Source organism: Eumetopias jubatus, unplaced genomic scaffold (assembly GCF_037043125.1).
Source record: "Eumetopias jubatus isolate StellerSeaLion01/CBP00866 unplaced genomic scaffold, mEumJub1_p1.0 scaffold_16, whole genome shotgun sequence".
Taxonomy (NCBI): domain Eukaryota; kingdom Metazoa; phylum Chordata; class Mammalia; order Carnivora; family Otariidae; genus Eumetopias; species Eumetopias jubatus.
In genome coordinates, this window is record NW_028274822.1 from 93,444,262 (window position 1) to 93,714,542 (window position 270,281).

Sequence of the window (270,281 nt, forward strand, 5' to 3'; positions counted from 1 at the left end):
GTTCTAGAAACGATTCAGGCAACTTAGATCTTTCTGGAAAATGTGAATGCGTCAGCTCCCGGAGCACGCTGTAAGGTGCTGTCTATCATAGTGCGTTTCCGGGTGTGATGTCGCCAGCACACCTGTGGCGTCCCTGGAGCTTCTGTCCATGTCATTCCGTGTTGCAGAAACTGCACGTCTGGGTTTCCTCCTCTCTCCGGGTCCCAGGGAGGAGCCAGGTTGCTGGGCCCAGCGCCCCAACGAGCGACCCTCCTGCTCTGGCTCCAGATGCCCCCTCGCCAAGGGGCTCCCGCAGGGCCAGCCGCCAACCAGGAAGTTCTGCTGGAGCTCTGGTTGCCTCTCCGCCGCAGACGCTCCCCTTTCCCAGAGAACAGTATGTGTGCAGCGCGCCGCCTCCCGCCACCACCACGTTATTAAAGCCATAAAGCTCTTTCCGGGGTGCAGCTGCCCTGAGCTGACAGCACCCCCGGGAGGGGCCGCGCGGAGGAACGGCTGCGTCTAAACAGTACTAACCAGGGGCTGACACTTCTTGTTATTTCTCAGTGGTTTGTTCTGGGAGAAGAGACCACGGGGAGTAGTTTCCTAGAAGCGCCTGTGCCCCAACCCCACACCACTCGCCCCGCGCTCTCGGAGAGGAAGGGACGCCGTGCGCCCCGAGCACCAGGTCCCTGCGCAGGACATCTTCCCAAACCAGGGGCCCCGGGTGGCAGTGGAGCACCCCCTTCCTGCCCTCCCCTGACAATGCCTTCCATCTTGACCTCACATTGTGGAGAATTCTGTTTTAGGATCCACTTGGCTTCAGCTGGAGCTGATTCGCACAGAAAAAATGAGCGTGCCGTGCACGACCTCTGATAGGAATACTGTGCGCAGAGGGCAGCAGCTTTACCCTTCCCCCTAGGGTGACTTTGTCATGGGGCGGGGGCAGGAGACGGGCACAGGCTGGGGGCCCACACTCGGGACCATGGCCCTTGACCTTTCTGGGTCCAGGAACCCCTCTTAGATGTCAGGAGCTTGATGGGGACGCGGTGTCTGTTTGGGAAAGTGAAGGACACTCTGGACGGTGGTGACAGCTTCACACAGTGTGAGTCACTTAATGCCCCTGAGCAGCACCCACAAAGTGGCTAAGGGGTGCTATGTTCTACTTTATCACAATGTTTTAATTGCTTGCTATGACTTACACAGTTAAGCCAGAAAAAATATAATACGTAATTTAATATATATATATTAGTTTATATGTAATACGGTTTAGGGGCGCCTGGTGGCTCAGTTGGTTGGGCGACTGCCTTCGGCTCAGGTCATGATCCTGGAGTCCCGGGATCGAGTCCCGCATCGGGCTCCCTGCTCAGCGGGGAGTCTGCTTCTCCCTCTGACCCTCTTCCCTCTTGTGCTCTGTCTCTCATTCTCTCTCTCTCAAATAAATAAATAAATAAAATCTTAAAAAAAAAAAAAGTCTTTATATGTAATACGGTTTAGCCAGGAAAAAAAAAGTCCAGGGAAAGGACAGATCACTTCCCCCCAAAAGGCACACAGGCATACACCCCCGTTGCCTGGGTCTTGGGGTCCCTGGGCACTCGGGGCCGCATCAGCACACACTGATTACTCCCAGTAGGGGGGGCCGACGCTCCCGTGACACCAGGGCTGGTGTGGGAATTGTTCCACATACAGAAATGGGGGCGGCATTGACCCAAGACCCTTCTGAGCAGACATGTGAGAGGCTGGCATTGGCAGCTTTCCCCCCGTCCCCACTGGAACCACGGCACTGTCCCGTGGGAACCCCACCAGCCGGGGCCTCAGTGACACAGTGGAGTAGAACCACGGCCAGCGTGTGACACACAGGAGACGGGTTCTCAGCCACTTGTCAGTGCCACATACCTGGCTCAGGCTGACCGCCAAGCCTCCCGCTCAAGGGGGCCTGGAGCCTCGCCCCACCTCCTGGCAAGGCCCCTCACTCACACACGCTTCTCATCCAGCACCACCTCCTCCTGCTTACGGGGCCCACGCAGGGGTGGGCCCTGGTGGGTCCCCTCCTCCAAGGGGCTCTCAGTCTGCAACCAAATAGAGCAACCAGGCCAGTCAAGAGGTCAGCGTGGGGTGTGGGGACGGAGAGAGGTGGCCTCGAGCTGGCTTTCAAGGGGATGGATGAGACCCACACGCCGGGCTCCCCTGTGATCAGACCCTCTGCCTCCCTGTGGGCCTGGGTCCAGCGGCTCTTCATGCCTGTTCCAGGTGTTTCCAGAACGACCTGGAGGGTGTTACAGGCTCAATCCACACATTGAAGCCCCAACCCCAGGACCTAGGACGTTGCTCTGTGTGGACACGGGGTTTTCAAGGAGGTGCCAGAGGTGAAATGAGGTCACGAGGGTGAATCTAACCCAATAGAACAGGTGTGCTTCTAAGAAGGGGAGAGCAGGACGCAGACATGCACAAGGGGAGAGGCCTCCAGACCATGAGAAGTAGGTATCTGTGGTTTGGGACACCCGTGAAGGCTGGGCAGCCCGTGTGCCCTGCTATGTATTGTTCCTGTTGACTGCTCTGTTAGTCAGGGTCCTCCAGAGAAACTGGACCACGTGGCACTTACTCACGTGGCCTCCGTTAACACAGCCTCACCCCACGTGTTCATCACACTCATCATCCACATAAGTGGCCTTAGCCCATGTGCCCTTGGATCATGGGACCCCCAGCTCAAGTGGTGGCTAGATCCATGTGGCGTTGGTCCATGTGGTGCCCACTCACGTGGCCTTGGTCCAGGTGGCACCTGCTCACATGGCCTCGGTTCACATAGCACCCTCTCACTGGGCACCCACTCACCTATGGAGGACATATTGCTTCTCTCTGAGTTCTGTGCAGGGGCGACACATTCATCCTTCTCAGAGTCCAGGTATGGGGACCACAGCCTCTGTCCCTGGATTTGCCAGGACTAGAGACCGAGTACCTCCTCCTGGTGTCCAGGTGTGGGGACTGAGCTCCTCCTCCCTGGGGTCCAAGCATGGGGATGGGCAGGGCCTGGCACGCCACAGTTTCCATTGCCATGTTCTGCTATCTTCCTGGAACCTGGGGCCTCACCCCTCTGACGAGGTCATCTGTGTTTGTCAGTGCTGGAGGAAGGGGCAGGCTGTCACCTCATCAGCACCCCAGTCCCTGCAGCTGGGGTGGGTGGTGGGGCCTGAGTACAGGGCCACCAGGGGCAGCATCGCTAACACGTGGGACCAATGTCCGAGGTTTTTGCGAAATCTGGGTGGTGTCCTGGGCTCTGTCGTGGGGATCGTGGGCTCAGAAAGTGATGAATTCTGCGACTGGGAGGGGATCCGCCTGTGGAAGCTTCAGAGTTCTATTCTGGGTATGCTAGTGGTCGGGCCGATGGGGCAGGCACTGTCCCCCCCTGAAGGCCTTGCCCGTGGCTGAGGAAAGGCCCTGTCTCCACGGACTGCAGTGCCCCTTGCAGCCCAAGACCGGCTCCCAGGGTGTGGACTGCACACGTGCAGCTCAGGGGAGCCAGGGACCTGGGGCAGGGCAGGGTCCGGCCGACGAGGCTGGGGGACAGGAGGGGGTTTCGGGGGTACCTGGCGTCCACCTTAACCCGCACATCGGGTCCATTCTGCCCAGGGCAGCAGGACACGCATCGCCCTTCCAGGTCAGGGCCCACACTGGTGTGCGGAGCAGCGAGCATGGACACCGGGCAGCCCCTGGGGCCGCCTGCGGGAATGCTGAGTGACGGTGGGCAGGTGAAGGCTGCCTCCTCAGACCGTGGGCAGGGGCTCTGTCCACCCTGAGGTCTGTGTAGGCCCGTGTGAACCAGCCAGAGACAGGCCAGGAGGGAGCTGGCCTGCAGAGGCGGGTGACCACGGGGCAGCCAGGCACGGGGGGAGGCGGGGACCCAAACAGGGAAAGTGCAGGGAAAGCCCAGGACCTGGAGCAGGGGACCCAGCGGCCTGTCGGGGTGCACACAGACCCCAGGCGGCCCTGCGGCTGGGGAACCCCAGGACCCCTCAGGTCTCCCCAGATCAGAGACGGGCCGCCCGAGAGCGGTTCACGAGGCCACCTTTGAGAGAATTTCGGGAGGAAGCGTCTGCACCCTGGGGGTGCACATGTGGGAGTCCGAGCCGCACGGGCCAGGAGAGAACGTCCAAGAGAGTCGGAGTGACAGACGGGGCGGCGAAGCACCCACAGGCAGCCCAGAACCCCGGGGGGCGTGCAGGGGAACCGGGGAGTCCGAGGGAGAGCCTGCGCCCGGAGCGGAGCCCCGTCCGACCCCACGCAGACCTCATAGAGCCCTGGTTCCTCCAGACCCCGGGGCCCACGGGGCATCCAGATGGAAAAGGCACCGTCGGGCCCCAGAGTCAAGCGGCTGCCTCCGCATTTGGGGGCGTGAGTACTCGACAGCCTGGGCGTGTTCATTTTGGGGAGCACCCTGAGCCCCAAAGGCCACGAGGGAGCCGGCGGACACAGGTGCGCGAGAAAGGGGACCCGCTGCGCTTGTTCAGGCTGCGGAGAGGGGAGGGGAGGCCCAGGCCTGAAACGGGGGGCCCGTGTGTGGAGTCCAGGGGCCCCGTCGGCAGGCAGCCAGTCGCAACAGGGACTCACTGTCGCCCCAGAAACATTTTGTGGGGGGAGGGCTCCCTGGAGGGTGTCCGGCTGGTTCTGGTGCGGGCCGAGATCCACGGGCAGAGAGACACCCGGCTTCCGCCGCACAGGTGAGGGGCGCCTAGCGCGCATGCGTGAGCCGCGCAGGGGCGGGCAGCCAGGGGCCCAGAAGAGCGCGAGCGGGCAGAGCGCCGGGGGAGGGGGGGGCCCCCGGGGGCTCCAATCCTCTGCCTCATTCCCAGCCCTAGGCTACTCACCTGGGCCTACTTCGCCCCCAGAGGTGAAGCTGGAGGAGCGGGGTCTGCCTTGGTCGCAGGGGCCCGGGAGGCTGGCGGGGTGTTTTTCCAGCAACAGACACCTGGGAGCCTCGATGCCTGGTCAGCCCGGGACCCCGTCGGGCAGGCAGCCGGTTGCAGGGGGACTGACTGTACCGTTGCAAGCTGCCCCCTGACAAGGGGTGTGGGGGTGCCCGTTTTATTCGGGAGGCTGCTGGGGTGATCCCGGCTGTCCCGAATCTCCACCGGTTTCCAGGGCCTCGGGCTGGCTGACAGGTGCGTCTGGCGCTTTTAGGAGCCGCCCGTGTCAGGGGAGCCCGGGGCGCGGCTGGTGTGGGGTGTGGCAGCGACCCCAGGCTGGGCTGGGCGGCCCACACGCTCGACCTACTTGCAAGCCTGCACCTGCGCACGTGGGCGTGTGTTTCCCTTTCAGCCGGAGCTGGGGGAGCCGGGCCTGTGTTGCCAGGGGGGCCTGAGTCCCCTGACTGCGCTGTCCTTCTGTGAGAGACCCCTGAGAGCCCTGAGTTCGGGAGAAGGCGGGGGCTTCATCAGGCAGCCAGTCCGACGGGGACGGAGCTGGGCCCCTGGAAAGGTGCCTCTAAGAAAGATTGGGGGGGGTGGCTCCCTCCAGCCTGGAGGCTGTGCATGTGGTTCCAGACCGTCGGGAGCTGGGCAGGCTCAGATGACCCCAGCCACCCTCTGCGGGCTGACGCGGTGCTTACTGAGCATGCTCCAGCCGCACAGGTGCGTGGAGCCAAGGATCTGCTCCCCGGCCGGGGTCTGGAGGGCGGCTTGCTTCACGGCAGTAGCCTGGTGGGATACATGGCATCTGCCTGTTTCCAAGTGCGAATCCACACAAATGCCTGTGTTCCCCCTGAAGGCAGAGCGGAGGGATCTGGGAGCCTTGCAAGACCTGACTGCGGCGTGCTGACCGTGGTACCCTCAATGAGCGGCACCTGGGAGCCTGGTTTGCTGCAGAAACCCGGGCCTTCCAAACAGTGAGTGCACCTGGGGACTGACTCGCCCCCATTTCCGGGGCTGCCTCCAAAGGAATTTCAGGGGTGGGCTCCCTCCATGGTGGACACAACGCAGAGGTGGCCGGAGATGGGTCCTGGCTCCCAGGGCAGTGACAGGGTGAGTACGGTGCAGGTGTGAGCCTCCCAGGTCAGGGGAGCCCGGGCCGGGAACAGGGGAGGTCGGGCGAGGTCGGGACACAGGAGCAGACCTGTGTGCACCTGCACCTGCCCAAGTCCAAGCCCAAACCTGCACAAACACACTTGTGTCCCCCTGAGGTCTGTGGGGTTTCGGGGGCCAGCAGTGCTCAGACTGATTGTCTTTGTCGTCCGTGTCTTTTGTTGCTGCTGTTTGCTTGATACATTTTTTTAAGATTTAATTCCAGTGTCATTAACATGCGATGTTGTATTAGTTTCGGGCGTGCTGTGTAGGGATTCAGCACTTCCACACATCACTCCGTGCTCCTCACGGTAAGTGTACGCCTAGTCCCCTGGACCTGGTTCACTCCTCCCCTCCCTCCTCCCCTCTGCTGAACACCAGTGCTCTGTAGTTGAGTCTGTTTCTTGGATTGTTTCTTGTTTTGTTCCTACATTTCCACATATGAGTGAGATCCTATGGTATTTGTCTTTCTCTGACTTCACTTATCGTAATACCCTCTAGGTCCGTCCATGTTACAAATGGCAAGATTCATTCCTTTATATGGCTGAGTAATAGTCCATTGTGTGTACACACCACATCTTTATCCGTGCGTAAGTCAGTGGGCATTCTGGCTGCTTCCGGATCTCGGCTAGTGTAGATACTGCTACTGTAACAGGGGTGCATGTATCCTTTGAAGTATTGATTTTGTATCTTTGGGTAAATACCCAGGAGTGCAATTGCTGGGTTGTAGGGCAGCTCTATTTTTAACTTTTTGGGGAACCTCCATACTGTTCTCCAGAGTGGCTGCACCAGTTTGCATTCCCACCAACAGTGTAGGAGGGTTCCCCTTTCTCTGCGTCCTCGCCAACACCTTTCGTTTCCTGTGTTGTTCAGTTTAGCCATTCTGACTGGTGTGAGGTGGGATCTCATTGTTTTGATTTGCATTTCCCTGATGATGAGTGATGTTGAGCATCTTCCCATGTATCTGTTGGCCATCTGGATGTCTTCCCTGGAAAGGTGTCTATTCATGTCTTTGCCCATTTTTTAAATGGATTATTTGTTTTTTTGGAGTGTTGAATTGTATCGGTTTTTAATACTTTGGCTAGTAAGCCTTGATCAGATATGTCATTTGCAAATTTCTTACCAATTCTGTAGGTTGTCTTTTCGTTTTGTTGACTGTTTGCTGTGCAAAAGCTTTTTATTTTCATGAAGTCCTAATAGTTCATTTTTGCTTTTGTTTCACCTTGTCTTTGGAGACGTGTCTTGAAAGAAGTTGCTGTGGCCAATATGGAAGAGGTTGCTGCCTGTGTTCTCCTCTAGGATTTTGAAGGATTCCTATCTCACCTTTAGGTTTTGAGTCTATTTTTGTGTGTAGTGTAAGGAAATGGTCCAATGTCACTCTTCTGCATGTGGCTGTCCAATTTTCCCAGCACCACAGATTAGCTGACCATACAGTTGAGGGTCCATTTCTGGACTTTCTATCCTGTTCCATTGATCTATGTGTCTGTTTTTGTGCCAATACCATGCTGTCTTGATGATTACAGTTTTGTAATAGAGCTTGAGGTCCAGAATTGTGATGCCTCCAGTTTTGGTTTTCTTTTACAACGTTCCTTTGGCTATTCAAGGTCTTCTGTGGTTCCATACAAATTTTAGGATTGGTTGTTTTAGCCCTGTGAAAACTGTTGTTGGTAGTTTGATAGGGTTTGCATTACATGTGTAGATGGCCTTGAGTAGGAGAGACTATTTTTTATTTTTATTATTAACGTATAATGTATTATTTGTTTCAGGGGCACAGGTGTGTGATTCATCAGTCTTGCACAATTCACAGTGCTCACCAGAGCACATGCCCTCCCCAATATCCATCACTCAGCCACCCCATCCCTCCCACCCCCACCACTCCAGCAACCCTCCGTTTGTTTCCTGAGATCAAGAGTCTCTTATGGTTTGTGTCCCTCTCTGGTTTTGTCTTGTTTCATTTTTTCCTCTCTCCCCCGTGATCCTCTGCCTTGTTTCTCAAATTCCACATATTAGTGAGATCATATGATAATTGTCTTTCTCTGATTGACTCATTTCGCTTAGCATAATACCCTCTAGTTCCAACCACATCATTGCAAATGGCAAGATTTCATTTTTTGATGGCTGCATAATATCCCATTGTATATACATACCATCTCTTCTTTATCCATTCATCTGTCGATGGACATCTGGGCTCTTTCCACAGTTTTGGCTATTGTGGACATTGCTGCTATAAACATTGGGGTGCACGTGCCCCTTCAAATCACTACATTTGTACTTTTGGGGTAAATACCCAATAGTGTAATTGCTGGGTCATACAGTAGCTCTATTTTCAAAATTTGAGGAACCTCCATACTGTTTTCCAGAGTGGTTGCACCAGCTTGCATTCCCACCAACACTGGGAACAAAGGGTTCCCCTTTCTCCGCATCCCCGCCAACATCTGTCGTTTCCTGACTTGTTCATTCTAGCCATTCTGACTGGTGTGCAGTGGTATCTCATGGAGGTTTTGATTTGGATTTCCCTGATGCCGGGCGATGTTGAGATCCTTTCGTGTGTCTGTTGGCCATTTGTATGTCTTCTTTGGAGAAGTATCTGTTCATGTCTTCTGCCCATTTTTTGACTTGATTATTTGGTTTTTGGGTGTTGAATTGTATCAGTTCTTGATAGATATTGGATACTAACCCTTTATCTGATATGTCATTTGCAAATATCTCCTCCCATTCTGTCAACTGTCTTTTGGTTTTGTCAACTGTTTCCTTTGCTGTGCAAAAGCTTTTTCTCTTGAGGAAGTCCCAATAGTTCATTTTTGCCTTTGTTTCCCTTGCCTTTGGAGACATGTCTAGGAAGAATTTGCTGCAGCCAAAGTTGAAGAGGTTGCTGTCTGTGTTCTCCTCAAGGACTTTGATGGACTCCTGTCTCACATTTAGGTCTTTCATCCATTTTGAGTCTATTTTTGTGTGTGGTGTAAGGAAATGGTCCAGTGTCACTCTTCTGCATGTGACTGTCCAATTTTCCCAGCACCATTTGTTGAAGAGACTTTTTTCCATTGGACATTCTTTCCTGCTTTGTCGAAGATTAGCTGACCATAGAGTTGAGGGTCCATTTCTGGGCTCTCTATTCTGTTCCACTGATCGATGTGTCTGTTTTTGTGTCAGTAGCATTCTGTCTCGATGATGACAGCTTTGTAATAGAGCTGGAAGTCCAGGATTGTGAGGTCACCAGTTTTGGTTTTCTTTTTCAACACTCCTCTGGCTATTCGGGGTCTTTTCTGGTTCCACACAAATTTTAGGATTATTTGTTCCATTTCTTTGAAAAAAGTTGATGGCATTTTGATAGGGATTGCTTTGAATGTGTAGATGGCTCTAGGCAGCATAGACATTTTCACAATATTTGTTCTTCCAATCCATGAGCATAGTACATTTTTCCATTTCTTTGTGTCGTCCTCAATGTCTTTCATGGGTATTCTGTAGTTTTCTGAGTACAGATCCTTTTCCTCTTTGGTTTATTCCTAGGTATCTTATGCTTTTGGGTGCAATTGTAAATGGGATTGACTCCTTAGTTTCTCTTTCTTCTGTCTTGTTAGTGTTTAGGAATGCAACTGATTTCTGTGCATTGATTTTATATCCTGCCACTTTACTGAATTCCTGTATGAGTTCTACAGTTTTGGGGTAGAGGCTTTTGGGTTTTCCACATAAAGTATCATATCATGTGCTAAGAGTGAGAGTTTGACTTCTTCTTTGCTGATTTAGATGAATTTTATTTCTTTTTGTTGTCTGATTGCTGAGCCTAGGACTTCCTGTACTATGTTGAATAGCAGTGGTGAGAGTGGACATCCCTGCCGCGTTCCTGACCTCAGGCGGAAAGCTCTCAGTTTTTCCCCATTGAGAATGATATTTGCTGTGGGTTTTTCATAGATGGCTTTTATTGTGTTGAGGTATGTACCCTCTATCCCTACACTGTGAAGAGTTTTAATCAAGAAAGGATGCTATACTTTGTAAAATGCTTTTTCTGCATCTATTGAGAGGATCCTATGGTTCTTGTTCTTTCTTTGAATAATGTATTGTATCACATTGATTGATTTGTGGGTGTTGAACCAACCTTGCAGCTCAGGAATAAATCCCACTTGGTTGTGGTGAATAATCCTTTTGATGTACTGTTGGATCCTACTGGCTAGTATTTTGGTGAGAATTTTTGCATCCATGTTCATCAGGGATATTGTCTGTAATTCTCCTTTTTGATGGGGTCTTTGGTTTTGGGATCAAGGTAATGCTGGCCTCATAAAATGAGTTTGGAAGTTTTCCTTCCATTTCTATTTTTCAGAACAGTTTCAGAAGATTGGTATTAATTCTGCTTTAAATGTTTGGTAGAATTCCCCTGGGAAGCTATCTGGCCCTGGGCTCTTGTTGGGAGATTTTTGATGACTGCTTTAATTTCCTGGCTGGTTATGGGTCTGTTCAGGTTTTCTACTTCTTCCTGGTTCAGTTTTGGTAGCTTATATGTCTCTAGGAATGCATCCATTTCTTCCAGATTGTCTAATTTGTTGGCATATAGTTGCTCATACTATGTTCTTGTAATTGTTTGTATTTCTTCGTTATTCATTGTGATCTCTTTCATTCATGATTTTATTTGGGTTCTTTTTTCTTTTTGATAAGTCTGGCCAGGGGTTTATCAAACTTATTAATTCTTTCAAAGAATGAGATTCTAGTTTCATTGATCTGTTCTATGTTCTTTTGGTTTCTATTTCATTGACTTCTGCTCTGATCTTTATTATTTCTCTTTTCCTGCTGGATTTTGGCTTTATTTGCTGTTCTTTCTCCAGCTCTTTTAGGTTTAGGGTTAGGTTGTATGTGTGAGACCTTTCTTGTTTCTTAAGAAAGGCTTGTATTGCTATATACTTCCCTCTTAGAACCACCTTTCCTGCATCCCTAAGATTTTGAACAGTTGTGTTTTCATTTTCATTTGTTTCCATGAATTTTTAAAATTCTTCCTCAACTTCCTGGTTGACCCATTCATTCTTTAGTGGATGCTCTTTAGCCTCCATGTATTTGAGTTCTTTCCGACTTTCCTCTTGTGATTGAGTTCATTTGAGTTTCAAAGTGTGGTCCAAAATATGCAGGGAAGGATCCCAATCTTTTGGTACCAGTTGAGACCTGATTTGTGACCCAGGATGTGATCTCTTCTGGAGAATGTTCCATATGCACCAGGGAAGAATGTGTATTCTGTTGCTTTGGAATGTTCTGCGTATGTCTGTGAAGTCCATCTGGTCCAGTGTGTCATTTAAAGCCTTTATTTCCTTGTTGATCTTTTGCTTAGATGATCTGTCCATTTCAGTGAGGGTGGTGTTAAATCCCCTACTATTATTGTATTATTGTCGATGTGTTTCTTTGATTTTTTTAATTAATTGGCTGCTCCCATGTTAGGGGCATAAATATTTACAATTGTTAGATTTTGTTGGAAAGACCCTTTGAGTATAATATAGTGTCCTTCCTCATCTCTTATTATAGTCTTTGGTTTAAAATCTAATTTGTCTGATCTAAGGATTGCCACCCCACCTTACTTTTGATGTCCATTAGCATGATCAGTGGCTTTCTACCCCCTCACTTTAAATCTGGAGGTGTCTTCGGGTCTAAAATGAGTCTCTTGCAGACAGCATATCGATGGGTCTTGCTTTTTTATCCGCTCTGATGCCCTATGACTTTTTATTGGGGCGTTTGGCCCATTTACAATTGGGATAATTATTGAAAATATGAATTTTGTGCTATTGTATTGCCTGTAAGGTGACTGTTACTGTATATTGTCTCTGTTCCTTGCTGGTCTATGTCACTTTTACACTCTCTCCTTTCAATATTCTTGTAGGGCTGGTTTGGTGTTTGCAAATTTTTCTAGTTTTTGTTTGTCCTGGAAGATTTTTATCTCTCCTTCTATTTTCAGTGACAGCCTAGCTGGATATGGCATTCTTCGCTGCATATTTTCTCATTTAGTGCTCTGAATATATCATGCCAGTCCTTTCTGGCTGGCCAGGTGACTGTGGATAGGTCTGCTGCCAATCTAATGTTTCTACTGTTGTAGGTTACAGACCTCTAGGAGAGACATTTTATTTTTTTTAAAGATTTTATTTATTTATTCTACAGAGAGAGAGAGTGAGAGCAGGAACACAAGCGGGAGTGGGAGAGGGAGAAGCAGGCCCCCCCCCGAGCAGGGAGCCCGATATGGGGCTCAATCCCGGGACCCTGGGATCATGACCTGAGCCAAAGGCAGATGCTTAACGACTGAGCCACCCAGGTGCCCCTAGGAGAGACATTTTAATAATATTTGTTCTTCCAACTCATGAGCATGGAAGGTCTTTCTACTTAACTGCATTGTCCTGAATTTCTTTCATCAGTGTTTTATGGTTTTCAGAGTACAGGTCTTTTGCCTCTTTGGTTAAATTTATTCCTAGATGTTTTACTGTTTTTTTGTGTGTGCAATTGTAAATGCTACTGTTAAATTCATTTTCTGGTGCTTCATTATTGGTTATAGGAAAGCAACAGGTTTCTGTGTATTTATTTTGTATCCTGCAACTTCACTGAACTCAGATATCAGTTCTAGTCATGTTTTGGGGAGTCCAAGGTGATCCCTTTCTGTCAAAGTCTGGACATATTGTCCATGGAACAATGGTTAATGATCTAATCAGTGACTTATGGTCTGAAACTCCTTGGGAGCGTCCCAGATGTACTGTGAAACAGGCCACTGCTCTGAGGACAGAGACCAAAGAAAGGGACAGGCCACTGCAGATCGGTAGGTGGCAGTTTGAGAAGCAAGGGAACTCACATCCGTGGCTTGTCTTGGGCAGCAGCAAGAGGAGTAGATCTCCACACCCACCTGCCACCTCTTAGAGGTTTATGTGGAGGCCGTAACCGGGCTCAGTCACGTAGAGCATCCAGATGGTCTCGACACCACATCACTGTCTCAAGACCTCATCCCTGGAGCAGCGTCTGGGAGCGGGGAAGGCAAGGGAAACCCACATTCCAAGGGCAGGGGAGGGTGGGGAGCCTCTGATTGCCTGGGTCCAGGTCACGGCAAGGGGTGGTCATGGCCTCTCATCCACCTTCTCCAGCACCCCACCCCTCGTGCCCGGCTCTTACAACCTCCCGTGAACCTCTGTTCTGCGTGTGCCCTGAGGGGTCAGGAAGGGGTTTCACTAGCCCGGGGATGCCTCCTGTGGCAGTTGTCCCGCTGTGCTGGAGGCAGAGGCCACAGCAGTGACACAGGTGCGTACAAGAGAAAGCACAGGTGAAGACAACAGTTCCCCAGATGAGCAGCAACTTTTTCCACCAAGAGGCCTCTGATCCCAACCACTGAGTTATGAAATCCCCAAGGCTGGGGGTCAGATCACTCAGGGCGCCCCCCGCATCCTCCTGAGACCCGAGAAACATGATACAGTAGCAGGCTCGTCTGGTACGGACACAGAATTCTGGCTGGATGACGGCACAGGTGCCTCCTTGTGCTGCAGCAGGTGTCCAAGGCCATCGTGTTCTGGAGCACAGCTGGTCTCATTGAAGACACTGGGTGTCCAGTAGGGACAGACTTTTTGGCCATCCCTCAAGGCTCACTGAGTGAATCCAGTCAGGGCTGCAAGGTCTGCGAACCGATGGAGCGAACAGAGAGCAGCCAGACAACCGTGCCGACAAAGTCAGAGTGTGTCCATCTGGCCTTCAGGAGAGGGAGCTTGTCAACAGTTGTTCCCACAGGACAGGTTCTCCCCTGGCCCAGGGGAACCCCAGGGTACAGCAGCCCAACCACCCAGGTGGGAGCCACGACCAAAGGTTCGTGCCACAAAGCCATGGAGGCCCACTGGGGTCGCCCACTAGATACCCGAGTGGTGGGACCAGTCCCTGCCAACCAGTGACTCTCCCTTCATGTGACAGGGTGGATGCAGTCCAGGGCTGTCCATCCCACCTTTCTGGTACAACTGGATTGGTTTTGTTTAGAGTGACTTTTCTGTTCCCAACATAGGGGTGACTGGGTGTGCAAATGTCCTTAACCCAGAGTAAGCCCCATAAATCCATTCCAATTCTGAGCACAGCCAACCAAGGCTCTGATGGAGGACTTTCTAGAACCTTCCAGTGAGCTATTTGATGGGATGCCTCTATACTGTGTTTGACAGAAAAACACATACCCATGCCGGTGTTATGGACACGCTATTGGTAATACCAGACGAACAGAGTGCTAGTCCTCGCTTGTTCTGAATGCCTTCCAACTTCTCCCCTGGAGGGGCGATACCCCCCATTATCATCCTGACCATCTGGAGAGGGCAGCCCACATACCCAACAGTGGGACAGATTTCCTTGCCGGGCCTAGGATGGGGCCACAGTAGGACGGTCCATCCTGCAGGTGTCCGTCCTGACTCTGGACGCCACAGGGGCAGCAGAGCCTCAGGTCAGAACAGAGAGGAGTAGGAACTTGCCTGGGGAGGTCTTCCCCTTCTACAAGAATGATCCTGAGACCCGCACTTTAGATGTGAGTGTGGCTGCATCTTTAGGAATGTGACCAGGGTGTGCGTTGGCCCCAGGAGGCAGCCCCTGTCAGGCATGAGGAGGGGCACTGTGGTGGGATGTGGCAAACCAGGACCCCCACCCTCTCCCCTCTGTCGATGGTGTGTGTTCCATGCCAGGTGTAGTGTGTTTCAGTTGGTCCGTCTGCAGCAGAACAATGGGATCCCAGTGCAGACGGAGTCGTTTCCTGTCACCCAGGGCTGGGAAATGACTTGTCTACCCCAGTGGGAATTCCCAGTGCAAATTCCAGGCCCTCACCCCTGTCCCAGGTATGATGGGCCTTGCTGTCCTCAGCAGCAGAGCACGTTGACCCTGAGTGGGAGTCAGGGCATTGACCGTGTCTTGCAACTTCCATAGGATTACAGAACTGGGCACCTCAGTGGGGATTCCCGTCTGGAAATTGGGGCAATAGGCCCTACTGGTCGACCATTCAAATGTATTAAAGCCCGGACAGTACTGTAGTCCACCCGGGCAAGGTGGTTTTACCTGCTAGTGATTTAATCTGCTGCTTTACTCTTGCACTGTTCCTTTCTACCAGCCCTGCTGCTGTGGTTCTAGGAGCGGTGGATGCTCCACGTGCTCCACGTTCCTTCCCCCACCCCCGCACAGTATGATCTTTGGAGTGTGAACCCCCGATCACTGTCCGAGCAGCGAGGTCCCTGTCCATGGCACTCAGCTTCCCTAGTGGTGGCAGCCTGGTTTGCACGGTGACAGGGAAGGTTTGGGTTAGGCCAGATGCAGTGTCCATGCAATCCAAGGCACATTTAGAACCCTGACTCAGAGGGAGGGGCCGGGAGAATCCATTTGCCAATCCCACCCTGCGTGGGAACTTCAGGGATGGTCCTGGAATCCCTTGGCATTTGCCTTTGGCCTTGTTGAGAACACGCAGGACTTGATGATAGTGCATTAACCCGGTCACTGGTCTTGTACACAGGGCAGTCTGCATCTGTGTCTCTAGGCCACCCCATCCAGCCCCGGAGGTGGCCACTCTGTCTATGCTCCCAATCTGCTGTCTCTCCTGAAGAGTCCATAGCCAGGGCTGAGCCTCAGCTGGGGCATCTGCTGCCTGATGGCCAGGAGCTGTCAGAGCCTTCTGAGCCAGGATATGAAAAACAGTGAGGACCACCCCAGGCTCTTGCCGACGGACCTAAATGTCCTTCCACATATCCTGGCCCCTCAAGGACTTATCGGTGATCATTCTCCCCTCGGCTTCCCATTGTCCAGGCCGCAGGGTTCATCCCTCTAGAGCAGTGGGGCACCAGCCAGGGCTCATGAGTGACCAGCAGCCTAGCAGCCCTGGGTCTAGCCCTGGCTGCGCAGGCTGGTGTGGGTTGTTCCTCTTTCTTGCAATTCCATTTTAAACTTTCTCACATCTTGTCTGGTGTAAGCCCTGTGTTCAGTGACTCTGGGTCCACATTATCATGTATTGTAACTCTGGTTATTTCATAGGCATGGATTCCAGTAAGTTCAGGTTCCCAGTGTCCGAGGGGCTAAAATAATCATCCTCCTCAGAGTGCTTGTTGTTGACCCCAGTTGCATAAGGGTGGTTTTCCTCCTCCTCTGGAGGTTACTCTCCTCGCCAGCACTTTCTCTCTCTGTCAGCAGGGATGTCAGCTAATGTTGCTGATGAGAGGAGTGGATTGTCTTCCTTCATTGCTCTGTTAAATATAGGATACTATATTTATGCCCTCACTTAGTTATCAGGGCAACGTGAGAATTACCTAAATTTTAAGTTTTTCCAGACTGTTCAGTAGGTTTCCATGTCTCCTCAGACATTAATATATAATCTATCTACCCCAAAACCTCATCTCCAGTAATCTTGGTAAGAGTACTCAGGAGGCATATTTACTACTCTCATCCTGCCTTTTACAACGATGTTCAAAATGTTTTATTGTAGAGGCCTGCTGATGTTTTATTATAGTGCATGTGGGCCACACTGGTCATGGTAGCCAGTGGCCGGATACAGGGAAAGTGTCAGGAGAAGCCTGGTCCAGGGAAGGTGCTGTTGGGGGCACAAGGCACCCATCTAATTCTAAGCTTAAATATACACTAATGTGCATATTCAACCTGAAGGCTGAGCGGAGGAAAATGCCATGCCTAGCCGTGGTGGGGCAAGACTGGCATATAGGCAGACTGTCCAGGGTATCTTCCTAGAAGGGACACCTGGGAGCCTTGGTGGCTGGAGAACCTTGGGACACCATCAGGCAGCTACTCCAAATGGAAAATTATATCATTACTTTATTATTTTTAAATTTTATTTTATTTTTAAAGATTTATTTATTTGACAGAGACACAGCGAGAGAGGGCACACAAGCAGGGGGAGTGGGAGAGGGAGAAGCAGCCTTCCCAAAGAGCAGGGAGTCTGATGCGGGGCCCGATCCCAGGACCCTGGGATCATGACCTGAGCTGAAGGCAGATGCTTAATGACTGAGCCACCCAGGTGCCGCCTACATTTTTTTTTTTAAAAGAATTTATCTGAGAGAGAGAGAGAGAACATGAGTGGGGGTGGGGCAGAGGCAGAGGGAGAAGCAGGCTCCCCGCTGAGCAGGGAGCCTGATGCGGGGCTCGATCCCAGGACTCTGGGATCATGACCTGAGGCAAAGACAGATGCTTAACTGTCTGAGTCACTCTGGTGCCCCTAATGTCATTACTTTAAAGCTGTTGCCTTGGTAAGATATTGTGAGTGGGTTCCGTTCTTTCTGGAGATATTCAGAGTAGCTGGGGACTGGCCAGAGGTCTCCAGGACTGGACACCCCAGATGCTCAGTGGCAACTGAAAGGCTGTGTACTGTGTATGTGTGGGCTGGGGAGCCAGGGACCTAGAACAGGGCATGTGTCTAGAGTCCAGGCATCACAGTGGACTTTTGGGGGTCCATGGCATCTGCTTAAATGTAAGCCCTGACCTACACAAATGTGCATATTCCTCCTGAAGGCAAAGCTGGAAGAATCTACAGTCTTGCGGGGGTGCTTTTCAGTAGGTGACACCTAGGAGCCCTGACTACTGGTTCAGGGAGGAAAATATTTTCACTATATTTCAAGATTCTTCTAGCTGGTTTAAGAATTAACTTGTCATTAACAGGAGAAAAAAACCAAAGTTTTATTGCATGTGCAAGAAGGTCCAATGATGAAATTAAGACACAGAGAATGACCAAGGCAGGCAGATTTTGTACGTTTTAGACAAAAAAAGCATAAATCTGTGAGAAATTTGCAGGACAATTAATCAAGTAACCAGGTATTAAATACGTGGTATTTCTATGGAAAAAAACCAGTGGTTAATGAGTGGAGCCAATGATACACCAGCTTCTGAGTTCTGAGGGTGGCAGTCGAGAGGATTTCTAGACGTCGGGGTCAAAGCATCTTTAGATGGAGTGAAGGCAGGCGGTGGCAATTGGAGAGCTTTCCCTAGTTTGCAGCCAGAATGTCTCTGGTGATCCCTGTGAGTGGCCCACACAGCAACAGATTTGGAGACTGTCTGCATATGAGCTAATGTAGTGGTTTCTCTGAAGTATACATCCAGTCGTTCATATTCAGTTTTCAAGGCTTCAGGAAAAGGGGCAGTTTCAGTGTTCAGTGATTTCAAGTCAAAAAGATGGAAGAAAATTGGCAATGTTAGTTCGGAGAGTTGTAGTCTGACACTGGAGGAATCTGGAAGAATTCAGGATCCAGAGTAGTTTATAGATAGAATTCAAAACCTCAAAACAATGAACAGAACTAGAATCAAAACCTCAAAACAATGAACAGAACTAGAATCTAATACCCAAAATTACGTATTGTAGTTACAGTGGAATCATAATATTTCTCTCAACAATCACTCCCATTTCTATCAACAGTAACCACAGTAAGACTAATTTGTTTGCAAATTAGATCAAGTTTCAATAAACTTGGCTTCATTATTCACGTCAGTGAAGCAAGAACAGCAGTTGAGCATATAGGCTCTTTTAAATCTGCTTTGCTGGAAGTTTTCATAAATAGTCTCAGATATAAAAAGTCTTCAAATTTTTTATTGTAGCTAACATATAATGTTGTTAAATTTAGGTGTACAACATAGTGATTGGACAGTTCTGTACATGGTGCTCACCACGATCAGTGTAGTTATCATCTGCCACCATAAACATTACAATATCATTAACTATATTCCCTCTGCTGTACTTTTCATCCTTGTGACTTATTGTAACTGTAGGTTTGCACCTCTTTTCCCCGTAGTTCTCCCAACCCTCCCATCCCCTTCCCTTTGCCTACAAGTTTCCTGTCTGTATTTATGAGTTTGTTTCTGGTTTATTCTTTTTTGGCTTGTTTGATTCCACAATAAGTGAAATTATATGGTATTTGTCTTTTTCTGTCTGACTTATTTCACTTAACACCTTCCAGTTTCATCCATATTGTTACAAATGACAGGATTTCATTCATTTTTAAGACCGTGTAGTATTCCGTTGTATATTCCATATAATAATATATATATTATATATATACACACACCATATCTTCTTCCACTCATCTCTCAAGGGATACTTAGGCTGCTTCGATAATTTGCCTATTGTAAATAATGCTGTAATAAACATGGGGGGGGTGCATGTATCTTTTCAAATTCGTGTTTTCATTTTCTTTGGGTAAATGCCCAGCAGTGCAATTACTGGATCATACGATATTTCTGTTTTTGGTTTTTGGAGGACCCTCCATACTGTTCTCCAGAGTGGCTGCACCAGTTTGCATTCCCACCAATAGGGCAAGAGGGTTCCCTTTTCTCCACATCCTCACCAACATTGGTTATTTCTTGTCTTTTTGATACTAGCCATTCTGACAGGTGTGAGGTGATACCTCGTTGTGGTTTTGATTCGCATTTCCCTGATGATGAGTGATGTTGAACATCTTTTCATGTGTCTGTTGGCCACCTCGATGTCTTCTTTGGAAAAATGTCTGTTCATGTCTTCTGCCCATTTTTAAATTAGATCATTTGTTTTTTGGGTGTTGAGTTTTATAAGTTCTTCATATATTTTGGATACTAACCCTTTATCAGAGATGTCATTTGCAAATATCTTCTCAGGTTTTCTTTTAATTTTGTGGATGATTTCCTTTCCTCTGCAGAAGGTTGTTACTTCAGTGTAGTCCCAATAGGTTAGTTTTCAATATGTTTTCCTTGTTTGAAGATACTGATCTAGAAAAATATTGCTAAGGTTGATGTCTAAGAAATTACTGCCTATGTTTTCTTTTAGAGTTTTATGGTGTCAGGGCTCACACTTAGGTCTTTAATCCACTGGAGTCTATTTCGGTGGATGGCATAAGAAAGTGTTGCCCTGTCGATCTTTGGCACGTGGCTCTCCACTTTTCCCGGCACCATGTATTGAAGAGACTGTCTTCTCCCCACTGCATATTCTGGCCTCCTTTGTCGTAGATAAATTGACCATAAAAGCATGGCTGTATTCCTGGGCTCTCTGCCCTGCTCCATTGATCTAGGTCTGTTTTTGTGCCAGTGCCATACCGCGTTGATCACCGCGGCTTTGTGGTATATGTTGGAATCTGGGATTGTGATGCCTCCAGCTTTGTTCTTCCTTCTCAGGATTGCTTTGGCTGTGCGGGGTCTTTGTGGTTCCATACGCATTTTAGGATTTCTTGTTCTAGTTCTGTGAAAAATACTATTGGTATTTTCATAGGGATTGCATTGAATGTGGAGACTCTTGGGGGTAGTGTGGACATTTTAACAACATTAGTGCTTCTATTCCATGAGCTTAGTGTAGCTTTCCATTTGTTTGTGTTGTCTTCAATTTTTTTCATCCATATTTCATAGTTTTCAGAGTAGGAACATGTTTCCCTTCTGTCATAAGGAGGCCCTCTGTGGCCTGTAGGCTCACTCCGCACTCTCTTCTCATATTGGGGAACTGCAAAAGTGCAGTGAGCCAGTGTCATGTTTCCTCCAGGAAGTGCCAATAGTCTAATTTCACAGGATCCCAAGGAATCCTGACTCAAGGATGTGTGGTGTCTCCTTCACTTCTGGCTGAGTTGTCTAGCATCTGGACAACCAGGATTGCCCCCAAGATTATAGCTGTTCTAAGAATATTCCCCGTATTAACCCATCTTATTGCAACAACTGTCAGTCTACAGTAAGAGAAATACCTTTCATGTCATTTTTTAGTGTGTTGTTACTTCTAGTGATTTCTCCAACAGCTTCATGTCGAATTTCCATTGCCCTGTTTACTTCAGTGTGAAATTTATTTCTGTTCTGTGATACATGGCTAGTTTTGTCCATCTGTGTGCCCAAGGATGACCAAGCTGCCATGGTCTGTGTTTATACTGAGATTTGGTTTAAAAAAATTTTTAAGTGTGATTTGAATGATTTGGTGTAAAGAAAAAGCAGCTGTTAAAATTCCTCCAATTGAAACTCCTACCACTGAACAGGAACTGTTTCGTTCCTTTTGGCAAATCTGTTTTCTTTAAATATTTTTTTTTAAAGATTTTATTTATTCATTCATGAGAGACAGAGGGGGAGAGAGAGAGAGAGAGAGAGAGAGAGAAGCAGAGGGAGAAACAGGCTCCCAAGGAGCAGGGAGCCCGATGCGGGACTCGATCCCAGGACCCTGGGATCATGACCTGAGCCGAAGGCAGACGCTTAACCATCTGAGCCACCCAGGCGCCCTCTTTAAATATTTTTTTAAAAAATATTTATTTGAGAGAGAACAAGTGGTGGGGAGGGGTAGAGGGAAAGAGAGAAGCAGACTCCCCGCTGAGCAGGAAGCCCAATACAGTCTCAATCCGAGGACCCGGAGATCATGATTTGAGCCAAAGGCAGCCGCTTAACCGACTGAACCACCCAGGTGCCCCTGCAAGTCTGTTTTTGATACAGGTTTTAAGTAGGCACAGAGAAAGATGGAAAACACTGAGCACCACCTGGGGACATATATCTGGTCTGAAAGTCCTGTGTATTCAATTTGGAGGCATGGCCCATATTGTAGGTTCTAATATGTCTGTGAGGGGTTTTATTAACATAGGTTCCCATGTTCTTGGGGTAGAAATCTGTGGTGTGAGATTGAACCCTGAGGCACACCAATGGGGGTGGTGATGGGTGTTGTAGGCTACAATTCCATGTGTCCTCTATGCACCTTACAAGGTGTTCCTGTTCTTTTAAAGTCTGGACTTCTTGTCCATGGATCTATTATGAATGTTGTAATTGGTGACTATGGATTAAATGTTGCCAGTTGGGAGTGTAATAAATGATCAAAAAAAATTTTTTTTTGCTTATTTCTGTTTAAAGATCTAATGGTCCGTTATGCAGATTCAGCAGCTGCTCTTCCACAATGAAATGCTAGCACACAACGTAAATCAGGAATACATTGGGGCTGTTTGCAGAGTCTCTGCCTTGTGCCCACTGCTACATTGAATTTGGTCGGATAAGACAAGGGAAAGGGACAGAAGTCGGTACCTGGTCATCTTGGCACATTTCCTGGGTTCGCATACCAAGTGCCCGTTAGTGGCTCAGGCCAGTCTTCTCCCTGCAGGTCCATGTGGAAGACAGGGCTGCTCTGGAGCTTCACTGGTCCTGGTGGAGAGTCAAGGGGAGGGTTCCACTCACGCACCCCTGCATAGCCCGTTTCTCCAGCGATTGGGGGTTTCCCAGCGAGCAGACGGTCCCCAGTACGGACTGCTCGAGCGTGGACACGCGCCCTGCCGGCAAGTTCCCTCAGGTCCGCCATTGGCACAGCTGGGATCTCCTCCGCTAATGCCGAGGGCCGACCCCCCATCTCTGTGTCCTGCTCAGAAACGTACGGTTTCCCTGGTGGGACTTCTGGTCGAGGTCGTTCCCCTCCGTCAGGGCTCTGCTCTGCCTGCTCCAGAATAGGCCCCTGGAGCTGCCGGACCAGGTTTATTTTCTCTTAGTGGCCCTGCTGTCTGTAGGCCTCAGAGAGCCCAGCTGAGCCTTTCCGGCAGTTGGCATCTGTTCTCAGAACACGGGAACGTCTCAGTCCAAAACCCGCTCTGGTGAAACTTGGGGCCCTGCAGTGTTTTTAGTCCCCGGTGACCATGTCGGTGACCCTGTCGCAAACCCTTGTGAGTGAAGACACTCTCGTGTGTGTTCAGCGTCCTCATCAGCTGCCGCCAACGTATCACAGGTTCTGACGGCGCTTTCCCAGTAGGTCAAGCCTGCACCTGGAGTCGCTGTTCTCCTACGGTCCCTGCTCTTCCTAGTTATTTCACAAGTGTGGTTTTTTTTTTTTTTAAAGATTTTATTTATTTATTCATGAGAGACAGAGAGAGGGAGAGAGAGAGAGAGAAGCAGAGGGAGAAGCAGGCTCCCAAGGAGCAGGGAGCCCGATGCGGGACTCGATCCCAGGACCCTGGGATCATGACCTGAGCCGAAGGCAGACGCTTAACCATCTGAGCCACCCAGGCGCCCTCACAAGTGTGTTTTAATATGATCCCCACATGTGGTTCGGACTGTGTCCTCTGTCCCATCTGTTTCTGACGTTCTTCCTCTGTGGTAGGGTCGGTATGCAAGCTATGATGTCTGCGAGGCTGTGTGGTAGTTTTCTGCCTTCAGAAGACCACGTCAGGCCTAGAAATGTTACTGTAGTGTGAGATGTGTGGCCCTTACCTGGGTCGATTGTCCATCCCCTGAATGTAAGGAGTTCCATGAACTCTATGGGGATGTTAGTCTATTCTCCAAGTTGTCACCAGAAATAAGGGTGTCGGCATTGTAGGAAATGCAAGTGTGTGTGTGCACGCATGTGTGTATGTGTATGTAGTGTGTCTATGAAATGCCTGGATGTCTTGGGCTAGAAGGTTGCGGGCTCTTTCTGGGCTGCTAAGGTAGCTCTGTGGTTACCTGGTGAACTGATAATGTCTGCCTTCCCGTGGGAATGTGGTCATGGGTTGGCTCTCTGCATCCTTGGGAAGAGCAAAGAACAGGTCAGATAAGTCGACCAGTGTGTACTGAGTGTCAGATCCAGGGGGATACTATGATGGTGCCCGTATTCAGGAAAACCATCTAGATTTTTGGGCGTGTTTGTTTCAATTCCTATAACCTACTTTAAGTCTACGGGACCTGCCTGGCCTCTTAACAGTCCAGGCAGAGTTGTTATTACTGTAAAGTTTTCTAAATCAGTAGCACACATGTGTGTCACTGTTACCTGGGATTGTTTACCTGAAAACACAGTGGTTACGCATTTTTATTTCCCAAAGGGGTTTTTATTGATATAACCAGTGTGACCCAAGTGTGACTGTCTCTGACTTGGGACCAATGATGGAGACTATCGAGTCCCTTTGGGGGCCTCCGTCTCTGTGGTACAATCGGTTAGCACGTTCAGCTGTTAACCGAAAGGTTGGTGGTTCGAGCCCACCCAGGGACGGCTCTTTCCATTTAGGTTCCATGGTGTAATGGTTAGCACTCTGGACTCTGAGTCCCTTTGGGGGCCTCGTGGGATTTCCTCTTGTTCGGGTATCAGTGGCTTATTTTTATTAAAGTTTTATTTATTTATTTGCCAGAGAGAGGGAGAGTACAAGCAGGGGGAGCGGCAGGCAGAGGGGGAAGCAGGCTCCTTGCTGAGCAAGGAGCCCAATGTGGGGCTCCATCCCAGGACCCTGAGATCATGACTTGAGCTGAAGGCAGACGCTGAACTATCTGAGCCACCCAGGCGTCCCTCGGCGGCTTGTCTATTAGTGGGATTATGTTTTATAAAGAGGTAAATATTTACAGTGAGTGATTCAGTGTGGTCTATGTGTGGGTTTCCTTCCTGTAGGTACATTGACTCTAGAAGGTGGGTGGCTTCTGTTTCTCTGCCAGTCTGAGTGGTTTCTGGGGTTTCTGTCTGGGTTCTGTTGTTAAACTAGTTTACAGAGTGGTGGTCTGAACAGCTTAGGGGGCCAGTAGGGCTGTGCCGATTTAGGTCTCCATGGTCCACTGGGATTGGGTCCATTCACATCACGGGCCAGCCTGTTGTGCCTTCTGCGTGATTGTCTGATCATTTCCTCAGAAGCTCTTAGCAAGTCAGCCAGTTCTCCTGTGTCCCGTCACCTGCAAATACTGAACGTAATACTGTTCCGTCCTCGGGGGCGCAGCTTTGCGGATGACCTGAATTTTCAGTGGCTTCTGCGTGTACCAGCGAGGTGTCTGTCCCCATGACAGACGACCGTGAAGTGTTCTCACTCTGTCATCAGAGCGTGCCCTGCTGTTCTCCCTGGAGATGTTTTATAGGATATACTGTGTCAGCCACAGGCCCTCTGAGGGTCCAGGTTGCTGCCAGCCAGGCAAACAAAGATGTTGGTCAGTGAGAATGATTTTCTCCACGTGCTCTAAGGTTTTGATTAAGTTGAGGCAGTCATGGACCGAGCTGCACAGTCTCTGCTCCTGGAGGATCAGATGTGTTCCTCCTTTGGTCCATCCATCTAATAGCCATTGGGTTTCTGTGGCCACATCAGTTTGTTGGAATTCTATTCCAATTTTTGTCATTTCCGTTCCGGTGTCAGTTCTCACTTCAGGGACAGACTGGTTCCATATTTGTTAGTTTCTTCCATGGGTGTACCTCGGAGAGAGGGCGGGTTTGGCCCCAGACCACTGCAGCAACACAGACACCACAGCCACGCGAGTCCAGTGAGCGTTTGGATTCCCTGCCCAGAAATGTTTCTCCTATATTGTAGTCTACTGAGTGCGCAGCATGTCCATGAAAACAGTGTTCACACCTTAATTTGCAAATGCTTCGTTGTAAAAAATGCTAGCCGTCATCCAAGTTTTCAGTGACTTGTGATCTGTGTTCTGGTGGAGGGTCTCCCCGCGATGCCAGTGGCTGCTGGCCACCAGGATGGCGCTGGTGGAAGGTGGGGGTGGCCGTGCCAGTTCCTTCAGCTAAGACAAGAATGACGTTTGTCCTGTCCATGGACTCTTCCTTTCACACGTGATTTCTCTGCAGCAGGTGGTGCTGTTTGATCGAATTTTACCCACAGCAGACCGTCTTTCCATATCGGAGTCCATCCTCTCAAACCTGCTGCTCCGTCTGTGTGATGTTCTAAGTCCCCTCCCCTGTGTCGCTCCACGAGTCTGCACCGCACCTTCACCAGGAGTAGATTCCATCTCAAGAACCCACACTCTTTGCCCCTCCACAAGAAGCACCTCCTCGTCCCTTCGAGTTTTATCCTGAGATGCAGGGAGTCGGCCCCATCTTCAGGCTCCAGCTCTCATTCTGGTTCTCTTGCTGTTTCCACCCCATCTGCGGTGACTTCTTCCACTGGTCTCCACCTCCTCACCGTCGTGCATGAGGGTTGGAATCAACCTCCTCCAATTCCTGTTCATGTTGATAGTCTGACCTCTCCCCGTGAATCGGGAATGTTCCTATGGCATCTGGGATGGTGAATCCCTTCCTGTTGACTTTGCCCAGGTCCCTCAGAGGAATCACCACGGCAGCTGCAGCCTCACAAAGCGTATTTCTTTAAAAAGACGACGTGAAAGTCGAAAGGGCTCCTTGCTCCATGGGCGGCAGAATGGATGTTGTGTTCGCTGCAGCGAGAACACGGGTCTCGTTATTCATCCCCATCAGAGCTCCTGGGTGACCAGCTGTGTTGTCAGTGAGAAATAACATTTTGAAAGGAATCTTTTTTTTCTCAGCAGTTGGTTCAAGAGTGGGCTTAAATTACTCAGCCGACCATGTTGTAAGGAGATGGGCTGTCATCCAGGCTCCGTTGTTCCGTTGCCAGAGCGCAGAGTAGATGGAGCATGATTCTCAAGGGCCCTGGGATTTTCAGGATGGTCAGTGAGCCTTGGCTTCAACTTGCTCTGTGTTTTACATTTAGGTCTGTGTTCCAGTTAGAGTTAATTTTGTAAAGGGAGTAAGGTCTCTGTCTTGGTGGTTTTTAATTTTTTTGCCCATGGACGCCCTGTTGTCCCACCGTTAATGGAAGAGCCTATCTTTGTTGTAGGGTCTTTACTCCTTTGGTGGTGATCAATGGACTGTGTTGATGTGGGTCATTTTCTGTCCCATTGACCAGTTCTTTCAGCAGGACCTCCCTGTCTCCATCCCTGTGGCTTCCCAGTGGGTCTGGACATTGGGTGGGGTCACAGGGCCAGTCCTCTTGCTTTGTTCTTGTCCTTCAGAGCTGAGCTGGCGAGGGGCACCTGGGTGGCTCAGTTGGTTAAGGGTCCACTTCTTGGTTTCGGCTCAGGTCGTGATCTTGTGGTTGTTGGCTCGAGCCCCACATGGGGCTCTGTGCTCAGCGTGGAGTCTGCTTCAGATTCTCTCTCCCTGCCCCCCCACTCATTGGCATATGCTCGCTCGCTCTCAAATAAATGAATAAAATCTTTAAAAAAATTTAGCTGGCTATTCTGGATCTCCGGCTCTCCATATAAACTTTAGAATCCATTTGTTGATATCCACCAATCAACCTGCTGAGAATTTGGGATTTTCTTGTCTAGGTGTAGTAGCTGGGGCTTTCTCTCCACGGAGTCAGTTATCACCTGCCCACTTTCCCTCTTCCAAAATGTCCTCTCTCATTTTGCTGAAGAGCAATGGCAAGAGGGGACATCTTTGCCTTGTTCCTGATCCTAGTGAGAAAATGTTGAGTTTCTCACCATTAAGTATAATGTTAACTGCTGTTTATTAAGTTGAGGGAGTTTCCCCTTATTCCCAGATTGCTGGGTTTTTATCATGAATTGGTGTTGAATTTTGTCTCATGTTTTATCTGCATCTCCTGCCCTGGAACGGGGCAAGGGCCGGGAGAAGCTGGGTCTTGGGTCCTGGCGTTTGGGGTAAGAGACATCTGCGTCTCCCAGGCCTTACTCTCCACAGGCGCCCGTCTCCCGCTGAGGGTAAAGGGGAGGAGCCTGGGCTGTGGGGGCCAGGAAGGGGCCTGTCTGGCTGCTGGGGTTCCCTTCACAAAGAGACACCCGGAGGCCTGATGAGCGCTAAGCCCAGGACCCCATCAAACAGCCACTTGAAAGAGTGGCTGACTTTTCCCAGTTTAAAGCTAATGCCTCGGAAAGGTTTGGGGGGCTGTGCTCCCTCCACCCTGGGGCCATGCATGTCCCAGTTGCCTGTGGTTGGCCAACCCTTGCATGGACACTCGGGGTGGCCAGGGACCTGCTACAGTGGGAGCCTGGTCCTGGCAACCAGCTGTTGGCCACACGAGGCCTCTGCCTATTTCAAGCCCGAACCCCACAAATGTGCGTATTCCCCGTGCAGGCAGAGCTGGAGGAAATGGTCCTGGAGGCTACCCTCCAAAAATATGTCCATCCACATGGGGAATGACGGTCATCAATTTAAAGCTGCCGTGTCAGGCAGATTTTTCCGGGTGTCTCCCCCACCTTGGAGGTGGTGCCGTTGGTGGGAACTGGCATGAGCTCCACAGGCTGGGGTGTCCTGGCTGCCAAGGGTGGCGGCACCAGGGAGGGCCTCGCCGATCTGTGTAGCCAGCGACCCGCGATGGGGCCAGTGTCCCGAGAGGCTGGGACCCAGAAGGGGCCATCATGGGTCCAAGGAATTCAGATAATTCCAGACTCTCACTGGCATCAATGCCTATTGGGGGGCAGGGCCCCCTAAATGTGCCACATTGGGATGTTGATCACTTTCGATTAACCTGACTCCCGACGCAGCCAGTGCGAGAATCCCTCCCGAGTCAGCCTCGGGGCCGCATGGGAGCAAGAGCGTGGGTCCCTTTCCTCACTTTCTAAGCTCAGAGCAGCGGGAGGAAATACTTGCAGAACCAGTTCCTTGCGCTTAGCGACTCTGGTGAATTTGGTAGCTTCTCTTGGCAGATTCACCCACGTCCTCCCAGAGATGGTGGCCGTTTGTCTTTGTCACGAAGAGGACTCACCGCAGGGAGAACACAGCCCTTGGGCCTGCAAGCCTGCGGTTCAAGCCGGCCTCGACGGGCGCGTTCACACCGTGCTCTGGGTGCCCCGCGTGGAAACCGGGCGAGGCGTGTGCTTTCATGTTCTTGGGTCCTGAGCGCCTGGCTTCGTGAGTGGCGAGGATCTTCTCTGCCTCCGCTGTGGGAGGGGGCGCTTCCGGGGTGACCCTCGGTGGCCCGTCACAGAACCCACGGACCAGGGTCCGGCGACACGGAACCCTCCAGCTCCCCGCGGGGTCTGGCACGAGAGGCGCCGGCACGCGAGGGAGCTCCGTCCTCTCAGCCCTTGCCGTGTGTTAGCGCCGGAAGAATCCCTGCCAGGACACCTGCCCACTGTCACGGGTGAGCAGGACTCGGGCTGGAGGCCGCTCACATTTGTGGGAGACCCCACGCTCGGCACCTGTCCTCACTCCCTGCGTACGAAGGCCCTTTCGTAGACTGTTTCGGGGAGTAAACTTTCGGGTCGTGGGGGCTGCAACACCTGTGTCCATGGTGAGCCTGGAACACTGCCTGCGCGTCTTTCCCTAAAGAACCTTATTGCTTTGAGTCCCTGTTCAGATTAATAAGCTCCTACTGGTCACTGGCCCCATGATGGACTCTTTCAATTGGCTCTGTTTGAGAGAGAACGACTTCTCTGTAGCGAGTTCCCCGTTTTCTGAGGAGTGCAAGGGTTAGCCTCAGGGACTCCCTGGACAACATAACAGACATTAGAATTAGGACAGAAGTGGATGTCCTCCGAGCTCAGCTCCCGCGCTCAGCATCCGGCCCCCGTCTGCCTCTTGGGACGTGCCGTCCCTGACACGGTTTGCAGAGGGCCCTCGGGCCCAATCTCTGGGCCCCCGGCCGACAGGGCAGCCGTGTCCATATGCTCGGAGCTGGCAGTGAGGTTTGCAATTCCTGGCTCGGTCCAGGCTCTGTCCTCAGGCTCTGCCGGCCTCAGGCAGACCCGTGCAGTGTCCTCTGCAGATGGACCCTAGCCCACCCCGCCCCACCACGCCAAAGTCCGGTCCCCAGCGCAGCAGCAGATCCTTTATAAAGCCCGTCTACCTCCGCTTCCCGATCTTCCAGCTGTGGGGAGGAATGAGAAAGAGGAGTGCCTGTCGACACCCACTGTCCCCCATAGAGGAAGCAGAGGACCAGTGTTGCCCCGAGGCCTTCCTATGAATGACCGGCTAAAGGCCGTATCCCAGGGCTGATCGGAGCCAAGGTTGAATGTGGACTCAGAAGACTTTGTTACGCTTTATACAGACTTCACAAAGGTATAAAGGTTTTGATTCCGGCTTGGCTGGCGTTCGTCCTGATGTGAAGAAGCCAAGCGAGGTCCCGAAGGCGGCCGGGCCCGAGACACCCAGGCTGTCACCCAGCTCCTCGGGGGTGCAGACACCACCGTCTCCCAAACCCCTACAAAACCAGAAATGCAAATCGAGAAGCAAGTCAAAGCCCACCTGCCTTTGCCAATCCTGACACCTCAGCTGTTCCTCTCAGAGGTGTGCAGATATAGGAAGAAACGGGAGGGCACTGGAACAAAATCACGCTGTCGGAAAGGAAGGGAAATCTGAAAAGCAATTACACCCAAACGCTTAGAACCGTAAAACTTACATTCATTCTCTGTCCCTTAGAGTTATACATCTTACCATGTCTCTGAAGTGTGAACACAGCCCACACCTGCCTGAGCGTGAGAACCAAAGGAGGGAAAGAGACCTTTTTAAACATCGAAACCTGCAGAAGGGCTCTGCCCCGCCCCCAGACCCCAGCCTTCCTAGGACTGTGTCCAGGGACAAACCTTACAATCTCGTCCACAAACCCTGAAAGGCTTTAAGCCATGCAGCCAGTAATTTCCATTTATTCCAACGGTTATTTTTAATTCAATTTATTCCAACGTTTATTTTTAAACAGAAGCTGCAAGAGCTCCGTGTTCGTCTATGTGGATGTGGAGGTATGTGACAGATAAGGTATTATTGCCAAAATTAATTTGTAAAAGGGCTCTGTTTAATGGGCTTAAAGAAAATTGAGCATTTACATACACTTAGTATTCATAAAAATTCTCAAAAATAAAATAGAAACTAAATCCAAATGAATTTCCAGTTCACGTGATCTGGGAAAATATTTGATAGTAAGACAAATTTAAGGTTGTGGGTTTAATTAAAAGTTTTCCGTCTTCAGAGTTATGAGCCTTAGAATTAAACTCATTGGACTTTCAGTAAACCCAGGAAAAATAAAAGTTTTATGTTATCTAGGTTCCAGAATTTCTCAACACCACCACCACAGCTGGAGAGAATGGTGGACTTTGCTGGACAGACAGCTCGTGCAGTTTTCGTGGCTGATGGACACGTGGCTGTTGAGAGCGCATTACCTGAATAGGTAGGTAGAAATAATTCCCCTCCATATTTTTGGTAACCTGAAACATTGACATTTTGCTAAGTGATGAGTTAAATCTGTCGAAACCCTAGGAGACAGAGCAGGGACTAGACTCGGGCCCCCCGCTCCAACCCCCAGCTCCAGTATCCCGGATCGGCAGCGCCCCCGAGTGGTGGGGCTCCCAGGAAAGCCAGAACGCTGTGCCCTTGGACGGCACATCCTGCAGGCGATGGAGGGACTCTGAAGGCTGGTGAAGACGGGACCAAACCAGCCTGTGCCAAGATGGAGCCCGGTGCCCCACTCTACCTACCTCCCCCCGGTTCTCCTAGTAAATCACGCCCAGGGGTCGAACATGCCAACGAGACACGTGATGTATGCAGAAGCACGTTCTGGGCACTGTGCCCCCAGCCTCTCCCTGCCCCCACGTGCTCAGGCATCACCCTTTCCCTGGCCTCGGACACTGGCGCTCTGTGCTGGCTCCCTGGTCCCTGGTGCTCGGGCGTCAGCCCCAGAGAAGCCGTGTCTGGAATTCCTGCTGGGCGTCTACTGCTTGGAGAGCCCGAGGACCTAGCTGTGCACCTAGGTCACTCCAAATAAGGTAAAATCACAAAGTATTGGTCTCTTAGGTTGACTACTGTGGGGTTCCTTAGTACAGAAAAACTAAAGATATATTTGGGTCTGTTAGTAAACCTTTCTCAGGCCCTATGGAAAGACTGTGCTCTGAAGAAACACAGGTTTGTAGGAATTATGAAATGTGGTCATCACTTTGCCAACAGGAAGAACGCTGGCCTAACAGTTCACAAGCCCACTACTTAGTGCCCACTGGACATTCAGGTCGTAAGCGTTCAACATTCTACTTAATATAGGTGGTTAAAGACACTAAAAATATTAAGGGAAGCATCTCTGTATGCAAGAAAAGCAGGATATGTGCTTTTGGCAAAAAATGTATTTTTTGTGTTGAGGAAAAGTAATTTTGTCCTAATGTAAGACTGGTTATTTTAGGGGGAAAAACTTAGGACAAAATCTGATTGGGAGGCTCGATCCCAGGACCGTGGGATGGAGTGCCCCGTCAGGCTCCTTGCTCAGCGGGGAGCCTGCCTCTCCTTCCGCCTGCCACTCCCCCTGCTCGTGCTCTTTCTGTCAAATAAGTGAATAAAAAATCTAAAAATGTGTGGTCAAACTGGCTTAAATTTAAAAACAAGTTTTAATATCAAAAGCAAGCTCACGCAAAATTAAAATTTGGTTTTTCTCCTTTTCTAGGATTACTGGTCTGCTTTTTATAAGGAATTGTAAACATTTTACTTTACCTTTCATGTCATCTGCCTCCTTTTCTCACTGACAGGTGGTTATCATGTTATTCTGAAGCTTTTGCACAAGTTCCCCCTCCTCAAGGGGACTCAGGTGAGGACAGACCCAGACTCCGAGATACGGATCTCCAATAATTGAAGACCTTTGACCTGCGTGCAGATTCACAGAACTCTGAGGGAGAACCCGCTGGCTTCAGGAAACCATGACAAAGAGCAAGAGCGACCACAGTTCCTTACCTGGGCCTGAATAAGCTTTTATGACTTTGTTCATCATCATGTAAGAACATCTTTCCTCTTTGTGACTGATGGCAGTTCGGAAATTACACCTTCGTCAACAGAGTGGAACCTTCCATTTTGTGCCCCTGCCTGATGCCTCCAGAGTCAGCAGCTCTCCCTGAGTATTCTTCTTGGCCACGTATTTGCAGAAGTCCACGGAGAATCGGTTCTGCTTTTAACGGACACAGTGGGCAACACAGACGACGTCACCAAGGCTTTGACTAGAATGATCTACATCGACTCAGAACTGAGGTGGACTTTATGGAGCCAGTAAAACCCCTGGGGAATGTCAGCCTGATGCCTTGCTTACAGGGTCCCAGGGCCTTACCAGGGGATCAGTGGGGACAGATAGGGTGGAGGGCCTGGGAGCAGATTCATCCGACCGGGACACAGAACACAAGCCACGGTGTAAAGGGGCAGCTAGAATAGAAGGGAATGATCCTAGAGCACCTGCCCAATGGTGGGGGACCTGCTGTAATGCTCTCTGGGGTCAGAGGTGCTGGTCCCCACCATGGTTTCCATTCTCCCTTCACCTTGCTAATGCAGATGTGGGGGGGGGGGCTGGGCTTCCTTGCCAGCCTGCTGCCTTAGCAAACCCTGGGCCCCTAGCTGACCCCAGTCAACCAAGGCAACCCCAGTGCAGGACACAGCAGACACTCCCAGACAGTACCCAATACAGCTCCAGCCATCTCTCCAGGGTGACACGGGCACAAAGCACCCTGGGAGCTGCCTGTACCTGTGTCCGCTCCACACAACTTTCCAGGAAACCCCCTATGTGGAGTCCCCCAGGACATCTGGGTCCACACCCACTTTGGCTCATGCCATCCGTCCTATCATGAAAGCCCCTGTGCAGCCACTTGGGTCCCCATGTAGCCCATGGCTACTTCAGCTCCAGGGGTCCTGCTAGGGTGCCCCCTGCACTGAATGTACTGGGACTTCCTGGGCTGTAGCAACCTTACCTCTACCTGTTTCAGCAGAGCACCCTCTGCACAGAGCACCCAGGGATCCCCAGGCCCACTCCCACTTCAGCTCCAGCTGTCCCAGCAGGGTGGCCCTGGGTTGGAGTGCACTGAGACCCACAGCCTCTACCCACCATAGTCCCAGCCAGCTAGCCTGCCAAAGCCACCAGGCACATGCAGTCCACACAGGGAATGTTCCTATATAAGGCCATTCCTTCAAGATAAGGAGATACAGCTGTTCCACCTACTTTACAGAAACAGAAACAAAATGAGGAAACAGGAATATGCTCCCAATGAAAGAACAAGACAAAGCTTCAGAAAAACAACCATGTGAGACAGATAAGCAATCTACCCGATAAAGACTTCAAAGTAGAGGTCATAAGGTGCTCACTGGACTTGAGAGAACTAGACGAGCTCAGTGAGAACTTCCACAGAGAGAGAGCAAATATAAGAAAGAATCAGAGTTGAATACGGTAACTTCAGTGAAGAGTACATGTGAGAGAATCAACAGATTAGAGGATACAGAAGGACGGATCAACAATCTGGAAGACAGGGTCATGGAAAGCACTCACTCTGAGCAGCAGAGAGGGAAGGAAGGAAGATGTGCATAAATAAAAGGATAGGTTAAGAAAGGTCTGGGACAACATCAAATATACCAACATTCATATTATAAGGGTCCCAGAAGAGGAGAAAGGGGCAGAAAAGTTACTTGAAGAGATAATAGCCAAAAACTTTCCTACCCTGGGGAAATACAGATCCAAGATCAAGAAGCACAGAGAGCCCAAAAGAAGATGAACCCTAGGAAGTCCACCCAAGACAGATAATAATCCAGATGTCAAAGATTAAAGATAATGACAATCTTAAGAGCAGCAGGAGAAAAGCAACTAGTTGCCCACAAGGGAAACCCCAAAAGGCGATCAGCCAGTTTTTCAGCAGAAACTTTGCAGGCAAGAGGGAGTGGTGATCTATTCAAAGTGCGGAAGGAAAACACCTATAACCAAGTATACTGTATCAGTCAGAACTGAAGAAAAGAGAAAGCATATCCCAGACAAGCAAAAGCTGAAGGAGTTCATCACCACTGAACTAGGGTTACAAGAAATGTTAACAGGACTTCCTGAAGTAGCAAAGGAAAGGCTATAATTAGAAGGAAATTATGAAAGGAAAATTATCAGGAAAAGAAAACATACACTAAAGGTAGTAAATCAATCACTTACAAAGCCAGTATGAAGGTTAAAAGATAAAAGTAGTAAAATCAATCATAAAGACCTCACAAAATCAAAGATGTGAAATATGACATCATAGACATATAACTTGAAAGGGGGAATAAAAACGTAGGGCTTTCAGAATGTGTTTGAACTTAAGCGACCACCAGCTTGATATAGACTGCTGTATAGTTAGGATGTTATATATGAACTTCATGGTAGCCACAAACCAAAAACCTGTAACTGATACCAAAAAATGAATTGAAAGGTCCAAGCATAACACGAAACAAAGTCATCAATTGTAAAGGACGAGAACAAGAAGAAAGGAAAAAACCCAACCAGAGGGAATTTAACAAGATGGCAATAAGCACATATCAATAAACACATATGTATCACTAATTACCTTAAATGCAAATGGCATAAATACTCCAAAAAACAGAGGGTGACTGAATGGATTAAAAAACAAGACCCATCCATGTGCTGTTTACAAGACTCACTCAGACCTATAGACACACGCAGACTGAAAGTAAAGGGATAGAAAGAGATCGAAGCAAATAAAAAAGAAAGAAAGAAATCCAGGGTAGCAATCTTTCTATTAGAAAAAATAGACTGTAACCAGAGACCTAGAAATGCATTACCTAGTAATAAAGGGATCAATCTAACAAGAGAAAAGGACAGTTTTTAAGTTATCTGTGCACCTGGCACAGAAACACCCAAGTACACAAGTTATTCACTGATATTAGCAGACATAAAGGGAGATGTCCACAGTGATACGGTAGCAGGAGAGGACTGTAACCCCCCACTTACCTCTGCGGACAGATCATCCAGACAGAAAGACGCATTGACCTTGACAACACATGAGTCCAGATGGACGTAACAGATACACACAGAACAAGCCGTCCCAGACAGCAGAATACACATTCATCTCAAGTGCATGTGGAGCGTTCTCTGGAGCTGATCACAGGTTGGGCCACAGACCAAGTCTCAGCAAACTGAAGACTGAAATCTCATCAAGCATCTTTTTAAACCACATGAAACTAGAAATTGGTGACAAGAAAAAAATGGAAAAAACACATGTGGAGGCTGAACACATGCTACTAAATAACAAACGTGTCATCAAAGAATAAACTTAAATACCTGGAGACAAATGAAAATGCAAACACAACATCGTAAAATCTTTGGGAAGCAGCAGAAGTTGTAAGAGGGCAGTGTATAGTGATACCAGCCTCCCTCTAGAAACAAGAAAAATCTCAAATAATCTAACCTCATGCCTCAAGGAACTAGAAGAACAACAACAAACAAGGCCCAAAGTTGGCAGAAGAGAGGAAATAGTAAAGATCAGAGTGAAAAGAAATTAAATAGAGACTAAAAAAAACAGAAAAGATAAATAAAAATGAAGAGCTGGTTCTTTGAAAAGAAACAAAATTGATAAACATTTAGCTAGACTCTATGAAAAAATTTTCAAATAAAATTAGAAATAAGAGAAATAATAGCACAGAAACACAAAAGATTATGAGAGAATGTCATGAAAAATTACACACCAACAAACTGGATAATCCAGAAGAAATAGATAAATTGCTAGAAACATCCAATCTTCCAAAACTGAATCAGGAAGAATTAGCAAACCTGAACAGACCGATTACTAGTAACAAAATTGAATCAGTAACCAAAAAAACAAACAAAAAAACCTCCCAACAAACGAAAGTCCAGGACCAGATGGTGAGTTTTTCACAGGTGAGTTTTACCCAACCTTGAAACAAGAGTTAAGAACTATTCTTCTCAAACCAATTCAAAAGCAGAAAAAGAAGGAAAACTTTCAGATTCATTCTGTGAGGCCAGCATTGCCATTTTACCAAAACCAGAAAAAGATACCACAAAAAAGAACTACAGGCCAGTATCCCTGATGAACATAGATGCAAAAATACCCCTCAACAAACTATTTGCAAACCAAGTTCAACAATACATTAGAAGGATTATTCACCAGAGTGAAGTGGGATTCATTCCAGAGATGAAAGGATGGTTCAATGCTGGAATCATGGTGACACATCACATTAACAAAATGAAGGATAACCATGTGTTCATCTCAACAGATGCAGAAAAAGCATTTGACAACATCTGTTCATAATAAAACCCTCAACAAAGTGGCAATGGAGGAAACATACCTCAAATGATAAAGGCCATATTGCAGCAACCCTGAGCACCCATCAAAGTCAATGGTGAAAAACTGAGAGCTTTTCCTCTAGGATCAGGGACAAGACAAGATGCCCACTTGTGCCACTTTTGTTCACCGTGGTACTGGAAGACCTAGCCCTGGCAACCAGACAAGAGAGAGAGATAAAAGGCATCTAGATTGGTAAGGAAGAGGTAAAACTGTCACTATTTGCAAACAGCATGATATTATAAGTAGAAAACCTTGAAGACTCCACCAAGAATCTATTACAACCAATAAATGAAGTCAGTAAAATCATAGGATACCAAGTTAATATACAGAAATGTGTTGTGTTTCTATACACTGATATCAGAGTAGCAGAAAGAGAAATTAAGAAAACAATCCCATTTATGATTGTATCAAAAGGAATAAAATACCTAGGAATAAATTTAACCAGGGAAGTGAAACACTTGTACTCTGAAAACTATAAAATATGGATGAAAGACATTGAAGATGACACTAACAGATAGAAAGCTACACTAAGCTCATGGAATGGAAGAATTAATGTTGTTAAAATATCCATACTACCCAAAGGAGTCTCCATGTTCAATGCAATCCCTATGAAAATACCTATAGTATTTTTCACAGAACTAGAACAAGTAATCCTAAAATGTGTATGGAATCACAAAGACCCCGCACAGCCAAAGCAATCTTGAGAAGGAAGAACAAAGCAATCCCAGATTTCAAGAGATACCATGAAGCTGTAGTGATGAAAGCAGTATGGGGCTGCTAGATCAATGGAGCAGGGCAGAGAGCCCAGAAATACACCCATGCTTTTATGGTCAATTTATCTACACCAAAGGAGGCCAGAATATGCAGTGGGGAGAAGACAGTCTCTTCAATACATGGTGCTGGGAAGAGTGGAGAGCCACGTGCAAAAGACTGAAATGGGACCACGTGCTTACACCGTCCACAAAGACGAACTCAAAATGGATTAAAGACCCAAGTGTGAGCCCTGAAACCATAAAACTCCTAAGAAAAAAGAGGTAAAACCTTGCATATCAGCCTTAGCAACACCCTTCTCATGTGTAAAATAAACAAAAGCAAAATAGACTATAGAGACTACACCAAACTGGAAAGGTTTGCCTAGTGAAGGAGACCATCAACAAAATGAAAATGAATGGGAGAAGATATTTGCAGATGACATATCAATAAAGAGTTAGTATCCAAATATACAAAGAACTCCTACAACCACACACACACACAGAAATCTCACCAAATAATCCAATTTTTAAAAAGGTAAAGGCCCTGAGTAGACACTTTTTCCAAAGAAGACACAGAGAAATGGCCAACAGCCACATGAAAAAATACTCAACATCACTCATCATCATCAGGAAAACTGAAATCAAAAGCATAATGAGATATCACCTCCTACCTCTCAGAATGGCTAGTGTCAGACAGACAAGAAATGGCAAGTGTTGGCGATGATGTGGAGAAAGGGAATGCAAGCTGGTGCCACCACTGAGGAACACAGTATGGAGGTTCCTCAAAAAGTTAAAAATAGAACTACTGGATCGTATGGAATTTCTGCAATGGGTATTTACCCAAAGAAAAAGAAAACACTAATTCAAAAAGATATATGAACCCCTATGCTCATTGCAACACTATTTACAATAGCCAAAATATAAAAGCGACCTACACGTCCAATGACAGATGAATGGATAAAGATGTAATATAGATACACAACGAAATAGTACTCTGCCATAAAAAAGAAAGAAATCTTGCCAATTGTAACAACACAGACAGACCTACAGGGCTTTATGCTAAGTGAAATAAGTTGGATAGAGGAAAACAAAACCATACAGATTTACTTGTATATGGTATCTAAAACACAAAAGAAAATAAACCCAAACCAAAACCAGACTCATAAATAGAATAAAGTCTCGCATGCAGAAGGAAGGGGGTGGGACTATATGCCAAATAGGGGAAGAGGGTTAAGAGGTACAACGTTCCAGTTATAAAATAAGTGAGTCGTAGGGAGGAAAGGTCCAGCATAGAGAATATAGTCAGTGACATTGTAATAATAGTATATGGTGACAGATGTTAATGACACTTATCATGGCATTGCATATTGTGTAGACTTGTTGAATCACTATATTCTAGTGATCTAGAAACTAAAGTAATATTGTGTATCAACTATACTTCAAAAATAAAATTTTCAACAACCTCAACCTGTGATTCCTTATGAAAAGTTCCAGCAAAACAGATTTAAAAGATTCTATATTGTCAATTGCTATTCTTACTGCACTGATGTGAATAATGAAGCCAAGTTTACTGCAACTTGATCTAATTAGCAAACAAATTAGTTTTACTGTGGTTACTTTTGCTAGAAATGGGAGTAATTGTTGAGAGAAACATTATGATTCCACTGTAACTACAATACGTACTTTTGGGTATTAGATTCTAGTTCTGTTCATTGTTTTGAGGTTTTGATTTCTATCTGTAAACTACTCTGGATCCTGAATTCTTCCAGATTCCTCCAATATCAGACTACAACTCTCCAAACTAACATTTCCAATTTTCTTCCATCTCTTTGACTTGAAATCACTGAACACTGAAACTGCCCCTTTTCCTGAAGCCTTGCCAACTGAATATGAACGACTGGATGTATACTTCAGAGAAACCACTATATTAGCTCATATGCAGACAATCCCCGAGCCTGTTGCTGTGTGGGCCACTCACAGAGATCACCAGAGACATTCCGGCTGCAAACTAGGGAAAGCTCTCCAATTGCCATTGCCTGCCTTCACTCCATCTAAAGATGCTTTGACCCCGACATCTAGAAATCCTCTCGACTGCCACCCTCAGAACTCAGAAACTGATGTATTATTTGCTCCACTCATTAACCACTTCTTTTTCTTTCCATAGAAATGCCTCTTAATTGTCCTGCAAATTTCTCACAGAGTTATGCTTCTTTATCCAAAATATACAAAATCTGCCTGCCTTGGTCATTCTCTGTGTCTCGATTTCATCATTAGGCCTCCATGCACATGCAATAAAACTTTTTTTTTTCCTCCTGTTAATCATGTCAAGTTGGGAAGGCTAAGTGGCTCTCTAGTTGTTTTTGTCTGCCTTCTGCTCAGGTCATGATCTCAGGGTCCTGGGACAAATTCCCACACTGGGCTCCTTGCTCTGTAAGGAGCCTGTTTCTCCCACTGCCTGCCACTCCCCCTGCTTGTGCTTGGACGTGCTCTCTGACAAATAAATAAAATCTTTAAAAAAAGGCAAGTTAAACCAGCTAGAAGAATCTTGAAATACAGAAAAAATGTTTTCCTCCCCTGAACCAGTAGTCAAGGTTCCCAGGTGTCACTTAATGAAACTTACCCCGGAAAGACAGCGTAGGTTTCTCTAGCTTTATGTTCAGGAGGAATAAGTACATCTGTGTAGGAGGGGACAAATTTAGGCAGATATGTGGACCCCCAAGACCTCACCCCTGGCACCTGGACTCTCAGACACCTGTAGGTCCTAGGTCCCTGGCTTCCTTGACCTGCACACCTCACACCCAGAGTACACAGCCCATCAATTCCCCTTGAGCATCTGGGGCCTCCAGGACTGGAGTGCTCTGGCCAGTCCCCAACAACCTGCATAGCCTCCAGGGCAGAGGAAGCTCACCCCAAATATCTTTCTGATATGGCAGCTATTTAAAGGATTATGAGGAAAATTAAGCCCAGGGACATGGGTAACTAGATTCCTAACAGTTGGTGAGAGACCAGCCATTAATGGAAGTAATGGGCGCCTGGGTGGCTCAGTTGGTTAAGCGTCTGCCTTCGGCCCAGGTCATGATCCCAGGGTCCTGGGATCGAGTCCCGCATCGGGCTCCCTGCTCAGCAGAGAGTCTGCTTCTCTGCCCCTCCTTGGCTTTGCTCTCTCTCTCAAATAAATAAATAAAATCTTTAAAAAAATAATTTAAAAAAAGGGTAAGTACCTTAAATGTCCCCATTGGGAAAACATTCTTGGAATGGATGAAATAGGACATATTCAAATTAGGGAAAAAGTTAAAAAACTCCTAAAGGAACAAATTGTCATACTATTTCACATAATAGACCAATCTGGTGGGTTAAAAGTGCCACAAGTCCTATAGATTTATAATAGGTTATAGGAATTTAAACTAACATTGCAGAAAATTGGGGGAATACTTTCAGATAGAAACACTATCGTAAGCCATATTATCAGTGAATCTGAGACTCAGTACACACTGGTCAACTTATCTGACCTGTTCTTTGCTCTTCCCATGGATGCAGAGAGCCAACCCATGACCACATTCACACGGGAAGGCAGACATTATCAGTTCACCAGGTAACCACAGAGCTACCTTAGCAGCCCAGAAAGAGCCCGCAACCTTCTAGCCCAAGACATCCAGGCATTTCATAGACACACTACATACACATACACACATGCGTGCACACACACACTTGCATTTCCTACAATGCCGACACCCTTATTTCTGGTGACAACTTGGAGAATAGACTAACATCCCCATAGAGTTCATGGAACTCCTTACATTCAGGGGATGGACAATCGACCCAGGTAAGGGCCACACATCTCACACTACAGTAACATTTCTAGGCCTGACGTGGTCTTCTGAAGGCAGAACAATACCACACAGCCTCGCAGACATCATAGCTTGCATACCGACCCTACCACAGAGGAAGAACGTCAGAAACAGATGGGACAGAGGACACAGTCCGAACCACATGTGGGGGTCATATTAAAACACACTTGTGAAATAACTAGGAAGAGCAGGGACCGTAGGAGAACAGCGACTCCAGGTGCAGGCTTGACCTACTGGGAAAGCGCCGTCAGAACCTGTGATACGTTGGCGGCAGCTGATGAGGACGCTGAACACACACGAGAGTGTCTTCACTCACAAGGGTTTGCGACAGGGTCACCGACATGGTCACCGGGGACTAAAAACACTGCAGGGCCCCAAGTTTCACCAGAGCGGGTTTTGGACTGAGACGTTCCCGTGTTCTGAGAACAGATGCCAACTGCCGGAAAGGCTCAGCTGGGCTCTCTGAGGCCTACAGACAGCAGGGCCACTAAGAGAAAATAAACCTGGTCCGGCAGCTCCAGGGGCCTATTCTGGAGCAGGCAGAGCAGAGCCCTGACGGAGGGGAACGACCTCGACCAGAAGTCCCACCAGGGAAACCGTACGTTTCTGAGCAGGACACAGAGATGGGGGGTCGGCCCTCGGCATTAGCGGAGGAGATCCCAGCTGTGCCAATGGCGGACCTGAGGGAACTTGCCGGCAGGGCGCGTGTCCACGCTCGAGCAGTCCGTACTGGGGACCACTCTGGTGCACGGAACACAACGCATCCTTTCCAAACAGATTCGCCTCCGTGGCACCAACCAGAGTACGTGCCAAGCTGCTGCCCTGAGAGCCGATGATGGTCTAACCCTGGCAGCCTCAGGAACAGGAGAATCAGCACAATGTGAACAAAGAGCCATGAAATTGGCAATGGAAGAGTCTGCTAAGGGAAACCAGAATCGGTACGTCTGTTCTCAGACTCACGGGCAAGAGCTGGGACACAGCTCTTTGGTACGGAACGCGGCAGGGAAATGACCGCACAACGGGAAATAAAACGTGGGGTGAGGACGTATGGCAGAACAGAGCATGGGCTGTCATCCCCACCTTCATTACACACGTCCCTGCACGTCGGAAGGACGACTGGGAGCACGCATGGGCGCCTCAGCCACAGGTCACATGGGATGCACAGGAGAACATGCTGTGAGAGAAGAGGGACGTGTGTATCCCCACCAGACACCTCCAGTCTCATAAACACATGAGAGAACGGGCAGAGCCAAAGCTCAGAGGTCACTAATGAACACTCTAGACAAGGTCAAAGCTGACAGGCTCTCCCAAGTTACACACATGGGGCATAAGAGACCCCTGCCTATGTGAGAGTACAGACTATATGCATGGACCACTGTAGACACATGGTCAGGAACAGGCTTCCCCTGACCATGCCAGAAAATGATTTTACACCATCGGCCATCTGAGCACTGGAAATCTGGGTTGTTTGCTACGGTACCCCAACTATCATCGAATCAGATGGGCACCCAAGTCACAGGGAAGCAAACACAAGAATGGGCTAAGGAACAAGCCAGAATGTGCATCTCCCCCTTACCCTACAATCCAACTGCCTCTGCTTGAACTGAAAGGCATGGAGGCTCGCTCCAGCAAATTCTGGGTTGCTTACCAACCATCTAGATATTAAAGCTTGGGCTAACCTGACCTGGGAGGCGGTAAGACCTCTAAACCACATATACAGAAAGGGTGGGCAAACTTCCACTGAATGATTACCACAGGTACCCACAGAGATAAGAATTAGCAGAACAGCACCCCAGAATCTAAATGAAAAGGAAACGTGTTAATCGAAAGTATAGTGATAATGACCCATACACACACTACTGGGGAAACCACAGCACCTGCCGCTAATAACACCTGCGGGCGACTGAAGTAAAAAGTGTATTACATCAAAGTAAAGAAAATAATAGGATTAGAGCTTGTAACACAGCCCCACACTGTCCGGCGCCGAACACAAAGGAACCAGAAGCCGCAAAACCGCACCCCCAGCCGGTGGGCAGCATGGCGCTGGAGGGCGTTCGTGAGGACAGAACACACTGCCATCCAGCTCGTTACGACAGCTGCCACGTTCCAGCAAAAGGCCAGGAATACCCAGGTGCTGCATGTGCAGCTATGGGACACGGGGGGGGGGGGGGGGCGGCAGCGGTGGCATTTCTCCGAGTGGACAGGAGGCCCAGGGAAGGAGCAACAGCACCACACACCCTGCCCTCCGGCTGCTCCTGCATGGCGCTGGGGGCCAAGGGACTCAGTCCCTTCTGGATCGGATCACCCCGTCCTGCAGGAGGACCTCCGTGGGCAGCCGGGATGCTGAAAATCTACGGAGGAGGTTTAGCAAATTCTGAGGGAGTGGGGAATGAGGCAGACGTCCTCCATTCCTGTGTCTGAAGGTCCTGAGAGCCGCACTCGCTGCAGGAATGAGAGCCGACGCCGTCCAGTCCACCCACGGGACCTGCCGTGGGCTGCTGATATCCACGCCGAGCCAGCTGCAGAGAGGACGTTTACCACGTTGTGCAAGGCATTGCTGATCTGGAGGATCGGACAAATCCCAGGAATGGGTACACGCCATGGGAAGACCGGACATGAAAAGAGGCTCAAAAAGGCAAAAGTCTATCCCAGTTGGTTGTAAAGCATCTGGAAGAAATAACCCGGAAGTAAGTGAGGCTTGACCACATCGCTGCTGGGACCCTTTCCCTCCAGGATGGACAGACTGACACTCAACAGGGCTGGTCAGCCTGTGGAAACCCTCAAAAACTGTACAGTTCAGATTTGCCCCCGCTTCCCTGATGCCTCGCCTCCTCCAGAAAGGCCTCAGAGGTGCAGTGCTATGCAGGGTGGGTGCCTCCCTTCCCTGGGTACAGGATGCAGCCCAAGACTGCCTCCAGGTGAGGGCCACGGGGGGCCACCAGAGGTGAGCTCACTGTTCACCGGTCCCCCAGAAATCAACAGTGGGGTCCGCACCGGTGGGCACTGAGGCTGAACGGTGGCCCTCATGAGTTTCCTGACCCCTCAGGGCCACTGATGGCTATGGAGGGCAAGCAGTTATTGTCAGGAAGGCCCTCTGAAGCTGCCCTGTGGCCTTCCCCACCAACCCTGAGAACACGGCGTTTTTCTCTAGGACCAGAGAACATATGAGCATCGATCTCCTCCAGGGCCAAACTCTGCAAATCTGTGTGTGGATTCCACCTCCAGGTTACAGTGATCAAAGCCGTAGACAGAAGGGACACGGGAACCGGGAACAGGTAAGCGTGGAAACCGTCCCACAACAGAAGTTGCCTGGGGGTCCCGGGGAGATTGGGGAAGCCGTCCTAGGACTGCGTCGAGGGGCTACCGAATGCCCTGCCCACAGTAGTTTCAGTAGCCTGGTGTGGCCACTAAAGAGCCAGTTGGCTCGTGGCGGATGATGGCGGACAAGGTATTGCCCCCCACCCATGAGGCTCTGCCCTACAGTGCCGCCATCTTGGATACCTTGCCCTTGGTCCTAGCCGCGTACCGTGCTCAGCTGCACTCAGCAATGCTTTTTTGGCGTACCACTGCTGGCTACACAGTCACACGGTCAATTTTGCTTTACTTGGAAGGGGCACCCATGGACCTTTCGAGGGCTTCCACAGCTTACTGCCCAGTCATACCACATGTCAGCCCGAGACCTGCCCCTCTTTCCTGCCCACCTGCCCATTATCCTGACGATATAACATTAACACGTGGAACTCTGTCTCTGCTGCACGACAGCCTGTAAGCCTCCCGGGGCATCTGCAGGGCAGAGGATGGGCAGTGGGCACAGAAAGTTCAAAGCCTACACGGCCATAGATTTTGGGAGCTGTCTGGTCGAGGAAGTCTTTGTTGTCCTAAAAGGTGTGACAGAGGACGTGCAAGGCCAGCCAACCATTAAGAATGTGGACAGGACACGGACTTCATAGGGATTTGGGGACTTTGGAGGACTTTTGTCCCTCACTGGCACAGTGCTTGCTCCCTCAGATCACCTGGGAGAGAAAGGGTACCTGCGGGACTGCGGATCAGGCAGCAAGCACCTTTCAGAAGCAAAACTACTAGTGAAGCAGGTTATTGCCTTGGGCGTCTCCCACACAGTGTTACATCTGAATTAGACGTGTCTGAGACTCCAGATGACATGAGCTGGCCATGCGGCAGAAACGAGAAAAACAGAGAGTCCCCGTGGACTTTGGTCTCAGATCTGGAAGGAGCAGGAAGCCGACACCCTCCCACAGACCACCAGCTCCGAGCAGGGCAGACAGCGCTCCTCCAAGTAGAGCCTCTCACTAAGGAACAGCACGCTGTGCAAGAACTTCCCTGCCCGTCCACGAGAGGGGTGAGGGTATGTCCCCTCGATCCACCCCCTGCTGTGGCTGAAACCCCACTGTGACGAGGGGTCACGCTCATTTGCAGCAGAGGGGCACCCTGTTCCCCAGCCTACCGTGGGCGCTACTGGGCCCCGCGGACTGTGTAGATGCTCCAGATATCCTGGCCCCTCTCCCTGGGACATCACTATAGCCTGTGCAGAGGGAGCGGGGAAATACTGTCTGATGCCCGAAAAAGGGGTCTGATCAATGCAGTCCACCACCCGGACTGTAGTCACCACTCAGCCAACAATGGACCATCTGGATGAAAACAGGAACGAGTCAGCACAGTCCACTCAGCCAGGGCTGCCTCCTGGGGCCAACATGGTCGGTACGCACACCCTGGTCACATTCCTAAAGATGCAGCCACACTCACATCTAAAGTGCGGGTCTCAGGATCATTCTTGTAGAAGGGGAAGACCTCCCCAGGCAAGTTCCTACTCCTCTCTGTTCTGACCTGAGGCTCTGCTGCCCCTGTGGCGTCCAGAGTCAGGACGGGCACCTGCAGGATGGACCGTCCTACTGTGGCCCCATCCTAGGCCCGGCAAGGAAATCTGTCCCACTGTTGGGTATGTGGGCTGCCCTCTCCAGATGGTCAGGATGATAATGGGGGGTATCGCCCCTCCAGGGGAGAAGTTGGAAGGCATTCAGAACAAGCGAGGACTAGCACTCTGTTCGTCTGGTATTACCAATAGCGTGTCCATAACACCGGCATGGGTACGTGTTTTTCTGTCAAACACAGTAGAGAGGCATCCCATCGAATAGCTCACTGGAAGGTTCTAGAAAGTCCTCCATCAGAGCCTTGGCTGGCTGTGCTCAGAATTGGAATGGATTTATGGGGCTTACTCTGGGTTAAGGACATTTGCACACCCAGTCACCCCTATGTTGGGAACAGAAAAGTCACTCTAAACAAAACCAACCCAGTTGTACCAGAAAGGTGGGATGGACAGCCCTGGACTGCATCCACCCTGTCACATGAAGGGAGAGTCACTGGTTGGCAGGGACTGGTCCCACCACTCGGGTATCCAGTGGGCGACCCCAGTGGGCCTCCATGGCTTTGTGGCACGAACCTTTGGTCGTGGCTCCCACCTGGGTGGTTGGGCTGCGGTACCCTGGGGTTCCCCTGGGCCAGGGGAGAACCTGTCCTGTGGGAACAACTGTTGACAAGCTCCCTCTCCTGAAGGCCAGATGGACACACTCTGACTTTGTCGGCACGGTTGTCTGGCTGCTCTCTGTTCGCTCCATCGGTTCGCAGACCTTGCAGCCCTGACTGGATTCACTCAGTGAGCCTTGAGGGATGGCCAAAAAGTCTGTCCCTACTGGACACCCAGTGTCTTCAATGAGACCAGCTGTGCTCCAGAACACGATGGCCTTGGACACCTGCTGCAGCACAAGGAGGCACCTGTGCCGTCATCCAGCCAGAATTCTGTGTCCGTACCAGACGAGCCTGCTACTGTATCATGTTTCTCGGGTCTCAGGAGGACGCAGGGGGCGCCCTGAGTGATCCGACCCCCAGCCTTGGGGATTTCATAACTCAGTGGTTGGGATCAGGGGCCTCTTGGTGGAAAAAGTTGCTGCTCATCTGGGGAACTGTTGTCTTCACCTGTGCTCTCTCTTGTACACACCTGTGTCACTGCTGTGGCCTCTGCCTCCAGCACAGCGGGACAACTGCCACAGGAGGCATCCCCGGGCTAGTGAAACCCCTTCCTGACCCCTCAGGGCACACGCAGAACAGAGGTTCACGGGAGGTTGTAAGAGCCGGGCACAAGGGGTGGGGTGCTGGAGAAGGTGTTTGAGAGGCCATGACCACCCCTTGCCGTGACCTGGACCCAGGCAATCAGAGGCTCCCCACCCTCCCCTGCCCTTGGAATGTGGGTTTCCCTTGCCTTCCCCGCTCCCAGACGCTGCTCCAGGGATGAGGTCTTGAGACAGTGATGTGGTGTCGAGACCATCTGGATGCTCTACGTGACTGAGCCCAGTTACGGCCTCCACATAAACCTCTAAGAGGTGGCAGGTGGGTGTGGAGATCTACTCCTCTTGCTGCTGCCCAAGACAAGCCACGGATGTGAGTTCCCTTGCTTCTCCAAACTGCCACCTACCGATCTGCAGTGGCCTGTCCCTTTCTTTGGTCTCTGTCCTCAGACCAGCGGCCTGTTTCACAGTACATCTGGGACGCTCCCAAGGAGCTGCAGACCATAAGTCACTGATTAGATCATTAACCATTGTTCCATGGACAATATGTCCAGACTTTGACAGAAAGGGATCACCTTGGACTCCCCAAAACATGACTAGAACTGATACCTGAGTTCAGTGAAGTTGCAGGATACAAAATAAATACACAGAAACCTGTTGCTTTCCTATAACCAATAACGAAGCACCAGAAAATGATTTTAACAGTAGCATTTACAATTGCACAAAAAAACCAGTAAAACATCTAGGAATAAATTTAACCAAAGAGGTAAAAGACCTGTACTCTGAAAACCATAAAACACTGATGAAAGAAATTCAAGACGTTCCATGTTCATGAGCTGGACGAACAAATATTGTTAAAATGTCTCTTTTACCCAAGACCATCTACATATATAATGCAATCCCTATCAAACTACCAACAACAGTTTTCACAGAGCTAAAACAAACAATCCTAAAATCTGTATGGAACCACAAAAGACCTTGAATAGGCAAAAGAATATTGTAAAAGAAACCAAAGCTGGTAACATCACAATGCTGGACCTCAAGCTCTATTACAAAGCTGTGATCATCAAGACAGTATGTTACTGGCACAAAAACAGACACAGATCAATGGAACAGAATAGAGAACCCAGAAATGGACCCTCAACTCTATGGTCAACTAATCTTCAACAAAGGAGGCAGGAATATCCAATGCGGAAAAAAAAGTCTCTTCAACAAATAGTGTTGGGAAAATTGGACAGCCACATGCAGAAGAATGACACTGGACCATTTTCTTATTCCACACAGAAAAAATAGACTCAGAATGGATGAAAGACCTAAATGTGAGACAAGAATTCATCAAAATCCTAGAGGAGAACACAGAAATTTCTCTCACATTGGCCACAGCAACTTCTTTCTAGGCACACCCTGATGCAAGGGAAACAAAAGCAAAAATGAACTATTGGGACCCCATGAAAATAAAAAGCTTCTGCACAGTGAAGAAAACAGTCAACAAAACTAAAAGGCAACCTACCGAGTAAGAGAAGATATTTGCAAGTGACATATCTGATAAAGGGTTAGTATCCCAAATATATAAAGAACTGATCCAACTCAACACCCAAAAAATAAATAATCTAAAAATGGGCAGAAGACATGAATGGACTCTTTTCCAGAGAAGACATCCAGATGGACAACAGACACATGAGAAGATGCTCAACATCACTCATCATCAGGGAAATGCAAATCAAAACCATAATGAGATACCACCTCACACCAGTTAGAATCTCTAAAAGTAACAAGTCAGGAAATGACAGATGTTGTCGAGGATGCAGAAAGAGGGAAACCCTCCTACACTGTTGGTGGGAATGCAAACTAGTGCAGCCACTCTGGAGAACAGTATGGAGGTTCCTCAAAAAGTTAAAAATAGAATTACCCTACCATCTAGCAATTGCACTACTAGGCATTTACCCAAAGGATACAAACTAATTCAAAGGGATACATGCACCCCTGTTATAGCAGCATTATCTACAATAGCTTAATTATAGAAGCAGCCCAAGTGTCCATGGACCGATCAAAGGATAAAGATGTGGTGTGTACACACAATGGACTATTACTCAGCCATAGAAAGGAATGAATCTTGCCATTTGTAACAACATGGATGGACCTAGAGGGTATTATGATAAGTGAAGTTAAGTCAGAGAAAGACAAATACCATAGGATCTCACTCATATGTGGAAATGTAGAACAAAACAAGAAACAATCCAAAAACACACTCTTAACTACAGAGCACTGGTGTTTAGCAGAGGGGAGGAGGGTGGGGAGGAGTGAACCAGGTCCAGGGGACTAGGCGTACACTTACCGTGAGGAGCACGGAGTGATGTGTGGAAGTGCTGAATCCCTACACAGCACGCCCGAAACTAATACAACATCGCATGTTGGGTGCCTGGGTGGCTCAGTTGGTTAAGCGACTGCCTTCGGCTTAGGTCATGATCCTGGAGTCCTGGGATCGAATCCCACATCGGGCTCCCTGCTCAGCGGGGAGTCTGCTTCTCCCTCTGACCCTCTTCCCTCTTGTGCTATCTCTTATTCTCTCTCTCTCTCAAATAAATAAATAAAATCTTTAAAAAAATCGCATGTTAATGACACTGGAATTAAATCTTTAAAAAATGTATCAAGCAAACAACAGCAACAACAAAACACAGGGACGACAATCAGTCTGAGCATTGCTGGCCCCCGAAACACCACAGACCTCAGGGGGACACAAGTGTGTTTGTGCAGGTTTGGGCTTGGACTTGGGCAGGTGCAGGTGCACACAGGTCTGCTCCTGTGTCCCGACCTCGCCCGACCTCCCCTGTTCCCGGCCCGGGCTCCCCTGACCTGGGAGGCTCACACCTGCACCGTACTCACCCTGTCACTGCCCTGGGAGCCAGGACCCATCTCCGGCCACCTCTGCGTTGTGTCCACCATGGAGGGAGCCCACCCCTGAAATTCCTTTGGAGGCAGCCCCGGAAATGGGGGCGAGTCAGTCCCCAGGTGCACTCACTGTTTGGAAGGCCCGGGTTTCTGCAGCAAACCAGGCTCCCAGATGCCGCTCATTGAGGGTACCACGGTCAGCACGCCGCAGTCAGGTCTTGCAAGGCTCCCAGATCCCTCCGCTCTGCCTTCAGGGGAAACACAGGCATTTGTGTGGATTCGCACTTGGAAACAGGCAGATGCCATGTATCCCACCAGGCTACTGCCGTGAAGCAAGCCGCCCTCCAGACCCCGGCCGGGGAGCAGATCCTTGGCTCCACGCACCTGTGCGGCTGGAGCATGCTCAGTAAGCACCGCGTCAGCCCGCAGAGGGTGGCTGGGGTCATCTGAGCCTGCCCAGCTCCCGACGGTCTGGAACCACATGCACAGCCTCCAGGCTGGAGGGAGCCACCCCCCCCAATCTTTCTTAGAGGCACCTTTCCAGGGGCCCAGCTCCGTCCCCGTCGGACTGGCTGCCTGATGAAGCCCCCGCCTTCTCCCGAACTCAGGGCCCTCAGGGGTCTCTCACAGAAGGACAGCGCAGTCAGGGGACTCAGGCCCCCCTGGCAACACAGGCCCGGCTCCCCCAGCTCCGGCTGAAAGGGAAACACACGCCCACGTGCGCAGGTGCAGGCTTGCAAGTAGGTCGAGCGTGTGGGCCGCCCAGCCCAGCCTGGGGTCGCTGCCACACCCCACACCAGCCGCGCCCCGGGCTCCCCTGACACGGGCGGCTCCTAAAAGCGCCAGACGCACCTGTCAGCCAGCCCGAGGCCCTGGAAACCGGTGGAGATTCGGGACAGCCGGGATCACCCCAGCAGCCTCCCGAATAAAACGGGCACCCCCACACCCCTTGTCAGGGGGCAGCTTGCAACGGTACAGTCAGTCCCCCTGCCCGACGGGGTCCCGGGCTGACCAGGCATCGAGGCTCCCAGGTGTCTGTTGCTGGAAAAACACCCCGCCAGCCTCCCGGGCCCCTGCGACCAAGGCAGACCCCGCTCCTCCAGCTTCACCTCTGGGGGCGAAGTAGGCCCAGGTGAGTAGCCTAGGGCTGGGAATGAGGCAGAGGATTGGAGCCCCGGGGGCCCGCCCCCTCCCCCTCCCCCTCCCCCGGCGCTCTGCCCGCTCGCGCTCTTCTGGGCCCCTGGCTGCCCGCCCCTGCGCGGCTCACGCATGCGCGCTAGGCGCCCCTCACCTGTGCGGCGGAAGCCGGGTGTCTCTCTGCCCGTGGATCTCGGCCCGCACCGGAACCACCGGAGAGCCTTCCGGGCGGAGGTATCCCAACCCCGAGACTCTTTCTGAGCTGGCGGCTTGCATGCGGCCGCCGTCGGTCTCCATCCGGCCTGTCGACCCCATGCGTCCCCGGCTTCCCGAGGCTTCAAGGCTCCCCGGGGTCTTTTGCGGGAGGATTCATCGGCCCTCCGGCCTCCACCCATCGCTGGAAAGGTAGTGCACTTGTCTCTAGATGGGCCTTCAGGGGGCATATGTGCCTCTGTGTCACAGGCTTTGAACGAGGCCGATTCCAGTAACCCCAAATAGTCTCCTCCTGTGACCCGGCCTCTTCCCACGGCTGCGCTGTTCCTGGTCCCGCCGCTGTTCCCCCTGCGCGGCCTGCACTGTGCCCTCTGCCCCTGGCTAGCCCACCTTGAGCTCCAGGGGGCACCCCAGTCCCGTGGAGGTCCAGCCCCCTCAGAGCACCTGACCAGCCTCAGAGTGGAGGCACCCCACCCGGGACGGTCTCTGAGGTGGTACATTGAACCCCCCGGGGGGACTGCCTGCCCGATGGGCTCCCGGCCCTCTTCAGCCAAGGAGGCTCCCAGGTGTCCCTCTGGAGGGCAGCCCGACCGTCCCTCTCGACCCTTGCTGAGCAGCAGTCCAGATTGTCCAGCTCGGGCTTCAGGGGCCATAGGCGCCGTCGTGCGGGATACAACTTGGATCCGCCGATGCCAAGCGTCTCTGAGCACCAGCTCCCAGGCCCGGGTTCGGCACCCGCTGCCCCTTTAGGTCTGAGCATCCCAGGCCTGTGGCGCCTGCGCACACGCACCTGGCTCACAGTCTGTGGGCCTCCAGCTGCACCTGCATCAAGTTGGCTCCTGGCGACCTTGCCCGTGGTCCCTGGAAGGATATCGGCGTCAGACCTGCTTCCCCAGGAACCTGCTCAGCGGCCCGGGCTTTACCTAAGGGCCCCTGTTTCAGGTCCAGGCCTTCCCCTTGGGCCTGAGCTACCTGCTCATTCTTAGCCGCAGCAGAAATCTTGGGGCGCCTGGGCAGCTCAGTCGGTTAAGCATCTGCCTTCGGCTCAGGTCATGATCCCCGGGACCGAGCCCCGTGTGGGGCTCCCTGCTCAGTGGGGAGTCTGCTTCTCCCTCTCTTTGCTCATGCTCTCTCTCTCTTAAATAAAATAGTTAAAAAAAATAAATGGTATTTCCTTGTATTTAAAAAATAATAATAAAAATAAAGACAGAGAAATCTCTTCCAAATCTTAAAAGGGAACTTGTCTTTTGGATGATACAATTCAGGAACTATGTTTAGCTGCCAGAAACACAGGCGTGGAAATGACTTGGGTCAGGGATGTGGGTGTGAATCTGGTGAATCTGGCGTAAGCGTTGGGGGCAGGACTGTCCCAGCCATTCCACCATCTGCCCTGACATCTGGAGACGGCCAACACGTTGTCACGCGATTCTCTGCCATCTCTGGATCTCCTCGGTGAACTGTCTGTGCAAGTCTTTCATCTACTTTCTGCCTGGGTTGTTCAGTAAACCGTTAAGTTCCAAGAGTTTTTTATATATCCTGGATACAAGTCCTTTGTTAGACATTTTCATTCTCTTAACAGCGTCTACCCTAGGGGTGCCTGGCTGCCTTGGTGGGTAGAGCATGTGATGCTTGACCTTGACGTCATGAGTTCGAGCTCCACATTGGGTGTAGAGGTTACGTAAAAATAAAAAATAAAATCATTAGTCCACAATAGCCAAACTGGAAAGAGCCAAGATGTCCATCGACAGATGAATGGATAAAGAAGATGTGGTATATATACACAATGGAATATTATGCAGCCATCAAAAGGAATGAGATCTTGCCATTTGCAACGACGGGGATGGAACTGGAGGGTGTTATGCTGAGTGAAATCAGTCAATCAGAGGAAGACATGTATCATATGACCTCACTGATATGAGGAATTCTTAATCTCAGGAAACAAACTGAGGGTTGCTGGAGTGGTGGGGGGTGGGAGGGATGGGGTGGCTGGGTGATAGACATTGGGGAGGGTATGTGCTATGGTGAGCGCTGTGAAGTGTGCAAGACTGTTGAATCACAGATCTGTACCTCTGAAACAAATAATACATTATATATTAAAAAAAAAAGCAGGAAGGGAAAAATGAAGGGGGGGATATCGGAGGGGGAGATGAACCATGAGAGACGATGGACTCTGAAAAACAAACAGGGTTCTAGAGGGGAGGGGGTGGGGGGATGGGTTAGCCTGGTGATGGGTATTAAAGAGGGCACGTTCTGCGTGGAGCACTGGGTGTTATGCACAAACAATGAATCATGGAACTACATCAAAAACTAATGATGTATGGTGATTAACATAACAATAAAAATTAAAAATAAATAAAATCATTAAAAACAGTATCTGTCATAGAACAGAAGTTATTTTAGTGGTTTATCTACTTTTTCTCTTATGAGTGACATGCGGTCACATCTAAGAACTCTGTTGAATACAAGGTCAAGAAAATATCCTTTTTTTTTTAAAGATTTATTTATTTACTGGGGCGGGGGGCAGAGGGAGAGAGAGAATCTCCGGCAGATTCCCTGCTGAGCGCAGAGCCCGACACAGGGGCTCGATCCCACAACCATGAGATCACGACCTGAGCCAAAACCAAGAGTCGGACACTCAACACACTGCACCACCCACGCACCCCTATCCTGTCTTTCTTCTAAATGCTTTACATCTTATGTTTTACATTTAGATCTGTTCCCTTTTTGTTTTTTAACTATGCTTTGTGGTTCACCTGAGCTGTTCTTCTTACTAGGATAGAAGCAATGGCTTTTCCCGACTTTCTCTGCAAGGATCATCTTAGCCCAGGCTAAGGAGGAGGAGAGGATTGAGGGGAATTATTTTTAACGGAGCCCAGAAAAGAAGCCTAGTGTCAGCAGGTGTGGGTAATGGAAACCCCAGAAGACAGTCATCCAGGTGCCTAAGGAGCTGCACTCTGGGAACAGCAAGAAGCCGCTGGTGGGGACAGGCTCTGAGTCAGCCGGGGCATCTGCTCCAAGAGATGCTGCAGGGACTGGGGCCAGAGTGGTGAGGAGGAATGACCCGGGGAAGCAGGTGCCCCTCCAGTGCGTCCCCAGCTCCGTTCCTCTCTTATACCTTGTGTTTCGTGTCCGTCAGACCCCTTCATGATCAGACAGAAGTTACCGATCCCAGCCCCAAGCTAGCGGACCCTTTTCAGTTTGGAACAATCGACTGATTATTTCTACTTGCAAGGACAAGAGGCATTTGTGCATAGGGAGGGCTTGCCGCCGTGCATCTTAAATGCTCCAGCTCTGGCCCTTTCCCTTCCAGGTAAGACTTGATCTCTGATTAGACGCGCATCCTCAGGAAGGCAACCTTGTACTTGACCTGAGCAGGCTCCACTACTCAACTTCCCCAGATTGCTTTTACCTTTGTTGTCTGAAAAAAAAAAAAAAGGATGTGACAAAACACGTTGGGTCAATCAGCAGGTGTTTATTGATGTGAAGATTCCAGTAGCTGCGGTTTGTTCTCAGACGCTCACAATCAGCCTCAGGAGTTCACTGATAGGAGAAGGGACAGATGTGTCTAATGCCTCACAGGTTTTCACAGCCCAGAAAGAGCAGCATGGACCCACGAGCCAAGCTCCCAGCCAAACTCAGGCACAAGATCCAGGTGAGCTTCTGCGAAGTCCGTGCTGGTTCCCCCTTGCAGCTTTTCTTCCCTGTCACTGAAGGACAAAGTGAGAAACAGTGAGAAAATGCACAGGCAGAGACAGGTGCCTCGCAGCCCTCCCACCCTCACAGATGGATAATCGGCTCCTCGGGGGCAAAGGCAGCAGTGGGAATCCAGCAGTGAACACATTTCTGTGAGCCCCCGCTGTGCCCGGTGCTACTCTAGGAGTTGATGACAGCGCAGTTAGCAAGATGTGGTTCTGTGCTCAAAAATGTGGTCCTTACCTGTGGGAGCAGAGACCCCTTCATGATCAGACAGAAGTTACCAATCCCAGCCTCAAGCTAGTACCTAAACACCCACACACGGCACCCGCGTGTTCTCTCCACAACCCCGAAGCCCTGCTCCAGTTGCTGTGGCCCCCCATCTCCAACCGTCCACTCCCTTGTCTCCAATACCCACCCCCATCTCTGTCCCCCATCTCTGTCCCCCATCTCTGTCCCCAACTCTGTCCATCTCTGTCCCCCATCTCCGTCCCCCATCTCTGCCCCATCTCTGTCCCCCATCTTTGTCCCCACGTCTCCACCCCCACCACCCTGTCTCTGATCCCCACCCTGGTCTCCATCTGCCCATGTCCCCATGTGCCCCCCACTGTCTCCAGGGCACTGAGCACATCTTGTGCCCTAGGAGGCTGACCTCTGGGGCTGTGTCACTTGACCTCTGCCCTTCTGGTTTTGCAGTTACTGTTCAGCTATCACAAGGGTCCAGAAGGAGAGGGTGGAAGGAGAGAGCAGCTCCGGAGAGGTCCTCCCTTGGGCCTGTCTGTCCCCCTCCCCTCCCTCAGCCCCACTGTTGCGAATCCTGATGCCGCCTGGTGCTTGGGGTTCACCACCCAGCCACACATCTGATGGCCCTTCACCAGGCACATGGCACCTGCTTCCTACAGGGACCCTGACCGCAGACCCCATCCTGCCCGTTACCTCTTTCCTTTCCTGAGGCCTCGTCCCCGCGAAACGGACCTGGAGGCCAGTCTCCAGACAGCAGGTGTGAGCCTCTCCCGGAACGGGACGCCCACTGGGTTTGGAGACAGCCACATTCAGCGGCTGCAGGACCTCAGGCACATCCAGGACCCTTCCGTGCCGGAGGCACCTCCGTCCCACGGGTGAGGGGCTCACCAAGGGCAGGCACTGGGCCAGGAGCCCGCTCGGGCGGGTGCAGCGGTAGCGGCCGGCCTCCTTGAGCTTGATGCAGCACTGGCTCCGGCACTCCTTGTGGTGGGTGCAATAGGCCCCGTTGGGCTGGAGACGCAGAGCGGGAGCCTGGCACCCGCCTCCCGCCCTCGCGCCCCGACCCCGGCCGCGTCTCGCCCTCTCACCTTGCGCCAAGGCACACACTGTAGGAAGATGGTCTTGGGCGTGCAGAACGTCTGCGGGTCCAGGCTGTTGGTGACGCAGCAGCGGCTCCGGCACTCGGCGTGGTCAGAGCAGGCGTACCTGTTGGGCTGCCACGCACCGAGCGCGAGCTCTGGAGCGGCCCCTCCCCCTCCGCGGGCGGCGGCTCCGGGCGGCGGTGCCCCCCCCCCCCCGCCCCGGCCGGCCACCGTGCCGGACGCACCTTCTGCCAGGGCAGACATTTGAGGAAGATGGTCTTGCGTGTGCAGAACGTCTGCGGGTCCAGGCTGCTGGTGACGCAGCAGCGGCTCCGGCACTCGGCGTGGTCAGAGCAGGCCTCTCCCATCCTCTGCAAAGCCGGGCGCCGTTTACAGGCCCTCACGGCAGACCCAGCTTCCTGCTAGGGCGTCTCCATTCAGGAACACCCTCCCCTTCCTCCTGCGAACCTTGAAGATTCCTGGAATAGTCCAGACCTGGTGGGTCCCATGGCCGGGGGAGCCAGAGGAAAGAGGGGGAGGGAGCTAAGGAGGTCTGTGCCTGTCGTGAGCCACGTGGACAGGAGGGTGAACCGAGGCACCGGCTCAGAGAGGGCAAGTGCCTCCCGGGGTCACAGAGCCAGCCCGGAGCTGTGGCTGGGGTCCCACCCCACCCACGGGAGGCCGCCTGCTCTCGAGGCCTTTGATCCAAGTTCTCAAACCTTTGGTCTGAAAACTCCTTTGCAAACTCAAAAACTTACTAAGGTGCCCAAAGCTGATGTTGGTGTGGGTTCTAGCTAATGACTTTCCCAGCGTGGGCACTAACTCTGAGAGAAGTTTTACCTATTTATGCATAAACCTATTTAAAAATAGGATCCCTGTACCATGTTAACATAAATAACAACTTTTTATGAAAAATGGGTATATTTTCCAAAGTAAAACAAAACGCTGAGTGCAGAGTGGCGCGTTCTGCCCTGGGCCGGTGCTTCCCGCCTGGCTTCCCCGGACTCGGGACTGTAGGGGGTCGGGGGTCCCGAGTCCTGGGAGATGCCACCTGTGCCCCCGGGGGAGGGAGGTGCAGGGCAGAGCCTCACACACAACCAGCAGGAGCCAACCGAGTGCAGGGGGTCCCCCAGCCGGCCCACGGACCGCGGGGTCCTGGAGCACTCGGGGCTGATGCTTCCACGCTGGAGACTCGCTCGCGGGTTTTCAGTGAGAACTTTGGTTTGGGTTTGAAGATCTTACTGACATAAAATTGAAGCTGGGAAGGCGCTCGGATACCGGGGCCTGGAGCCCAGTGAGGCGGCCTTGCAGGTGAGAAGCAGCCAGAGGAGGAAGGTCACTCCCGCCCTGGGGCACCGAGGGAGCCTCTAGGATGCAGTGGGTGCCGGGACGCTGGGGGACTTGTGCGTTAGGAAGGTGAAGAGTGGACGCCAGGACAGGCACTCTCACGCTGCCCATACCCCTCCCAGCAGAGACGCTTCGCTCTGCCCCCACCCCACCCCCACCGTGCTGCCCTCCGGCCTGGATTTGGTACTGGGACCCCGGGCGCCAGAATCAGCCAAACTGGGGGCCCCAGTGCCTGGGGAGGAGGCTGTGCTCCCAGGCACCCTCCTTTCCAGGAGCCCAGACAAGACTTGTGGGAGCAGGCACCTGCAGGAAAGGAGCTGGGAGCCCCAGAGAGCCCGAGTGGGGGCTGCCTCCATGGGTGCAACGCCGCAGGGTGCACACTGACCTTATGGAACAGGAAAAAGCTCTTGGTCCTCCAGGCCAAGGACACGGACAGCAGTGACGACAGCAGTAGCAGATGCCCGGCACTCGCCATTGGGCTCGCGGCTTGTCAGTGCCCAAGAAGGCCATCCCTGCCCCCACAGCACCTGCATGGGCACCTGCTTCCTTCCCCCGCCCCAGTCTCCCTTGCAAGATAGATTTTTTTTTAATTAATAGACATTATTTTCTAGAGCAGTTTTAGGTTTCCAGAAAAATCGTGCAGCAAGTACAGAGAGTTCCCACATAGCCCCGCTTCCCCTGCGTGTTTCCCTATTACTAACTCGTGTGGGCACGGTGGCCTTGTTACAACTGGTCAGCTGATATTGATTGATACGTTATTACAGCCGGGAGTCCACAGCTTCCTTAGGGCGCACTGCTGGTGCTGGATGTTCTGTGGGTTGGACAAATGCCACCACGTTAGCACACAGTGTTTTCACTGCCCTGAAACCCCTAGGCTCCACCTGTTCTTCTTTGCCCACGAAAACCCGGCAGCCATGGATCTTTTGGGGGATCTTTTTTGGTTCCATCATTGTGCCTTTTCGCCAATGTCCTAGAATTGGAACCCTACAAATGCAGCCTTTCCAGACTGCTTCCTTCACTCCCTAAGACTCATTTAAGTTCTCCCCGCGGGTCTTCTATGACTTGATAGCCAAACTCTTTTTATCACTGAGTGGGAAACGAATATTCAACACCCCTTTCTCTGGGGAATGACTGTGCCTCTCTGAGTTAAACAGGAGCCTCTCTGCTGTTAGAGAGCACCTGTGGGACCCTCACTGCTGAGCCCCCCTGCTCAGTCCAGCTCCTATGTCCCCCAGGCGGGCAGGACAACACGGGGCCCAGCCGACCCCGCCCACACTCTGGGGTGCAGCCCCTGCAGTTTGGGTGAGTGGGCACAGCAGCCCCCAGGCACAGGTGACTCTCCAGTCCTGGATCTGGGAGGAGTCCCAGCTTAGCCTCAGATCTAAGCCTGAGCTGCCCCCACCTGCATTCGGGTATTTGGCTGGTTGCCCGGCTGGCCATTCATAAAGCTGACAGTTTGGCCCTCAATTTTGCCCCTAGTTCTTTTATTTTTTTAAATAAGGTGATATTGGGGCATCTGGGTGGCTCAGGGGGTTAAGTGTCTGCCTTCGGCTCAGGTCATGATCTCAGGGTCCTGGGATCGAGTCCCACATCAGGCTCCCTGCTCGGCGGGAAGTCTGCTTGTCCCTCTGCCTGCCCTTTCCCCGGCTTGCGCTCTCTCAGGCGTCCGCTCTCAAATAAATACATAAAATCTTTTTTAAAAATTTAAATAAGAAAGTGAACAATTCAGGGGCATTTAGTGCACTTTTTAAAAAGGATTAGAGAGAGAGCACGTGAGCCCGAGTGAGGGGAGGAGCAGAGGGAGAGAGAATCTCAAGCAGACTCCCCGCTGAGTGCAGAGCCCAGCTCGGGGACCCAATCCCATGACCCTGGGGTCCTGACCTCAGCCAAAACTAAGAGTTGGATGTTCAACCGACTGAGACCCCCAGGTGCCCCTATCTAGTGCATTCTTAATGTTGTGCAACCACTTCCTCTATCTAGTTCCAGAACATTCTGTCGTCCCATAGCGCAACCCGGAGTCCATCAGCCTTCACTCCCTGTTCTTTCTGGTGTCTTCCGGAGGTCAGAGCCTGTGGGGAGCGGTCTGACACTGAGGCCTCAAACCCCAACACGCTGTCTTCCAAAGCCCTGCGGGCACAGGAGGACGTGTCCCCCCACTCAGCTCTGAACCTCTAGCCCCAGGCCTGTGTTTCCTGCTTGCTCTCCATCCCCTCCTCGTCCATGTTCCAGACCTCTCCTCGAATTTGTCTTTCTGCACCCTTGGCAGGGCTCCCCTCAGGACTGCCAGCCCCTGACCCAGGGCCCACGAGCCTTAAACTCAGACCTGCCTTGGGTTCCCATCCCAGGTTCCCTCTATTTGCTGCAGGGTCTTGGGAGGACAGCTGAGCCTTTCTGGGACCTTGTTTCCCTGTCTGTGAGGGGAAGGGTGGGCTCCCCCTGTCCCTTCTGTGTCCCCTGAACCTCTGGTTTCCAGAGGATTCCAGGGAAGCCATGCTCACCTCACCCCTTTGTCCCTTACTGGGGTCACCTGTGCTGAAAAGCATGGTGGAATTCTGTTTGCCAAGCTTCCCAGATTGCTCAAGGTCCCGAGGCGGGGAGCACTCCGGACTGCAAGATGAGTCCTCCCCACGGGGCTGGTCCGTGCTGGGCGCCAGGAATTTAGAAACACAGAAACCCCCCAGGGAGAAAGGCAGACACACGGTGGCCGGCGTGCTTGGAGGGGACGCAGATGGCGGAGGAGGGCCCGGGCACCGAGCACGACTGTGGATGGTGGAGCCAGCACAGGGCTGCCCGGCGACGCCTAGCTGGGGGCAGGCTGCCAGTCAGGAAGGTCATGAGGAGACGCTGCAGCCAGAGCGAGGTGTTGGGGCAGGGAGGGGGCCCTGGCGGCTCTGATTGACCTGCTGCTCAACTCACATCAACAGGAACACCCGCTGATCTGAAGACCAAGGCGGCATTTTCCCCAGAGCACCTACAACACGTGTCAGCACAGTATCAGTTCACCTCACAGAAGTATCCAGAAATTACCTGCTGCCAGTGTGAAATGCAGATTCCCACAAGGACAAATCCAGCAACACAGACATCTCAGAGAGGCTAGAGGAGTTTTGCTCTGTTTTTAGTTCGCTTAACAAAAATAGCAAGTCATAGGATACACCACCTGTCTGCGTTTTGGGTTTTCTGTCATTTTATAGTTCAGTTTATCTGCAACAAACTGTGGCTCATACGCGACAAAAGCACTGCTAGAGCATTTCATTCACAAGTTTTGCTAATTGGTTTCCAAAGAGATGCATAAACTGGGAGCCTATTTGATCTGCTGTTGAAGATGGACAGACAGGGAGGCAGAGAGCAGGGAAGCCGCTGGGCGAGGCACAGGCCGCGCCATTGTGCATTCACTTTTCACCTGTGAAAAAGCACTTCACAGTCTATTTCAGTGTGGGTGGTAATGGTGTTTAAATACTTCCCCCCCCCCCCAGAGAAGCAGTGGCAAAGTCTACGTGGGGGTCTCACCTCCTGGCAGATGGCGATGTGTGAGTGTGGGGGGGGGGGCACTTGCTGCCCAACATAGCGCATGGCGGGCGTGAGCACGGCCTTCCAGGGCGGCCCCAGCCCGGATGTTCTGGGGGCCACTGAGGCCGCCCACCTGGAGGCTCCCACCAGCACTTCCCAGACCCCCAGGCCCCCGAGGTCAGGCTCTTGTTCACACCATTCAGAAACAGCTCTCACGGGGTGGCCAAGTATCTCCATGGTGCAACCCAAGACCCACCTTTTGGTCCTGGATGACGGAACATCCAAACAGACGATTGCCAGACGGTCCATGAAGGTGGAACTCTGGCCCCCAGACTGCAGAAGCCAACTCCAGTCTCTCAGCTGGCCCTGGATGACCAGCCCTAAGCCGACGACAACAGCTTCCCCAACTCAGGACCAGCCTGAGACACCACATATGCCGCCTAACCACTCACGCAAGACATCTATACCAGTCCACTAGAGCTTCGCAACAAATACCACACGGTGGGCGGCCCAACCATGGACATTCGTCCCTCACCGTCCTGGAGGCTGGATGTCCAGACCCAGGTGTGGGCAGGGCCATCCCTTCTGAGGCCCCTTTCCTGGGGTGTGGACACATGGGCTCCCTGTGCTGTACTGAGCTGGGCGGCATCCCATTCTGCTGGCCACTCCCCCTCTGTTTTCTGGGGTGGGGGGATGGGGGCCGAGGCACAGGCCCTCCTCACCAGCCCTGGAGGCAGAGTTGTTCCTGAACTTGAAGAACTGGCATTCACAACCCCCACTTATGTTAAAATATTCTTTTATGGCGGCGCCTGGGTGGCTCAGTTGGTTAAATGTCTGCCTTCGGCTCAGGTCATGATCTCGGGGTCCTGGGATCGAGTCCTGCATCGGGCTCCCTGCTCAGCGGGGAGTCTGCTCCCTCTGCCACCCCTGCCACTCGTGCACGCACATTCTCTCTCTCAAATAAATAAATAAAATCTTTAAAAATATATATTCTTGGGCGCCTGGGTGGCTCAGATGGTTAAGCATCTGCCTTCAGCTCAGGTCATGATCTCGGGGTCCTGGGATCGAGTCCCGCATCGGGCTCCCTGCTCCTTGGGAGCCTGCTTCTCCCTCTGCCTCTCTCTCTCTCTCTCTCTGTCTTTCATGAATAAATAAATAAAATCTTTAAAATATATATATATATTCTTTTATAAATGGAGTCTCTTTTCTTGGATATTTGTTTATCAGTGTCTCAGACCAGACATCTGTCCATCTGTTCACAGTCTTTCCTTCCAAACCTCAACATCAGGTGTGATTCCATAGTATCTCAATCTGGCAAATAAAAGCTTGATGCCAAACCTTGCCCAAGATTACAGATCCCAATATACTATTCCCTGAACCATGACTGCCATATTTTGGGGACTTCCCCACCCTGCAACTTTTGCCATCTCTGAGACAAGGCCACGTGCCCCCAACCAGGGCCCTGGCCCCAGGGCAGGAGGCCTCCGCACACCTCCACACAGAGAAGCCGGCCACACGGGCACGTGCGCCGGACTGCACAGGTCTTGCAGAAAATCTCTTCCTGGCCGTTGGTAAGCGCTCAAGTGTTCAGTGGTCCTGCCTTTGTATCCTGGGCCCCACCGGCTCCTCTGTGTAGAAGTGAGACCAGTCAAGCCGTAATTCCAGAAAAGACTCCAACCCCGAGGGGGAATCAGGAGGGCTGAGGCCAAGGGAGCCCAGGGCAGAGTCAGTGGAACTCCCCTCCTACCTCCACCCCGCCCCCGCCAGAGACTTTCACCAGCCTGCAGGAGGGAGGGCATGTGAGTGGGCATGGCGGGGCCACACGGGAGCGGGGGACGCTGACCACAGCCCCTGCAGCAACCCGCCGGACAGCCAGCACTGGGTCAGTGACCCCAGCTTCCCTGGGCTCTCCCCACTTCCAAGTCAGGACCAGCCAAATATGCCCCCTAAGCAATCAGGTGGGACGCCCCCCACTCCCCTCTGGGCACCTGCACCACCTTCTCTGCCTCCAGCATCCCCACCTGTGGGTCTGCCTATCTCCCCCGGGGGCTGACTCCCAAGCTCTGGATAAACGGCCCGCTTGTCCTCATGGGGGGGGGGGGGTCTTTATTTCTGCAGACACTGTTCATCCGATAAACGTTTCCTGACTTACTCATTATTGAGTAGGCGCTAGACTCCGAGAGGAAAGGACTGCGTGCCCCCGCCACCTAGGAGTGCTTGGTCTGGTCTGGGACATGGTCTTGTCCACAAATAGATGACGCGGAATGAGGTAGATACGTGCAGGGCGAGGTGGGGGTCCCGGGAGCCGGAGCGAGGACGCGGTTAGCGAGCGGAGAACAGGAGGCCCCGCGTGGGAGGCTCAGGCCGGGAGAGCCCGCCCCGCAGCGGCTCGGGAGGGGCTCCGGGACGCGGGGCAGGGTCGGGGCTGGAGCAGGAACCCAGAGGGACTGGGGCGCCACGAGCCCGCCTCTGCGCAACCTAACAACGCGCCCCAAACTCAGGGGCCCGAAAGGGCCGTTTGTCCCTTTCTTCTCTCAGGCCCTGTGGGTTGGCCGCGCCCAGGAGGCGGTTCTCTCCCGGGTCCGAGTCCCCGCAGGGTCGGAGCGGCTCTGTGCCCCAGCCCGGAGCCCGGCAGCCGGGCCGCGCGCGCCGGGGCGTCGTAAAGACGCAGGAACGCGCGGGGTCCAGGGGGTCCGGGGGTGGGGTCCAGGCGCAGTTGGGGGTCGGGGGGCTGTGATGGGTATGGGGCTTCTCTTAGGGGCGGCCAGCTTTCTAAAGTCAGGTTGTGATGTTTGCACAACCCTGTGAGGATACTAGAAACAATGAGTTCCACACTCCAAATGGGTAAATCATATGGCATGTGAATTTGATCTCAATAAAGCTGTTTAGAAAAGGAAATCTATTTTTGCTTTTATTTTATTTTGAACTTTTACTTATAACTTGGTTGTTTTTACATTGTTATATTTTTATTCTATTCTTGCCATAGAGTAATATTTCCTGTTAACCAAAGGTTTTAGAATTCAATTGAATAACTTAATTTTTTCACTTGTAAACTTTTTCACTTGAAAAACTATTATGAGACTCAGTCCTCCTAAGACTAATTTCTTTAACTTATTTGAAAGTATTACGTGGGCGCCTGGGGGCGAAGTCGGTTAAGCGTCTGCCTTTGGCTCAGGTCATGATCCTGGGGTCCTGGGATCCAGCCCTGCACCTGCTCAGTGCGGGGCACTGCCTTCTCCCTCTGCCTTTCCCCCTTTCACATGCTCTCTCTCTCTCTCAAATAAATAAATAAAAATTTTTAAAGCATTATGCAAATCATAAGTTTTAATGGACACTGCGACTGTCCTTACAAGTTCCGAGACTAGGATCCATACTGGTTTTCTCCCAGCCTGGGGAGTTTGCATTAAGTGTTCTCATTTTATTTATTTTTTTCATTAAACAGGTTTTTTTCTTTTCTTTCGTTCCTTTTTCTTTTTTTTTTAATTAAGCCCAACGTGGGGCTTGAACTCACAAGCTCAAGATCAAGAGTCACGTGCTCTACTCACCAAGCCAGCCAGCCGCTCCCATTTGACTTCTTCATTTTCTTTCCAGCAGACTTCCGGACACCTCATATAAACTTACCAGTAACTGTTTGGAGTCTCCCGAACCCAATCAAACATAGACTCCACACTAAATTTGTTCTAGTAACTGGAACCTTCCCAGGGGCCCTCGTGCTCTCCTGGCAGCTTGCTGTGCATCCCTAATGACCCAGGGCAGGAGACTCATCTCAAGAACAGAAATCAATAAATTCTGGGACAAATGCAAGATTATATAGTACACCTTTTCTTCCGAGAAAAGAGAAGGAAGACCCACTGCATGCATGCAGAAGACAAAATGCACTCACGGCTGCCAGGGCCAAGCCTCGCCAGCCTGGACGTGACCTGCAGCTTGGACATGCTCTTTCTGTGCATCTGTCTTCATCACTGGAATTCAACCGTCTCTCCCAGACTGTTCAGGCACATTTCCTAAAAGTCTTCATGCCTGGGACTCAACAAGCCATACCCACCTGCGGACGCAAGTCTTTGCTCAAATCAGATCATTTTCTTCAGTTATTCATCACTTCTTGTCTTCCCTTTCTTGAACTCTGTGCCCCAGGCTCCCGACCATCCTGCACACCCCGACTGTCCTCTCGCTCTGGACCGCCCCCCCGCCCCCGTGCAGTGCTCTGCTGAGAGTTGGAGTGTTCCCTCCACTCGGCCTCCTGGACGAGCTGTTCTCTTTCAGCTCACCTACCTGAACCACGATGGGATCCAGAAGAGTTTGTAATACCCTAAGCACACTGCCTTGCCTCTGGTTGAAGCTTCTGTTGGTGGGGTCAGTGTGCCAGATGATGAGTGAGGTTGCGTGCCCCTCCCAGTTGGCGGGATCAGGCTCGCCACTGCATCGGATACATGCAGTGACCAGCCCCTGGCCAGTGGGAAAGCCATGTGCTCTATGCTCCTGTAACCCATGGTGGACAGACTCACCAGCCCCTCCCCTCTAAGACACAGAGACCCTCTCTGCCAACTCCAGCACCAGCAGACCCGGGGACAGGGCAACACCCGAGGGCAGGGTTCCTGTCATCCGCAGGGTTCCTGTCATCCCCCGGCCACAGGCAACAGGGAGCAGTGGCTCATCCCACCCAGCACCCAGGCAGCAGCAGGACCCACCCCCTTCACCCATGCCCTGGCACCACTGATCTGCTTTCCTCTCAGTGGATTGACCTGTTTTGGAGATTTTATATAAATGGACTCATACAACAGGTGGCCTTCAGGGACTAGCTTCTTTCACTTAGCTTAATGTTTTCTAGGTTCACCTACGTTGTAATGTACGGAACATATAAGGTACTTTTTTCCATTTATTGAAGAATTCTATCCCCTTGTATGACATTTGGGCTATTTCTAATCTCAGCCATGATGTATAATACTATGAACATTTATGTACAAGTTTCTGTGTGAAAACAGGTTTTCATTTCTTTGGGGTATATTCCATCTAGAGGTGGAATTGTGGATCCTGTGATAAGTTCAAACCTTTTGATATGCTGCCATGTGGCTTTCCAAAGTGGCTGCCCCATTTTGACAGTCTCACCAGATGTAAGAAGGGTGTGATTTTCCCACATCCTTGCCAACATTTTTTTTTAAAGATTTTATTTATTCATTTGACAGAGAGAGACACAGTGAGAGAGGGAACACAAGCAGGGGGAGTGGGAGAGGGAGAAGCAGGCTTCCCGCGGAGCAGGGAGCCCGATGTGGGGCTCGACCCCAGGACCCTGGGACCATGACCTGAGCCGAAGGCAGACGCTTAACGACTGAGCCACCCCGGCGCCCCCCCTTGCCAACATTTGTCATGTCTTTCCTGGTGGTATGAAGTGATATCTCCCTTCCAACTGATGATATTGAGAGTTTTTTCATGTACTGACTGTCCATTTCTGTATCTTCTTTGGAAAAACTGCTATTCAGACATTTTGCCCATTTTTAAAATCTGTTATTTGTCATCTTGTTATAAGTTGCTATAGTTTATTTTTTTAAGATACAAATCCCTATCACATATGTGATTTACAAATATTTTCTCCCATTCTGTGGGTATCCTTTCTCTTTCTCAATGGCATCCTTTGAAGCACAGAAGTTTTCAATTTTGGTGAAGTCCAGTTTATCTATTTTTTTTCTTTTTTTGCTTATATCTTTGTTGTAATTTATAAGAATACATTGCCAAATCTAAGGACACAAATGTTTACTCCCAGGTTTTCTTCTAAGAGTTTTAAGGTTTTAGTTTTTACATTTAGGTCCTTGATGCATTTTGAGTTAGTTTCCATATATGATATGAGGTAGGGGGTCTAACTTCATTCTTTTGCATGTGGATGCCAGTTCCCCAGGACCATTTGTTGACAGACTACTCTTTCCCATTAAATTATTTTGGTATTTTGGCACTTGTGAAAAATCAATTTATTTTATTCTATTTTACATATTTATATTTTACTTCTCAGTTCTCAATTCAATTCCATAAATCTGCATTTCTATCCTTGTGTCAGTAAGTGAGGATGGAATTGCTGGGTCCTACAGTAACTTGTCTTGATCACTATAACTTTGTAGTGAGGTTTGAACTTGGAAAGTGTGAGTCCTCCAACCTGCTCTTCTTTATCAAGATTATTTTGGCAGCTCTGGGTCCCTTGCATTCCCATATGAATTTTAGGGTCAGCTTATCCATTTCTGCACCTGGGACTTTGGTAGGGATTGTGCTGAAGCTATAGATAAATTTGGATTTAGTAATAGGTAGTAGATTCTTACAAATGACACCAGAGGAACAAACAACAAAAGAAAAAAAAAGGCAAACTGATTTAATTGAAATTAAAGACTTTTGTGCATCAAAGGATATTACCAAGACAGTGAGAAGATAACCTGCAATGGGAGAAAAATCTGACAAGGGCCTAGTGTTCCGAATATATAGAGAATTGTTACAAACCAACAACAAAAAGGCAAACCCAATTTTAAAATCGGCAAAAGATTAAATAGACAGTTTTAAAAAAGATTTTAGTTATTTATTTGACAGGGAGGGACACAGTGAGAGAGGGAACACAAGCAGGGGGAGTGGGAGAGGGAGAAGCAGGCTTCCCGCGGAGCAGGGAGCCCGATGCGGGGCTCCATCCCAGGACCCCGGGATCATGACCTGAGCCGAAGGCAGACGCCCAACGACTGAGCCACTCAGGAGCCCCGAAATAGATGTTTATCCAAACAAGTTATACCACTTCCCCTACTAGAATGGCAATGAGTAAATGAGCTGAAACTAACAAATCTTGACAGGGATGTGCAGAGATTGGAACCCTCATACACGGCTGATTGGAATGAAAGTGGTTCAGCTGCTTGGAAAACCGTATAGGGATTGCTCAAAAAGTGAAACACAGAATTACCATGTGACCCAGAAACTCCACTCCTATATACCCAAAGAATTTTATTTTTATTTTTTTTAAAGATTTTATTTATTCATTCATGAGAGACAGAGGGATAGAGAGAGAGAGAAGCAGAGGGAGAAGCAGGCTCCCAAGGAGCAGGGAGCCCGATGCGGGACTCGATCCCAGGACCCTGGGATCATGACTGGAGCCGAAGGCAGACGCTTAACCATCTGAGCCACCCAGGCGCCCTACCCAAAGAATTTTAAACGGGTGTTCAAACTAATACTTGTACACAAACATTCATAACAGCACTAGTCACAAGAGCCAAATGGTGGAAACACCCAAACATCTATCCAAAGACGAGTAGATACATTGTGGAATAATCACTCACAGGAATATTCTTCTTCCATAAAAAGGAATTAAGTATCGATACATGCTACAACCTGGATGGACCTTGGAAACATTATGCCTAGTGAAGGAAGGCAGACACAAAACGAAAAATACCGTATGATTCCATTATATGAAATATCCAAAAGAGAGAAATCCACAGAAAGGAGATTGGTGGGAGGGGGAGAAAACAGGGAGTTTATTTGGGGATGATAAGAATGTTTTGGAAGTAGATAATGGTGGTTGTACAACGCTCTGTTTAATTGTTCATTAAACAATCTGTTCGTTAAAATGGTTAATTAGATGCTAAGTGAATTTCACCTAAATAAAGGTGTAAGAAATTTATCATTTTGTGAAATACTATGATGTCTGGGATTTGCTCCAAAATAATGAAATGAGGTGAAGATATAAAAAGTCTTAAGGAAAAAAAACAACTTTGGTTTGCAAAGAAAACAGAAATGGATTGGAAGTGGATAAAAGCAGAGTTGGGAGCCATAGCCAAAGTCCAGGACAGACGCGAGGGCTGGGCTATCCCGCGGAGGAGGGGGCTCGAGGTGAGCGGCTCTGAGCGCGTCCGTAGTCCCAGCAAAGGGGCTGTTTGGGCAAAGCAAGGGCCCCAGGGTTTGCGTGAACCCGGCCGGGAGGGTGTCCTTGCTGGGCAGCGGGGCAGGCACCAAGGACGGCCCTTCGGAAATCACCTCCTCGTACACCTTAAACTCACACCATGCACATCACGTTATAAGTCAATTGTATCTCGATAAAGCGGGGAAAACTGTATCAAACAGGGACGGCCCTTAGGGTTGGGCGCGCGCCCCGGTCAGACGCCGCTGGAGACGCGAGGAGACCGGCGGAGCCTGGCCGCGTCCTCCTCCCGCATCTCAACCAAGTCCCCCGGTGGCTCTGTGTCCTCCCCAGGGATGTGCGGGCCCCGGTTCATCCTCGGGCCCCCCGCGGGCGCGGTGGGGCGCAGGCAGCCGCCTCGGCTCTGCCGGCCCCGGGCCCGCCTGGCGGCACTTGCCAGGTGCGCCCCCGCGCGCCCCAGGCCCCGACCCTGGAGGGGTGGGGGCGGGGCGCTCCAGGCCACGCCCCGGGGCGGTGCAGTGGGGCGCCCCTGTCCGCGCCCCTAGTCGGCAGGGTGCGCGCCGCGTCGCGCCCCTGGCGGAGCTCCGGGCCATGGCGGTAGCCGAGCCCAAGCCCCCCGCGAGGGCGGAGGCGGCCAGGCGTCTGGCCCGGGGCTGCTGGTCGGCGTTCTGGGACTACGAGACGCCCAAGGTGATCGTGGTGAAGAACCGGCGCCTGGGCGTCGTGTACCGCGCGGTGCAGCTGCTCATCCTGCTCTACTTCGTGTGGTGGGTGCGACTGGGCCGGGGGCGCGGGGGCGCCGGGGCCAGGAGCCACGGGGAGCGGCGGGGGAGGGCCCCGGGTCGCCTCCAGAGCGGCCCTGCCCGTCCTGCAGGTACGTGTTCATCGTGCAGAAGAGTTACCAGGACAGCGAGACGGGCCCCGAGAGCTCCGTCATCACCAAGGTCAAGGGTATCACCTTCTCCGAACACAAAGTGTGGGACGTGGAGGAGTACGTGAAGCCCCCCGAGGTGCGCCTGCCCGCCCCGCGCGCCCCCGGGAAGGAGCGAGGGGTGCCTGCGCTGCCCGCCTCGGCCGACCGTCCCCTCTTTCTGAGCCCAGGGAGGCAGCGTGTTCAGCATCATCACCAGGATTGAGGTCACACCCTCCCAGACCCTCGGAACCTGCCCAGAGGTGAGGCCAGGTGGAGGGCAGAGCTGGGGCGGAGGGAGGGGACCCAGCTGTGCCTGCCCCAGAAGGTGTGGGGCTCCTGTCCAAGCCGGTTCCTCCCTAGAGTATGAGGGTCAGCAACGCCACCTGTGACTCAGACGAGGACTGCGTGGCCGGGCAGCTGGACATGCTGGGAAACGGTCAGTGCACGCCAGCGGGGGGGAGGGACCGGGCAGCGCCCCTCGCCCCCTGAGTGCACGTCTGCCCGCAGGCCTGCGGACCGGGCGCTGCGTGCCCTACTACCAAGGCTCGGCCAAGACCTGCGAGGTGTCGGGCTGGTGCCCGGTGGAAGACGGGGCCTCTGTCAGGTGTGCACCCCCGGTGACCCCACCTACCCGGGCCCCAGCTGACACCCCAGCACGACTCTGTTTCCCTTTCCTCACTGAGCAGAGCCGGGATGTGCCGGGGAGGGGGACTGGGGCGGGAAGACTAAACACATCCAGTCTGTGCCTCTTCAGCCAATTTCTCGGCAAGATGGCCCCAAATTTCACCATCCTCATCAAGAACAGCATCCACTACCCTAAATTCCAGTTCTCCAAGTAAGAGCCACTAGGGTATGGTGACAGTGGGCTAGGGATGGGAGCTACCTCCAGGGAGCGTGCTGTTGGTGGGTCCAGAGCCCCTGACGTTGCTGGGCCCTGTCCGCAGGGGCAACATAGAGCACCGGAAGGACGGCTACCTGAAACGCTGTACGTTTGACGAGGTCTCTGACCTCTACTGTCCCATTTTCAAGCTGGGCTTCATTGTGGAACAGGCAGGGGAGAACTTCACAGAGCTGGCACACACGGTGAGGGGGCAGCCAAGGGACAGTGGGGGAGCCGGCTCTCCTTTCAGATGCTGGCCCCTACTTGCAGACGAAGGCTCTGCCAACCCCCTTTGCAGAGTCTTGGCCAACCCTGGCCCTGCTCAGGCAGATGGAGAAACACGATCAGCCAACCCATCTGGGCACGCATGGCTTCTGCTAAATTATTGACTCCTAGTCACACAGCTGGCCACCAGCGTCCCCTCATGCTTCAGAAGCAGGGCACTCCCCAAGCACCCCGGCTCTCAGCCTTGAGCTGTCCCAGGTGCCCCGAGATGAGCACCCCATATGCAGTCTCAAGGCAGGACCCCACAGCCCTTGAGGATCCTCTGTGTGCCCTCCCTGACACCCATCTCTGTGCCTACTCTGGGCAGGGTGGCGTCATTGGGGTCATTATCAACTGGGACTGTGACCTGGACCTGTCAGCATCAAAGTGCAATCCCAAGTACTCCTTCCGGAGGCTTGACCCCAAGCATGTCCCAGCCTCATCTGGTTACAACTTCAGGTACCTTGGCCTTGGGATGCCTGGGTTCTCGTCTGCCCTGGCTGCGGGGGCTCCAAGATGACAGGGCAGGCGCTCAAAGGTTCAGGGGCCCAGGGCTTGGTGGAGTTTTGGAGCGTCCCATCTCGGGTGATGGCGTGAGCACCCACCACCATGCTCCATAGTCATTCTTACCCAGGTTTGCCAAATACTACAAGATAAACGGCAGCACCACCCGCACACTCATCAAGGCCTATGGGATCCGCATCGACGTCATCGTGCACGGACAGGTAAACCAGCCCACTCTGCCTACCAGGGATTCAGGCAGGCCCAGGACTGAGCTGGCACAGCCCCATCTCCCCCACCCTCCCTTGAGCCCCACTTGCCCCAGACCCCGCAACCATCTAAGGCCGCCTCCCCTCCCAAGGCCGGGAAGTTCAGCCTGATTCCCACCATCATTAATCTGGCCACAGCACTGACCTCCATCGGGGTGGTAAGGAAATGCATGCTGGTCATTGGCGGGGGAGGGGCGGGGGGGGAGGCGGCGGGGGGTGTACTTGGTAGTGGGGGTGGGAGGGGTGGTGTCTCCTGGGCCCTCACATGTGGGTCTTGCCGGCCCAGGGCTCCTTCCTGTGTGACTGGATCTTGCTGACATTTATGAACAAACACAAGGTGTACAGCCGTAAGAAATTCGACAAGGTGTGCACGCCAAGACGCTCCCCTGGTAGCTGGCCTGTGACTCTCGCTTTTGTGTTGGGCCAGGCCCCTCCCCCACCCCATCCCTGCACTGCAGACCCACAAGCTCTGGCTGCGGCTGCCCCGCCCCCATGGCTTTGCCCCACCTCTGCCCCACCCGAGCAGATGGTGGACCCTCCAGAGCAGACCGCAGAACCAGAGCTGTCCACCTCCGAACCTTCCCGGCAGGACTCCACATTCACAGACCCCCGAGGTTTGGCCCAGCTCTGAGCCCACCACACACCATCCATCATGTCTCAAAGGCTCCACCTGGTAGGGTCCTGAAGCCTGTGGTCCCAAGACACCGAGCCCCAGCTCCCCTGGCAGCCCACAGAGACCTGCACGGTGCACCTGGGGCCCTGCCCTCGCACCTCAACAGTGAGAACCTGGGAACAAGACCCCCATGCAACCGGGCCATGGGCCGACACAAAGTGGGTGGCCCCTGACCCTGGCTGGCCCCCCAACTTCCCCCAGGTTTGAAGGAAGGGAGGGGCAAACTCCTGCCTCCTCTTCCCCGGCTTCCCACCCCTCCCCGCCCACACCCCTTGCTTGCTTCAGAGCCAAGAAACCACATACCCAGAATCCAATAAACGTGTGACCAGAACCTCTGGCCTCATTTTTCAGGAAAAGCATCTGGAGGCCCTGAAGACAAACATGTAGAAGGTCCTTGCGTGTGGGAGCTGTGGGCACCCTTGGTCCTGTCTCTCCTCCAACCAGCCTGGGTGCAGAGTTGCACAGGCACACTTACCATGTCCAGCCAGGTCGTGGTGACATCTGACCAGGGGGCCGCAGGGGTGGGCAGAGACTGACAGAACTTGTCCCAGCACCTGCCCTGCAGTTAGCTTACCAGCTTCCTGGGGGTGGGGGTGTCACCCCAAACCTAAGCCTCAAAATATGGGACAGGATGGGGACTCTGGAGAAGGGAGCCAGAGAGCAGGCGAAGTCGTACTAAGGAAGACACTGGCTCTTGCTCCAAACCCGTGCAAGCATCCCAGGCCCCACCTACGGCAGGGCGGGCAGGGCAGGAATTTGGTGCTGGGGATGGGGATGGACAGCTCAGGGCCAGGCTGAGGAGGCGCACAGGCTGGCACCAGCGGGTCAGGAACGCAGATAATTGGCTAGCACGCCCAGAGATGCCACAGTGGTCATTACATCCAGCGACTCGGCCTGGTGCCTGTCTGGCCAGGCCCCCCCTTGAGGAGTTGCCAGAACTTGGCTGGATGGTGGTTCCCCTAGCAACGGGGACGGCAAACACAGGTCTGAGGCAGACGGGCATATGCTTTGCACAGATCACCTCGGCTAGGATCCCACTTCCAAGGTCCAGTGAGGGCTCAGACCCTGCCCAGCCCCCGAGTCCCCAAGTCCAAGTGACACTGGCAGGTGGCCAGGGCCAGCCCCCCCACCTGCCCACACCCACCTAGGCCAGCAATAACACACACCTGAGAAGCCCCCACCTGGCCCCCTCTCCAGACCCTCCCATCCCCGGGGTGAGGACCCCACCGTCACCCAAGTGCCCGCAACATCCTAGGTGTCTGGCTTGCTGACACTGAGCTCTGGTTTTGGAGAAACTGGCTTTTCCAGTTGGGGTGGATGGAAGCTCAAGGACCATGGCCAGGGGTTCAGGTTTCCCATTCCCAAGCAGGAGAGTGACCCTGGGGCCCTCAGCTGCCCCAAATGCCCCAGGCCCTAAGCTGGCCTCTGCAGGAGCTACCCTGCTGCAGGGACTGGGAGTGCAGGCGGGTGTGCAGTGTAACCGGGTGAGGTGTGCAGGCCCTCAGCCCCACCCCAACCCCTCTGGGACGTCTCCGGCTCCACTTCCAGGAAGTCTGCTTAGCCCCCTCCTCCCCCACCCAGCCCTAATTTGATTTGATCTCCATCTGGGGGCTGATGCAGGCTCTATCCACCTTCCAGCCAGTGTTGGGTTTCTCGTGGCCACGGGGCCTAGACACACCCAAATCGCAGTACCCAGGGGCCAACGCACCCAGCTGGACCGATGTTAGCTGCTCCTCCTTCCTTCTGTGTAGAGACTGAGACACCTTGCATATACACACGTAAAAATCTCAAAAAATGTAAAATACAAATAAAATGAAGTTCACCGTATAATACTGAGAAGTTAGGCAACAAGGATGAATTTAAGCCGGGCTCCAGACCCCACAGCGGCGGAGGGCTCACATAGGGCTTCCCCTGAGGCCACCCATTTGGGGTCTGCATGTAGGATTCAGTGAGCCTGCCTGTCACCTTGCGAACTCGGCCATTCCTTTTCTGCTTCCGGTCCCATTTAGTTGAAACCAAGTGTGGAGTCAGTCTTCTGGGGCCGCCGAGAGAACAGCGGAAGCAGCTGCTCAGCAGTCTTCCCGAGGTCACTGAAAGGCAAGTCCCCCAAAGGCCTGGGCCTCTCTCCTTGCCCAGCCCAACCCGCAGGGAGAGCTAAGGGCCAGGCCCCACGTCTCTGGCCTCACCCAGCTCCGAATACACTGGTGGCAGGTGTGCGGCATTAAGGAGGCCACAGCTCTAACCGGCTCTGCTGTGGGCAGGTGAGGGCAGCAGGCCCAGGGCTTGCATGCCCCGCTTGGCCTTTGGAGGTCGGGCAGGCCCCACCAGGGTCAGAGGGCTTGGACCAGCCCTGACGCTGAGCAGGCAGAACAGAACCACGCAACCCCAACAAAGCTGCTGATGCTGTTTCTGTCTCTCCCTAAGACGTAGACCCCTCAGAACTGAAGGGAAAAACCTAAAACCTTGCACGTGAAGAAATGCTTTCCTCAAACCCAGGCACAAGACACGACATGAGAGTCTGATAGATGGTGTGCACCATCCCTCCCCTGGGCCTCGGGCTCCCCACTGCTGAGACCGGCACGTGTACCTGGGGGGGGGCTCCTCACAGCACAGGCGGGTCAGAGGGCAGAGGGGGCGCCACACCCTGGATTCCAGTCTCACTGCTGCAGACAGGAGAACTGTTGTCATGTGAGCCCCCACCCCTGCAGACCCTACTCTTGACCAGGAAGTTTCCACACAAGAAGCCCAAGTCCCGGGAACTCATCATGTGAAAGACGCCCAGGTCCCCACGGGGTTCAGCTCTGGATTCCCTGGAAATGACCCAAATCCTGCTGGTGTCAAGCTATCAGACGTGTTCTCTGTGGTAACAAGTGATCAAAAACCAGGGACGCAAACTCCCACTAGGCTACCCTCAGGGACTCTGCCCAGAGACCCCCCTGAGCAGCAGGGAGGGCTGTTTAGTCAGCAAGACACAGTCCTGGGGCCCCTCCCTGGGAACACTGCTCAGGCCCAGAGTAGGCTGCCCTGCCCACAGCTGGAGACCCAGGGAACCCAGAGGTAAGTTCTCTCCTGGGCCCTGTGACCCTCCCCAAAGCTCCCTGAGACTGGTGGTTCCTTGGTGCTCCATCCTGGACATGGCCACAAGTTTGGGAGGTCAGGGCAGAGAAGAGGGACGCTGCTCAAGTTGCTAATGGCCCAGCTGAGGGTTCTTCTGCAGCAGCCACTCCAGGGTCTCCATGAGGTATGACATGCCATAGTGCCGGGCAATGTTCTGGAAGATTCCAATCTGCTCCATGAAGACCTGCAGAGATGAGAAGTCACAGTGAGACCCGGTTCCAGAGGAGGCCCCGGCGTGTAGGCATAGAAGCAGATGTGGGCAGATGGGAAAGGGCAGCAGGGCTGGCTGGCTGTGGGAGCCCCACCTTGGTGTGGATGGTAAGGGCAAAGCCCCCCGCACAGCTGCAGTACACGGGCATGTTGGTCTCCTTCACACCCCGGCACTTCAGGCAGATCTGCAATGAGGAGCAGCCCTGGTCAGGAGTCTCCCCTGCCCAGGCCGGTCGCGGCCAGGAGTGGTCACAGCTGCTCAGCACATTCCTTCGACGGGCCCTCCCTACCTTCCACTGCCATGGCCTTCAGCTCAACTATGAATAAAATGCGAGACTTTGCAACAGGATTTATCCAAACGTGCCAGGTGCTTCCTAACACCCTCAGTGTGAGCACTGCACCCTTGACTCTTGAGTCCTGGGAGCTCCTCACCCCTGCTCCGTCCTCGGGTCTCCCCATTCCATCACAGCTCCTCAGATCTCTGCTCAGATGTCCCCACTCAGTGGGAATATCCCTCCATCCACTGCTGAAACTTCCCTCTCTCTCTCTCTTCCCCGCCCATTCTCTTTACACTCACCATGACTTACACACCCTGTCTGCTCCCAGTCTATCCCCTCTCACTACAATGAAAGATCCATGAAGCCAGCATCCGGCCCCTGTAGGAACCCCAGAGATGCTGTAAGAATGAGTCAGAAGGACGGCGCCTGAACCAAGGGGTGGTCACCTCAGAGGACCAGGTCGTGACTTGATAAGTGTGCACACCCGTAGCTTCTCCTGGGTGCAAATCGCTTATCCAGAAGGCTCTGCCCATTGGAGGGCAGTCCCCAGTGCCAGGCCCACTGCTCACCAGGTCCTGCAGAGTGAAGGCCATCAGTTTCTTCTGCAGGGCTTCCACCAGAGCCATCTCGATGACTGAGGTGTCATAGGCCACCTGACAGTTGGAGCAGAGCCACTGAGGCAGCGCAGCCCCGTCCTAGGCAGAGGAGGAGGGGCCTGGTCAGTTCTCTGATCAGCCTTCTACTCAGCCTTCCCCAGGGCTGGGGAGGGACTGGGTGGAGCGAGCGGGGGAGGCGGGGGCTGCTGGCCCACACCGAGGTCACCGCCAGGCGTGTTTACAAGGACATCGCTCTGGTCCATGGCAGCGAGTGCCTTTTACATCAGAACTCGCAGGGAAGCTCATGAGGGGGCGCTGTAGCACCTCCATCCTGACTCCGCCGGAGGACCCAGTGGCCCCAAGGACCCGGCGCCGTGAGGGTTAGGGTTATCCCCAACTCGGCAGCCGCCCACCTGAGAGAAGGACTCTTTGCACAGGTCCAGGTCCCGGCAGAAGTTACAGCTGCGGCAGATGACCTCAGGGAGCACGTAGGAACGACAGGGGTCTCGGAACTGGGCCTCCTCCGAGAACTCGCCCACGTCCACCAGGCGCAGCAGATCCCGGTTCAACTTGTTCACCTGGTTTGTGATGTTCGTGTCCAGAGACAGAACCTTCAGAGAACAGAGCCTGCATCAGGGATGGCTCTCTGGGCTTCCCTGCTCTGTCAGGACTGGAAAAGCCTGTGGGGGACTCTTAAAGCTGCAGTTCCTCGGCATCACCTCACCCCTCCCTTTTCCTGCTGGATGTGTCAGAGGAGGGGAGCCGCAGCGTCTACACCAATGGTTCCTCAGTGTGGGGCCCTCCGCGCAGAGGCCCTGCCCCGATCCCAAGTCTCGTGGTCTCCGACAGCTCCAGAGGACTCTGGGGCATACTCACATGCTCTACCCGTCCTCCTTACTCCCTCCTCCTCACTGACGGCAGTCCTAAATCGATGGAACTTGACAATCTCATCTGTAGGGTGGGTGATTTCTACCCCCGATGATGGGGGGATCCCCATGCCAGCCTACAGAAGCCTCTTCAACCTCATGCTAGAGCCTGTGCAGCTGGTGCTGGGAAGTCTGGCTCTCATGGTACGTGCAGAGCCACAGATGAGGCATCTAACCCCCGTCCCTGAAGGAGAGGCAAGGACTGGACAGACATCTTCGGAGACCCCTCCCGCACCCAGCTCGGTGCCAAAAGCACCACAGAACCTAACACCACTTAGAAGGCATTTTTGAGAGAACTGTTTATAGTCAAATTTGAAGCCCACCACCCTATCCAGTGACGCAAGCAGGTAAATCTGCAAGTATGTACAATGAGGATCAACAACCTGTTAGGCTTAAAAACATATAGATTACCTACTTCTGATTGAAAAAACTGGATTGAATTAAAGAGAAAAAAATGAAAAGAGATGCACTAGTGAATTACCAAATGTTAAGGAAAAAACAATATTCTACGTAATATCTTCTAGGAAACACAAAAGGGAAACACATCTAAACTCATTTTATGAGACTAACATCACCCTGATACCAGACAAAGACAGTACAAGAAAACGGCACACCAACGGCCCTCATGTGCGCTCAAAAATCCCCAATGATACACCAGCAAACCAAACCCACCAATACACACAAAGGATAGCACATCCTGACCAAGTGGGATTTACCCCAGGAATGCAAGGCTGGATCAATATTCAAAAATCAGTGCCATATCCAGATGGCAAAACAGACACATGAGAAGATGCTCAACCTCACTCATCACCAAGGAAATGCAAATCAAAACCACAATGAGATACCACCTCACACCTATCAGAATATTTAAAATAAAAAACACAAGAAATAACAGGTGTTGGTAAGGATGTGGAGTTGATGGAAATGCAAACTGGTGCAGCCATTGTGGAAACAGTATGAAGGTTCCTCAAAAAATTAAAAATAGAGCTACCTTAAGATTCAGTAATTCCACTACTAGGTATTTACTTAAAAAAACGAAAACACTAATTGAAAAAGATACATGCACCCCTATATTTACTGTGGCATTATTTACAATAGCCAAATTATGGAAGCAACCCAAGTGTCCACTGACGAATGGATAAAAAAGATGTGATGCAAGATACAAGGTCAATATACAAATATTGGGGGCACCTGGGTGGCTCAGTCGTGAAGCGTCTGCCTTCAGCTCAGGTCATGATCCCAGGGTCCTGGGATCGAGTCCCACATCCGGCTCCCTGCTCGGCAGGAAGCCTGCTTCTCCCTCTCCCACTCCCCCTGCTTGTGTTCCTGCTCTTGCTGTCTCTCTCTCTGTCAAATAAATAAAATCCTTAAGATATATATATACACAAATATTATATACATATCTCTATACAGTAGCAGTGAACAACTGGAAACTAAAGTTTAGAAAAGTGCCCTCACAATAGCATCAAACAACCTGAAAACCTTAGGGGCAAATGTGTGCAATATTTATATGCTGAAAACCCCAAAACACTGACGAAGAAAACCAAAGATGAACCAAATAAATGGAAAGATACACTGGTTCACGAATTAAGAGTCTCAGCACTAAGATGTTAATTCTCTCTAAAATAATCTATAGATTAAAATGACTCCAATCAACACCCTAAAAAGATTTTTTTTTCTGGGTAGAAACTGATACGCTGATTCAGAAATTTATATGAAAAGCAAAGGAACTAGATAGAATAGTCAGAGCAATTTAAAAAAAAAAATAAAGTTGAGGCATTCACACCATCTGGTCTCAAGACTTACTGATAAAGTTACGTAAATCGAGACAACGTGGTGCTGGAAAACAGACGAGATTGATAGAGATCCAGAAAAAGACCCACACATGTATATGACCAGTTAAGTTTTGAAACAGATACAAAGACTATTCAATGGAGAAAGGACAATCTTTTCAAATAAACAGTACTGGGATAATTAAACACACTTATGCAGAAATACAAACCTCAATCTGCAACATGCACACCGTATAAAAATTAACTCAAGGGTGCCTAGGTGGCTCAGTCAGTTAAGCCTCTGACTCTTGGTTTTGGCTCCGGTTGTGATCTCATGGGCCGTGGGATCGAGGCACGCCTCCCCCACCATAAATTGGGCTCCGTGCTCTGCTTGAAGATTCTCTCCTTCTGCCCCTCCCCGACTCTTAGATATGACATCAAAAGCTCAACCCATTAAAAAAAAATCGATAAATTAAAGAGTGTCTGAGTGGTTCAGTCAGTTAGGCTTCCAACTCTTGATTTTGGCTCAGGTCATCATCTCAGGGTTGTGCAATCCAGCCCCCATCGATCCAGCCCTGCATCGGGCTCCACGCCCTGCTTAAGATTCTCTCTTCCCCTCCCAAGAGAAAAAAAAACTGATAGGGGTGCGTGGGTGGCTCAGTCGTTAAGCATCTGCCTTCGGCTCAGGTCATGGTCCCAGGCTCCTGGGATGGAGCCCCACATCGGGCTCCCTGCTCAGCAGGAGCTTGCTTCTCCCTCTCCCATGCCCCCTGCTTGTGTTCCCTCTCTCGTTATGTCTGTCAAATAAGTAAATAAAATCTTTAAAAAATAATAAAATAAAATAAAATAAAATGACACGTTCACACAAAAACCTACGTAAGAATGTTTATAGCAGGGGTGCCTGGGGGGCTCAGTGGGTGAAGTGTCTGCCTTTGGCTCAGGTTGTGGTCCTGGGATCATGCCCTGTGTTGGGACTCCCTGCTCTCAAGGAAACTGCTTCTCCCTCTCCTCCCAGGTCGAGCTCTCTCTCTCAAATAAAATCTTACAAAAAAAAAAGTTTATAGCAACTGTATTAAAAATCCAAAAATAAAAACCCAGATGTACTTCAACCAGGGCACAACCAAGACCGTGGTTCTTCTGCACAATAGGCTGCCACTCAGCTGTAGGAAGGAACAAAAGCACTGAAACCTGCAACACCCAAGAAGCAGCACAGACCCATTTTGCTGAGCCAAAGAAGCCAGACCTAAACGGCAACATGACCGTGCATGATCCGTGGTTCCAGGCCAGAGACAGTGCAGGGTAGCCGACCCGGGGGGGGTGCCTGTTTGAACCCTGCTGTCAGGGGCTTCAGCACTCTGAATGCTCCAACAACTGCACCCCCCAGAGCGATCCTACTGTGTGCGCATTTCAGGAAGTACAGGGAGGCAGAAGAGACAGGACAGATCAGCGCAGGCCAAGGTGGGTGCACTGTTCTCGGGATGACAGAATGTTCTGCATCCTGACCATATGCAGACACGTGACTGGGAGCCTTTGCCAAAACGCACAAGACACAGATGAACAATGGTGAGATCTCACTGTAGGTGAGTTATCCCGGAATTAAAAACAGATGTTGGACATGGTGAAGTCTACCGCACCGGTCAGACGGCACACTGAACTCCCCCTTCACCGTCAGCAGAGGCCACCTGAGCCTGAAGCACCCTGTCCCTGAAAAGCACTTCGCGGGGAGGTAACCTGACACGCAGCAAAGTGCTCTCTCTGGAAGAGGTGACGCCTGAGGGCCATCCGGTAACACTATCCCGTTGATGACTCGGCCTGCCTCGCCCAGAGAGGCGTTTAGCAGCCCAGCAAGCTCTCCCCCGCGGCTGCATCACAGCCTGCCCCTGCAGGAGCTCGTCCCGGGTCCCACCAGCCGCGAGACTGCAAGCACCCGCCGTTTCACTGCTCCACTCGCGCCTCTCCCTCCCACCCTTTGCATCCTGACCTCCTCCCTAGGCCAGGCCCTGAGGGTCAACTGGGTCTCGCCAGGGGCCCCATCTTCCTCACTGGCCCTGCCCTGCTCCTCCGAGCCCACCCGCCCCTCATTGACTTGTCCTCCCCTCACTGGAGTGCAGGCTTCACGACGACAACGGGGGTCTGTCCTGTCTCCTCCCCTTCTCACCCCAAACGCCTCCCACAGCGGCTGCTCTGAAGGGGCGGCGAGTGATGATGGAGTGAACGAGCATGTACTCCGGACACCTGTGCCTCCCATGCACACGGGCATGAGTGTGCCCACTCCTCACGGACGCCCTCCCAGCCCCGAACCCCTCCGGGGCCTGCGCACACTAGCGTGGGTGCCCGTGACCTGTACACGTGGGTCGCAGCCTCACCTTGCACACATACTTGATGAACTCCAGCGCAGGGTTGTTGAGCAGCAGGTGGGAACCCGGGAGCACAGGAAACATGCTGGACAGCTCGGCCGAGTTCCGTGAGCCCGTGACCTTCTTCTGAATCTTCTGAGTGATGGTGAAGAAGCTCTGCGTGAGCTCGTTGGCCACGTAGTCTTGCGAGAAGGTGATCATTCCTGGGAGGGCAGAGACGCAGCTGTGTTCCCCCCTGTGCCGCAACGGGGCGCGGAGGGCAGGCCCGGGGGACCCAGGGGACCCCGGGACACGGCGAGGGCGTGCTCACCAGGAAGGGCGCCGGCTGCCAGGGCGTCCTGCGACAGCTGGCTGGGCCCCCGGCGTCTCAGCGGCGTGGCCCCCGGGGCGCTGCGCCGCAGCTCCTCCTTCATGCTGTGGTACACGGCCACGACATATGCTGGGGGAGAGGGGGCCTTGAGGGTCTGCCTGCTGCCCTGGCGGGGCCGCGCTCGGCTGGGAAGACCGGGGGCTGCAGGCCGGGCAGGGACACAGGCCGGCCCACTGCAGACCCAGAGCCGGGCTCCCCGCGACGACTCCAGAGGCCGGGCCGATCCCGGGGGGAGGGGAGGAACAATGAGCGCACACAGCCGCGCACAGTGGGGAGGCCGAGGCCCCGGGCGGAGGACACTGTGGGGGCCCCGGGGGCCGGGGTGCTGTTGACTGCCCTGCGCTGCATGTGCAGCAGGTGGCCCCATGCACACCTGGGCCACGGGGCCGGCAGGGCGGCTCACCTGAGACGATCATGAGGAAGTAGCTCTGGCACGAGGCTGCCTGTGGCAGGAACTGCACGATGTTCCAGCTGTTCTCCAGCATGTCCTCCACGTCAGGTTCCAGTGCTCCTGCGTCGTCCTGCTCCCGCTCCTCCCTGCCCTCCTCTGGGGAGTCTCGCTGCAACACAGACACCACCCCAGCTGTGTCTCTGCCGGAGCAGCAGGAGGCACACGGTCGCCCCACACCTGGTTCGCCAGACCCCTTCTGCCCAGGGTGACGCTCATCTAGTCACTCCATGTCCCTGGGCCTGAGAAGACCCCCGCAGGGCGGCTCTGAGGATGAGGTCACTTGTGTGCAGAAGCACTCCACACAGGGTGATGCGGATCTGCCTTTTGTTCTTCCAGAGAGCGCACTTTAAAATTCTTCAACCCCTCCTCCCAGGGAGGGGAGATTCACAAGCAGGCGACCTCAGGTGACTAGTTCTCTTGTCTGAATCCCAGATCTCCTGAGATGGTGACGATCCTATCAGCCCTACTGCAGAACTCTCCTGTGTGACCAGATTCGCCCCTCAAGAGGGCTTTCATCTGAAGAACGTGTCCACCCTGGCAACCCCCCGTGCCTTTAGAGCAGCAACCACTGCCTTCTCTCAATCCAGCTACAATGCCTACACTTTACTCCCCACTGAGGTCTCCACACACCTCCTGCCCACGGCACCTGCTACCCCAGCAAGGAGGGCGGCCATCTCCCACCCACCCTTAGTACAAAGGGTGGCCCATCTCCCACCCACTCTCAGCACCGAGGGCAGGCTGACCTTGTGCCCACCACACGCCTTGGCCAAGCACGGCCCCCCACCCCACACTGGCCCTCCTCCCCCACCCATCTTGCAATAAGACACACGGCCTCACACTCCTGGTGCCGCCCACACCCCCAGGTGTCACCTATATATCCGTTCCACTGGCCCATTCCCCCCACCTTCAAACCCCTCCCGAGTCCATCTCCCTAAGTCCACCCTGCCCTGCACCCTCCCCTGGGCCAATGCTAGCCCTGACCTCCTCCGGTGTTGTCTACAACATGGGGTCCTAGTGGAAGTCAGACCCTGACATGTCCCCACGCAGCATCTCTCCATCACTAGAAGCCAAATCTCCAACTCGGCCTTTGGTCCCAAGTGGCCTGGTCCCAGCTGCTCTGTGCTGCACCTGTGACCACCGCCCCAGCCCTGCCCCACTGTCACGGCCATCTGACACTAGCCCCTGGCCCCCCTCTTCCATCCCTGCCTGATGCCTGCACAAACTTCCCGTCTAAATCAGCCCCTGCCCCACGGTTGCTCTCTGCTCTTCCCTGCTTTGGGATAACCTGAGCCCTTCCCACTGCTGGGGCCGCACGTCCCACACCTGCTCATCTCTTCTCTCAGACTCTGCAGGAGCAGGTGCTCTCGGGTGTGCTGCTGTGGAATGCGGCCTACAGCCATGCCAGGCACTCAGCCCATGACCACCAAATGTGTGCAAAGGGACAAATAGGGACCCCAAAGTCCTTTCAGACTCCAGCCTCAGCTCTCCAAGACGGTTATGCCCTACCTGTCCACAGTGAGTATGAGATGGAACATTTCCTTTGATTCCACCATAGTTGGAGGGATCCATCCAGAGAAGAAATTCCCAGCACCGAGAGTAAGAAATTGTCAAGGAATGGAAGATCTCTTTGGAATGGATGCTAAAAAGAAGCAAAACAGAAATTGCTTAAGTAAAATCAACAGTTTTTCTCTTTTTCTCCACTTTCCTTTTTATTTTCATATCTGCTTATCCTCCACTTCCTTAAAAACAAACTTAAGGTGGATTCAGATTACAGCACCCCTCACAATTTCCGGAGAACAAGAGAAACACAACACTAGGGAGACTTCTGCACCCACCAGGAAAGCGTGGCAGGAGCTGGTGCTGAGGGGACCGGAGAAGCGAGAGCTGCAGAAGACCCCGAGACCTCCGCAAGTGTGCCCCGAGCACACCACAGAGCACGGAGCAAGCGTGTGCAAGACTGCAGGAAGCCGGGGCAAGGACGACTGAGTGCCTGCTCCCACCACTGTCTGAGGGCCACGTAACCCATGAGGCATCAGGGGCTGTGCTTGCAAGTCTTGCTTCAACAGAGGAATAATGAGCTGGACTAAATACAGCTTTGATCCTGCCTACAAATCCCAAAAAATGCCCGAAAGGATCCATTTGTTTCGTAATAACAAAGCTCTAGAATATTTACAAAAGAACAAAACGCAAAAGCATCCAACAGACAGGCATTCACACGGATTCACAATTGCTGGCATCTGATCCAGTATCACAAGCTCTGCAAAGAGGCAGAGAAATACAACACGGAATCGGGAGAAAAACCTGTCAATTGAATACAAATCAGAGCTGACACAAGTGTTATTCTGGGCAGAACAGGACACTGGAAAGGTTATTAAACCTGAACTCGATGTAATCTCAAAGCCAGAACAAAGACAAAACATGCTGAATAGGCTCTAGGACATGTAAGACCCCGCAGGCTTCTAGGCTGGAAACTCCCCTGGATGGGATGAACGGCACACTAAACCCCGCAGGAGACGATGAGCGAGTTCAAAGACACGGTGGAGGAAATTATCCAAAAAGAAATACAGACAGAAATAAAAAAAAACCTTCAATACAGATGTACCCATAATTCTATACCAGCAAAAATATCTTTCAAAAAAGAAAGTTAAATAAAGGCTTCTTTGGCATATCCAATGGCAGAAAGAATTCATTATGAACAGATTCGTGCTACAAGCTATTGACAGGAATGTCCCTCAGCAGAAGTTAAATGATATCAAAGAAGAACACAAGAGGAAGCAGAATCCTAGAAATATGAACACCTGCTGGTGATGTACTCCACGTAGGCAATGGCATCTTCAATCCGCCGCTTTTTCGTGCAGAGGATGATGCGGTTGAAGTTGGCATAGATGACAGATGACCCCAAGCGCTTGAACTCGGCGATGAGCCTGTAGACCAAGGTTAGAACCACCGGTCATGACACCACAGAGAAACCACAAGACACCATGAGAAACAAGCCGATATCCTGAACTAAAAAGCTATCCTAAATATGCCTGAAATCCAGAAGCAACAATGAAGGAAGATTTCTGCAAGGCAAAACCCACCATAAACAAAACCAAAGATAACCACAGACAGGAGAAAGCATGCAACTTGTATCACACAAAAATGGCTTTTATGTAGAAAAAACTCCTATATATCAATGAGGAAAAAAATCACAACTACAGAGAAATGGGTAAAGGACACGAAAAGAAAGTTCAAAATCATTTATAACGAGGATTGCAAACTACGAGTACACCCAGATAGCATTTTACTGCACCAGGCTGGTACCAGCGTCTGCTGTGTCGGTGGGCTGGGGACACACATTCTCAATCAATCAGCTGTACAACTCCCACAGAGAGTGTTCTGTCACTGTCCATCAGATTAGCATTTCCTCTCTAGTTACAACAGCTATCAAGCCCACATCAGCACTGCTTGCTGGAGATTATTCTGCAGATATATCCGCATGACCTTGGGTACAAGGCTGTTCTGGCCTGGTGATCTGTAACAGCCTAAGTTCTGGCAGCAGCCTGAGCGCCCAGTAGGACACATGCACACATAGGTCTCCAAGGTCCACTCTTAACTAGAGATTAAGAACAGCAAACACAAGGCAAGATGACTTGCGCCAAAAGGAGACAGAAAGACTGTACCACACAGCACAGCTCTGAAGGACGTTGCACAGACTACGGGAGCAGCTAAGCCTTCCCCAGGACCTTTACCGCCATGGACCAGCAGCCCAAAAGTGGGCTGCTGATTCCAGAGATGCTGGCTGACCATCTGTCTGGTTCTGGGGACTTGAGGGGTCCGTGTGGCCTGGAGCAAGCCCCTGGTAGCACTCACTGCAGAAAGAGCTTCTTCATCATGTTGTGGAGTGTGCGGTGCAGAGCAGGGTCATGGAGCAGTGAGGATGGGGACCGCAGCCAGCGGTAGAAGTGCATCACCTGGTTGTCAGCATAGATGTTTCGGTACTGTGTGATCTCTTTCACCCAGCCCACCACCATGCTCTTCAGGATCCTGGAAGAGAGGTGCAAAGGGAGTCCCCTTTGTTGCCAGCACCAGCTTCCCCCTGTTCTATCACCTCTATCACTGTCCAAACCTCATTGCTGGGCCCTCATCTGCACCCTCAGGCCTCCCTCTGCACTCAACACCTACAGCATGCCTCTGGCCACAGGAAGGAGGCCAGAGCACAGTGCCCAGAGGGCAGCAAAGCCCAGCGAGCAGAGGAAAGAGCCTGGACCCATGTGAGTTCCTGGTTCTGCCGCCCATGGGGGGAAGAAGCCCCAGTGACAGTGTCTTAGCTCTTAGTTTTCCAAAACAAGGGCAGAGGATAAAAAAGCTTCTCATGTTCCTTCTAGATCCCAAACTCAGCTATTCTGCCTAGGGAGAGGACGGGACAAAATATAAGGTCAGGGTGATGTTCTCAGGGACGCAGGTTCCCGGGTACCTGAAGGTGCTGGAGCAGAGCGCTGTCTCGTCATAGCTGGCCAGGGTGCTGGCGGCCTGATTGCCGGTGATCATGTCCTCCAGGGAGGCCTGCTGGACCACATCGAAGCTGACGCCCACGCTGTCGGCCCCTTCCATGTCATTGATATGGTGGGACTGCAGGATGGTGTTGACAGCCAGGTTCTGGATGTCCAGCTCCACGCACACTGCACAGAGAAACCACCATTCGTGCCACAAAAACCCTCTTGTGTCTGCAGTCTGACTGCAGCAAACGCTGTCTCAGAAAAGGTACTGCTATCCAGGGCAGCCGGGGTGGCCGACGAGACTGTCACTGAGCAGACTGCAGGGCCCACCCTTGCTCATCCCGCAGCTGCGGAGGCTCCTACAGGCTCACTTCCCACACTGGCACAAACAAGCGCTGTGTAGCTACCACTCGGTGTTCCCGCCACCACAGAAATGCAATAAATGGCAGAAACCCCAGCAGGCGGGGACCCCATGTGCCTTGAGCACCCACCCGTGGAGTAGCAGCCTGGATAGTTGATCTCCACACTGGCCTGGTCATCGAACTCCATGATGAGGCGATTGTCATCAGCCTCCTTGCCGCCCAGGTCAGGGCGTGAGGTAGGGGACAGCCACAGCAGGTGGCTGTGGCGCTGGAGATGGCGGGCAAAGAAGAGGTCGGAGCCAAAGGTGGAGATGTCCTCAGGCAGATTACCAATGGGGATGTGGAAGTACCTGCACGGGGACATGGGGTCAGCCCCAGGAAGTGGACAAGCAAATGGGGAAGAGGCCAGCAACAACCACGATGGCCAGAGCACGGAAACACCAAGAAACCCCTCCATTCCGTTCACCTGCTCATCTCGAAGGCCTGTGACAGACAGGTGTCCAGGTTGAGGTAGTGGCGGATCATGCGCCGGGCTCCAAGGCGCTGCCAGTCCAGGACGCCATAGCTGATCTTATCGGCCACGCGGACAGGCACTAGCGGGAACTCCTCCAAGACGGGGACCTCGCCAACCAGCCTCTTCAGCTCCCAGTTCGACTGAACAGCAATGAGTGTGGGCCCACGGCGCTCCTCCTGGGCATTAGGTAAGAAAGCAGCTAGGGGGACCCGGGCTGGGGGATGGGCTCGCACACAGAAGCCCCACCGCACTCACTTTGTAGGCCAGCAAGAAGCGCTGGATGGCCCTACAGATGGTCTTCATGTCCGTTTCGGCCCGAACTTCAAAAGTGTGTTTGGGCGGAGGCAGGAGCTCGGGACCCACTTTCTCCATCAGGAGGCTATGCTCGGCTGAGTAGAGAGCACTGAGACTGGGCATTTGGTTGCTTCGCACCTAGACCAACAAGAGGCCACATCAGCCCTCTCCCTGCGCAGGTGTGGGCAGCAGGGCATCCCCTCTACGGCTCCAGCACAATCACCACAGGCACTGGGGGTAAAGGCTTGTCCTGCCCCTTGCCAGGAACTCACGGTGTCCAGCACAAACACAGACGCTCTGCGCTGGGAGGGCACGAACAAGCCGAACAGTGCTTTGTGGCCCTGCGCGTGATGATACAGGTAGAGGTGGCGGATGCTGCCTGCAGGAGAACACGGCCGTCACCCCAAGGTGTGTGGGAGCCTGCCAGGCGAGGGTAGCTGGCATGCATTGTACCTGGTTCCAGGTAGCTGAACTGGGCCAAAGAACGCATCTCCAGGTGCTCGAGAGCAAAGGTTTCTGCCTCCCAGCCTGAAAGGTGCTTCACCGGCTGTTTACTGACCACACACACACAGCCCAGCTGCACCAGGGCCCGGAACAATAATGGGACCTGGGGGCAGAGGCAGACAGGCAGGGTGAGGGCCGCTGCCTGTGTCTCTTCAGCAGACTTGCTGCTGAAATTCACTGCCTTGGGGGGCGCCCATAGTTGTGCTGCTAGCCTGTCCATCCCATATGGAGTTTTCCCATCCAGTTGGATCCCTGCTCAGTTGAGCCGGGAAGATAGTTACCTGAGTCTCATACACGCCCTCAATGTCTGGGGCCGACAACTCAGTGTTGATCTCGTTGATGTGCTCCTGGTACATGTCCTCAGGCACCGAGTACTCATAGAGATTGTAGACCATGTTGGAGCGAGGAAGGACGCGGCTGACCTGGTGACAACGGGGTGGTGAGCTCATCATGTGGCTTAAGTGGTGATGTCTGTTAAACACGACACACATCACTGGAACAGTCCCACAGCCACTGGGTGAACCCTCTAGAGTCCATCTCTCTTCGTGAATAAAACTGAAAGCTCTGCTGGGACTTTGAGAAGCAGCCTGGGGCTTCTGAGAAGCAGAGGGGCTCTCAGAGGGCAAGGGCAGCAGGGGTACCCAGTTTATTGTCCTGCTATCTACTGGTCTGGGGGAGCCACAGAGTGTGGAGGAATCCCGGGGAGGGGAGCAGGAGAGGGCACTGAACAGGAAAATATCCCCCCAAAGATGATCTCCTTCGAAGTTACCAAGCCCACCACATCGGAGAAAGCTACAGGAATTCCAGACCATCTGTTCTCTGCTGCCCTTTCCGGGTTCACAACCTGCTGAATCCTCTGGTCAGAACTGAGTCTCACCTTCTCCAGAAAGCCTCCACAGTGTAGTTCCCAGTTACAAACACACACATCTCGTTTCCTCAACTAGACGTCAGCTTGTGGGCGCCCAACTGAGAGATGTGCACCAACAGCCTCAGTAAAGGAGCTTTGGGTGGAACTGCATTATGTGGATTCCATTTACATGAAACGTCCACAACAGGCTAATCCAAAGGCAGAACAGGGACCGGTGGTTACCGAGGGCTGGGGGAGGGGAGAGACCACTAAGGGTCTGGGTGTCTTTTGAGGGTAATAAAAATGTTATAAGACAGACTGTGGCAGAGGCTGCGTGACCAATACACACGAAAAGCCACTGAAATGCACACTTTAAATGAGTGAAGGATGTGGCGTGTGAGGTCTATCCCAGCAAAGCTGTTTCCATCAGAAGAGCCCCTGACGGACATCCACCTAGTCCCTCCCCTGCTCCATGGACATCGGACCCAAGAGGATGGTGCACCAGGACAACATGGGCAACTCCGGTCACTGAGCAGTCCACAGACACCGTTTCGATTCTTACAGCACCCCCAAGAGAGCTCTCGGGAGAGAGAGGCTCCAGCACACCTCGCTTAGGGTCACCTGGCTCACTAGGCTTTGTATTCACAATGCCCCATTCTTTATGCGGCCCCTCCATCGGGGCAGAGAACACCTCGAGACTGAGCAGGCAGTGGACCAGAGACCAGCAACACCTGAGGCCCGTACCTTGCGATATGAAGGCCCCTCCTCGGCTTTAGCCACCCGCTGGTTGACATAGAACACACGGGGGATGTTCAGCCGGATGCAGTACAAGTCACTGCTGATGACAGCCCACAGCCTGAACAGACCCGCCTGGCTGGTTTCACTGATCTGAAAAGGAAAGAGCATACAGCAGTATGTGTCACCTTGTCACAGGAAGCACTCGCCTCCCAGGTGCTCTCCAGCAAAGGCCTGCCCTTCCCCTCCACGCTGGACCACGGGAGGGTCCCCAGGACCTTCCCACTGGCTGTGCTGCTGCCCTTGGAGGCATCCCATCCCCCCGACCCCCCACTGATCCCAGTCCACACCTGTACAATCTGCCACGGAAGGTCCAAGATGCTGCGGGCAGTCCTTCGCAAGAAGCTCCCCAACCCGGTGGCGGGCCTGTCTCGGATGGCCCCAGGCAGAGGGTTGCCTTCTGCCACCTCCAGACGCCGCCTCTTTTTGCGGGCCAGGCGCTGCCGGGCCTGCAGCTGCCACTTCTTCTTATGGAACCGGAGCCAGACCAGCCACTCTTCCTAGGACACGTGGTGGAACAGGTCAGAAAGAGAACACAGTAAACACAACCAAGGAGCACGCAGTAAAACAGAAACAGCCTTCCTCAGCAACTACATCACGTGGCTTCCGAGTCTGGGTAGCTCTTGTAAGGACTGGATGTCTCTTCCCAGCCACTGCAGAGGTCAAGACCCATGCTGGGGCCCCGAAGCTACTTAGCAGACTCCACGGAAGACAGTGGGCCCCAGCTCGGGCCTGACTGCTGTCCTTGCTCCCTCCTCCCACTGGCCACCCCAGGCTCTGAGGCTTCTCACCTGGGTGCTTCCGAGGGCCGGGGGCTGCCCCAGGATTTCCTGCCAGGGCACCGTCAGCTCCAGGTCCTGTGACTCCTCCTGGCTCTCCCAGAGGACACGCTTCCTCTTAGTTGCAACAGGAACTGCCGCGTGCGGTGGCTTCACAAGGCCAAAATCCTCCATGTCAGGAGCACCAAGGCTCTGTGTGCCTTCTGGAGCCTGGGCTGTGCCCACCTGCAAAGACCCAAAGGAGACTTAGAATACCACAACCTCTCAGATAACTCCACCTCTAGAAATACACCATATGGGTGTCAACTGAATGGGATAAAATACTTGTACACAACAGTGTGCACTGACTGATTTACTTCCAACTTCTAATAGTGAAGATCCAACAAAATGTTACTCAAGCACCACGACTATGAAGAGAACACTTACATCTTTCCAGATTTGCTCCGCGGCTCTCCTTTTCATAAATAAAATATTGCAAAGGACAGGTCCCTTCTCTCTCCCTCCCAGCCCTCAGCACAGCACCTGTCACTCCTCGCGCACCATGCGCTTCTACTCCACGCCCACGAATGTGCACCCTCCCTCAAGCTGCGGTGTTACAGTCCCACACCACACATCCCATGGCAACCTGCTTTTCCCACTCGTTCACGTATTTCTGAGACTGACCCCTACTGGCGACGTAGACACGGTCCATTCCAGTGCACTAAGAAGGCTTTTCCTCTTTTCTTATTCTCTGAAATAATCTGTTTAAAAACTTTGGTAAAATTCCTTTGAAAAACCACTTGGTTTGTTTCCACTGTGATTCAGTGTTTTAATGGTTTAACTTCTATTCGGGTTTTCAGGTCAGTTTGAACAATTCGGTCCAGTCCATCTAAGCTTCCGCTTGTTTGGTAGAGAAAAGTGGTTCCTTATGTTGTTTTAGGGTTTTCCATGTCTGCAATTGTGTCTGTTTTCACTAAAATAAAGCCCAAAGATTGATCTATCTTGACAAAGATTTGCCTATTTCCTAAGTCTTTTCGAACACTGAGGTTCGGGATTTACTGTTTATTTCCCTCATTCCTGCTCTTCCACTTGTAACTTCCATCTTTCTCCCTCCACGGCTCACTCTGCTGCTGACTCTTCAGTTGAAAGCTTATTTGATTTCCTACTTGTTTTTTTTTTGCTAATATCTATCTGTGCAGACAGTGTGCATGTAAGTGCTCTTTAGCTGCATACCACAAATTTTGATAGGATTAGTCCTTTCATTAAGTATTTCTAATTCCCATCATGACTTTTTAAGATTTCACTTATTTCAAAGAGATCATGAACAGGGGGGAGGTGCAGAGAGAGAAGCAGGCTCCTCGCTGAGCAGGGAGCCCGATGTGGAACTCGATCCCAGGACCCTGGGATCATGACCTGAGCCAAAGGCAGACGTGTATCCAACTGAGCCACCCAGGTGCCCCCATTATGACTTCTTTGATCCAGAAGTTATTTACAAATGTACTTTTTTTTTTAACTTCCAAACAAAATGGTCTATATATAAACTATTTAGAATCTGTTGCATGCACACGGTCATGATTGTACATGTTCTTGAGAAGAATGTGTAATCCCTGATTACTGAGTACAAGGTTATATTTATTCACTGAATCTGATTAGAGTCCTCCAACCTTACATATTTTTTTTTTTTTCTCTTAAAGATTTTATTTATTTGAAAGAGAAAGACACAGCGAGAGAGGGAGCACAAGCAGGGGGAGTGGGAGAGGGAGAAGCAGGCTCCCCGTGGAGCAGGGAGCCCAATGCAGGGCTCAATCCCAGGACCCTGGGATCCTGACCTGAGCCGAAGGCAGACGCCCAACGACTGAGCCACCCAGGAGCCCCCAGCCTTACATATTCGTACTGGTTTTTGGTCTGCTCGATCTTTCAATTGAGAGGGATTTATTAAAATCTCTCAAACTTGACTAGATGTCAATTTCTTCTACTAATTAGGTAAATTTTTACATTATTTAATTTAAAACTAAACTATCAGAATTACATGTTTCTGGTGAACTGTGACTTTCAGAATGATTTTTATTTTCTTTAAATTTTTTTGTTATGTTAATCCCCATACATTACATCATTAGTTTTTGATGTAGTGGTCCATGATTGTTTGTGCACAACACCCAGTGCTCCATGCAGAATGTGCCCTCCTTAATACCCATCGCCAGGCTAACCCATCCCCCCACCCCACCCCTTTCAGTATGATTTAATAACCATCCTAACCCTACTAATACTTTTTGGCTTAAGGATCATTTTGCTGGCATTAATATAGCCACATCAGCTTTGTTTCAGTTAGTATTTGCCTGACTGTGTGCTTTCCACCCTTTAATCCCTCTGTGCCCTGGCCTTCTAGGGATAGCTCTTGTAATAAAGATAAAGTTAGATTTTAAAAGTCCAATCTGAGAATCTGTTTTTTTGCAGGTAAGTTTATATATTGCTCTGGTTTGAAGTTCACTTTTCAGGGGAGTAGAGGAAAAAAATCAGTAATAAAAAAAAATAAGTTCACTATTCATTTTCAGCACTGGAAAATTTTTTGTCTTTTCTGATTTTAGCTAAGCCCTTCATTACACCCTTCAGTATTTTCTAGGGTTTCTACAGGTTTTTATTTTCTAGTTTAGAAAACTGAAGTCTCTGGCACAGTGATTCACAGAATCCCTGAGTCCAGTTACCACCCTATTCACATAGAGGACACTCCTTCTCCTTAACAGACGACCAAGTGTGTCCTATCCCAGAAAATCCCCAGCAGGAAATAAAGAGTCGACTGCCAGGCACATTTTTAACAAAGAAAAGAAATACTCTATAGACACTTGAATGGCAGCAGCAGGGGCCCCCACGGTCGCAGGCTCACTACCTGTCTCCTGCCCTCGAGGACAAAGAGCTCACTGATCTTCTTCTGCTTGCAGACATCATTCTTCTCCAGAAGTTTCTTGTGCAGCCAGTCAGGGTGCTTGACGCGTGGCACTGGGTTCTTCACCTACACAAAGGGGACACGGATCACTCGTCTGACTCTGCTAGCACGGGCCAGGCCCAGGTTTCCGTGGCTACTGAGCCAGATGGGGCCCTATCTGCGCTGGCAGGCCTCACCTGCTGCAGAGCCGCAGGGATTGTGATGATCTTCTGTATGGCACTCCCCAGACGCTCGATGTAGTAGTCCCAATCCAGAATCTGGGCAGCGGGTAGGAGACCACAACAAGGTGTAAGAGAGAGGAGACCAGCAGCAGCGCTATGCCCCGCTCTATGCCAAGCACTGTGCTGAATGCTTCCTGTGTCCTACTTGTAACCCACCTAGAAATTCTGGGACAAAACATACCCATTTCACAGAGAAGGAAACTGAGGCAGAGCACTTAAATGACTCCCAGGATCCCAGACTTAGTGGCCGAGCCAGCACAAGGACACTGTGCCAGAATCCAAGCCCTCCCCAGCACTGAGCTTTTCCAGTTTTGCCCTAAAGCGTAACACCCCCTTGCCCATTAGTGTCAGAAAGGAGGGCATCAAGAGTGAAGACTCCAGACCCGAGCCAGGGATACTCTGCTGTCAACTCTTCCTCCTAAACTCCTCAAGGTAACAAAGCCAGTACTCACCGTCCGAATATCAAAGTCTTGGAGGGAAGAACTCTTAAGCCATTTCCGGAGAAAGTGCTTCCTCACCATGGGCTCTGCCTGGAAAATGGCAAGCGGGATGGCCCTGGGCGAAGAAAGGCACAAAAGTCACCAACACAAGACTCTCCCCGACTCCCGTCACAGTGCTCACCAGCGTACACGCATTCCACGTGGACGTAAAGGGCTTGCAACCTCGTTTGTAACCTGTGCTTTCACTTCATGATGTCACTTTGTTATAAAGTACAGCTAATATCTAATGTTTATCATATTTAATAAACACACAATACGTCAATGTATCAAAGTATCACGGGCTAACGCACACTCCCCCCACTGGGGGGCATCTATGCTGTTTGGCCACGGTTAACAGAGCTATGTAAATCACATATTCCCGCGTGCACACACAATTAGACATTTCTAAAATGTTACTCATTGAGCAAGATACAGGAAGACTCCATCTGCTTTCCTGAAAGAATGAACCAGTTTTCACATGAGTAGCCAAGCAACACGGCAACCATCAATACCCTTTCCTTTCATTGGAGGAAATAGTTAACGTGAATATTATGAACGCAAAGAAACTTAGAACACAACAAACACCAGTACACACATCACCTAGTCCTATCCAACTTCACGCCCTGCCATTTTTACTTCATATATGAGAAAACTAAGGAAGAAGTCCCATGCACCTCTCCTGACCATCCTCATAGAGAGATAAACGTGATCCCTATTTTGGTATTTACCAATCCCACACGTGCTTTTATACTACTCCTGTCCGTATGTATCCGAAACAAGTAGGAGTATCCTCGGTGTTTGTCAATTTGATACAGATGGGAGTACAATGGGGTGCACATGCCACCCTGCAGCATAGCATGTGGCTGTGATCCAATCATTCCAACACCTACACAGCATTTCACTGCATAAACACATCTACTTTCTGGTTGAAGGACACTATGGCATTCCCAACATTTGCTCCCAAACACAATGAAAACACACGGGCAGTTACACAGGGCACATCCCCAGACGTGCTCCATTGTGAGAGGCATCGGCATCGTCTACCTCACCATGCACAGCTGGCTTTGCTCTGAAGTGATGGTCACCCACACACCTATCTATATGCACAACTGCTGTCATCACGCTTTCTTTCCGACCGATAGATGCTTCTGAAATCCGCACTTCGTGATTACTGTGAGTTTAAACATCTTTCCATGTACTGACCATCATGTTCTTCACTTGCAAGTTGCCTGTTCATATCTGTTGCCTATTTTTTATGTCGCCTTCTTCTTGTTGATGTACAAGAATTCTTTATTTTACGCAGCATGTAATTTGTTGTGTTTTTTTCTTACGACTTTTTATTTATTTGACAGAGAGAAAGAGAACACAAGCAGGGGGAGCAGCAGAGGCAGAGGGAGAAGCAGACTTCCCGCTGAGCAGGGAGCCCGGTGCGGGCCAGTGCGGGACTCAATCCCAGGACCCCGGGATCATGACCTGAGTTGAAGGCAGACACTTAACCGACTGAGCCACCCAGGCGCCCCTGTATGTAATCTGTTTTAGCCTTATATCAAATTCCTTCTCCTTTTGTTAGAACTGCCGGGACTTCTTTTTAAGGAAATATTTGCCCATTCACTTGCTTTTCCTGCCGACCTTCCTAGTGTAGGTGAGAACACTGATTATCAATGTTTCTAGCTTCATCAATTGTCTACTGCTATATTACAAACCACCCAAACTCAATGGATTTAAAGAATAACCTGTTTTTGGCTTATGAGTCTGTAACTGAGGTGCTCCTGCATGGGGTCACTCACGTAGTTGCAGTGGCCTCTCCTATAGGTGTGGCAGTTTGTGTTGTCACCTAGACCTCCCTCTGCACAGGACCTCTCAGCCTCCAACAGGCCAACCACGCAGCAAGAGGGCAAGAGCAGAACCATAAGGCCTCCTATAACCAGGGTTCATGTCTGCCATGTTGCACCGGCCCCAGCAAGTCACAGGGCTGCCCAGACTCTGAGCAAGTGAAGGCAGACACATTGTCATGGGAGGAACAGCAAGGCCCTGTTACAAAGGATCACGGAAGCATGGAAGAGAAACATTTTCTCTTGTTGCTACTTAGTACTTCCCCCCATCTGCCCACTTTTCTCCAGGCCTGTCCATGGAACCACTTCTAACCCTTGAGCTCCTGGTAGGAAGCTCTGCCATGTCACATAATGATGGGCAGGTATAAGACCTATCATTCTATAAGTCCATGCCTTCGACACAGGGTTTTCTGTTTTGTTCATGCGGTCCCTGCACAGCTCAAGCAGGCTGATGAGCAATGGGGTGACAGGAGAACCACCTGGTGATCCTGAAACTTCTCTACTTGGGAGTGGAAGATGCTGGCTGACAGAATCCCCTGCTGCTATTCTGGACGTGTTTCAGAAGCTGGAGGGCACATCTGTCGTAGAGAGAGCTGGGGATGCAGCACCGGCAGTGCAACAGACCCTCGGATGCTAGAGCATTCCATGCAGCTTGCCCTGAGACCTCCCCAGCCAGGGCGGCAACAGTCTCCTCAAGGGTATGAGAGATCCAGGGCCCTGCCCCAGACCTCAACTGAACCCTGTGATGGCACCCATAGTAGCTGACCCCCCCAAGGCACCCCCACATCTCTGTGCCTGACTGAGAGGGTAGTCTGGCCCCCCAAGAACCCAGGTTCTGCAGGGGCCCAAGGCTCAGTCCCCACCTCTTCTAACACCTGACCATCCTGCTTTTTTTTTTTCCTAAAGATTTTATTTCTTTATTTGATAAAGAGAGAGCACGCACAAGCAGGGGGAAGAGGCAGAGGGGGAGGAGCAGAGGGAGAAGCAGACTCCCCGCTGAGCAGGGACCCCCCCCCCAATGCAGGGCTTGATCCCAGGATCATGACCTGAGCCGAAGGCAGATGCGTCACCAACTGAACCACCCAGGCGCCCCTCCTGCCCTTTCCAAGGAAGCTCACCTCGCTACAAAGGGACAGAGGCTCCACAACAGACTCATGCTTTCAACCCAAGCATCCAAGCCCTTAAGCAATCCCTTCCTTAACCTCAAGAACCCTTACCTCTCCGTAACAGGAGACCCCTCAGGCTTCCGGGAGATGATGTAGCGGCAGCTCAGTCCTGCGTCCTTCACCATCTGATCTCCCAGGAACTCAGCCAGGCGCTTGGCAGTGCTGATAGACGTGGACTTCTGTTCCCCATAATCTTCCAGCTTCCGAGACATGGAGCGGTTCTCAGAGATCAGCTCAAACAGCTCAGAATCGGGCATGTTAGCTGCCTGGAGAGAGGCAATGGGCACAACATGGCGCAGGAAGAAAGGAGGGCTAACCTAGGCTCACTGGCCCCCGCGCACACGCACCCCTGGCCCCCCGCCCCCACGCACATGCACCCCTGACCCCCTGCCCCCAGGCACACGCACCTCTGGCCCCCCGACCCCACACCCCCCGCTGCTCCCACGCACACACACCCCTGGCACTCCGCCCCTGCGCACACGTACCCGACCCCCTGCCCCCGCGCACACACACCGCTGGCCCCCCGCCCCCACGCACCCCTGACCCCGCACCCCCGCTGCTCCCACGCACACGCACACCTGGCCCCCTGCCCCCCACCCCCACCTCCAACATCCTGTAAGATTTGCTTGGCCCCCGTTTCATGTTTTTCTCTCTTGGTGCTTACTCTCGTGTATGGGTCAACACTACAGAACAAGACAACATGCCAAGCTACAGCGGCCCACAAAGCAAAGGAAGACAGAAAAATGTTCCAGGATATTGCAGTATTCCTTTTACTCAGAGAGCCTCCTCTTAGCAGACAACACAAGAAAGGAGGGAAAAGCGTCTGTACAAAGATGTTCAAGGCAACATTACAGTGGTGGAAACCAGAATCCTGATACCCAACAGTAGTGGATAGTTGTGAGTTAAGTAATGCAAACGTGATGAAATACAGACTAACGAGCAACAGAGAGAGAATGACAAATTTCGTGAGAAGATATTTTTAAAGGGAGCCAGCCTGTTGTTTAAACTGTGGAGACCACATGCTCACTTACAGGGCCTACAAGGACTGTGACAATCCAAGAAGCTGATGCAATCACGGGTAAATTCTGTCCTATAGCTGCTTTCACTGTGCTGTTTGTTTCCTCCACAGAACCACAGAATTCCCTCACTGGGCACGGGGATCCCAGCGACAGGACTCCGGGAGGCGCCGGAACTCGGGAAGCCCTGGGGTCTTGTCAGAGTTAGCCCTGACCCACCCTGCTCTCCGGGAGCCCAGGGACACGGGGTCCCTCTGCCCGCAGGACCCTCGCAGCCCAGGAAGGAGGGGGGTGGCCTTACCTTACTGTACAGCACATCCAGCCAGTAATCAGCCACCTTGGCAACAGAGCCATACACTTCTTCAAGCGTGCTGCCCTTGAGGAAGGCCTCGAACACCGAGGACTGGAAGATCTTAATCAGTTGCAGCTCCCCTCGGCGTTTGATCTCGAAGCCCTTTAGCTCAGCCAGGGAACCGTCCTCATTGAAGACAGCGTATCTGGAATCACAGGCAAGCATGGCAGTGAACGGGAGCCCGGGATGTTGGCTGTGTGCCACCAGCCCTCCACCCAACCCTCTCCTCTAGCATCCGCCAGGCAGCAAACATCTCTCCACCCCGAGGCTCCTGCTTCTGACAGAAGAACGACAGAAGGGCCTGCAGCCTGTGCAGCTAGAATCAAACAGGTAGAGAGCAGAGCTGGTAGTATTTGTGTCTCCAAACTGAATCAAAAAGGTCAAAAAAACAGAACTACTCCCATCTGGCTTCCTGGTCTACTTCCTGGATGGGTTAAGTCTCATCCGTTCGTTTTGTTCCCAAACACGAAGGCTGTGGGATTCCCACCTCTTCTTCAGTTTCTTGCCTTCTTCCTTGGAGGCTGGAAGGATCATGGCAAGGTAGGGTCCGTCAACCTCGAAAAAGATGCTGTTCTCCGAGCGGGTGACATACGTGAGTGAGGATGGCTCGGTCAGCTCCTGGTACTGATCATTGGTGAAGCCTTCCTGCAAAACGAGGGGAAGGGGGGCTGCCTTACTCCCAACCATTCTGGAAGTGACAGCTACCCTCCGAGGACTGGCTGGACCAGCAAACTGGGGCTCTTCTGTACAATGGACACCACTCAGCCAGGGAAAGAGTTCACGTTCGGACACGTCAGACATGGAAGAACCAAAACGCATTCTGCTAAGTCCAGAAGTTTATACGACTTGTTTCCATTCACAGGACATTCTGGAAAAGGCAGAATTATTATTGCAGAGAACACACTGGGTAGCCAGAGTCTGGAGCTGATGATAAAGGAGCGGCACTTGGGAACTGTTCTGTGTTGCTGTGCGATGGAAACATGACTCTATGTGTGGGTCAAAACCCACAGAACTGCACTCTACGAAGAGTGAATTTTACTGTAAGCAAAGTTAAAAGCATTCACCCAGGATACTGGGCAACCCCAAAAGGGACTGCAGACTGGAAGAAGACACGAGCCCAGCTGTGTTCTGTGTAGAATCCCGCTGAAGGGCTGACTTGTCACTCTGGCAAACCGTCCTGATGGGGTAGTACAGACCAAAGACAGAAACACTACACACACTGTGCTGTAGCTGCTAAGTTCACTGCACGTGATGGCACAATCCTGACGCCCCTGCGCACATACACTAGGGCTCAACAAATGAAGGACAGGCTTCTCACTGCAGGAGGAAGAAGTTACTAATGAGGAAAGGGGACTAGACTGGGGCCAGACAGATCACGCAGACAGAAAGATAAATCCAGCTGCATGTGTGGACGAGGGGGGCATCGGGCATACACATCTCTCCTGGCTCAATCGGCCAGGAGCAGCCAGGAGCACCAACAGCCACAGCAAGGAGCATCTGCACCTGATCTTGGTTTCCAACACCCTCTCCAATAAAAGGAACCTGGCTCCTTAGAGAAACAGCTAATTCTAGGGCTGGGACTGGGAAACTCAAGATGAGGCTGGAGCACCTTACAGGCCCAGGAAGTAAGACAGTGCTGTTTAAAAAAAAGCCCCAAACCTGAACCCAAACCACAGAACAGAGGCATGTGTCAAGAATATGTGGGCAAATGGGAAGGAGCCCCCAGCAGCCAGAGGAACAAGCGAGGTCACAAAACACAGCAGGACACGACTAAGTACATTGCTAAGCGGGGGTTAACTGGAAAAGAAGGGTGACAACGCCTCCTTACGGAAGGGTTCCCATTAACACCTGCACCAGGAACGTGGGAAAGAGGGAGCCGCCACAGGGGAAAGCACACAGAACCAGCAACAGACACTCAAACCAGTGAAAATTAGGGAGATACAGAACACCTGCACCGTCTCAAGTATCTCCTCCAGCATTCACTCAAGGCTCTGGTACTTTTAACACGCAGCCAGACTGACACTCCTCCCCGGGGGTGTGGGGAGGTGTGGGCTCCACGACTCGATGTCTCACTCCTGCAGCAGCGGGAAGGGGAGCAGGACAGTGGGCGGGACGGGGGAGGGGAGGCCAGAAGTGCAGATCCCAACAGCAAGCAGCAACAGGATGAAACACAGGGCACATCACCTTTGGCACTCCTTCAAAAATGCTAACAACCTCATTCTAATGACAGAAACAACAAACAAATCCAAATGAGAGGCAGTAAACAAAACTGGAGGCCAGTACTCCTTGAAGACAGGGAGCTGCCAGCCTGGAGGGCTGAGGAGACAGGACCAGCACGCCCAGCACGGAGCCCAGGAGACGCAGGAAATGCAAATAAAGACTCTGGCTTGGTTACGGTGTTGTGTTAACGTGAATTCCTTAGTTCTGATCACCGTGCCAGGGCTTACAGATGCTAACATTAGAAGAAGCAGGCTGAAGGATATATACAAATCTCTGTCCTACTGTTAGGACTCTTCTGTAAGTCTAACACTATTTCAAAATAAAAAGTTAAAAGCGGAACAGTCGGACACTGTGCTAAAGGGGAAGACTCACCCCAGTGCGAGCACAGCACTCTGTACAGATCCTTGGGCTACAGAAAAACCTGAATGGCACAGGCAGGCTGGTCTGATGTTCGGAAGGTGACAGGCAAGCTTGAGAGACTACACAGTCCCCCTCCCAAGTCCCCGTCAGAGTCGGGGTACCAGGAATCCAGGCCCAGACAGCAGGCCCTCCCTGGAGACCCAGGCTCACCTTGACCATGATGTTTAACATGGCCCCAGGGTAGGAAATGGTCACCTTGGGCTTTTTTACACTGGTCGTTTTGATGACAAAGTTTTCAGGGAAGCTGTTGGGCAGGACGCACCATATTCCATCTGTGTCCAGCTCCAAGGGCCTCCTTCGAGAAACAGAGAAACGAGGCCACATGGATACTGGACCATGGCCTTCACGTAGGGAGAACCCGGTGTGAAGGCCCTTCCTGGCCATGGACCCATGAAACACAGTGCGCACCTACTTGTTCCCCGCCCCCGCCCCACAGCCCCCCGTCCAGGCTGTCCACTCCCAGCAGCCGACCAGAGCGCAGTGCTCACCCAATCTGCTCGATCAGCTCCCGAGCCTGGGTGATGATGTTGGCCCCCGTGAAGCAGACGATGCCTGCCATCTCCATGGAGTACCAGCGAGCCCTGAGAAAGAGAGTCACAGCCTGGGGCACCAGTGGGGCTCCCCTCAAAGGGTCACTAGAGGAGGTGAGGGGAAGGGCACCGAGAAGGGGACATCGGAAGCAGGGCAGGAGACCCACGGAGGAATTGAGCTCGGTGCTGGGGACACTCCTCTGCCCTCCTTCCAGGTGCAGGGCTGGAAGATGCAGCAGCTCTCTCATCACCAGCCCAGGTGGCCGCGCGTCCTCCTGAGTCCCTTCCACTGTCCCCAGATCCATCTCGTGCCCTCTCCATCTCCCAGACCCCACGCGCATCCTCACCTCTCAAGGAAAACACAAGCCCGCGGACGCCCTCGGACGCCCTTGGCTTCCCGCCAGACACCTGGCCCACTGCCCCCAAACCAAGTCGTATTGGGAGGCGTCAGGCGACCCGACGCCCGCCCCTCCTGCCCCTGAGGACTCCACTCTAGCCCTGCTTTCCACCCTCCTTCTCTGCCATTAGAAAGCAACAAAAACTAGGGGTGCCTGGGTGGCTCAGTCCGTTAAGTGTCCGACTCTTGGCTTTAGCTCAGGTCGTGACCTCAGGGTTGTGGGATTGAGGCCCACGCTGGGCTCCATGCTCAGCCGGGAATCAGCTTGAGAATCTCCCTCCCTCTGCCCCTCCTCCCCCCCCACCCCCCGACTGCACACACACATAAGCATGCGTACACTCTCTCTCTCGAATAAATAAACCTTAAAAAAAAAAGGCAACAAAAAATAAAACAACTTTCCCTCAACCCTAATCCCTAGTGCCCCGTACTTCTCCTTCTCCAGAGTCAACATGCTGACCCTCCCCAGTGGCCAGGCCTCCACGACCTGCTCCCCGAAAGGCCCTCACTCACCATTCAGATCCCCCCTCGTCCCATGTACGTCAGAAACAGTCCACCGTGGCTTTAAGCAACGCCCCCACCCGGCCTTCCTGACTCCTCAGGTGGCTTCACACCTCGTATTAGTCATGCGGTGTTGCTTGGTGACTGTCCGGGCCCTCTCCACAGCCTCCCATCACATAAACATACTGGAAACTACCACGTCACTGTCTCCCGCCCAAGACACAGAGCCGACATGTCTGTGGCACGGCTGCCGTCGGCACCCCAGACTCTCCGCGTCAGTGTGGCCCCACCCTCCCACCCCCGGGCCCAGCCAGCGGTCTCCCGCCTCCCCAAGCACGAGGCCTGCAGGCGCCAACTCCCCCGACTCAGGCCCCAGGCAGGAACGTACCCCCTGCGCATGACGTAGCCGTAGAAGGAGTTGAGGATGCACTTGTGTGCCAGCTGCAGGGAGTCGTACAGCACCTCCATGTTCTTGCAGCGCTTCACTTCCGCTGCGTCGCCCAGCTCCACGGCCGCGGAGAGCTTCTTTTTCCACACCTAGGACCACACAGAGACCAATTGCCTTGTAGGTTCTTCCAGCTCACACTCTACGTAGTCAGTGGCCCAACGTTTTAATAGTTTGAAAATTTCAAATCTATAGAAAACTTCCAAAACTAATACAACGGAAGACCACAGACATGAGAAGAAAAACCACTGCTGACCCTGGGCCACGTTTCCCTTACCCCGTTCTCTGTACGGGCAGAGCCCGTTGGAAGGTGCACACATCAGGACCTGGCCCCCCTGAAGACTCCAGCACACAATTCATAGGAATAAAGGCATTTTACATAACCAAAACACGATTACTGCCCCTGAGAAACATAACAAGGGTACAGGATCCACACATCCCTCCCAGGTCTGCACAACCCGCAACCCTGCAGCCAGGCCAGAACCACACACGGCTCCACAAGTCCCGAGTCACTCGTCACCTAGCACTGCCCGGTTGTGCTAGGTTACTTAGCACAAGGCAGATGTCCTGAAACAAGTTCTGAACACAAAAGAACTTTTATTTCTTGTGAGACCAAGGACGAGGAGAAAATACTACAGTAACCCACTTGGACAACTCAGACTTGGGGCAACATCAGCCTCCTGGGACAAAACCCAGAACCCAACAGTGAGCCAGAGAAACAAAGGAAACCCAAGTCCGAGACAAACAACAGAGGAAGGGGCTTCACGCCACCCAAGAGGCCCAGGGGCTCCCAATACACACCCTGTTATTCACTGGACTCTGACTTAATGCCGTGGACAAGCTGAGTTACAGGTCTTCTCCAACAACAGAACTCAGAAACCACTGACAGGCAGAGAGCAAAGTGCACACCAATAAAGACAACATCTCAGCATTACAACTGACTCACGAGCCTATCGATGGACCAACACCTGCTTATCAGATCCTGTACCAAGCACTGGAAGACGGAAACAATAAAGCTAACGAAGGACCTCGTGCTATTCTAAATAGTTGTAATGGAAATGTTCTTTACACTGTGGCGGTCATTACACACGTATACATTACACATATGTTTTTGTCAAAATCCACAGAACTGCCCACGTTGAAGGGTGACCAGCATGGGCACTCGGGGGGCACCTGAACTCACTCCTGCCCAAGCTGCACGTCTGTCCCTGCTCGCTAACTTGGATGCTGTCACAGTGGTCAAACATTTGATGCTTCCCTTTCTGCTTTAGAACACCTGACCTTCACTTCCCTGGCTGATGCATTTCAAGTACCTAGAGGAGCACCTGGCAAAGAACAGACAATAAACATCTGGAATGAATGAAAGACTCTCCAGAATTTGATCCAACTAGAAGCCATGGATCACGAATGCTGGGCCTGGGGGTGCCCGACCCCAGTCCCACCCAGTGCCAGCCCAGGGGGGCACATGGTGACACCTGGCCTTCACACCTCCTGAAATGCTGAGCCCGAAAGACAAGGCTGGAGGACATCTCCCCCAGCATGTGGGTGAGACTTACACTGGCAGATTAGCTCTACCTGCTTCACTGTGAGGAAGCAAGTCTTCGCTAGCAGAACTGTAGGGTGGGTTTCCGTGATGGGACTGGCTGTTCTGAGGCCAAGATGTCCCAGGATGAGGAGCCAGGCCTATCTGTGTCTGTATTAACCGGACTTAGGGTAACGAGAGCTACTCAAGAGGCCCCTAATAAGAGCAACTGACAAAAAACCACAGAGAAGGCCATAAATATTTCAGCAAACTCGCCATCCAATATGAGAAGAAAAGTTTCTTGAAGGTATGATATTTAAAGAACAAAACAATTAAGATATTTACTGAATGCCTACCATGTACCAGGTACTGTGTTAAACTCCAAAGAACGAGACACACTCACTACACTTTTAGTTCTTGTCTGAAGAGAGACAGAAATAAAAGACTTAACAGTTGCTTAATTGAAACAAATGAGATGGGACCGCAGCCCCTCAAAAGATTGAAAATTAAATTACCGTAAGACCCGGCAATGCCACTTTGGGTACACACTCAAATGAACCGAAAGCAGGGACTTGAGGAGCTATTTGCACACCCATATTCACAGAAGCCAAAATTTGGACGCGACCCAGTGCCCGTGGACAGACGAAGGATGAACAGAACGTGGGGCGTACACACAACGGACTACCATTCAGCGTCAGAAGGAAGGAACGTCCAACACCTGCCACAACATGGATGAACGTCGAGGACTCGATGCTGAGGGAAATGAGCCGGTCATAACCAGACACTGTGTGATCCCACTAACCCAAGGGCCCTACAGGAGTTAAACCCCGAGACAGAAAGTAGGATGGGGGGTTACTGTTATGTGGGTGCAGAGTTTTAGTTCCGTCAAATGAAGAGTTCTGGAGAGGGTGGGGTGGTGGCCGCACAGCAGTGTGAATGTCCTCAATGCTGCAGAATTGTGTGCTTAGAAACGTTGAGTTTTATGTTATGTCTATTTTACCACACTAAAAAACCAGCAAAAAAAGGTAGTAATTATAAAATGTGATGACAAGAGTCTGTCAGAGCAGGGACCTTGCTGAGTCCAGCAGTGAAAGGTCTTTCAGAAGAAAGAACCCCATTCACCCAAGTATAAACCTACTATGTGTTATGATCACTGCGGAGTTGCTATGTACCTTCCTTGATCCTGCTGGAGGAAACGGTCAGTAAATCACACTCCTACTCCTCCCATCAGAAGCTGGCCACATGGCTGACACTGGACTCGTGCAGCCTGTTTCTACTCTGGCTGCTCACCTCCGGCTGCAGAGGGATGCAGTTCAGTTCCAATAAAATTTTATTTATAAAACGGCCTGCCCAGCCATAGTGTGCTGATCTCTGCTCTAAATAAATACTTCCAAAGCCATTGCTCACAACAGTTTCAAGGCCTCAGGCCTTTAATCCCTCAAAGCTGAAAACAACTGTGCATTCATTACTTTGCAAATGCATGAGAGCCCAGAGATAAAGGCCCTCTGAGGGCCTGCCTTTATTTGGGGTTCTGTGTCCCTGTTGTGTGCAGGTTGCCTCGCACTGAGGAGGCATGAGAAATGTGTGGGGTGCTCACACCGCGGGCCCAGCTGGGGGTTCTCATCTCAGAAATTCGACTCTGCTCTGACCTCACGAAGGTCAGACTCACCTTGTGGAGACCTTTGAACTCATACCGCCTGTCTCGGAAGGCACGCACCGTGTCCACGTAGAAGGAGTTCTCCCGCTGGCAGACGGTGGTGAGGCGCTCCTCCACCCTGGTCACGTGGATCTTCTTGTACGCCTTCCGGCAGTAATCTGAGGCACAGTCGAGATCAGGGGAGCATGAGAGACTCCACAGAGGAGGTAGCCAGGCCTCCTGGACATAGCCAAAGAAAGCTAGGAAGCAACAGACGCCAACCAGTGCAGCTTTCTAGGTTAACACTAAGGAGCAGAGAAGCCCGAAAGATACGTGCTGGTTCATCGTCTCAAAGGGCAGCCCCAGTGTGAATGCGCCAAAGTCCCCAAGAGCACAGGAAGGAGAAGTTCACAGTGATCTCATCCGGTGCAACATCCAGTTTAATGACCTCAGGCTGTGGCGTACCAGCATGGCCCAACAAAGGCCCAAGCCAGAGGAGGCACCGTGTTCAGAAGCCACTCACCTGACAGCCTCCGCTTCTCATATTTAGCCTGCTCCTCGCGTGATAGCTCGTGAAAGGCCCGGGCTGGGCCCTCTGTAGTCAAGGGAGGGAACTTCTCCGACTCCAGCTGGTGCTGGATCCGATGGTACTCGCTGCGGCTGGCTGGCACTAGGAGGGTGATAGAGGGAGTCCATGAGAGGGACCTGCACACCTGCTCCCCGCCGAGCCACCCTGCCCCTGCCCTGGGGCTGCACTCACTGAACTCGCCCCTCCACTGCCAGGCCATCTTCCTCTGGCAGTCTGCTCCCGGCTTGTTGAAGTCACAGGCAGCACACGTGGCCTCGTCCACCACGGCAGAGGGCTGCAGCAGGGTGGGAGGGGGATCAGTTAGGGCCTGCGCAGAAAGAGCTCGATTCTGATGTGGGAATCTGTCTCACCTGCAGGCGGTTCGTCAGGATGATGTTGGGGTACATGGCCCCCACGTCCAGGTGGTAGATGAGGGGACACTCTATTCTGTTTGGAACATCTTTCAGGGAGGTGAGCTTGGTCTTAATCTGGTCACACACCTAGGAGAAAGAACAAAGGAGTGGTGACCACGACAAAAACTGGAGACTGTACAGATGGTCACAAAGCAAGCACCATGGGTCCCAGAAGGATGGCGGACGATGGCCACCAACACCTGGAGGTATAGGAGCCTCGCAAGAAAAGACAGAGCCCTAAGGAGGACAGCATCTCGGGGAGCGGCAGCCTCTACCCCAGGGGCCCTTTGTGGTTGGGAGGAAACTGTGAAAGACTGCGGCCTTGCATGCAGAGAGTGTGGGACCGGGCTGGAGCGTCAACAGCACTCTTCCTGGGTGCCATTCGTGCCTGCACCGTGAGGGCATGGGACGCCCCGGCCTCAGCAACCCCTCACCTGACAGATGAGAAGGCTCAAGAGGTTAGTGGGGGCTCAAGCACAGGCCCCCTTAGCCCAAACGCTGTGTCCTGAACCTTCGTGTGAGACGGTCTCCAGCATTACTTTATAAACCAAAGAATCAGATTTGTTTCCAGAGGTTGAGCTGTTAGCCAAAAAATGCCTCCTGATCCCAAACACCTAGATAACCTGCACGAAACATGAGAACTATCCCTATAAACGCAGAACTGAGCTTCTAAGTTACCCTGAGAGGGCAAAGCACAGAGCGGACTCAGAACCAGGGCAGTGAGCTAATTTGGTGATGCCCGGTGTCGGGGTCCCCAGGACCACTCCCCAGGTGCACAATGACTCACAGAACTCAACCAGCCAAGGGAAAAGGCAAGCGGGGTGGAGGCAGGAGGAGGGCAGGCTCAAGCTGGGATGAGTTTAATTCTCCCAGCATCAAACCAGGACAACACTCACTAAGTGCCGTGGCGCCGGGACACTCACAGACCCAGCGCCCAGGGTTTTTACTGGGGGCGGGTCACGTAGCTCCTCTGCCCGCACACACCCAAACCACAAGAGAAGTAGGCACTCCGCGTGAACCAGTGTTAGCGCAAGTGAGTCAGGTTCACGAGGCGCTGCTGTCCAAGAAAGAGGAGAACCTGAGCCCCGAGTTTCCAGGCTCACACGCAGGTGCTCCCGAGGCCGGCCATCTGAGCCCGCGCTGTGAGCACCCCACACATTTCTCATGCCTCCTCAGTGTGAGGCAACCTGCACACAACAGGGACACAGAACCCCAAGTAAAGGCAGGCCCTCAGAGGTGACCTCCGTGAAAGGGTAAACTAGAATACGTCTGCCCACCAGAATCACATCTCTTCTGGATTCTTGCTGGAGAAAGTCTTCCCTGAGCAGCTGGCACCAGTCTGGTCCCTCCAGCAAGTGTGTGGTCTGGGAACCCGCTAGCCAAGGAACCACATGACAAGGGACCCCAGGCCAGAAACTGCACCAAAGCACTGACAGCCCCTGATGGGCCACCTAAGCCTCCCTGCTGAGTATAAATTCACATTCCAAACCACAGAGCGTGAGAGGGAACACCCCTATAACCCGCATGATCCCCACGACCAAGAGCAGACACAGTAGGAGGAGGCCCCGAGAACTTGAGAATACATCTCCTAAACGCGGGAAAACGAGCGTAAATAAAAATGCTGAAGACCAAAACTCTAGGACAAGAGTCCAGTTTAAAAACAAAAAAAATGAAGCAAACCGGAAAAAAAACAACAGAGCCTCCAGAAATAAAAATATTGTCCTAAAAAGTAAAAAAAGTCAGTGCAACTATATAAGGCTAAAGCTAATTGGCTTCTGATGGTCATGTATTTTTATCCACTCCCCAAAATGTAACACCGAGTTAAATCAGAGCACAGACGGGTACTGTCTGTTCATTCTGCACCAAATGTACACAACACCAAGGAACGCAACCCCCAAATCTGAGAACTAGTGTATCCACAAGTTAATCTAATAACCCAGCTAACCTCTGTGAAGGACCAGATGATAAATACTGTAGGTTTTGCGGCTACATATTCTGTCAGATGTTGCTTGTTTTTTATAACATTTTGAAAACGTGAGAACCATTCTTAGCTGGCTGGCTGCACGGGTGTCATGGGCTACGGTTCGCCCACCTCTGCTTTAAACCGTCAGGAGTAAACTGAAACACACCTAAATAGACATATGATTAACCAGGAGAGTAGCCACCTTTTTTAATGAAATATGTTAAATTTGATAGTCATGTGAGAAAAATTGCTTGAATGCAAAATTGCCCTTGGTATTAAAAAACTCTTTAAAACCCTCCAAAAAAGATAAAAAACACACCAGAAACCATGACTAAAAAGAGTACTTTCTACCCTATAGAACAGAACGTGCCAGAAGCGTTAATACCTTGTTTCTAGCTAAATTCTAGGCAAATGAATCATTAGGAGAATAGTTCCTCCATCCTTCTCCACCCTGAGGCATGTTCTGAAATCTACTAGGGAGGGAGAAGAGAGGGAAGGAGGCAAAGTTCCCAGAGGACACGCCCAGCGCCACCGTGACCCCCAGCTGGTCCCTCTTGTCAGCATCATGGGGACAGAATGGTCCCCGGGAAACAAAGCGATGAGCCTGTTGCCCTTTCCCTGAGGACCCTGGGCTGCCCTTTAGAACAGCACGGAGACGGCACGAGGGCCACACTCCCCGTCCTCCACGAGCCTGGTGCTGGGCTCCCCCAGGCGTCTGGAGGCCTCCGCTCAGCACACCTTGGTCTCAAGTTGCCACTTCTTCAACTTGAAAGTGGTGTCTGTTCCTTCTGAGGTGCTAACTCACATTTCGTTTTCAGCCTGGATGCTCCTCACAGGTTGTCCTTTGAGAGTTCCCGAGGCATATGGCACCTGGAGCTGACAACAGCTGCACAGCACTTCACAGTTTGCAGACTACACAAACACATTCTTACTTGAATTCTGCCTAGTGAGTCTGTTATGAAATGTTTCTCGAAATCAATCCTAAAACTGGTGAGAACTTCAAACCACGAGTCACTCAATATGCCACAGTGCTGAGCAGGGCCTAAAAGACACACCTGAGAAGTGCCAAGCCCAAAGAACAGGACCAGCAAGCTGGGAGGTACCTGGGGTCTCCAGGCATGGGGCACGTTGTCAGTGGTGCTTTCTGTTATTTGATGGGTGCTATGGTCACTATATTCTACTCTGTCACTTGTAGGAATGGACTCTCAGCATTTTTAAAATCTCCTTAACAACAAAAAATAAAAACCAATGGCTCCTCACTGCCTATAACATGAAGTCCAAATGAACTGGTCTTCAGACCCAGCACTCACCTCTGTCCCACATCCGCCCACCACGGTGTTCCAAGAGCGAGCTCAAGAGCCCTCCGCCTCCTTGGGAAACCCTCCTACCTCCCTACGTCAGGTCATTCGCTGTGACCACAACACTGTCCTGCTCCTCCCCCTGCCCCAACAAGACCAGAAGAGACCCTGTGTCCTGTCTCCGGGCCCAAGTACCAGCACCCAGGAGGTGCGTAACAAATATACTACTGAAAGAAGCCAGTCTACAAGGCAGGGCACGTGACAATGGTTTCTCCTGGCCTCCTGGAGCATTACCTCTTGGAAATTGGTGACCTGCTCCATGGGCACCTTCTCCTCTTCCTCGATGGCATGACGCATTGTCTTCTCCACCCGCTGCAGCAGGAAGTCAAAGGCAGCAGGGTTCTAGCACAAGTGACCAAGAGAGGACACGATAAGACGGGAAATGCCCTTGCACCAACCAGTCTACCCCCGGAGGGACGCTGGCAGAGAGGGCTCCACAGAAGCCGAGCACCTGCCCTGCAGCGCACTCGTCAAGGGCAGGCCAGACAAAGGAGGTCTGGTAAGGGGTCCACAGCGCGAGAGAGGGATGAGGGCTCTACTGCAGCCCTCACGAGTTCTGGGTCTGACCAAGCATTCACCAGGAAGACCAGGGAGGGGCTCACCATCCTGAACCTGCAGGGGATGTCACTGCGAAACACGCCTGACTCGAGGGCCTCCACGTGGCCACCCACATAGGTCTCGGCGTCCAGCACGTGACCGTCATCTGTCAGCTTGTTAAACTCCTGCTCCTGCTTGTTGGGGAAGATGATGTTGGCATGGAAGGCCTGCACCATCAACAAGGCCTCACACAGCGTCCCAGAGCCCTTCCGCAGCACCTATGGGGGGGAAACACCAGGCTTCAAATCACACGCCAAAATCCCACAGCTGCATCCACGTCAGCTGCCTGGGACCAGCTCCATTGGGAAGCGTGTGGAGAATGGCCCACGGGGCCAGGAGAGGCACTGACCTCATCAGGCTCCATGGGGATAATGGTGCAGAGAGCGAATATAAAGGGGTGCACATATTTCATGTACAGGTAGTACGTGGCCACTGCATCTGACACCGAGTACGTGGCCAGAGTCTGAGGAGAGAACATCAGAGAGTAAGAGCAACGAGGAGGCACGGAGGCACCCCAGCAGAACTAAAGGGGAGCAGAGTGAGGAAACACACGCACCTGCGGTTGCTCAGTGGCCATCCGGCACATGTCCTCGGGGTCCAGCTCCACAGGGTCGTAGCCCAGCTTGGCTTTGGCAGCCGCCTTGAGGTTGTGGCTGCCCACAGGAAGGTAACTGTCCCTCTTCACCCACCTGGGAACAGGAACAAGAGCAAAGGTCAGAGAGGACTCCAAGATGAAGCCCAGGAACCGTGACAGGTGGCAAAGCTGGACACACCCCAGAAAGACGTAGTCCTAACGGCACCCTGGAGATCTCCACTGAGACCCCACAGGGAGCAGACCTCTCACGAAGCCTTTCACCCAGATCCAGTCAGCCTCACGGATGTGCCCACGCGAGGAAATGCCAGGGCCGGTCCTCCGAGCCCCACGGCCTTCCCTTCCTACCTCACGGAGAAATATAAAGATGAGGGGTTGGGAACCCGCACCCTCCGGCCTCCCTCCACCCCTCCAGCTTGTCCTGTGGGTGCTGCTAGTCTGCCCTGCTCTCCCCCTCCCTCAGGCCCTATTTTTAAACTCCTATTCTCTCCTTACACAGTCTCTTCAGCATGGAAACTGGAAGCACCCTGTGCCCCTCACCCCCGTGCCCATCTCCACATCCTGCCCTCAACTCAGTCCCATGATGGACACAGCTGTGTCTCTGGCACCCATAACTCACTCTTAACTGCATCGAGTCTCACCTCCCTCGGCCTCCAAACTCTTGCCAACCTCGTCCCCAAAAATGCCCCCTGTGGCCTCCCAGGACTGCCGCCTCCTCTGAAGACCCCCACCTGTCCTTTACTTCTCTTCTTGAGAAACCGTTGATCACGATGCCCCATGTGAATGGGGTTCCCAGACCTGCTTCCTCCCCCAGACACCAACATTCCCTGTGCTTCACATGCCCCTGGCCCCCCTGTCCATGGATCCCCAAGTCCACCCCTCTTCAATCCCATCCTCATTATGACTCGGCCTGCCCCTTCCAACACATGCACCATAACGCCAGGGCTGCCCAGAAAACAGATCAAGCTTTAAGCGTGTCAGTGGCTCCTCAAAACTCACCTCCCTACAGGATACAAGAGGCCCACAAGACCTCCGTTCTCTCCAGTCTTCCATTTCAGCACCCTGAGCCCCCTCGAATGCCTATCTCCAGCCTGGACAACCCTGGCTGCAGCAGCCCACCTTTGTTGGGGGCTCCCACGGCACCAAGACCTCACCCAACCTGGCTTTCCTGCTCTGGCTTTCCCACCAGGTCTGACACTAAAGTGTTTGCTAGTAGAAGGGAAATGAGCACACAACGAAAGCACGTCCCCGGACCCAGCCAGAACCACACCCACTGTCCTCAAAGATAACGGGAGCTGCTTCTCAGAAGCCACTTTCCTCCTTCAAAAGGGAGGTGGACAGGACTAACGTGTGCCAGAGGGGGTTTTGGACCCCAGTCACAGAAAGCACTCCTGAGACAGTGCGATGAGCTGCGGGGCCTACCTGAGACAGTCCATGTGGATGCACTGAGAGGCCTTGTACTCCCCCTGGCTGTCCTTCTGGAACCCTATCTCCTGGTACATGTTCAGTCCATGGACCGCCGCTCTGGCCTCCACAAACGGCCTAGGGATGAGGGCAGACAGACGGGCACACAGGCAGTTACCCTGTAGTTCCCTCGGAGACAGGAAGATTGCCCCCAGCAGACCCCCAAGCAGACCCAGGCATCCCCACACCCACTTCTCCTCAAACGGGGCGAGGTGCCTCTCAGGCCACCAGGCGGCGCTCCTCCTACCCCGCCCTCCTCTCCCAAACTCTTCCGTCTTAACCACTAGTAAACGAGCATATTCACACTGCCATGCAACATCCCCTCCCAAGCACATTTTAGTTACTCACCAGATATCAGACTTACCAGTCAAAAAAGTCACCGTTGTAGGTGACCATGATGGTGGGTTTGGCCTCCTGGACATGTTCAAACCATCTCTGGATTAGATGAACCTGAATTCAATGATTCTTAGCTGTCAGAGGATTTCTGTTTCTCTTCAAGTTGTTTCCTAACACCCCTCCCGAGGTTCAGGAAAAGCAGGGACCTCGTGTCACTGTTCCATTTCCATACCCACCCAGTGCTTCCAGTGTGAACGAGGACCCCACCGCTAAACACCCCATCCAGCACGCTGCCATTCTGATTACATGAGCGCTGAGTCCTCTGCCTCCCATTTCACCCCAAATACCTGGCAGTATCCCAAAGGACACATTTCTTTCTTTTTTTTTTTATATTTTATTTTTTATTTGAGAGAAAGAGCAGAGCTAGAGAGAGCGCAGAAGCAGGGGGAGCGGCAGAGGGAGAGGGAGAAGCAGGGGGAGTGGGAGAGGGAGAAGCAGGGGGGAGTGGGAGAGGGAGAAGCAGGCTTCCCGCAGAGCAGGAAGCCCGATGCAGGGCTCGATCCCAGGACCCTGGGATCATGATCTGAGCCAAACGCAGAGGTTTCACTGACTGAGCCACCCAGGCGCCCCACCAAGGGACACCTCTTTACCTCATCAGGTTCATTGAAGACACAAAAAGGTCCTTCATACTCTGGCTTGGGGGTGAACTCGAAATCTTCAACATCTTCTGAAACGATCTCCCTATTGGTGATGAGATAGCCCTGGGAAGTGCATGAGCCATTGGCACGAGTTAGGACACAAAGCCAAAACACACCTCTCCACTTTTGGCCCAGAAGCTCCTGCTACAGGCATCTGCAGCAATGGGAAGGCACCCCAGCTCTCCCAAGAAGAGTCCCGAGTGTCTCAAGTTTCTGTTGGAAGGAGCATGGCTGGTTTGTTCACTTTCCTGGACTCAACTCACTAATTTTTCACCCAAAATATACTAAGCATAGGGTGGATGCTGCTCTGGTTTAGGGACTAGACAAGGTTCCTGCTCCTACGAAGCTTACATCCCAAAAGGTACCACTTACCTGACCATCAATCATATAAGAAATCATCATAATCTGGTCAGTCTCAGGGTCGGGAAACTTGAGGGGCAGTTTGGTCGTCTCGATGTCAAATGCCAATACCACAGGGTCCTGCAGGGACACAATGTCTCATTAAGTTGGAGAGAAACCAAGCCGAGCTCTAGAGATCTCAGTGGTCTTCTCAACACCTACCACCTCCACCTCTAGCTGCTAAAAGAGTTGAGCTGCCACAGGGAGAGGTTCCAAAAGAAGTGAGACAGGCATTTTGGGGTTGACTGAGCTATATCAAGAATGCCATGACTCACGGATGGCATAAAAATTTAAACACAAACAAGAGGTTAGAGCATGACAGGAAAATCCTAGAATTATGGAACACCTGAGTCTCAACATGCTTGAAAATGCATGACCTTATTTTGACCTTTATGACAACCCAGATAGATCATGGTACAGAGCTGACATCTCCGTTTTGGAAATGAGAAAACAGGAATACAGACTTGCCCAAGAACACAAAGCTGTCCCTGAACCAAAGCCTTCCAGTTATAAATCCATTTTTCACCACATCACTTTGCTATCAACCACCCAAAATGGAAGACAGAGCTTTCCCTCAAATGTTCAGATCCAGCCCAGCTCAAACACAGACATCACATGGTGATGCGTAAGCACAAAGTGAAATTATACTCAGTCAGAAACAGACAAGAAAAAAAAATTTTTTTTTCTACAACTTTTTAAAGAAAGTATTTGAGGAAAATGAAGAAAAATCTCTGAATCAAATTCATCCTTCAGCACCGAATGAGATCTCTCCAGAAACAAGTGGAAAAGTCAGGATGGAGGAAATGCAAGCAGTACTCACGGGCCGTTCAACAAGGTCATCTCGTCGGGCGATTTCCACAGGAAAGGCACTTCCTCGGTACCTGACGTTGTACCAATGAGCCTGAAGGACGGGTAGCACGTTAATAAAGAGCTCTGCATCTGTCCCAGGAGGTGTATTTCTCTACGGATTTATCCTTTCAGGGTCACCTCCTGACTGTCCGGCTGCCTGAAAGGGACGGCCGACTCACCACATGGATCTTCAGGTCAATGGAGAGGCGGATGTGGTAGGGCACATCATACTCCCGCATGTCCACAATGTTATCCAACTGGTCAGTGACCTTCTTAGAGGCTTCCTCTTCATCAGTAACCACACTGCCCCCTTGCAGAACACTGCAAAATGGAGAGAGGCCAGCTTACTCAACTATACTCTGCTTGGGGTCGGAACAGGGGGAAGACCAGAGTCCACATGGAGTAAACACAGAAGGTAAATTGAGGTGGCAGAGATGACCAGACAGGCCTTTCTTAAAGATGACCTCAGATGACACCGTCCCACAGCAGTAGGTCAGACCGGAAATTCCGTACACACGTAGGACATGTATTTTATAGAATGTAAGTTCAAAACTTAAAAAACTGGGGTGCCTAGGTGGCTCAGTCAGTTAAGCGTCTGCCTTGGGCTCAGGTCATGATCCCAGGGTCCTAGGATCAAGCCCCGCATTGAGCTCCCCTCCCTGCTCAGCAGTGAGCTGGCTTGGGATTCTCTCTCTCCCTCTGCCCCTCCCCATGCTCACACTCGCTCTCTCTCTCAAATAAATAAATCTTTAAAAAAAAAAAAAGTGGTGTCATTGGGAATCCAAAATGTCTTTACTATTACAGCAACTGAAACTTTGAAGCCACAAATCCGCCCCTACGTAAGAAAGAGGTTGGCTAAGATACAACCCAGGAAACCACTATTTATTTAACACAAATGCAGCACATAAGAAATTCTACCTAGGCTGGGGCACCTGGGTGGCTTGGTTGGGGGTTCGCCTCTTGATTTTGGCTCAGGTCATGATCTCAAGATGGTGAGATCGAGCCCCATGTTGGGATCCAAGCTGGGCGGTGGAACCTCCTTAGAATTCTCTCTCTCCCTCTGCCCCTACCCCCCCCCCCCCCCACCGCTCACACTCTCTTGCTCTCTCTCAAAGAAGTAAAAGAGATAAATAACTAAAAATTAAAAAAAAGAAATTCTACCTAATTGCTTGCAAGTGTTTCTACACTAAACAGAGCTAATCCTTAAAGTAACTTTACTGCTAAGTTTTCCTTTTTCCTATCCATCCTGTCAATGTAGGAAACATGGGAAACAGTCCTTGTGGACTGCCTGGGGGCTCTGCTTACAAGAAGGCTTACCTGGAGAGCATAGCTGTGTAGGTATCACTGGCATGGCCCTGCTCCCGGTTCTTCTTCACGGCAGGGGAGACATCCTTCCTCACTCTGACAAGATCCTCCACGGTGTTGAAAGACAGCTTAATGTAATTTCGCTTCAAACCCACCAAGTGATTTGGCTACAAAGTGATGAGATTGTACTCATGAGTTCAAGAGAAAAAGGACTTTGTTGGGGTAAGAAAATAAGGGGAGAACAACTCAAAGGTAAATACATGAGTAGAAATGTTCACAAGTCCAAAGCATCTTGTCCAACTCTGCATGTGGCACAACTAAACCACCAGAGTTCTCTACGGGGACGTATGGACAGTCACCAAAGCCCCATCATCCGTACACCATCCCACAGGTGCTAAACTTGGCCTCTTCCATCTCACCCCAGGGGCAAGGTAGACCAAACTCATTTACCCTGGTGGGTCCAGGTGATACTCACCAAGTCCAGATCCTCCTTGGGGACAGTCTCTGTTTTAGCAATTTTACCCTGAAACTTCTTGGAGAGAAAAGATGAAACTTCTCGTTCACAACCCTAAATCGAGATCAAAATGAAAGAACTTCCTATTAGTAAAATCTGCTGTCTTCCTTGCCCGTTTCTCTAGAGGCCCCTTTACTTTCAGTTCTGAAACACATACGCGCACACACACACACACACACATACCCATAAAATGAGGCACAGGTCGTGTGACCTAATTCTATGGACCACAGACTTACCTTTCTGGTTGCAATGTAGAAATATGGCTTGTAGGGCAAGGCCACCTGCAAGAGCCACGAACCCATTCAGGGGCAATGAGAAAGAAAAAAGGGAGATAAGTGAAGACAGGCTGTTTGCTGCTATCCCCACAAGCTGCCCAGATCTAACGTATCTTTGACCTTGACATCTCTTACAAGGTGACGTAGTCCGGAATTAGCACCTGCGAATACGGCAGGGGCAAAAGTCTGAGAGAGACAAAACTACTCCTCCCTCAGTCTTTCCAAGCTGGTTCTCTTATGACATCGTAAATGGTGACCCATGTGGCTCCAAGGGGTCCACATCCCCAACAGGCTTCGGGCAGCTGCACACCAGAAGCCTCTCAACCCCTCTCCTCCCACTTAAATGAACACCTACCACTTTGGACCCAGCTACATCTCATCACTGAGTGGGTCTTAGCTTCTTGGGGTTCAAGGCCTTACCTTAAATCTGCTCCCATCATCTTGAATAAAGTAGTAATCCACTGCACTGACTAAGCGTTTGTCTTCATCTAAAACCTCAGTCTACAAGAGAATCAGTGAACACGGGCACCAAGTTATCCCCTACGCAGTACAAGAACCCTCTTGCTCCTCCTCTTTGGGAGACTGAGCACCGAACAAAATCCTTCTCCACCCCCACATAAACATTCCCCATTCACAAGAACTGCATCACAACATCTTCCAAGTGTGGATTTCTCTCAATCTCTCCCTCATTCTTGAAAATTTTTTATAGGTTAACAGGGAACCCCCCGAGCTTTGTTTTCCCAGCAGCTTCTTTACAGCCCAGTGATGTTGAAGAAGAAAGGAGGGGAGCTACAAGCGACCCCACCTCCGCCTGCACCACCCACCCTTCAAAGGCCTGAGCCAGCAGCCGCCCAGGTTCTTACAGGGTGCATGTTGATGAGCCAGCCCGTCTTCTCACCAGGCGCCTTGAGTCTCTCAAAACCAAACCGCAAATCCATCTTATCTGTCCACTGACTGCGCTCCAGGCGCTTAAGTGCCGAGACAGAGGAAGAGGGGCCATCATCCCTGAATAAAAGGAGGGAAATCCTATCTTCACTGATCATGACTCTTATCTATTCCTGAAACCCTCAGTCCAACCAGTGTAAGCATTTTGGATGCAACACAGTAGATGCATCCCTGAAAAACCTTGTATTTGGCAAAACAGTTCATTAAAGTAACAGAACTCATGGGAAACATGACTGGGGCAGCAGCCTCAAAACCCGTTCAACTCTGTAACCAGAACACTGATAAAAACAACCATCATGGCTAGATGCTGCTGCCTTATGGGATATTAAAAATGTACAGGGGCACCTGGGTGGCTCAGTCAGCTCAGTGCCCGACTCTTGATTTTGGCTCAGGTCATGATCTCAGGGTGGCGAGACTGAGCCCTGCATTGGGCTCCACGCTGGGAATGGAGCCTGCTTAAGATTCTCTCTCTCCCTCTGCCCCCTTCCTGGGCATTTATCCCAGAGGAAGGAAAACTCACATTCATACAAAAACTCCTGTGTGAACATTCATACCGCTTTATTCATTACAGCCAAAAAGCAGAAACAACCGAGATAGTACCCACAGATAAATAATTAACCTACGTCATATCCATCCCACGGAATACTATCCATCAATAAAATAGAAAAAACTTACTGATTCATGCAATAACCTGGATGGATCTCAACGGCATTATGCTGAGTGAAAAAAGCCAATCCCCCCAAATTATACACTTTATAATGCAACTTCCGTAGAGTTCTTGAAATAAAATTAAGAGGTGGAGAACAGATCAGTAGCTGCCATGGATGAGGAAGAGGGAGGAATGAAGGTGGCTGTGGCTATAAAAGGGTAGCATGAGAGGTCCTGGGAATAGAATTGTTCTGTGTCCTAACTGTGCTGGTGGTCACAAACACACAAGGTGCACAGAACTAAATACACGCACATACGCAACTGAGTATCCATGCATTGCATGAACATCAATTTCCTGGCTGTGACCTAGCGTTCTAGTAACTAAGATTTTACCACTGGGGGGAACTGGCTTAGGGGTGTATGGGATCACTCTGTGTAATTTCTTTTTTTTTTTAAGATTTCATTTTTTTTAAGATTTTTATTTATTAATTGATCTGACATAGAGATGGCGAGAGACGGAACACAAGCAGGGGAGTGGGAGAGGGAGAAGCAGGCTTCCCGCAGAGCAGGGAGCCCGATGCGGGGCATGAGCCAAAAGCAGACGCTTAACCAACTGAGCTACTCAGGCGTCCCCTCTCTGTAATTTCTTACAACTGCATAATAATCTACAATTAATTCAAAACAAAAAAGTTGTTGCTTTGTATTTTTATTTTTAAAATGAGAGTTCTTAAATTTATTACTAGTTTCTTGTAAAATGAAATTAACCATATCTACCACACAAGACTTTCATGCACGTTATAAGAAACAATGAGGGCGCCTGGGTGGCTCAGTCGGTTAGGAGACTGCCTTCGGCTCAAGTCATGACCCTGGAGTCCCGGGATCGAGTCCCGCATCGGGCTCGCCGCTCAGCGGGGCGTCTGCTTCTCCCTCGGACCTTCCTCCTCCTCATGCTCTCTCTCTACCATTCTCTCTCTCAATAAATAAATAAAAATCTTAAAAAAAAAACAATGAAACCTGCAAAGCCCGCAGCACAGTACAAAAAAAGCAAGAATTCTGATGACCAATTTGGACGGGATTCTAGTTCTGCCAAAAAACGAGCGGCGACAAATCAGATACATATGGTAAGCAGATAGGCTTCTTTGTATACAGTGGGCACTCAACGAACAGCATTAGCGATATTTATTGAAGATCAACACAAACATAAGAAAATAACTACTTTTGTTATGTACAAGGCAAGCTTCTGCTACAGACACATCTGTAGGAAATTACTTGAACGATCTGCTCCGACTTGTTTCCATTCCCAAGGCGCGCGCCGGGGAGGCGCTCACCGACCGCGGTCCCGGCCCCTTTGGGGCACACGCGGCCCCGCGCGCGCACCGCCCAGTCCCCCGCACGGCCCGGGGGCGAACCCCGCGCGCGCACCGCCCAGTGCCCCGCGAACCCCGCGCGCGCACCGCCCAGTCCCCCGCACGGCCCGGGGGCGAACCCCGCGCGCGCACCGCCCAGTCCCCCGCGAACCCCGCGCGCGCACCGCCCAGTCCCCCGCACGGCCCGGGGGCGAACCCCGCGCGCGCACCGCCCAGTGCCCCGCGAACCCCGCGCGCGCACCGCCCAGTCCCCCGCACGGCCCGGGGGCGAACCCCGCGCGCGCACCGCCCAGTGCCCCGCGAACCCCGCGCGCGCACCGCCCAGTCCCCCGCACGGCCCGGGGGCGAACCCCGCGCGCGCACCGCCCAGTGCCCCGCACCGCCCGGGGGCGAACCCCGCGCGCCGGGAAGGAGGTGAGGCGAGGAGCGTGCGCGCGCGCTGTGATCGCGGCGATGCCGGTCTCCCGCCCCCACCCCGGTCCGCAGGCGCTGAGAGGCGGCCCCATCTGCTCCGCCGCCGAGTCGCCGGCCGCGCTTCCAGAAGCGTGTCCTCAGTGCGCGGAAACCAGAGCGAACGCAGGAGGACCGCGCCGCTGGGTGGCGGCCTGCGGAGGGCCGCCGCGGCTGCACGCCAGGAGCTCCGCACAGGGCAGGCCCGCCCGCCGCCCGCCCCGGCGCCCCTCACCGGCTGGTCTCGCCGTCCGGCCCCGGCTCCGCGCGCCGCCGCCCGGTGTTCCTCAGAACCATTGCGCCGCGCCCAGGCCGCCGCCGCTCTCCCGGAGAAATTTGGCGCGCTCCCACCAACTCTCGCGAGAGGAGAGAGCGGAAGCGCCCGCCGCCCAATCGGGAGGCTCGCCGCGCCCCGCCCCACCGAGCTCCTATTGCCGCGGGCGCCGGAGGGGAGGTGGCCCGTTAGGGACTCAGGGAAAAGTGTGCGGACGCGCGAGCCGCGCACGGCGGGGTCTGTCCGGGGCCGCGCTGCGGGCCGCGGCGGGGCGGGAAATGGGAGGCCATCCCCGAGCCCGGGCGGGCGTGAGGCGGGGTCGGGGGTGCGCGCTGGCGCGGTGCTGGGGAGGCGATGGCGCCGGCGGCGTCGAAGCTGCGGGCCGGGGCCGGGGCCGGGCTCGGGGCGCTGCCGCAGCGGGCGCTCGCCCAGTACCTGCGCCTCCTGCGGCTCTACCCGGTGCTCACCAAGGCGGCCACCAGGTCGGCGCGGAGGGGTCGGGCCCGGGCGGGGGGCGGCCCGGAGCTCGGCCGGCCTCGGGGACGCAGCCCCGTAGACGCGTTCTGTGCGGGGATTTGAGTGCGAAAGGCAAGGTGCCGCGAGTCAGACGACCCCCCAGAGCCTGGCACCAGCCGGAGAGCTCGGCGTGGGCGGCTTTGTGCGTTCGGTTCTGACAGGTCGTTGCCAGGGAGCCAGACCAAAGGAATGCACCGACCGAGGGTGCCAGGCCCCCTTCCCTGGAGGTCCTCTGCCGAAGGTGCGTGGGTTCGGACCGGAGGTCCACGTCCGGCCCACCTCCCTCTGGCGGCCGCAGCCGACGGCTCGTTGGCGCCTGCGCTCGTTCCGAGTTCGGGGCGTTCGGGTCCGTGTCTCGAGCGGCACCCGCAGCCTGGGCGGGGCGGCGGGTGTTTGCTTTCTTTGTCTTAGCAGCTTTGCATTTGGGGGAAGGGTGACAAAAGGCCCCTCTGCCCGGGTCTGCTGGTCCGTTGCACCCTTTGATTTGGGGTCCTAAACTTTTTATGAGACATCGTTCTCCCTCGTTAGCTTTAACCAGTTAATTTTATAAGTTCATCCCCTCTTATTAAATGCAGCCTTTCATAAATATGTACAGAATGCTTCCGGGGAGTGAAGCACCAGCATTAAGACAGGAAGGGAAGGTCCCTACCTCAGTGGGCTTTCTATTCTAGTGAGAAACTAGACAAAAAGCGAGATAAACGGGGAGGTCAGGGAGGTGTTATCTGAGGAGGTGACATTGGAACAGAGACCTGAAGGAGGGAAAGCAAAAGCTCTCTGGGCAGAGGGTACCCAGTGCAAAGGTCCTGAGGGAGGAGCAAGCTAACAGTGGAGCAGTGGAAAGAAGGTCTGTGTTGCTGCAGAAAATGAACAGTGAGGAAGGGACCAGATGAGAAGGAGGTGGCCAAGGATCAGATCAAGAAGGTCCTTATCAGCCATACAAAGAATTTTGGATTTTTTAGCACACAGAGCTTATCAGAAGGTAACTATAGACCAAACCTTGGAGCACCTGGGCCCATCTCCACCTTTCTACTGAAATTTATATTGTAATTGTAGGTTTACATGCGGTTGTAAGAAATAATACAGGGCGATCCCTTGTACACTTTGCCCAGTCTCCCCCACCGGTAACGTTTTGTAACCCTGTAGTGCAGGATCACACCCAGGACACTGGCAGGTGCAGTCCACAGACCAGGGGGGTGTGTGTGTCTGTCTGTCTGTGTGTGAAGTCCTACTGTCTCCACCTTTTGATGTAGGAACCTTATACCAGGGCTGCTTTAGAAAGGACTCATTTCTCCCCATCCCACGCTGCTCTCCGCACAGCCGTGCCGATTACATACAGGAACGGGCCACCCTCCTGCTGCTTTCTCCTGTTCTCTGATTACCTCTCTGTCCACAGTGGCATTTTGTCAGCACTTGGGAACTTCCTGGCCCAGTTGATTGTGAAGAAGCGAGAAAAAGAAAACTCCCAAAAGCTAGATGTCATTGGGCCTCTCAGATATGCCATTTATGGGTGAGTTCGTCAAGGGGCTGGTCTACCCAGTAGCAGACTGATTGCAACAAAGCGAGGGTATAAGACCAAGTTTCTGAAATAACCTAATTTGGAGGAATAATTTTTTTTTTTTAAGATTTATTTGACAGAGAGAGACAGCGAGAGAGGGAACACAAGCAGGGGGAGTGGGAGAAGAAGCAGGCTTCCTGCTGAGCAGGGAGCCCGATGAGGGGCTCGATCCCAACCTGAGCCGAAGGCAGACGCTTAAGGACTGAGCCACCCAGGCGCCCCTTGCTGCTAGTTTTTTCTCCCTTCTCCCTTGCCTTCTTTTTGATTAATCAAGCATTTTATTTACATTTTTTTTTAAGATTTTATTTGTCAGAGAGAGGGAGAGTACACAAGCAGGGGAAGCAGCAGAGGGAGAAGCAGGCTTCCCGCTGAGCAGGGAGCCCGATGCAGGGCTCGATCCCAGGACCCTGGGATCATGACCTGAGCCAAAGGCATCTATGCTTAACGACTGAGCCACCCAGGCGCCCCTGGAGAAATAATTTTTAAAAGGCATTGAAGTAATCATGGGAAAAATCAGAATGGTGGATAATGTGAACTTGTTTTATGGTTTTCCTTTTGAGTTGCTTGGGTGGGGGTGGCTGTCTTCATTGGGCTGAGAGATCTGAGGGCAGATAATTCACCTAAACCTAAGTTAGCCTTCAAAACACAAAGACCATGAAAGAGGAAAACAGACTCAAATATGGTCAGTTGTTTCCGTTAATTTCATAGTGTAAGCATCCAGAAAATAAATACTTAGGTATCCTGAAAAGTGTCCAGTTTCTTAACCATTTTTGGAATTGCAAAGACCACAGAGATTCAGTTTTACCGATTAAGTCTTCCCTGAGGTCTCTGGCCAACAATAGTGTTTGTATAGATGGATTGTTTTGAAGTCTTTTGGAACAAGAGTCATTTTTTCAATTTAAAATTCAGAAATATCACTTTGTATTTGTAAGCATGTTGGTTGCGGTCATCACGTTTCCGTAGTGTAGTTAAAGCCATAATCACCCTGGAGGGGGGGAGGGAGTGTGTCAGAATCCCCTGGGAAGCGTTACTCACAGTTTCCATCTTCAAGACTTCTGTTCCCTCTCAAGGCCCCTCTAGCTCGGTCAGTAGAGCATGCAACTCTTGATCTTGGGGTCTTGAGCTCGAGCCCCACGTTGGTTGGAGAGATCACTAGAGAATAAATAAAGTTAAGACTCTGTTCCCTCTCACTAAGGACCCCTGCTCTAGGCCACTTAACCTGTGGAAGAATAGGAAGCAACGGCTGAGAACCACTTGTGTAAGGACTTCCAGTGTGAAAAATTGGAAGAGCCCTGGGTCCCTGCCCATGTTTTTACTGCCGAATTTTACAGAGCTACGGGTCTGTTGTACCAGTAGATGCAGTGGCTGTGTTCAGTTCTGTCCCAAGTACTCTACCCTTGGGAACGCATAGTGTCAGTACAGACAAGGAGTGCACGGCACCAGGTTTCACTCTTGCTAACTACCCAAGGGGGTTTGATGAAAAGCTCTGACACCAGGGATGCATCCACTTATTTATCCTTGAGCACCTTCTCTGAGCGAGGCCATGTTCTAGGCACTGTGGACACAGCAGTGAACAGACAGGCACAGTGCTGTCCTGGGACGTTTACCTCTCTTCAGCAAAGAGGGTACCGTATGACTAAACAGATGAGATCATGACATATGGTGACACAGGCTATGAAGACAGTGAGACAGGACCTGGACTAGAGAGTGGCCGGGACAGTGGTGGGTTCATTGTCCAGAACAATCATGAACAAAGTCTCCCAGCTGACAGTGTTGAAAAGGAGCTGGCCACATGGAAACTGATGGGAGATCCAAGGCAGGTCTATCAGAGACAAAAGGAATGCTTGAAGCAGATGCAAAGAAAGCCTGTTTTCTAGAAGGACCACACAGACCTGTGTGGTCAGTGATGGGAGGCTCCAGGGAGGCAGGGTTTAGGACTTGGGGTCTGGGGGTGAAGCTGGACCCAAGAAGGGCACACCCGGAGAATGGCAGTCCTGCTCACCCCCACCGCGGGTCCTCAGGTTCTTCTTCACAGGGCCACTGAGTCACTTCTTCTACCTCTTCATGGAGCACTGGATCCCTTCCGAGGTCCCCTTGGCTGGGGTCAAGAGGCTCCTCCTGGACCGCCTCCTCTTTGCACCGGCCTTCCTGTTGTTGTTCTTCCTCGCCATGAACTTCCTGGAGGTTGGTCTCTGCCATAGCTCTTTGTTTGGCACAGCGATTCTCATCCTGGCATCTGTGGGTGGAAATCAGAGGGCCTGTGAACTTTGCAGTACACTCAAATTGAAATCCCTCACTTTCCTTCATGAACGTCAGACACAAACCACGGTTACATTGGCAGTACCTGTTGGCCCACAGTAAGAAGTCACAGATACCTTGGTATCATACATCATTTGTTACAGACAGAATATCTTTTATGTTTCATGACCCCTTCCACCTGCCTCAAGTCTTGTCACTGTGTCAGTAAGCAAGCACATCTACTCATCTATCCTAAGATTCTTTTCCTGAATATTTTGAAAGGTGTATTTCAGTATAGGTGGTTCCTTGGTAATCCCACATACTTTATTTTATACAAACAGGATTCTGAGAAGGGGGTCCATGGGATTCATGAAACAAGTTTCAGACCCCCGATGGCATTGCAGAACCCTGTGCTAACTCAATCCTGAACATCATAAGTGCTCTGAAGAGGTTAAGTCAGCATAGATTTAAACCATCACAACCACTACATGAGAGGTGTGTTCACGCAGAGTCACCAGGCATGTCTGTTGGTTGTGCCCAGCCCAGTCCCTTCCCAGTTCACCTCTACCCCCTCCCCAACTCTCCATCCACTGTGTGCCCAAGATGTGTCGTGTTCTGCCCTGAAAGTAATTGTCCCAACCAATCACAGCAGGTAAATCCTTCTCCTTCAGGTTTTATTTTGAAGCAGCATCTTGAGTTCTGGTTCCTGAGGAGAACACCCCTTGTGGTCTAAAGTGTTCGGGGGGGCAGGCAGGAAAGATGCTTCAACTTAACTGGTTAGTAATAAGTCCCTGAAAGTAAAAAGAGGTGTTGGGCAAGCCCTTAGGAAATCTGAGGTAGGAGGAAGCAAAGGGCACCCACATCCCTTTTTATCCTTCCAAATATGAAAGGAATGTATGTTCATTAAAAGATGAAAACTCTGAATATATATGTGACCAAAGTGTGTAAGGTACCCAACACACAAATGATCTATGTGGGACCACATTATACCACACACACTATAGATGCTCCTGCATCTGCATTTACATTTTTAAATTTGAATGTAGTTGACACAACGTCATGTTAGTTTGAGGTCTACAGCGCAGTGATTCAGCTTCTCCATGCTCACCGCAAGTATCACCACACAACTCTAATTATAATATCATGGACTCAATTCCCTACGCTGTGCCAATGTCCAGCATTTTTTTGATCATAGATAATCACGTTTGGACTGCATGGTATTCCACCGTATGCCTGTCCCTTTTGTGTAAGGGTTCCTGTTTGGTTAATTCCTAGAATTGTCCAAAAAGGCTGTCCTTGCTTGTTCTTCCTACAGGGCTATAGAATAGTACAAACTGCTGACATTTTTTGAGCACTTGTTCCAAGCTCTGCATTGAGTCCTTTGGGTCATTTGAGCCACAAGTCAACCCCATTTTTGAGGAAGCTCAGGCCCACAGCTTGAGTTCCCATAACTTGCGAGACCGTGAGTCCTGTCAGAACCAGACTTTGTGACCCCAGAGCACCCAACCCTCGCAGATTTGTCCTCTGGGCGAGGTTTGTTTCCCCACACTCTTGACAACCAGGATTGTATTTTTCTTTTAAATAGTTTGCAATTTGATACATAAAGAATAACGTATACATATTTGTGAAGTTGAACAGCTTTTTATATGCTTACTGTATTAACTGCTTGTTTTCTATCAGTGTTTGCTTTTTTTCTCACTGATTGTATATTTGTATATATTAAGGACATCAATCCTTTGCCAAATACAGACTGCAGATATTTTTCCCATTTTTCAGGTTTTTGTCTTTTAACTGCAGATAAAGTTAAACCTTTGAAGTTATATAAATAAAGTTTATTTATAGTGTGTTTCTCCATACAGGAGTTAAAAAATTTATGTATTCAAATCTGTCAGTCTTTTCCTTTGTGGGCTTCCTTCAAGGAAGATACTGGGAATATTCTTCTTTACTTTATTCTTTTATGATTTTATTATGTACATTTTGACAAACACAAAGATAGTGGAAATATTCTATATTTTTGTCTAGTATTCTTATTTTTTTATTCATGCGTGGGAGATAATACTTTTGTTTCTTTTCACTTAAATAGCAAATTGTCTTGTTAGCGTTTATTGAACAATCCCCCCCGTACTTTGAAATGTCCGCTTTATCATGCTCTCATTCCCATATGTGCAAGCCTTTATCTGGACTCTCTGATCTTTTGCTGGATTCTATTAATTTCCATTGTATGTCTTTTCTTTTTTAGCTTTTAATTACCATCATTTCATAGTATTTTTTTAAGTCTTTAGTAATTTAGGCCACCTCTTGCTATTCTTTTTCAAGATGGCTATTCTTATGCATTTATCCTCTCAGATGACATTTAGAATCAAGTTATTGGGGTTCATTTTTTAAAAACTTCAAGTTCTGCTTGAAAATGCATCCATTTTGGAGATTATTTTGGGCAGAACTGACAGCCGAGGCATACATAGCCGTCTGGTGCCCATGGCCAACAGCATGAATCCCACCGTTCAGTCAGCTCTGCACAGAGTGATGAAGGTCCGTGAGGGCCCTGGGCACAGCGAGAGCAAGTGGGGGCTGCCTCACTGCTGACGACTTCCCAACCGGGTGGTTGGCTCCTTAGAGCTGCAGCGCTAATTAGGCACACAGGTGTGCTGTCTACATACAAATGGAACAAAATCCACAGTTTATTTTTTATTTTATTTTAAAGTTTTTATTCATTTGACAGAGAGAGACACAGTGAGAGAGGGAACACAAGCAGGGGGAGCGGGAGAGGGAGAAGCAAGCTTCCTGCGGAGCAGGGAGCCCGGTATGGGGCTCAATCCCAGGACCCTGAGACAATGACCTGAGCCGAAGGCAGACGCTTAACCCACTGAGCCACCCAGGCGCCCCCAAAATCCAGTTTTAAAAACCATCATGTTAGGGTTTGGAGACTTGCAGACCTTGGCACCCCAGCTTCGGTTCTGAGGACAGTGGCAACTGCTCAACATCCACACTCCCCTCCTTTCCAGGGGAGAGATGCAGCTGCGGTCGCTGTCCAGATAAGGAGAAGCTTCTGGCCGGCGCTGCGTGTGAACTGGCAAGTCTGGACCCCGGCGCAGTTTGTCAACATCAACTATGTCCCTTTGCAGGTGAGGGCCAGCCGGCACCATGCAGAACCAGAGGGGGCATCATCTTCCACCAGCCTTGTTTTAGCTGGGACTGATCGGCGGTTTTCTCTCTGCCCAGAATCAGTAGCAGTTCTGGATTTGGACAGATAAAGCAGGTGTCCACACCTCATCCACTGGTCCCAGAAATGTTTCTGAAAAGCCCCCAGTCCAGGAGCAGCTTGGATTTTCCAGGGGTGCAGTATTGCCAGTGCCTGGCCTTGCGGGTCACAGTCAAAAGTACACGCAGTTGCCAAGCAGTGCCAGTGCCCAACAGGATGTGCAGGGGAGGCATGGGCAGCCTAACCTGCAGTGAGGTCAGCGCACACCCGAGGAGCAGGCAGACGGTGGGACCTAGGGTGGGGCAGCCCTTGAGGTGCCACACACATGAGGTTCAGCACTTCTGGGCACCGGGAGGGGTCGCAGTCTGAGGTGGGCTGCTGAAACTGCCCCACGCAGCCCCACCTCCTGTTCTGAGCAAGGTGGGAGCCTGGAGGGGCTCTAAGCTGCAGGAACAGCTCACTGGGCAAGGCTGAGGGGCCCCGCCATTGTGCACTGCCTTTACACACCATGGACAGCTCGTGTGTCCAGCCCCAAGAGCATACACAAGGTTGGAGATGCTAGAAGGGTTTGGCACATATGTGTGCTCGTGGCCTGGGTTTATTACAGCCTCGAAGCAAGGATATACAACTGGATCCTAGGAATCCATGCAGGCTTCCTGTGCTCCCTCCCTCCCATGAGGGTCACACAGAGCAAGCGCTCACCAAAAGAGCTTTGGTACCACCAAATGCAACATGTAGGCCATGTTTCTGCCCAGGGAAGCCCTGTAAAGACGCAGCACCTAGGGTTTTTTGGGAGGGCTGGTCACGTAGGCATCCTGTGCCTGGCACACACCAGAATTCCAGACTCCCAGGAGAGCAAGTGCTCAGCATGAACCGTGTTATTTTAGCAAGTAGTCGAGGCCTAGGGAGCCATTCTTATCAGTTGGGGAAAGGTGGGAACCCTCAGGAACTCTAAGTACCCAGGCCCCAAGGAAGGGCTAGCCTCTCAAACAGGCCTTTCCAAGGACTGCAACCTTAAGCTTTTTTTGCACACCATTTAAGTAACCTACTTGTTTTCACCCATGCTCTAGAGAGGAGAGACCTGGGCAGAATTCCCTTGAGCTGCAGCTCCATTGGAAGGCTGGGAAGAGGGAGGGAGGTGCAGGCTGGGTGGTCACACACACACACACACACACACACACACACACCAAGGAGTAGCAGAAAACCAGAAGGCAGTGACACACAACCACAGTATTGCAGGGTTAAAGCAAAATGGGAATCAGTTTCATTGGTTTTAACAACGATCTTATCAGTGATGTTCCCAAGAGCAATTTCAGCTCCATGAGGGCTAAAGCCAAACTGCTGTGAATTAAGTAGTGGATGAAGTAGAAATCGTAAGTCTGCAAAATTCTCTCAAGAACTTTGTGAAGAGGTGGGGAGAAATGGGAATGGGCGTTGAAGCGAAGAGAGGCCATATGCTACCCTAAAGAGGGGGGCATGGGATTTGGGCAGAGGCAGAGAGGGGCTTTAGACAGAGGCCCTTCTTTACTGAGACAGGAGAGAGGTGCCTGTTCACTGGGGATGCCTGTGCACACCTTCTCTTTCCTCTGGGAGGGCAGAGGGCAGGGCCAGACTAAGGGGAGAGGAGGTGAGATGGGTATCTTGAGGGGAGTAAAGGCAGGGTGAACTTGTAGAGAATGAGAGAGCTGACTGGAGACCCTCCTGTGCATGGGCACAGGGCCCCAGGGAAGCAGGGAGGATGGGGGTTTTCCAGGGAGTACAATTAAGGAACAAGAGGGGAAGGCAATGAGGGCTCTGAGCCATGGATCCTAAGGTACTTAGAAAAGGAAATAAAGATATGGAAAGGCAGAATGGCTGAGGATGTGAAGGGATCTACGGATGGGAGGGTGGGAGAGCCTGGAAAATGGGACCCTCCGGGGCAGCCTAGGGACAGAAAGCTGGGAGGCTGTGATTAGTTTCCATTTTAGGTGGTTGCAGGTGAGTGCTTAAGGGGCAGTGGAGTTTATTAAACAAATATTTACTGAGCACCTGCTGTATGCCCCACTGCTCTAAACTCCAGGGATACAGTGACTAACAAGGTGGAACAGACTGCTGCTTTCATGGGGCGTATGTGTCAGGGAGACTCACTGACTAAGGGTAATTTCAGGTGGGAGTACCTCCATCAGATCATCAAAGCAGGGTCATGGCCTGGGCTGGCGGGGTATCACCGGTGGGCTTGGTGAAGCCACCACATGGTGTCCAGTCCTGGGGTGAGAAGCCGAGCCAGGAGCGAGCGCTCAGGGAAGGAGGGTGCGGGACAGTTAGTCTGGCCTGTAACATCGCCAGGCACAGACTGTCCGGCTCACCCCTCTGGCACAGGGCTTTGTATGAAGTAAAGGCTCAGTGAATACGGTAGTGGGTGGATGGACTGACAACGGACGAGCTCGGTCCTGGGGGATCGGTGACTGGTAAGTACGGTCAGGGCCTCACTGTGGCCTGTGTTCTCTTGGCAGTTCCGAGTGCTTTTTGCCAACCTGGTGTCTCTGTTCTGGTACATCTACCTGGCCTCTCTGGGCAAGTGAAGAGGACCTGGAGCGAATGCAGACACACTGCCCGCGCGGGTCTAGGGACCACCTGCCTAGGGTGAGGGAGCAGAAACAACCTAGTCGGGACTTTATCTGACTCCACATCATGTGATTGAAGATGGAGAAACAAATCTTTTAACCTAAGAATCTTGTGTTTTACAAAGGCAGTAACTGTCTTCAGGTGATGCCGCCTTAGAGTCATAGAATACAGTAGTGTTGACTTCACTTGTCACCTTGAATTGAATTAGGACAACAATAAACTGTAACGTAGCTTTTTCTGTGGTGATTTTAACTTTTCAGAACAGTTGTGTCACTTTGGTAGAAATGGGTGGCCAGAGGGCTGCCCTGATTTTTTTTTTAACTAAAAAAGAAAACTGTGGTGAAAGCTGTACTACTACTGCCTGCCTGCGCGGAGCCACTGGAAAGGGGCCCTTCCAGAGCAGGACTCTGCCCCGACACCGGAAGCCCCGTGAGAAGTGGGTGCCACCCTTTCAGCCGACTTCTTTCTGCTCTCACTGTTCCTCCTCACCTTTTCTCGCTCTGAGCACCCCATTCTGGTTTCATGGATACGAGAGACCCTTGGATCTTAATTTATTTTTATATGCTGTTTCTATTTTCTCAGGATTCATGGGGATTTTTTTTCCATTTGTTTTGCTGTTTTTCCCAATCAGGATTTCCCCAAAAGTCTGCTGATTGTGCATCAGTCTTTAAGAGTTGGAGCCACTCGGGCAGTACCCTGACTGTGGGCTGACAAAGCAGGGACCCAGTTTTGTTGGAGATCACCCGTTTTCGGTAACTGAGGCCTTTTCCCTTAGACTGGCCAGTTTCCCTAGAGAGGAATTCTTTAATTTCTTGCCCGGGGAAGGGTCGTGAGATTTTTAAAAATGTACGTCAGGTTATGTCAACTGCTAACTTAAAAACCTACCAAGATGACCCAGCAATTCCACTTCTGGGTACATACCCCCCCAAACTGAAAGGGCCTTAAGAGGTATTTGCACTCCTACGTTCAGAGCGTTATTCACAGCAGCCAAAGGGTGGAAGCAACCAAGTGCCCATTGACGGAGGGATAAACAAAACGTGCTACATCCACAGAGCGGACTATGCTTCAGCCTTAGAGGGAACTCCGACACGCTACAGCGCGCAGGAGCCTTGAGCACGCTATGCTAAGTGGCAGGGGAAAGACCGTGTTGTTCTACTTACGTGAGGCCCCCAGAACTGTCAAATTCACGGAGACAGAAGGCAATGGCGGGTGCCAGAGGCTGGGGGATGCAAATAGGGGGTCCGCGTTTAACAGGGACGGTGTCACTCTGGGAAGACGAGCAAGGTCTGGCGGTGGTGGCGGCTGCACGGCTGCGAGTGTATTACTGCCACAGAAGCACACGCTTACAGCTGGTTAAGGCGGGGGCGCCCGGGCGGCTCGGGTCGCGCCCCCGGGGTCCTGGGCTCTCAGCCTCAGGCGAGGGCTGCTCCCAGTGCCCCCCGAGGCCGGCCCCCCCCCGCCCCCCCCCCCGCTCAGGCGCGCTCGCCGCACCGCGGGCCCGGGGCACAAACACACCCGCGCTGTGCTCACATGCGGCCCCGGGGCCCCGTCCCTCTCCCCCCGACACGCACACGCGCCGCCGCCCCGCGCCGCTGGCTCAGATGCTCCCGCTGTGCCCCGGAGAACGCCAGCGCTCGCTGCTGGAAGGCGGGGCTGACGTGCACCGGGGCCTTCCGCACAGGACCGGGACAGAGGCCTCCAGACCGTCGCCGCCGCGCCTCTTCCACGGCGTGTCCCCGGAAACTGTGTGCGCCCGGCCGGGGCGCCGCCCGCCCCGCGGCCCGCCGGCCCCGGGGGCGGGACTTCCGTCCCCGCTCTGTCCGCGGCCGGAAGCGGACGCCTGGGGCCTCGTGTCCCTCGCGACGCGCCGTCCACCCCTGAGCGCCTGCGCGGGGCCGGCGCGGGACGGGCGGGCATGGCGTTCCGACAGGCGCTGCAGCTGGCGGCCTGCGGCCTGGCGGGAGGCTCGGCCGCCGTCCTCTTCTCGGCCGTAGCGGTGGGGAAGCCCCGCGCGGGCGGGGACGCCGAGCCGCGTGTGGTCGAGGCGCCGGCGTGGGCGGGGGCCGCTCGCCCCGGGCCGGGCGTCTGGGACCCCAACTGGGACAGGTGCGGGGCCGGCGGGGGCGGCGTCGGGCGCGCCGACTGCCGGGCGGTGGGGACCCTCCCGGGCCCCGGGCCCACCGTCTGTTGTACGCGGCCGCTTCCGCAGAGGGGCCGGCGGGGCAGGCTCGCGGGCGCGTTTGTCTTCCGGAGGTGGCCGCGAGGCGGGCTGTGATCGGGGGCGCCCGCGAGCCCTCCTCCGAGCCCCGGCCGCCTCGCCTGTCCCAGAGGGTCGTGGGGAGGAAAGGAGGGCCGTGGTGCCCGGGACAGCGCCTGGCTGGCGGGGCGGTCGGGGTGGCCGCTCTCGGGCCTGGGTGGAGGGTCGGCCCTGCCTGTAGGCTGCCAGCCCGGGTTCCCTCGCTCGGCTTGGACGGGGGCGCCCTGACCCCATCTTTGCCTCGCAGCTGGGAGAAGGGTGGACGGGGGCCGGAGGGTGACGGCCCGGTCTTTAAAGGGAACTCTCTGCAGGGAAGATGGGCCCGGACATGGCTAGACGTCTTGAATAGGAACGGAAGCCTCCAGGTCTTGGGTCGCTGCGTGGCCACAAGCCACACGTGCTTATTGAGCACTTGAAAAGTGGCGCCTGTGATCAGGAAACGTTCTTTAGTGTTACTTGATGTTAACGAACTTAAATCTAAAAACCAAAGCAGTGCAGATTTTTTTATATTGTTTATGTGTGGCAGTGATAGTATTGTTGATACGTTGGACTAAATAAAGTGAATTTTTGAAATTTCACCTGTTCTTTCTAGTTTTTAAATGTAGCTTCTTGGAAGTTTTGAAGTACATATGTTGCCAGTGTTGTGTTTCTGTTGGACAGCACTGCTCCGGAGTCTGGGAGTGGCCCTTGTGGGCGGTTTATCCGATCCCAGCTCGCCCTCCCTACTTTACTCTGAATGAGGGGCACAGAATTTACTGGCAGCCTAGTTGTATCAGGAACTTCCTAGGTATTCTTTGGTTTTTGTTTTTGTTTTTAAGATTTATTTATTTGACAGAGAGAGAGAACACAAGCAGGGGGCACAGTAGAGAGAGAGAGGAGCAGGCTCCCGCTGAGCAGGGACCCCGATCCCTGGGCTCAATCCCAGGACCCCGACATCATGACCTGAGCCGGAGGCAGACACTTAACCATCTGAGCCACCCAGGCGCCCCTAGTATTCTTTGTTTTAAATCTTTAATTAAAAAAAAAAAAAATCTTCGAACCATTTTAGATTTATACAAAAATTGGCAAGATAAGAGTTCTTATATACTCTACCCCTGCTTTACTAACATCTTGTAATGCTAGTATGGTGTAATGGTCACAATCAGTGGACTAATATCTGTATGTTATTATTGACTGACATTCATGCTTTTCTGAGATTTCCTCAGTTTTCAGCTGTTGTCTGTTGTCTCTTCCAGGATCCCACATGACAATTAGTCATGTGTCCTCAGGCTTCTCTTGGGTGTGACAGTTTCTCCGCCTTCCTTGTTTTGATGACCTTGACATCAAAACTGATGACAGTTTTGAGGAGTGGTAATCAGGAATTTTATAGTATGCCCATCAATTGGGATGTGTCTGCTTTTCTCATGATTCAACCAGGGTCATAGTCTCTTTTTCAAACGTCAGTACAGTCTTCTGAATTTCTTAGTTTTTTTTTTTAAGGAAACATTCACTGTGAGATTAAAGGACTTATTTGAAGCAGCACTGGACTCTAGCTGTATTGGTTGAAACTGACATACTGTATTTGCTCACCAAGTCTCGGTTTATGAAGGGGGAGGCTGGCTGTGCTGGAAAGTTCTAGAGCCTCATCTGGTGAAATGTCCAGCCTCTTCCTGGAGAACCTCATCCAGTCTGGGCTTTCTGTGTCTGTGCCTGTAGTGCCCAGATGTCTTCTCGGGCCCAGCCCTGGGCTCCGGTGTGGCTTCTCAGCCTGTTTGTATTAGGGCACCCCAGGTTCGCCCAGCAGGACCCCTGAGTTGCCACTGTTCCCCTCAAAACTTACCTTGTCACAGCTTTGTCCCAGCTGAGGACAGTCTTTTCCTAGCTCTGCCCATACCACAGACCGTTAGCTTTTATTAATTTCAGTTCTGGGAGCCACCAGACATGCCTGTCTTCATAAGATTTGGCCGTTTCTCAGCATGTGGCTGCTGGTGCCCCCCACGGCCTCACCCCCCACTGCTCCCTCAGCTCCTCCTCAACCTTCCAGGAGTGCCATCCAGTAGACATTCCAAATGTACTTAGTGTGACTGGGGAAATGGAGCAATATTTTTGTTTAATTTTCATTATTTTGAGTTTAAGTAGCCACATGGCCAGTGGCTGGCGTTGGACAGCACAGTTGCAGGCTCTGCGTCAGCGAGGCCACACTGGCCTTATGGGCACTCCCCCAGCTGCCCCTTCCTGTTACCCGGTTTTGTTTTCTGCACACCACTCATCGCCTGGCTGTTTTAATCAGTCTCCTCACTAGAATACAAGCTGCACGAGGGCTTCGCTTCTGCATTTGATCACCCGGAACAGGCCAGGCACTGAGCTCTGTGCAGTAAATGAAATGTGGTCCAAGAGGATGGGCTCTCGGGGCCAGCAGCAGAGAGCAGAGTGCAAAGGGCATTGTCTTGTCCCTGCGCTTTCCCAAGATGGACATACTGTCTTGTCGGAAATACTCGAGGCTGACTTGTGAGTGGGCGTCACAAGGACACACCTCTCATTTTCAACATCAGGCGAGAACCACTGTCCCTGGTCAACCTGCGGAAGAGGAACCTGGACTCTGGAGAAGAAGAACTGGCATCCAGGCTGGACCACTGCAAAGCCAAGGCCACGCGACACATCTTCCTCATCAGGCACTCCCAGTACCATGTGGATGCCTCCCTGGAAAAGGACCGCACTCTGACGCCCCTGGGTACGTGCTGGGGCTCAAGCCCCAACTGACACCCATCCCTTTGGACCTATGTCAGGGGCTTGGCCTAGATTCAAGAATTGTCATTAACGGGCGCCTGGGTGGCTCAGTTGGTGGAGCGACTGCCTTCGGCTCAGGTCATGATCCTGGAGTCCCGGGATCGAGTCCCGCATCGGGCTCCCTGCTCGGCGGGGAGTCTGCTTCTCCCTCTGACCCTCTTCCCTCTCATGCTCTCTAGCTCTCATTCTCTCTCTCAAATAAATAAAAAATCTTTAAAAAAAATCTAAAAAAGAATTGTCATTAACAGTGATCATCAGCCTAACTGACACAAGACGGGCATTGAAAACATCCTCAACTTTAAAAAAATATATGGTGGATCTCGCAGGTGATCAGATCCAAAGCACAGCAGAGGTGTTCTGTACTCATGCTCTGCAAGTGGCGTACCGTGTATACCCTGTTTGGCTCGACCTAACCTGTTGCTGAAGATCCTTCTGTTCAGCAGCTACAGATCTGTTTAAAGTCGGCTTCATAAGGGTAAACAGACGAGATTGAGTGATAGCAGCTCTCACATCCCCCTGGCAGAAGTGCTGCTTATCGCGGAGTGCTGCCACCATGCGCAGCACTGCTGGGCATGCACGTCCGCCGTGGTCTTCGTGCCGGCGTGCCAAGCACATCCGTGGAAGAAATTCCTAGGAGAGGAAGCACAGGGTGGTCTGAGATAGAGTTTAAGTTTGTAAAGATTTCTTTGTTGGACAGGATATGACCCACTTGTGCACGTACTAAAAAATTCAGATGGTATAAAGGGTTTAGCAGCCTGTTCTCCAGCCTGCTGTGCCACATGAGCAGTGAAGCCACGTCCAAGGTGCTACCGCATGCAGCTGAAACTGACTTGCTGAGGGCATTTTCAACCAGATTCTAAGATATATATTTGAGAAAAAAGATCTGTGTTTGCACGCAGTCTGTACTTAGTAATGCTGAGGCCGTTGGGTCTTTACATGTTGGTATCTCTGATGATTGCACAGCTGGTAGGTCAGTGGCACTTTGCAACTCAATCTTTGGACAAAATTGAGTAAAAGTGGCATGAAGGACCCAGAAATAGTAACAGGACCCTACCCAGACTTCAGTGATCCTCAACCTTGGTCACTGTTTAACATTTCTTCTGTATGGGGCTGAGGGTAACTGCATTATCTCATTGATTTTACCTGTTGACTGCCTGGCCCCCCGGTTAGGCCCAAGCCCCAAGGAGGGCCTGCCCACCTTGTCCCCCAGCCCTAATGGTACTTGGGTAACGACTGGAGTATTTGTGAAGTAAACAAAAGAGGAGCTCCAGCAACATGTAATTCTCTGGTGTTTTTCATTTTCAAGGTCGCGAACAGGCTGAACTAACTGGGCTCCGACTTGCAAGCTTGGGGTTGAAGTTTAATAAAATTGTCCATTCGTCCATGACCCGTGCAATAGAAACCACTGATATCATCAGCAAACACCTGCCAGGTGAGTGCCGGGCATCCCCAGGTCCCCGGGCAGCAGGATTTCAGCAGAGGGCCCTGGGCAGCTTCTCCGGAAGGAGCAGCACTGAGTCATTGCTTCTCCGGCAGGTGTCTGCAAGGTCAGCACAGACCTGCTAAGAGAAGGCGCCCCCATCGAGCCTGACCCACCTGTGTCCCACTGGAAACCGGAGGCTGTGGTAAAACCCCTACTCCCCCAGGGAGCATCCCCCACCCCGCTCCCGTTGGCCCACTCTCCCCATATCCCTCCACCTGTGGCCTGCATGCTGCCTCCATACTTAAGGGTCCTTACCCTGCCCCCAGCAGTATTATGAAGATGGAGCCCGGATCGAGGCTGCCTTCCGGAACTACATCCACCGGGCCGATGCTAAGCAGCAGGAGGACAGTTATGAGATCTTCATCTGCCATGCCAACGTCATCCGCTACATTGTGTGCCGGTGAGGGGCGACACATGGCTCCCTGGCCCACCTTCCCTCCTGCCAGCCTCTGCCGGCTCATCTTTCCAGGAGGCCCTAGTCAGCCTTCTGGTAGAATGGCAGTTTGAAGTTCCTCATGATTATGCATTGTTGGCGGGAACAACACAGATGCAGTCCAGGCGGGTCGGGGTGCCCCAAGTCAGTGGCACGTTCTGGGTGATGCTGACGTGGTCACTTGGCTAAGGCACTGTGTGCTGGACATCTCACACTGTACAGTCGTGTTTGCCCCCTTGGTGGTTGGTAAGCGTCTTGGGAGACAGTGCAAATCCTCCTTCCCTCCAACTTATACCAACTGAATTTAGCCCCTGTCGGTGGGTCTTGCCACAGCAGATACCGTGGTGGCGCTTGCCTAATGATGGTTTTGCCTTTCTCTCATTCTGTTCTCATTTGTTAATTGGAATTCTTCTATAGGCGCTCACTCTTACTCTCCGTTCATTTATTTGTAGGATTATGGATTTGGCACTGTGGGTTATAACCCATCACCGTGTCGGTCATGTTGCTGCTCTGGCTGTTGGGCCCCCAGAAGGAGGCTCCTGTGTCCTGTGTCCTCTGGACCTGCCTCACTTCCTGGCACTAATGCAGCTTCCAGAGCCTGCTGAGTGACACCTGCCCTGAGGTGCAGCCACGGGCCAGTGGGCCCTGGAGGCAGTTAGGCCAGCTGGGTGCTTATGTGTTTGACCAAAGCTCACTTAGTGCAAAATGTGAAATGACTGGAACCCCAGCCACCCTCTCGATCCATTAGAAAGTGTGTGTCAGGCATTTTAACAGCTGAGGGATTTTCTCTTGTCGTGTGACGGTGCCTGACAGTGGCAGGACAGGGCACAGCCTGCCGGCTGGCCTGTGAAACCCTCCAAATCCAGGCTCAGGGTCCCTGCTCACCGTGCTTGACCCTTGAGCCTGTTGTCAGGGCTGCGGGGCGGGGGATGAAGGGAGGCCATTTCCCCTCCAGTGTCACATGCACGGCCTCTGGTGAGAAGCCCAGGACATCCAAGGCAGGGGGCACAGGGATGCCAGGAGCCAGGCTTCTCAGCTTGCTCACAGGGCTCCAGGCCAGGTGGGGTGCTGCGGGAAAGGGCTGGGCCTCAGACGGGGCTCCACACCCTCCAAACCAAAGCGCTGCGAGAAGGCACAGTCTCAGAGCCCCTGTGCTCATCCCATACTCCTCCCTGATAGCTGCTCTGGGTGTCTCTGCTCTGCGGAAACCCCATGTGAGAACACACCCTGGGGCAGGCCGACCTGAGCAGCCACTAGAAGTGACCCCAATGCTGAAAACACCAGAAGTATGCGGGGGCTTGGAGTAGAGGTGACCTGTGTGCCATAAAGGGCTAGGAGCCGGAGCATCCCTGTCACGATACGTGAGGGCATTCTGGGAATTGTGAGGGAGACATGGAGAAGACTTGAAAAAGCAGCATGAAGGTAGTTGTTGCCAAGGCTGCAGGGTGAGCCACGGGGGTGCCCCTCCTCCGTGCAGAGATTTAGGGCATGAAGGATGTCTGATGACTTGGGGAAGCCATGAGGATACTGGGCTTTTCAGCAACTATTGCACCTAGGAAGTGTGAGAGCAAGGAAAGGCTCGGGTTGTGGGTTACACCACCCTGTTCCTAGGGGAGCACGGGTCCGGAGCGGATCCGTGGCACTGCCCCCGCCCCCTTTTGGTTACACTGGAAGTTCAGTTGCACGCACTTGTAAGAAGCCATGGATTTCTGACTCACATGCCCATCTTGAGTTGGGTCGATCCCCTGACCCAAAGGGGCTGGGCCGTCACCATGCCCCTTATTTGATTTGATGGGATGGCATCAGCCCAGCAGCTCCTTTCTGAGAAGCCCCCTGCTTGAAAACAGGAGACAGACTTACCTACATGGGCCCCAGCCCCAAGAAAGTCTGCTCCGAGACCTTAACTGAGGTTGGGGGCTGTTAGCGTTGCCCTGGCCCCAGCCTGTTTTGGTGACAGAGCCCCGTTCTAGCATGTTCTTTCTCCTTCCAGGGCGCTGCAGTTTCCTCCAGAAGGCTGGCTCCGCCTGTCTCTCAACAATGGCAGCATCACCCACCTGGTGGTCCGGCCAGATGGCCGAGTGGCGCTCAGGACCCTCGGGGACACGGGGTTCATGCCTCCGGACAAGATCTCCCGCTCCTGAGGGCTGCCTGGAGGCCCCGCTCTCCTCAGTCCCCCCGTGGCTCCCGTGGGTGCTGCCAAGGACACGGCTCCTTCCCTGTCTTCCCTCCACAGGCTGCACTGCGGTTCCATCACACTTCTCCAGGACGACAGTGAAGAAGGACGACGAATATCCAAAATAACTAAAATGGGGCATTTCAGTCTGTACTTCCGGCCCGGGATGGAAAAGGGCATTGTTCCGAGCAGACGGGCCTGATTTCTTTCTTGGGGTTTTCTGCCTTGTCTCCCAGGACGAGGCCTCACTCATGTCGTCTGTGGGGACCGCGGTCAGCCCACACGAGCGTCTTTGGTCGTGACCACAGTTGGCCACACGAGCCCCTCCAGGCTCCAAGGAGGGGCCGCCAGGGCTTCCGTTCAGAACTTCTGGTTGTACATTCTTCTCCTTTCTTAAGACCCTTTTATCACTTAAATTTGTCAACTACAGATTCTCCTCATCTGGGTTCCTGCTTCGATAACCAGTGTCTCAGTCCAGGGTCCTGCACCTCTGACGCTACTGGGCCTTTCGCAACACCAGCCGCACCTTGGCAGGTGAGGGAGGTGCTGGGTGGTGACCGGACAGCCCGGCGTCCTCTTCGGTCTTCGCCTCTGGCCATTAATCCTTTCTGCTTACGGATTAAACTCCTTAGATGTGATATGTCCATCCCAAATATTCTGTTAATTTAGGAGAAACTACAATTTTTATGAAGTGGTTATGAACATTTTCTGCAATCAGTGCAACTAATTGGGACATTTGATCCATTTCTCTGTAACTTTGGAAATAACTGCAAAATAAACATTTTATTTTACTGATTTCTCAAAGTACTGATTGTGAATGTTTTCAAGAAAACAGAAACCCGTGCCGCGCAACAGACAGCAGCCCCAGACCTGCGGGAACAGTTGCAGTGGCAGAACGCTCTTTTCCGTGGTCTTTTGTGTTCTCAGGGCTGATGGCTTCACCAGGCGCCCACTCACCAGGGGCCAAGGCCCGGACCCAGGACAGTGAGCTAGACAAATGGCTTTCCACCGGCACCAGCCATGCACCACTTTCTAGACAGTTTTGACAAGTGAGCCAGGGGCTGTGCCAACTTCTCAAAGCACAGAAGTAGGCAGCACACCTCTGACCTCAGGTGGGAAGGAGGCCCAAGAAGGCAAGGGCCACACAGGTGTCCCACCCTGAGCCTGAGCCTGAGCCCTGGACCCTGGGACCCACACGCCTGAAGGTGGAGGTGGCAGGCACCCCTTTCCTCAAGGGGTTTGTGCAGCTGCCTCTGCACTGTCTTCAGATCTGCCTTTTTCTTCAGATTTTTTTTTTTTGAGAAAGAGCACATGAGTGGGGGAGGGTCCGAGGGAGAAGCAGACTCGCCGCGGAGCAGGGAGCCCGATGCGGGACTCGATCCCGGGACCCTGGGATGGTGACCTGAGCCGAAGGCAGACGCTTCACTGACTGAGCCACCCAGGCAGCCCTTCAGATCTGCCTTTATGGCAGCATTTCACTCGACCTTTGAGAAGCAGGGCAGCATTTTGGAAACTGAAAATGAGCCCACATGGGGGGATGCAGCCGAGGAGCAAGAGGTGGGTGTTGACATGGGGTCACGGGCCCACTGATGTCAAGATGGAGACTTACCTGAGGTGGGAGAGACGACTGAAGACTTCTGAGATGTCAGCAACCCTGAGTTTGGCCAAAATGAAGCCTGCAAATCAGACACCTGTGTCACATGAGGGACCGGAACTGACGTCAGTGGGAACAGAGCAGTTGGTTCCTATGATGTTGTGCTGTTTATTCCAAAATATTTTCTTCAGAGATAGGAAAGGAGCATGAGTGCAATCTGTAAACCAGAAAACCCTTACAAGTTTGGTGCACAAATGCAACACATCAGACGAGGAAAACTGTGTGCCTCGAACAGCCCGGCAAGCAGACCCAGCGCAGGGCGACAGGGCAGTGAGCGGTGGCATCCGAAGCCACAGCCTGTCAAGGCCGTAATCCCACAGACTGCCAAGCCGTGAACGGGGCTGCAAACACCCCACAATTATTCAAGAGGATTTGTCTGTGGTCCTTGCTGTTCAGGAGGAAGGGCCTCAGAAAGATGTGCCTGCCAGTTGACCCAGGAGCCTCCCATCCTTGGATGTGGATTCTGCTCACCTGTCTGGTCCCAGAGGCTGCTCCAAGGACATGGCCTTGAGATGGTGAGCTGGGGCTGAGCCAGGAAGGGCTTCTATATAAACTCTTCAGACTGGGAGTGTGGAGGCACGGATCTATTCATCTTGCCACCCAAGACGAGCCTAGTATGTAAGTTCTTCTTATGAAACCTGCCACCTCCCAAGCTGGAGTGGCCTGGCCCTTTCTTTGGTCTTTCCCTGCCCTCTGCATACAGGGACCAGGTTCAGCTCCCACTGGGGAGACTGCCAAGACAGCTGCAAACGGACACTTGCCCCATGGGGTGGGCACTCACCCTACAACGCCTTGGTGGCGGCTGTCCCCAGGCCAGGACTGGAGAGCTTTCCTGCGTGCCTTGTGGCTGGTGCCACAGCACCACCCCACTGTGGCCCAGTGTTCGCCTCTTCTGAACTGAAGAAGTAACATCACAAGAAAGGTTTCTCATTTCCAAGGGCAATTATGAAATTTGGTGCTAGCTTAACTGAAAGTTCAAGTTTTTCACAACCATCTTAGGAAAGAAAAGGGCCAAAAAACCAGCAAATTCACCACTGTCAGAGTAACATACTGTTTCATTACAACACTAAAGATTTTTTTTTTGAAGATTTTATTTATTTGAGAGAGAGAGAATGAGAGAGAGCACGAGAGGGGGGAGGGTCCGAGGGAGAAGCAGACTCCCCGCCGAGCAGGGAGCCCGATGCGGGACTCGATCCCGGGACTCCAGGGTCATGACCTGAGCCGAAGGCAGCCGCTTAACCGACTGAGCCACCCAGGCGCCCAACACTAAAGATTTTACTAAAAACGGCATTTTGCCTAGGCGCCGAGAGCAGTCTTTCTGAAAGCTTAGAATTATTACCACATGGTTTTAATAATTTATTTTATGAAGTATCTTAAAAAAGAATGCAAAATCACCTTAAGACACGTGATAATGCATTCGCTGGGGCCAGGGCCACCTTATATAAACAAATGGAGTAACAGGCAAAGATAACCTAACCTTCAGAATACAAGAACCACAGTCTGCAAAATTTGGACAGAAACACTTTTAATTTCCATCTGAATATTTACAACAACGAAACAGGATTTTACAGAAAACAGTGAACGTACTATCTGTATTCTAATTTCTTTTGAGAACAAAGATGCCTTTTATAAATGCCACTGACTTTTAGAATAGAATGTATTTTTCTGTTACATCCAGATCATTACACAAGTAAAAACACCCTGGGTAACCACCTTTTAAATTTTAAAATCTAAATCTTGATTCCAATATTCCTGACCTGTCTCTTCTTAGCACATGAAAGAAATAAATTTTTTTTAAACACAAGTTCCGATTCAGAATTTTTATAAACAACAAAAATCTCACGCCTACTTAGTATCACTATACATTCGCAAAAAGCAAGTTTCAGGAAAATAAAAAATGATTTACAAAAGGCACTGAATTTAGCAAAAATTGGTAGAGCTTTTCATTTTGGATCAAACACTGGAAATGTTCACAGAGCACCGGAGAGAAGTTAGCCCTCAACTCAGGTGTGTAGTTTTGGGTATCAATCGCGGCAGTGGTTCTAAGGTGACCCCCATGCTCCAGGCAGACCCCCCCCAGAAGGTCATGGCCAAGAGGAAGCTAAAATAAATGCAGTAAGGTAACTGACCAGAACTCAAAGATAAATCTCTAGTTTCCGTACTAAAACACAACACTCTTTTATAAAGGAAATCCAAAGGAACTGAATTTGGAAATAGGCAATAAATCTCAAAACCAGAGAACTTAAAAGATCATTTTATTGGCACTACCCCGGCAACTAAACGAAGTAACAAGAAGGGCAGGTTCCTTAGGGCTGCTGGTCTGTCAAGGGCTGGGACCATTCCCAGGACTCCCATGGACCAGAGGATTTATTCCTCAGAGAAAAGCTAGTTTTATCTTCTGGACACTAGTTTAAATGTTTGTAATGACCCAAACTTGCAAGTGTAAGTCATCTCCAGGTTCGTTTACTCCCAGACATCCACCTTATTAACTGGTCGAACCCACTGGGACCGACTGGCAAAACAAAGATTTTCCATCAGGAACTAAAAAGTCAGAGACCCTTCCCAGAAAAGGAAGATGGCACTAAATTCATCTTTGTCGTTAAGAACGGAGTTGAAGCAAGTGCAGCTACTGGCAGCCCAGCTCCGGCATTCACCTGGGTTTCTGGTGCACACACAATGGGAATGGCGTCTTACGCTTGGGAGCGGCGAACTTAAGTCCACATCGTCACACACTGACAATTTTCAGAAAGTTTGTAACTGGAGTTGCTTCCATCAACTTCTCCCAAAACACCAGAAAACTAAATTTTATACAAAACATTTGCATTTTCTAAAAATTTTCTACTCTCAAAATGAGGACTAATAAATTAATCAGAATATATTCTTTTTGGTAAATTTTAGCATTAAACACATTACCCTTCTTCCTTTAAAAACAAAGACAATGGGACGCCCAGCAGCTTGCGCCAGCTCTACAAGGCTGTGAGCTGGGCCAGGCGCGCCATTCTGCGGAGGTGGCTCCCATTTGCGGGGCTATAGCGCCCAGGGCTGCCCAGGCCCGGGGAGTGGGGTGCAGGCCCAGGCTTCCCAGGGCTTCTCCCCGGGCTGCAGCTGTGGGGGCAACCAAGATCCAGCTGCTGAGACTCCAGCTTCCCTTTCAGCGCAGGACTTGGCCAACTGAGGAAACCAAGAAAGGTCTGTCAGCATCAACGGTGATAACAGTCCCTGCACCCAAGCTCTGGCGGACCACCTGGTTCCAGAAGAGGTGCTGCGAACCTCAGAACCACGAGCCCTGAAGATTCACAGAACATACGATTTTCCACACGCGTCCCATGTGGCCCTGACCAGGGTTCCCAGCTGCTTCCATCCCGCACCCCCACCTCGTCAGCAGCACCCCTCTGCTTTCCAGGCAACTGCACACCTCCTGCCTGTGCAGGGTGCCGCCAGCTGCGGCCACGGCGGGAGCTGCACGTCAGCCTGGCTAACCAGTGTTCCAGATGAACCACTACATGAAAACATGTGAATCACAACCGGACCGTCTGGAAGCCAACTACCCACAAGCCCTGTGTACGACAGGTTACCCCGCAGGACCACTGACCTCTGTCTGTCAGAGGGGGAGTAGCACAGGATGGCACTCTTCCATCTGTGGACAGCTGGGTACTGCTGAGGGTCCACGTCTGTACACTCCAGAGCTGCCAAAACATCTCGGTCCAGTTTTGACGGCTCCTCTCTACAAGTCAGAAAAAGGGAAAGAAAAAGCAGGAACACTCGTGATTAAAAAGACTTCCAACACCACTACTCAAGAGCCCAGCCCAGGAGCAGAAGGGCAGGCGTCCGTCTCTGTCACCAGCAGTCGGGGCCGTGGTGCGGGCTGTGGAGGGACAGAGGCCATGGTGGCAGACAGGACGCACTGTCCCACAGGGGGAGCGGTGGACCCAATACCGAGTGTCTCCACCTCCAGGGTCACTGACCAGAAGGCTGACCCAGACGGCCCGTCCCAGGGAGGCTGAGATGACCCCAGGATGGTCTTTCTTTCTAAAACACACTGCGTTCTTGGCACAGTTCCGGTCGTTCTGCGGAGGACTACTTCCCCAGGGGGGAGAGCAAGATGGGAGGCTAAGCTAGAAAGGAGAGCACGTCTCCCACCAACTTGGAAGATGGCAAGAGAGCACCAAGAACTACAATCTCATGAAAGGGACGGGAGCCAGAAAAGCTCGTCCAACCAGGCTGAGGCTAGAGAAGGGTCTGAAAACTGGGACGGTGCCACATGAGCTCACGCCCACTCCCAGGGCCTCCCGCATGTGCACACAGCCCACCATACCCAAAAAGGAAGAGCCTCTGGACAGGCTCCTTCGTAGCGGGGATCCCTGAGGGCTCTGAGGACACGGAACCACAGTTCTGCTGAGCCTCGTGCACAGGAGTGTCGGGACCCAGACGTATCTTTGCCATTTTGGCTGACATTTCGCTTTCTGTCCTGGTTTGGTTGTTTCTAAGTGTGTCAGCAGCAGGCGGCTCTAACAAGTCACTCTCGACTGCATCCACTCTTGATGTCAAGCTCTTCTTTTCTCTAGTTTTCATAGTTTTACTTGGTGTCTTAGAAAAATTACTTTCTAGATCTTGCAAATTCAATTTATCCAACTTGACCATTAAGCCTGAGACCGGTGAGATGAGAGCCTCCCCTGCGCTGGGGGCCTCTGGCCTCTTCCTGCCCAGGGTCCTGCTGCCGCTCAGGGGGCTACAGAACCCATTCTTGCTGCTGTGGGGACTGGTCAGGGTGGAGGCTTCTATAAGGTTGGTCTCCTGCTCCAAGGGAAGGATGTCACACTTCGAGTCCCCAAAAGCGCTAACTGTGGGCTGGGTGTTGTTTCTAGCCGTGTTCTGTCGATTTTTAATCTCTTCCAAGCTCAAGTCATCGTCTTCATCCAGAAACGCCCTCACAGAGATGGAATTGCTGCACTTCTGGGCACGGCCTATAAGGAAGAGAAAGAGCAGCTCTTCAGAGCGGGTGACACAGTCGGCAAGGGTCACGTGGTACAGCCGCAAATCCCCAGGACCAGTAGCAAACCGCCCTCTCCTTCAGATCCACCTCCTAAGACTCCCAGAAAGATGCCTGCGCTGCCCTTGGGAAAAGCCAAGCAGGACCCTGCACCCAGAAACAACAGTGTCCAGCGCCCCACCTTCAAAGGCAGGAAAATGAGGAGGAAGCCAAGGTCAAGGGTAGGCACGCGTGGGACGTGACAGTGGCTGGTACCTCCCATCTAACTTGCAAGGACACCAGTGGGCTGAGAACATGAGCAGCCGACAGAAGCAGCAGGTGCTTGCTCTTCACATGGACCCACTTCTTGGTCCGCGGACACGGGACAGGGTCCGAGTCCCGAGAACCTACAGACATCTGCGTGTCCTTACCAAAGGCAGAGGGGCTCTCCTGACGATAGGCCTCATTTGCTCCTGAGTCCTGTTGGGCCTTTTTGCCTGCTTCCTGGTGAGTGAGATATTCTTCTAGTTTTTGCAGACCCTCCTGGGAAGACAGATCAACAAAACAGCCCAGAAAGTCCCAGTATTCGACCCAGGGGTACCCCAGCTCATGAGCCAGCTCCCTGCAAGAGTAAGTACAATCCATCAGTTGGAAAACGAGGTGTAAAACACCAAACTCACAGAACTGACTACACAGAAAACAGCCACTTTATGCTGGAAGTGCCAAACAATACCTGTAATCTTAGTTACAATTTTTATTTTTAAATTTGGGGCTAAAATAGTACTTTGCATTTTCTCAAGCAGGGCAAGACTAAGCAGGGTTTCTGTCATGGACCACCACATGGAACACACTAAAGTCGTGGCAAAAGAAGGGGGCTTCAACCACCCCACTGGCACCACAAGCTAAAGACCAGCCTTCCTGTTTCCTTAAAACAACTGTGTAAGGTTAGAGAGGATTCTGGTTTGGCTCAGGCACATAAAACTTTGAAGTCCTTATCAAGTTCAAGTTGTAAACCTGAAACTGTATTTCTCAAACTATATTTTGAGAAAAAGTTCTAGAACAATTCAAAGTAGCTTTATTTGATTACACTGTAATTTAGATTCTTCACTATGGGAAAATCACCTTTCAGGGACTTTTTACTAGTAGCTGCTAGCCACACCCACCTCTTGTGTTTTATTTCCTGCTTTACTGCTAAGGAGACATCCACCGTATGGCCCATCAAACAAAACGCTGCCACACCCTGGACACACTTCCCATTAGTCTCCGCCTGGAGAGGGACCGCTGTGGCGGACACCTTTGCTACACACTGTGTGCAATGTTTGCAGGAATCAGACCTCAATGAAAAGGCTTCACATCCCCCTACCCCAACCCCATAAACACTTCCCAGGAATGATTATTTTGCAGCTGTAACTGGTTTCTGTCCTCAACCAACATATAGGCATGCAGCGTACAAAACAACATTGCCACTCAGCTCCTGTCCCTTCATACTAAGCCAGCCAGTACCTTCCCACCCTCTCGATGCCTCTTTCTGGATCCATCTTCCTGACATTGTGAAAGAAGCCTGCTTTCTCTCGAGGTGGCGTTTTCCAGAGTCTGCGAAAATCTTCTGCCTGAGGAGAAAATGTACTGAGCTGTGCTATGCCCCCACGTTACAGGAACACCAGCATCACAGAGCCAGCTGAGTGCCTCCTGGCATCTCTCCTCCTCCTCACACACCCTGGGCATCATGCCCTCCTGTGTGGTAGCTGGACAGACCTCAGGGCCACATTATGACAGCGGCACAAAGGGGCTCTGGCAAGTCTCCATAGGGGAGCAGCCCTGCTCCCTTCCAGTGGCCCAGGCTGGGCTGTGAGGCTCAGAGCTGCCACACTGAGGGCCTCAAGTCACTTTCCCATCACACAAGAGGAAAAGCCACTCATATTAGAGTTTTGTTTTATGCAACCGAATCTAACCCTCACTGATAACACCTGTTTATGGAGACACTTCTATAACTGCAAATAACTATTTAATTAAAATTATTAACACCGGGGCTCCTGGGTGGCGCAGTTGGTTAAGCATCTGACTCTTGGTTTTGGCTCAGGTCATGGTCTCGGGGCTGTGGGATCGAGGCCTATGTCAGGCCCCTCGTTCAGTGGGGAGTCTGCTTGAGATTCTCCCTCTCCCTCTACCCCTCCCCCTGCTCTCTTGCTCTCAAATAAATCTTTAAAAAATAAAATAGATATTTTTTAAAGATTTCATTTACTTATTTGACAGAGAGAGAGACAGTGAGAGCAGGAACACAAGCAGGGGGAGTGGGAGAGGGAGAAGCAGGCTTCCCGCAGAGCAGGGAGCCCGATGCGGGACTCGATCCCAGGACCCTGGGATTATGACCTGAGCCGAAGGCAGACGCTTAACGACTGAGCCACCCGGGCGCCCAAAATAAAATTATCATTTTTAAATTTTGTTAAGACAGTAGGTCTTGTGTTAGGTATTTGAGGGTTTTTTTGTTTTTGTTTTTAAGATTTTATCTTTCATTAATTTCCACACCCAACGTGGGGCTCGAACTCACAACCTCAAGATCAAGAGTCACACGCTCCACGAACCAAACCATCCAGGCACCCCTTTAAAATCTTTAACAAGAAAGATGACACACCGTGTATGAAATACCTCAGCCCAGAAGGTGAACTTCAGAGTTTGCACAGCAAAGTTCCTAGGGACAATACACATCCAGGAATATGGGACTGGACAGCCCAGCTAGACTGGCATGTGCCACGAGAAGGGCCACTGATACGGACAGAAGAACCAGGTGATGATGGTGGGTTAGCCCAGGTGAACTTCACTTCTCTGAAGTGTGGGCTCACCACCACATGCACCCTGGCTCGCCAGTGAGGAACAGGGTCAAGACAGCAGATTCCTCAAACCTCGTCCCAGCTCACTGGGATTCCACGAGGCGTGGCCTCAAGACCAAACACAAAGCAAGAGCTGGAATACCCAGCACTTCCGGTGCAGACAGCCAGGAGCTGCTTCCAGAAGCTTTTACAGTAGCTCACCTTGGATGGGCTCAGGGGCCCTGCAAAGGCTCGCAAGGTCAGAACAGGGTCTCCGGGGCCGCCTCCACCATGGCCGATGTGAGAGGTCTTGGTTGTCTGGTCTGAAGACCACAACTCCCCAATCACTGGAGACGATGTGTCCTCGGCTCTCAAGAGTGGCACGTAGTAGTGGCCTGGGGGGAGGAGACACCCCGGGTAAGGCAACTGCTTGGGCGGATGCTCACCTCAGTGGCTGTGTCAGGCATCTGGTAAATAGCCCGGTAAACACCACTCTGCAAGCGATCCGGTGATGGCAAGGCTGCAGGAGCTCTGGAGCTGGAGGTTCTGGGTGAGAGGCCAGTTTTTGCCAGACTCACTTAACTAGCCCCACATTCTTCCTCCACTGGAAAAATAAAAGGAAGGAAGGGGAGCAGCAAACACCCCTTTACCCCCACGTACTAAAAAGACTGAGAGGCAGGACCTGTGTGAACAAGATTATTCTAAGTGGGAGCCTGAGAATCGTTAAAGGAGAGACAGGCCGTGGTGCAGAAGGGGCACATGGAAGGGCAGACAGGGAGCTACTGATAAGCCAAGCAAACGCCAGACCAAAGAGCTCCTCCCACCTCCACTCTGCCAACATGCAGGCTGTGCTTGGGGAGCAGGGACCAGAGGGACCTGCCACGTGTGATACCGACAGAGATTATGGGGTGATGCCATGAGCAACAGTCAAATGACAGACAACTTGCCGTCTCCCAGAAAAGTTCAAGGCTTCAAAGGAGGATTTATATGACAACTGGCATGTGGGCTGGGGGTTCAGGCAGCAGCAGATCACCCTGAGAAGGGCTGGCTCCCTGAGAGGGGAGCTTGCTCCCACGGTGTAAGGCCAGGCTCAGGCAGTCCAAGGCCTTCCCACTGGCGGTCCTCACACTCCAAGCACCAGGCCCCACCTTACCCTTTAAGTACTCTCTAATCCGCTCCTTCAGTTCCATAGACTTATTTCTGCTTCTTTCACAAATGACCTATTTTTAAAAAACACAGTATGTGAACAGTCGATACCTTGTCACATTTTATCCCTAAAATAATTTTATAAAACCAAATTTTAAGATTAACTAAGCAAGGATAGTGTCCTAATGCTGAAAATTTCATAAAGCCCACAATCAAAACAGTACAGTCTTTCTTCCAAAAATGTTCTATAAACGCTGAAGGGGTCAGGACAAGAAGAACAAACTCTGTGGGTGAATTTTATTGTCTTTGTTTGTGCTAAACTACACATTCTAGTTTTCTTGCAAGGAAAGGCAGTATCAGTCAGGGCAGAGACAGGCAGACACGCTTATAATTTTCAGCTCCATGAGCTCCAATGACTGGGGGCCTGTCTGTTGCTGTTGTTTGGCTGGATTAAAAGAGAATTCCTATTTAGCATGCAACACAGTGTTTTATTCTTACTACTACAGGAGTTACCTTTCTTCCTTAGAGAACTGTAGCAACAAGAACACTTTTGCTAGAATAAAAAAAACAGTAACCTTCAAATAAGGAAGGAACCACAAAATTACCATCTCCTGCCAGCCTGCGAGAGAAACCAACTACACTGTACCCTGCAAGTAGTACAACTATTTTTTTAAATGTGTAACTGATTGTGAGGAATGGCAAATGTTTTAATAATACTGGTTACCAAATACCATTTTATACTGAAAATATATACCAACGCACATGAGAAGTTGAGTCAGACACACGAAAAATAACGGTAATTTCTGAGATGTAGAATGGTGAATTTTACCTCTTTTTGCTTATGTGTACTCTCAATGAAATGAGAGACAATGAGCACTATTTGTATGCCACACCAACTACAAGGGTGGCATCTCTGCCAGGTTAGAACCTTACAGATGCCATTTCAAAGGGCTGGCTGGTGCAGCTCCAATGCACGCGGCAAATCACCCATCTCACTTCTTGTCTGGTCCACCTCCCTCCCACCTCACAGGCACAGATGTACCTCTGCCCTCTCTAAGACACATTTTGCTCAACTGCCAACATCCACCCTGACAAGACTTGTACGGGTCAGGTGAGAATACCCAGGAGGGGCTTAGGACAGCGCCTGGTACACAACGAGCTAAGCACATGTCAGCTGCTTTCAGCACCATCACCCTCATCACTACCACGATCCCCACCCTCACCACCACCCCCCTTCACCATCCCCACCATCCCCACCATCCCCACCATCACCATCCCCACCATCACCACCATCCCCACCATCCCCACCATCCTCACCATCACCATCCCCATCATCAGCACCGTCACCATCACCACCACCACCAATCACCTCCTCTATTCTCTGGTTCCCTGGTCAACTAAGGTAAGCACAGAGAGAACTTGATAAAAAAAACCACGAGCTCAGGGCGCCTGGCTGGCTCAGCTGTTAAGAGTCTGCCTTCGGCTCAGGTCATGATCTCAGGGTCCGGAGATCGAGCCCCTGCATCGGGCTCCCTGCTCAGCGGGAAGCCTGCTTCTCCCTCTCCCGCTCCCCCTGCTTGTGTTCCCTCTCTTGCTGTCTCTCTGTCAAATAAATAAAATCTTTAAAAAAAAAAAAAACAAAAACCACGAGCTGTTGAGAACAAATGATCACCAGTTTCAGGAAAATAAAATCAGCAAACATGGGCAGTTCATTTCCTCCTGATTCTACAGATGTGTCTTCTTACAGTGCACCTTACTCAGTAATCATGGTTCTAAGGTGTGCCCATGAGGCAAACACGTTCACACAGTCAGTACTGTGACTTCACAGTAACTATGATCAAGACTATAATTTCACATATTTTCATGTCTAACACTACAGTAACAGCATTTTAATAGATACTTACATCTTCAGGAGTTTTATCATATTTATTCCTTGGATTTTTTACAATCAAAGGGTGTGAAGAAAGCACGTTGACCACATCTGCATTCCCAAACTTACAAGCAAAGTGCAACGGTGTGTCATAGCCCTGAGAAAGGTGCAGGGAAAGAATTATTTATGTTTGTTTCATAAGTCTGCTTTAAGATAAAAATAGGTTATTTAGCAGAACAAACAAAAACCCTCAAAATTAAAAGACCATAAAAAGACACTGTTATTGGGGCGCCTGAGTGGCTTGGTCGTTGGGTGTCTGCCTTCGGCTTGGGTCACGGTCCCAGGGTCCTGGGATCGAGCCCCACATCAGGCTCTCTGCTCCGTGGGGAGCCTGCTTCTCCCTCTCCCACTCCCCCTGCTTGTGTTCCCTCTCTCGCTGTCTCTCTCTCTGTCAAAGAAATAAATAAAATCTTAAAAAAAAAAAAAAAGACACTGTTATTATAACTAAGAAATAAATGGCATGTTAGCACATACCCACTTTAAGCCAGGGCTTGAGGCCAGCCCAGCACCCGTTACTGTTGCCTAGTGCCCGGGTGCCCAGGTCCAGGGGTAGCTTATAAATGAGCTAGGGCAAAATACCTGCTAAGTAAACAGCAGCAGCCTTAACAATTCAGGGCCCAGTACAATGTTATATAATCAATGCCCAAAAGGTGAAATAAACAGGGGCACCTGGATGGCTCAGTCGGTTAAGTGCCTGACTCTTAATTTCGGTTCAGATCACGATCTCAGGGTTGTGAGATTGAGTCAGCATCAGACTCTGCGCTCAGCACAGAGTCTGCTTGAGATTCTCTCTCCCTCTCTCTCTGCCCTTCCCCCTGCTTGTGCTCTGTCTCTAAATAAATAAATATAATCTTAAAAAAAAAAAAGGTGAGGGCGCTTGGGTGGCTCAGTCGGTTAAGCGACTGCCTTCGGCTCAGGTCATGATCCTGGAGTCCTGGGATCGAGTCCCGCATCGGGCTCCCTGCTCGGCGGGGAGTCTGCTTCTCCCTCTGACCCTCTTCCCTCTCGTGTGCTCTCTCTCTCTCAAATAAATAAAATCTTAAAAAAAAAAAAGGTGAAGGACGCTTGGGTGGCTCAGTCATTAAGCATCTGCTTTCAGCTCAGGTCATGGTCCCAGGGTCCTGGGATCAAGCCCCACGTCGGGCTCCCTGCTCAGCGGGAAGCCTGCTTCTCCCTCTCCCACTCCCCCTGCTTGTGTTCCCTCTCTCGCTCTCTGTCAAAATAAATAAATAAAATCTTTAATTAAAAAAAAAAAAGGTGAAATAAACAGATGGAGGCAACACCCAGAATAAAACAAAGTCTATGAATTTGGTCTGTACCCAAAGAAAATTCTCTCTAGTGGCTAATACCTAGTAAATGAAACTCTCTATTCCTGACCCCAGGATGCTTGTCAATGCTCTGACTTGCCCTTAGTGGCACCCATTCCCAGATACTTTCAACTAAGGCCTAAAGATCAGTGGGCTTTAGGGTAACAGCATCCTTGAGCCCAAGAGCTACAGAGCAAACCTCCTCTGGGTACCCTCACTCGAATGACCACGAGCTCAAATGTAGCACATCCAAAACAGAACCCACTCCCAGCTACCAGAGCTGGAAACGTGGCCATGCAGTCCACCTATGATTACCAAGGACGGCAGATCCCAGCTCTGAAGTCCCCGGCAGGTCACCCCTGCCCTCCACGTGCCACGCTGCCATCCCCTTCGTTTCTCGCCCAGACTACCAAGACTCCTCACGGGCCTTGCTTCCTGTACTCACTAGGTGACCCAAATGATCTTGTGTGAGCAAATAACCTCAAGGCAGCACCCATCCCCTGCTGCACACGCTCTACTTCGTACAACTTCTCACGTGAACCTAGAGAAGTCTGGGTGTTTGCCTGCAGGAGCACTCCCGAACCGCATCTTGCCCGTTTGTCCGGGTTGGCAAATGTTCTCAACCAAGGGCCAGAGAGCGAACATTCAGAATGAGCAGTGCTGTGTTCCAATAAAGCTTTATTTACAAAAACAGACTGTCCTTTGCTGGATCTGCTCTAGTGCATTCTCTGATTTAGGACCTTGATCCATGTCCCACCTGAGACAACTCTATCCAGCTCTGTGGCCAAGCTCTACGAACAGCCTGACCTCCCGTCAGGCCTGCAGAGGTGGGAGGACAATGGTCACTCTGCAGATCCGGGGTCACTGTCTCCACTCATTCAGAGCATCCGGCCACAGAGGGACCGCAACACCCCCGCTTCCTTCTGGCCACTGCTCTTCTTCACACCTCGTCAGGTCCATCTCTAACCTGCCGCAACCCCTCTCCTCATTCCCGCCGGCAACTGCTGTTCCTGCACAAGACAGCAGGCTCCGGGTTCTCTGGACACTGCTGGCGGCCCAGCCCTGCTCCTCACCCTGCTGATCTCTGCTGTGCCCTGTGCTTTCTCAATAGTCCAAATTTGTGGTCAACAATTTAACTGATTCCTACTCTTAGTGAGTTAGGGTCAAAGATGGCCTATAACATCTGATTTCAAAAATGTATTAAGTGTTCCCTGTGGAGGTGCATATGCACATTTTCTGTGAATACTGCATAGACATTAAGAAAAACTGTGTATTTCCTTAGGGCACACACTTCTCTTATGTTTTTCAAGTCACACGTCCTGATTGTACTAATCAAGTCAGGACGCCTTCCGTAATGAGTCTGTTCACCCTTAGTTTGTTTTTTTTGTTTTTTTTTAAAGATTTTATTTATTTATTCATGAGAGACAGAGGGAGAGAGAGAGAGAGAGAGAGAGAGAGAAGCAGAGGGAGAAGCAGGCTCCCAAGGAGCAGGGAGCCCGATGCGGGACTCGATCCCAGGACCCCGGGATCATGACCTGAGCCGAAGGCAGACAGTTAACCATCTGAGCCACCCAGGCGCCCTGTTCACCCTTAGTTTTAATGGACTTAACTCTGATTTTGCTCCTTCTTAGTTTACATTTACTATTGCTTTCGTATAATCATTGTTTTCTCTTTTACTTCCTTCTATAATTGTGCTAGCTTGGCCAAATTTATCTTTACTCCCCCTTTTCTCTCTTGTTAATTTAAAAGTTATCCTTGCGGGGCGCCTGAATGGCTTAGTTGTTAGGCGTCTGCCTTCGGCTCAGGTCACGATCCCAGGGTCCTGGGATCGAGCCCCGCAACGGGCTCCCTGCTCGGCAGGAAGCCTGCTTCTCCCTCTCCCACTCCCCCTGCTTGTGTTTCCTCTCTTGCTGTCTCTCTTTCTCTCTGTCAAATAAATAAAATCTTTGAAAATAAATAAATAAATAAAATAAAAGTTATCCTTGCTTTGCAGTTCTGGAGTTCAATGTGTCACATTTGACACGTGTCATGAAATAGTAAGTCACGCGCCACTCCAACATGCTTCTGTTACCCCCTCTCCTGCCAACTACAATTTTTCAAACTCCTAGGCTTGCTCAGAGCTTACAGTTCTTGGCTCTAAGCAATCACTGGGTTCTGCATTATATAAATATGTAAAATTCTTCTGTTTTAAGCATTCTTATGTAAGGGTGCCTGGGTGGCTCAGTCGTTAAGCGTCTGCCTTCAGCTCAGGTCATGGTCCCAGGGTCCTTGGATCGAGTCCCAGATCAGGCTCCCTGCTCGGCGGGAAGCCTGCTTCTCCCTCTCCCACTCCCCCTGCTTGTGTTCCCTCTCTTGCTGTGTCTCTCTCTGTCAAATAAATAAAATCTAAAAAAAAAAAAAAAAAAAAAAAAAAAAAATTCTTATGTAAGCCTATGCACCATTAAAAACCAACCCTTTGAAATTTTTAACTCCACAGGAAATATTCCTATATGAAGTGGGGAAAAAATATATATATAATACATAGAATCCTAGAATAAAAGGCACCAAAACCCCTTTACTTTCTTCTCTCTTTAGGTTTTGACATTGGCTCATCCTCCCATCAAAGCCCTGCTCAGGCCACTGTGGAAAAAGGCCAGGAGGGACCTGTCCTTGCACACAGCTGAGACTCAGGTGTACCCTGCCTGGTGGGGCAGAACTCTCGTGTGTGAATGGATCTTGTCATCCATCCCTCTCTAAGCTGGCTGAGCTCAATGAATGCGCCATCTCCTCTCTACATGCAGTGGGATGCAGTAAATACTCACATATGAGAGACACAAATCTTGTTTTGAAACTGGCTATGACTTCTCCTAAGGCACACTCACCGCTTTGTCAGGAGTGTTCAGGTACAGGTCCACGATGTAACAAATGCGCTGTTGCAGCATGTTCGGGTCATCGTCTGGGTACATGAGCCGCATAAACTCGGGGTTTTCCAGAGTCTCCAGAGTCAGCTGGCAGATCGAAGCTTGGTTCTCTTTGGCAGCAACATGCATAACGTTGTACCTACATCCTTCCTGAAAGAAAACTGCAGATTCTGAGCTTCATTTTTGTCAACCACAGTATTTTGATGCTAATAATCCTAGAAGCAGGCTTACCTGCACGATGGTTGGATTGTCACCTGAACCAATCAGATACCGGGGGTTACTCCAGGTGAGATCAGAAAAAATGTCTTCTTCTCCCTTCTCCACAGCTTTTCGAAGTTTGGCAGTGAGATCTTGAGTACGGGGGGTTTTATAACTGTTTGCTCGTTCTCTGTTTATAGTTTCTGACTCAGAGGAGTACAAACCATCTGTCATTAGAGACAGAATTTAAGAACATTTAACTTCACAAACATTCTCTCATCACCCACTGTGTGCTACACTGAGGGCAACAAAAATCTCTCCCACAGAAGCTTCTAACCTAGTTGGGAGTAACAAGTAAGAATCAATTAGCATAAACAGCAGAAGGGCATGTGTCCTAGCTGACAACATGGCACAAACATCACTATAGCATGAGTCCAAGAACAAATGGACCTGACTAGACTCTAGCTGCAAAAGGCTTTCTGAGGAGGGATAAACGCACACCAGCAGCACCTGCACAAGAACTTCCAAGCATACAGAGCATTCCCATAAAGGCAGAGTGAGTCAAAAGTGATTTTTTTTGTTGTTGTTTAATTACAACCACCTGAGAATGTCTGCGAGCAATCTCTAGAGGAGTATTTTCATAAACGGCAAACTATTCAAAATCACTCTGGTTCCCCTCTAAGAAGCACCTGTGTAAGGCCAAGTAAGGAAAGAGAGGAAAGGGCTTTCGCCTGAAGGCCTTATGTCCACAAGAAGATGCCTTCCCTGGGAGTCCCAGCCCGCCTGGGAAACAGGACAACTGTGAGCTCCTGGAGGGGACATGATGGAGGCTGTGAAAGTTAGAGGCTGCTGCGGTTCTGCACGGTGCTGACTGAAAAAGCCTCTCACAAGACCCTGGTTTGGAGCCAGAGTGGGTAGGGTCAGATCTCTGACTGGACAGGTCCTGCAGGTGAGCTCAACTTTTGCAGGACTTTCTGGGTCAACGCTGGTGGCACAGTCCTAGAAGCAGGTATAGCTTCATTCAGGTGGGAAATAGACGCATCTCAGCATCTAACAAAGCCCCTGAACCCCATGGGCAGCACGGAGAGAGGGAAACAAAAGAAGCAGAACAAAGGACCAACCGTGGCCCTTCTGCTGCTTCTCCCTCGGCCTTGTCAGCTTCAGGGCCTGGAGGGGATGCCGGCCCACTCACTGCCCTGCTGCCTTTCTCCTCAGGGTCATTCCCAGACCAGGTAACTGACCCATTCTCCACAGCCCGGGCCTTAGCTCTCTACTTCCTAGCAAACCAAACTCCTTCTCTCAAAGGAGAAAACCAATTATAATACATGTGGAAGAGAGCACAAAACACCTAGGGCCCACCGGACAGTAACACCAAGAAGTGAGCCGCTACATCATTTACCTTTCAGTCCACCACTGCTAAAGAATGGTGCTATTTTCACAGGAGAAAGTGGTGAAGAGGCTTTGCCTGGAGAAGGGAAATAATCACAAACTCCTCTAGCAAATTTCTCAGCATCTTCTCTACTTGAAAAAGCTTTAAATCGAGATCCTTTGATCATTCTGACAGCTTGTAATGCTTCCTTTCTATCTTCATAAACGTGAATCCTTTCTGCATGGGAAAAGTAACAGGAAAATTAGACAGGAGTAACTGGAGTCACTGTCACTTAGTTCACACCTGAAGACACGGGTTTCATAATAAACAACTGTTACCCAGTTGTCTGATTTTTCTCTCATATTAATATTTCAGATATTATTCTTAAAAAAAATTTTTTTTAGGGGCGCCTGGGTGGCTCAGTGGGTTAAGCGTCTACCTTTGCTTTTTTTAATCTTTTTTTTTTTAAAGATTTATTTATTACTTGACAGAAAGCACAAGGCTTGGACCCCTGACACGCAGAGGGAGAGGCAGGCAGAGGGAGAAGCAGGCTCCCCACTGAGCAGGGAGTCCAATGCGGGGCTTAATCCCAGAACCTCAGGATCATGACCTGAGCCGAAGGCAGACACTTAACCCACTGAGCCACCCAGGCGCCCGTTAAACATTTTAAGTAAGCTCTACACCCAACATGGGACTCGAACTCACAACCCCAAGATCAAGAGTTGCACACTCCACTGACTGAGACAACCAGGTGCCCCAATATTTCAGATTTTTAATCTTGAAGAAAAAGGGCCTTAGCTAGTCAAAAGAACACAATTAATAAGCTTGATCATATGTATGCACATGGATATAAAAATATGTATTTTGTATACATGTGTGACTTTATATTTAAGGGTACTATTTCATACAGAAAAATAAAATTCCTGGATTAATGCTCTAAATAAAAATAATAAAAGCAAGTTAAAAGTACAACTATATTAGCAAAGAATGTAAGAGATTTTTAAACATAATTTTGGGTGGGGAATGCCTTTCTAAGCATGCCAAGAAACCAAGAATACATTAAGGAAAAGAAAGTTCCAATTACATAAAAATATTAAAGTTCTATAGGAGAACTATCATAATCAAATTCATATGAGACTCTCATAAATACGTAAAATACAAATGACAGATGGGGAGAAAAAACATTTTTAACTAACATAATGGAATAGTAACGTCCATTGCCCCAAAAAATGGTCAACAGATATGACCAAAAGATACATCCAATTAATACAAATAAACTATAATAACATAAAAAAAGTAATCCACCTACAACAAGATAGAGCTTTTCCTTATTCAAAAGATATAAAAGAGAAGTTCAATAACATGCGGTTGTGTGGTCGATAGAGCGGAAACAAGACACCTGCCTTCCCTTTTTATAGATTTAAAACGTTGAGTTCAGTACTGTAGAGACTGGAAAAATCACTCTCTCAAACACAGTGAATGCTAACGCCTTTTGGAGGGCAGTGGCCTTTAAAGTTTTAAAAATACATACCTTTTTTTTTTTAAATGCATTATTTGTTCTTAGTATTTTTTTTTTTTTAAAGATTTTATTTATTTGACAGAGAGAGACACAGTGAGAGAGGGAACACAAGCAGGGGGAGTGGGAGAGGGAGAAGCAGGCTTCCCGCGGAGCAGGGAGCCCGATGCGGGGCTCGATCCCAGGACCCTGGGATCATGACCTGAGCCGAAGGCAGATGCTTAACAACTGAGCCACCCAGGTGCCCCAAAAATACATACCTTTTGACCCAACACTTCTACTTAGCATTTTTTTTTAAGATTTTATTTATTTATTTGAGAGAACTAGAGAGAGTGAGAGAATGCACACGCAGCAGGGAGAAGCAGAGGGAGAGGGAGAAGCAGATCCCCGCTGAGCAGGGAGCCCAATGCTTAACCAACTGAGCCCCCCAGGCGCCCCTCTACTTACCATTTTTATGAAAATAAAAATAAGGTACATTTTTATATGTAAATCTATGTTAAGTTTAAATGAAAAAAATATTATAAATAAATACAATACGAATTCATATGTATATATAAACAAAATATAGGAGGGTCAGGAATGATACACAAAAGCAGTTATAAGGTGGTTAATTTGAGTAAGATTTGGGTGGAAAGGAGGAAATTTTACTTTATATACTGCATATGTAATATACATAAATATTACATATATAATTTTATATGTTTTTATAAAAAGCAACTTTTATAATAAAGATATAAATATATGTACAAAAATTAACAGAAATTGCATCATGACCATTTCCGGTGTCACTAAACCTTCTTTAAAAAATTCTTATGGTTGAATATTCCATTCTACTCATGGTACATGGTATGTCTAACAAATCTATTTTGGGGTACCACCACAGATGGTACACAATAATGACAGTCTATAATTTCTGACATTCTATTCAACACCAGGCTTTTATTTAATTCTTTCCAGTGCTGCAGCTACTTCAGTCTTGTTTAAAATTGGAATTCTTCGGGGCGCCTGGGGGGCTCAGTCGGCTCAGTGTCTGACCTCGACTCAGGTCACGATCCCAGGGTCCTGGGGTGTGGCCCCGCTCCCTGTCAGAGGACAGCCTGCTCTCCCCTCCCCTCTGTCCCTCCCCCCCACTCATGCCCACTCGCACAGGCTTGCTCATTCTCTCTCTCTCATAAAATCTTTAAAAAAATTGCAATTCTTTGATGCTGAAAACTACTTATAGCTGCATTAGCCATTTATATTAACATCAAAGGTGTTCAGATTCTGTTGAATAAAAAAAAAGAGGGAAATAATTAATCGGCAAATGGAAGCTAGCCAAAAACTACTTGCAAGGTGAAGCATGTCTCAAAGAATCCAATTTTCTTCATTTTTAAAAATTCACATATACATTTACAAATAATTCAGCAGAGTTCTACATAAAAATGCTACCAATGGTTCACTTGGGGTGGTGAAATTATGGTGATTAAATTCTTCTCTGTGATTTGAGATTTTCAAAATCACCTTCCCCTGCTGCCCACAAACCACCTGTGTAAGAAACACCAGGTACGGGGCGCCTGGGCGGCTCAGTTGGTGAAGCATCTGCCTTCGGCTCAGGTCACGATCCCAGGGTCCTGGGATGGAGCCCCGCATCGGGCTCCCTGCTCAGCAGGAAGCCTGCTTCTCTCTCTGCCTGCTCCTCTTGCCTATGCTCTATCTCTGACAAATAAATAAATAAAATCTTAAAAAAAAAAAAAAAAGAAAGAAACACCAGGTGCTTGTTACATTACCATTTCTCGCTGGGGTGTCCTCGTATGCCGGGCACACCCCATAGTACAGAGGCGGCTCCGTAGATGCCCTCGCTATGGCTTTGTGGCCATTGACCCCAGTGACGGCACTGAAGGTCATGGAGCAGGTCTTAGATGTCACGACATCTTCCTCTGGAGGATTCAAGCCCATGCTATAACCAAAATCTCTGTCTTCAGACAAGCCGACCTGCTCAGCCTGGCTCCCTACAGCAGACTTCAAAATCCTTTGTGCATCTTGGCTTAGAGAAGTGGCACCTGAGGTGTCGAGGCCAGGAGGATGTGAAGGCAGTGTTCTTCCATGCTCTAATAAAGCCTGAGCCAATTTTTTCTCAAAAATGAACCTTGTGGTTGATGTAATGGGTCCACATTTCAATCCAGCTTTCACAATTTCTTCTCTAAGGTCATCGGGATTCAGGAGTTTCAGTCGCGCCAAGATGGCATCCATTGTCATTTCACCTAGGCCCAAGACAACAAAAATCAATTTGATGGTTATAAGTACATCTTTTCTTATTAAAAAACAGAACAACAAAAAAACACGCAACAGTAGCAAAAAAGCTGGCTTCAGTTTCATTTCAATCCAGTGTTTCTCTATATTTTTTGTAGTCTATAAGCCCTCTATGAGAACTTTCTGAAGTTTTTGGTTTCCAAATTGATAATAATCTAAACAAAATTAAAATGTTCATCTGGATAAGAACGTTAGAACCTGGTACTATTACGTGACACAATCACTCTAACATTCTAGGAAGGTAAGCACATTGGGGAAACAGGCATGCTCATTTGTTGCCGGAGTGTAATGTGGAACAAACCCAAGGAAGGCAAGTGAACAATATCCATCAAAACTCCAACTCCAGAAATATATCCTACATATATATTTGAATTTTATTCCATAAATAAAGGGAAATTATGCAAAGACTTAGCCAGAGAAGCCACAAAGATAGCTCTGGCAGTCATTCTGCTAATACTAATACCAAGTAGCTAACTCTTGGGGGTCTTTCCCACACTACAATTTTTCCATGTGGCAGGTTCACCCACCACTTGACAGATGAAGAACCTGGATCACAGAGACACTAAGTAACTTGTTCAGGTTACACAGCTACCCAACAAGTGGATGTGAGCTACAGCAAGAGCTTCAGTCAATACCTTTGGAGAAAGAGCAGTTAAACCTATGGATTATACGTCTAAGCATGGTCAGCAAGAAGTGGGAAGGAGGTAAAAATAAGGGGGCAAAAGACTAGTGCTGTGGTAATGGGGTTGGAAACAAGGGCTCAGATTAGAAAAACTTAAGGACAGATGGATCAGATGCCATGGGAGGGGTTTGAGGGACTGCAGTCACCTAAAGTAACACCCAGATCTCCAGCCTACAAGCCTACGAGTGACTCCACCCGAGAGAGAATACTAGAAAGAGATGGAGACATAGGCACGGTAGCATCAGAAACACCTTACTGCCACCAACAGGGTGTTTCAATTCTCAAGTCCAAGATTTGTAAGTTCAGAGTGGGTAACAGACCTGAGAGCCGTAAGCACATGGATGGTGACTGTAATACCAATAATACACCAGGTGTAACAAGGAACAGACGGAAAGGATTAACAGATAGGAGAGAAAGAGAAACTCCTAGAAGGGATGAAGAAAGAATTGCGCACAGTAATGTATCAATGAAACCAAGGAGTAGAGAGTTTTAAGAGGTATTTTCAGATGAAATGATGGGACATTCAAGATTAACTTTAAATTATTCTAGGGGCACCTGGGTGGCTCAGTTGGTTAAGTGTCTGACTCTTGATTTCAGCTCAGGTCATGATCTTGGGGTTGTGAGATCAAGCCCCACGTGAGGCTCTGAGGTCAGTGGCAGTCTGCCTGAGATTCTCTCTCCCTCTTAAAAAAATAAATAAAAAAATTAGCAGGAGAGCAAAAGGAGGAGCAGTGACAGATAAAATAAGATTCACAAAATATCAATACCTGTTGTAGCTGGATGATGACTACAAGCAAGGAGCTCATTATATTACCCTATTTCTGTGTATTTCTTTTATTTTTTTTCTTTTTAAGTGGGCTCCACGCCCAGCATGGAGCTCAATGCATGGAGCTCAATGCAGGGAACTCGTGACTCTGAAATCAAGATCTGAGCTGAGATCAAGAGCCAGAGCTCAATGGACTGAGCTTCCCAGGAGCAGCTGTGTATTTTTCTTTTTTTTAAAACTTTTAATGGCACCTCCCCCCACCCAACTCCAAGGTTTCAAAAATGGCTGTTACTTATTTGTAAAGGGGATGTTAGCCTTTTAAACAATGAATGTACTGCACAGCCCCAAAAAGCTGCCAAAGAACTTGAAGGGGGCAGCCTACTGATCACAGGATTCTACCCAGGGATGGTACCTAAGCAGATTCCCCCTGTACCTGGATATAAGAGCAACAGAGGTGGCCCAGCGATAGGAAACTGGTATGAAAGGCACAGGGCAGGTAAAAATCACATGCAAGGGGTCAGGACAAGTGGGGCAGATGCTCTGAATAAACAGAGGAATTGCATCCATTCCTACAAAAGTCCAGTTTTCATACCATTCCCGTGTCTTTGCTCTAAAGCTACTACCTTTCTAACCCGGGCTAGTCTGAAGGGGATTTTGTCCTTGCAGGCAAGCAAGCACTAAACACAACAATTACATTAGGTCCCAGCACTAACCGTGTGACCGTGGACAAGTTATGCAAACGCCAAGCCTGTCTCCTCATCTATAAAATGGACATAACAACAGCTCTACTTCTTAGGCTGCAATGAAAATTAGATAAAATACTACATGTTAAATCTGTGCTGCTGTGTTTGACACTGACAAATTACCCATAACTGTCAGTTCTGGTTACTAAGTTATCAAGTAACACAGGCTTATTAATCTGCTAGAAAGTCAATTTGAATAAAAACAAAAACATGTGTTTTAATACACTGTAATTAATATTTGTAATACAATACACAAGTATTTGCTCATGTGTACAAAAGGAAGAATAAAGCAGAAAGTAATGAGCTTGGGTCCCTGTTGGGGGTGGAGGGTGGAAACTGGATTCGAAGAATGGACAGAGGGCCAGCCCAGGGGAGGGCAACGCTTTTTTTTTTTTTAAAGGTTCAAATTTTTTGTTTTTGTTTTTTTAATTTACTTATTTGACTGAGAGAAAGCACAAGCAGGGGGAGCAGGAGAGGGAGAAGCAGGCTCCCAAACCCTGAGATCATGACCTGAGGCTTAACCGATAGTCACCCAGGTATCCCGAGGGCAACCCTTCTGAGTATCACTTCATATGTTCTGACTTTTAGAAACATGTTTGTGATTCACATATACTAAAAAATAATAAACAAAAAGATGGCGGAAGGCCCCCCAAGTGGAATACAAACCAGAACAAATGAGCTCAACTGCATTACAAATTAGAAACAACAGGTGGGAGAGAACTAACCTAGTAAATGAAAAACAGCATGTGACTATGCACTCTACAGGTCAGCAATTCTGAAGCTACTTTATGCCTACTCTAGGAATCAGCAAATAACTAGACAGATAGTGGCTAAGGAAAGCCAGGTTCCTCACCAACAGAAGGGAGCTACAAGCAAGGGGAGGGGAGGCCAGAACAGGGGTCAGCAAACTTCTGTAAAGGCCCCAGACTAAGGTTGAGGCTTGTCCTACTTACAGTGATTATGTAAGACACTAACATTAGGGAATCCAAGTGAATGGTATACTGGATCTAACTATATTTTGCAAAAATTATAAACTCAAGTTGAAAAACAGTAGGGACGGTTCCTAGTGTCCCTCACTGGTGACATCCTACACGCGGCAGCGCATCAGAAAAGTGCCTGCATCACTCTGCTGTCTTTGTATGGAATTCCATGACCGTCCACCACACGTATAAACTCATCATCAACCATTCAACGGCTCCACCAGAACAAAGATCTCCTGCCACCCCCAACCTCCTCCCCTGTCCCCAAACCCTGGCAATCACTAATTTGTTCTCTATCGCTGTAATTTTTCAAGAATGTTATTATAAATGGAAGCATACACTACAAACCTTCTCAGATTGGCTTTTTTCACTCAGCATAATGCCCTAGAGACCCACCAGCACTTCCTTCCTTTTCACTGCTGAGTAGCACTCCATGGTGTGAATGTGCCACAGTCCATTTAGCCATTCAGTCCTCGGGAGACATGTGGGCTGCTTCCAGTGTTTGAACACTACAATTACAACTAGTTATAAGCATTCACACGTGGTTTTTGCGTAAAAATAAGTTTTCATTTCTCTAGGATAAATGCCCAGGAAAGCAGTGCACAGTTACGTTTTTGAGCAACTGCCAGACTGATTTTGGAGTAGCTGAACCTTTCTTATTTCCACCAGCACCTTGTGGTATTCTTATTTTAGCCATTTTAATGGGTGTCATATCTCATTTTAGGTTTAATTTGTACTTCACTATTGGCTGGAAATGTTGAGCATCTTTTCACATGTGTGTATCTGCGTCATACTTTTTGTAATTTTTTATAAGTCTAAAATGATTTCAAAATAGAAAACTAAAAATTAAAAAGGAAATTTCTAAAAAAAAAAAAAAGACACTCCAAACCCTAATCTCTTAGTCCCATGCTCTCTGGACACACACACCATTCAGCTTTAGCATCTGGACAATCTGCAGTCTTGGCGTCCAACAGGTACAGGGCTGACTACGTAACTGGACAAATCCGCATGCTATTTACTCAAGATGCCAACTAAGGGGGCGCCTGGGTGGCTCAGCCGGTTAAGCCTCTCCTTTCAGCTCCGATCGTGATCTGGGGCCTTGGGATGGAGTCCAGAATTGGGCTCCCTGCTGGGCGGGGAGTCTGCTTCTCCCTCTGCCTGCCGCTCCCCCTGCTTGTGCTCTTGCTCTCCGACAAATAAATAAAATCTTTAAAAAAAAGACAGCTAAAACTTTCTTAAGAGGATGAGAGAAGGCAAAGCAAGCAGCAACCGGCAGGATGGGGGCAGCTGGGCCTGCTGTCCACAGGCCCGCATTCCCGGCGGGCTTCTGCCTCCTACCTGTGTTCTCAGCCAGAGCTGGGCCTTCCTGGGACCCATCTCCTCAGCGGTAAAACCCCACAAGAAAAAGAAGTCATCCCTATGGGCCCCGTTAGCCCTGAGATTCCACGGTGGGCTCAACTTGACTTTCTGCTACTAAAATTTCACCCTCCTCTCAGAGTCCTTAAGAAAGTATCGTTTACGCTCCGGAAAGAACCCAAACTTTCGCGCAAGAGAGCCAGCTAAATGTGAACGACAAGGGTCCGAAGGCACGCAGGGCGCGCAGTATCCGGTGAGGCCACTGCTGCAGCACACACAGCAGGGCAAGGCCACGCAGGAGACGAGCACGACTGCAGGACCCCGCAGAAGGGCGGTCCCATAGGATCCAAACAAACAAAACTGCCCACAGACAAGCCACCGGAGCTCCCCGCTTTCCCATCGTCGGCATGTTGAAGACGCCGGAGTTTTACTCTAGGTCTTTGCCCAGAACCCCAGATTCAGGCCGGCGAGGGAGGGGGCCAAGGCCCGGGGAGGGGAGGGGAGGAGAGGGGGCCCAGGGCGGCGACCGGAGGGGACCCAGGCCCGCGGAGGGGCGGCGACGGGAGGAGAGGGGAGGAGGCCCAGAGCAGAGATGGGAGGGGGCCCGGGGAGGGCAGGAGGGGGGGCCCGGGGCGGCGACGGGAGGGGGCGATGGGAGGGGGGCCGAGGCCCGGGGAGGGGAGGGGTCCAGGGCGGCGACGGGAGGGACGCGGGCCCACCAGCGGACAGGCCTCACCTGGGTCTAAGGCCGAGTTCGTGGGCGCGCCGGGCGGCGGGGCTGGAGGCCCGCTCCGGCCCAGGCCTCGCGGCCGCTTCTCCAGCCGCCGCACCAGCCAGCGCACCGCGATGAGCAGCACCGAGGCGCCCAGCAGCTCCCAAACCAGTGGCACCCACTCAGCCGCCGCCAGCCGCGGCCACAGCATCGCCGCCGCCCGGCCGCCGCCGCCGCCGCCGCCGCCGCCGCCGCCGCCGCCGCCGCCGCCGCGGAGGAGGCCGCCCGCCTCAGGACCCCGCGAGCCGAGCTGCCCGCGCCACTGCCTGATGGCGCCGCACACCGGGGTGGCCGGTGCGGAGCCGAGACCGCACGCGCGGGCCGGGGCGCTCGCTCCCGCGCTCGGTGGCCTGGCAAGGGAGCGTGGCCGGGGCCCCAGGCCCTGATGGCGCGGGGTGGTCGAGCGCGCCTTCAGGCAGTGGCGCGGGCAGCTCGAGTCGCGGGGTCCTGAGATGGGCGGCCTCCACGGCCGCGGCGTGCTACGAAAGCGGGGGGGGCGGGGGGGCTCCCGGAACCGGCCGGAGATAGGCGAGGCCCGGAGGGCGCGGTCCGGGAGTCTGGGCGGCGTCACGGGGCAGGGCCCTGGGGGGCGGCCTGGGGCTCAGCCGGCTCTGCCCGGCCCCAGCGGAAACGGTTGCTCGCGGGGTCGGCGCAACCAGGAGGGTCGCGACTTCGTGGGTTCTCGCGGGCACCCCCTGACAGCGGAGTTTCCGGCGGCGCACGGCTTCAGAACGAGGTCCTGCGCGCCTGAGCCAGCGGAGGCTCGGCAGCTGCGGCGTGCGCTCGGGAGAGACGTTCCCGCTAGCCGTGCCGCCGGCCTCTGCCGGCCGGAGTCCGGGGGCGCGGAGGGCTCCAGGCGGCCGGCGTCCTCGAGTTGGCGCGGGGGTCCGGGGCTCTGACTGTACGGAGTCGACCGGGGGTGTGCCGGGGCCGAGGGAAGCGCTCTCGGTGCTTGTCAGGACGCTCAGACGTGGGCGCAAAAAGGGTGACTCTTACTGGAACTCATACATTTTTTTAAATGGAACAAATAAAAACCCCGAAGTGCAAGTGACATCCTTGGTAAAAAACACTTAACGGGGGTGGTGCTGACAGTGCTTTGGGCCCAAGAGAAGAGTCAGTAAATTTGAGGGTGAGTGAAGTGCAGATTAAGCCCACAATGAAACACTGCTCCTCGCGCACCAGCGCTGTTAACTTTGGTGGGAATGCGGAGTCGTTGCGGCACTCATGCCGTGCTGGCGGAGTAAGAGGAGGTAAGCACTCCAAACAGGCCGTTTGCCGTGAAGGCGGACATCCGCTCCTGCTCTGTGGCTCAGCAGTGGTCTTCGGTACGAACGTGGACGTCCACACGGCGTCTGCGGCAGCCCCAAACAGGAGACGCCAAGCTGGGGAACTGTCCTTTGAAATTCCTCTGGTGCAGACTGCGTTCAGCAACAATATGGATGAATCTGAGAACCACACTAAGCACAAGGACGCCTCCCCACAAAAGTGCGTACTGTACAATTCCATTTGTAAAAGTCTCAAGAACAGCCGAAGCTCGTGGTGATCGAAGTCAGCAGAGGCTCCCCGAGTGGGGTGGTCAGCTGGGGGCACGAGAGAACCGTTACTGTGAAGGACACGCTCCAGGTCTTGCTTGGGTACACGCTGGTGGATGGTTTGCCAGAACCCACCACACCGGACATTCAAAATATTTGTTAACTGTAAATTTTGTGTATATTTAAAAAGGAAGAGTGCCTTGCTAGAATGAAATTTTGCCATTTCTTGTTTTTAATTACTAAGTATCCTGAAAACAAACATCTGTCCCCAGCAGCTCCCCAATCTTTTTTTTTTAAGATTTTTAATAGATCACGCATGAGTGGGGGGTAGGGGCAGAGGGAGAGAGAAGCCTACCACTCAGGGCTGGATCTCACGACCCTGAGATCGTAAGCTGAGCTGAAATCAAGAGCCCGACGCTCGACCAGCTGAGTCACCCAGGGCCTCTTGACCTTTTTACAGATGTGTGCCATTGCGTGGATGGGAGCACCCAGGTCTGGGCCAGACTGCCTGGGCTGGTACCCTCTCTGCCCCCTACCTGCTGGGTAACTTCGGATGAATTACCTAGTTGCCCTGTGCTGCATTTTCCTCAGTGGTAAAATGGAGGATTAACATACGCCAGTCCATGCTACAGAGCCGCCCTATGTAAGGGCGTGGTAACTGTTAGCCGCTATTACCCTTTACGAGGTTTACGAGGCCTAAGTTACCTGCCCGGGCCTTCACGAGGTAGCAGGATCCTCCCCTATCATAAGGGATTTTGGTATAGTAATCGTGAATCCCAGTAGTTGGGAGAGGAGAGGACCAGCCAGATTGTGGACTGGGGTAGAGGCTGTGGCCAGCAGCAGCCATCCTCCACTTTTTTTTTTTTTTTAAGATTTTTTATTTATTTATTCATGAGAGAGAGAGAGGCAGACGGAGAAGCAGGCTCCCAAGGAGCAGGGAGCCCGATGCAGGACTCGATCCCAGGACCCTGGGATCATGACCTGAGCCGAAGGCAGACGCTTAACCATCTGAGCCACCCAGGCGCCCCACTTTTTAGTGACAAACATACTGCTGTCTAGCTAAAAACCGCATCCTGTGGCCCAGGGACTACAGAGAGGCAACGGACCCAGACACAGACGGCACCACGAAACTGCCTGGATTGGTCCCGTTTCTATGCTTGGGCTGTTGTATGAAAGAGAAACTTCCCTCATTTAAGGCACTGAACTTTGGGGTCTCTTCGAGCAGCTTTACCAGCCTAACCAGTAATGTTGATACCAGGATCTTCTGGGACTCCAGCGGACAATAGGGATCCTACGGTGGCGGGATCCTCCTCATCACTGTCATGCAGACGACATTTGGAGTAAGAGTAGGATAATCATGAGAAAAACGGTTCCAACGTTAAGAAGCCAACCCTATTACTGACCACAGTGTACCACTGAGGTAGAAGTGGATTTCCAACGAATGAACAGAAATGAAGCTTAGAACTGGTGGTCTTCTCTGAGAGCAGCAGGTTTGATCTAATTCCTAACTACAGTTTGTCTAACTCCTACCCTAACCCCGAACTCCATTTCTGATCCCAGATCACGAGAGGGCCAGGGACGGTATCCGTCAACGACTGAGTGAAAAAGTCTCATTTTCACGTGTCATGAGCACCCTTCAACAAGAGAAGGGAAAGCATGGGCAGTCGAGCCACCCATGATGTTACCTGTGGTGGGGGTCTAGCCAGGAAAGCAGCCCATGCCAGGCAGTCTGGGAGTGACAAGGGAGCAGCTGGGACCGTTGGCGGCGGGCACGGCGGAGCCCGGCGGGAAGCCTCACTGGCAGGGGAGCCTGGAAGTTGCACGTGCAGGTTAGCGAAGGGTTATTCCACACAAGGCTGTCACAGTCTTTCTGAATTTTAAGAGGTCTTCAATAAAGGTATTTATTTATCCCTAATTCATAAGTCTGCTCTATTTGAAGTGTTCTACCACCATTTCTACACCAAATTAGCAAGGAAGAAAATCCCCCAACTGGTATTTCTTTACATATCTCTTCAGAGTCACTGACTTTAAGGCTCATCTGTTCAACGAAACTCACTTGCTGAGTGGGATACACAGTACTGTCCTCCAGCCCCTGACGCCCCCTAATCTAGTAGGAAAAGAAGGGACTCTCCAGAAATAACTATGGCATAAGCTTAGTTCCCTATATAAATGTACACGGGGAAGAGCGCAGTGGGTTGGGGATTAGGGAAGATTTTATGAAGGAGTCGAGCTAGGTCTGCTTTCTGCTCATGGTCACATCCCTCGGGGACAGTCAGCGATGTGCTGGAGTCTCCTGGGAAAGCCCACACCCCCTTCCCAGCTCCAATGACATCATGTTGGGAGCTTCAGCTCTGCCCAGGAAGGGTATTCACACCTAGGAATCATCAAATGCTACAAACCAGGCTTCTTCCCTCTGAAAAGCTGTATCTCTGGTATCATGCGTGACAGCCACAAGCACTCAGATACGTCTTGTGCATGAAGGCAAGGCAGGGGTGGCACTAGGCACAGGCAGCAGGCCAGAGGTCCCAGCAAGGCACAGGGCGCTCCTGAGCCCCTACTGATCATGGTGTAGTAATTCCCCCAGGTCTCCAGAAGCTTGATAGAACCAGGTTTATTTCTTGCTCCTATTTACTGCCACATGGCCACCATCATGCTGTTGCCATGGTGGGGGTTATGCGACCCACGGTCAGGGCTCTGGCCCAGAAGGGACACACCTCACTGGCTCTAATGCGCTGAGCTTCCTGCCCCACAGCATGCACCTGCCGGCTCCCCCAGAAGCCAGCAGAGGAGGAGTATTTGGTGGAGAGCGCCAGTGCTTACCACAGAACTCTAAATGTTGAAAGGACTAAGAAACTGGAGGGGTTGGTTTGGGCCAGACTGCAGACGGTGTGATAGCCACACTGTGTGCCCTGAATTCAAGCAAACGTACACTGCAGACAAGAGTGGAAGAGGCTGGTACAGGGTTGGCTCCATAGCCAAGCCGGGCTCTCAGCTGACGAGGAGACAGGAGAGGGCACAAAACAGACCAAAGGAGCTGTGGGCATGGCTGGCCTATCACTAACATGGAGAAGCCAGTCAAGGGAAAGTGCTGTTTTCTGAATAAGAGGAGACAGTCAGCTTTCAACACACCAAGATTTAAGTACTAGGAAAATCACTTTGAAATATCCATCAAGTCTTTACAAATGCACATTTAAAGCTCACGAACGGGCGCCTGAGCGGCTCAGTCAGTTGAGCGTCCGACTCTTGATTTCGGCTCAGGTCATGATCTCAGAGACGTGAGATGGAGCCCCGAGTCGTCGTCAGGCTCCGCACTCAGTGGGCAGTCTGCCTGGGATTCTCTCTCCCAGTCCCTCTGCTTTCTCTCTAAAATGAGTAAATCTCTGGGACACCTGGGTGGCTCAGTCGGTTAAGCGTCTGCCTTCGGCTCAGGTCATGATCTCAGGGTCCTGGGATCAAGCACCACATCCGGCTCCCTGCTCAACAGGGAGTCTGCTTCTCCCCTCCCTTTACCCCTCCCCCTGCTTGTGCTCTCGCTCTCTGTCAATTTGAGAGAGAGAATGAGAGAGAGAGCATGAGAGGGGGGAGGGTCAGATGGAGCAGACTCCCCACGGAGTAGGGAGCCCGATGTGGGACTCGATCCTGGGACTCCAGGATCATGACCTGAGCTGAAGGCAGTCGCTTAACCAACTGAGCCACCCAGGCGCCCCTAAAAATAATAAATCTTTAAAAAAAATAAAGCTCACAAACAAAATGAGGTATCCTGTGAGATACCTTTAAGCTGGCTACCGTCCCCCGCTCTGTGGAGTTCGGATCCAGACTATGTGTGAAAAGCACGCAGACCGTTTCCTCCTGCGGTTCGCTGGCCGTGTGGATGAGAACCTCCAGGTGCTTCCGGGAGCCACTGCCCTCCTGCTGAGATGCTGCCGTGATCCACACACTTCCAGCCTGGCACGCTGTTGCAAAGGGATGTCACGGTGCTATTTCCCGAGCCCTTGGCCGTCTCAAGCTCCAGGAGTTGAGCTGGGATGCGAGAAGGGCCCGCCCCCACACCAAACAGGCAAAAAAAAAAGGGAAGAGCAACACAGTTTAGTATCTCCCATTGTTTCCAAGAAAAGACATCCCCAAAGTATACTTTTTACCAGAATCTGCAACATTCATTATCCTGAGTGAGAACATGCATGAAGGTAAGCAGAATTCCAGTAAATGCTGCTTCTGGTTTTAGAAGTTGCTGATTGCTGAGAATTCCTTCTCATCTAGAAAAGGCCTGGAGGTTCTTCCAACAGCTCCTGTGTTTATCCATCAAACCGGACGGTAGCAGCATAAACAATCCCATTTGTATTTCCCACATACTCTGCTCGAGGTAGGAGATTTCTGAGTGACCTGGTGATCTCTGAATACCAGGGTCCCCCTCAGTGGTAAGTCTTGGGTCCTTCCCTCAGCACACATTCCCGCTGCACCTTCCATCGACCTGTGCCCGGCCCCTCCTGAACACCCACCATACAACCACCGAGGGTGCAGCATGCTTCGTTTGGTGCTTGCAAATGTTTAGCACTCTTACAGGCAGAAGAAAAAAGTTCAGGGACACAGAACCCTTCCTTTCCCGATTACTGCAGAGAAAACAAAGATTGCATCCTCCCCATTTCAGGGAGTCAGGGCCACACCAGAGGCAGTCAGGAATCCTCACCTGGGCTGTGCAGCGTGTTAACGGACCCCTGTTGAGGGGAGCTGATTGATAGAGCGGAGTCCTAGGAAAGAGTGCGTAAGTCCCACCACAAAACCACATTCTGTGATCACTAGTTGACTTCTTTTCTATACAGTTTTATCATGCTGATCATTAATGAGAACACTTAATGGAAGACTTCCCACGTCTGGCCAACTCTTCTGAAAACAGAGTATGGATGGAAGAGGGGAAACTGGACCACGACACAGAGACTCAGAAGTATTAATGGCCGAGCTGTCGTCAGCTGTGACAGTCTGCGGGGCCCAGTGGTGGACGCAGCACCCCGTACAGGGACATGCTCGCAGCCCAAAGGGCACCTGCCCTCCTGTCTCTCAGTCCACTCAACAGGACGCCTGTCCTTCGTACCCACCTGCGCGTGGCAGCAGGTGTGCCAGGGGCCACGGGGAAGGGCATGGCTAACACACTGCCATTCTTCTGCTATGGTCAAAAGCAGCACAAGTTAGATTTCACACCCATCTGAATCTTTTAGCAGAACAGTAAAATGCTCTTTTAAGACAAGTATTTAAACAGTTTGTAACAACCCGAGATAATATGGCAAAATATATATATTAAAATAAGGCCCCCAATGAAATATGAAAATCTTTAACAAAAAATAGTTTATTGCACAAAATTTAAGGAATTCCCCAGCACACTTAAATTTTATAAAAAATCAACATGCTTTTTAAAGTTACAATTCGTTGTGCACGGTGACACCTTTCCCCTAACAGCCCCAACCTGAGGACTCCCTTTCATGAGGAAATTTTTAACAGAAATGAGTAACTTAAAGCCATCCAGTTTTCTAGACACTCTACAACATTACCCTCAAGGGTCCTATTATAACCTGAGACCACCACACACTCAGATTTGCCTGGAACGTGTCTGAGTAAGGCTCAGGACGTCTCACACGTCACCGGGGTCCTTGAGGAAGGCTCCAGGACATACTGGTCCCTTTCACTACTAGAAATCTTTACACAGGACATCTCATTCCTATTTAAAAAGTTACTCATAGGAGGAGGACTATATGCTGGGGCTTCTGCAGTGAGTAACCCTACATCAAGAAAAGTCTTCAGACTAAGGAAGAGTGTAATGAGAACCTTCCCAGCAGGTCGCCCGTGACCCGGGCCCAGGCCAGAGACAAACCCTGTCACATCCTTGCCTGTTATACCTTCCAAACAGTAGAACAAAACAATGGAAATCCGTAAGATCTGTGGCATCTATCCAATGTGTTCCATGGAAAAATCAGTGATAACCACACTGCAATAAGCTTTTTTTTGGAACATAAGAAAAACAAGAAATACGGTATTCATCACACAGGATGAATAATATACATAAACATACTGTAACAGCAAGCCTGTTCCTATAAATAATCCGGACTGGACTGTTGTTTTCCATGAGTAAATTCCAAATTCCCACTTCTGCCCACAAACAGAATATTTCAAATGATATTCACTGCAGAATGTAGCCTGGGAGGTAGAAATGCCAATCAAGTCCCTTAGAGATTAAAAAAATAATAATAACCCTCAATAAATCAGAAGCAGGTGATTTCAAAGTCCAGCTTCCTCTTCCAAGTGACTTGTTAAGAAGCTTAAAGGTGGTGTCAGCTTGAACAAAAGGGCCCCAGGTCAGGAGCTGCAGGCCACGCAAGAAACATCACAGTGCGTGGGGACAGCCAGGGAGGTCAGACCAAAGGCAGGCTGGGTGTTGACAGAACTGAAAGATGGGGTGGCCACGACGGTGGTACAGGACGACATCAGGAGAGCAGGGGGTGCAGCTACTGCAGGCCCGCACAAGCCCACAGGTGCAGACACATGCCCACACGCAGCAGGCAAGTAAGACATGAGGGAAATGGGGTGAGGAAGAGAAATCTGCTTTCACTTGAGGATTATTCAGAATCCGTTTACCCTTTCCTAATAAAAAATGCACAGTGACCGGCTTTCACTGGGAGACCTCCAATAAGCAGCAGTGAGAAAGTAGCCACAGCGTGAGGCTGAGTGTCATGTCTTGGTTTTAAAATTAAAACTGAGGATAAGACACCCAAAATAAATAAGAATGTAAATTACGATTTTTCTTTTCTAATGGTACAAAAACAATTTTGTCAAAAACGATTTCCAACTTAAGATGAAAATAGGATATATTTATAATGAAGTCTTCAAGTATTATTTCAAGATTAATCCTGTACAAGTGATACACATATTTCAGAAGTTTCAATACTTGCTAGGGAATTTTTTTTAAACACTAAGCATCTTGGTAGTTAATGCTATCTTATCAATTAACCTTCTAATAATGTAAGAGAACACAAACAGCTTAAAAATACCAAACCGTTTTCTCCACAAAAGAGACGTAAGTAGTAAGTTGACACAAGCATATCTGACCTCAGTAACCATCAACACTTCCAACTTCATCTTCAGACCAGCAGATCTGCACCGGGGGCCTCTCTTCTCTGACAACAGTTAACTATCAGCTTAGATTTCTTGGCCAATAGGGGACAAAGTTATAACCCTCCTGGATCATAGACAGTCAAGTAAATCTCCCACGCTCAGGGAGCCTGCTTCCAAATCAGGCTCTCACCGACAAGAGAACTCGGGAGGCCTCCACTGCCTTCTCACACAGCTGACCTGCCCCTTCTAGAAAACCCTCCAGATGAGAGGTTACAGGACCTTCTGAAGACTGTCACCGCCATGAGTTCGGCATGTCCCCTGATGACCACGATGACCACACAGGCCCTGATGGACGTATTTTCATGTGGGCCCGGGGTGGTGGGGACTGGAGGGAGGAGGCCTGGAGAAGCCTGGCTCAGAGCCCTGCAGGGAGCCTAGGTCCCTCTCTCCCCTCCTCTCCTGTGACCCCTCCCCAACCATCTCCCACGTCAGGCCAGCACATGGTGATTGGTGTCCTTATGGCCGCCAGGCCTGCCTAGGAGACAGCCAAGGTGAGTGAGGCCATGCAGGGTCAAGGGTCAGATGGGGTGGGGTGTGCACTTAGGAAAAGGCTCTCAAAAATAAAGTGAAACTGAAACAAAAAACCTTTTCGCTCCAAGAATATTTGGTTTTAGAAGGTATAGTAAATAAAATAATTATATTTCTTAAAATATAATTTCCTGACATCCCTAAATCCTACATGTACGTTACTTCCTGACAGCAGATTTTCAAAAGGTGATCAATAAAAAGACAATTCAGGTCATTCTTAAATAACATGGAATACACTTTTTAAAGATTAGCTTATGATTTTCAGTATTTATATACACATCCTACGGTGAGATAGCTATTGAAAATAAAATAAAAACCAAAGGTGCAAATAAAGTTTCATTTCTGCAGGGAGGTAAAGCTCTCGGGGAGTCTGGAAAGAGAAGCAGGACCCAGTCGTGCAGCGCTGGTGGCCACTGGCTGGCGTCACCCTCCAGCGGCCACAGCTACAGTCACTCGACAGAGACCTCCTCCCACAAGTAACCCTTCAGACACATTCAAAAACTCACTGAGATCTAAACTAGGTTGCTAGCATTTGGTCATTTCATGGGAAAAGCTAGTTGTGATCTGCAAATGACTATTTCTCTAATCCTTGGCTCTTGTTCAGTTCTTCTACTCCTTGAAAAGGCAGATGCAAAATTTAAACTTCATCTCTTAGAAAAACACAGAGCAAACAGTCAAATAAATAATATTGATAAAAGAATATTCCTTTGGGTAGTTACAAGCACTCGGAGTGGGGGTGCTCAGCGGCCGCTGTTCCAAGCGCCTCTCTGGAGACCCTGCACTGACTGGGTCGCTCTGTATCTCCCCTGGGGTTGGCGTGATCTCCCAGGGGAGCAGCACTGGCGGCGGGATCCCCCTGAGTCCATGAGGACAGTGACTCGTGCACGGTGACAGCATGTGCCTCCATCTGGCGCTGCAGGCTGTCCATCTCCTGCCTGGGCAGACAGGGGAAGCAAGGAAGGCAGGCCAATCAAATGAGAGCCAGAAACAATGCTGTTACTTCCCCAAGAGGCAACTGGTCATCTCCAACACAGACCCTAACAAGCCTGACTCAGACAGCAGTCTGCTCATCTGCGGCACCTTCAGGTGGCTGACAGAACCTGTCTATTTGGGAAGCAGCACCCAGGGGGGCCACACGATTTATGGGGCTCAGCATTTTTCTCTGCAGGTGCAGAGGTCTGCACACACAGGCCTCTGCGCAGGGAGAAAGTGGATGAGACAGCACTGAGGGCCTACACATGGCCTCCATTCACAGGGTCAAAAAGATGTCCCCACAGGGCCACGCCCTGCAAACACTGGCCTCAGGCTGGTGGGAGCAAAACCTTGAGCTATGTGTGGGGTTCCTAAGGGTCACCTAGCTCCAGGCAGTCCTCCCGTATGACAGGGACTGAGGGCCCGAGTGACCCCACATAGCACAGACCTGCCCAGCCTCTTCGGGGCACGTAGGGCTGGCAACAGGATTCTTCCAAGTTAAACATGCAATCTATTTTTAAAAACCAAGTGAGATAGAACACAGAACACAGTTCATACTTTAGCTGCTGGAGACAACTGTTGAGGTTCTTGAGGGGCTCCTTGCTCACGGCAGGTGGGGGCCTCAGCAGCTCCTCCAGCAGGGAGGCCGGGACAGGGCAGTCGGGGATCTTCACTGGCGTCACAGGGCCAGAAGAGCTGGTCTCGCCTTTCAGTTCCTTTCTCTGTTTTTAAAAGCACATGGTTAGAGCCCTCTCACTTGGAGGCTGACACCAACCACACCTTCCCCTTATCGGTCCCCGAACATCACAAGTGCTACCAGAGGGCATCCTAGCTCACAATGGGCCCTCAGGGAAGGCATGCCCCCCTGCTTCCAGGCTGGCAGAGCTGACAGCCACAGGGTTCAGGGAATGTTAGCTGAATGGGTGAGCTTCTTCCTAACACACGTGACCATGCACAAAACAGCGCAATGCTGGCTACTCAGGAGGACGACCTAAATCACAAATGAGAACACCCCTATGGGAACTGTGGGGGCTTTCCACAAAAGACCACAGCCTTGACCCTGCATATCCTTAAGAAGTAAGTCAATTTTTAACTCCTACAACTCCCCTTCCTAGAACTTCAAGCTTTTTCCACGGATAGCCAAAGAGTGCTAAATAAACCTCTGAGTCTGAGGGATTTCTTTGCATCTGGAGAATATTTACGTGGCCTGAGCAGAGAAACAAATGCTGGGTACAGAGGGTCTGGGCAGGGCTCCCCAGGCCCCCAAGCCCATCTGGCATCGCTGGCCCCAGCTGGCTCACCTACCAGGCCAGGGGCTCTTGTGAACACCCCCAGCAAATGAGCCCTCATATGGCTTATAAAGCGTATTACAACAAAATGATACCTGAATTCATAAAAAGAAGCAAAAAGCTCTTGAAAAAAACACCAAGATAAAAGGGTTTGGCCTGCTGCCAAGCACAAGACTCCAGCGCCCTTTACTGCACACAGTAGCTGCTCAGTGTTGGTTACACAGAACTTCCTGTCTGAGTAACTAGAAGGTACCCCAGCCATGTGCCCAGCAGGGGTGCCTTGGGCCCAGGGAACCTGACGGAGGTGCAGAATCTGAGTACCGTCTTCACTGCGCCACGCCGCAGGTCCAGCCTGAGCTGCTGGTTTTGCTGGAGCAGAGTCTTCATGTTGTTCTTCAGCTCTGACACTTTAGCTTGAAGCATGAATTTATCTTTCTGGGTCAGGGAAAGATCTTCCCGTACCATCTCCAACTCAGCTTTGATATTCTAAAGAAAGGGAAGTCACACGTTTTTATAAACTAAAGGATCTTACATGTGCTCCTAAGATCTTAGCTTGTATGTCACAAGTCTAAGGGGCTAGAAACGTAACACCGACTTTTCTTTTTTAAGATTTTTTTTTTTAAAGATTTTATTTATTCATTTGAGAGAGAGAGAATGAGAGATAGAGAGCACGAGAGGGAAGAGGGTCAGAGGGAGAAGCAGACTCCCTGCTGAGCAGGGAGCCCGATGCGGGACTCGATCCAGGGACTCCAGGATCATGACCTGAGCCGAAGGCAGTTGCTCAACCAACTGAGTCACCCAGGTGCCCAACACCAACTTTTCTATGATGCTGTAGGCGGTGCTGCCACGCCAGCCTATTTCCTCACCATGGTCTGGGCTGGGCGGCGTCCCATTACAGTCACATCCTCAACGTCTTTACCCAAATTTCAGAGCCTCTGCCGAGGACCAGCAATATTCCCGTGTCCACTGTCTATAACGGATCCCAAGAGTCCATTTAAATTCCAAGGTCAGGGGCACCTGGGTGGCTCAGTCGTTAAGCGTCTGCCTTCGGCTCAGGTCATGATCCCGGGGTCCTGGGATCGAGCCCCACATCAGGCTCCCTGCTCAGCGGGAAGCCTGCTTCTCCCTCTCCCACTCCCCCTGCTTGTGTTCCCTCTCTCGCTCTCTGTCAAATAAATAAAGTCTATACGTACATACATACATAAATTCATTCCAAGGTCAACTACTGGAATAAGCCTCACCATTAGGAAAAAAGAATATAAATCAATCCTGTTACTCAAGCCAGCCATTCACAAGTAGGAATCCTGGCGAGAGCTCTCTTCCCGATCCTTTTTGCAAGTGGTCAAGCCTGCACACAGATTTCTTTGTGGAAAAGTGTATCACAGACTGGTGAACTTTTCACATATACTGCCTCATTGACTGGGCTTCGTCAGATCCCATTGCTGGTACAGTTCACAGAGCTCAGCCCAGGGCGTACGTAGCACTAGGGCTTGGCCTCCTTCAGCTGTGTGACCTGGTCTTCTTTCTGAAACGGATAATGTCTGCAAAACGGTTTGGTGGAAGCATGCGGTTTGAGGGTAACTCACGTTATGCACTTAGCACCTTGTGAGGTGTGGTCTCTGACTTTCTGCCCCAGGGCCTTTACACAGCACATACCTGTGATAACTGCTGTATTCCATCCAGTTCCTTCTTACTCTGCTGCTCAGTCAAGTTCAGCTGCTGCTTCAAGGACTGGACTTCTCTTTCTTTCTGATCCACCTCCCATTTGAGATTTTCCATCTAGACGAGGGAGAAAGTCACATGACCAAAAGAATTTTAAAGTGGCTTTCTTACGCTACAAAATTGCTCTAACTATATCTCTGAGTACTGTTTAATATCATACTTAGAAAAAATAAATATCCCTTTCCAAGCAGACAGGGAATGAAGGAACTGATGTGTCAATCAGCAGAGTCTAGCTCTGTCAGTCCCGCTAAGTAGAAATGCAAAGCCTCCCAGGCAGGTCACCTCTTGGTTCCCTATAGGCTGTTTGCTCAGCTGCTCGTCTAGCTGCTTCTGCAGGAGTTGGAGCTGGGTCCGGGCCTCCGCCAGCTTCTCCTGGAACTGTGCTATTTCCTGGGAATGTTTCCCCTCTTGAATCCTAGCGTAAAAACAAGGAAGCATGAAATCACAGCACCCTAACCCCACCACAAAGTGTGCTCAGTGGAACATTATCCATCGGGGTGACAGAAACTCACACACTGCCCACTCTGGGCAGGGACTGTTCTAGGAGCACTGTGGTGCTCTCTCATGACGAATCCTCACAAAAGCCCCTGGGAAGGACATTTTGCTAGCCCGTTTTATGGACTACAATGGGAGAAAAGCTCCCAACACGCACCCCTGCATGTGCTCAACTCAAGGCTGCCCTAATTGGAGGCTGCAGTGAACCTCTGTGGTGGGGCATAGCCCTCGGGACACATGTCCCTCACACAGGGCTCTCTGTTCCTGGTGAAGGACCCTCAGGTGTGGAGTGGGGACAGCCATGTCAGGCCGGAAATTTCAGAGTTGAGCTGCAGGTTTCCTAAGACAGGGATTGGATACACTCCCCTTCTTAGATTTGCCTCCAGAGTGCGCAGAGATTTGCTAAAACCCAGGTGACCTGAAAGCGCTGAAGGTCCTAACTGGAAGACATGGTGGCGCTCCTGCCCGTCTGTCCCCGGCCGTGGCACTGACCCAGCCCTCTGCCCGCATGGCACTCACTGGAGACCCTCGGCCTCAGCCTGCAGCTTCTGCACCAGCTGCTCCTTGGCCTGCAGTTCCTTCTTCACCTCACTCAGCTCCAGGGTGGCAGCCCTGAAGTGGCGGCGGTTATGTCCTGCTTCCGCCTTGGCAGCAGCAACCTATAAGAACAGAAACCCGCGTCACCAAGGACACAGGCAAGAACCACACAGAACGCGCCCAACGTGATGTCTGCGAGGAGAGCTACCGCCAACCCCACCCGAGCCCCAGCTGCTCCTGCAGTTGTTTCTTCCAAAGCTTCTGAAGCTCTCAGAGGACTGAAGCCCTAACACACGCCTGGCACACGGGCAGGCGACACACAGCCGGCCGCCAGTATCTACTGAACGAACAAATGCATGCAAGGCTTTCTTAGTCTAAACAGTTTCAATCGTCCTCAAGTATACCTGTCTATTTCTTGTTAAATCCAGTCCTAGTTCATGTTTTTGGGGAGGAACATAGCCTTCCATCATACCAAGTACAGCAGTAAAGCTACTGATTACTACCCATTTATGACACAGTAGTCTTTTCATGATGAACGACAGTTTCTCTCAAGGAGACCAGCAAGTTCTCAGAATATAACAAAATATTCCAGTTTCCTTTCCAGTAACTCGGTTTTCTTATCTAACTGCACAAGCAAGGACTTCATTTTTTACAAGTTTAATAAAGGGCGCCTGGGTGGCTCAGTCAGTTCAACGTCTGCCTTCAGCTCAGGTCATGATCCCAGGGTTCTGGGATCGAGCCCCACATCGGGCTCCCTGCTTGGCAAGGAGTCTGCTTCTCCCTCTGCCTCTGCCTGCCGCTACCCCTGCTTGCGCTCTCTGTCAAATAAATAAATAAAATCTTTAAAAAAAACTTAAAAAAATAAAAGTTTAATAAAAATATTTATAACTTACGACAGTCAAATATAGAAAAAACTCTTATAAATAAGGAAACAAAACTCCAACAGAAGATGCTAACAGTGGTTTATCACTAGGTGCAAATTCAAGATGATCTGTATTTCAATCTTTGTGATTTTTTTACTACTAGCATGTACTGTTCAAACATTCCAGACAATTTCATGAAATGCATTTAGAGACATAAATGAGGACAGTTCACAGTTACTGCCCTTTAAAAAAAAAAAAGCGAAGGTCACATATCCATCATTTTCCGCAGCACTTCTATTCACAAATTTCCTTACACTATAAAATTGCTCTAACTATATCTCTGTGTACTGTTTAATATCATACTTAGAAAAAATAAATATCCCGGGTGCCTGGGTGGCTCAGTCATTAAGCAGCTGCCTTCAGCTCAGGTCGTGATCCCAGGGTCCTGGGATCAAGCCCCACATCGGGCTCACTGCTCCGCGGGAAGCCTGTTTCTGTTTCTCCCTCTCCCACTCCCCCTGCTTGTGTTCCCTCTCTCCTGTCTCTCTGTCAAATAAATAAATAAAATCTTTAAAAAAAAGAAAAAAGAAATATCCCTTTCTAAGCAGACACGGAATGAAGGAACTGAAAGTGTCAATCGGCGGAGTCTAGCTCTGTCAGTCCCGCTAACTGGAGAATAAAGGGAGAATAAAATTCAACTTCATTAAAGGGAGAATAAAATTAGTTAAGTGAGCAAAAGATAGGAATTGGGGGGTAGAAAAGTAGGGAGGGTAGCTGACTCAGCTCAACTCCACGCAAGGTATAAAAACCAACCACAGTCAAGGCAAACGGGGGTCTGTTCATGGTGACAAATTCTTCTTTTGAGAGACAGTGCGCAGGCATGTGGGGGGCAAGGGGCAGAGGGAAAGAGAATCCCAAGCAGGCTCCCCACTGAGCACAGAGCCCAACATAGGACTCGATCCCAGAATCTGAGCCAAAGGCAGATACTCAACCAACTGAGCCACCCAGGTGTCCCCATAGTAACATGTTCTTAACAGATCTTAAAACTGTACTATCTTAAGAGAATATTTTACTGTCTCACCCAAAAAAATGAAGAACTATTTCTTTCTTTCTACCTGTTATATCATCACGGAAACATTTTTAAAGGATGTGACATGCACCCTTGCACACAGGAAACACATTCTGAACATCTCTTCAGTGCCAGGCACTGGGGACATGAGGGTAAATGAGTCACGGCCCTCAAGCCATGAAGCTTATGTTCTGATGAGGAGTAACAGACACGGCACCATGGTGGGAAACACCGAGGAGCTGAGGTCTACTCCAGCTCACAGGGGCAGCAGGACAGGCCTCTCTGCTGGAAGACTGACCTGACGCACTGGTGAACACCTGAGCATGGAAAGGAGCCAGCCAGGAAACGGCAAAGAGTGCATGCAACCTTCTTTCTCCATTGCTCTTTTAACACTAATGGGGTCATCTATTGTTCTGCAGTTTGCTTTTTTAACTCAACACTACGTGTGCGACATTGTTCTCCAGCAAATATGTCTCTACATGGCTCTGTGCATGTATCTTAGGCCCATATGACTGCATCTGGGTTAATCCAAGTCCACTCTCCTATGGATGGACATCAGGGCCCCCTCCAGCTGCTCACTGTCACCAAGGCTGTGATGACATCATTCTCAGAACACATCAGCGAAGATATCCGTACAATAAATTCTTGGAAGGGAAGTGAGGCGTCAAGCATACACATACTCAGTTTTTAGAAAAAGTGCATTCCGACAGGCTCTGAAGTTGCAATTTAGAACCAGTGGGAAACTAGTCACACACCTGTTCCTTGAGGCTGTGCACTTTGGCCTTTTCTCGCTCCAACGCAGCCTGTAAGGTGTGGACGAGCTGCTTCGTCTGGCGGTCCTCCTCCTCCTTCCGCTGCAAGACTGCCTGCACCTATGGCACACCAGCGAAGCAGTGAGTGAGGAAGGACTCAGATTTCGAAGGCCTGTGGGGCCCCAGGGCCACGCGGGGAACCTGGCAGGATGGCGGCACACAACACGACAGTGCATTACTGACAAGCGCACAAGGTAGCGAAGGAGGGAGAGTTCCATCTCCGGAGAACATGAAGTCTGAGATGGCCGTAACGTCATATGGTCGTATTCAAGCAAAGAGCAAGGAACCCAAAGGTTGCCTGTAATCGGAGCGTAGAAACACAAATACTTCCCTGGTAAGGCAGGTAATGCAGATGGATGAGGCCACCAGATATGGCAAGGGTGGGAACCAGTGACAAATAAAAGTTTATACGCTCTCTAATGGCTGGATAATTTGAGACGGGGGCTGGATTTGGCCGCTGACTGCCCCTCGAAGATGGCCCTGAAGTGCCAGGCCTCCTCCCCAAGCCCCAGAAAGGCTGCACAGCTGGAGCCGAGAACAGGGTCCGGAGAGAGAGCCCCACCAAGGTTCAAATCCCAGCTCTGCATCACACAGGGAAGAGCCTCTTAGGAACAGTGGGACCAGCTTGAGCAGGGAGTCCCCTACCCACCAGGAAGCTAACGGGCGGGGCACAGTGCCTCCACAGCTCGGTAAAGGGGGCCTTAGGAGCTCCCAGCTCTGCCCCACCCCACAGAGCTGCAAGGTGAGCTTCAGACGTCACCAGATCCTCCCTGTTCTGAGTGTCTGTGACGGGGCAGCCCTCTGCTTGCGGGCGGCTGGGACAGCTGTGTGAGGCAACATGCACCAGACTGAGAGCCACCTATCCAGCAGCGAGTCCCCTGCCTCCAGCAAAGGGTCTGAGTACCTGGAGGTTCAGCTGAACCAGGTCTGCCTCCCTCTTGGCCAAAGCTGTTTCTAAGATGCTGTTGTGTTCCCGCAGAGCCGCGTTGGACTGCCCCAGGCCTGTAAGCTTCCCTCGCTCATGCTCTAACTCAAGGGCCAACTTCTTATTCAACTCCTCAAGGCGCTTTATCTTCCTCCTAAAGCCTCTGGATTCTTGAAGCTGAAACAGATCAAAACCACTGTGAAGTTATAGAATTACCTACTCTCGCTAATGGAGCTAAGCTCCCCCACATCAGAAACACAACAACTGCACCAAGAAGCTCCAACAGACCACCCCAGAACTGCAGCAGATGCAGCACACCCCAGCTCCCAGCCCCCCAGCTTTCTTCTGGGGAGCCTGGGACCCCGTGGAGAGCCCTAGGTGACATCACCAACTGCCACGCGTAGCATCATCTGAAGGCACAGGCTCTCTGGGCCCAAGAGTTACATGAAGTTATTTTAAAGAACAGGTTTTCTCATTATTTGCAACCAGAGTGTTCTTACTGGGGACATCTTAATCCTAACACTCTGACAACCACCACACCAGAGGGGTGCTCAAGAGAGCGTGTGGGGAGCCTAGCAATAAAGGGGGGGCGGTGAGAGGGACCCAGACAAGCGGTCAGACGGCGCATAGAAGCACAGTGCGGGTTGAGCCACAGGCCAGGTTCTGCCTCTCCAGGAGCCTTTCTCTCTGCACCTGAGCTGCACGGGGGCAGTGAGGCCCATCCAGCTGTGTGAGGACCATCCAGCTGTGTGAGGACCGTCCAGCTGTGTGAGGACGAAGCTCAGCCTACCTCGTCCTCCAGCTCTAGCACCTTCTCCCGGTACTCCTCCAGCTCCTGGCTGGTCAGTGCGATAATCTCCTGGAGCTCCTTCTCCAGCATCGTCTTGCTGTGGCCGACAGCCTGCAGTTCTGCCTCCAGAGCCTGGATTCTCTCCTAACAGCCAGGACGGGAAGGTGGATTTGGTCATGGGTTTCAATACAGCATGTGACAGGCGCTCACCTCCCTCCCTGCAGGGCTGCATCGCACCCACCGCATAAGCCTGCTGACCATGCTCAACAGGCACTGCGGTCTTACCATACTTCCTCCCCCGAGTTAAATGCTTTGAAAATACAGAAAACCTCTGACTCACAAAGAAGAACGATAAATTACTATCTGTGGCAAGCAAGCCGTACCAGACACGGTAGGACTAACACCCCATGTGTGCACCCACGCTCATGCTTGCTGCGGGGTGCAGCCACTACTCTGATCACCTCGTGTGTGTTTCTTCACGGAGCCATTCTGACCAAGGAGGTTCTACTGTTTACTCCATTTTGCCTTCATTTTACTGAGGATCAAGAAGGTGAGTAGCCTGCTGAAGGGCCCATTTTACAAGTGGTGAAGCACAGACCAATCCAGGACTCTGGCTCTGAGGCTGCAGTGCAGCGGGGGGGTGGGGGGCGCAACAGGCTCCCCGGGGCATTTACAGTCGATCCCTGACACCGGGGAAGCCAAAGAATCAAAAAAGAAGCAGAGAAATACTTCTAGGTTGAAGGGAAATTGCAACTTAATAAAATTTCCCCCTCCCACTATTTTATAAATTAATTAGGTAAAAGAAGTATTAAGTTTATCTAATTCGGTAAGAAAACATGCTATGATGGCTTCCCACTTATAAACTCTTACACAGAGAGAAGATCAAGACAAACTTCATTTAGTAAGAAACACGACCGCTAAACATAAGTGAAATGTTGGGTAGGAATAAACAAAAAGCAAATTAATGCAGTCAGGTAAAACTTGATGCTGGCCAAAGCCGGCAGGGAGTGGGGCACCAAGAACTTGGGGACACTCGGGAAGCTCTGGCAGCCTTCATCACAGGAATAAAAAGGCCCTGCAAGCCCAGGGCCCATCCTCCATCCTCCTCAAGGAGGACATCTGCCCATTTATCCTAAAACATAATCCAGAGCAAAAGGCTTCTGCCCCATGATATAACAGCAGGAATAGCAGAGCCCATGCCCCTCACCACATGCAGGGTCCCTGTTCCTTCGAGTCTGAGTATTTACAGCCACTCCCGGCCCACTCTGGCCCACACCGACTGCCTTCCCCGATCGATTCCTGTCAGCAGAGCCAGCTGCAACCACCCTCAAGCTGGACACTGGGTGCTGTTCCCTCCGCTGGCCCCGGCCTGCCCCGCTGGTTCACAGCTTCCCCTCCTGAGTGACCACACGCCATCAGTGGCCTGTCCCACTGGCTGCTCTGCAGCCTTCACATGGCCCGGCCATCTCAGCTACTGCAGGAGAGCCCACATGGTCTCCCTGACACAGCCTCCCCTGGCCTCGGCTGTGCTCAGCCACCGCCCGTCAGTGTCCCACCACGGAAGAGTGAGGTCTACGCTGCCCGAGCCACCAGCCAGCCCTCCATCTCACACCAGCCCACCCCCCAGGGGCCCACCGTGCCCTCGAGATGCACAGCACAGGTCTTCCTGCACGCCCGGCACAGCACTCCCCTGCCGAGATGCACCCCCCATTATTCAAGACCACTTCAAAGATTCTTTCCTTCAAAACGCTTTCCTGGACTCTCCAAATACTTCCCCCCGAGCCTCCCACACGGGCACTCAGGGAATCCCTCCCCAGACACAGAGGGGGTGTGGAGAAGGACAGGAGTGGGCAGGGAGGCTGAGGGAGGAGGCGACGGTGCGCAGGCGAGCAGGGGTGAATCGAGAGAACGTCTGTGCAGTGTTCAAGCCCCTGGTCATGTCGCTAGCACACAATACTTTACAGAAAGGCTGCCTACACCCTAGTTCTGCCCTGGGTCTCCAGACTCTCAAATGTTTATAACACATCGAATCCCCAGTACTGAGTCTGCACCACTGGCAGCCTGGCCGATAGCAGACGGGTTACCCACGTGCAGAGGGAGGTCGCTGCTACCGCCAGCCACCTGGGCTCTTAGCTGGCTCAGCTCTGCGTCTGCCGACTCCTTGGCTGCAAGGGCCTCCTGCAGGCGGCGGCTAAGGATGCCCACCGCGTTCTCATAGGCCTTGTGCTTGCTCTTCATCTCCTTCTGAGCGCTGCTCAGGTCTGAGCCCAGCCGCTTCATCCTCTGCTTCTGCTCTGTGATGGCCCTAGGGTGTGGTGGGCAGGACAGAGGAGTCTGAACTCACTTCCAACAAGATGTCCTGGCACCAGCACCAAGGAAAGACTCATCCTTGCCCGCCCCCAGCCCCACACCAGCTAGCTGCCGCTCCTCCCAGATCCAGCATGTGGGGTTGGTGTCAGCTGCCCTCACAGAGCCCAGCAGTGCACCCACTTCTGCCCTGCTCCCTTCTCAGAGCCACTTAAATCTCATGAAAATCAGAGAATACTGCTGTCCTTCCAAACGCTTCCAGTGCTCTTCTTGAATAGCAGTAATAATCTCAAAAACACAGCTCACAAGTAATCTCCAGCTGACGAAAGTAAAGGAACGCAGGACACAAGACATGCCACGGGGGTTAAAGGCCCCAAAAGGCTACCTGCCGTGTATATGCACAGCAAGTACGTCAGCCCTGCTGGGGGAACTGGGAGGGGCAGGCACTGCCACACTCACCTGGCATGGAACACGCACACAGGGGGAGTGCCTATTAACCACAGGCAGCCACCAAACCATGCCGGGATCTCCTCTCCAACCTTAACTTTGGAATCTGACTTCCCTGGCTGCCTAGAAGTACATCCTGTGTCCCCTCTCCTTGGCAAGGGCTCAACTGACAGTGTGTTCAGAGTTCCCTGGCCCTCGGCTGCTGTGTGTCCCCCACAGAGCTCAAGGCTGCCCGCGCTCACCCCTTCTGCCTGCAGATGCCTCGGGTCCACTTACTTGGTGGCTTCTTGCTGTAGCTCTTCAATTTGCTTCTTGAGCACCTCGTTGGCCTCTGTAAGAGCTACCATCTGCTCTTTATCAAACTGCAAAGACTTCAGAAGAAGGGAAGAAAAAACAGTGAGGAGAGCAAAGTCCTCCCTCTGCAGCCTGCTTCTCAGGACCAGGCTCCTCATGGCTCAACGGTGCTGGTTCAGGGACACCCTCAAGGACAAGGGCTCTGGAGAGGACCCTGACAGGGGTTTGCTCTTTGTATAGGCGATCACTTGAGAGCGGTCCAGAGTGCTGGAGGGAACGCCCAGGTCAACCTTTGGTTGTGGCTCTGCCCACAGTCCCCTAGGGACCACCCCTCCCAGAGCCCCCCAGGCCCCTCCCAGCACCTGCTGGGGTGAACTATGAACGGCTGACGGCCTCCAGCCCCGTGCTGCCTCCAGGGGGGAAACCTGTCCGTCTGCCTGTCCTTCCAGGACAGGAGCTCTAAGACGGACTTCTTCCAGGTTGTCCTGCCCTCCGCCCTGCACAAGAAACCCCTGGGCATGATTGGCAGAACCTCAAAGTCAAATGTATCCCAGACCTGCAAATGCGTCTCCATCTCGTTGCGCTCCCTCTGCACCAACTGGAGATGCCCTTCGAGGTCGGCCATCTGCTGATGGACATGGGACACTTCCTTCTGCAAGCGCACGTGTTCTACCTCCACAGACTTTTTCTCCCCTTGAAGTTTAATTAACTCTTGCCTCAAGTCCTTCAGCTCTGAGTCAAGTCTCTTCTTCGTGGCCTTCAGCTCACCAAGGAGCTGGTCCTTGGAGGTGGCGTCCCGCCGGTAGGCCTCCACCATCAGCTGCCCAACAAGAGAGAGGCTGCAGCCAGCACAAAGTGCAGTCCCCTTCAACAGAAATGCTCGCCACTGATCTGTGGCATAATGTGTTTTGGACTACAAATAACACATTCCACCAACTCCAGGACACCATCAACTGAGGCACAGCATCACCTTACGCACCTGAACACGTCTGGGCGCTGCGCACAGGTGTCACCTGGCCAGTGCTCTCCCCTCAGCCACACTGCCAGGCTTATGCGGGGTGCTCCCCCGGCTTGCGTCCCAGCAACAAAGTCCAGAACCACTTCTAGCTCTCCCCTGGGTCGACCTTTCTCAAAACCCTGGTGCTAGCAACACTTCGCATTCATTCCTCCAAGAGCCAACACTGGCTTCACTCATATAAAATGTGAGCCCCCGCCCTTTGCATGAGCCAGAACTTACTTCAACACTAGATCAGGGTCTAATTTTTCAAAGACATGTTAACAGAAGTCAGTCTGTGTCATAGCCCAGCCTGCGCTCTCTGACGTGACAAAAGGCCAAGATCACATCACAGATGCCAACCCTATTCTGAAATTGCATCTTGACTTGAGACCTTAAAATAGGAGGGGTGAGAGCACAGCTAATGATCAGTGCCTTTAAAACAAAACAAAACAAAAAAACTGAGGGGATCTAAATGTTGCTTTCCTCTTGACCACTTTTGTTCTAGAGAAATGATTAAATCACATGTGATTTTTTTCACACACTTGCTGCGTATAAAGAAAACCAACAACACGTTTTTACCTTTTGTTGAAGAAACTGCTCCTTTATTTTCTGTGTCTGCTTTTTCAGGGTGGCGGCCTCTTGCTGTAGGTGCTCCACCTACAAAGGACATGCGCGCACAGACCTTACTGAGGCCGCTCTGCTCCCGGGGAGACAGGGAGGCCAGCCACCATTCCCGCCTCCCTCTGTTTGTAGGATCATCGTCTCGGTCCCCACTGTAACCTCCAGAGACTGCAGAACAACACAGGCAAGACTCCAGTGTGACAGAGTGCGCCAGACCCCATGACTGCATTTCTCAGGCGTCAGCTGGCGTCCCTCTTACTGAGCCAACAGTAAGACCAAATTCCGCCTCATCCAGAAGGTCCCCTCAACCCCCCTAAACTACGCACCTACTGCTTCTCGACTTGCTTTCGTGTCCTGTCTGAGAAGCGACTGGGCCCAGGGCAATGTTTGCAGAGGAAACACAGGCCCCCTGTACTTTACTTCCCAGAGGGAAACCTGCCACCGATGTCCTCATCCTTGATGTTCAGGGAGGGCAAACTCCACTGCCTGCACACCCTGCACCTTCCTCATCCTGTGTTTGTTAACGTGTGCCTACGTCAGGTCACATCACGCTGTTAGCATAACGGCTCGAGGAGTGCCGTGCTGCTCATGTCCATATACGCCTAGACCCTCCGGTGTCTCCCGCCTTCACCCACGGACACACGACCGTCCTGCCACGTGTGCAGCAGGCCCCACTATGGGCATGCAGCAGGGAAAAACCAAAAGTTCCATGCAACTTTCCCCACATCTGAGCTCCACATCATCTGTGGACAGAAATTGGGAGTTTCTTGGTAGATTTCTTTCTTTCTTTCAAAGATTTATTTATTTGAGAAAGAGCAAGAGAGAGAGAGAGCGAGCACGTGCACTTGAGCGGGGGGGGGGGGGGCAGGAGGGGGACAAGCAGACTCCACACTGTGTGGAGCTCGATGTGGGGCTTAATCCCATGGCCCTGAGATCATGACCCGAGCCAAAGTCAAGAGTCAGACACTTAACTGAGCCACCCAGGTGCTCCTTGGTAGATTACTTTCAACACACCAAGCATGACTCGGTTTCCCAGCCCTCAGCATCTACACACCCAGCAGCTACTGGGAAGCACACGGCTTACTGGTGTGGGTCCCTGTCCACCCCCCACCCCCCCTTCCGAGCCCTAGGCCCTGCCCTAGAAGCGGTCTTCCATGTTTACAAAACAAGGTGCTCAAACAAAGGAGCCAACAGCCACCACCGGGCCTTGCACATGTGATTTCCACTCAGGACAGAATGGCAGCAAAGTGTATTACCTGGCTGGACTTCACGGCTAACTCTTGCCTCAACTGCTCTAAAACCTGTGATGTCTCCTCAGTGCCCTCTTCCAAGCGCTTGGCTCCTCTGTCCAGTTCCTCCCTGCCACTCCTGGCCGCCTGCAGAGCCACCTCCAAGACAATCTTCTCATTCTGCAGGAAGCGGATGGTGTCGTCCCTGGAGGCGGCCTCCCCCTGCAGCTCCTCCAGCCTGGCAAGCAGCTCGTCGTAGCGCATCTGCAGGTCGCTGAGGGACCGCTCCCGGGCCTGCAACGTCTCCTGTGTTGAGGTGAGCTGCCTCAGCAGGTCGAGGTGCTCCTGCTGTAACACCGCAAGCTGCTGGTCTCGCTGTTGCAAAGTCAAATTCACCTGGAAAACAGGAACTTGATTCACTGTGACTGCCCTGCTCCAAGAGTGTGCGCTCAGGGCTTAGATCACCTGGACAGACGCTTTGGGGTCAGTGTTCCACATGGAAAGTTCTGGTGCGGAAGAATACCAGCAGAAGTCAACACCCGGCCAGGTCTGCAACCACAGCCGGACTGTGGATGTGACACCACAGTCCGAATTCAACGGACACCGCAGCACAGACACGCACAGTGAGGCCAGCCAGGCAAGGATGCCGTGTGTGACACCAGGGCAGCGACATGAGGCCACAGGGGTGCTTGCCTGCTCCAACTGCTGTTCCAGGGATGCAGCCGAGGCTGCCATCTTCTGCAGCTGCTCCTTCTCATCTTCAAACTCCTCCAGCCTCCGCTGCAGGTCCTCCTCCACCATCGTCTTTGCCTCTTGAATCTGCACAAAGGCAGCTTCCTGGTCCAACATGTCGGCCTAAGCACACAAAACAGTGTTTTTTAAAAAGCAGGATAACCTGAGGGCCACAGCAGTCTGAGTGGGAAAACCTCATCCACAGCACTGTCCTGTCCTCGACCCGCATACAGAGGAGTCAAGGGCCACAGGGGCCCAAGGCTGGTGATCTCCTGCTGCCCAAACGACAGGTCACCCCACCTATTCCTCTGCCCACAGTTCTCTCTGCTGGCCCTCGGGCCTGGCCGAGGGGAGAAGCAAGCAGACACCCGGCTTTAAGAAATGGGATAAAGTGATGAGCAACCCCTCCCTGGCTGCCTCTAACGCGAAGACAGGTTGCAGTGTGTCCCTGTGTTGGAGATGGGAAACCAGAGCAGGGCTGGGAGACAAATACTGCATTCTTTTACGGTGTGAGTATGTAGATAAGATCCAATACCTAAGTATATTTCTCAGGGAAAAACATTAGTTTATAACTTAAAGTTTTTTCAGTTCTTTGGTGCTGAGCCCCTGAAGCAGATGTCTGCCGTGCCATGATGCTCTTCCGTCACCCTCGTCACCTGTGAGGACACAGGGGTGCAGAGAAGCAGGAGACAGGGGAACAGCCACAGTGCCAGAACACCAACTTTCCACATCCTTGGCACACAACTCAGACCACATGCTGCCCACATGTTGTGCACTATTCCTTTTCAGTTCCCGACAAGCCTGTCTGTTGAGTACGTATTATCATCCTCATTTTATAAAACAAAGGAACAAGGCTCAGAGAGGGTAAGAAATCATACAGGGTCTCCCAGCTAAGGAGACCCGGTCAAAGCTACTGCACCCCACCACCCTGGAAATAATCTGCAGAGACACTGGTCCTGTCCTAACTCAGGCGTGTGGTTAGTTGCCGGGGGTTAAACAGGACACAAGCTGAAGAGCTCAGAGACAAGAAAATGCTTGTTACTGTAAGGCTTTCAGAGATCCAACATGCTGACTGCCTCTCCCACCTGCTATGCCGGCACCTGCCCACCACCGGCCAAGCGCAGGGCCCACGTGCATCATGGAAGAAAAGTTGGCACCAGCAGCTCAGATCAGAGAAACATATGAGCTTCTGGTGAATGTCAGGGTTGGAATCCCCAACCTTAAATCACTGCCACTTGTCCAAAAGATTATTTTAAAGACACTTAAATGTATATACACATATATAATGTTAATGTTTATGTACGTGTGTTTGTAAACTTTAACCTTGACCAGTGACAAAACAACCAAAGCCCCAACCCCAGACAAACACCAACAGCCGTGGTCCTGGGATGACACAGCCCTCACCTCAATGCCCTGGAGCTGGACAGCAATGCGCTCCTTCTCCTTGATGGATCTGTGCTGGGTTTCCGTCAGCTGGTGGGACAGGGACACGTTCTCAAGTTTCAGGTGCTCCAGGAGGCCTGCCTGGGTCATCTGTCCAACCTTCAGAGAGAAATTCCACAAGGTAGAAAATGGCCAGATTTCACGCGCAAGTGCAGACTGGCCTATCCCTGAGGCCATGACGGTGAGGGTCCCTACCCAGCAATGGCCCCCCGGGGAAGCTGCTCCCCAGGACCCCACCACACAGGGCTCACTGCCCACCCTCCTGTCACCCACCCTGACACCTGGGCCATCTTGGTTGCTTGTGCCTAAGAGGGGCAGGCTGGCAGCCCAGATGTCAATGGTCAATCCCCGAGGCTACGCACTTTGTAGCAAGACCTACACAAAAGTCCCCAGTGAAGGTATATAGGTGTGAGCCCAAAGATGAGGGGCCTCATCTGGCTGCAGAGACAGCAGGGACTGGGATCTGCCCCAAAAATGACCTGACCTAGAACTATGCTCAGACACACGTCATGCCCTGCCCTCCCGGCCTGTCTGAGATACTTGCCAGGCTGACCTCGGCCATTCCCAAGAAGCAATCCAGCCCGGGGTCAGACCCCCGGCCATCAGACGGTCAGGCCTCCTCCGACCCACCGTCTCTCACACAGAAGGTGCCCAGCACAGCATGCCAGCCTCAAGAGGGGGCTCAGGAAAGAGGAGACTGAAGGCACATGGGTCTGGGACTAGATCTTCCCACACATTACTTCCAGGTCTAATGTGAACACTTCCTGACTTCTGAGATGCCAGATGTGACCAGAAGTTGTGAATTTTGGGTCTAAATGGAAGCTACCCAGGGCAGGAGGAGGCGCCATTTACTGGGATTGTGTTCTAAGGCAATGAAAGAAAAACGATCACCCTGCTCTGTCCTGCCTCTTAGATGTGCCTGGCAACATTCTATGTTATCAGGGAAAGAGGGAGGAAATGTCTTCACCTCCCGAATCAGGAATGCTGACCCTGGGTTCCGGAGGTATCTGAGAAAAGCAGTTATGGCTCTCAGACTCCACTGCCCAGGGCCCTCCCTCCACTTCTGTCTATGTCAAGACACATAAATGTAGCTTCTTTAAATATTTTATGCCTCATATAAATGCACTGTTGCTTCAAGCTTTGCATTAACTTGTACAGTGATTTCCAAGTATGTTGTAAATAGAATAAATGCTTACCCGTATGGTCCTTTGGCTTAAAACATATGTAACACAAATTTAAGAATATTTCTATTTCATGTATTTGTAGACTTTAGGTTTTTTTTTTTTTAAAGTATTTGGTGCAAAAAAAATAAAAAAATAAAAAAGCATTTGGTGGAGTTAGTATTTTACATCTTCTACTTAAGAAATAAAGTTTTAATTAATCTGTAATATTTTATCCAGACAAAGGGAAAAAGAAAGGGAGAGAGAACAAAATCTACAGCTGAATTCAAAAAGAAGACAGAGGCTGACCGAGGCACTATTTGGCACCCTTGCGATCTAATTAGTCCAAAGCACCAAGATGTGGAGCAAAGTGCATTTCAGCCACTTGCCTACCATCCCGAGTGCCTCTGGAACATAACAGGCCCAGAGGGAGAGGCCTCGAGGAAATGCGCAGGACCCAATGTTACTCCGTGGGCCTGGATGGTCACGCGCTCCCCAACTCCTCATGCAGAATCAGAGGCGGACATGCCTGCACCCCCAACAAAATGGAGAGAAACAAGAGTGTTCATGCAGGAAAGACCTGGTGCCCAAGCAGCTGGAGCAAAGCGAAGCTCCAACCAGGAAGGTGACATATGCTGTGTTCCACACATGTCAGAAACGACCCAGGAGGGCAGCGACCAGGGCACGGGAGCTGGGGCGAGAGTCTTGAGACCCAGGCAGACATGGGGTTGAGAGCTGGATTCAAACAATGGCAGGCATCCCCCGGAGGGACTCGTCACAGCTCTGGGCACAGGAGTTCCTGAGAGGGGATTTTAGAATTAAAAATGTGCAAGCAGAAGCTGAAAGACTCCTGGTGTCAGAGGTCGTGGCAGGTGCCTGCTCTGCAGGAGGGGCTGTAGGCCAGATGAATGGGCAACAGATTTTCAAAACTGTATCTATAAAATCTAAAAACAGACTTTTTGGGGCGGCTGGGTGGCTTAGTCGGTTAAGCGTCTGCCTTCGGCTCAGGTCATGGTCCCAGGGTCCTGGGATCGAGCCCTGAATCGGGCTCCCTGCTCAGCAGGAAGCCTGCTTCTCCCTCTCCCTCTGCCCGCTGCTCTGCCTACTTGTCCTCTCTGTCAAATAAATAAATAAATAATCTTTAAAAAAACTAATTTAAGAAAAAGGCAACTGTTCCACATGAGACATGTCAGGGGCCATACCTGGATGTGGGCCATCTCACCCTGCAGTCTGACCCGGGCCTCCTGGGCCAGGGCGAGCTGCTGCTGGTACCACTGCCGGACATGCTGCAGAGATGAGATCTCGGCCTGGGATGCCTTCAACTTGCTGCTCAGAGTTGCTCGCTCTAGTTGCACCTGCTGGAGCTGGTTCTGCAGGGCCGTCATCTGTTGTCGCAGGTCATGCACTGAAAGCAAGCAAGCAGAGCTCAGAGCACCTGCTGCACACAGGAGAGCCTGCAGCTCTGCAGGGACACACCAAGCAGAGCCAGGCTCTCAGCAGAGACCGAGAAACAGCCAGCTCTCATTCACACTGCAATCGAGGGTGCTGAACCATGGCTCCCGGAAGAAAAATAGGGGGTCAACTGGTCAATACACAATCTTGTTTCGTGAGTGTTTATGTGTAAAGGCACCTTATTTAATCTATATTGTTGATTCATCAACACTGAACTCACAGCCAACGGCACCATAACTCATGCCTGAACAAAGCTCACCTAACACACGTTCTTTTCTCCATAAAACACATCACAGAGTTCTTGTACTAAGAACACCCGACAGTGTTTGGAGTTCATTTTAAATAGTAAAACCACCCTAAAAAGCATAAAGATGCAAAGGAGGTGATGCTAAACCATAAGAGGGCACCTGCTCAGCTGGGAGTGAGCGTGCTGGGCAAGGCCCACCCTGTAGAGAGTGCGCCTGCCCGCAAGTGACCAAGCACAGTACTGCTTTGGGGTTACAGACAAATTTGAGTGAGCCAGGGAATTCACAATTAGGGATCCACGGATACTGAGGGTCAACTGTGTGCCCACAAAGCCATTGTGGGTGCTATGGCTCTGGTCTTCAAATGGCCTGATGGCACCTATGTCAATAAACAGAATGGTACTGTGCTGCAAATTCCACTAAAACCCACTGGTGTGCTGATATGGTCAACTCTTAACACTGATGAGGGCAGGGGGAGGCAAGGAGAGGACGGGAAGTCACAACAACCCAAAGCACACTACAAACAAAACTGGTCAAACTCTCTAAAATTAAAATTATACCCAACATTTAAGAAAACACTTACCATTCTAAAGACCATTTCCAAAACTTAAAAAACGAATAAAAATGATAGTTTAAGAGGATCCACGATCCCTTATCGGAAATTCTTGGGGCCAGATGTGTTTCAGAGATCAGAGCGGTGGCGTTTTAGAAAGGCAACCCCAGTCCAGACCACAGCAGACATGCCCTCAGCTCCACGTGCAGGCATTCACACCATGTGAGCGCTGGTCAGCTCTGCTGCCCAACAAGCTCTGGTCAGGTCAGGCCTTGCAAGCCAGACTTAAATTATTTTGGTGCTCGGAACTTTTTGGATTTTATACTTTTCTAAAGGGACCAGGTACCACAAAATCGTTCAAAGACTGAAACAGTATACAGTTGTGTTTCTCAGCTAGCACTTTTTTCTTTCTAGTATCAGGATAAAGTCTCTGTGACAGAATCTTGTCACGTTTTCTTTTATGTCATCACATCTGAAACCTGGTGTCACGGCCTTACACGCAGTGCACAGTACATGCCCCAGGAAGAGAAGACAGCGTGAGGGAAGGGCTGCAGCGGGTTCTCTGTGCACAGCCTGCCACCAAGTTCCCCTGAAACCACTATTCCATTGGACTCTCATTCCATAGGTGATGCCCACAGGGATCCAGCTACAGCAAAAACTGAAATTAAGGCAGGAAAAATAAAGGTTTACTAATCCACAACAGCAGTGTTGCTTTTAAATATTTTAAATAGAGGGCGCCTGGGTGGCTCAGTCGATTAAGCATTATGCATCTGCCTTCAGCTCAAGTCATGATCTCAGGGTCCTTGGGATTGGCCCCGCATCGGGCTCCCTGCTCAGTGGGGAGTCTGCTTCTCCCTCTGCTGCTCCCCCTGCTAGTGCGCTCTCTCTCTCTCCCTCTCTCTCTCTCTCAAATAAATAAATAAATCTTTAAAAATAAATAATTTTTTTTATTTTTTTAAAGATTTTATTCATCCATTCATGAGAGACAGAAAGAGGCAGAGGCAGAGGTAGAAGCAGATGCGGGGCTCGATCCCAGAACCCTGGGACCATGACCTGAGCCGAAGGCAGCCGCTCAACTGACTGAGCCACCTGGGCACCCAAATAATAAATATTTTAAATAGATCCTGCAATTCTGAGGAATAAGCAAGCTTTGAAGGCAGAATAAGTGGAAACATTACCACCAAATACCAAGGGTCCAAAGTCCATTCCTAAGACCTAAGCCATTCCCCTTTGCTGCATGTGCAAAAAATGTAGAGAATTCCATGCACTCAACCAAAAACAATACTTACTTTAGAGAAGTGGACAGCATGTACATAAATTAGCAGGGAATACAACGCCTCCCAGCATATTAATGTAACAGGTCAGTCCCCAGAGCGGACGAGATAACCACCGCCCCCAGTCGGGCCACGACACGCTGGGAAGCTCTGCAAGAATTAAGGAGCAGACGTGCAGCCAGCTGGGGAGCGCTCACCTGTGTTGTCCTTACTGAGGATGTTTCTCTGCATCTCTTCTACTTTGGCCACGAGTCTTTGGTACTGCTCCTCTGCCACCTGCAGGTCACTGTTGGACGACGCCAGGCTGGCGTTCTTGGCTTCCAGCATGTTCTGCAGGTCAGTCATCGCTCGCTCCAGGTCCCAGCAAGACTGCTTCAAGGTGTCCACCTCTGAACTGAGCGAGTCCTGCTTCTGCTGGCTGCTGTGGCTCTGGTCCACCTGCGCCTGCAGCCTTGTGCTCAGAGCGGCGAGCTGCGCCTGCAGTTCTGCCTTCTCTTTAAGTGCCTGGGAAGACCCCCATCAGAAACTGTCAGAAAATGAGCCACTTCCACCCCATGCATTATGAGGGCCACCAAAATGAACCAGTGAGACACAGAGGGGAAAGCACCGTGTCTCCCAAGCTTTCAGCTGCTCTAACATGATGGCTCTCCCAAAAGAAGGCAGGTTCTCCAAACAGGCCAAAGGGGCAAAGAGGGGTGACCACGGAGTCTGCTTACTCTCTGCACGGGTAACACCCGAGCTGTGCAAGCACCTGCTCACCCACAAGGATGTCGGAAAACACATTTGTTCAAGAAACGAGTGCACCAGCGTGCACGCGCACACACACGAAGACTACCAGGAGTACTGAGGGGACCAGGGACCCCACCAACACCAGACTCAGATCTGGGGATACGCCTGCAGGCATAGACCCCACAACACCAGACTCAGATCTGGAGACACGCCTGCAGGCAGAGACCCCGCAACACCAAGCGCCGTCAGACTCAGATCTGGGAACATGCCTGCAGGCAGAGACCGCCTCCTACTACACAAGAAGGACTCTGAGGGGCTCTGGCCAAGGCCACGGGGCACAGAGCACACAAGGCACCACAGGGACGCTATCTGTAGGGTAAAACAGGAGCTGAGAGGGAAGGTGGGGCCTTGACAAGCCCTAGGCCCCTGGGCAGCAGAGAACGTCCAAGGGACAACAGGGGAAGGGCACACGCCCCCTCTGCCATCAGTATCTCCTGCCTACCCAAAAATGAGTCTATCAGGGGTGTGGACAGGAATTCCAAAATGCAAAGATGGGCAGACAAATGCACATCAACACACAAGAAGAAAACCAACATCACGAAGACAAACATCAAATTCAACAAACAGAAGAACAAATACCCCCAAAAATCTTGTTAACTGAGCAAATGCAATGAGATTTTGCAGTACGTAGAACTTGGATTTTTACAGCAAAGCCAGAAAGGATCACATCTGTCACAATTCACACAACTCAAGAGCAAATCAGTATCCCAGGAGGAAAAGAAGGTACAGTAAAATAAAAGCAAACAAAGGTTCCGACATCATTCATGGGGTTGAATGTGCAGATGAAGCAAAAATGCATTTGATGAGGGACAGACAGCGAAAGTCATATGCCACCAAAATTCACCTTCATTCCCAGCAACCACCTCCTCAGTCAACACTGGTCTATGTACACAGAGGGGTCGGTCTGTGTCCCAGGACCACATCATGCAAAAAACAACATCAGGCACGAGGGGCACGTCTGGCAGAGACGCATCCCTGTGCCCTGTACTCGAACACCTGCGCAGCCTCGACAGCACCTCTGTAATCATGTGTGTCCCTGCTCTCCACACCAAACCAAGCGCGGGCTTCCACTGAACAGACTGACCCTGACTGTCAACAGGAAAACTGAAAATTAAGGGATGGAAATAAACAGATACAGCAAAATTCACATCAGGAAAAGCAAAAGCCACAGCAAAGAGAATTAAAGGGACAGAGACAACAATTTTACCATGCCAGGAAAGTGAAATCCACCAAAAGGACTGTTAGGTATCTATCAGCAGAGCTAGGACAGGGATACAGGGGAAACTGAGGCACGCAGTCAGACGGGAAACGAGCGTACTTCTTCCTGAGGCTAACGGAGCCAAGGGAGAGGACACAGAAGCCCGGGCTCCACTTCGAGACATGTGCACAACCACACCCAACCAGCAGGCATCGCACACCCTTCAAAGCCGCGGCACACTCGCCCGCCCGAGCGCATCCATTACCTGACTGGCCTCTGCAGACAGTGCCTCCAGCTGCCCTTCAAGCCTCATCTTGTCTTTAAGGGCCTGCAGCATGGCGTCATGGGTCTCGGCAGCAGAGCTTTCCAGGGACGCGCTGGGGAACAAGGGCACCGAGCATCAGGCACCTGACGTCGCAGGACCCAGCACCGCTCCTCCTCACCTGCCCCGCGTCTCCAGGCTCCTCACACCACTGCTCCTCTCCCCCAGTTTTTTAAAATAAGTTAAAAGATTTAAATCAAGCATCAATGCTCTTACAAATGCTACCAATAAACACACCCCCACGGAGCTGGAAAATCTTTAGTGAAACGTCAGCCCAGGGAAGCACCCGTGCCGTCCTAGAGACACGTCTGCACAAATGCTGTAAAACAGCAGATCTTAACAACGGAAATGGTTACTGATCTATGCCATTTCTTACAGGGTGACAGAGCTATGTGTAAATGAAATGTTAAAGACTAAACACATAATTCGGAGAGCAGAACAGTGCTGTCCATCGGCGCTGGCAGTGGAGGGGCGGTCTGCAGACAGCACCCACCTGCTGCAGATGCTGTCTGTCCGACTCCGCGTCTCCCCATTCACCTCCTGCCCCTGGTCTCGGTGCTCGGCCGCTGCGGCCTGGAGGACATCTGTGATGGAGGGGAACTGGCCCAGCGCACCAGCGGCAATCTCTTGGCCGTTGACCACATAGGAGGCTTCTCGAGTGCCCACGGCGTTCACTAGAAGCCCACATGTCCCACGGGTAGACACGCTGCTGTGGGAGGAGCTGTCGCTCTCATTCCCATCGGCCTCAGACGTGTTGTCACCCGTCAGGGACGCATTCTCCAGGTGATCATCAGCCTCAGGACACAGGCTAACCTCAGACACCACGGATGCCACACTGCTGCGGTTCTGCTTCAGAGAGCCCCTGGCAGAGTCTACAGCCGGAACGTTTCCACCAGAACTCCCAGAACCTTCGTCTTCAGTTTTGTAATCAGCCAGAGACCGAATTTTGCTTGATTTGGAACTTTTTTTCCCCTTAGGATGTGTCAGGAGCCCTAAGCTGCCCACCTTTGGGCCTCGAGGGACACTGGAGCGCAGGAAGGAATACTCCTTTGTCAGGGCCACAGCACTGGCCCGGGGCAAGGCTTCTGGGTTCAGCATGAGCTCCGGGTCGAGTGTACTAGACAGTCTCGTTCTAGCCACAGGCTGACTGGACTGAGAAAGAAAAGTACAGAAATGATGTTGAAAAGTGACAAGGAGTGTTCAAATACTGCCACCCAGAAAGGCTGTACCAAGTACCCTCCCTGTACAAACCCTCACACACCAGCTCTGCACCTAGTCACAGGTCCAGCACATGCCTCTCATAACTGTGACTTGGCACCATTTTAAAACTTCTACCAGAGCAAGTCCCTCCTCACGACCCTGTTCTTATGAGACTTTCCTGGCAGTCCTCCTGCACTCACTCTTCTCGACAGATGTGAAATGTTCAAGTTGTTATTATTTTTTAACGATTTTGTTTATTCAACTGTCAGAGAGAGGGAGGGAGGGAAGGAAGGAGGGAGAGAGTGAGCACAAGCAGGGGGCGCAGCAGAGGGAGAGCGAGAAGCAGGCTCCCGCTGAGCAGGGAGCCCGATGCGGGACTCGATCCCAGGACCCTGGGAGCATGACCTGAGCCAAAGGCAGACGCCCAACCAACTGAGCCACCCAGGCCTCCCTTAAGTTATTATTATTTTTTTAAGTAGGCTTCATGCCGGGGCGCCTGGGTGGCTCAGTTGGTTAAGCGACTGCCTTCGGCTCAGGTCATGATCCCAGGGTCCTGGGATCGAGCCCCGCATCGGGCTCCCTGCTCAGTGGGAAGCCTGCTTCTTCCTCTCCCACTCCCCCTGCTTGTGTTCCCTCTCTCGCTGTCTCTCTGTCAGTTAAATAAACAAATAAAATCTTTAAAAAAAAAAAAAAAGTAGGCTTCATGCCCAGCATGGACCCCAAACGGGGCTCGAATTCATGACCCTGAGATCATGACTTGAGCTGAGACCAAGAATCAGACGCTCAACCAACTGAGCCACCAGGTGCCCGGGAAATGTTCTAGTTAAAAAAAGTCCTGCTGAATTACAACGACCTTAGATTTATAATTATTTAGGGATAAAAAGCTGCTTCCAGTTATTCATACCTCCTTGTGCATTTCTCAACAAAGGAAGATATGTAGGATTCATTTAAATTCTAAATAATTTTTTTTTAGGATCTTATTTATTTATTTGTCAGAGAGGGAGAGCACAAGCAGAGGAAGCAACAGACAGAGAGAGAGAGACAGAAGCAGAGTCCCCGCCGAGCAGGGAGCCCAATGCGGGGCTCGATCCCAGGACCCTGAGATCACGACCTGAGCCCAAGGCAGACACTTAACTGACTAAGCCACCCGGGCTCCCCGATTCTAAACCATTTCTATTGCCATTTTAATTGAATTCTTAGATATTTTATCATTTTATTGTTATAAATACTATCTTTTCCCACTATTTTTATAACTAGTCATATTAGGATAACTACTGATTTTTCTATTTGTATTTTACTGACAATTTTCTGAATCATTATTTTAATGATTTTAGAATATTTTAATAAATTATTATTTTTTCAGTTGATCCTCTGTTTTCCAAGGCATTACCAAGACCTGCAAATAACATTTTTCCTCTTTTTCAGTATTTGTATCTCTTACTTCTTTTTCTTATATTATGTCAACTAGAATTTCCAAAGGGCCTTGAAGGAGATGGAGGGGGATGGCAGACACTGTTCCCTGTTGCTATTTTGTAAAGATTTTATTTGAGAGAGAGAGAGAGAGAGAGAGAGAGAGAGAGCGCGTGTGAGCAAGGGGGGAGGCAGAGAGGGTGGAGGGAGGTGGGGAGAAAGAGAGAGAATCTCCAGCTGACTCTGCACTGAGTGTGGAGCACGATGTGGGGCTCCATCTCACCACCCCAAGTTCACGACCTGAGCTGAAACCAGGAGTTGGACACTTAACCGAATGAGCCACCCAGGTGCCCCCCAGTTGCCTTTTCAAAATGACTTTCTCTTACAGAGAAACAGCCAATCCTATGCTTATTCCATGAAATCAGTGCAATTACGACGGGGCAAGGAGACAAGGTGGGGAAAGGGAAACATCTCAAAACGATACTGGGATGCGACAGGAAGTATAAATGAGCAAAAATAGCTGGAAAAGAGTTGGGGTGCAGGGCAACGGATAGACTGGCCGATCCAGATACTAACACAGACTGTGAAGCCACAGTAATTAGATCCACTGAGAACTGAAAAGCAGAAGACAGGCAGACGACACCGAATACAGCCCAGAAATCCGTCCAAGTATAGGTGGGTTTGCAGATGTTCAAGGAGCCACAGAAGGCAGGGCCGCAACTGCTGAGGGAATGAGCAGTGTGAGAACCAACCCGCTACCCACACAGGGGCAAGTTCCCACCTCTCGCCATCATCCAACATGTTTCAAATGGAGCAGATTTAAATATTAAAAAAACATACTTAAAATACTTTTTAATACTATCTTATACTTTTTCTATAAGAAGAAAACACTGGTGAACTTATTTATATTCCTCAAATAGGGAGGTCATTTTGAAATATAACATAAATCCCAAAGTAACACCAAAGATAGAAAATTTTGACCATAAATATTTAAAACTGATGTGCAGTGAAAAATATGCCAGAGAAGTAGTTAAAAGATATGTCGAACAGGGAAAAAATATTTGCAATAAAGATGAAAAGGGAGTAATTTCCAGTATATAGAACCTACGTAGCAAAAAGACAGCCAACAGAAAAATGAGCAAAAACTGACAAAGACACACAAACATGGGGCGTCTGGTTGGCTCAGTTGGTTGAGTGTCCAACTTGTGGTTTCAGCTCGGATTGTGATCTCAGGGACGTGAGATCCAGCCCTGCGTCAGGCTCCAAAGTTCGGCGGGGAGTCTGCCAGAGATTCTCTCTCTCCCTCTGCCCCTCCCCAACTAAAATAAATAAATCTTCAAAAAAAAAAAAGACACAAACCACTAACACATAAAAGGTGTGAACTGCTAGGTGACACTGTTATTCTCACCTATTAGAGGACAAAAATCCAATTTTTGTTACTTTAATGCTCACAAGGATGACAACACTAGCAGTCTCATTACTGCTAACAGGAGTATAAACCAGTCCAGCCTATCCAGAGTGCAACAAGTATCAAACTAACAAATACATAAAACCTTTACCCAATAATTTGACATTCAAGGACTTGTCCACAACAGTATACCAAGGCACTGCGGCGCCTGGGTGACTCAGTCGTTAAGTGGCTGCCTTCGGCTCAGGTCATGATCCCAGGGTCCTGGGATCGAGCCCCGCATCGGGCTCCCTGCTCGGCGGGAAGCCTGCTTCTTCCTCTCTCACTCCCCCTACTTGTGTTCCCTCTCTCGCTGTCTAATAAATAAATAAAATCTTAAAAAAAAAAAAAAGTATACCAAGGCACAAAACATTCATTGCAGCGTTGTTTGCAATTTCAAAAATTTAGAAACAACCAGTGGCACCTGGGTGGCTCAGTGGGTTAAGCAACTGCCTTTGCCTCGGGTCATGATCTCAGGATTCTGGATCAAGGATCAAGCCCTGCATCAGGCTCCCTGCTCAGCGGGGTCTCTGCTTCTCCCTCTCCCTCTGCCCCACCTCTCCACTCCTTCGCGGGTGCTCTCTCTCTCTCTCTCTTAGATAAATCTTTTTAAAAAATACAAAAATTGAGGGGCACCTGGGTGGCTCAGTCGTTAAGTGTCTGCCTTCAGCTCAGGTCATGATCCCAGAGCCCTGGGATCGAGCCCCGCATCTGGCTCCCTGCTCAGCGGATAGCCTGCTTCTCCCTCCCCCTCTGCCTGCCTACCTACTTGTGATCTCTCTCTCTCTCTGTCAAATAAATAAATAAAATCTTTTAAAATAAAACATACAAAAATTGAGAAACAACCAAAATGTTGAATCAGGAGAGGATGCTAATGAAATGCTGGTACACACGTTGTTGTGAAGGATGACGGCACTCAGGACACGGTGAGAAGGGCAGGCAGTATGAAGAACCAACCACTGTCAAGGCATAACGATGTTCTCAAAGTGTTTATCAGACTGTAAACGGGACAGAACTCTTACTTGCCATCTGTGGCATGTGAATATGGGGTCTGAGCTACGTTCCTCATGTAAGCAAAATACTCCTAAAGAAATATCCTTCTGCTCCTAGCTTAGTAGTTTTTGTTCGCTTGTTTTGCATATTTTGATTTTTATCAAACACCTACCTTTTCAGCACCTGTTGAGATGGTCATAAGCCCCTTCACATGGACCTAGCACCATAATGAGTTCTGGCAGATTCTCCCCTTTTGAACTGACCCGTACTCAGAAAACACCTCGCTCGGAAATCCTGCACTGCACGCTGGCAGGTGGTGCTGACTGAGTGCTGCAGTGGGGAGCACAGCTCGGCATGCAGACAGGCAGGCTCGGACCCCCACACAGCCAGCCATTCCACTCTGAGCTTCACCGACAGCCACTCCTCACGGGGCTGAGGAGGACTAAAGGAGACTCTGGTCTGCGCACACAACAGCAGCTCCCAGACTGCACTCTGCCTCTGCTGGCCCTGCCCTGAGGGTCTCTGGAGCAGGACAGGTGGTGGTCCTCATACCAGCATCTTGCTGCCTGTCTTTCTGCCTACTTCAGGGTGGGGGCAGCTGAGCACGCAGGGACCATAAGTTGGTCAGAATAGCATGTAACAGCGCCTGGGTGGCTCAGTTGGTTAAGCAACTGCCTTCGGCTCAGGTCATGATCCTGGAGTCCTGGGATCGAGTCCCGCATCGGGCTCCCTGCTCGGCAGGGAGTCTGCTTCTCCCTCTGACCCTCTTCCCTCTCATGCTATCTCTCATTCTCTCTCTGTCAAATAAATAAATAAAACCTTTAAAAAAAAAAAAAGAATAGCATGTAACAAACACAATGCCCATTTCCATCACTTGAAGAGAAGTTATCTTACTGAAGACTAAGGAAATATTCTTCCATTTAAGCCATCAGTTATGTGTGTATATCATTTTTAAAGATGGGAAATGATGCTAAATTTCACATTTGGAATCTTACATTGAACTTCTAACACATTAACCATCTAATGTTGGACGACCCAGGCAGGCCTCTGGGAGGCAGAGTGAGGACAGGCCCCTGGAGACAGTGTGCACAGGCCCTGGCCCACAGACACTGTCTGGTCTACACTGTGACTCTCCACTTCACCAATGAGTAACCCCTGACAAGCTCCTTACCTATCTGAGCCTCAGGTTACTCTTCCATAGGGAACTGAACACAGTGTCTGGCAAGAGATGATTACTAGCTACTATCGCTATAACTTCCGCTGGGTCATCTGGACAGACCCCGAAAGCCCCTGACCAGGCAGACGAGCCTGGTGGTGGCTCCTCCAGCCCACTCACACTGGCTTTGGGCAATGACACCCATCATGGCACAGTCCCCTCTTGAGAACACAAAGAGCCTGACAGGGACACGTCACCACTAAATCACTCACCGAAAGCTATTTAAAGGTTAGTTTAATTTTAACTTTGAATCCGTTTAAATTTGAAATTCTCAAGTACAGAAAAGTTGGACAAAGTATGAAACGAACACCCAAACCCATTTGCCTAGAGTCACTTGGTATGATTAAAAAAACTGCTTTCATTAGCATGCCAACCTAAGTTTCATACCTGAATAGAACTGACTTTAGCACGTACTCATCAAATCCACGTGACATGGCATACACTCTGACACTGCATGGACCATCAGTCAGCAGACACTACACCACTCATGAAATAAACAGGTGAAACCTAGAACTGACTGCTCAAGGAGGGAGAAAAACTATACACAAGTACTTGCAGTCTCTGCTTTTCAAATGGCAGACACAGGAATCAAATATGCTTGATCCAAGGGAAGGCGCCCCATATGGGGCAGGAGGCACAATCCTGCTATGATCTCCCCATAGAGTGGGAACTGCAGAGAGAAATGATCTTCCCAGAGAAGCACAAAAGGCCATCCCAGCACAGAGGAACCAACGACAGGTCCTAGAAACTATGTCTAATTTCTGTTTTCCACACATGAAGTTCCCCATTAGCTTGTTCAAGACAGGGAGACTCACTCTTTCTTGCTGGCGCTTCACCCTGTACTGTTTGAGCTGTTCTTCTAGCCGTTTCCGAGCCTGAAGTCGGACCTGCTCCTCCTTCTCCAGGGGCAGGGAAGCCTCTGTTGAACCTGCGGTGAGGAAATGACCATTTAAAAACTCATAAAGCACCAGGGCACAGAGGACAAATCAGAACAGCAGCTTGGCTGTTTTACGTTCAATTACCAATTAAATATGATTTAGCTTCAAACAATACCTCGCCTTCTAGGTTGAAAGAGCTATTTGCTGATGGAGAGACAACCGTGAGCCCTGGACCTGCCTGGTGGAAGACCCACTGGCAAAGCACGGGGTCTGTGCTCATGCCACCAGTGTGCCGCTCCCCACAGGCATCCAGCTGGAAAATGGACACGGCTCACCCATGACTTGCAGCAACAAAAGAACTAAATCTAAAGTCAGTGCCAGGGCTCAGGGACCCTCAGTTCCCACGAAGCTCCAACTGTGCTTGGGACGTGGTATAGGAGCACATGGGCAGTCGTGTCCACAGAACCGTACTGAGGGATAATCCGAACATGTGGTCAGGGGACACCAAACACGCCTTCTTCACACGGCCACATCTGCTGGTACGATCTGACCCACGGCTTATCTAAATTCCTGCGGCGAGTCATGTTACAGTCAAGTTTTGCAAAACCAAAAGGTACTCATACAAGCAATACTCAGTCGTTACTTACTAAGGAAAAAGACTTTTCACAGTGACCCATTCAGGACTCACCTCAAAGTGAAGGCCGAGCAGGCGTCCCCGCAAGGCCTGGGGCTGCTTACCTCAGTTTCCTGACAGAGGCAACTCCGGTCCAGGGGCCAGGCTCAAGGACAGGAGGGGAAATGACAACTTTTTGGCCAAAAACAGAATTTAGAATATCTCAAAACCCAAATCCTTTATTTTGGGTAATAAAAGGGCCGAACAGTGAGCAAAAGGTACAACAGCCACAGGATTCTTTCACACTCAGCAGCCGTGCACCTGGAATGCTGCCAAGGGCACAGGCAGGGTCAGCTACTACGCGGATGAGAGCAGGAAAATGTCCTAATTTAACCACTTTACAGACAGCACATCTTCAGATGTAGATTCTGAGAAGATAAGCAGCTGTTGTTTTAAATAATCCCTAAAACCTCAGGGGCACCTGGGTGGCTCAGTCAGTTAAGCGTCTGACTCTGGTTTTGACTGAGGTCACGATCTCAGGGTCATGAGGTCAAGCCCCAGGTCAGGCTCCACGCTCAGCAGGGAATCTGCTGGAGATTCTCTCTCTCCCTCTGTCCCACCCCCGACTTGCGAGCACGCACACCCCCAAGATAAATATAAATCTTAAATAATTATAACAATAATCTCTAAAACCTGAGATTGCCAAGAACTTCACTAGGAACTCACCAAGTCATTACTAATATGTGCGTTTATCACTGAAAAAAAGGTCTAGTACTTTTCACAAGGCTAAGGGAGCCACATGGCAAAAACCTAGGGGTCTACAGCCTCAAGCAGGGAGCCCAAGTCAGCAGACTCAGGGCTGGGTGAATACTCACCAAGAGGGGCAGCTGGTGGCCGCAGGATGCCACCATGTGGGCACCTGGGGTTAGGGCTCACAAATCCCTACAATCAAGAATCCAGACTTTTATGTGACAGCTCTGGACTTCAATGTTGACAGTTAAAAGTTATTTTGTTTCTTTAAAGTAAGCTCTACACCCAATGTGGGGCTTGAACTCACAATCCCAAGATCAAGAGTTGCACACTCTACCAACTAAGCCAGCCAGGCACCCCTAAGTTTGCAGAAATTTTAAAAAACATATTGCAGCCCTAGTAAAATAATGCCTGTTAAGAAAAGAGCAAACAATCCAAAAGAAAAATGCGCCAAACAAATCAACAATTCACAGAAAAGAACAGCCAAACGGCCAAAAGGTAGAAGATGCCCAAATGATCAGGGAAGTGTGAGCTCCAAACTAAAGTACTGGAGAAGCATTGTGGCACAGCCAACAGGCTGGTGAAACTGAAAACAGTGCGAGCCCAGGGGGAGCCCGTGCCTCTCAGGGTCGTTAGTGGCATGGAGACAGGGCTGTGCATGATAAAAATAAAGATGCCATTGCTTTTGACTAAGAATTCTGCTTCTGGGGACGCCTGGGTGGCTCAGTCGGTTAAGTGTCTGCCTTCGGCTCAGGTCATGATCCCAGGGTCCTGGGATCGAGTCCCACATCGGGCTCCTTGCCGAGCAAGGAGCCTGCTTCTCCCTCTGCCTGCCTCTGTCTCTCTCTCTCTCTGATAAATAAATAAAATCTTTAAAAAAAAAAAAAAGAATTCTGCTTCTGGGGTGTAGCCCACAGAAATTAAAGCACCAACACGTATGCCATGGCGCACTCCACAGCATTAGTCATGTTGGCCGATGGAACAAATGCAGAGACCCAGCCGGCCATGCCAGGGGCTCCTGACCAGCCTTCAGAGAATGAATCTGGAGTTGCATCAGACAGTGTGGGGGCAATCTCCACATGATAACACTAAACAGGAAATACAGGATATGACAATCTAATCCCTTCTTAAAACACAATGACTGAAACCTGGGTGTTTGCAGGGGCTATAAAGGATTGTGTGAGAATGTGGCTTGCCTGCAGGGGAGGGGCATGAGAGGTAAAAACGGCATGTGTGGTACGATCCTATTATGTAAGATCATGTGTGTCTGTGTATGACAAACGTGCTGGAAAAAGGCCTGGATGTTTCCAGGGCTCATAGGCTGCCAGTTTGTGACCTGTTCACCCTTGGGTTCCCACACCGATTAAAATAATACAGAAAAGAACGCTGTCAAAGTTTAACTCCCTGCTGACTGCTTGCTCACCATCCACGGTAACAAAAGACATGCCGCGCAGTCCTTTAAACCCAGACCTGGAGCAGCATCCCCAGTGTCGACCATGAAGAAGTATATTTTCTCTCTAAAAAGGAGCCACTTGCTCAACGCACAACCCACCACAGGGATAAAACAGTGATGACAGAGGAACGAGCAGCAAGCTAGTCAAGGCACGTGCCTCTGAAGGGTGGTGAGTACCAAGTGATGCAGGAGGGGGTTGGGGGAGAGTGGGGAAGAGCCCAGTGGGAACAGATGCTTACACAGTTGCGTTTCTTGCATAGGAAGACTGAGTCTGAGAGACTGCAAAGCTTCTTTTCTAACACTGCCCTCAGCACTAGTCCCCTGAGACTTCCTTAGGTTGTCATGGAAACCAGCCACACCTGGAGAGGCATCGGGACCCCCTGGGCTTGTGGGGGGAGGTGACGAAGGGTCTGGAGACGGTGGCGTCGGCCCATTCTGACAGGTGTCGCCCTTGCTGGGTACATCCAGGCCTCCTCCTCCATCTGAAGCTCTGTGTACCTGGACACTGGCACCTGGAAAAGACAGCATGCTGGGCCATCATGGTTTTAACAACTAGATCAAGTGGTTTTTCAGACACGCAGCTAACACAGGACAGAAGAGACTCTACATGCAGGAGAATGAGCTATCTCCATGCCCCATGAGACTGTTTGCTCTGGGAGGAGAGCAGGCCTCGCTCTCCTCACATCAGCGGGTGCTATCGGACAAGCGGCTCAACTGCTCATTGTAGAATCGAGATTGTGGGATTTAAGTAGTAATGTTTCCTTTTCATTTAAATAAGACCAATGAGAAATCCCATGAAAGTCTCCGTTTAAAATAGCGGAAGGAAACCAATGCTAAAAACACAGCTGACAACGTTCCTAACAGGCGCCGGAAACAGCGCGCTAATCAGAGCCACAGCCTCACGCTTACACCGGGGCAGTTCCAAAGCTGTTTCACAGCATAAGTTCATCCTCCAAAACGAGAAATCTAAGTCAAAGAGGAACATTAACTGATCCGAACAATAACGGCAAAGAGTCAGAGTCTGTGTTTCTGTCTGATGAACACTTGCTAGATAAAAACCCAAGTTTATTTTATTTTTTTTAAGATTTTATTTATTTAACTGACAGAGAGACAGCGAGAGAGGGAACACAAGCAGGGGGAGTGGGAGAGGGAGAAGCAGGCTTCCCGCGGAGCAGGGAGCCCGATGTGGGACTCGATCCTAGGACCCTGGGACCACGACCTGAGCCAAAGGCAGACGCTTAACAACTGAGCCACCCAGGTGCCCCAAAAAACCCAAGTTTAAACAGTGGGGACTATACACCCACGTATCCAGCTCAGTTTTACCCACTAACATCACTATACACAGATCTGTCATACACTAACTGAAACCTATTTCCCTGTCAAAAGAAAAAAAAAAGACTTCTTACAATTAAATGATTTTTACCTTCCCTGTCCCCTCACCCCGGTCAGGGAGCCAGTTGGCAGTCAAGAACCAAGATGGCGCCTGGAGGGAGGAAGGGAGAGTCCAGGGGCCACTGGGTGTGGTTCCAGAGGTTCCCAAGGGCAGCAAGGTCCCAGCCTCCCACAGGGATCCACGCCACTTGGATCCCTGGATGTACCCAGGATGCATCAGGAAATTGCCCTTTGCCCAAGCAAATTCAAAATGGGTTTCTGATACTTGACATCTGATTTCCAACCAATATAGCGACTCACCGTCATGCTTCCTGAGAGGAAAAACAATACAAAAGGAGCACCACAGACTCAAAGCAGAGTGAGACTGGACCACGGCCCTGACCCGACCATCTGCTCTTATACAAACATCCCTTTGGCTCCATGTTGGGTGAGGGGGAAGGGAAGCCTGGATTTCAGATACAAGGTAATCAGATCAATACCACTTTCTGATGGGCTTATAGATCTGGGAGAGTCTCTACATCTTCCTGTTTACATGACAAAATAATTTTTTGAGCATTATATTATACTTTTAAAAAATATAAAAGAAGGCCCAAAAAACATTAAGACTATTGTTCCCAAACACAAGCCAAATCGTGGATAAACAAGTAACAAAGATGACGAGACAACAACAAAATATGGCTACTACCACTTCCCACTGCGTATGAGTACTTGTGTTTTATGCACCATTCTTTCAGCCCTCACAACTATCCACGGTGCATGCACCATTACTCTTCCATTTACACAAGAAGTGAAATGAGATCAAATAAGAACCCTGCTGGAGAGTTCAAGCTCTTAGTGACGGATCCAAGAGCGGGCTCCCTATCTATCCTGCCGTTGAATCCTCGGTCTTGGGCCCCTGCTGTTACCAGCCTTCCCTTGCACTGAAGGAGCAGTAATCAACAAAACCATTTTAGGTGCCTGAACATCATTTGCAAGAACAGAATGCAGGGGTGACTGGGTGGCGTAGTCGGTTAAGTGTTGCCTTTCGGCTCAGGTCATGATCCTGAGGTTCTGGGATTGAGTCCCGCATCGGGCTCCTTGCTCAGCAGGGAGTCTGCTTCTCCCTCTGCCTGCTCTGCCTGCCACTCCCCCTGCCTGTACACTCTCTCTCTGACAAATAAATAAAATCTTATTTAAAAAAAGAACAGAACACAATTTCTGCCTGCAAACCAGTACGTACAGACTCTATGACTTCCAAGCACACATTGCACCGACCCTCCTAAACAGGAAGGGGCATAAGAACCAAGTGAAAAATTCACCCTGTAGCTCTGACACATGAATAATCCATCAGCTAACATGCAAATGTGGTCCAATAACCCTTAGATCACTACTGGGCCATTTCTGGATCCCAGTTAGTAATACTTAGGCAACCAACCGACAAGAAAGGTAGGATGTAGGGGCGCCTGGGTGGCTCAGTTGGTTGGGCGACTGCCTTCGGTGCAGGTCACGATCTCAGGGTCCTGGGATCGAGCCCCGCATCGGGCTCCCTGCTTGGCAGGAAGCCTGCTTCTCCCTCTCCCACTCCCCCTGCTTGTGTTCCCTCTCTCACTGTCTCTCTCTCTGTCAAATAAATAAATAAAATCTTTTAAAAAAAAAAGAAAGGTAGGATGTAAGGCAGGGAACAATATGTCAGTGCAGACCCAGAGAACACTTAAAGGGAAAGAACCCACTGCTGCAGCCTGCTGGAGCAGAGCATGGGACAGCTCCTACCCTGTTTAACACACATGGTACTTGATTTAAAGTTGCAACTAAGAAAAAAAACTCATCTGATTAGTAAAAACACACTCTGAACATAAAGTTCATTATGGTCTTACACACCACAGCCTTGTTCCAAAATGCAAGAGGATCCATGTCCTCCTATTTAAAGGAAAAATGTCAGCAGCACAGAGTAACCACTGACTTACACTGGGCTTTGTCCCACTGGTCAGGTGGTGCCGGTGAGCCTGGGGGCTTGAGGAGGGCCTCTGGGTCGGCTGAGGTGCCACTACTAGATCCGGCTGGTGTTCCGTCCATGGTCAGAACGGCACAGGCTGGGCGGAGTCTCGGGGGCTGCAAGCAAGCCGCCGGCAGGTGTGGTTTCAGCCATCAGCAGCAGCCAAGAGATTCTGGGAAGAACCACACTAGGCTTTCCATTTTGGGGAGATTTAAAGTCTCAAAAGCGGCTTGAAATCAAACCAAGTAATATCATGATACCTGATAGGAGGGAAAAAAGAAAGTATTACGAATCTTCATTTGTCAGATTTGAGTAATAATTCCAAGATTAACATTTGGCTCCCAACTCACATCTATATAATAAAAACAGATTTATTCATTCAGCAGACAACCCTTCAGTACCTACAGTATCCTAGGTTTTGAGGATAAAATGCTGAACCAGCCACACCTGGGCCCGTTCCTGAAGGTGCTTAATGTCTGTACTGGTGCCAACTAAGTGCCATCCTGCCCAGGCAGGGCTGTAACTGGAATTGTAAGCACCACAGGGAGCCTCCTAGCAGAAGCAGGGCTTGTGAGGCTGAGGAACTGAGTTGTTTGTTAAAATTTAAGTAATTTGAGTTAAATAGCCACATGTGACCAGTGATATCTGTACTGGACATGCAGGCCTAAGCACTCACAGGGCTCATAGGGCAAGCTCCCCTCCCAGGAGGCCTGACCTGATGGTGGAAGACGCAAGTGCACGGAACATGGAAACAGTACACTGTATCAGGGAAAGCACAGGGAGAGGACACATGGGAAGGCAGCCACCTGGGAATCGGGGTCCAGAGAAGGCATCTCACAGCAAGTGACCAGTCTTGTCTTTCATTTCTGTCAGGATCAGCTTTTAGCCCATCCTACTAGGCTAAGTTTAAGGGAGGAAAACTTCGCCCCAAGTTCGGCAACTGGTTACCGTTCTGGAAGCACACCAAGGATATTCATTACCTGTCCCTCATCATCAGATAAGGTTTGAGCCACTATTCATTCTGCAGAGATGTTGGCATTTGCTTCCTCTGAAGTAAGTTTCACACTATCCTACATACTATCCTGTGTTTCATGAGTTTCAGGACAAAAATTTACATGACTTCCTTCTCCAGCTTACAAATCCCATATAGACATTTCAGATAAGAGCCTGAGCAGTGGCCACACAGGAAGGGGGGGATGATGCTGACACCACAGCAGGAGGATGTGGGTGTGCCTCTTTCTCCACAATCCTCTCTTGCCGTACCCCTTGACCAGGCAGCCACTGGTAGTTGACATAACCTGGTCTTACCCATGATCGAGTGACTAGCGATGGCAGTGTCCCCTGTGTAAACCCAGGAGTGGCCGGCTTGCAGCTCTAACCATTCGCATGTTCCACTCTGCTGTCTGGCACCCTACAGGCCAAAAGATGCTGTGGCTCAGTACTAGCGCTGATAAGAATATGAAAAGGTTATATGTACCATTACGTGTAGAACCAGCACTAAGGGCTGTACCAGAAAGAACCATGACAGAGTGTGCAACAACAGGGGAGACTACAATCCAGCCAGCTAACTGAAAAGCACTGGGTGCCAGTGTGACTCAGTGTCTGGCTTATGTAAATATTTTAAGGCTGAAACAATACCTGGATCACAGAAATGGAGTTACTAAGGCTGGCCAGAACGTGATCCTGTCTGCAATGAGTTCTCTATCTTGTTTTTGTCTCTACAATAATCAGTAACCTCTTTCATTCCCAAAGCCTTTCTGGGGTGGGGGAGGGGGGGGATGGACAAACAGGCTCTTGGAGGCTCCACACCTGTCCCTGCACGTCCCACAGGGCCCTCCAAAAATCACCGTTCCACAGGGTCCCAGCTCCGTGGAAAACCACTTGGCTACTATAGATGACTGATCCTGTGGAGAAGATGTCCACAAAGCAAGGCACGGCACATGAGCAAAAGGACAGCCAGGCTGTCCCCTTGATCACAGGCTTGCCACTTCAAGAACATGTAGCAACAAACAGAGCGGAACGTGAAACACACAGGGCATACTGTATGTGCTGCTCATCCTGACACGTTCTTTAACAAAAGAAAATGTCTGCATTTTGCTTTCAAATGTGGCGGCATACTCTGGTTTCTCTTCAAAACGCATAAATCTTTCTCCTTCAAATGTGGCGGCAGGGGTGAAGGTGTGTAAATCACCTGTCCCTATGATGCCTGAAAGGGTAACCATGCAGATGAGTGCTTTTCAGGCAGAAGCTGGCTCCTCTGCCACGGATGCCTCTCCCCCCTTGACCACCAGACAAATTCCCAAGGACCCTTTCAGGTCTACCATTCGGCACTCCTCTCAAGTCTCTCCTGGGCCTCAGATAAAGTGCCTAGCCCACTCCTTTCTGCCATCAAGATAACCCCTCTGTGCACACCACAATGCAAATGTGTGTGTGCCCATCTCCTCCATCATGCTGCAGGAACCTCGGAGGCAGAAACCACCGCTCCAAGTCAGCTCCACCCCTCAAACATCCCCTACTCCAAGCTGTACTCAGCACAGGCTCCTGACTTCAATCTTTGGTTCTGCCAAGTTCCACCCCTTAGCAACTAAGCTAGTGACTCCACAACAATAGAGTGTTTGCCTCCTGAACATCAACACTGCCTGTTCAAATACAGAAAAACTCTAACTATTCCTATTAAAAATACTTGGAAGCTACGGTTCCAGTGAGAGACAAAGAATGCCCCTGGGAGTTACCAACTGGCATGTAATGGCCACATCCCAAATAAGCAATGTCACCTGGGTAAGAAGGGCAGGCAACCAGACAGTCTTCACTCATGTACTAGAAACAGAACACGCCAACCGGACATCGGAAGGCAGAGGGGTGGCGGAGGAGCCGCGGAGGAGAACGTGCGCCGCGAGGCAAGCAGTGACAACAACACTTGACCAGGAAAGAGGAACTCTGGCTGAGATGTTCCAAGTTCCATCAAACATGGAGACAAATGCGTCAGGCCATCTGAGCCCGATGCCATCACACACTCCACTCATTTAATTCCCTTTATTTGGATTTCTTGAAAAACAAGAAACCTGCTGAATCCCGAGAGGTTCTACCCGCTTCCGAGTTGGATGACGCAGCCCTCCACAATATAAGACCCTGGGACTGGGACGTGTCCTGGTAACTCTTAAAGATGGCTTCTGTTCACGTGCAGCTCGCCCTGCGGCCGGACAACAGACAGAACTCACTGACTGCCCAGAGCGGCCCCTGGCGAGGTGGCATGTCCCTGTAGGTAATAAGCTGGCACTCTCTGTCTGTCCTCAGTCTCAGGTGTACTTTACTTAGCGTGACTCAGTCGTCAGGGTCTCATTCCCCCACTGCTGACAAAAACAGGGCAAGGAGAAGGGTCAGACAGCTGGGAGCACAGCACAAGGAAGCTGTTATTAGTAACATGCATTCCAGTTCCTGGTTTAAAAAAAATTAAAATATCAGTCTTACTCGCAGTAGCATCTTTGACCACCTGCACTCTGCTGTGTTTCCTAGAGGAAAAAGACGGGGCAAAATCATGACTTATACAATGTCCCTAACTCTGAATTCATGCCATCTGACATTGAGAGACTTCCTACTGAGAAAACTGGCTCAGCATGTGTGTGACTTCTGGCTTCCCCCATTCAGCCGACTGTGTGGTTCCAGATGCACACGAAGCGCTCCACGTACCCCGCCTCGTGTAAGCTGTTTCCACGGCAGTTAGGAACAGCATGGCCGGAGACCAAACAGGACTTCCTGAAGAAGATAAGGTCTAGCTGAGGCCGCACCAGTGACCACAGGTAAACAGCGCCTGGTGTGCAAAGCCTCTGCAGAGCTGTGCCGTGGAAAGGGTGGGCTCCTGTGTCAGTCCTGACTCCTCCCCCCCCAACTAAGGTCCTGGCAGGTTTCTTAACCACTCTTAGCCGTTTTCCTCATAAGCTAGATGATGACAAAAAGAATACAAAATTTTGCCAAGATTAAATGCAACAAGGCGCAGGTCTGTCCCACACCCTCCATAAACGGTCACTTATTATTAGTGTTGTGTTCCCTTCCACTGCTGCTTGTCAGAACTGACAGGTAAAGCCAACCGAAGGTATTCTCACTTAGGAAAGTACACCGCTGAAGGCAACTGGCAAAAAACAAAAACAAAAAAACAACGCTACTTTTGAATCTTAGCAATGTCAGATGATTTTTCTTTTCTTTTCTTGCCATTCAAGGTCCATGAACTGAAAGCGCGCATTCCAGAAACGGGCTGGCAATACTAAAGGAACGATCTGAAACGTTTTTAAATGCGTGAGTCACCTCCCGCACGGCAGACTACGTCCCAGCGGTTTTCAGTCACACTGACAATAAAACCCAAGCCTCTGACCAGGAACCAGGAAGGGGCCTGCCACCCGGCTCCTGCCTACACTGCGTCCCTGTCCCCCGTCACTTGCCTCCCTTCTCGTTACAGCCGCGACACACTTCTTCGCGGCAGGCCACCAAAGTTACTCCTCCGCGGGGTCGCCACACTGCTGCTCCCTGTGCCCGCAAAACTCTGGTCCCGCAGTTTTGCACGAGTGGCTTCTGGCCACAGAGGCCTTCCCGCAGACCCACCCCACCGCAGCACCTCACGCTAGGACGGCACGCGCCGTGCCCACCGCCGCACTGAAGGTGAGTCCAGAGTGTCCCAGGCCCGGCAACGCACCAACACCCACAGACGTCTGCAGAGCGAAGGCCGCGCTGTTCGCCGGCTCCGTTCCAGGGGCCGAGCCTGGCCCCACTCCCTCGGGCAAGGCCCGCGCTCAGCCCCCCGAGGCTGGCCGCAGTCCAGGTGCAGGGAGCGGCGAGCAGCCACGGGGACTCCCTGCAGCCGACCGCCCGCTAGCCTCCCGACAGCACGGCACGTCTGTCACCCTGGCAGAACTTCTGCGCAAGGACGAGAGCCCTCACTCACGCGCCGCCCGGCGCCTCCCAAGCAGCCGCTCAGCAGCGGTGGGCGCCTCCGACAGAAATCGCGCCCCGTTCCGCGGACACAGCGCTCCGGAAGGGCTCGCCGGGCGGGGATTCAGGAAGCCGGTCCCAGGCCCTGAGGCCAGCAACGGCGAGCTGCGGGACCGACGCGGGGCGTAGCCGCTCCGGGTGGAGCCGCGGCCGGCCCTCCGCGGCCGCCCAAGCCCCGGCGCCCCTCGCCCGCCGCCTGGCCTCCGCCCCGACCGCGCCGCGGCCCCCCGGCGGTCCCGCGCCCCCCCAGGGCCGGAGTCCCGGCCGGGGCGCCTGCTCGCGACCCTCACCGGGGCGCTGTGGAAGCCTGGGCGGCAGCCGGCCTCGCTGCTCCAGCGGAGACGTGGCCGCGCGAGGGGCGGGGCGCGGCGCGGCGACCGGGTAGGACCCTCCGGAAACAGCCTGGGCGCGCTGCCTCCGTTCCGGAAGACACACCGTCCACTTCTGCTTGCCAACAGCCGCCCTCGGGCCGGGCTGCCCCGACCACAGGGTGGGACTCGAGAGCGCACTCACAACTGGCGCGAGGCGGAGTTCAGAAAGTGAGTTTGCGAGCCTCTCCCTTACGGAAATGCAACTTCTGGACTTGGAGGACCAACTCCAGCCGGAAGCTAAACAAGAGAACTTCCGGCGGAAGTGGCGTGGCCAAGGCTCGGATCCCCGCCCCGTCCCGCCCAATCGGCCAGACTGTGGGCGTGGTCACCCTCGCTCCGCCCCCTCGGCCCCGTTGCGGGGCGTGGCTAGGAGGCCCCGGCGCGGGTGGGGGACGGTGGGCGGAGTCGGTGCAGTTAGGTGGGGTGGGCGTCGGGGCTCGTCCCCTCCGCCCCTCGAACCCCGAACCCCCCACCTCCCACCGCGCCAGTTCTTACTTATCTTAAGGTGCCAATGCAAAAGTGACTCCTGCTGTGGAGGCATAGCAGTGTCTTAAAAATAAATAAATAAATCAATAAATAAAAATATTGTTGGAATAGGCCACGAGGTTTAGGCGAAGGTTTTTTTCCTCTTTTTTTTTTTAATGTTTTATTTATTTACTTATTCATGAGAGTCAGAAAGAGAGGGAGAGAGGCAGAGGCAGGCTCCCCACCCAGCAGGGAGCCCGATGCGGGACTCGATCCCAGGACCCCGGGATCATGACCTGAGCCGAAGGCAAATGCTTAACCATCTGAGCCACCCAGGCGCCCCGGTTTTTTTCCTCTTTTTTTCTACGGGTATGAAATTGTTTCAGCACCATTTATTGAAAAAACTCCTTCCTGGGGCGCCTGGGTGGCTCAGCTGGTTAAGCGACTGCCTTCGGCTCAGGTCATGATCCTGGAGTCCCGCGATCGAGTCCCACATCGGGCTCCCTGCTCGGCGGGGAGCCTGCTTCTCCCTCGGACCCTCTTCCCTCTCGTGCTCTCTATCTCTCGCTCTCAAATAAATAAAATCTTTAAAAAAAAAAAAAACTGTCCTTCCTGCATTAATGTGCTTTTGCACAGTTGTCCAAAATCAGTCGGCTGCTTCTGGGGTGTTTCGGAGTTGTCTGATTCTCACTGACCTCCTCTGTCGCCTGTCCCTCTGCTTACACCGCAGCCTCCAGCACCGTAGCCCTAGGGCAAGCCCTGATATTGGGTAGGGCATTTCTTCCACTTTGCTTTTCTCAGGATTGTTCCAGGTATTTGGGGACCCATGCCCTCCCATATAAATTTTGGAATAAACTTTCTATGTGTATAAAAATCCTTCCTGGGATTTTGACAGAATTGCACTGAAACTATAGACCAACTTGGGGAGAATTGACATCTTTCCTATGTTGAGACTTTCAATCCGTGAAAGTGGTATGTCTCCCACTTAGGTCTTCTCTGACTTCTTTTGACATTTTGTAATTTTGATCATACAGATCCTGTACATGTTGTTGATACCAAAGTATTTAATTTTCTTTGCAGAAATTGTAAATGGTAATGTTTTAAAGCCTGGTTTCCACACGTTCATTGTTAGTGTATAGAAATGTGATTAAATGCTGTGTGTTGATCTTGTATCCTGAGAACTTGCTGAACTCATTAGTTCTAGTTTTCCTTATAAATTCCTTGGACTCTTCTGCATAGATCATCATTTCATCTGCAAATGCAAAATTTAACTCAAAATGATCATGGACTTAAGTGCAGAAATATGTGAAACTATAAAACTTTTACAAGAAAACAGAGGAAAAATTTCAGGACTGAGGGCTTGGTGAAGTGTTCTCAGACATGCTACTACAAAAGAACAAAATGAATAAACTGGACTTCACCAAAATTAAAAACGTTTGTTTTGAGAAAGATTCCAATAAGACAATGAAAAGACAAGCTACAGATAGTTACAAAATATTTGCAAACCGTATATTTGATAAAGGACTGGAACCTAGAATATATTAAGAACTCCCAAAACTTAAAAAAAAAAAATGCAGTTAGAAGATAGGCCAACATATGAAGAGGCATTTCACCGAAAAGGATACACAGACGGCAAACAAGCTTGTGAAAGATGTTCAGCACCACTGGCCGTTATAAAATGCGAATTAAGACCGCCTCGAGATCTTACTACACATACCTACTGGAGCAGCTAAAATATATAGTAGCAATACCAAATGCTAGCAATGATGTGGAGAAACTAGATTTTTCATACATTACTGGTGGGACTATAAAATGGTACAGCCACTCTGTAGTTTGGCCATTTCTTTAAATTAACATATACTTGGGGCGCATGGGTGGCTCAGTTGGTTAAGCAACTGCCTTCGGCTCAGGTCGTGATCTCAGGGTCCTGGGATTGAGCCCCGCATAGGGCTCCCCGCTCGGCAGGAAGCCTGCTTCTCCCTCTGACCCTCCCCCTGCTTGTGTTCCCTCTCTCGCTGTCTCTCTGTCAGTTAAATAAATAAAATCTTAAAAAAAAATTAACATATACTTGATTGTATGACCCAGCAACTGCATTCCTGGATGTTTATCTCAGAGAGAAATGATACTTAAATCCACACAAAAAACTGGAAACAACCAAAATCCGACCAACCCCACAACAGATGAATGGTTACACAAACTGTGGAGCATCCACATCCACATCATGGGACTCTCTTCAGCAATAAAAAAGGACTATTGATACATGCAGCAACTTAGATGAGTCTCCAAGGCATTATGATGCTGAGAGGGGAAAAAATCTCAAAAGAACGATACTGTATTACATGCTTTCCACTTATATAACATTTGTGAAATGATATGATTATAGAGATGGAAAGCAGATTAGTGGTTGCCAAGGAATGGTGGGGGGAAAGTGGGGCAGGAGAGAGGTCTTTGTGGTGAAAGCAATTCTGCATCCTGAGCTGTACACACTTCGGACTAACGTATTTCCTGGTTTTGAGATTATACTACAGCCATGCAAGGTGCAAACAGTGTGGGAAACTGGAGAAACAAATTACGAGTAAAATGTGATAGACAACACTAAACGTTAAAACAAATGAGCCTATATATTAATGGCATATCCTTGCAGGGAAAAAAATGCTAAGTAAAAATTTTAAGTTTATTCAGGTATCATTTACATACAATATAATTTACCCATTTTATGTGTACAATTCAATTTTTAAATTTAGTTATTTACATTTTAGTAAATAAAGCTGGATTTACTTCAATGCAGTAATAAAACATTTCCATAACCCCCAAAGGGTCCCTCTAGTCCATATGCACGCAGTGCCCCCAATCCCCCTCCTCTCGACAACCACTAACTACTTTGTCTCTATGGATTGGCCTATTCTGGACATTTCATATAAAAAGAATCACACAATACGTGACATTTTGTAACTGCCTTCTCCTTTACTTAGCATTAGGCTTTGAGATTCATTCATTTTTAGCATGTATCAGAACTTTGTTCCTTTTTACAGATGAATAATACTGCACTGTCTGGATACACCACATTTTTGTCATCCATCCGTTGGTGGACACATTCCAGTGCCTTGAATGTGCTGGTCAATATTCTAACTGTAGGGGCTAGCCAGGGATCAGGAGACGGGATCCCAGGGGCCTGGGTGGTTCAGTCGTTAAGCGTCTGCCTTCCGCTCGGGTCATGATCCCAGGGTCCTGGGATCGAGCCCCACATCGGGCTCCCTGCTCCGCGGGAAGCCTGCTTCTCCCTCTCCCTCTCCCCCTGCTTGTGTTCCCTCTCGCTGTGTCCCTCTCAAAAAAAAAAAAAAAAAAAGGAGACGGGATCCCTGCTCAGTCCAGCTTTGTTTGTGTGGGGAAGACCTGCCCTTCAGGGCATCATTCACGTGAAGCCAACTGTGTGTGTCAGTGGGAGGGGCTACCATTTACATCATTCATTCACTCAGTATTAATTGTGGCCTACTGTGCTCCAAGCACTCCTCTAGACACTACACAATCCCTGCTGTCACAGGTGCTTACACAGAAACACAAGACAGTGAGTTCAGAAAAGAGCAGGGTAAAGAAACAGGGTGTGGGGGCATGCTGCTATTTTAGACAGACCGTCTACGGAGGTCCTAAGAGGAGTTTGAGCAAACACATGAATAAAGTAGGGAGTCATGCAGGTCACTGTGGGGTGTTTCAGGCATTGGAACAGCAAGGAGAGTCCTGTGTTGAAAGATTTCTTTGAGGAAATTATAGTTGAGCTAAACTTGTATGACAAAAAGGCAGGCAGGTAAGGGTCTGGAGAAGAGCTTTACCAGGAAAGGAATCAGCACAGAGTGGGAGGGGGTCTGCCACGAGGGGCAAGCTGCACAGGGTCTGTCAGAGCAGTGGAAAGCCACTGATGAGTTTCAAGCTTTCAGAAGGAGACAAACATATAAAAAAAAAAAAAAAATGAGGGCGCCTGGATGGCTCAGTAAGTCAAGCGTCTGCCTTCAGCTCAGGTCATGATCTCAGGGTCCTGGGATGGAGTTCTGCATCAGGCTCCCTGCTCAGTAGGGAGTCTGCTTCTCCCTTTGCCCCTACCCCCTGCTCACACTCACTTGCTCTCAAAAAAATAAAATCTTAAAAAAAAAAAAAATGAGAGCACACGAGGCTTAACAGAGAGGCAGGAAGGAGCTGTCCTCTGTGCATCGGGGAAGATCCTGCCAAGTGATGCCCAAGCTGAGTCTTTGCATTCATCCATGCACTCAACCACCAGTTGATTAGTCTGCCAGCTATCATTAGATGCTTGCCCAGGTCAGATGTTTGGGCTGAGTACACAAGAGTGAACAAGGCAGTAAGATCCCTGCTCTGGATTTTTGAGGGGGAAACACATAAGCAAATGTTTACTTTCCCATGACAGGCACCAAACGGGCAAATGCTAGCATGGCTGGTTGGAGGATGGCATGAGGTGAGTGTCCAGGGATGCCTCTCTGAGGAGGGGATCTGAACCGAGCTGAGTGACCATCTGGTGCTCTGCAGCAGCGGAGGGTGTAGGAGAGCCCTACAGGTGGGGTGGGCAGAAGGGAAGATTTTCTGGAGGAGGGGCAGGGCCACCCAGTACTAGGCCTTCGTGGACCATGATATTGTTTTTCTATGTAACAAGCCACCCCAAAACATGGTGGTTTCAAACTGTGTTAGTTCTCATAGTTACATTGGTTGGGTGCAGTTGTGTGCTGTGCAAACTTCTTTGCAGAATAAACAAAAACAAATGACCCTGATTTGTAGCATTTATCAATTTCCACGGTGTGAATCCTCCCAGGGGGACAAATTTCAAGCCACCAACTTGAGGTCCACAAACGGGTGGGTGGGCAGGGATGAGCACCATCACAGAGAACCTGCATCATGCAGACATGTCAATGCAAATACCCACGAGAGCACACGTGATGGTCAGACGGAGTAAATTCATTAGGAAGAGAGGAGTCCTGAGTGCTTACTACCTTTAACGTGACTTATGAATTCCAAATTTTCATGATTTTTAAATGGCTGTCTTTAAGTTACTGGGTCACAACATTCCTGAGACCAGAACTGTGTCCTGGGAGCTGGCAAGGCAGCCCTTCTGCAGTCACAGGGCTCATGGTGGGGCTGGCCGCCTTCAGCGGGCCAATCTTCAGAACGGGGTCTCCCTCAGGCCCCTCCGAATAGCTGAGACAGTGGCTGAAAGCAGGAAAGAATGCACATGGCTTCACTCCGCTGCATTTACTTTTGCCGATGTCCTGAGATGACATAGAGAGAGGTCTGACTGGGCTGCACTCCATGTGCATCAAGGTCCTTGTAATTTATTCTGCAGGGAGCTGTGAATCTCCCCTCAAGTGTGTCTGGGCTCCTCCATGTCCCACCCCACGCAGGCTGGCATCTCCAAGGGGAGTAACTGAGACCCACCTGGCGCTCCCTCCAGGCCGCTGCCAGTATAGTCCCCATTAGGGTCAGGCCTCAGCAGGCTGAGGTCTAGCAGGCTGAGTGGCCTGCTGGGTTTAAGCCCCAGAGCCGCTGCCCAACAGCCGGTCTGCTTTCCTGCTGACAACCTGGGACACTCCTCTTCCTCTTGCCTGAGAGGACCCCACCTGCCTGTGGAGTGCTGATGGCCCAGGTGGTGGCGGGAGCCCCTGGTCTGGCCCACTAGTGATTAGGTCAGGGATGAGTCTCCATTTGAAGCAGTGGGTAAGTTCACCTGCTTCTGCTTGATGGAAGCTGAGATCTGGGAAGCGGTGGCCATAAACACAGGGAGACAAGGGTTCCAGCATGGCGTTGTTTCCTGCATCCAGCCACACCTGAAGCGAGATCTACACTGGGCTTTCTGAATCCAATCAGTCCCCTGTTCATTTCCTCCCTCCAGCGTGGAGGTTGGCTTCGGGCTGCTGGTGTCCACCACAGCCATCCTGATTCAGAGATGGGCTTCTCTGGGCCTCCTCTCTGCAGGCTGCATGACGACCCTCTCCACCTCCTCTCCCAGTTTGGTTGCTTCCCTGTGGCACCACTCTGCTGCTCTCACATCTGGGCCTGTGACTCCGACCCTGTCAGCTCTGCGGGATCCAAGACGAGTTGCTGGATTCTGGCTGCACCCAATAAGGATCCTCCACAGGTCCACGGCTCCCCTCACAGCTCGGACCCGCAGGCCAGGAAGGTGCGCCGCAGATGGGGGTGTGGGCAGGGTCGGCCCCTCTTCTGAGGCGGGCACGAGACCAAGAGGGACATGGGTCTGGGGGTGGGATGGGTGAGGCTGTGGGAGGAGAGGGCAGGAAGCAGGCAGCAGATATCCAGCTGGGCCTGCTCTGGGACTGGGCCCAAGGACCTGCACACAAGCACACGGGAGTCTTGAGCTGGACACACTCACGCCCAGGCATCCTGCGCCGCCACACGTACACACTCACGCCCAGGCATCCTGCGCCGCCCCCGCCCACCCCCACCCCCACAGCTCCAGCCCAGCCGTAGACTGGCTGTCAGGTGGGGTGGGAGGGTGTTGAGGAACAGGAAGTCATAAAAACCTCCCGAGGGCACACCCACCCAGGTCTGTGAAACAGCCCAGAAAATAACTGTCCTCCCCCAAGCTCCTCCCATGAGTGAGAGCAGAAAGTCCTCGTCAGAAACAGGGAGCCCCAGTCCCAGCAGAGTTGGCCCTGCACCGGGGACCCGCAGTCTAACATGACACGTGTCCTTCCTTCATGGAAGGATCCAGTACAGCCCAAGGGAAGTCCCATGTTCTGTTTTAACCTAGGTTTAAAAAGCTGGCATAGCCCTTAAGAGCCACGCCTTTGTTCTTACTTTTTTGGGAGGGAAGGGAGTGGTGAGGCAGGACCCTAAGACGTGGAGAGCAGGCCTCTCTCCGCACAGGCTGAGCCCGGGGCTTAGACACGAAGTCACAGCTCCAATGTGCAACCAAAAGGCCGTCACTTGGGGCTGCTGGAGCCACGAGATCCTGGGTCTGTTCCCTTTTCACCTGGGCCCCAAGCCCGCGTCACACGTGGCTCGTCCGAGAGCGGGGCTACCAGCTGGGCTCTCAGGAGCAGCAGCCAGTCACTAGCAGCGCCGGTAGCCTGCCCGCCACGACAGAAGGGGCAGCACGTCGCAGCCGACACGCAAACCAATGCGGACGGGAGAGAAACAGACACGGCTTGTTTATTAGAATGCAGGGAGGAGGCGGCCTCTTCCACAAACAGAGCGCTGCTTCTCAGAGTCTGTATCAAGAGCAAGACAACAGTTGAAAATCCTATTCCTGAGAAGAAGCAAAAAGTTACAATTTTGCAAACAAAAATAACATATGATTTCAACAAAAGATAAAAAACTTTTTTTAACGAACAAAATTTCAAGTATTATTCCAGATGACATGGCAAACCCAACGCAGGACAGGCCTCGTGGGAGCAAAGGGTTCTCGTACTTCCAAGGAAGGGTTGCTCCAGGTGGGCGGGGGCACCACCAGGGCTGACCCTGCCCAGCAGGAAGAAATGAAGATCGTGGGGCAGCTCGGCAGGGCCTGCAGCTGAGCTGACAGAGCGAGAAGCATACACCAAGGCTTTGCTCCACAGCAGGCCTAGGGTGTGGCACCCCAACTTCTGCCCTCTTAGGACAGGGCCACGCACTTGATGCTGGGTGTCTAGGGTTAGCAGTTCTGGACATCTGATTTTTTCTTTTTCTAATAAACAGAAACATATGTTTATTCTTTCAAATGCCCTACTATCCCAATTTTAGTCAATTTGTAAATTATAAATTATATTACTTGTGCTACCATTTGTGATAAATCTCACTAGAAGATAAGCACCAAACCTATTACAAAAAAGCCTAAGCCGCCGTGGCTGTCCCCGCAGCGGGGGCGCTCGGGTATGCCCTGCAGGCTGTAAACTTTTGATCCCTTTCCCTTAAACAACAGACTTTCCTTTTTCTCCCATGGAAGCTTCCTTGAAGAGAGAGGTCTGTTTGAACCATAGTTTTGGGAAAGGTATAAAGAGCAAACCTGAACGTCATCGCCTCAATGGGAGGGGACGGCTGAGAGCAGTTCTTCTGGCGGAAGTGCTCTGGGCGGCCCGAGCTCAGAGGAGGGGTGGGTCGTGCCGCCCGGCCTCCCAGGCCACTGGGGCAGGGGTGGGGGCGGGGGCGTCTTGCTAAGAAGGTCTCACTCCACAAGAGAAGTCACACTACAGTGCCAGACGCGGAAACCTCCAGCATCCCCTGGAGGACTGTAAAATGCCCTTAAAATGTCTGTATCCAGTATTTTCTGAAACGTTGTCATTGACCTCCAATACCCGCAAGCCACCTGGTGCCTCCTAGATGCTTAGTTCTTGAACCTTGTCTGTTCACAGATATGATTGAATTTCCTGCAGGGAGAAAAGAGTGAAATTACACAAGTATTCACATAAGCGGATCCTGAAGTCACCCGCTGGAAGTATTTGATGAAAAGCTGACTGCATATGGGGTGGCTCACAGAGGCACATTTATAGTACCAACAAAGAAATTAATCCCTACGGCAGCCTTCTTTTTCCTTTTTAAATTTTAAAAAGTCAGACATTTTTAGGTCATTTTCCTAGAGAAAAGACTCAAAGACTCAAAGCCTCCTCAGTGTCCCCATGGCACCAGGGGCCACCCCACGGGACAGATAGACTCGCCTGCTGGGAGACGGCACCACTACCTCCCTTTGTGAAGAGCAGGGCATCCCCAGAGGAAGACAGGTATGTCTTTGCTACCCTTATCCATGTTTTTATTAAGAAAGATTAGCAAGTTACTAGTAAAATTTCTTTCCCTATAATGAAATGGTCTCCTTTACACTGTCTACGCTCAACTACAAAACAAGGTTTTTATTCCACAGAATCAGTCTTTGAGGGAGGCTTTACTTGGGTCCTTGTCACCTGCACTAAGGACACACTCTCAGTGACTCTGATTTGAACCACGAATGACTGGGGATCATAGTAGCCTCAAACAGCATCAGTCCGTGACTGATTCACATCATCACCTCACCTACACCTACAGATGACCCCACGTGGCAATGCAGATGTCACTGTGAGCTGGAAATGCCCAGTGAGAGTCACTGAGTTAGAGCCATCACATATACCTGCTCAAGGCAAGAAGACAGACCCAAGGCACCAGGACTTCTGAGCTGGGGGCTCAGAAGTTCTCAGTGACCACAGCCACCAATTAAGAAAGTGCTAACCCTCCAGTGTATCAGCGGGGAACGACAGCTGCGTTCTGCAGAATACAGAAACGACAGCACTACTTTATACACCACGTGACTTTAGACAAACAAAATGACGAAACTAGTATATTTACAAGTAAATAATTAACTAGTTCATAAACATTCCTAAATGCTGAGGTATCAACTTGCCAAAACACTTAAAAGCAAAAAATCACCTTCCTGTTAGGAAAACGGGGGTGTGCCTTTCTGCAGGAGGACCATTTTGGCGCCCCTTTCCCAGCCCTGAGGACCTGTGCCGACACTCGTGCCCCCGGCCTAGCAGAGCGTGTCTCACTCACATTGCGTGGTGGGCCTTCACCTGAGTGCGGCAGTTGCGGCCCCAATAGCAATCAGGACGGGATGTTACAGCCACTAGGAAGAGAAAAAATGATGTATCTGTAATGCACATCACACTCACAAGCTCAGCTACATGAATTTAAGTAAAGACCCAAGGGGACAAACAGCAGGAGAAAGGCATCGCATTTTGTCATGCTTTATAACTAGTGTCCTTGGCCTGTTCCAAGATTTCAGGAAAGGAAAAAAGTTTAATTGAAAACCCAGTTTAGGAAGTAAGACTAATACCCAGTTTTGTCCCTGCTGAGGCAGACATCCACTAAGAACATGGAGCAAAGGCCCAAACAGAGTACCTATTACATGAAGGAACACAGAAGCCAATCTAGGCAGAATTGCATTGGGGGTGAGGGGGCTTCCTTACCTGGCAACTCGGAAGCAGGGATGTTCTGCCGATATTGGTAGGTCAGCTCTCGGAAGCTCCGCAGGCCACAGCAGTAACACAGCACGGTGTTCCCCGTGATTCTGTAATCTGCAAGGAACGCAGCCTCATGTGGGCATGTCAGTCAGCACGCAGCCTCATGTTTCCAGAATGGCAGAACAGCTGTGGCCTTGCAAAGGAGTGGGAAACCCAGCACTGATCCACACAGGGGGCAGAGACAGGGGCCAGACATTCAGAAAACAAGAAGGAAACCAACCTATTTCCTCACAACAAAATAAATCCACTTGGATAAAAAAAACTCAAATATCTTAAAAATTTTAAAAAGTACCGAAACGAATGAATAGTATTCTAAGTATGTCACAAAAACCAAACAGCACACAGGAAAGGACTTGTAAATCTGACTACCTACAGCTTAAACAGCACAATGGAAACACATACACCAAAGGCAAAATACTAATCAGTTAGTGGAAAACCATGCGCAACACAAACAATAACCTGTTGCACCTTTATATGACAAAGATTTCCTACCAACCCAGACCCCCAAATCCAGACAGCCTAGTATGGGCCAAGGTCACAACAAGCCAGCGAACCATGAAAGAAAAAGATCTTCAATTCTGTTAATGTTCCAACACAGGCAGACAAACAACAATACGTCCAGTTTGCCTGTTCTGTATTTACAAGACTGCAGGGCAACCAGGCTCAAGAAGATGCTGGCCTTCACACCTGAGGCATGTCCTTGAGCAGGAAAGTCACTATGGCAAAGTCCCAACTGTGCTGAGCGCTGTCCAACAACCCTACTTATTTATCCAAATGGAACAATTTCTCAAGCCTAACACACTGCATGCTCACTCAGCAGCTACAGTGCTGACTCAGAGTGAAAAGGAGAAAAAAATCCCTTAATATCCTCTACTCATGAATCGGCAAAATAAACCATGGTATTAGAACACTACGTAATAAAAATCAAGGTATACGGCTGAGCAAACAGGCTACAGAACAGCGCAGGTGGTAGGGCTTCATTTACGAGGATGGTGTGCCCATGTGGGCAGGTGCACAGGCCATGCAAGGATCGTCACTGCGTGCTCAGGTGCTGGGATTCCCACTGATGTTCACTTATCCTTCATGCCTCATGTCTTTGTGAGCCATGTCATCCTTAGAGTAGTCCTTAAGAAGCTAATGGAGCTCAGGCTCAGATGACAGGTCTGGGCAACCCCAGGGCTGCTGCAGAGAAGACCTGAGACACTTGTGAGAATGTGTCCACAAGACAGAAACTGCTTAGAAGGAGCCCCAACAACTTCTAAAGTCTTTCATGATAACGTATGTCTCAGAAAGAAAAGTCATTTGGGGCTCCTGGGTGGCTCAGTCGGTTGAGGGTCCGACTCTTGGTTTCTGCTCAGGTCTCAAGTCATGATCTCAGGGCTGTGGGATCAAGCCCCGCGTTGGGCTCCACGCTCAGTGGGGAGTCCGCTTGGAATTCTTTCCCTTCCTCCCTCTCCCTCCGTCTTTACTCCTCCCTGCACATATACTCCCTTTAAAATCTTTTTAAAGATTTTATTTATTTGAGAGACAGAGAGTGAGAAAGCACGAGAGGGGGGAGGGTCAGAGGGAGAAGCAGACTCCCCGCTGAGCAGGGAGCCAGATGCAGGACTCGATCCTGGGACTCCGGGATCATGACACGAGCCAAAGGCAGTCGCTCAACCAACTGTGCCACCCAGGCACTCCATAAATAAGTAAAAGCTTAAAAAAAAAAAAAAAAAGCCATTTGATTTTTTTGCAGCCCCCTCCCTCAGTGACAAAAATCACATTTCACAATGTCCTGGGTGTCCCTGGGAGACAGGGCAAGCCTACATCCCATCACCAACACACCAAGCGAGAGGCCAATGAGGACCCTGAGAGTTTGCTAACAACCAGCCAGCCCCGGGACTTCCATGCTGACAAAGGTGGAGCCCCAGTCTCTTCAGCTGGGGCCCGCCCTTCCCCATGGCAGAGAAACCCTGGAATAGGTCATGTGGGCTCAAACCGAACTTTAAATAAAGAAAACCAAAAGTATTAGCACCTTCCTATCTGCCTCTGTCAGGCTGGGTGGAGGGCGAGGCTGTGCGTGTGGGAAGGCAGCGCAGGTTCTACTGTGTTACAGGAGGCAGAGGCACCCCCTCTGCAGAGAGGGAAGCAAGTGCAACGATGCTTACCAGACAGTAAAAACGCTCCCCTCTGCAGAGCCACCAGACTTTCAGTCAACATATTTTTCCATGTCAAACCCCTGGTTGCCAGGTAATTCTGTGACGGGGAAGAAGGGAAATCTTAGATACTACCTTGGAAGAAGAAATACTAAAATGACAATAAGGCAGAAGTTTTATAAAAGGCCCCTGAAGGTGGGTAAAGCCACAGCCCAGGCAAGCTAAACATGGCAGGGATTTGTATCAGGCAGCTGAGGGGGAGTGCTGTGTGCGGTTGTGGGGGTCTGCTTCCAAGACCACAGGACACCTGGGACAGCCCGAGGACCAGGCTGCCCGAGCCTGACATGGTAACACTTAGCTCACCACCTAGTTCACAAGGGTTCTTGTCTGAGATGCTCTCTCAGAGCCTCAAAAGGAGGGCTAACTTCAGAACTCTGAACATGTGAGTTACCACACTCTCTAAAATTCTGCAAAGACATTCCTAGCACAGGAGTGGTGGGACACCCAACCTTGGCCAGAGCAGCTCCAGGGCAGCAACAGGCCCATGACCACATAAGGAAGTGTGGAGGGTTTGGATCTACATTCTGCCCTTCAGACACACAGAGCTGCTTGGCTCCTTCTGTGCAAACCTACAAGAAAGCACCACGTAGACATCTAACCAGAATGCAGTGGTGCCGAGGAGTCGGGCCAGCTTCCTAAAACATGGGAAGGAAAATACCAGAGAGGAGGAAGTCGGAGAGAGGCCCTGGTTCCACTAAAGGGCCGGCCCACTCCCCACACAGACCCAGAAACTCTCTGCAAGGGACAAACAGGCACTGGAGCCAATTCCTGTGGATTTGTGGCATAATGGGCATGAAGGAAATACCTCCTTTTGGGAATGTGGGGAACACAGAAAAACACCCATGTGGTACACTCAGTGGCAATACTAGTAAGAGCCATTAGGAGAGCTGAAAACCTTACGGGGGCCTCTCTTGGCCGGAGCCCCACCCACGCCTGTATGGGAAGCCTGTTACCTTGAGGACATCCGACTCGTAGTGGTTATTGCTCAGAACCCCATCCAGACACCTGTCGCCCAGGTCTAGCTCTGCCAAATGGAAGGAAACAAAGTCACCCGTCTTACAGATGTTCTACGAAAGCATCATTCACTCACACTAAGATAACCAAATTTCCTTTCTTATAGGGTCTAGAAAGAATAAAAAGTTCCATGACAAAATACAGTTTTAGGGACGCCTGGGTGGCTCAGTCGTTAAGCGTCTGCCGTCGGCTCAGGTCATGATCCCGGGGTCCTGGGATCGAGCCCCACAAAACAGGCTCCCTGCTTGGCAGGAAGCCTGCTTCTCCCTCTCCCACTCCCCCTGCTTGTGTTCCCTCTCTCGCTCTGTCAAATAAATAAAATCTTTAAAAAAAAATACAGTTTTAAAAAGAGAACAGGCAAAATGACTTCCATTCCACTCCTTCCTGAAATGGACAGCTCTCTCAGTCTCCTCAGCACCTGGTCTGGCGCTGTGAAGACTCAACACCACGGCCAGACTGGGCGTTTTTAGTGGTGGTGTTCCTTGCCCATAAGGAAACCCTCCCGACTGAACTCAGCATCCCTGTGGTTGTTCTGTTATTGCTTGGTTTTGAGCTAGCACAGAGTGACACTTCTAAACGTCAAACATAGGCAGTATGTCAGGAAAAAGTAGAGTCACTGACGGTGGCCTCCCCCAACTTGGGCCACACTACCCCGTCACCACCCTCAAATGCACCGAGAGAATATGCAAAGGCTAAAGCCAGCCAGCTGAAGCACCGGCATTACCACAGAATGGGGCCAGACAGCCGAGGCAGCCGGGCCGGGCACAGCCCCAGTACAGGTGGCAGAAAGGCTGCAGGCAAACGGCACCTGCGGACACAGCACAACCGCTAGTCAGGCCATCTCAGTAAAGAACAAACTCAAATAACCGTCAAACACATGACAAACTCAATTTTAAACAACAATCCCAAAGTTGTAAATTAAAGCACTGTATTTCCTTTATTACATTTAAAAGTGACACATGATAGGGGCACCTGGGTGGCTCAGTAGGTTGGGGGTCCAACTCTTGATTTTGGCTCAGGTCATGATCTCAGGATCATGAGACTGGACCCCGTGCTGGGCCCCCTGCTCAGCAGAGAGTCTGCCTGAGATTCTCCCTCTGCCCTTCCTCTGCCTCCCCCACCCCCCACATGCACGCACTCTCTTTAAAATAAATAAAAGGGACGCCTGGGTGGCTCAGTTGGTTGAGCACCTGCCTTCAGCTTAGGTCATGATCCCAGGGCCCTGGGATGGAGCCCTACATCGGGCTCCCTGCTCACTGCTTCTCCCTCTGTTGCTCCCCCTGCTTGTGTGCGCACACGCGCACTCTGACAAAATAAATAAAATCTTAAAAATAAATAAATAAATAAATAAATAAGGGGCGCCTGGGTGGCTCGGTCGTTAAGCGTCTGCCTTCGGCCCAGGTCATGATCCTAGGGCCCCGGAGATCAAGCCCCACATCGGGCTCCCTGCTCAGCAGGAAGCCTGCTTCTTCCTCTCCCGCTCCCCCTGCTTGTGTCCCCTCTCTGGCTGTCTCTCTGTCAAATAAAAAATAAAAATCTTAACAAAGTGACACGTTATAGAAATATCATGGTCCTGATGTGGGGACAAATGTCAGATGCAGACTTCAGAAAGAGAACCACCCATACGTGGAAACTTGGTGTATGACAGGCGTGGGTTATCAATTGATGGATAAAGACGGTTATTCAACACGATTGCACAGAGACAACCGATTCTGCAGATGAGAAAACACAGCCATGTCTTTACTTCACACCATGCACAGCAGTCAACACCGTTTTGAAACCTGAGCCTAGAAGGATCCACAGGAGAGGCTCCGTGGTGGGGAGGTTGCTCAGGCAGGCAGCGTAGATGCACACCCTTACTCACACTGCTGGGGGGCGATGCGGGGGTCCTGCTCACGTTCTGCTCTCCGGTCTGGCATGGGCTCGAAGCAGCAGGTGCATATGGCATGGCTGCCTTGCAGGGCACACACATAATCCTGGGCTGCAGAACAGACAGCATATTCAGGCGGCATGTACCGGGACACAGGCAGAAAGAACAGGTTAGACCCACATCTAGGGGAGTGGCTGGAAAGTACACAAGGAGACTGATCCACAAGAAAACCCAGGGAGAACTCAGACCTGTTTTCTTAAGTGGCCAAATGATAGCCTACCATCTAAAAGAAGCACTTTAAAATAAAATGAAAAATAAGCAAAGCAACTTTTTGGTTCAGCGGTTGTAGCAAGATTTCAAAGATCACTTGAAGGTTTTCTAACATTTCCTTAGGCCATAAAGCACACACCATAAAACAATAAAGCAAGTTCTAAATTAATCTGTCTTCCAAATAAACAAGTGACAGGCCTGGTGGGCATGACTGGCGCTGACCCCACCTCAGGAGCTGTGTCCACATAGCCCAGCCCCCAGACACTCCATGGCCACATAGGAGGCTCCGACGCTGCACACACACTTACTACAGGCCCCGTCCCACCGGGGACTTCCATCTGCAGCCTGAAAACGATGGAGCCCACCTGAGGAATGGCAAAGTTGGGAAGTGACCAGGTGCTGGCCATCCCTGTCCACAGGGCCTACGGGAACCGACGGAGACAGCCACGGCATGGCGTCATGGCAGATGGCTGTAACACGGCTCTGGGTCACAATCCTGGGTCACTGGCCTCGTGACAGGCTCTAAGAAACTAGGCCTTGCGCGGCCATTAACTACAGAATGGCCAGGGCCAAAAATGTAGATTCCACCTGTCCTCTTTCCCTTTCTTGATGGCATCTGGCCCAAATGTCAGGCTTAGGACTGAACCCCCAGGACTGTCCAGGAGCAGAGGTCCATGAGAGAACAAGTTCACTCTCTGGTTTCTTAGCCCAAAACAGACTAGGAGAAGCAACAGGTTACGAGAGGTGGCAGACCATGGAGGCAGGGACAGGAGCTGGGCAGGAATGGGAGAGGAGTCCGCAGGAATGACAGCTGCATCCTGGGTGGTCACGGTAGGACGACAGCACAGAAGGGGGCGTCTCACCTGTCGTGACACTGGTGGATGTGGACGGTGTATCCCCAGGAGCCGGTGCTGACCCTGGCTCGCTGCCAGGCCCTGGGCAGGGGAGGGACTGCCCCGCCTGCCTCCGGTACTCGGGGCACTGTCTGCATACTATGTACGGCTGGCTGCAAGGAAAGCACACGAACCACACGAACACCTGGAGTGCAGAGAAGCAGGGTGACCCCTGCTCACAAGCATGTGGGTGGTGGTGGCCATGCCCCTAGCCCTGATGACAAAACCAGATCCAGATCCCAAGCCTGAAGGCGTCTTCTCTGCTCACTGTCCCCCACTTCACACCTCAGCTCTTCACCAGCTGCTGCCGCCCAGTCAGTGCTCACCCCAGAAGAGCAGCAGTTAGAGGGCTCTGTTCCTCACCACCCTCATCCCCCTTGGCGGTTCCTAGCATAGGGAGACACATCCTGCCCACCCCTTGCTTCGGCATAGCATCCCCCAGAGCCTGGCCGCTTGGTCCCCACGCGGGGCAGGACGCACTCTCACAGGTTCGATGCTGGGCGAAGCTGTGAACTACATCCAGAGGCAGACCCAGCTTGCACAGCACACTCAGGACTTGCACCCTGGGCACCGAAGAAACTGCATTCAAATCAGAGCACCTTTTGTGCCACAGTTGAATGCTGCTGTCCTCTAGGGGCTTCCTGACCCGGCAGCTGAAGCCCTGCCCCACCTAGCTTTATGCACTTCAGCTGAGCTTTCTAAAAACACAGACAGTAAAAAGAATCCACAGGAAAGAGAGACACAGACTCTGCCCTCATCTCAGTCAGAGGATGCCTTCCTGAGCCTGCCTCCAACAGCAGGAGCCAGTGAGGGACGGGGTAAGACCTAACTAGAAAAACACAGTGAGAAAATACTCAACTTCATTTAGGAACGAGATGGCCTTCATCCCGGGCAACACCAAGTGCAGGCAGGGTTTCCTGACACCCTTCCACAAACCTTTCTAACGGACACTGGATGACACGGGTGTCAGGTCCAGCCAGGCACGCCGCCGCAGGCTCTCTGACCTGACCGCTCTGCCATTACTTACCTCCGTCAATTAATGGACATGTGCACAAAACTGTAACTGCAGTTACAGTAACTCTAACTAAAACTTCAGCACGGCTTCTCAAGTCAGAATACTAGAAATTCTATAAAACCATATGTACAGTATAATCCCATCTTTATAAGAGTATTTATTTCTAAGCATATCACGTTTTACTTACTTAACAAAAGAAGTATATGTTGCTACATATATGAGTGGCCAGAAGAGTACACAATAAAATGTTCACGCTAAAGTGATTTTTGTTTTCTTCTTTTGGCTTGGCCATCATTTGCTAAATTTTACAAAAAGAAACAAAAGATAGTACATTTGGGAGGTTTGATTTTTGTCTTTCTAAATGTGATGGCCTCCATCTGAAACTCAGCCGGTGCACTTCTGAGTCAGGAAACAGTGGCACTGTAGAGTAGCCAATATAAGGTCTCGCAGGACTGCGTCCTCCCAGCCAGGTGGCCGAGGCTTCCCTACGGTACTGTCCTGACAAACGATGATAATGCAACTCACAGGGTAGGACTCGATGCTCACCAGATGCGCTACAGCCTAAGTGCGCGTATGTGGGACAAAGAACACGTTAAATCGTGACGCCGTTGTAGCCGGTGCATCAAGGCACTTGACAAGGTGTCAGCAAATACCAGAGTGTGGGGCGTGGTGGTCTTCACTTTAGAACAGACGCCAGTCAAGCCATTCATTAGCCAGAATACCTTAAACTCAAAGGGTGCTGTGTGTCAATTACATCTCAATAAAGCTGGAAATAAATACAGATAAATAACAGCAAAAAATAGATGTTTCGTGTATACCTGAAAAGGGAGGGGGGTACTGGAGCAGGCAGGGTGGCAAATACCCACCCCAGTCAGCTGAGTGAGTGGCTGTCCTTGGCCAGCGCCCACCCCAGCCTTGCCACACTCAAGGCAGGCAACATCACTAGTTGATGTCACCCATGAGAAGTGAGGCCAGACCACGCAGGAGCTGGTCTGCTCAGTGCAGAACCTGGACTCGGACTCCGTGCTGCCTGCCCAGCTCCCTGCCCTACTCAGAGCCAGGCGGAGGCTCACCTAACGTCCGAGGATTCGCTGTCCACATCTGACAGCTCCAGCAGGTCCTCTGAACTGCCCTCCTCGTCAGAGAAAGACCTCCTAACTTTGGGCTGCAGCATGTCTTGAGTGATCTTATTCCTGGCAGCCATGCTCCGCACATCTTCCTCGCTGCGACTCTTGTCTGGAAGGCAAAAGACATGGCTCTCCTGGCTGAGGGGCCCCTGGAGAGACACCCACAGTCTCCAGGAGCTGGGCAGGCTCCCCACTTGCCTGGGTGCTGGAGAAGGTAGGCCTCCACCAGGTTGTTCAGGATGTGGTTTTTACAGATCCTCTCGACTGGACAGCGGCAGGTGGGGCACAAGGTGGAGCGCTCCATCCAGCCTGAGTAGCAGGCTGCACAGAAGGTGTGCATGCAGGGCTGCAGGCTGAAGGCACAAGGACAGGTCTTCAGACGCCCCCGCAGAGCACTCGCTGGTGGAGCATCTGTCTGCCAAGCCGCAGCAGCCCCCCAGACGCCAGGGCACATGGGGCATGGCCTGCCTGGAGCATGAGAAGCAGGGACCCCAGTTCATGCTGCCTCTTTCCCCATAGGAGGATGTGGCCTTGCTAAGGCTGAAGGTTGGTTACAAAACAGAAAAGTGAGCAAATTACCCAGCCCCCCGCCGAGCTCACTTGACTCAGCAGAGCCTAGAACCCATGCTTCTCGGGGTGCTACACCCACCTGCATATGGGGCCCGCTGCTGGCGGCATCTGCATCCTCAGCTGAGAGACTGGGAATGCCACCTGCCTTCCACAACCCACGTGAGCACCGGTTCCCGTGTGAGAACAGTGTTCAACCTCAACTACTTTAACTTGGTCCTCGTTAATGAAAAGAAACCAAAGTGACAATCTGTGCTCCAGAAGGGACAGTAGAGCAGGTTGTGACTCCAGGAATATGAGGAACAGGGGCACTGAGTGTGGAAAAGGCCTGCATTCAAGTGGAAATTCAGATGGCTTTCACTCATAAGTTCCCACAGAGAGGCAAGGAGGGGGGCTCTCTCTAAGCTACTCCTGGGATCCTCATTCTGGGGCACGCCCTCTGTGTTACCTATGACATTCCCTTAAAGCTCGCTACAGTTCTCCTGCTCTGCGTCTGCGGAGCGCCAGGCCACTGGGGTTACATGGGACCTGTGTCGACTGAGGCCATTGCCACATCAGCCTTGTGGGCTCTTCTATAGCCTTGGTTACAGGCACCGGGGTTTGGGTGGGTTGGCCACACAAGAAAATGACAACAGTAGCCTCCACAGCGTCAAACCCGACATGACCCAGAGGCTTGCTTCCCCGTGGCCGCCCCTCCCCAGCTGTGATGTTCCTGTAGGTCTCCCTGCGGCGTGTAGCATGCGTACCTCACACAGTCATGCAGCAGGTCCTGGCAGATGATGCACGTGAGTGTCTCCTCCATCTTGTCTGGTTTCACGGCCTCGGATCTGACATTCCCAAGGGTGGTGTGGGTGTCGCTACACTGGTCTGCAACCAACAACTGCAGGGTCAGGTCAGGCTCCCCATCTGTGAGAGAAACAGATGCGTTCTGACCACCACAACCAAGGGAGGAAGAAGCAGATACTGGGTCTTCTTGTTTTATGAACACCTTAACCTACGGATAGAAGACACAGCTCTTGCCAGTGTTTATATTTTAAAGGGCATTTTTAAGAAGGCCTAAAAGAAGTTTCATATTCCAATAAAGTTTTGTTTTAGAAGAACAGTTAATGACATAAAAAGAGGCGCTCAGGTTACATGCTTAAAGATAAAGGCCATTTGTCGCACAATATTCGCGTGTAATGTCATTTTTGTTTAAACAAAAAACGCGACGTGTGTATACACTGGGAAGTACACTCTCTGATGTTACCAAGAGCTGTGAATCTTTTTTTCTTTTCTTCTGCTGGTGTTCTATAGTGCTCATGTGTTGCTAACCACAGATTAATTTTTATTTTTAATTAAAGAACTATTTGCACACAATTTACGAAGTCAAACATTTAAAAGAAAACAAAAGCAGTAGCCCTCTGCCATGGCCTAACTTCCTCCAAGTTAATGACTTTTGTGTTTTTAGCTACTTCTGCTGGTATGGACCTCCATGTTTCTGAACTGTAATGCTTTGTTTGGGTTCATCGATTCTAGACACCATCTCCTGACATCTATTAAGGTAGAGAAGGATTCTACCCCCTGAACCCTACTCGCAGTATTATTATAACGACTGTTGGTTCAGTATATCGTATTTACCTTATGCTTAGGTAAATATTCACTGCTGAGCCAAACAGTATACTACTAATTAAGAAAACTTAAGTTTTCAGGACACCTGAAACTTAGTCGGTTAAGCATCTGCCTTTGGCCCAGGTCATGATCCCAGGGTCCTGGGATCAATACCCGCATCGGGCTTCCTGCTCTGTGGGGAGCCTGCTTCTCCCTCTGCTCCCCACTTGTACTCTCTATCTCTCTCAAATAAAATCTTTAAAAAAAACAACTTAAGTTTTCTTCCTTATACAATTTTTCATTTTTGCTGGAATAAAAAATGGCCTAATTTTTATTTATTTTTTAAAAGATTTTATTTATTTGAGACAGAGAGAGAGAGATGGGGGGGTGGGGAGGAGCAGACGGAGGAGAAACGGGTGGGACTCGATCCCAGGACCCGGGGATCAAGACCTGAGCTGGAGGCAGATGCTTAACGGAGCCCCCCAGGCGCCCCAGAAAATGGCCTCATTTTTATATTTATTATTTTATGTACTGTTGCTGAGTTTTCCCACACCCTCCCCAAGCCAGTCAATTCAATTTTCCATGCAACACACCCAGTACTCTAGTCCCCTTCCCCAAGGCCCTCCTTTCCAGAGCCTCCTGGTCTCACTGCTACAGGGCAGCCACCGTCCCACTACACATTCCCAAATATTTTTTACAGTCTTTTTAACTTTGTCTTTTTAAGTGCAGATTTTCCTCTGAAGACTCTGACCTCCTTTCATTCTCTTCCTGATGGGCTCCAAATCCTCCTGATCCCGGGGTTCTGACATAGAAAAGGATGCTCCCTCTCTGTGTGGGAGAGTGGAAGGAAAGGTGGGGATTTCATCACCTGCCACAGATGGACCACACTCTTTTGGGGAAATGCCTGCACCTCTGGAGCCTGTGAGAAGGACAAACAAGAGAGGTTCTGATTCATCTGCCCGAGAAGGAGAAAGCACGACAGGTGGAGCATCACATATTCAAGTCAGGTCTAGGTAATCCAAGATGCCATATTCTCAATAACACATACTCACTAGAAATACTCAACTACATTTTTTTTTTACGATTTTATTTATTTATTTGATAGAGTGAGTGAGAGAGCACAAGCAGGGGGAACAGTAGAGGGAGAGGGAGAAGCAGGCTTCCCACCAAGCAGGGAGCCCGACACGGGGCTCGAACCCAGGACCCTGGGATCATGACCTGAGCCGAAGGCAGACGCTTAAACATCAGAGCCACCCAGGCTCTCCTCAACTACATTTTTTATAAAAGATTTATTTATTTATTTTGAGAGACTGAGAATGAGAAAGAGAGAGCGAGCGAGCGAGCACATGAGAAGGGGGAGGGTCAGAGGGAGAAGCTGACTCCCTGCTAAGCAGGGAGCCCGATGCGGGACTCGATCCCGGGACTCCAGGATCATGACCTGAGCCGAAGGCAGACGCTTAACCGTCGGAGCCACCCAGGCTCTCCTCAACTACATTTCTTAAATGCATCTGTGCACACTGCTGTGCCGGGTAGAGCTGGGTTAAGTGGCACATTCACGGGGAAAGAAATGCAGACATGTCTGTGATTGGGATCAGCCCTGGAACGTTTAGTCTAACACGGGGCCAAACCACATGCTAAGTGACGCCACTCACTCACCATGTTGTAACTAATGTTAGCACAGAGGTACACACACCAGCCTCTAAGAGGGAAACAGGCTTCAGAAGACAAGGACATGAAGGCCAGACAGATGAGAGGGACAGTGAGGTGATAAAGGAGCAGGAGTAACTCATAGGGAAAGTACTGATCTGCATAAGCAAAATTTAAATGAGCCCGGGAGAAAGGTGAGGAGACTTTCCAATAACCTTTATCTGAATAAAGACCTAGTTTATGAAACTACACTACAATACATATGTAGTCTATAATATTCAAGTGGTTAAGTGTTGTTATTTTGAAAAAGAAAGAAACTGCCCGATGGCCGCCAACGGAAAAAGGTTAGAATTGTTTGCGGAGCAAATGAGCTTGTATACTAAGGGAAGAAAAGAGGTGCTGGCTCCTGGCTCTGGTTCTCATTCCCACCATGGGAGGGCCTCCTACGCTCAGTGGAGCTTCTCACTCCAGAATGAAGATCATGATGATGGTACCTCTCCAACAGATCCATGGTGAGGATTAACTTAAAACTTATAAAAGCAAAAAAAAAAAAAAAAAAACTTATAAAAGCACCTGGCACCCAACCTCACACTTAGCAGGCTGGTTATTTTATTAGTATGTATACACTTAGATACACAGAAACATTTCCCCAACTTTACACAATTGGAGCTAAGCTTTCCATCTTAACAATTTGCTTAAAGCAAAATATTTTATGATTTTTTTAATTGCACAATATATAAACACATTGCCCTTTTATGGTAATATTAACAATTAGTATGTGTACACACACACACACACACACACATCACATTTTCTTTATCCATTCACCCATCATTGGACGCTTAGGTTGTTTCCATGTCTTGGCCTTTGTGAATAATGCTGCAGAAACATGGGGGTGCAGGTATCTCTTTGAGATAGTGATTTTTACCTCCTCTGGATATATACCCAGAAGTGAGATTACTGGGTCAAATGGCAGTTCTCTTTTTAACTGTCTGAGGAAACTCTATACTGTTCTCCAGAGCGGCTGCATCAGCTTGCATTCCCACCAACAGTGTAGGACGGTTGCCCTTTCTCCACATCCTCACTTGTTATCCTTTGTCTTTTTGATGCTGGCCATTCTAATAGGTGCGAGGTGATATCTCATTGTGGTTTCTTTAATGAAATTAGAACATCATCGAAAAACTATCAAAACCTAACCACACACATTATACACTGTACTATGTGGAAAAAATTTCTATTGGTAAAGTATGTTTTCTTTATAGGCCAGAGCTGTTTTATGCTTCAATTCTGAAAAACTATTACAATAACCACAAAACGCACAGCTTGGGACTAGAGACAAAGCCTATTTTTATATAGGCTTAGAGCTGGGAGATTAGCACTCCATCTAGAAGGCCCATAGCTTTCCATCTTGTCTGTGTTCCTACTCGACACGCTCTGGGGCCGCACTCAGGGTCATTGAGTGTCACTTGTACTCCTCTTGGGGCTGCCATCACAAGGGTGAGCCCCTCAGGTGGGTGGAGCCAGCAGCAGGGCAGCACCTGCCCCAACTGTGTAGTGCCTCTGTGGTTTAAAGAACCCAGGTGGTACTATAAATGGCACATGAGCCTACAGAACCTGAAGAACGTCAACCAACTGGGTAATTTTTCAATAATTTTCTGGCATGTTTTCATCTAGGTAGTATGATCGCCTTTTCTTTTAGTCAGGAGTTTGAAGTAATGATCCTAAAACAGAGTAAGTCAAAGGCCTCGGGAGAAACTGGGACTACAGTTCAGGAGTACCAGGAGACAGACTGGAGGGCCTCTTGTGGTCACTGGCTTGGTCTATGCTGCTGGTTTTCTCTTGGAGGTGGTGGGCGAGACTTAGACAAAGTGCTCACTGTCCGCAGCCTTTTTTGTAACTAAGCATGCCTAATAAGTACCTACGAAGCCCTTTCATGGATGCCCTGAAAAGTCACAACAACATATCAGAATGTTACTGTTCAGACGGGGTGCCATAGATCTGGGGAAAGAGTGAGGGGTGTCGTGTGGAGCACGCTGCTGCTAAGGAGTTAGGCTGAGCAAAGGAGGCTCTGGGTAAGGAAGGTGGTAGGTGGTACAAAGCCTTAATGAGGACAACAAATAGGAGAGATGGGGCTGCCTATGTTAAAATGAGCAACAGTATTAGCAAGTAAAAAGTTCTCAAAAATGGAAACAGGTTCAAATAGTGTGGGAGAAAGAAGGCTTCCAGTCTCAGGGAAGCATACTGAGTCCCTGCAGTAAGTTTAGTGCCTCTCCTTCCCCAAATCCAACTAAAACAGATACAAAAATAAGGACTACCTTGTAGCAGTACAGCCAGGTTGGCGGAGTCTTCTGGGAACAATTCCTCTGCTGAGCTGAGCCCACAATAGAGCTCTTTTTACAAAGGCTTTGCTGGTCCCTGCCCCTGAATGTGGCTGTGACAGCTGGAGCTCTGGCAGCCTTCTTGCAACCACAAGATTAAAAGAAGACAAAGAGGCACATGCGAAGGACAGAAAGTGCCTGGTGACATCTTGAGCTGCTGAGCCAGTGCTGGGCTGGGTCTTCACACTCTGTTCTGGGGGCCATGTTTTTCCATTGTTCACAGCCAAACACACCCTCACTGAGATTTAAGAAGGTCTCCATGCACTACAACGTTTGAGAATGAAGGAGGGAGGGGCACCTGGGTGGCTCAGCGGTTAAGCATCCGCTTTCGGCTCAAATCACGATCTCGGGGTCCTGGGATTGAGCCCTGCGTCAGGCTCCCTGCTCAGCATGGAACCTGCTTCTCCCTCTGCCCCTGTCCCTCCCTAGCTTATACTTGCATGCTCTCTTTCAAATAAATAAAATCTTAAAAAAACAGGAACAAGAGAAGAAGCATTCTAGGGAAAATGAGAGTTCCCAAAACTAAGTGAAAAAGGCTTACTTGACTGAAGAACATCAAAGAGCTTAATAAACAGGGTAAAACACCATTATCCTGGGTATTGTAAAAATGTCAATTCTCCCTAATCAAAATCTCAAAAAGACTTTTTTTTTTTTTTACTTAAAAAGATAATCCTAAAGAGAAACTGGAAGAAAAATACAGAAGAATAGCTAAGAAAGTGAACTAAAACATTAACGTATTTAGGGGCTCCTGGGTGGCTCAGTCAGTGAAGTGGCTGCCTTCGGCTCAGGTCATGATCCTGGGGTCCTGGGATCGAGCTCTGCATCCGGCTCCCTGCTCAGTGGGGAGTCTGCTTCTCCCTCTCCTGCTCTGTCAAATAAATAAAATCTTTAAAAAAATTAACATATATAGTATGATCCAATTCACTAAATATATATACATTCCATACCCTAACAATACCTACAAAGAAACGCTCAGGTCACATGGCACCTAGAGATTCTGAATCTTGTCTAGTGACCAGTGAGGAAGGTAAAGAGTTGATGCCATAAGGACCAGTACATATAAAACTGGTTTTAAATTATATGTTACTCCCAGGGTGCTTGGGTGGCTCAGTCGGTGAAGCGTCTGCCTTCAGCTCAGGTCACGATCCTGGAGTCCTGGGATTGAGGCCTGAGTGGGGCTCCCTGCTCAGCAGGAAGTCTGCTTCTCCCTCTGCTTCCGCCCCTGGCTTGTGTGTATGTGCACGTGTGCTCTCTCATTCTCTCTCAAATAAATTAATAAAATCTTTAAAAAATAAATAAATTCTATGTCCCTCTGGATGAGCCTTGAAAACATTATGCTCAGGGAAAGCAGCAGACACAAAAGGTCACAGAGTACATGATTCCACCTGTATGAAATGGCCAGAAGAGGCAAATCCATGGAGACAGAAAGCAGATTAGTGGTTGCGGGGGAAGGGGCAGTGACTGCTGACGGGTATGGGGTCTCCTTTTGGAGTGATGAAAATGTTCTGGAATTATATAGTGGTATGAATGCACAACACTATGACTATAGTAAAAACCACTGAAGTGTACACTTCAACTGGGTGATTATTATGGTATGTGAGTTATATCCCAATAGAACTACAAGAAATACCATGGTACTCTGGTCTCCGACTTTCAGCATTTCTATTGCAGATGGAACAAGACAGCATCTACTACTACAGCAATCTTGCTACTGAGAGCCTGATGCCTGATGACACCTCTGACTTCCTCAGTGGCTTCTCTGTCTGTCTCCGTAGCAACACAGGTCAGAATTACTGACCAGAAAGCAGAGACTCCCATCTCACCAGAGCTGGAGGAAGGCGCTTGCCCTGCAGAGGTGGGCTCCATGGAAGAGGTAGAAGCCGTGCGGAAGAGGTCCGATGTCGACGTCGATGGCTGTGGTTCCTCAAAGCACGCCTGAGTGGTGGGCGATGACAGCAGGACCTGGGGGTCGTCACCTCGCCCTGCACCTGAGGTATCTTTGGTCACGTGGAACACATTCTCTTTATTAGCTTCTGCAAGCACAGAAGGAGCAGAAAGAGCACAATCAGGGTTCAGGTGGAGCAGCACGACTTCAGGCAAGACATTCCAGCAGGTGAAGCAGCTTTCCTAGTAAGAATCAATAGCCCTTACTACGCACCCACTGGGTTATGGTCTCACTTACCAAAGGAGTCTTGTGTGATGCCCTGCTTCTCATTTAAAGATTCATAGAGGTATGCCACATCTAAAAGGAAGTTAGCCAAATCAGAACAGAGTGCCCACACACCAGCAGGAACACACTTCCCTCCTCTGCTCCTGTCACCTCAGTCCCTTGTCCTCGTTGACGATGTTGACTTACCAGCTAGTAACAACATTAACCCGTTTAAGGGATTTCAAAACAAGGGACCAAAAGTATCTTAACCAACTTTAAAATAAATAAGCCTCAGGGAAAAATGTCTGGAGCCAGGAGGCAGACTAGGGAAGGCAAAACGATGAGCAGGTGACGAATCTGTGCTTTGCTTGTCATTTCAAACTACCAGAAGGAGCAGACAGAAGACCCTGCCACGGGTCAGGGGCTGGCTTTGACTATGCTGAAGACAACCTGAGAATATTTGCCTTTTTCCAGTTCGGGGGTAACCTTCGAAAGACTCCCTCAACTCTCCTTGTCCTGTATCATTCTTTTTCCCCAAACACAGATACTCAGATCTGGAAAAGCTAAATGGGATCCAGTCAGACGTCTGTTGTCTCCTGTAAGGTCTCCAAAAGCAGAGTGACCCCTGGCCTCCAGCCCCTATTCTAGGTCTTACTCCCCACAACTCAGGTTTCTTCTGCTGTCACCTAGCCATCCCTGTTCACCTCTCCTGGCCCTTTTGAGATGCACAGCTCATGACCGTGGTGGGACTTCTAAGGAAGGCTGGGACTCAGACCGCAAGGCCAACACTCCCCTTCTTCAACAGACATGACTCACACCAAGAATCTACATCAACAACAAACAAAATGTAGCTAACACGAACATTCCTAAGGTGAACAGCTGCTTCAGCAGACTCCCTTTCAATGACACTTCCCAGCTGCGGCAGGACCTCCCCACCACGAGCCACCCGTCTGTCCACTCCGTCTCTCTTACTGTGTTCTGGCTCATTCTTCCTGTACACCAAGTAGATGACATCCCCCGTCTGCAAAGGGCAAGTCTGCTTCTTAACAACCTTTAGCTTGTTAATTACTGTTCCGTTGGTGCTGTAGAGACAACAAAATTGCAATTTATCCTACTTAAAATAACTTGGGAGTTAAATTTATTTTTCTACCACCACTACGAAAACAATTCAGTATTACTGCTTTGAAAATGATAAAACGCTCATAAGAACAATGTAAATATTTAAGGAGCCACATATGCAAGTGCCACACTATAATTCTCCTGAGAAAAAGCTTGCCTGTGCCCCCTCAAACCAGCAAGCAATCTCGTCAACATGCCTGCTTTTCCCCATGCCATGTTCTCCTCCATCTGCCTCCTGGTGGACCCTGGACTTCTACCAGCAGCTCTGATCTCCAGCTTCTCTCCCACTTTTGCACTCTGCTCCGTCCACAGATCTACCCCTCCCTCCAGGAGTTTCAACCAGGTCGGCTCATTCCTCAAATCAGCACTGACACCTCTTAAGTAACAGGTTCCAAGTAGCGGCTCAGTTGGCTAAGCATCCGACGCTTTTATCTCGGCTCAGGTATTGATCGTGAGTTCAAGCCCCACATTGGGCTCCACACTGCGAGTGGAGCCTACTTAAAAAAAAGAGAGAGATTGGGCGCCTGGGTAGCTCAGTTGGTTGGGCGACTGCCTTTGGCTCAGGTCATGATCCTGGAGTCCCGGGATCGAGTCCCACATTGGGCTCCCTGCTCGGCGGGGAGTCTGCTTCTCCCTCGGACCCTCCCCCATCTCATGTGCTCTCTCTCTCTCAAATAAATAAAAATCTTTAAAATAAAAAAAGAGAGAGAGAGAGGTTCCGAGCAAAAGCAAATAAATGCCAGGCTATGGACTGAAAGATGGCATGGTCCCTCAGTGGGGGGGTCACTCCAGTTAATCAGGGAGCTCAGGTGGAAGAGGGCAGGCTGCTGAGGGGACAGACAGGAGCCTAAATCAGATGAGACAGGGTGGAACAGCACTTCCTGAGGAGGGACTCCGGGGAGACATCTGACAGAAAATCATGAGTGGACCAAGTGCACACCACAGGCACGGGGAACAGAGTACAAGACGAAAACAAACCTCAGCAAGCAAGCACACCGACCCAACTGCAGGCATTCAAACCACCCAAGCTTAACTCTAGGGCTTCACTGCCAAGGCCTCCCGTGGTTAAAGGCCTTATTTTTACACCTGAGCAGATGCCCGCTACTTAAGTGTCTGTAAAGGGCCAGAAAGTAAGTAATTCAGGCTGTATGATCACACAGTCTCTGTCCCAACTACTCAGCTGTGCCACTGTCAAAGGAAAGCAGCCACAGACAGGCCCCAATCAAGGGCCTGTGGCTGTGTCCCAGCGAGACTTCACTTTCAAAAGCTGGTGGTGCTCCCCAATACAGCCAGGGTCTCTGCTGCCAGGATTCTCCTCACAATCCATTCTCAGGCTCTTTCTAACCAAAAAAGTCTGATTTTACTCTTCTGCTTAAACCCCCTTGATTACTTCTCACTGTTCTCAGGCTAAAGTCCACACTCCCTAGCACAGACACCAGGGCCTTCCTGCTCCAGTCTACTGCCTCGCTTTGCACTCGCCATTTACTCTGAGCACACAGGGCCTGCTTGTGCCTCTGGGCCTCAGCCCCTGCAGTTCCTTCTGCCTGGAACACCCTCTTCCCTCCAGCCTCCTCAGCCAAGGAACACGCTGGCCTCTGGAAGCTGGAAAAGGTGGGGAATGGATTCTCTCCTAGAGCCTTCAGAAGAAGCCAACCCTGCCGACACTTTCATTTTAGTCCAATGAGACCTGAGTTAGACTTTGTACCTTCGGCACTATAAGATCATAGCTTTGTGTTGTTTTAAGCCACTAAGTTTGTAGTACTTTGTTACAAGAGCCACAGGAAGCTACAACCGTCATATGGCCAGTATTGGTAAGCCAGGCCCTGCCAGAGGACAGCTCCAGAACCAGTGCTACGTTATTCTACATCAGGCTGAGAAATAAAGAACTTAGTCTGCTACTTACCAGAAGAGGGGGAAAGGAGCATCATTTCTTCCTAATAAAGGAATTCCTAGTCTTCTATCCCTACAACTGTAGTAACCAATCTCATAGCACTTGACCTTTACAAAAATAAAAATTCATCTGGTTGAAAAGGCATACTCTCAACATACTGCTGGAAGGCCATCTGCCACTTGTACCAGGTTTAAAATAGGCATTCTGACACAGCATTCCTTCCTATAAATTTATCCCAAGAAAATAATCAGACATGAATGCAAAGGGTTTTGGAAGAGAATAATTAGTGTCATTTATAATAAGAAAAAGTCAAAATAATAAATCTCCATCAGTAAAGGAGCTGACAGGTAAATTATTACATAATCATAATGAAAAAGACAAGATGAATCTAGATGCACAGACACAAAAGCACTCCATAAATAAAAGTGAAAAAAGCAGACATAATGTATCTAGCAAAACGTCATTAAGACAAAATACATACGTACGTATTTCTAACAGGTGAGTGGAATTTGGGAAAGCTTTTCATTTTTATGTACTACTTATGTTGTATAACAATTTTAGATTTTTTTGACTTAGAGGAAAGAAGTCTAACTTGAATAGGTTATCACTGCCTTTTAAGTCTTTCTTCAGGAATATTTTTGCTTTAATTTGAATACATTCAAGACGGGTCACAGACACTGAGGTGTTACTGGAAACCAGAAAATATATTTTCTAATAACTTGACAGCCTAGCGAACTACTGTGTCATAGAAAACAAGCCCTTGGGACACCTGGGTGGCTCAGTTGGTTAAGTGTCTGCCTTCGGCTCAGGTCATGATCCCAGGGTCTTGGGATCGAGCCCCACATGGGGCTCCTTGCTCAGCAGGGAGCCTGCTTCTCCCTCTGCCTGCTGCTTCCCCTGCTATGCTCTCTCTGACAAATAAATTAAAAAAAGAAAAAGAAAAGAAAACAAGCCCTTGTTTCTTCTCTATAGTCAATGGCTTCAAGAGAAAACAGAAAAGTTCAGAAAGAGGGGCGCCTGGCTGTTTCCGTTGGAGGAACATGTGACTCTTGATCTCAGGGTTGTGAGTTTGAGCCCCACACTGGGTGTGGAGATTACATAAAAACAAAAACAAGAACTCTTTAGAAGGAAAAGTTCAGAAAGAGCTTACCTGGTATCTTCCAGCGACACCTGACCAGATTTTTCATCCACTATAATTTTACAGTGATCTCCCGAGACCAGTTTATTGCCAGGGAATGAAAGGTCACAACCTAAAACAGAGAAAGGATACACACTGGATATGACCATGGGGACTGTGCACAATACCGCCTTTTGCTTATCAAAGCATGTGGTTGAAAATCAGGACCCATGTTGTATGCACTGCAGGAGACAACACCTAATCAAGCAAGAAAGGAAGCAATTTTTTTTAAAAATATTTATTTATTTATTTATTTGAGAGAGTGGGGTAAGGGGCAGAGGGAGAGAGAGTCTCAAGCAGACTCACCCCTGAGCTCGGAGCCCGATGCAGGGCTCGATCCCAGAACCAAGATCATGACCTGAGCTGAAATCAAGAGTCCGATGCTTAACCGACCGAGCCATCCAGGTGCCCCCAGGGGAAGCAATTTTTTTTTTAAGACTTTTTTTTATTTATTTGAGAGAGAGAGCATGAGATGGGGGAGGGTCAGAGAGAGAAGCAGACACCCCACTGAGCAGGGAACCTGATGTGGAGACTCGATTCTGGGACTCCAGGATCATGACCTGAGCCGAAGGCAGTTGCTTAACCAACTGAGCCACCAAGGTGCCCTAGGAAGCAATTTTTAAAAAAGCATTTAAGTATTAATCCAAAGCAAAGGGAGAGGGACTGTGTCTTGCACCTTTCTGACTCCCCATGGCCTCAGGGATACCCACCCCATCAAAAGCTCTGGCTATACACCAAGAGCTTCTTGGTGACGGTTTCACAATGTGCACATATATGCAGCTAGCCTGCTAAAAACAGAAGTTTAAAAAAACTAAGGGGCTTAGTTAAGTAATTCTTCAGTATCTTAACTCAGTCCTTAATTTCTTCTCCGCGTAATCCGAGGTTTCATAAATCATCACAAAATTGAAGCAATAACCAAGAGTCACAGAAAACATGACTGAGCAAATTACAGACACAGGTACATGTTTGAGAAAATTTAAAACAGAAGGGGGCTGCATCTACAGCTGAATATGATCATTATACCCTCATTAAATGCAAGGGGGAAAATCCTCAAATATTTTGTTCTCTCCTTAAACCAAAGGAATAAAAACTTTCAAGAGCTTTTTATTATCTAACCAATTTGCTTATAAATTCATACTATAGCTACTAAGGTTTATAGCTTTATTTTTAATAACCAAACCTGGGAAGCAATACAAGGTCCATCAACCAGTGAATTAAAAAACAAAATTGGCACATCCAAACATTGGAATACTACACAGCATCAAAAAGACACACATTACTGGGGTGCCTGGATGGCTTGATCAGTTAAGTGTCCAACTCGTCGTACCAGCTCAGGTCTTGATCTCAGGGTTGCGAGTTCAAGCCCTGCGTTGGGCTCCACACTGGGCGTGAAACAAAGGGAGGGAAACGAATTACTGACACACACAACAGCCTGAAATGAATTTCGAAAGGACTATGTCAAAGGAGAGAAGCCATACACAGACTGTGGTGAAATACTGTGTGATTCCTTTTAGATGACATCCTGGAAAAGGCAGAATTGATAGGGATAGAAATTAGATGGATGGCTGCCAGAGCTGGGATTGAGAGGTGGCGGCTGATCCAAAGGACCACTAGGGATCTTTCTAAGGTAATAGAAACATTCTGCCTCTTAAGAGCAGTGGTGATTCCATTTCTCAAAACTCACTGAATACCTCTAAGGGGTGAATTTTACCATATGTGACCTGTATCTCCATACACCTGAAGTATTAGAAATCTTACTTCCACATTATACATTATGGGAAGTGCTTTGTTACATTTATCCAAGGCAAATTTCACCTGTGCTCATGATCTTCCCAGCACACTGAGTATAACCAGCAGGATAGTCTGCTGGCAGCCCCCAACCCAGCACTAGTCACCATGTCACTGGGATGGGTTTTTAACAAGCTTCTCTACACCTGAATATCAGCATTCTAATTTGGATCCAAGATACTCTGTGCTAAGTTCTATTCTTGGCATTTGCCCTGCTTATCATTCAGTTGGTTAAATTTCTCACAAGGCTGGTGCACACTTCTGCCACTCCCCAAGCACGAGAAGCTCTTTGGGAAGGTGAGGTCTTCCATCTCCCTTCCCACACATACCAACTCAGCTCTCCCTTTCTCCTCGACATAATGCCTTATATATAGCAGGCATGTTATTGTTTTAAAATAAATATAATCAAGTTCTACAACTCTTATGTGTCTTTCCCAAAATTCCTATGTTAAAAGCTTGAACCCCAATGTAACCGTAGATAGGGCTTGTGAGGAGGCAATAAAGGTTAAATGAGATCATTAGGGTGGGGCCCTAATCTGATAGGGCTGGTGCCTTTAGAAGAAGAGGAAGAGATGCCAAATCTTTGTCTAGCACGGGAAGACTAGCAAAGCAGCTGTCTGCAGTCTGCAATCCAGAAGACGGCTCTCACCAAGAACAAATCAACTAGCACCTTAATCTTGGACTTCTCAGACTTAAGGAACTGTGAAAAATAAATTTCTGTTGGTTAAGCTTCCTAGTCTATGGCATTTTGTTACAGCAGCCTGAGCAGACTAACACAGCAACTTTTTTGCTGAAAAGGTTAATACATTCACCAAAAGGAATTCTACTAAGAAGATTAACTCAACCTGTTTTTGCTCCTTGTATTAACATGCAAAATGTTATAATACTGTATTATAATAACAATGGCCAACATTAAGTGCTCTTAGCCAGGCTCCTTTTAAACATTTCTCAGGTAAGCCCTCAATTATTCTTCAATGACTCTATGAAGTAAGTACAAAGGTATGGGAAGTTAAGTCCTTAGCCCAAACAAGTTATGTGGTGGTGCCACGTTGGAAACAGGGCTTCTGCCCGTCACCAAATTCCTACTACATCAGTTAAAGACAATTAATGCATTTTTCAAAAGTTTCCAAGGATGTGTAAGTACATTCAAAGTTGTAAAAAAAAAAAAAATTAACCTGATATTAAGATTCAATACTACCAAAACACACCCAAAAACAAAAACAAAAACAGGTTCAGGTACATCATAAATGGTAAAATAAAACAAAAAAGGTGTGTTTTACTTTATTCTCCTTATTTTATTTTTTATCATAGTACTTGGCTTTTATTTTTTTAGTTTTTTTATTCCAGTATAGTTAACATATAAAAAGTATGTTTTTAAACAATACTGTTTCATTCTTTTTTTTAAATATATAGTGAGAAACAAAAAGACTATATAGAGAACTGATGGCTGGCAGAGAGGAGGTTGGGGGACGAATGAATAGGTGAACGGACTGAGAATATACTTCTCTTGAGGAGCACTGAGTAATGTACAGAACTGTTGAATCACTTTATCATACACCCGAAACTAAACACTGTATGTTAATTACGCTGGAATTAAAAAATTATAAAAATTAAAAAAACGTATGTATAGTGTGTATGTATATAGAGAGAGAGAGTCAGAGGGATTAACTTTCAAACAAACTAAATTTTTTGGTTGACTTGACCAGCGCACTTCTCTCCCTGTAGGAAAGGTACAAGGGAGGTCAAATTGCCAGATGGCCACTTAGGAGTTTAGAGGCAACTAAGCGTGGAGGGGTGACCACACTGTCTCACCTAGCTGCAAGATTTTGTTGGGGCCCTGTACTTCCCAGGTTCATTCAATCAATCAATATTTGAGCAGCTCCATTCTAAGAGCAGGGGCCTGAGATTTTTTTTTTTTTAAGATTTCATTTATTCATTTGACAGAGATACAGCGAGAGAGGGAACACAAGCAGGAGGAGCAGTGGTGGCAGAGGGAGAAGCAGGCTCCCCGCTGAGCAGGGAGCCCGATGCGGGGCTCGACCCCAGGACCCTGGGATCATGACCTGAGCCGAAGGCAGACGCCCAACGACTGAGCCACCCAGGCGCCCCGAGATCTTTTTTAAATGTAGCCACCTCCAGCTATAAATTTCCCTCTGAGCACTGCTTCAGCTGCATCCCATAAATTGTAGCATATCATATTTTCATTTTCATTCATTTCAAGGTATTTTGTAATTTCCCTTGTGATTTCTTCTTCGACCCATTGGTGTTTAAGAGTGCGTCGTCTAACGGCGCCGGGGTGGCTCAGGCGTTAGGCTCAGGTCACGATCCCGGGGTCCTGGGATCGAGCCCCGCATCGGGCTCCCCGCTCGGCGGAGAGCCTGCTTCTCCCTCTGCCTGCCACTCCCCTGCTTGTGCTCTCTCCCTCCCTCTCTCTGTGTCAAATAAATAAAGATTTTTTTATAAAGAGTGTGTTGTTTAATTTCCGCTGAATTTTCCAGGGTTCTTTCTATCACTGACTTTAATTTCACTCCATGGAGATCGGAGATGCCCTCTGCAGTAATGAACTTGAAAGACTGCGTTCTAGGGCTGGGTCCCCCCGGCGCGCCCACTTCACGGAGTCGTAACAGTTACATCACGGCAGAAAGCACTGAGCAGCGCCCGGGCCGACCAGTAAGCGCACAAACCGCAGCTCCTACACGAGAGCCTCTTCCACTGGAGAAACTGGAGAGCACAGCGGGCCCCGCCCAGGGGCCTTCGCCGGCCTGGGGCGCAGCCTGGCCCGGCCCCCGGCCCCCGGCCCCGCTCCCCAGCCCCCCAGTCCTCGGGCCCCGGCCCCGGCCCCCGGCCCCGCTCCCCGGCCCCCCAGTCCCCGGCCCCGCCCTCAGCCCCGTGCCCCGGCCCGCACCTCTCCTCCGCCCGATGGTCCACTCCCGTTTGCTCAGGAGGACGTGCGGCTCGCCCTCTCCGGCGCCCAGGCGGAGGAGCCTCCCCCACGGCTGCGGCTGCGGCGGCTGCTCGGCTTCCCCGGGCCGATCCATCGGATTCACATCTGACGAGACCCGGAAACGCCGGGTGAGACTCTCGGACGGCAGAGGCAGGGGCTCCGGCCCGCCGCGCCGCCCCGCGGCCCTCCCGGCCTCGGCGCCCGCGCCACGCCGCCGCGGGCCGGACGCCCGCCTCCTCCGGGGCGGCCGCGTCCCGCCCGCGGACCCACCACAGCCCCGCGCCGTCTGCTTACCCCCCGCCCCGCGCCGAACCCGGAACCGGCCGCGCCGCCGCCGCCGCCGCCTCCGCTGTCAACAGACATCGCGGATCCCTCAGCTGATCCGCCGGGCGGGGCTAGAGCAGCGTCCGTGGCCTGCGATTGGCTGGCGGTGGCGCGCACCGAGCGCGGCGGCTAGAGCGGAACCCGGAGCGGCCCCAGAGAGTGGGCGGGGGGGGGGGGGGGCTGGCGGAGTGTGCGCAGACGGCTGGCGGAGGGTCTGAACGCCATTTTTGGTGATGGCCGGGACGACTTCGTCTACGGAGATGGTGGCGGTCGGCGCCATGTTAAGTCGGGGCAAAAGAAATGGAGTTACTTGGGGGTTGGGCGTCCGAAGTAATTCCTCAAAGCCGCGTCGGAAGTGTTCGAAATGACGTGCCGCCCGACATGTGGCGAGCTCAGTGAGATTAAAGCGGCACTTGAGGATGTCGATTTCCACCCGCCGGGGAGCGAAGACCAGGAGGTCGGGTAATGCGCCGGGAGGGCTGGGCGAGCGAGAGCAGCCGCGTCGGTGGGCGGCCGCGTTCCCCGCCGGTCTCCTGCGACTCCGCGGCTGGCGCTGCTGCAGCGCGGGGGCTCTCCGGGGGCTCTCCGGGGCGGCGGCGGGGCGGGCGCACGGCCGTCCGTGCGCGCACGGACGTGCGTCCTGGGGAAGGGGCCTCTCGGTCCGGGCCTGGGCCGTGCGCGCCTTTGTCTCGCTCACTTTTACAGTGTGTAATTACCACCTTTTCTCACTGAATACCCTTTTTCTTTAAGAAAAGCGGGGGCGCCTGGGTGGCTCAGTCGTTGGGCGTGGCCTTCGGCTCAGGTCACGACCCCAGGGTCCTGGGATCGAGCCCGCGTCGGGCTCCCTGCTCCGCGGGGCGCCTGCTTCTCCCTCCCCCGCCCCCTGCTCGTGTTCCTGCTCCCTCCCTCCCTCCCTCTCTCTGTCAAATAAATAAATAAAATCTTTAAAAATAAATACAATCTCAAAAAAAATTTTTTTTGTTTTGATGGAAAAACAGCAAAACACAGCACCTTATTGGACTCTTCGGGTGTTGGAGACACCCAAAGAGTCTGGCTAAGCAGGCCTTTTTGTTCAAGAACACAGCTTTTCTAGCCCCAGCAGCATCTCAGCTTTCCACGAAGAACTGGCCACTCCGCTGAGCAGGCGGACTCTTACCAAGTCACTTCTTGACATTCTGATCTCTCTCATCCTTCCAGTAGGACACCTCTCTCTCTCTGTCAAACAAACAAATAAAATCTTTATTTATTTTTTTTTTTAAGATTTCATTTATTTGACAGAGAGACACAGCGAGAGCAGGAACACAAGCAGGGGGAGTGGGGGAGGGAGAAGCAGGCTTCCCGCGGAGCAGGGAGCCCGATGTGGGGCTCGATCCCAGGACCCTGGGACCATGACCTGAGCCGAAGGCAGACGCTTAACGACTGAGCCACCCAGGCGCCCCACAAATAAATAAAATCTTAAAAAAAAAAAATTTAGTGGTATCAGAACCTGTCCACAAATGGGTGGGGCCTTTCCAAACGAAAGACAGTCGGTGGTCGGCTGTGCAGAACCGGGAGCAGCAACAGACATGTCAGCTAATACCTGGAGAGGGCAAAATGTTCTTCTAAAACCCCACTGATCCTCAGAAGACATCCCTCAGGACAGCGTAACATCATCCAGGCAGGACCTTATTTATACACCACGTAAAGTAAAAGTTTCTTGTCACCTAAAACAAATTTCAACTTTCAACTGCTATAATGTTGAGGCCAAACTAAAAAACTTGTCGTAATAATGTAATGTAATTGCAGTTTGAAAACAAACACCTCTTATAATGTTACAGAAAAATGCATTCAGAAAGGTCCAACCTGGAAAATCATGGATATTCCTCAAACCTTGCAGACTTGGCCATGAGACAGCAAGCTTCCTCTACCCCATGGCATGCAACCCAAGAAGCAGGGCCACTGGGGTGGAGCAACGGGCTGGTGACTGAAAGTATGAACAGGTTCCAAAAGCAAAGTGCTGCCCCTGAAAAGCACACTCAAAATATAAAGCCAAAGAACCCATGAAAATCAGAGCCAGGGCTGATTTTTGAAATAAAAAGATGGGAAATGAGAAATGCTTCCCCTTCTCTCCTCTGCTTCCACCCCCCCCCATTTGCTTTTGTGCTCTGTGCCAACCCTTCATCTGAAGGAATCACCATGAGGAGGGGAGAATGAGTGTGTGCAAAACCATGGGAACAGAAGACCCTTTTGCCTGGAGACAGAAGTCATTTCACTGCATGAGAGTGAATCTCAAAGGTGCCCTAATGTTGATCTAACAAGGACTTCAGGTTCCTTCTTGACATATTATAAAATAAATGCCACAAGTGTTTGGGTAAAACGATATTTTACTTACCCCATGGGTCAAAGACAGAGCCTTTAATATGGCTAGAGTGATAGACATTAATATCTATGTCAGTTTTTAAGAAAAAGTGCAATCAAAGCAATGTAGACAGGTAAATGTTACACAGAAAAAAGCACTCAGTGGAGCAAAAACAATTTGCTACTGTTTTAGGACATTATGTAAACTTTGTTTTCAGAGAAAAACACTTTCTGAGTTCACATATTCCTTTGAAATTAGAAAATTTTAGAAACTAATGAATTATGGAAAAAAATGAAAAATTACCTCACCTATGCAACAATCTCTCCCCCTAGTTTCAAGGACACTTGAGAAACTCCTGTTTTTTGCTTTTTTCCGCTTAACATTAGATCATGAGCCTTTTCCATGTTCTGAAATGTCTATGAAACATACATCTGAGGAGTTTCCTAACATTCCAATGGAAGAATGTACAATAATTTAATGATTCCCTTACTGGATGTGCCTGGCTGGCTAAAATGGTTGAGTTCAGCCCCACATTGGGTGTAGAGATTACTTAAAAATAAAATCTTGGGGGGCGCCTGGGTGGCTCAGTTGGTTAAGCGACTGCTTTCGGCTCAGGTCATGATCCTGGAGTCTCAGGATCGAGTCCCGCATCAGGCTCCCTACTTGGCAGGGAGTCTGCTTCTCCCTCTGACCCTTCCCCCTCTCATGTGCTCTCTCTCTCTCTCATTCTCTCTCAAATAAATAAATAAATAAAATTAAAAAAATAAAATAAAAATAAAATCTTGGGGCTCCTGGGTGGCTCAGTCGTTGAGTGTCTGCCTTCAGCTGGGGTCATGATCCCGGGGTCCTAGGATCGCGCCCCGCATCGGGCTCCCTGCCCTGTGGGAAGCCTGCTTCTCCCTCTCCCACTCCCTCTGCCTGTGTTCCTGCTCTCACTATCTCTCTCTCTCTTTCTCTTCCAAATCAAATAAATAAATCTTTTAAAAATATAAAATAAAATCTTAAAAAAAAATTGGGGCACCTGGGTGGCTCAGTCGTTAAGCGTCTGCCTTCGGCTCAGGTCGTGATCCCAGGGTCCTGGGATTGAGCCCCACATTGGGCTCCCTGCTCAGTGGGGAATCTGCTTCTCCCTCTCCCACTCCCCCTGCTTGTGTTCCCTCTCTCGCTCTCTCTCTGTCAAATAAATAAAATATTTTTTAAAAAGTTCCCTTACTGTGTGGCATTTAGGATGTTGCCAAATTGTCAGCATGATAAATGCTGTTCCATCAAAATTCTCATATGAGGTCATGAATGTATGCTGGGTTAAGTCTTTCGGACTTTTAGAAAAGCACCTGCCAACTACTTAATATTTGGCTTTTGTTAGAAAATGTTTTTAGGGGCACCTGTGTGGCTAAGTGGGTTAGGCAGCCAACTCTTGATTTCGGCTTGGGTCATGATCTCAGGGTTGTGAAATCAGGCTCCAAGATAGCCTCTGTGCTGGGCATGGAGCCTGCTTAAGATTCTCTCTCTCCCTACCCCTCTGTCTCTCCCTACCCCCCTCCTAAAGAAAAAAAGAAAAAATATTTTTAAGATTTTATTTATTTTAGATATTATTTTATTTATTTTATTTATTTTATTTATACAGAGAGAGCACAAGCAGGGGGAGCTGCAGAGGGAGAGGAAGAAGCAGGCTCCCTGCTGAGCAGGGAGTGGGACGTGGGACTTGATCCCAGGACCCCAGGATCATGACCTGAGCCAAAGGCAGACGCTTAACCCACTGAGCCACCCAGCGCCCCTAGAAAAAATGTTCTTAAATTGATGTTTTGGGACACCTAGGTGGCTCAGTCGGTTAAAAAGTCTGACTTCGGCTCAGGTCATGATCTCCAGGTCCTGGGATCAAGTCCCGCATCAGGCTACCTGCTCAGCGGGGAGTCTGCTTCTCCCTCTCCCTCTGCTTCTCCCCCTCCATCCTCACTCTCTCTGTCTCAAATAAATAATCTTTAAAAAAATTGATGTTTCTTATTGAGATTATACAGTTGTTTTGTGCAGAGTTCTTTGCCTAAAAAGATGAAACTAGAGGTGCCTGGGTGACTCAGTGGGTTGGGCTGCCTACTCTTGGTTTTGGCTTGGGTCATGTCTCATGGGTGGTGGGATGGAGCTCCACGTTGGGCTCCATGATCAGGGGGAAGTCAGCTTGAAGATTCTCTCCCTCTGCCCCTCCCCCTGCTCACTCTCTCTTTCTCTCAAATAAATAAATCTTTTAAAATAAATAAATAAAAAGATGAAACTAGATTATTTTACATGGTTAGTTTCAGCTTCAAGCACTAATTTGTATTCATGTTAGTAATCTAAGAGGAAACATGACTAAAAATTCCAGCTTCTTTATGACTCACAGCATGCTTACAAGTTAGTTTAATATGCTCATATCTGGAATAACTTAAGAAAGTGACAGGTGAAATCATTTCCAGGATGGCAGCTATGGTGACAGGCTTCCATGAAAGTCTATAAAAATAGGTCAGGCAGAATGTCAACTAGCTGAAAGAGTAATATTTGAAATAATGAGAGGTATCAAATGTTCAATGTAGCCAAAACAAAGCATCATCCATAGGAATCTTAACTTAGCCACCAAGAGATAACCATGCCCCTTCGACAAATCTCCAGTGGATCTTACTGCTTCAAGATGGTTTGGCGGTCGGCAGCTTTATGGTTGTGGTTGTGGTTGTGGTTGTGGTTGGTTATGGTTGTGGTTGGCTGGCAGTGTTACCTAATTGAAGGTGCCCAAAACCACACTTATTTTCCATGTCTGTTTCCAAGGTAATGGACTAATAAACAGAATACAACTCAGCAATAAAAAGGAACAAACAATACAACATCATGGATAAATCCCAAAATTATTACAATGAGACCCCAGAAAAAGAAAAAGAAATCTAGTGTATGATTCCACATATCTAAAAATCTGTAGGATGGGACGCCTGGGTGGCACAGTAGGTTGAGCGTCTGATTCTCGGTTTCAGCTCAGGTCCTGATCTCAAGGTCCTGAGATGGAGCCCTGCATCAGGCTGCTCGCTCAGTTCAGAGTCTGCTTAGTACTCTATCCCTCCCCCTCTTCCCTTAGCTGAGCTCGCTAGTGCACTCTCTCTTTCTCTCTCAAATAAATAAATCTTTTATGATTTTATTTTTTTGAGAGAGAGAGAGCACAAGCAGGGGGAGTGGCAGGCAGAAACCAGGACCCTGGGATCATGACCTGAGCTGAAGGCAGATGCTTCACCAACTGAGCCACCCAGGCATCCCTCATTAGTAAATTTATAGACTGGCCTAAATCCATTGGAAAACATCTAGAAATGCATCCAACCTGAGTGGGAAATATACACTAATCTCTGAGTAGCAAGTGTCTGAAAGGAAGCAGTAGCTCTTGGAGCAATCATAAAGAGATACAGGTCAAATGTTCATCACTGACTGGTCATTCCTGCACACCGGGCAACTGTTGGATGCTGTTGTCCGTAGTGATCTACTATCTAGATGACATTGGACAGGGCCAATGAAACTGTCCTTTGGCAATGGGTGACAGTCCAACAAAAAATACTGCAGAATGAAAACTAAGACACAGAGGCAGTAATTATTTTTGAAGGCTTGGAAGGGAGAATTTAAAATTCACTCAGGGTTAAGGCTTGCAAAATGAGAGAGGTGACTGAGAGAACACATACTTTTCCTTCTGAGGGAAAATTTACTGAAAGAATCTAGAAGAGGGAAAGAAATTGGAGATACAGAGAGGAAAGACATTTATCACAGACAACTCCACCTTTATACTCAGGTGGCTTCACACCTCCAAATAATTTTACAGAATCACAAGCCATCAACACCAGACATTATATGTATGTCCCAACACCCAATGATTGATTTTACCTCTGTGCATCATCATTGCCAAAGAATTTATTCATTTGATTTGAAAAAACAAGTCGCATATGGCTTCCACTAAAGATATTTTTACATAAGTGATTCTCAGGACCATGTAAACAAGCACTGCTGTTCCATAAGGAAATACTCTGGAGGGCAGGACATTGGACAAGGGTTAGGTCTTTCCCTACAGAGCCTATGACCGTAGAGGAGAGGCAAAGCCATGGATACACGTCAGGGGGATGGATACAAAGCAGTGGAAACCAGGGGCGCCTGAGTGGCTGAGTCCTTAAGCGTCTGCCTTCGGCTCAGGTCATGATCCCAGGGTCCTGGGATCGAGCCCCGCATCGGGCTCCCTGCTCCGCGGGAAGCCTGCTTCTCCCTCTCCCACTCCCCCTGCTTGTGTTCCCTCTCTCGCTGTGTCTCTCTCTGTCAAATAAATAAAATCTTAAAAAAAGAAAAAAAAATTAGGGATGAAATACCCACAGAAAAATTTAGAAATAAATACATTAATCAACTGCCGTATTTAAAAAACGTACAAATGTGTCAAATGCCCTCTAGAAAGAAAAATCTGCTAAATCTGCTGCCATTGAGAGAGACTATATTTTTTTAAAATTGTAGGTGAGAGTAAAAATAAATAAAATATAAATTAGATCTTACATATTTTAGACTCGGCGGCATAAGTTCCTACGTGTAAATTACAAACTGAGGGAAAGTGGGGCACAGACCACACAGTAACACGGAAAACAAAGGCAGCACACATGCCGGGAGTACAGATGGGGCCGACGAAGGAAGCCAGCTAGGAATGGAGCTGGCTGCAGCAGGGACTCGCGTCTCCGAGACGGGAAACGGAAAGGACGGCGCAGGCTGGGTGGGGGCGCGCCCGCCGTCGGCGCGGGGGCCGGGGTGAGACTCAGGTGCAGGCGAGGACAGCCCTGACACCCCGCGGCGGGAAGAGCCGGTCCGCGGCCAGCCCTACGCGCCCCGCGGGCTCACAACCCGCGGAGGCGTCCCGGCCGCGCCCCCGTCCCCACTTAGGGTCCCGACTGCTGGAGCCCCCGCCAAAGCTCGCCCGAGGATGAGGTCTTCCTGCAGCTCCGCAGGACCCGCCGAGCCTGCGGCACTCAGCACTCCCCCAGGGCGTCCCCCCGCCTTCTGCCCGGGCAGCCCGGGCCTGGCCCGCAGGAGCCCCTCCGGCGTCCGCGGTGGTCAAGGAGCCGAACAGGCGCGGCTGACTCGCCACCGCACCGCCGCCAATGGCAATTAGGAGCCGCCCGTTGCTAGGCAGGGTGCTGTCTCGTAGCAACGCAGGGGCGGGGAATTGGCCAACAGACAGACACAATCTCAGCCAATAGCCGCTTGTGCCTGCGGGCGTGGGCGCCCTGGCCAATGGGAAACAACAGCGGCCTGTTACTAAGCGAAAACCCATCTCTAAGTAATGCAGCGGCTTGGGATGGAACCCAGGAGGCGGCTCTCTGAGCGGTTATAAGGGGTAAAAAGTGTTTCCTGTAAACCAGATTTTTTAAAAAATTTGCCTTGCTGGGGCGCCTGAGTGGCTCAGTCGGTTAAGCCACCGACTCTTGATTTGGCTCAGGTCGTGATCTCAAGATGGAGAGAACGAGCCCTGTTTGGGGCTCCACCCTGGGCCTGGAGCCTGTTTGGGATTTCTCTCATTTTCCCTCTGCCCCTCCCCCACTTAGATAAATAAAATCTTTTTTTTAAAGATTTTATTTATTTATTTGAGAGAGAAAGAATGAGAGATAGAGAGCACGAGAGGGAAGAGGGTCAGAGGGAGAAGCAGACTCCCTGCCGAGCAGGGAGCCCGATGTGGGACTCGATCCCGGGACTCCAGGATCTCAGGTCATGATCCCGGGGGTCCTGGGATCGAGCAGGCTCCCCGCTCAGCCCATCTGCTGAAATCATCGTGGTATCTGTTTTTAAGTCTGGTACTAGGAGCAGCGGAAGGGAGGAAAGATCTGTCGGAAAATCATAGAGCCACAGGGAGCCTACCTGGGGGAGGGCAGGGCAGCCTGGGCTGGTGGCCTGAGGGACCTTCCGCAGAGGGAGGGCCAGTGTGCTGGCGACCAGGGAGCCCTGGCCATTCCCCGTAGGGCCCTCTGACTGTCTCCTGATTTCTGGCCCTGACCCTCCCCTCCATCAGGAACAGATGTCCTACTTACACGTTGGCCCCAAGGGGCTCAGGGCTGGGACAGGCCAAGCCTCTCTCACGGCCAGATGCCAACTCGAGAGGCCACGGGCAGGAAGGGCTGGTCAGGCTGACGTTCATGCACCAGAGCTCCCTATGGCGCATCTGAGAACATCCAGTATAGGGGGAAACATAAAAAATAGAAATTCAAGGGGTGCCTGGGTGGCTCAGATGGCTGAGTGTCTGCCTTTGGCTCAGGTCATGGTCCCAGGGTCCTGGGATGGAGCCCTGCACCAGGCTCCCTGCTCAGTGGGGAGCCTGCTTCTCCATCTCCCTCTGCCACTCCCCCTGCTTGTGCTCGCTCGCTCTCTATCAAATAAAATCTACAAAAAAAAAAAATAAATAAATAAAGATTCTAACACAAAAAGCATTTTGTGCAAAATGTTCACAGCACAGAAAAACCAGTTTAATTCAGAACAAAGTGACTTTGACTCTTAACTCTGAAAGTGTGCAAACCATGTCTGCTGCACCAGTAACCTGCCACTGTGCACATTGTATCAGGAGCATAGGGCGTGTGCGCTCCCCTGAGTCATGCTCACCTGAGCACCCTGGGCTGGTGCTCCGCTCACAGGCTTATGGTGTGTCTTCAGAAAGCCACTCGGCTTCTTCAGAACGTTTGGAACTGAGGGCATTTTTCTCCCTCAGGAGATCATAGCCTTCTACTTCCCAGATGTTCCCCTGTCTACCTCTGTAACTTGACCTCAGAAGATGAAGAACAAGAAGAAGGCACTAGTGATTACTAAATCCTCGTGGACAATTCCTCTGGCACTAAACTGGTAAAATCAGCTTTGGATATAATAATATTGTTTTAAATTTTAATAAGCACATTTAATAGCACTAATTAATATGAATGTTAAAATTTAAATTTAATGTATATTTTAATATATAATTTATCATATATAAAATCTATAAAATTTATTATAAATATAAATCTTAAGTTGATTTTAATATAAATATTATTACATCCTAAGCCGATTTTAGAATAATCCTGTTACAACTCAAATTGTAGAACCGGGCAAATGGAATAAAAACATAAATGTATTTCTTACTTTCTGTCGACTTACATTGCTGTTTCAAGGGAAAATGTGTGTGTGTGTCCTCATGCCCTGCCCCATAGAGGAAAAAAAATCATTTATGTTTTAAATTCTAACTCAGGGCCTGTCTTCCCACAACTCTTAATGCTGAGCTCAGTCACACAACACAGATGAAAGCTCCTCTTTGCCGCAGCCCCACATGTAGGCAAACCTGTGGCCCATACAAATTAGATGAATCACTGCACCTCCATCGTTGTCAAGTGGATCCCACAAGGAAGAATGCGGCTGACTCAATGACCTGGACACATTTTACAGCGTTTTACTGCTCCTGAGCAATTCATTAACCAACTTTATAAAACTATTATATGATCACCAGTTTATCAACTGCATAGTAGAATTTCTTTGCCCTATATTTGTGGTAAGAATTAAGGGGAAGGTCATAAATGTTCTAACTGGGCAAATGCATGCACACTTGTTTGGGAAAGTGTTCCCAAACAGTTAACACTGCACAATTATGTGAAGGAAAAGTATACATTGGAATGTAACACACCATTTAAAGCTCGAAAACTGGGGGCACCTGGGTGCCTCGGTTTGTTGAGCTTCCAACTCTTGATTTCAGTTCAGGTCATGATCTCAGGGTCGTGAGATCTAAATAAATCTTAAAAAAAAAAACACATATGTAGGGCACTTGGGTGGCTCAGTTGGTTGGGCGACTGCCTTCGGCTCAGGTCATGATCCTGGAGTCCCGGAATCGAGTCCCGCATCGGGCTCCCTGCTCAGCGGGGAGTCTGCTTCTCCCTCTGACCCTCCCCCCTCTCATGCTCTCTATCTCATTCTCTCTCAAATAAATAAATAAAATCTTAAAAAAAACCCACATATGTAAATAAGTGTTCTATTTTATACATAAAGAAAATAATTGTAAGTAGATAATTATGTGTAAAGAAGTAAAGTATTTCATCATGAATACTACCAATAATTAAAATTATATAGGAATGATACATTTATTACTTGTTGGATGTACAAGTTACAAAAGATGATTTGTGGGTTGTTCCATGATAGTGTACAGCCACGTTAATTGTATTCTCATGTACACAGCAAGGACATGCAAAGCGGTTTGTATATGGTACGTGCTGGATAGCTGTTTGTGCTAGCACACCCTGAATGCCCGTTAATCACTATCTTGAGAATGCAGAGATCCCAACCTCCCTCTATAATTCCATCAGGCAGGATATGTAGAAAAACATGATGTTCAGGGCTCAAGATCAGGGGCTCTGGAGGTGGCCAAGCTGGAGCGTCTCCTTTGGAAGGAAGAGGAGGGGAAGGGTCCAGAAAGTTGTAGTTTAGTTGCTATAAAAGCTTGCTGCATGTAGATCCTAGCAGCATTTGGTCGCTCCTGGACTCCCTGCGTGCAGGTTCCCCAGGCAGTCTGTGTCTCGATGACCCTCTCCGGGTCATTTTGGTCTCACTGGACCATCACCTACCACTGGCTTACAGTCGGCTGGGGTGCAGCCACACGATTTGTCAGTATGAAACTTTTGCATTAATTAGTTCTTGTAATGTAGCCCCAGACTCCTAAAAGCCATCAGGAAGATAATCCCAGGCTTTTGAAATCAGTTCTCACAATAAGGATGCAGAGTCTCATATTTATAGATTTTATAGAGTAAAATCCTTAACCTTGTTTTTTTTTTTAGAGGAAATACTTTTTTAAAGATTTTATTTATTTATTTGAGAGAGAGAGTGAGCACATGAGAGGGGGGAGGGTCAGAGGGAGAAGCAGACTCCCCGCTGAGCAGGGAGCCCGATGTGGGACTCGATCCCAGGACCCCAGGATCATGACCTGAGCCGAAGGCAGTCGCCCAACCGAGCCACCCAGGCGCCACAATCCTTCACCTTGTTTGGTAATTGTTTTAATCTCAGTGTCTTTTGGGAACAGAGATTAGACAGTTGTCCTGTTTATAAATAAGCACATGAAAATATTTCAGAGCTATTCAGTGAATTTCATATTTTAATTTGATCATCATATTTTATAATCACTAGACTGCATGTACATGTATAGAAACTAAAGTAACTATAAGGGTTCACACTCAAATCACATAGAAGTAGAGAGAATTTAGAAAAAAGTGGAGTACAGGACATTCACAGCCTCTTGAAATCACCCATCTTGAATGAGATTACTCTTTGTTGAATGCTCTGAGCACATCTTGAAATCACAGGAAATTCTGTTATGATAGGCCATATTAGTCTATAATATTCAAAGTTTTCTGATTAAATAAATTAATGAACATTTGAAAAAAGGATGGATGCTTTCAAGTTACATATTAATATTCTTTTATTTCCACAAAAATAAAAGTATTATACACCCCATATTTATGAAGAATTTTTTCAAATTTAATCCTTGTTTTCCAATTTTAAGTAATTCACACTATTCTATTTTTTGTTTTCGTTTTTTAAAGATTTTATCGTATTTATTTTTGAGTGAGTGAGTGAGTGAGAGAGAGACATGAGTGGGGGGAGGGATAGAGGGAGAAGCAGATTCCCCACCCAGCAGGGAGCCTGATGCGGGCTCAATCCCAGGACCCTGGGATCATGACCTGAGCCGAAGGCAGACGCTTAACCAACTGAGCCACCCAGGCGCCCTCTATTTACCTTTTAATATCTTCAAGATCTGTAAGGAAAACTCTATCATCCCTGCCACACATAATTTGAGTTTCTATTTTCTTGATCGCTCTAGCTGGGGTTTATCCACTTTATAATTTCAAAGAACTGATTATATTTTTGTTGATTTTCTCTATTTTTGTTTCCTATTTTATTAATTTCCACTTTTATCTTTCTTATTTCCTACCTTCTACTTTGGATTTAATTTGCTCTTTCTGAAGTTCTATAAGGTAGAGGCTTAAATCATTCATATCAGACTTTCCTTCTTTCCTCATATAAGCATTGAAGAGCTATGTTTCCCTTTCACAAAGCTTCAGCTGCCTCTCTTGAACTGTAATGTTTTTTTCTTATCCTTTAGTCCAAACTACCTTCTTATTCCCCTTTGATTTATTCATTTTGTGTTATTTATAAGCATATAGCCTAATTTTCAAATATTTGAGCATTTTCCAGACTTATTATTTTTATATCTATTATTATTGAGAACATATCCTAGGATTTTCACCTATGGAGACCTGATTTATGGCATTACACATGGTCTGTATTTGTGAATGTTTTACAGACACTTGAAAAAAAATATGCAGGGGCGCCTGGGTGGTTCAGATGGTTGGGCGTC

At 50.5% G+C, this 270,281-nt stretch overlaps 8 protein-coding genes, 2 long non-coding RNA genes and 1 other non-coding gene across 22 annotated transcripts; 5 read left to right on the forward strand and 6 right to left on the reverse strand.

Annotated features, from left to right (window-relative positions):
• Positions 1 to 23,818: 23,818 nt before the first annotated feature.
• Positions 23,819 to 23,892, forward strand: TRNAN-GUU (transfer RNA asparagine (anticodon GUU)). The gene has a single exon. It is a non-coding gene; the product is annotated as a tRNA-Asn (tRNA).
• Positions 23,893 to 29,808: 5,916 nt separating this feature from the next.
• Positions 29,809 to 32,475, forward strand: LOC114203385 (uncharacterized). Its single transcript, XR_003607969.2, has 3 exons — positions 29,809 to 30,314; positions 30,616 to 30,739; positions 32,079 to 32,475. It is a non-coding gene; the product is annotated as an uncharacterized LOC114203385 (long non-coding RNA).
• On the reverse strand, positions 31,705 to 51,838 carry LOC148162348 (uncharacterized). 2 transcript variants are annotated; one of them, XR_015766936.1, is made up of 4 exons: positions 51,499 to 51,838; positions 50,338 to 50,455; positions 32,281 to 32,488; positions 31,705 to 32,193 (listed from the first exon to the last, which is right to left on the reverse strand). It is a non-coding gene; the product is annotated as an uncharacterized LOC148162348 (long non-coding RNA). The 2 variants fall into 2 exon arrangements; XR_015766935.1 differs by lacking the exon at positions 51,499 to 51,838 and adding an exon at positions 51,060 to 51,328.
• Positions 51,839 to 55,130: 3,292 nt separating this feature from the next.
• LRCOL1 (leucine rich colipase like 1) lies at positions 55,131 to 58,397 on the reverse strand. The gene is made up of 6 exons (XM_088019410.1): positions 58,308 to 58,397; positions 56,821 to 56,946; positions 56,582 to 56,707; positions 56,382 to 56,504; positions 56,187 to 56,280; positions 55,131 to 55,264 (listed from the first exon to the last, which is right to left on the reverse strand). Exons 1-6 carry the CDS (start codon positions 58,395 to 58,397, stop codon positions 55,131 to 55,133), a joined length of 693 nt encoding a protein of 230 aa, XP_087875536.1.
• Positions 58,398 to 69,887: 11,490 nt separating this feature from the next.
• Positions 69,888 to 72,760, forward strand: P2RX2 (purinergic receptor P2X 2). Of its 3 annotated transcripts, none has more exons than XM_028095558.2 (11): positions 69,888 to 70,069; positions 70,177 to 70,312; positions 70,404 to 70,475; positions 70,576 to 70,651; positions 70,723 to 70,819; positions 70,970 to 71,050; positions 71,160 to 71,298; positions 71,688 to 71,818; positions 71,994 to 72,084; positions 72,222 to 72,287; positions 72,416 to 72,760. In XM_028095558.2, the coding sequence occupies exons 1-11, from the start codon at positions 69,894 to 69,896 to the stop codon at positions 72,758 to 72,760; spliced, it is 1,410 nt and encodes a 469-aa protein (XP_027951359.1). In that variant the 5' UTR covers positions 69,888 to 69,893. The 3 variants fall into 3 exon arrangements, with proteins under 3 accessions (XP_027951359.1, XP_087875500.1, XP_027951361.1); XM_088019374.1 differs by having other exon boundaries at positions 69,894 to 70,069; positions 71,109 to 71,298; XM_028095560.1 differs by lacking the exon at positions 72,416 to 72,760 and having other exon boundaries at positions 69,894 to 70,069; positions 71,994 to 72,088; positions 72,207 to 72,256.
• Positions 72,761 to 74,615: 1,855 nt separating this feature from the next.
• POLE (DNA polymerase epsilon, catalytic subunit) lies at positions 74,616 to 122,177 on the reverse strand. Of its 2 annotated transcripts, XM_028095555.2 has the most exons (49): positions 122,083 to 122,177; positions 119,301 to 119,442; positions 118,858 to 118,938; positions 118,399 to 118,443; positions 118,124 to 118,216; positions 117,661 to 117,815; positions 116,523 to 116,664; positions 116,315 to 116,395; positions 115,468 to 115,575; positions 115,048 to 115,158; positions 114,426 to 114,511; positions 114,020 to 114,139; positions 112,562 to 112,694; positions 112,355 to 112,468; positions 112,011 to 112,223; positions 111,643 to 111,750; positions 108,046 to 108,174; positions 107,867 to 107,969; positions 107,630 to 107,776; positions 107,140 to 107,285; positions 103,892 to 104,040; positions 102,567 to 102,659; positions 102,229 to 102,373; positions 99,926 to 100,083; positions 99,388 to 99,583; positions 98,122 to 98,336; positions 95,046 to 95,148; positions 94,549 to 94,629; positions 94,316 to 94,438; positions 91,465 to 91,677; positions 90,964 to 91,173; positions 90,623 to 90,766; positions 89,313 to 89,453; positions 88,981 to 89,134; positions 88,800 to 88,906; positions 88,489 to 88,665; positions 88,186 to 88,409; positions 87,849 to 88,069; positions 87,336 to 87,540; positions 86,732 to 86,905; positions 85,678 to 85,803; positions 84,386 to 84,518; positions 82,832 to 82,988; positions 82,369 to 82,497; positions 82,068 to 82,261; positions 77,417 to 77,614; positions 76,977 to 77,102; positions 76,225 to 76,314; positions 74,616 to 76,103 (listed from the first exon to the last, which is right to left on the reverse strand). In XM_028095555.2, the coding sequence occupies exons 1-49, from the start codon at positions 122,142 to 122,144 to the stop codon at positions 75,990 to 75,992; spliced, it is 6,819 nt and encodes a 2,272-aa protein (XP_027951356.1). In that variant the 5' UTR covers positions 122,145 to 122,177; the 3' UTR covers positions 74,616 to 75,989. The 2 variants fall into 2 exon arrangements, with proteins under 2 accessions (XP_027951356.1, XP_087875858.1); XM_088019732.1 differs by lacking the exon at positions 112,355 to 112,468.
• A 291-nt stretch (positions 122,178 to 122,468) lies between these two features.
• On the forward strand, positions 122,469 to 132,272 carry PXMP2 (peroxisomal membrane protein 2). 2 transcript variants are annotated; one of them, XM_028095534.2, is made up of 5 exons: positions 122,469 to 122,603; positions 124,031 to 124,144; positions 126,214 to 126,376; positions 129,433 to 129,552; positions 132,122 to 132,272. In XM_028095534.2, the coding sequence occupies exons 1-5, from the start codon at positions 122,476 to 122,478 to the stop codon at positions 132,188 to 132,190; spliced, it is 594 nt and encodes a 197-aa protein (XP_027951335.1). In that variant the 5' UTR covers positions 122,469 to 122,475; the 3' UTR covers positions 132,191 to 132,272. The 2 variants fall into 2 exon arrangements, with proteins under 2 accessions (XP_027951335.1, XP_087875461.1); XM_088019335.1 differs by lacking the exon at positions 132,122 to 132,272 and having other exon boundaries at positions 129,433 to 130,791.
• A 1,808-nt stretch (positions 132,273 to 134,080) lies between these two features.
• Positions 134,081 to 142,140, forward strand: PGAM5 (PGAM family member 5, mitochondrial serine/threonine protein phosphatase). 2 transcript variants are annotated; one of them, XM_028095557.2, is made up of 6 exons: positions 134,081 to 134,339; positions 137,022 to 137,200; positions 138,563 to 138,688; positions 138,793 to 138,881; positions 139,009 to 139,139; positions 141,163 to 142,140. In XM_028095557.2, the coding sequence occupies exons 1-6, from the start codon at positions 134,149 to 134,151 to the stop codon at positions 141,311 to 141,313; spliced, it is 867 nt and encodes a 288-aa protein (XP_027951358.1). In that variant the 5' UTR covers positions 134,081 to 134,148; the 3' UTR covers positions 141,314 to 142,140. The 2 variants fall into 2 exon arrangements, with proteins under 2 accessions (XP_027951358.1, XP_027951357.1); XM_028095556.2 differs by having other exon boundaries at positions 134,082 to 134,339; positions 139,006 to 139,139.
• A 2,364-nt stretch (positions 142,141 to 144,504) lies between these two features.
• Positions 144,505 to 168,898, reverse strand: ANKLE2 (ankyrin repeat and LEM domain containing 2). 2 transcript variants are annotated; one of them, XM_028095529.2, is made up of 13 exons: positions 168,694 to 168,898; positions 162,908 to 163,381; positions 159,656 to 159,862; positions 158,290 to 158,483; positions 158,020 to 158,208; positions 153,826 to 153,948; positions 151,929 to 151,995; positions 150,998 to 151,170; positions 149,472 to 149,578; positions 148,400 to 148,590; positions 147,315 to 147,963; positions 146,592 to 146,723; positions 144,505 to 146,170 (listed from the first exon to the last, which is right to left on the reverse strand). In XM_028095529.2, exons 1-13 carry the CDS (start codon positions 168,878 to 168,880, stop codon positions 145,966 to 145,968), a joined length of 2,898 nt encoding a protein of 965 aa, XP_027951330.1. In that variant the 5' UTR covers positions 168,881 to 168,898; the 3' UTR covers positions 144,505 to 145,965. The 2 variants fall into 2 exon arrangements, with proteins under 2 accessions (XP_027951330.1, XP_087875443.1); XM_088019317.1 differs by lacking the exon at positions 168,694 to 168,898 and adding an exon at positions 165,592 to 165,659.
• Positions 168,899 to 175,568: 6,670 nt separating this feature from the next.
• On the reverse strand, positions 175,569 to 221,374 carry GOLGA3 (golgin A3). Of its 2 annotated transcripts, none has more exons than XM_088019634.1 (24): positions 221,079 to 221,374; positions 215,780 to 216,068; positions 212,804 to 212,956; positions 209,566 to 209,678; positions 202,978 to 203,636; positions 202,428 to 202,539; positions 200,373 to 200,679; positions 197,854 to 198,056; positions 195,453 to 195,590; positions 194,010 to 194,171; positions 193,344 to 193,712; positions 192,046 to 192,123; positions 191,026 to 191,289; positions 190,452 to 190,546; positions 189,510 to 189,726; positions 187,422 to 187,565; positions 186,611 to 186,808; positions 185,650 to 185,766; positions 182,945 to 183,084; positions 182,213 to 182,345; positions 181,865 to 181,987; positions 180,530 to 180,694; positions 179,478 to 179,641; positions 175,569 to 178,882 (listed from the first exon to the last, which is right to left on the reverse strand). In XM_088019634.1, exons 2-24 carry the CDS (start codon positions 215,886 to 215,888, stop codon positions 178,663 to 178,665), a joined length of 4,383 nt encoding a protein of 1,460 aa, XP_087875760.1. In that variant the 5' UTR covers positions 215,889 to 216,068; positions 221,079 to 221,374; the 3' UTR covers positions 175,569 to 178,662. The 2 variants fall into 2 exon arrangements, with proteins under 2 accessions (XP_087875760.1, XP_027951329.1); XM_028095528.2 differs by having other exon boundaries at positions 212,684 to 212,956.
• Positions 221,375 to 228,764: 7,390 nt separating this feature from the next.
• Positions 228,765 to 257,619, reverse strand: CHFR (checkpoint with forkhead and ring finger domains). 4 transcript variants are annotated; one of them, XR_003607790.2, is made up of 19 exons: positions 257,533 to 257,619; positions 257,200 to 257,343; positions 252,480 to 252,579; positions 249,292 to 249,401; positions 248,353 to 248,412; positions 247,994 to 248,203; positions 242,897 to 243,064; positions 241,305 to 241,464; positions 240,190 to 240,344; positions 239,938 to 240,100; positions 237,820 to 237,962; positions 236,681 to 236,797; positions 235,541 to 235,624; positions 234,756 to 234,826; positions 233,755 to 233,842; positions 231,551 to 231,658; positions 231,135 to 231,207; positions 229,624 to 229,984; positions 228,765 to 228,850 (listed from the first exon to the last, which is right to left on the reverse strand). XR_003607790.2 is itself a non-coding variant. In XM_028095521.2 (18 exons), exons 2-18 carry the CDS (start codon positions 257,330 to 257,332, stop codon positions 229,942 to 229,944), a joined length of 1,986 nt encoding a protein of 661 aa, XP_027951322.1. In that variant the 5' UTR covers positions 257,333 to 257,343; positions 257,533 to 257,619; the 3' UTR covers positions 228,765 to 229,941. The 4 variants fall into 4 exon arrangements, 3 of the variants coding, with proteins under 3 accessions (XP_027951322.1, XP_027951324.1, XP_027951325.1); XM_028095521.2 differs by having other exon boundaries at positions 228,765 to 229,984; XM_028095523.2 differs by lacking the exon at positions 242,897 to 243,064 and having other exon boundaries at positions 228,765 to 229,984.
• Positions 257,620 to 270,281: the final 12,662 nt, after the last annotated feature.

Excerpts from the sequence above, each read along its gene's own strand:
- LRCOL1 (XM_088019410.1), bottom strand. The coding sequence starts at position 58,397 with ATGGCGAGTGCCGGGCATCTGCTACTGCTGTCGTCACTGCTGTCCGTG. Across the intron at positions 56,505-56,581 it reads AGTGTGTGCCTTGGCGCAAG|CCCAACGGGGCCTATTGCAC; the intron begins GTGAGAGGGCGA and ends CTGCGTCTCCAG. Across the intron at positions 56,281-56,381 it reads TGGCCCAGTGCCTGCCCTTG|TGGGCGTCCCGTTCCGGGAG; the intron begins GTGAGCCCCTCA and ends CTCCAAACCCAG.
- P2RX2 (XM_088019374.1), top strand. The coding sequence starts at position 69,894 with ATGGCGGTAGCCGAGCCCAAGCCCCCCGCGAGGGCGGAGGCGGCCAGG. Across the intron at positions 70,313-70,403 it reads AGTACGTGAAGCCCCCCGAG|GGAGGCAGCGTGTTCAGCAT; the intron begins GTGCGCCTGCCC and ends TTCTGAGCCCAG. Across the intron at positions 70,652-70,722 it reads GCTGGACATGCTGGGAAACG|GCCTGCGGACCGGGCGCTGC; the intron begins GTCAGTGCACGC and ends GTCTGCCCGCAG.
- POLE (XM_028095555.2), bottom strand. The coding sequence starts at position 122,144 with ATGGTTCTGAGGAACACCGGGCGGCGGCGCGCGGAGCCGGGGCCGGAC. Across the intron at positions 114,512-115,047 it reads TCTTCAATGAACCTGATGAG|GTTCATCTAATCCAGAGATG; the intron begins GTAAAGAGGTGT and ends CATTGAATTCAG. Across the intron at positions 94,630-95,045 it reads AAGACTTTGATATTCGGACG|ATTCTGGATTGGGACTACTA; the intron begins GTGAGTACTGGC and ends CCCGCTGCCCAG.
- PXMP2 (XM_088019335.1), top strand. The coding sequence starts at position 122,476 with ATGGCGCCGGCGGCGTCGAAGCTGCGGGCCGGGGCCGGGGCCGGGCTC. Across the intron at positions 122,604-124,030 it reads CTCACCAAGGCGGCCACCAG|TGGCATTTTGTCAGCACTTG; the intron begins GTCGGCGCGGAG and ends CTCTGTCCACAG. Across the intron at positions 126,377-129,432 it reads TCGCCATGAACTTCCTGGAG|GGGAGAGATGCAGCTGCGGT; the intron begins GTTGGTCTCTGC and ends CCTCCTTTCCAG.
- PGAM5 (XM_028095556.2), top strand. The coding sequence starts at position 134,149 with ATGGCGTTCCGACAGGCGCTGCAGCTGGCGGCCTGCGGCCTGGCGGGA. Across the intron at positions 137,201-138,562 it reads CCGCACTCTGACGCCCCTGG|GTCGCGAACAGGCTGAACTA; the intron begins GTACGTGCTGGG and ends TTCATTTTCAAG. Across the intron at positions 138,689-138,792 it reads CATCAGCAAACACCTGCCAG|GTGTCTGCAAGGTCAGCACA; the intron begins GTGAGTGCCGGG and ends CTTCTCCGGCAG.
- ANKLE2 (XM_028095529.2), bottom strand. The coding sequence starts at position 168,880 with ATGCTGTGGCCGCGGCTGGCGGCGGCTGAGTGGGTGCCACTGGTTTGG. Across the intron at positions 159,863-162,907 it reads GGACACCCCAGCGAGAAATG|AAAGGATTCACGTTTATGAA; the intron begins GTAATGTAACAA and ends TTTCCCATGCAG. Across the intron at positions 148,591-149,471 it reads GGCATCGAGAGGGTGGGAAG|GGAGCTGGCTCATGAGCTGG; the intron begins GTACTGGCTGGC and ends TTACTCTTGCAG.
- GOLGA3 (XM_028095528.2), bottom strand. The coding sequence starts at position 215,888 with ATGGACGGAACACCAGCCGGATCTAGTAGTGGCACCTCAGCCGACCCA. Across the intron at positions 200,680-202,427 it reads TGTCTGCAGAGGCCAGTCAG|GCACTTAAAGAGAAGGCAGA; the intron begins GTAATGGATGCG and ends GGGTCTTCCCAG. Across the intron at positions 190,547-191,025 it reads AGATGGAGACGCATTTGCAG|TCTTTGCAGTTTGATAAAGA; the intron begins GTCTGGGATACA and ends CTTCTTCTGAAG.
- CHFR (XM_028095521.2), bottom strand. The coding sequence starts at position 257,332 with ATGGATCGGCCCGGGGAAGCCGAGCAGCCGCCGCAGCCGCAGCCGTGG. Across the intron at positions 241,465-242,896 it reads CAGGAAGAGAATGAAAGGAG|ATGGGGAGCCTGACCTGACC; the intron begins GTCAGAGTCTTC and ends TTTCTCTCACAG. Across the intron at positions 236,798-237,819 it reads ATCCACCAGTGTCACGACAG|CCCAGGATTATGTGTGTGCC; the intron begins GTGAGACGCCCC and ends TCTGTTCTGCAG.